Raw genomic sequence first — 268148 nt, 5'->3', positions numbered from 1 at the left:
ATGCATTCACTGGGTAATTTCTAGTTAACAGTAGCAATGATGATCACATTGAAAATCTCATATTTTGTGGTAGTTTTCTCTTATATAAGCCTCTTCCTTTGTTGAAACCATAGATTCTAAGCTGCTCTATCAAAGTGATCATTAGAAAAATGTGATGTACTTAGTGTGTACATTTGAGAAAATTTCTTCTGTTAGTCTTGTTAATTTGATTGAACATCTGTGTCATTTTCAAAAATGTAAATCGAATATATGTGAATGGGATATATATATGTGTGTGTACATATGGAATATAACTTGATATTAGAGAGTAGGCTTAACTCATGGCAATGCTTTTTTTCTGAAAGCACCTGCAGAAATCTCTCTCATTTCTAATTTGTTAATGTTTCAGAGATTATGGGGGGGAAAGGGGCTTCTATGAATCCCGGACACTGCGTGAGGCAGATTTGGTTTCAGTAAGTTTAGCATCATTTATTGTAAGGCAATGATCCCTAGGAACTTCTTCACAGTGAGAAACCTGAAAGGTCCCAGCAGCCAGCAATGAATGAAATGTAGGGTGGGTCCACTGGCAGGGCGGGGCCTTGTGAGCCAGGTGCCTGTGCACTCAATTTCTAAGTCTGTGGGGAGGCACACAGGGGATTCTGGACCTGATTGTTTCCTCTAACCAAGATGCGGTCTGATTGGCAGGGTAACTGGCCTTCACTTGGTGGCCTTGAGTGGGTGCCCTCATTGGCTGCCTTCATTTAGTGCCCTCAGTTGGTTCCCTCAGTTGTTCCTCTTCAGTTGGTGGTCCTCAGCTGGTGGTCTTCAGTTGTTGGGCAGTGGTGGAAGGAGGATGAATCCGTTTGTGCTCTCTCCTCCCCCAGTCACAGCTCTCAGGCTTGTTGCATCCAGGCCCTTCTAAAATAAACCAGACAGGTTGGCAGGTTTTTTTTAGCAGACAAGTCAGCTCAGGGTATGGGGGTGACCTGGGTTCCGGGATTTTAGTGCAGTGCCGCCCCATGGCCCAGGGCTGCCCATGCCAGCCATGCCTTTGCCAGGAAGAGGCGATAGGTGTTGAGCCCTGCAGACTTGGGGGCAAACAAAGGCCCAAGCTATCCCAGAAGAACACGGGTGCCACATGGGGACCACACTGAGCTGTCGCATGTGCACCAAACCAGCCCCAGTCAGGGTGCAGACAGCAAAGGCGCAGGCTGCGATAAACAGGACCAGAGGCGCCTGGAACACGCTGTCCCCAATGTCCTCTGCAAGCGGAGCCAGCTCAGGGTGCGGTGGATGAAGCTGTCTTGCACCTCTGGGATCTACGAGGTGGAGGTGGCAGTAGCGCTGCACTCCACTTCTTTGGAGCCTGTCCAATCAAATTTGGGAGGCAACAGGGGACCTGACAGCAGCACACTGGCAAACAGAAGCCGCCCAAAGGTAGGGAGGTAACGGATGCTGCTATAGTTCAGAAGATCCTCTGGCTGGTGTTGGCCCAAGCTTCCCCCAGAGACATCCAAACCTTCAGTTTTCTCATCTATAAAAGATGTGATTGTTATGACGCTTCCATAAGGTAAGTGTGTAAAAACCATGGCAAAATGCTTGTAACTTAAAAGAGAGGGTTTCTATAAGGCTTCTATAAGGTATGTGTTTAAAAATCTGGACATAATACCTATAATTTAAGTGTTCAGCATATAGAGAAGGAGGATTGTTTTTTCTCATCTAATTTTTAGAGCAAGTTTGTAAGATCGGTGATACTCATATATCTTAGACAATCTAATCAATGATCAGAAAGAATAAATAGATAACCAAGGTCACAAAGCAATTCACAATGCATTCACTGTGTAATTTCTAGTTAAAAGTAGCAATGATTTTCACACTGAAATTTTTGTATTATGTTGTGATTTTCTCTTACATAATTCTCTTGGTGTTATGTAACCACAGATTTTAAGTTGCTCTATCAAAGTGATCATTAGAAAAATGTGATGTACTTAGTGTGTAAATTTTAGAAAATTTCTTCTGTTAGTCTTGTTAATTTGATTTAACATGTGTGTTATTTTAAAAAATATATAAATGTGGATTGGATATATATGTGTACATATGAAATATGACTTGACTTTATAGAGCTGGCTTAGCTCATGGCAATGTTTTTTTCTGAAGGCACCTGCAGAAATATCTCTTATTGCTAGTTCGTTAAAGTTTCAGAGACTATGGGGGAAAGGGTGTTCTATGAATCCCAGACACTGCATGAGGCAGATTTGGTTTCAATGATTTTAGCATCATTCATTGTAAGGGATGATCCCTAGGAACTTCTTCACAGTGAGAAACCTGAAAGGTCCCAGCAGCCAGCAATGAATGAAAGGTGGGGCGGGGCCGCTGGCAGGGCGGGGCCTTGTGAGCCTTGTGCCTGTGCTCTCAAGTTCCCAGTTTGTGGGGAGGCATGCAGGGGATTCTGGACCTGATTGTTTCCTCTGAACCAGGATGCAATCTGGTTGGCAGGGCAACTGGCCTTCACTTGGAAGCCTTCAGTAGATGACCTCATTGGTTGCCCTCAGTTAGTGCCCTCAGTTGATACCCTCAGTTGTTTCTCTTCTGTTGGTCATCCTCAGTTGGTGGTCCTCAGTTGGTGGTCTTCAGTTGTTGGGCAGTGGTGGAAGGAGCAAGAATCCGTTGGTGCTCTCTCCTCCCCCAGTCACAGCTCTCAGGCTTGCTGCATCCAGGCTCTTCTACAATAAACCTGACACATTGACAGGTTTTTTTTTAGCAGACAAGTCAGGTCATGGTACGGAGATGACATGGCATGCGGGCTGGTAGAGCAGTGTCACCCCATGGCTCAGGGATGCCTGTGCCAGCAATGCTTTTGCCAGGAAGAGGTGATAGGTGTTGAGCCCTGCAGACTTCGGGGCAAGCTAAGGCCCAAGCTGCCTGAGAAGAGCAGGGTTTGCCCCATGGGGTCCACATGGACTGCTGCATGTGTGCCAAAGCCAGCCCCAACCAGGACTTGCACAAGGGTTCTGCAGAGCTAGCCTGTGGCTCTGATTTCTACGAGAGTACAGACAGCAAAGACGCAGGCCACAATATCCAGAAGCAGAGGCACCTGGAACATGCTGTGCCCCAGTGCCCGCCTGAAGCAAGGCCAGCTGAGGGTGCATGAGTGAAGCTGTCCTGCAGCTCTGGGATCCGCGAAGTGGAGGTGGTAGTAGCACAGGACTGCACTGCTTTGGAGGCTTGCCCCACCGAATGTGGGAGCCAGCGAGGGTCCTGACAGCAGCACAATGGCCCCCAGAAGATGCCGAAAGGTAGGGAGGCAACGGATACCACTTAAGTTCAGGAGCTCCTCTGGCTGCTGATGGTCCAAGCTTCCCCAAGAGGCATCTAAAACCTCAGTTTTCTCATCTATAAAAGATGGGATTGTTATGAGGCTTCCATAAGGTAAATGTGTAAAAACCATGGCAGAAATGTTTACAATTTAAAAGAGGGGTTTCTTTGAGGCTTCTGTAAGGTAAGTGTGTAAAATCTGGACACAATACCTTTAATCTAGGTCACTGTAACCTTTGCCTCCTGGGTTCAAGCGATTCTCTGGCCTCAGCCTCCCGAGTAGCTGGGATTAGAGGTATGCACCATCAGGCCCGACTAATTTTGTCCTTTTAGGAGAGACAGGGTTTCAGCATGTAGGTCAGGCTGGTCTCGAACTCCTAACCTCAGGTGATCTGCCCACCTTGAATTCCCTAAGTACTGGGATTACAGGCTTGAGCTACAATCCGGCCAAAAATTTCATTTCTTGATCAACAAACCTATTTCTAAGGAGACGCTTGTGGTCTAAATATGCAGATTCCTAGTCATTTCCAAGAGGAAGGTAAGGACTGCAAGGCAACCTGGGAGGGAGTTTAGGATTGTTCTGAGGCTGTGAAAGCCATTGAAATTCACACGTAAGAGGGTAGAGAAAGGGAATCCACATGTCTTGATCCCTCCATGTACTGGGTATATCTTGGTCTTCATTAAGTTGCACCACCTTTGGCATCAGAGAGAACTGGATTTGAATCCAAGTTCCAACGCTCATTAGGACGTGATGGGGAATGTGTTTTCAAATCCTCAAAGCCTCAGTTTGCTTATCTATAAAACATGGGATTCTTATAAGGCTTCTGTAAGGCAAATGAGCAAAAATTTGGGTGGGCAAAATGCCACCAGAAGACGTCCAAAGGTAGGGAGGCAACAGCTACTGCTTAAGTTCAGGAGCTCCTCTGGCCATTGCTGGCCCAAGATTTCCCCAGAGACATCCAAAGCCTCAGTTTTCTCATCTATAAAAGATGTGATTATTTTGAGGTTTCCATAAGGTAGGTGTGTGAAAACCATGGCAAAATGCTTGTAATTTAAAAGATAGGGTTGTTACAAGGCTTCAATAAGGTAAGTGTGTAAAAATGTGGACACAATGCCTATGATTTTGTAAGTGTTTAATATAGAGAGTAGGATTATTTTTCTCTCATTTAATTTTCAGAGCAAGTTTATAAAATGGTGTTACTCATATTTTTGAGATAATCAAAGCAAGGATCACAAAGATTAAATGAGTCATCATAGTCACAAAGCAGTTCACAATACATTTAGTGGGTAATTGCCAGTTAAAAGTAGCAATGATGATCACATTTAAAATCTTGTATTATGTATTGCTTTTCTCTTACATAAGCCTCTTTTTTGCTGAAGGCATAGATTCTAAGTTGCTGTATCAAAATGATCACTAGAAAACTGTGATATACTTAGTCCACGAATTTTAGAAAATGTATTCTATTACTCTTGTTAATTTGATTGAATATGTATGTTATTTTAAAAAATGTAAATGGAATATGTGTGGATTGAATATATATGTGTATGTATATGTTTGAAATATGATTTGACATTATAATGTAGGCGTAGCTCATGGCGATGTGTTTTTCTGAAAGTAGTTGCAGAAATCTGTCATTTTTCTAGTTTGTAAAAATCTCAGAGGTTATGGGGGAAAGGGGGTTCTATGAATCCCAGATAGTACACGAGGCAGATTTGGTTTCAGTAATTTTAGCATAGTTTATTGTAAGGCAATGATCTCTAGGAACTGCTTCACAGTGAGAAACCTGAAAGCACCCAGCAGCCAGCAATGAATGTGAGCCTGGTGCCTGAGCTCCGAATTCCAAGTTGAGGGGACACATGGAAAGGATTCTGGGCCTCATTGTTTCCTCTAACCAGGATACAGTCTGGTTGGCAGGACAAGTGGCCTTCACTTGGTGGTCTTCAGTGGGTGCTCTCATTGGTTGCCTTCAGTTAGTGCCCTCAGTTGGTTCTCTCAGTTGTTTCTCTTCAGTTGGTGGTGCTCAGTTGGTGGTCTTCAGTTGTTGGGCGGTGGTGGAAGGAGGATGAATCCGTTTGTGCTCTCTGCTCCCCTAGTCACAGCTCCCAGGCTTGTTGCATCCAGTCCCTTCTAAAATAAACCAGACAGGTTGGCATGGTTTTCTTAGCAGACAAGTCAGCTCACAGTACAGGGGTGATGAGGGGTGCTGGATGCTAGTGCAGTACCACCCATGGCCCAGGGCTGCCTGTGCAAGCCATGCTTTTGGAAGAAAGAGGCAATAGGTGTTGAGCCCTGCAGCCTTGGGGACAAGCGAAGACCCAAGCTACCCCAGAAGAGCAGGGGTGCCACATGGGGACCACACTGAACTGTCGCATGTGCACCAAAGCCAGCCCCAGTCAGGACTGGCACAAGGGTTTTGCAGAGCCAGCCTGTGTCTCTGACATCTACAAGGGTGCAGACAGCAAAGGCGCAGGCTGCTATATACAGGACCAGAGGAATCTGCTGTCCCCCAGTGTCCTCCGCAAGTGGGGCCACCTCAGGGTGTGGTGGGTGATGTCATACTGCACCTCTGGGATCCACAAGGTGGAGGTGGCCGTAGCGCGGGACTCTACTGCTTTGTAGCCTGCCCAATCGCATTTGGGAGCCAGCGAGGGACCTGACAGCCGGACCACATTGGCCACCAGAAGACGCCCAAAGGTAGGGAGGCAACAGGTACTGCTTAAGTTCAGAAGATCCTCTGGCCATTGCTGGCCCAAGGTTCCCCCAGAGACATCCAAAGCCTCAGTTTTTTCATCTATAAAAGACATGATTGTTTTGAGGTTTCCATAAGGTAAGTGTGTAAAAACCATGGCAAAATGCTTGTAATTTAAAAGAGAGCGTTTCTTTCAGGCTTCTATAAGGTAAGTGTGTAAAAATCTGGACACAATACCTATAATATTTTAAGTGTTCAGTATATGGAGAAGGAAGATTATGTTTTCTCATCTAATTTTCAGAGGAAGTTTATAAAATTGTTGATACTCATATTACTTAAACAATGTAACCAGTGATCAGAAAGAATAAATAGATAACCAAGGTCACAGAGCAGTTCACAATGCGTTCACTGGGTAATTTCTAGTTAAAAGTGGCAATGATATTCACATTGAAATTTTTGTATTATGTTGTGGTTTTCTCTTACATAATCCTCTTGGTGTTTTGAAACCATAGATAATAAGTTGCACTATCGGCCGGGCGCGGTGGCTCAAGCCTGTAATCCCAGCACTTTGGGAGGCCGAGATGGGCGGATCACGAGGTCAGGAGATCGAGACCATCCTGGCTAACACGGTGAAACCCCGTCTCTACTAAAAATACAAAAACTAGCCGGGCGAGGTGGCGGGCGCCTGTAGTCCCAGCTACTCGGGAGGCCGAGGCAGGAGAATGGCGTAAACCCGGGAGGCGGAGCTTGCAGTGAGCTGAGAACCGGCCACTGCACTCCAGTCCGGGCGACAGAGCGAGACTCCACCTCAAAAAAAAAAAAAAAAGAAAGAAACTAAGTTGCACTATCAAAGTGATCATTAGAAAAATGTGATTTACTTAGTGTGTAAATGTTTGAAAATTTCTTATGTTAGTCTTTTTAATTTGATTGAACATAACTATTTTCAAAAACGTAAACTGAATGCATATTGACTGGATTTATATGTGCATATATGAAATATGACTTGACATTATAGAGTAGGCTTAGCTCATGGCAATGTCTTTTTCTGAAAGCACCCGCGGAAATCTCTCTTCTTTCTAGTTTGTACATGTTTCAGAGATTATGGGGAAAAGGGGATTCTATGAATCCCAGACACTGCGTGGAGCAGATTTGGTTTCAGTAATTTTAGCATCGTTGATTGTAAGTTCCCTAGGAACTTCTTTACAGTGAGAAACCTGAAAGGTTGCAGCAGCCAGCAATGAATGAAAGGTGGGGCGGGGCCACTGGCAGGGCGGGGCCTTGTGAGCCATGTGCTTGTGCTCTCAAGTTCCAAGTTTGTGGGAAGGCATGCAGGGAATTCTGGACCTGATTGTTTCCTCTGAACTAGGATGTGTTCTGGTTGGCAGGCTACTGGCCTTCACTTGCTGGCCTTCAGTGGGTGCCCTCATTGGTTGCCTTCGGTTAGTGCCCTCACTTGTTACCCTCAGTTGTTTCTCTTCAGTTAGTGGTCCTCAGTTGGTGGTCTTCAGTTGTTGGGCAGTGGCAGAAGAACGATGAATCTGTTTTTGCTCTTTCCTCCCCCAGTCACAGCTCTCGGGCTTGTTGCATCCATACCCTTCTAAAATAAACCAGAGATACTGGCAGGGTTTTTTAGAAGATAAGTCAGTGCAGGGTGTGGGGTGGCACGAGGAGCGGGCTACTAGTGCAGTGCCACCCCATGGCCCAGGACTGCCCTTGCCAGCCATGCCTTTGCGAGGAAAAGGCAATAGTTGTTGAGCTCTGCAGACTGGGGCAGCGAAGGCCCACGCTGCCCGAGAAGAGATGGGATGCCCCATGGGGACCACACTGACCTGTCACATGTGCACCAAAGCCAGCCCCAGTCAGGGCCAGCACAACAATTTTGCAGAGCCACCCTGTGGCGCTGAGGTCTACGAATATGAAGACAGCGAAGGCACAGGCCGCGATGTACAGGAGCAAAGGAGCCCTGAACACGCCATCCCCCAATGCCATCCGCAAGTGAGGCCGGCTCAGGGTGCGGTGGGTGAAGCTGTCCTGCAGCTCTGAGATCCAAGAAGTGGAGGTGACAGTAGCGCCAGACCCCACTTCTTTGGGGCCTGCCCAATCCAATTTGGGAGCCAGCGAGGTTCCTGACTGTTGTACTTTGGCTACCAGAAGACACCCAAAGGTAAGGAGGCTTCGGATACCACTTAAGTAGGAGCTCCTCTGGCTGCCGCTGGCCCAAAATTCCCCAGAGGAATCCAGCACCTGGGGCTCCTCTCTCCTGCCCCTAGTTTGCTATCCTAAGCCCAGGCCTCAAGCAAGAGGACTGACTCTGCCTCATCTCCCCACCCCTCTTTTTTCCCTGCTGTGTCCAGCTGGTTTCTTTCCTCTACCTACCTCAGGGCCCAGTTCTGGGCACTCTTCTTCTTCCCCTAGGTTGTCGGAAAACTACGTTTTTAGAATACAAAATTTATGCTACAGATGTTGTTGCTGTAGAGGAAATGTCTGACAGCTCTTGGATTTAAATTTAAGTAGCCACATTGGGACTCACAATTTCATTATCTTGAGTGCTAAGCCAGAGCCCTCTCTCCTAAGGCAATGTCAGAGGGACAGAGGTACTCTTCTTGATTTTAATAATAAAAAGGGATTTTTTTTGTAGAGACAGGGTCTCACTGTGTTGCCCAGTGTGGTCTTGAACTCCTGGCCTCAAGTGATCCACCCATCTTGCCCTCCCACTTTGCTGGCATGATAAGCAAGAACCACCACACCTGGCCTTTGGAGGTGCTCTAGCTTTCTGTGTTTCAGCTAATTTTCCTGCACATCTGTCACTAAGATGCTCCTGCAGTATAGTTCCAAACCTTTCTACATAAATTCAGTGGATCCTGTGATTTTTTTACATAGAATAACTTTTTTTTTTTATTGCAGAGAAGCTAGACAATTCACAGTTAGTAACCTAAGGCCTAGAAAACAGTGTGTCTTGATCAAAACAATTGTTCATAGATGCTTGTGGTCCAAAGATGCAGATTCCTAATAATGAAAGAGAAGAAGTGATGTCCACTACAGGCAAGCAGGGAGGGAGTTTAGGATTGTTCTGAGGCCGTGAAAGCCATTGAAATTCACCCATAAAAGGGTACAGAAAGGGGATCCACATGTTTTGATCGCTCCGTGTGCGGGGTATAACGGGGTCTTCGTGAAGGTGCACCACCTTTGCTGTCAGAGAGAACTGGATTTGAATCCCAGTTCCATCCCTCATTACGAAGTGATGGTGAATGTGTTTTTAAATCCTTTGAGCCTCAATTTGATCATCTATAAAAGAAGGGATTCTTATGAGGCTTGCGTAAGATTAGTGTGTAAAACTCTGGGAATAATGCCTGTAATTTAAAAGATGGGGTTGTTATGAGGCTTCAATAAGGTAAGTGTGTAAAAATCTGGACAAAATGCCTTTAATTTTGTGTTGTACGGTATATGAAAAAGGAAGATGTTTTTCTCTCCTTTTATTTTTAGAACAATTTATACAATTGGCATTATTCATATTTTTAAGATAATCAAAGGACCAATAAGTTTAAATAAATCACCATACTCACAAAGCAGTTCACAATATATTTACTGGGTAAGTACTACTTAAAAGTAGCAATGATGATCACACTGAAAAGCTTTTATGTGGTGGTTTTCTCTTCCATGAGCCTCTTCATTTGTGGAAACCATAGAGTCTAACTTCTCTATCAAAGTGATCATTAGAAAAATGTGATATACTTAGTGTGAAAATTTTAGAAAATTTCCTCTGATAGTCTTGTTAATTTAATTGAATATGTGTGTTTGGGGTTATGACTATGAATATGTATTGATATATGAAATGAGGCTTGACATCAGAGTAATCTTAGCTCATGGCAATGTTTTGTTCTGAAAACACCTGTCGAAATTTGTCTTTTTCCTAGTTTCCAAAAAAATCAGAGGCGATTGGGCAAGGGGGCTCTTTGAATGTCAGATAGTGCATGTGGTACATTGGTATACAGTAATTTCAGCATAATTCATATTCATAATTCACAATGAGGAAACCTCAAAGTTGCTACCAGCTACTAATAAATAAAAGGTGGGGCGGGGCCGCTGTGGGGGCGGGGCCTTGTGAGCCAGTGCCTGGACTCCCACATCACAAATGGAAGGGCGGCGCCTGGGTGAAACTCAAGGCCTGATTGGTTCCTTCTAAGCAGGACGCAATATGCTTGGTAGGCAACCGGCCTTCAGTTAGTGCCTTCAGTGGGTGCCTTCAGTTGGTGGCATTTGGTTGCCTTTCCTGAGAGGTGGCAGTTGCTCAGCTCTGCAGGCGTGGGGGCAAGCGAAGGACCACGATCTGTCCGAGAAGAGCAGAGTAGACCCATGGGGACCAAGTTGACCTGTTGCATATGTCCCAGAGGCAGCCCAAGGCAGGCCCAACTCAGGGCTTCTGCGGAGCTGTCCTGAGGCTCTGACATCTTTGAGTGCGCGGCCAACAAAGGCGCAGGCCCCAGGACAAAGGAGTAGAGGCGCCCGGAGCATGCTGTCCCTTAATGCCAGCCGCAAGCTGGGCCAGCTCAGGGTGCGGTGTTTGGAGCCGTCCTGCAGCTCTGAGATCCACGAGGTGGCGGTGGGAGTAGCATGAGATTCCACCGCTTTGGAGCCTGTCCCGTCAGACTCGGGAGCCTTGACTAGCAACACATTGGCGACCAGAAGACGCCAAAAGGTAGGGAGACTACAGATATGGCTTGGCCTTAGGAGCTCCTCTGGCCCTTGCTCACCAAATGTTCGTTCCTCCGAGAGGCATCCGCAGCCTAGGGCTCCTCCCTCCTGCCCCTAGTTCCCTTTCCTAGGCCCAGGCCCCAAGCAGGAGAACTTGCTCTGACTGGACTCCCCACCCCTTCTTCTTTCCCTGTTGCATCCAGCCAGTTGCTTTTCATTGCTCTGCCCAAATGTCCACTTCTGGGCCCTCTTCTCCTTTGAGTAGGCTGGCAGAAAACTAAGTTTTCAGAATACAAAATGGATGCTACAGATTTCATTATGGTAGAGGAAATGTCTGACAGCTCTTGTATTTAAACTTAAGTAGCCACATCGGGACTCCCAATTTCATATCTTGAGTTCTAGAGCAGAGCTCTCTCTCCTAAAGTAATGATGGATGGTTAGAAGTATTCTAATAATAAAAAATGATTTCTTGTAGAGACGGGGTCTCACTGTGTTGCCCAGGCTGGTCTCAAACCTTGGCCTCAAGTGATTCACCCACATTGGCCTCTCACTTTGTTGGGATGACAGGCAAGAACCACCACACCTGGCCTTGGGAGCTGCTCCTGCTTTGTGTGTTCTGGCTGGTCTTCTGCGCAGCTGTCAGTAAGATGCTCCTGCAGCATAGTTCCAAATCTTTCTGCACAAATTTAGTGGATGCTGTGATTTTTTTAAGTGGAATAGCCCCTTTATTTATTGCAGAGAAGCTGTACAATTCACACTTAGTAACATACGGCCTAGCAAATTTCATTTCTGATCAACACCTGTTAAAAGATGATGCTTGTGGTCTAAATATGCAGATTCCTCATCATCCCCAAGGAAAAGGGAACCACTGCAAGGCAACCTGGGAGGGAGTTTAGGATTGTTCTGAGGCAGTGCAAGCCATTGAAATTCACACATGAAGGCATAGAAAAGAGAATCCACATGTTTTGATCCCTCCATGTTCTGGGTATCACTTAGTACTCCTTAAATTACACCATTTTTGGTGTCAGAGAAAACTGGATTTGAATCCCAGGTCCATCACTCTTTATGATGTGATGGTGAAAGTGTTTTTAACTCATCTGAGCCTCAGTTTGCTCATCTATAGAAGATGTGATTGTTACGAGGCTTCCATAAGGTAAGTGTGTAAAAACCACGGCAAAATGCTTGTCATTTACAAGAGAGGGTTATTGTGAGGCTTCTATACGGTAAGTGTGTAAAAGTCGGGACACAATGTCTACAGTTTTGTAAGTGTTCAACGTGTGGACAAGGAGGACTGTCTTTCATTTGTTTTCGACCACTGATTTTTAGACCAAGTTTATAAAACTTGGGACACTCATATATCTTAGACAATCAAACCAATGATCAGAAAGACTAAATAAATCACCATAGTCACAAAGCAGTTCACAAGGCATTCACTGGGGAATTTCTAGTTAACAGTAGCAATGACGATCACATTGAAAATCTCGTATATTTTTTGGTTTGCTCTTACATCAGCCTCTTGCTTTGTTGAGAGCACAGATTCTAAGCTGCTCTATGAAAGTGATTATTAGAAAAATGTGATGTACCTAGTGTGTAAATTTTGGAAAATTTCTTCTATCAGTCTCATTAATTTGAACCTGTGTGTCATTTTCAAAAATGTAAATCAAATATATGTGGATGAGATATGTATGTGTACATATGAAACATAACTTGATATTAGAGAGTAGGCTTACCTCATGGCTATGTTTTTTTTGTGAAAGCACCTGCAGAAATGTCTCTTATTTCTAGTTCATAAATATTTCAGAGATTGTGGGGAAAGGGGGTTCTGTGAATCCCAGACACTGCATGAGGCAGATTTGGTTTCAGTAATTTTAACACCATTCATCATAAGGTGATGATCCCTAGGAATTTCTTCACAGTGAGAAACCTGAAAGGTCCCAGCAGCCAGCAATGAATGAAAGGTGGGGCGGGTCTGCTGGCAGTGTGGCCTTCTGAGCCATGTGCCAGTCCTTTCAAGTTCCAAGTCTGTGGGGAGGCATGCAGGGGATTCTGGACCTGATTGTTTCCTAGAACCTGGATCCGTTCTGGTTGGCAGGGCAACTGACCTTCACTTGGTGGTCTTTAGTGGGTGCCCTCACTTTTTGCCTTCAGTTAGTGCCCTCAGTTGGTTCCCTCCATTGTTTCTCTTTACTTCATGGTCTTCAGTTGTTGGGCAGTGGTGGAAGGAGGATGAATCCGTTTGTGCTCTCTCCTTCCCTAGTCATAGCTCTCAGGCTTGTTGCCTCCAGGCCCTTCTAAAATAAACCAGACAGGTTGGCAGGGTTTTTTTTTGCAGACAAGCCAGCTCAGGGTACAGGGGTAACACGGGGTACCAGATGCTAGTGCAGTGCCACCCCATGGCCCAGGGCTGCCTGCGCAAGCCATGCTTTTGGAACGAAGAGGTGATAGGTGTTGAGCCCTGCAGCCTTGGGGACAAGCGAAGACCCAAGCTACCCCAGAAGAGCCGGGGTGCCACATGGGGACCACACTGAACTGTCGCATGTGCACCAAAGCCAGCCCCAGTCAAGACTGGCACAAGGGTTCTGCAGAGCCAGCCTGTGTCTCTGACATCTACGAGGGTGCAGACAGCGAAGGCACAGGCTGTGATAAACAGGACCAGAGGGACATGCTGTCCCCCAATGTCCTCCACAAGTGGGGCCACCTCAGGGTGTGGTGGGTGATGTCGTACTGCACCTCTGGGATCCACGAGGTGGAGGTGGCTGCAGCGCCGGATCCACTGCTTTGGAGTCAGCCCAGTCGCATTTGGGAGCCAGCGAGGGACCTGACAGCAGGACCACAGTGGCCACCAGAAGACGCCCAAAGGTAGGGAGGCAACAGGTACTGCTTAAGTTCAGAAGATCCTCTGGCCATTGCTGGCCCAAGGTTCCCCCAGAGACATCCAAAGCCTCAGTTTTCTCATCTATAAAAGACGTGATTGTTTTGAGGTTTTCATAAGGTAAGTGTGTAAAAACCATGGCAAAATGCTTGTAATTTAAAAGAGAGCGTTTCTTTCAGGCTTCTATAAGGTAAGTGTGTAAAAATCTGGACACAATACCTATAATTTTTTAAGTGTTCAGTATATGGAGAAGGAGGATTTTTTTTTCTCATCTGATTTTTAGAGGAAGTTTATAAAATTGTTGATACTCATATTTCTTAGACAATCTAACCAATGATCAGAAAGAATAAATAGATAACCAAGGTCACAAAGCAGTTCACAATGCGTTCACTGGGTAATTTCTAGTTAAAAGTGACAATGATTTCCAGATTGAAAACTTGGTATTATGTTGTGTTTTTCTCTTACATAATCCTCTTGGTGTTTTGAAACCACAGATTGTAAGTTGCACTATCAAAGCGATCATTAGAAAAATGTGATGTACTTAGTGTGTAAATGTTAGAAAATTTCTTCTGTTAGTCTTTTTAATTTGATTGAACATATTTGTTACTTTCAAAAACGGAAATTGAATATATGTTGTTTGGATTTATATGTGCATCTATGAAATACGACTTGACATTATAGAGTAGGCTTAGCTCATGGCAATGTCTTTTTCTGAAAGCACCCGCGGAAATCTCTCTTCTTTCTAGTTTGTAATGTTTCAGAGATTATGGGGAAAAGGGGATTCTATGAATCCCAGACACTGCGTGAGGCAGATTTGGTTTCAGTAATTTTAGCATCGTTGATTGTAAGTTCCCTAGGAACTTCTTCACAGTGAGAAACCTGAAAGGCTTCAGCAGCCAGCAATGAATGAAAGGTGGGGCGGGGCCGCTGGCAGGGCGGGGCCTTGTGAGCCTTGTGCTTGTGCTCTCAAGTTCCAAGTTTGTGGGAAGGCATGCGGGGGATTCTGGACCTGATTGTTTCCTCTGAACCAGGATGTGTTCTGGTTGGCAGGGCAACTGGCCTTCACTTGCTGGCCTTCAGTGGGTGCCCTCACTGGTTGCCTTCGGTTAGTGCCCTCACTTGTTACCCTCAGTTGTTTCTCTTCAGTTAGTGGTCCTCAGTTGGTGGTCTTCAGTTGTTGGGCAGTGGCAGAAGGACGCTGAATCCGTTTTTGCTCTTTCCTCCCCCAGTCACAGTTCTCGGGCTTGTTGCATCCACACCCTTCTAAAATAAACCAGAGATACTGGCAGGGTTTTTTAGAAGACAAGTCAGTGCAGGGTGTGGGGTGGCACGAGGAGCAGGCTGCTAGTGCAGTACCACCCCATGGCCCAGGACTGCCCTTGCTAGCCATGCCTTTGCGAGGAAAAGGCGATAGTTGTTGACCTCTGCAGACTGGGGGAGCTAAGGCCCAAGCTGCCCGAGAAGAGAAGGGGTGCCCCATGGGGATCACAGTGGACCTGTTGCATGTGCACCAAAGCCAGCCCCAGTCAGGGCCAGCACAACAATTTTGCAGAGCCACCCTGTGGCTCTGAGGTCTACGAATATGAAGACAGCGAAGGCACAGGCTGCGATGTACAGGAGCAAAGGAGCCCTGAACACGCCGTCCCCCAATGCCATCTGCAAGTGAGGCCGGCTCAGGGTGCGGTGGGTGAAGCTGTCCTGCAGCTCTGAGATCCAAGAAGTGGAGGTGACAGTAGCGCCAGACCCCACTTCTTTGGGGCCTGCCCAATCCAATTTGGGAGCCAGCGAGGTTCCTGACTGTTGTACTTTGGCTACCAGAAGACACCCAAAGGTAAGGAGGCTTCGGATACCACTTAAGTATAGGAGCTCCTCTGGCTGCCGCTGGCCCAAAATTCCCCCAGAGGAATCCAGCACCTGGGGCTCCTCTCTCCTGCCCCTAGTTTGCTATCCTAAGCCCAGGCCTCAAGCAAGAGGACTGACTCTGCCTCATCTCCCCACCCCTCTTTTTTCCCTGCTGTGTCCAGCTGGTTTCTTTCCTCTACCTACCTCAGGGCCCAGTTCTGGGCACTCTTCTTCTTCCCCTAGGTTGTCGGAAAACTACGTTTTTAGAATACAAAATTTATGCTACAGATGTTGTTGCTGTAGAGGAAATGTCTGACAGCTCTTGGATTTAAATTTAAGTAGCCACATTGGGACTCACAATTTCATTATCTTGAGTGCTAAGCCAGAGCCCTCTCTCCTAAGGCAATGTCAGAGGGACAGAGGTACTCTTCTTGATTTTAATAATAAAGGGATTTTTTTTGTAGAGACAGGGTCTCACTGTGTTGCCCAGTCTGGTCTTGAACTCCTGGCCTCAACAGATCCACCCACCTTGGCCTCCCACTTTGCTGGCATGATAAGCAAGAACCACCCCACCTGGCCTTTGGAGGTGCTCTAGCTTTGTGTATTTCAACTAATCTTCCTGCACAGCTGTCAGTAAGATGCTCCTGCAGTATAGTTTCAAACCTTTCTACACAAATTCAGTGGATCCTGTGATATTTTTACATGGAAGAGCCCTTTTTTTTATTGCAGAGAAGCTAGACAATTCACAGTTAGTAACCTAAGCCTAGAAAATTTTGTTTCTTGATCAAAACAACTGTTTATAGATGCTTGTGGTCCAAAGATGCAGATTCCTAATCATGAAAATGAAGAAGTCATGGCCACTACAGGCAACCAGGGAGGGAGTTTAGGATTGTTCTGAGGCCGTGAAAGCCTTTGAAATTCACCCATAAGAGGACAGTGAAAGGGAATCCACATGTTTTGATCGCTCCATGTGCGGGGTATAACGGGGTCTTCGTGAAGGTGAACCACCTTTGGTGTCAGAGAGAACTGGATTTGAATCCCAGTTCCAACACTCATTACGACGTGATGGTGAATGAGCTTTTAAATCCTCTGAGCCTCAGTTTGCTCATCTCTAAAAGAAGGGACTCTTATGAGGCTTGTATTAGCTTAGTGTGTAAAAATCTGGGAATAATGCCTGTAATTTAAAACACGGGGTTGTTATGAGGCTTTGATAAGGTAAGTGTGTGCAAACCTGGACACAATGCCTTTAATTTTGTAATTGTTCAATATATGGAGAAGGAGGATTATTTTTCTCTCCTTTTATTTTTAGAACAATTTATACAATTGGCATTATTCATATTTTTAAGATAATCAAAGGACCAATAAGTTTAAATAAATCACCATACTCACAAAGCAGTTCACAATATGTTTAGTGAGTAATTGCTACTTAAAAGTAGCAATGATGATCACACTGAAAAGCTTTTATGTGGTGGTTTTCTCTTCCATGAGCCTCTTCATTTGTGGAAACCATAGAGTCTAACTTCTCTATCAAAGTGATCATTAGAAAAATGTGATACACTTAGTGTGTAAATTTTAGAAAATTTCCTCTGTTAGTCTTGTTAATTTAATTGAATATGTGTGTTTTGGATTATGACTATGAATATGTATTGATATATGAAATGAGGCTTGACATCAGAGTAATCTTAGCTCATGGCAATGTTTTGTTCTGAAAACACCTGTCGAAATTTGTCTTTCTCCTAGTTTCCAAAAAAATCAGAGGCGATTGGGCAAGGGGGCTCTTTGAATGTCAGATAGTGCATGAGGTACATTGGTATACAGTAATTTCAGCATAATTCATATTCATGATTCACAATGAGGAAACCTCAAAGTTGCTACCAGCTACTAATAAATAAAAGGTGGGGCGGGGCCGCTGTGGGGGCGGGGCCTTGTGAGCCAGTGCCTGGACTCCCACATCACAAATGGAAGGGCGGCGCCTGGGTGAAACTCAAGGCCTGATTGGTTCCTTCTAAGCAGGACGCAATATGCTTGGTAGGGAACCGGCCTTCATTCAGTTAGTGCCTTCAGTGGGTGCCTTCAGTTGGTGGCATTTGGTTGCCTTTCCTGAGAGGTGGTAGTTGCTCAGCTCTGCAGGCGTGGGGGCAAGCGAAGGACCACGATCTGCCCGAGAAGAGCAGAGTAGTCCCATGGGGACTAAGTTGACCTGTTGCATATGTCCCAGGGCCAGCCCAAGGCAGGGCCAGCTCAGGGCTTCTGCGGAGCTGTCCTGAGGCTCTGACATCTATGAGTGCGCGGCCAACAAAGGCGCAGGCCCCAGCACAAAGGAGTAGAGGCGCCCGGAACATGCTGTCCCTTAATGCCAGCCGCAAGCTGGGCCAGCTCAGGGTGCGGTGTTTGGAGCCGTCCTGCAGCTCTGAGATCCACGAGGTGGCGGTGGGAGTAGCATGAGATTCCACCGCTTTGGAGCCTGTCGCGTCAGACTCGGGAGCCTTGACTAGCAACACATTGGCGACCAGAAGACGCCAAAAGGTAGGGAGACTACAGATATGGCTTGGCCTTAGGAGCTCCTCTGGCCCTTGCTCACCAAATGTTCGTTCCTCCGAGAGGCATCCGCAGCCTAGGGCTCCTCCCTCCTGCCCCTAGTTCCCTTTCCTAGGCCCAGGCCCCAAGCAGGAGAACTTGCTCTGACTCGACTCCCCACCCCTTCTTCTTTCCCTGTTGCATCCAGCCAGTTGCTTTTCATTGCTCTGCCCAAATGTCCACTTCTGGGCCCTCTTCTCCTTTGAGTAGGCTGGCAGAAAACTAAGTTTTCAGAATACAAAATGGATGCTACAGATTTCATTACGGTAGAGGAAATGTCTGACAGCTCTTATATTTAAACTTAAATAGCCACAATGGGACTCCCAATTTCATATCTTGAGTTATAGAGCAGAGCTCTCTCTCCTAAAGTAATGACTGAGGGTTAGAGGTATTCTAATAATAAAAAATGATTTTTTTGGTAGAGTCAGGGTCTCCCTGTGTTGTCCAGGCTGGTCTCAAACCTTGGCCTCAAGTGATTCACCCACCTTGGCCTCCCACTTTGTTGGGATGACAGGCAAGAACCACCACACCTGGCCTTGGAAGCTGCTCCTGCTTTGTGTGTTCTGCCTGGTGTTTCTGCGCAGCTGTCAGTAAGATGCTCCCGCAGCATAGTTCCAAATCTTTCTGCACAAATTTAGTGGATGCTGTGATTTTTTTAAGTGGAATAGCCCCTTTATTTATTGCAGAGAAGCTGTACAATTCACACTTAGTAACATACGGCCTAGCAAATTTCATTTCTTGATCAATACACCTGTTAAAAGGTGATGCTTGTGGTCTAAATATGCAGATTCCTCATCATCCCCAAGAAAAAGGGAACCACTGCAAGGCATCCTGGGAGGGAGTTTAGGATTGTTCTGAGGCAGTGCAAGCCATTGAAATTCACACATGAGGGGATAGTAAAGACAATCCACATGTTCTGATCCCTCCATGTTCTGGGTATCACTTGGTCCTCCTTAAATTGCACAATTTTTGGTGTCAGAGAAAACTGGATTTGAATCCCAGGTCCATCACTTTTTATGATGTGATGGTGAAAGTGTTTTTAACTCATCTGAGCCTCAGTTTGCTCATCTATAGAAGATGTGATTGTTACGAGGCTTCCATAAGGTAAGTGTGTAAAAACCACGGCAAAATGCTTGTCATTTACAAGAGAGGGTTATTGTGAGGCTTCTATACGGTAAGTGTGTAAAAGTCGGGACACAATGTCTACAGTTTTGTAAGTGTTCAACGTGTGGACAAGGAGGACTGTCTTTCATTTGTTTTCGACCACTGATTTTTAGACCAAGTTTATAAAACTTGGGACACTCATATATCTTAGACAATCAAACCAATGATCAGAAAGACTAAATAAATCACCATAGTCACAAAGCAGTTCACAAGGCATTCACTGGGGAATTTCTAGTTAACAGTAGCAATGACGATCACATTGAAAATCTCGTATATTTTTTGGTTTGCTCTTACATCAGCCTCTTGCTTTGTTGAGAGCACAGATTCTAAGCTGCTCTATGAAAGTGATTATTAGAAAATGTGATGTACCTAGTGTGTAAATTTTGAAAATTTCTTCTATCAGTCTCATTAATTTGAACCTGTGTGTCATTTTCAAAAATGTAAATCAAATATATGTGGATGAGATATGTACGTGTACATATGAAATATAACTTGATATTAGAGAGTAGGCTTACCTCATGGCTATGTTTTTTTTTGTGAAAGCACCTGCAGAAATGTCTCTTATTTCTAGTTCATAAATATTTCAGAGATTGTGGGGAAAGGGGGTTCTGTGAATCCCAGACACTGCATGAGGCAGATTTGGTTTCAGTAATTTTAACATCATTCATCATAAGGTGATGATCCCTAGGAATTTCTTCACAGTGAGAAACCTGAAAGGTCCCAGCAGCCAGCAGTGAATGAAAGGTGGGGCGGGGCTGCTGGCAGGGTGGGGCCTTGTGAGCCATGTGCCAGTCCTTTCAAGTTCCAAGTCTGTGGGGAGGCATGCAGGGGATTCTGGACCTGATTGTTTCCTAGAACCTGGATCCGTTCTGGTTGGCAGGGCAACTGACCTTCACTTGGTGGTCTTTAGTGGGTGCCCTCACTTTTTGCCTTCAGTTAGTGCCCTCAGTTGGTTCCCTCCATTGTTTCTCTTTACTTCATGGTCTTCAGTTGTTGGGCAGTGGTGGAAGGAGGATGAATCCGTTTGTGCTCTCTCCTTCCCTAGTCATAGCTCTCAGGCTTGTTGCCTCCAGGCCCTTCTAAAATAAACCAGACAGGATGGCAGGGTATTTTTTAGCAGACAAGCCAGCTCAGGGTACGGGGTAACACGGGGTAACGGATGCTAGCCCAGTGCCACCCCATGGCCCAGGGCTGTCTGCGCAAGCCATGCTTTTGGAAGGAAGAGGCGACAGGTGTTGAGCCCTGCAGCCTTGGGGACAAGCGAAGACCCAAGCTACCCCAGAAGAGCAGGGGTGCCCCATGGGGACCACACTGAACTGTCGCATGTGCACCAAAGCCAGCCCCAGTCAGGGCCGGCACAAGGGTTCTGCAGAGCCAGCCTGTGGCTCTGACATCTACGAGTGTGCAGACAGTGAAGGCACAGGCTGGGATATACAGGAGCAGAGGAACATGCTGTCCCCCAATGCCAGCCACAAATGGGGCCAGCTCACGGTGCGGTGGGTGAAGCCGTCCTGAACCTCTGAGATCCACGAGGTGGTGGTGGCAGTAGCGCCGGACTCCACTGCTTTGGAGCCCGCCCAGTCGAATTTGGGAGCCAGCAGGGGACCTGACAGCAGCACATTGGCCACCAGAAGACGCCCAAAGGTAGGGAGGCAACAGGTACTGCTTAAGTTCAGAAGATCCTCTGGCCATTGCTGGCCCAAGGTTCCCCCAGAGACATCCAAAGCCTCAGTTTTCTCATCTATAAAAGACGTGATTGTTTTGAGGTTTTCATAAGGTAAGTGTGTAAAAACCATGGCAAAATGCTTGTTAATTTAAAAGAGAGCGTTTCTTTCAGGCTTCTATAAGGTAAGTGTGTAAAAATCTGGACACAATACCTATAATTTTTTAAGTGTTCAGTATATGGAGAAGGAGGATTATTTTTTCTCATCTAATTTTCAGAGGAAGTTTATAAAATTGTTGATACTCATATTTCTTAAACAATGTAACCAGTGATCAGAAAGAATAAATAGATAACCAAGGTCACAAAGCAGTTCACAGTGCGTTCACTGGGTAATTTCTAGTTAAAAGTGGCAATGATTTCCACATTGAAAATTTTGTATTATGTTGTGGTTTTCTCTTACATAATCCTCTTGGTGTTTTGAAACCATAGATTCTAAGTTGCTCTATCAAAGTGATCATTAGAAAAATGTGATGTACTTAGTGTGTAAATGTTAGAAAATTTCTTCTGTTAGTCTTGTTAATTTGATTGAACATATGTGTTATTTTCAAAAATGTAAATCGAATATATGTTGATTGGATATATATGTGTATATATGAAATATGACTTGACATTATAGAGTAGGCTTAGCTCATGGCAATGGTTTTTTCTGAAAGCACCTGCAGAAATCTCTCTTCTTTCTAGTTTGTTAATGTTTCAGAGATTATGGAGGAAAGGGGATTCTATGAATCCCAGACACTGCATGAGGCAGATTTGGTTTCAGTGATTTTAGCATCGTTCATTGTAAGGGATGATCCCTAGGAACTTCTTCACAGTGAGAAACCTGAAAGGTCCCTGCAGCCAGCAATGAATGAAAGGTGGGGCGGGACCGCTAACAGGGCGGGGCCTTGTGAGCCATGTGCCTGTGCTCTCAAGTTCCAAGTTTGTGGGGAGGCATGCAGGGGATTCTGGACCTGATTGTTTCCTCTGAACCAGGATGCGGTCTGGTCGGCAGGGCAACTGGTCTTCACTTCGTGGCCTTCAGCGGATGCCCTCATTGGTTGCCTTCGGTTTGTGTCCTCAGTTGGTACCCTCAGGTGGTGGTCTTCAGTTGTTGGGCAGTGGTGGAAGGAGGATGAATCCGTTTGTGCTCTCTCCTCCCCCTAGTCACAGCTTTCAGGCTTATTGCATCCAGGCCCTTCTAAAATAAACCAGACAGGTTGGCATGGTTTTTTTAGCAGACAAGTCAGGTCATGCTACAGGGCTGACACGGGGTGAGGACTGCTAGCGCATTGGTGCCCCATGGCCCAGGGCTCCCCATGCCAGCAATGCTTTTGCCAGGAAGAGGCAAGCGGTGTTCAGCTCTGCAGAACTGGGGGCAAGTGAAGGCCCATGCTGCCTGAGAAGAGCAGAGTTTACCCCAAGGGGTCCACACTGAACTGTCGCATATGCACCAAAGCCAGCCCTAATCCGGGCTGGGACAAGCATTCTGCAGAGCCAGCCTGTGGCTGTGACGTCTGCTAGCATGCAGACAGCGAAGACACAGGCCGCGATATACAGGAGCAGAGGCGCCCAGAACACGCTCTTCCCCAATGCCAGCTGCAAGCCGGGCTATCTCAGCGTGCGGTGGGTGAAGCTGTCCTGCAGCTCTGAGATCCACGACGTGGAGGTGGTAGTAGTGCAGGACTCCACTGCTTTGGAGCCAGCGAGTGTCCTGACAGCAGCACATTGGCCACCAGAAGACACCGAAAGGTAGGGAGGTGACGGATACCGTTTAAATTCAGGAGCTCCTCTGGCCATTGTTGCCCAAGGTTCCCCCAGAAGCATCCAAAGCCTCAGTTTTCTCATCTATAAAAGATGTGATTGTTATGAGGCTTCCATAAGGTAAATGTATGAAAACCATGGCAGAAATGTTTGTAATTTAAAAGGGTTTCTATGAGGCTTCTATAAGGTAAGTGTGTAAAAATCTGGATGCAATACCTATAATTTAGGTCACTGTATCCTCTGCCCTCTGGGTTCAAGCAATTCTTCTGCCTGAACCTCCGGAGCATGTGGGATTACAGGCATGTGCCATCAGGCCCAACTAATTTTGTTCTTTTTAGGAGAGATGGGGTTTCACCATTTTGGCCAGGCTGGTCTCAAACTCCTGGCATCAGGTGATCTGCTCACCTTGATTTCCCTAAGTACTGGGATTACAGGCTTGAGCCACCATCCCCGGCCAAAACTTTGGTTTCTTGATCAACAATCCTGTTTCTAAGGAGATGCTTGTGTTCTAAATATGCAGATTCCAAGTCATTTCCAAGAAGAAGGGAAGGACTGCCAGGCAACCTGGGAGGGAGTTTAGGATTGTTCTGAGGCCATGAAAGCCATCGAAATTCATACATAAGACAGTAGAGAAAGGGAATGCACATGTCTTGATCCCTCTATGTACTGGGTTTATCTTGGTCTTCATTAAGTTTACACCACCTTTGGCATCAGAGACCAGTGGATTTGAATCCAAGTTCCAACACTCATTAGGATGTGATCGTGAATGTGTTTTTACCTCCTCTGAGCCTCACTTTGCTTATCTATAAAAGATGGGATTCTTATGAGGCTTCCGGAAGGTAAATGAGTAAAAATTTGGGTGGGCAAAATGCCTGTAATTTAAAAGATAGGATTGTTATGAGGCTTCGATAAGGTAAGTGTGTAAAAACCTGGACACAATGCCTGTAATTTTGTAAGTGTTAAATATATAGAGAAGGATTATTTTTCTCTCATTTAATTTTCAGAGCAAGTTTATAAAATGGTGTTACTCGTATTTTTGAGATAACGAAAGCAAGGATCACAAAGATTAAATGAGTCACCTTAGTCACAAAGCAGTTCACAATACATGTAGTGGATAATTGCCAGCTAAAAGTAGCAGTGATGATCACATTTAAAATCTTGTATTATGTGTTGCTTTTCTCTTACATAAGCCTCTTTTTTTGTTCAAGGCATAGATTCTAAGTTTCTGTATCAAAATGATCACTAGAAAACTGTGATATACTTTGTCTATAATTTTTAGAAAATGTACTCTATTACTCTTGTTAATTTGATTGAATATGTGTGTTATTTTCAAAAAATGTAAATGGAATATGTGTGGATTGAATATATATGTGTGTATATATATGTGAAATATGATTTGACATTATAGTGTAGGTGTAGCTCATGGCAATGTGTTTTTCTCACAGCAGCTGCAGAAATCTGTCATTTTTCTAGTTTGTAAAAATCTCAGAGGTTATGGGGGAAAGAGAGTTCTTTGAACCCCAGACAGTACATGAGGCAGATTTGGTTTCAGTAATTTTAGCATCATTCATCGTAAGGTGATGATCCCTAGGAATTTCTTCACAGTGAGAAACCTGAAAAGTCCCAGCAGCCAGCAATGAATGAAAGGTGGGGCGGGGCTGCTGGCAGTGTGGCCTTGCGAGCCCTGTGCCTGTCCTTTCAAGTTCCAAGTCTGTGGGGAGGCATGCAGGGGATTCTGGACCTGATTGTTTCCTAGAACCTGGATCCGTTCGGATTGGCAGGGCAACTGGCTTTCACTTGGTGGTCTTTAGTGGGTGCCCTCACTTTTTGCCTTCAGTTAGTGCCCTCAGTTGGTTCCCTCCATTGTTTCTCTTTACTTCATGGTCTTCAGCTGCTGGGCAGTGGTGGAAGGAGGATGAATCCGTTTGTGCTCTCTCCTTCCCTAGTCACAGCTCTCAGGCTTGTTGCCTCCAGGCCCTTCTAAAATAAACCAGACAGGTTGGCAGGGTTTTTTTTTGCAGACAAGCCAGCTCAGGGTACAGGGGTAACACGGGGTACCGGATGCTAGTGCAGTGCCACCCCATGGCCCAGGGCTTCCTGCGCAAGCCATGCTTTTGGAAGGAAGAGGCGACAGGTGTTGAGCCCTGCAGCCTTGGGGACAAGCGAAGACCCAAGCTATCCCAGAAGAGCAGGGGTGCCACATGGGGACCACACTGAACTGTCGCATGTGCACCAAAGCCAGCCCCAGTCAGGACTGGCACCAGGGTTCTGCAGAGCCAGCCTGTGTCTCTGACATCTACGAGGGTGCAGACAGCGAAGGCACAGGCTGTGATAAACAGGACCAGAGGGACATGCTGTCCCCCAATGTCCTCCACAAGTGGGGCCACCTCAGGGTGTGGTGGGTGATGTCGTACTGCACCTCTGGGATCCACGAGGTGGAGGTGGCTGCAGCGCCGGATCCACTGCTTTGGAGTCAGCCCAATCGCATTTGGGAGCCAGCAAGGGACCTGACAGCCGGACCACATTGGCCACCAGAAGACGCCCAAAGGTAGGGAGGCAACAGGTACTGCTTAAGTTCAGAAGATCCTCTGGCCATTGCTGGTCCAAGGTTCCCCCAGAGACATCCAAAGCCTCAGTTTTCTCATCTATAAAAGACGTGATTGTTTTGAGGTTTTCATAAGGTAAGTGTGTAAAAACCATGGCAAAATGCTTGTTAATTTAAAAGAGAGCGTTTCTTTCAGGCTTCTATAAGGTAAGTGTGTAAAAATCTGGACACAATACCTATAATTTTTTAAGTGTTCAGCATGTGGAGAAGGAAGATTGTTTTTTCTCATCTAATTTTCAGAGGAAGTTTATAAAATTGTTGATACTCATATTTCTTAAACAATGTAACCAGTGATCAGAAAGAATAAATAGATAACCAAGGTCACAAAGCAGTTCACAGTGCGTTCACTGGGTAATTTCTAGTTAAAAGTGGCAATGATTTCCACATTGAAAACTTTGTATTATGTTGTGGTTTTCTCTTACATAATCCTCTTGGTGTTTTGAAACCACAGATTGTAAGTTGCACTATCAAAGCGATAATTAGAAAAATGTGATGTACTTCGTGTGTAAATGTTTGAAAATTTCTTCTGTTAGTCTTTTTAATTTGGTTGAACATATTTGTTATTTTCAAAGACGGAAATTGAATATATGTTGATTGGATATATATGTGCATCTATGAAATATGACTTGACATTATAGAGTAGGCTTAGCTCACAGCAATGTTTTTTTCTGAAAGCATCCGCAGAAATCTCTCTTTCTAGTTTGTTAATGTTTCAGAGATTATGGAGGAAAGGGGATTCTATGAATCCCAGACACTGCGTGAGGCAGATTTGGTTTCAGTGATTTTAGCATCGTTCATTGTAAGAGATGATCCCTAGGAACTTCTTCACAGTGAGAAACCTGAAAGGTCCCTGCAGCCAGCAATGAATGAAAGGTGGGGCGGAGCCGCTGGCAGGGCGGGGCCTTGTGAGCCTTGTGCCTGTGCTCTCAAGTTCCAAGTTTGTGGGGAGGCATGCAGGGGATTCTGGACCTGATTGTTTCCTCTGAACTAGGATGTGTTCTGGTTGGCAGGGCAACTGGTCTTCACTTGGTGGCCTTCAGCAGATGCCCTCATTGGTTGCCTTCGGTTTGTGTCCTCAGTTGGTACCCTCAGCTGGTGGTCTTCAGTTGTTTGGCAGTGGTGGAAGGAGGATGAATCCGTTTGTGCTCTCTCCTCCCCAGTCACAGCTCTCAGGCTTATTGCATCCAGGCCCTTCTAAAATAAACCAGACAGGTTGGCAGGGTATTTTTTAGCAGACAAGTCAGGTCATGCTACAGGGCTGACACGGGGTGAGGACTGCTAGGGCATTGCTGCCCCATGACCCAGGGCTCCCCATGCCAGTAATGCTTTTGCCAGGAAGAGGAGAGAGGTGTTCAGCTCTGCAGAATTGGGGCAAGCGAAGGCCCAAGCTGCCTGAGAAGAGCAGAGTTTACCCCATGGGGTCCACACTGAACTGTCGCATATGCACCAAAGCCAGCCCTAATCCGGGCTGGGACAAGCATTCTGCAGAGCCAGCCTGTGGCTCTGACGTCTACTAGCATGCAGACAGCGAAGACGCAGGCCGCAATATACAGGAGCAGAGGCGCCCGGAACACGTTGTTCCCCAGTGCCAGCTGCAAGCCGGGCTATCTCAGCGTGCGGTGGGTGAAGCTGTCCTGCAGCTCTGAGATCCACGAAGTGGAGGTGGTAGTAGTGCAGGACTCCACTGCTTTGGAGGCTGCGCGATCGAATTTGGGAGCCAGCGAGTGTCCTGACAGCAGCACATTGGCCACCAGAAGACACCGAAAGGTAGGGAGGGAGGCGACGGATACCGTTTAAATTCAGGAGCTCCTCTGGCCATTGCTGGCCCAAGGTTCCCCCAGAAGCATCCAAAGCCTCAGTTTTCTCATCTATAAAAGATGTGATTGTTATGAGGCTTCCATAAGGTAAGTGTGTGGAAACCATGGCAGAAATGTTTGTAATTTAAAAGGATTTTTATGAGGCTTCTGTAAGGTAAGTGTGTAAAAATCTGGATACAATACCCATAATTTAGGTCACTGTAACCTCTGCCCTCTGGGTTCAAGCAATTTTTCTGACTTAACCTCCGGAGTATCTGGGATTAGAGGCATGTGCCGTCAGGCCCAACTAATTTTGTTCTTCTTAGGAGAGATGGGGTTTCACTATTTTGGTCGGGCTGGTCTCAAACTCCTGGCCTCAGGTCATCTGCTCACCTTGGTTTCCCTAAGTACTGGGATTACAGGCTTGAGCCACCATCCCCGGCCAAAACTTTGGTTTCTTGATCAACAATCCTGTTTCTAAGGAGATGCTTGTGTTCTAAATATGCAGATTCCAAGTCATTTCCAAGAAGAAGGGAAGGACTGCCAGGCAACCTGGGAGGGAGTTTAGGATTGTTCTGAGGCCATGAAAGCCATCGAAATTCATACATAAGACAGTAGAGAAAGGGAATGCACGTGTCTTGATCCCTCTATGTGCTGGGTAAATCTTGGTCTTCATTAAGTTTGTACCACCTTTGGCATCAGAGACAAGTGGATTTGAATCCAAGTTCCAACACTCATTAGGACGTGATGGTGCATGTGTTTTTACCTCCTCTGAGCCTCACTTTGCTTATCTATAAAAGATGAGATTCTTATGAGGCTTCCGGAAGGTAAATGAGTAAAAATTTGGGTGGGCAAAATGCCTGTAATTTAAAAGATAGGATTGTTATGAGGCTTCGATAAGGTAAGTGTGTAAAAACCTGGACACAATGCCTGTAATTTTGTAAGTGTTAAATATATAGAGAAGGATTATTTTTCTCTCATTTAATTTTCAGAGCAAGTTTATAAAATGGTGTTACTCATATTTTTGAGATAATGAAAGCAAGGATCACAAAGATTAAATGAGTCACCTTAGTCACAAAGCAGTTCACAATACATGTAGTGGGTAATTGCCAGCTAAAAGTAGCAGTGATGATCACATTATAATCTTGTATTATGTGTTGCTTTTCTCTTACATAAGCCTCTTTTTTTGTTCAAGGCATAGATTCTAAGTTTCTGTATCAAAATGATCACTAGAAAACTGTGATATACTTTGTCTATAATTTTTAGAACATGTATTCTATTACTCTTGTTAATTTGATTGAATATGTGTGTTATTTTCAAAAAATGTAAATGGAATATGTGTGGATTGAATATATATGTGTGTATATATATGTGAAATATGATTTGACATTATAGTGTAGGTGTAGCTCATGGCAATGTGTTTTTCTCACAGCAGCTGCAGAAATCTGTCATTTTTCTAGTTTGTAAAAATCTCAGAGATTATGGGGGAAAGAGGGTTCTTTGAACCCCAGACAGTACATGAGGCAGATTTGATTTCAGTGATTTTAGCATCGTTCATCGTAAGGTGATAATCCCTAGGAACTTCATCACAGTGAGCAACCTGAAACTTTCTAGCAGCCAGCCATGAATGAAAGGTGGGGGAGGTCCACTGGCACGGTGGGGCCTTGTGAGCCTGGTGCTTGAGCTCTCAGTTCCAAGCTAGGGGGACACATGCAAAGGATTCTGGACCTGATTGTTTCCTCTAACCAGTATGTGGTCTGGTTGGCAGGGCAACTGGCCTTCAGTGGATGCCCTCATTGGTTGCCTTCAGTTAGTGCCCTCAGTTGGTGCCCTCAGTTGTTTCTCTTTAGTTGGTGCTCTTCAGTTGGTGGTCCTAGTTGGTGGTCTTCAGTTGTTGGGCAGTGGTGGCAGGAGGATGAATCCGTTTGTGCTCTCTTCTCCCCCAGTAATAGGTCTCAGGTGTATTGCGTTCAGGCCGTTCTAAAATAAACCGGAGAGGTTGGCAGGTTTTTTTTAGCAGACAAGTCAGCTCAGGGTACAGATGCGGGCTGCTAGTGCAATGCTGCCCCATGGCCCAGGGCTGCCCGTGGCAGTAATGCTTTTGCCAGGAAGAGGCAATAGGTGTTCACCTATGCAGACTCGGGAGCAAGCCAAGGCCCATGCTGTCCGAGAACAGCAGGGGTGTCCCACGTGGTCCACACTGAACTGTCGAATATCCACCAAAGCCAGACCCAGTCAGGGCTGGCACAAGGGTTCTCAACAGCCAGCTTCTGACTCTGACATCGACGAGTGTCCAGACAGCAAAGACGCAGGCCACGACATATAGGAGCAGAGGTGCCTAGAACACACTGTCGCCCAATGCCAGCCATAAGCGGGGCTATCTCAGGGTGCGTGAGTGAAATCGCCCTGCATCTCAGAGATCCACAAGGTGGAGGTGGCAGTAGTGCTGGACTCCACTGCTTTGGAGCCTGCCCAGTCGAATTCGGGAGCCAGCGAGGGTCCTGACAGCAGCACATTGGCCACCAGAAGACACCCAAAGGTAGGGAGGTGGCAGATACTGCTTAAGTTCAGGAGCTCCTCTGGCCGTTGCTGACCCAAGGTTCCTCCAGAGGCATCCACAGCCTGGGGCTCCTTCCTCCTGCCCGGCGTTTGCTTTCCTATGCCCAGGCCCCAAGCAGGAGGACTGGCTCTGCCTCGAGTCCTCACCCTCTTCTTTCCCTGCTGCTTTCAGCCGGTTTCTTACTTTCCCACTACATACCCCAATGCTCAGTTCTATTTCCTTTTCTTCTTCCCCCAGGCTGGCTGAAAACTAAGTTTCAAAATACAAATATATGCTAGAGATTTCATTGCTGAAGACGAAATGTCTGACAGCTTTTCTATTTAAACTCTGATTGTTCTCTTCATTTCTTTAAACGTTAGAATAATTAAGTCTCATGATAGATGTGCTTTTGTAACTTGAAAGTATGACAGTAAATTTTCACAATTTAAAATTTAATTTTTCTTTTCATAAATTTTTGGCAAACAGGTAGTATTTAGTTACTTGAGTAACTCCTTTAGTGGTGATTTGTGAGATCTTGGTGCACCGATCACCCAAGCAGTACACATGGAATACAATTTGTAGTCTCTTAACTTTCTCCCCCTTCCCACCATTTCCCCCTGAGTATCATCCTTTTATTTGAGACTGAGTCTCATTGTGTCACCAAGGCTGGAATGCTATGTCACGGTGTCAGCTCGCTGCAACCCTTGGTTCCCAAGTTCATGTGATCCTCCTGCTTCAGCTTCCCGAGTGGCAGGGATTAGAGGTGTGGGTCACGATGCCTGACTAAATTTTTTAATTTTTTTTTGTTGGTTTGTTTTTGTTTTGTTTTGTTTTTTTGAGACAGAGTCTCACTCTGTCACCCAGGCTGGAGTGCAATGGCGTGATCTCGGCTCACTGCAAGTTCTGCCTCCTGGGTTCACACCATTCCCATGCCTCAGCCTCCCAAGTCGCTGGGACTACAGGTGCCCGCCACCTCGCCTGGCTAATTTTGTGTATTTTTAATAGAGATGGGGTTTCATCCCAGGATGATCTCGATCTCCTGACCTTGTGATCCGCCTGCCTCGGCCTCCCAAAGTGCTGGGATTACAGGTGTGAGCCACCATGCCTGGCCAATTTTTTGTATTTTTAGCAGTTAGTGGATTTCATCAAATTGGCCAGTCTGTTCTCGAACTCCTGACCTCAAGTGATCCACCTGTCTTGGCCTCCCCTAGGGCTGGGAATACAGGAATGAGCCAGCAGAACCCAACCAACATTCCCCACCCACTTTTTTTTTTCTAATGTCCTGAAGTCATTCTTTGAGTTGTCTTGTAAATTAATGGGTTACTCAAATTACTGGAAAACTAGTTGAAGAAATAAACAGGCAGTTTGTGAATATTAGACAGAAGAGTGGTGCCAAGCATGGCTAAAGCATCTCTGCATTCACAGGGAGAGGAGCGAAAGACCTTCTGGTGTGGGCTGGGCTACAATTCACTTGCAGGAGAAACAGCCCGGATGTGGAGAGGTGGCCATCCTTGGCGGGATCCTTTCTAAAGAGCCAAGAAATCAACATAGAGCTTCTTCTATCTGATTCTCTAACTGCAGACCTTCCATGAGTCAAGCTTTGTGTCAAAAGGACAAATTAAAAGGCAAGAAAATCAAATCGTAATACCAGGACTGTTGGGGAAAACGAAACAAACAAAAACCCACATCTAATTCCAGATTAGTTCAGGGACCCGCACATTTTGTCCAAATTTGTGTCTGTTGTTTCTGTGTCCAATGTACTCTTTGTTGTTGTTGTTATTGTTATCTGTTTTTCGTTTTTGTTGTTGTTTTTGTTGTTGAGACTGAGTCTCGCCCTGTCGCCAGGCTGGAGAGCAGTGGTGTGATCTCAGCTCACTGCAAGCTCCGCCTCCCACATTCACGCCATTCTCCTGCCTCAGCCTCCTGAGTAGCTGGGACCACAGGCACTCGCCGCCACCCCCGGCTAATTTTTGTATTTTTAGTAGAGACGGGGTTCACCATGTTGGCCAGAATGGTCTCAATCTCTTGACCTCGTGATCTGCTCGCCTCGGCCTCCCGAAGTGCAGGGATTACAGGCGGGAGCCACCGCACCCAGCCCAATATACTCTTTGTCCAAGACAATGTTCGAAAGTTGTTCCTGTACTCAGCACAGTATGAAACTAGATAAATACTTTTTAGGGAAATCAACAATACAATTTATTTGAAAGAAAATTGGTTTTCAAGGTTTATTCTTCAATTATCAAAAGGTTTTCAAAAGTAAAACATACTATTCCTCTCCATGATCCCAGTTAATCCAGACCCTCCTTGGTGGGCTTTATCAAATACCGCACTCACCTTCCTGAATCTTCTGCTGAATCTCCTATAAAGTTTTGTCACAGAACCTCAGATTTTTCGTAAGGTTTTGTGTACCATGCCATGCCTGTGAATTGCTTTCTTTGCTTTGTTTTTTATTTTTATTTTTGTATGAAGTAGCCGGCAAGTATCTTTCTTTGCTTTAGAGATGTAAACTGCTTTGTATTTTCAGATTAACTTTCAAGAATGTTGAAAATGCTTTGCTCGCTTTTCTTTTCTGGCTTCCTCCCTCTCAGGACCTATAAATGGCACCACCCAGCCCAATGGACAGATGCCCCAGGCTGCACATTCTGTCAGTGTTGTTCTCCAAGAGGCCCAGACACACACTGAAACATCCAAGGTAAAACCAGCAAGCAGCTGCATACATTCCACACAGCCGTCCCCCAAAGCCCATGTTCTCAACCATTCGCATTATTCCAATAACTGCTCTTTTAAAAAGAGAAAACAGGCTGGGTACGGTGGCTCACGCCTGTAATCCCAGCACTTTGGGAGGCCGAAGCAGGATAATTGCTTGAGCTCCAGAGTTCCAGACCAGCCTGGGCAACAGAACGAGGGCTCATCTCTACAAGAAATAAAAAAATTAGCCAGGCTTGGTGGCGTGCACCCGTGGTCCTAGCTACTTGGGTGGCTGAAGTGTTTGAATGGCTTGAGCTTAGTATTTCAAGGCTGCAGTGAGCTGTGATCGCACCACTGCACCCCAGCCTAAATGATAAAGACCTTGTCTTAAAAAAAGAAACGAATATAAAAAGGGTTACACTAAAAATGTGCATTTTCTATTGTCCTCACTAGTGTCCTACATACATCCCCAGGGTGATGAAGGAGAAGATACGTTGTAAAATGATAGCCAGTAGGGATGACATCCTCCATAACATTTTTTCAACCAAATAGATCAATGAGGATTCACTTAAATCTATCTTAAAATCATAGCTAATAATTATGATTTAGTTACTAACCTAGTTCAAAACCTCTCAGTTGACTGTATAAATTCTGTTGAATATTTCTCATGTGTGATTCAAAACAACCCGAAATAACTGTGACAACAGCATGTCACCCAGCTAGGACAGGCAGGGTGCTTCACTTTAGCAATTTTTCACTTCTTTCGCCCCTTCATTTTGTCCATCAGCCAGTCATGAAAACAACTAAATCTTGGTATTTATTGAACTTCTTATAATTTTGACAACCACTGCAGGCCTGTAAAAGTTCTATTTCTTTAGTGTTTTCATTATCTTCTCAAGCCTGACAATCTCTTTATGCAATGCGCTTTCAGTTATTATTATTTTCTTTTTTTTTTTTTTTGAGGCGGAGTCTCGCTCTGTCGCCCGGACTGGAGTGCAGTGGCCAGATCTCAGCTCACTGCAAGCTCCGCCTCCCGGGTTTATGCCATTCTCCTGCCTCAGCCTCCCGAGTAGCTGGGACTACAGGCGCCCCACCACTCGCCCGGCTAGTTTTGTATTTTTAGTAGAGACGGGGTTTCACCGTGTTAGCCAGGATGGTCTCGATCTCCTGACCTCGTGATCCGCCCGTCTCGGCCTCCCAAGTGCTGGGATTACAGGCTTGAGCCACCGCGCCCGGCCTATTATTATTTTCATTATTTCTATAATGCCAATCGAAGGAAAGCATTTAAAAATGCTGAAATAAATAAAAGAATCCCAGAATAGAAATCGCTTAACTATATGTGAACATCAATACCCAAGCTGTCTCTTCAGAAATTTTTTAAAAAGGAAAATGTACATTGCCAGTTAATTAGCTTATCATGCTAAGTAAATAAACTAAAATAGAAACTAAATCAGAAGGCACTGTTAGAAAAAAAAAACTTCCAAATTTAATCTTCAGTGGTGAGAGGTTATTAAGCAGAGGAAGAAATAAACTGGAACCCTGATGAAATGTCAATTGGAATGATAATTGTCACTAAAACAGAGGGATTCAATCCAGCTGCCTGGGGATGTTTCATTATATACATACAAATTATCCTTATCTATTCGAGTACTGGCAGAGGAAGGGCTATGTCTCTATAAGACTTCAGCCAAATTTGGCGTTCTGGTTTCTACCAATAGCGCACTGGTGATTTTTCTTTTCAGAACTCATATATGTATCTCATTTGATCTCATCACAACCTGAGACACATGTCATAATAGGGACTACGGGGCTCATTTTATACCCGGTGAAGCAGCCAACTTTCATGCAGTAGAGAAAAGGTAAAGTGTCTGGGTGAGGTGGCTCACACCTGTAATTCCAGCACTTTGGGAGGCCAAGGTGGGCAGATCACTTGAGCCCAGGAGTTGGAGACAAGTCTGAGCAACATGGCAAAAAACCATCTCTACAACAAATGCAAAACTTAGCTGGGCATGGTGGCACAGGCTTGTTATCCCAGCTATTCAGGAGGCTGAGGCATGAGGATCACTGAGCCCTAGAGTCAGAAGTTGCAGTGAGTTGAGCTTGTGCCACTGCACTCCGGCCTGGGTGACACAGCGAGATCCTGTCAAAAAAAAAACAAGGCGCAGTGGCTCATGCCTGTAATCCCAGCGTTTTGGGAAGCAGAGGCAGGCAGATCATGAGGTCTGGGGTTCGAGACCAGTCTGACCAACATGGTGAAACCTCATCTCTACTAAAAATGCAATAATTAGCAGGACGTGGTGGCCAGCTCATGTAGTCCCAGCTACTTGGGAGGCTGAGGCAGGAGAATCACTTGAACCCAGGGGTGGAGGTTGCAGTGAGCCAAGATGGCACCACTGCATTCCAGCCTGGGCAACAGAGCAAGACTCTATCTCAATAATAATAATAATAATAATAATAATAAAGGCCATTGAGAGTCATTTCCCTATTCCAGAGCAAAGATGAGCTCACGAAAAACCAGGGCTCTCAGTGACTGAGGGACGGAGGCTCCCCAGTGGGCAGACAGAGACTCACCTATCTATGGCATGGTCCTGTCCACTGGGGCTGTTTTGTCAAGAATAAGGAATGCTACCCAGGGGACTGAGGTGGGAGCATTCGCTTGAGCTCTGGAGGTCGAGGCTGCAGTGAGCCCAGATTGCGCCACTGCACTCAGCCTGGGTGACAGAGTGAGACCCTGTGTCCATTAATTAATCACAATAAATTAAAATTTCAAAAATGTTAAAATAATGAATGCTGTTGTCACTGGGTTGCAGGATAGGAAGCCAGCCCTTGGGAACCACCAGGAGCCAGGAGCACCCCCGGCTCCACATGGCCCCGAGTCCCCTCTGCCCCCCACTCTGGTGCAGAGGTCCTGGGACACCATCTGCAGCCCCATCACGCCCCGCAAGGCCAAGAGCACTGACGGCGGGGGTTTCCCCGCCCTGCACGACGACTTCCTGCCCACTGCCACGGCTGCCTCCACTGGACGACACAGAGCTGCCGCCACACCTGCTGGAGGATCCAGAGCTCCTGCCACCGCCCCTGGACTTCACGGAGCCGCCCGCCCCCGGACTTCGTGCCCACTCCCCCAGCGGTGGTCAAGAGGCCTCCTATGCCCCACCCTCCCAACAGGCACGGAGCTTCAATATTCAGAACCAACACATGAATAAAACAAATGAATAAATGTTAAACGTTCTTCCTACTGTATTTATACAAAGATTACCAGGTCAGTAGATCTGGAGGTCAACACTATAATTAAAAATAGCTTTCACCATCCCATGCCGCCTTAAGTCTTGGTGGCCTTAGATTTTCATCTCTACCTCTGCGACCTTCAGAATTTTCAGGAAAATTGAGAGAGGAAAATGAGAAAACATGGCAAGCAGAGCCTGTTCCCTGGCTCTGAGATTCCCGCTGCCTGATTGATTGGAGCCCTGGACACAGGCTGTTTCGCTTTTGCTTCTTTGATGCTTGAATAACAGTAATTTTAAAAAATAGTTATTCAGATAATTTTTGAATTCTCTGTTGTTACAGCGCTGTAAGTATCCTGTAAATAAGAATGTAGGGCCAGGTAAAAGCAATCTTATTGATGTATATTTCAGTCTGGAATGTCTTCCCTCAGAGATACATTTAACGCCCAGTTTATCCTAGGCTCTTGTTACCTGTATCTCTTCTCTTTCAAATTGGCTTCTCATAGGCTAAAAGGCTATTTTCTTAAAAGCAAGGAAGGTAATTAATGGTACGTTTTAATATTTGGGGAAGAGTAAGCTGTAGATCATGCTGTCTCAACCCTTGGGCTCCCGCGGCCCAGGACAACTTCGAATGCTGCCCGACAAATATTAAAACATTATGAGCTCTTGGCAGGGCACGGTGGCTCACACCTGTAATCCCAGCACTATTGGGAGGCCAAGGCTGGCAGATCACTTGAGGTCAAGAGTTCAAGACCAGCCTGGCCAACACGGCAAAACCCTATCTGTGCTAAAAATACAAAAATGAGCCAGGCACAGTGAGCATGCCTGTAATCCCAGCAACTCCAGAGGCTGAGGTGGGAGAATCCTTTGAACTCAGGAGGTGGAGGCTGCAGTGAGCTGAGATCTTGCTACTGCACTCAATCCTGGACGACAGGGCAAGACTCACTCTTAAAAAAATTATGAGATCTTTTTGCATTCTTTTTTTTTAGCTGATCAGCTATCGCTGGTGTTAGAGCATCTTAAGTGAGTCCCAGGGAAGCCAAAAGATTGGACACTCCTGCAGGCTAAGTGGAAATTTAAAATGAAACAAATTTAGTTTTAAAACCAAAATATTTAGTAATTAAAACTGGCAAGGTGTTCTTAATTTATTTGAGCATATGCTTGAAATAGGATAGAAGGTAAATTTGCTTTACATTAAATTTTATCTCACAAACAGTAACTTTCCACTTTTAGTATACTATGTTCTTTTGATGTCAGATACAGTAATAATATGGTTTTTCTTTTTAATTTTTTAAAAAATATTATTTTCCTTTAAGTTCCAGGATACATATGCAGAACGTGCAGATCTGTTACATAGGTAAACGTGTGCCATAATGGTTTGCTGCACCTATCAACCCATCACCTAAATATTAAGCCCAGCATGCGTTAGCTATTTGTGACATTAGCTATTTGTCCAGGTTTTATAATGGCAAACATACTCCCTGCATGACCATTCACCCCGGATCCCCTGCAGCAGCGCCCACACCACTAGTAAATGCCTTCTTATCCCCTGTTTCAATCACTGTCCCAAATGGTTCCTAGTAGATACAAAACGTTTTTTTCTCCAATGGGAAAATAGAACACAGGGAGCCACTCAGTTTGCTCCCAACACCGCTCTCCAGTCGCTCACCGGAGCTACCTTGGCAAGTACTCTAGGAGTATGGGAAAATGAAAACAACAAACTCACACACCTTTTTAACATACACAACCAGTTCTGTCTACCCAGCCAAGGTATATTCTTCTTATGTGGAACATCGACCTATATCTGCCTCCCCACTAACTGGACAGGCACCTGTACCTTAGTCTTTCTAAGTCCCAACATTAACATTGCCCAAGGAAATCAGACCTCATCAGTACTCCTTAAAGCTCAAGTCTGTCAGCCATACAACTAATACCCCTACTTACAGGGTTAGGAATGGCTCCTGCTACAGGAACTGGAATAGCTGGTTTATCTACTTCATTATCCTACTACCACACACTCTCAAAGGATTTCTCAGACAGTTTGCAAGAAATAACGAAATCTATCCTTACTTTACAATCCCAAATAGATTCTTTAGCAGCAGTGACTCTCCAAAACCACCGAGGCTTAGACTTCCTCACTGCTGAGGCTGAGACCTCCTCACTCCTAGCAACTGGGACTACAGGCGCCCACCACCACGCCCCGCTAATTTTTTGTATTTTTAGTAGAGACGGGGTTTCACCGTGTTATGGTCTCGACCTCCTGACCTCGTGATCCACCCACCTCGGCCTCCCAAAGTGTTGGGATTACAGGTGTGAGCCGCCACGCCCAGCCTCTTACTATAAATTTTTAAAACACATACAAATCTATTTTATAGCCAATCTGTTAGAATTGCAATCTTAAAAATTACTCCAGGTCAAAACATTTAAAATCTCATCAGAAAAGTCTACCTTTCCAGACTGCTATATTTCTATGGGAAATCTTCAGTAGTAGCCTGCTGAAAGTTATCATCCCCTTACCCCTAATTAGAAATCCACATGCCTGTTCTTACTCCCCATTCTTGTCCTACCAATACTGTCTTCACTTAAATGCCACTTTGATCATTTTGTCTTACATTTGTATACAGACTTTTCAGTTTACAAGTGTTTTCACATTTGTTACAACATTATTTCATCATGCAGACCTAAGAGGTAGATACGAGCACTATTTTTATAAACAAGGTTACTGGTATTTGATTAGGTTAAATGATTTGTTCCAAGTTCCCATAGCTAGTAAGTGGCAGAACCAAAATACAGACTTATCTTTTGACATCCACTTATTGCTGTTACCACTATGCAGCTGCTGCTTCTATCTAAGTGGTGAGGCCTTTCCTATCTCTTCCACATCCACCATTGTGACCTTGGAATACATCATTATTATTTGACACTTATGTGGCTGCAAACCTGGCTGCCACAAAGGGACTCAAAGAGTTCTCTTTGTGAAAAGAATGTCTACTTATGAAAACACTACTCAACCGAATTGTTATTATTATAGTTTTACAGGTGTCCTATTTCTCATGTTTATCCAGCTCCTGAAATGTTTCTTCAGCTGTATACTGGATAATCAAAATATACCAACACTTTCAAGTCCCAAGCATTATCTTTTCAAGTTCCAAGTTGTACAAGACTGAGACTACAATTTAAACTCTTTCTCTCTGAATCCAATTAGAGCTTTCGTAATCTGGAGATACACAGAATCATATATTTGCCCATAGGTGAATGCAGAGAAATTCTTTAGTTTTTAGACAAACTTAACTTCAGAACTCAAATAGATTCCTAGTGACTTCTAAGACTTATTTTCTTTTGCACTATTCTACACTGGCTTCTTAAATTAATCCTGCAAATTAGCAGAATTGCACTATGCAATAGTTATCTAGTTGGCACATGATTATAAAGTATGTTCTGATAAACATCTGAAAATAATTTCTTATGGACACATGCAGAGGTGACAGAATAAAGTCAAATCATCTTTTTATGTTTTAACATGACTCATTACTTATGTTTTAAAATAACAATAGCAACAACAACAACAACAATACACTGTACCTCAGTATTTGAAGGTCATTTCGTATCTTCTTTTTGTCCTGATTCTGATGTGGGCATCTTATCTACAAAATGTTATTCACAGACACATATATGAGAACATTTTTTGCTGTAAATTGTAAAACATATACTATATCCATTTATGAATATTTCAATAAAATAACAGTAATAGCAAAAATAGAATTCAGGATTGAAGCAGGTTTAGGAAAAAGAATTGATAGTATGGAAAAAGATAGCAAAAAGTTTTTTTTTAAAAGTAGACATTATATTTGGGTCTATAAAGTTATTTTCTAAATAACAGCGTTTAAGCATAAAAATATTTTCAGAGATATTCACTGACTTACCACTTCTATTATTTTAGTATAAAAAAATAAAATTGTCATCGCTTGCTTGATTTTGTGGAGCTCGTTCAATAATGCCAATGTCATTTTATTGTTTTCCAGTTACTGTCTTTGTTGCTCCCTCCTATTACAAACAAAAAACAAAAGCAACAACAACAAAAAAAGCTTCAGAAAAAAATGTATTTATTCACTCACTCACTCAGTTTGTCAGTAAGACAAAAAAAAAAAAACACACACACACACACACATACATTGTATCTATCAAATCACAGGCACTATCGTGGGAGAAGCAGAAAATATACACAGAAGATAGATTCTGACCTATATTCAAGAAATGGCAGAGACATATGAACACAAAAACAGAAAAAGGTGTAATTCACCAGTTCTACAATTTAAGTCAATATAATACATAAGGGCACAAAGGAGAGAACAATCAGTTTTACCTGAAAAGCATAGAAACTGCTACCATAATTGGGCCATATTTGGAGGGACAGACAAAGTGCAGAGTCAGGATACAAAGTCTAGGTGCAATAGCATGTGTAAAATAATAAGGCATGAAACAACATTGCAAATGAGGGATGCCAAAGGGATGTGGTAAAACTGGAACACAGTCGGAGGAAATGAGATGAAGAGATAAAATGGAACCACACCATATAAGATATGTGTCATGCTGGAATGTGAACGTACCCCTTCATGTGATGAGTTACATTATTACAAATGTATTTTAGAAAGGTGACACTTCTAGCAGTGTAAAGATAGAGGAACATGGGGAGATGGGGCAAAACTAGAGAGGAGTATGTCAAAATTATAGGTAGAGAGTCAGTTATGCTAATGAGAGATGGAAGATTATAAGAAGGTAGAAAGTACAAAATTTGGTGTGTGACTGGATTGGTGACATGGAGGAGGGCTGAGGGCAGGTTGAAGTGCTTGAGTGTTTCACAGCTACTTCCTAGGTGTTATTTACTAGGGTGGGGAAACCACATGACAGATTAGAGTCAGGAAAATAATAAAAATGATGTTTTCAGTTTGAGACCTATAAAATTTGAGGGATCCAAGGGGCTTGGAAGAAAGAGCTGAATAAATACATTTGGAGTACGAGTAGATGACCTACATCAGGAAAATTACATGGTGATAAGAAGGTAAACATTTATAAGATAGACTAAATGGGTAGAATTAAATAACACAAACCTTTGCAGAATGCTGATATTTTGAAAATGAAATCAAAGAAGAGAAAAAAACATGGGATTAAGTTTTTCAATTACATATTTCTACATTTGTTTCAAGAATATAATTTCATTTACATAGGTAAATATTTCTGAAACATTTTTGCAACATACATCTTTGAATTGAATGAAAACATTTAATTCTAAAACACCAAGATTCTGGAAGAGGACTTTTATAAAAATTAACCTTGAAATTTTTAGTTGTACAAGAGAAATGCTTACCTAATTATAGAATTATGAGGCTTTTTTTCTTTTTTTCTTTTTCTTTTTTTTTTTTTTTTTTGAGATGGAGTCTTGCTCTGTTGCCCAGGCTGGAGTGCAGTGGCTCCATCTCCGCACACTGCAACCTCTGCCCCCCGAGGTTCACGCCATTCTCCTGCCTCAGCCTCCCAAGTAGTTGGGACTACAGGCACCCGTCACCATGGCTGGCTAATTTTTTGTGTTTTTTGTAGAGAGGGGGTTTCACTGTATTAGCCAGGATGGTCTCGATCTCCTGACCTCGTGATCCGCCTGCCTCAGCCTCCCAGAGTGCTGGGATTACAGGCGTGAGCCACCGTGCCCAGCCTCTACTAGGTATTTTAAAGAGTACAACAAATTGCTCTTACCTATAGTCGTCCTTATATTTTCTTTCAGCTTTTTATGAAAATCAGCTATAAGTCACTCAGACATCTGAGCAGTATTTTATTACTTGGCTATCTTTTCTTAATTTTTATTTTAAATAATTATATCATAGCTCTTATTCTAGAGAGTTCCTGCTCTCGTTTAAACCACTATTTTCACTGTGTTGTTATAATAATCTTATATAATATATACAATGTCTATATCTATATATAATATATAATCTTATATAATATTTATAATAATCTTATAATATAATAAGAGTCTCATCTTGACTTTTATGTAGTCTTTATGTTTATCTTACTTTTCTGTATTGAATTATTTCCTTTCATCCCCTTCTTCTAATTGATTATTATACAAACATGGTGGCATCCATTAGATTATTTTTTGGCCAAAATAACCTAGGACAAAAATTTACTCTTACATAGCTTATAGTATTGTAGAAATAATTAAGATTAAAAAATTTAAATTGCACGTTATATTTTGAAATATCCCTTCACGATGTACAGGTTTATTACCTCTTGTGTGGAAGATGTGAGATTCTGGTTTGTAATAGTACCTTATTTAAATGGGTTTGCACTGAAATAGTATAGGCTGTTTCTATTCTATGTGTCAAATAGCTAAGTATAAATAATTGTATAAATTCTGCTTCTTCCAAAAAACAGAGAGAAAGAGAATAATGGGGTGGGGGGGTGCAATGATTGATTACTGAAAACCATACATAGAAACTAAATAGAAACCTGTAACTAAATATAGTGACAACGGAGACAGAGACAGCCTAAAAACCAGACACTGAAGAAATGTATTCTGTAAGGAAAAAAGTCTGGGGTAAATAATTTTTAAAAAAGTGAAGGAGGCCAGGCGCGGTGGCTCAAGCCTGTAATCCCAGCACTTTGGGAGGCCGAGACGGGCGGATCACGAAGTCAGGAGATCGAGACCATCCTGGCGAACACGATGAAACCCCGTCTCTACTAAAAAAAAAAATACAAAAATAAACTAGCCGGGCGTGGCGGCGGGCACCTGTAGTCCCAGCTACTTGGGAGGCTGAGGCAGGAGAATGGCGTGAACCCGGGGGGCAGAGCTTGCAGTGAGCTGAGATCTGGCCACTGCACTCCAGCCTGGGTGACAGAGAGAGACTCCGTCTCAAAAAAAAAAGGGTGAAGGAGGAGGAAGAAACAAATAAGAGACATGACCAGTCAATCAAGTATGAGCAAGTATGAGCTTCAGTCATGAAAGAAAAGGAAAAGCAACTGCTATAACATATGCGATGAAATACACATAATAGAGACTTTTGTTCATAATACATTTCTATCATGCTGATGAGTATTTACACTGTGATTAGTTATTTTGTTAATACCTGTGTAATAAAAATTTTATTATTATATAAAAAGGCGTTCAATTAATTAAACATGGCCTTCAGCCACTACCTAAAAGCTGGAACATTCTTACTACAGAAAGAGGAAAAACGAATGTCTTATAAACTTTTCACTTGAAGAAAGTATTGGTAATCAGAATTCTAAAGAGTAATGTATAGCTTGAAAATATATGTTTAATAGAGCATGTGTTGAGACTAAAATATATTAAAATTTTTAAAATCTAAACTCCACTTGGAGGATACTAGAAAATATAGAGTAACCGTCTTTCCTATTTACTACATATCTCTGATTTATTGTCTTCTTATTTAAGACATATTTTCTCAACATAACTCACCTGAATTTATGCATTCTAAACACTACAAGAAACTATAAATTTAAGTCATATTTTAGAAATGCATTAGATTTAATTATTAGATATATTATGCATATTATCTTACTTGTAGCATTCCATTACATAAAAATTCATTTATCTGCTTATTTATTCACATTGAAAACCTCTTAAAATGCTTTTTATAGACAAGACCGTATTCTCGGTACTCTAGGATGAACACAAGTATGTTTTCTAACCTCCAGTATCTCATAGTGATGCAAGAGCTTCAAAACGATTATTTAAACAACTAAATACAAAATCTTTTGAAATTTAAAAATTTCAAATGTGATCAAAGGCCTTTGAACAATATGTTTAAAAACTACAATTTAAAAATTCTGAAATTAAAATCTTACCATATACTTATTAAGAGTGTCTGCTTCCAGAACTGCATTCTTCATTTAGATGAAGAGTTTAAAGTATACTTTCAAAGAAATAACTTAGAGCCGGGCGCGGTGGCTCACGCCTGTAATCCCAGCACTTTGGGAGGCCGAGGTGGGTGGATCACAAGGTCAGGAGATTGAGACCACGGTGAAATCCCGTCTCTACTAAAAATACAAAAAATTAGCCGGGCGCGGTGGCCGGCGCCTGTAGTCCCAGCTACTCGGGAGGCTGAGGCAGGAGAATGGCGTGAACCGGGGAGGCGGAGCTTGCAGTGAGCCAAGATCGCGCCACTGCACTCCAGCCAGGGGGACAGAGCGAGACTCCGTCTCAAAAAAATAATAATAATAATAACTTAGAAAACACACTGGCATCCCTTAGTAATACAGATTCTTAGAAAGAGAATTTAGAATTCAAAATTTTTTCGGTTATTTTTTAAAATTAGAGATAAGGGTTCGCTATGTTGCCCACACGGGTCTCAAACTCTTGGGCTCAAGCACTCCTCCTGCTTCAGCCTCCCTAGTAACTGGAACTACCATGCACCGCCATGCCCAAATAGATTTTCACAATTTCTAATATTACTTTGGTGTAAAGAACCAAGAAGAGAAACTGAGAAAAAGCTCTCTCCTAAAAACTACATCGTATCAAAATAATAAGTGCAAAAAAAAAAAAAAAAAAAACCTATATGCTATGTGGTACAGTTTGGAAACGGAACAGTATCAGAAAGATTCCTTGATTACTATAAATAAGTAATTGGATCCATTAAAGATAAATGTCAGCATGAGTTTTTTTAAGTTACAATAGAATACTTTTAAAAGTCACAGTAAGAATACTTACTGCCAGGCTGGGTGCAGTGTCTCATGCCTGTACTTCCAGTGCTTTGGGAGACCGAGATGGGAGGATCACTTGATCCTGGGAGTTTGAGACCAGCTTAGACAACACAGGGAACTTCATCTTTACAAAAATGCAAATCAGCCAGGCATGGTGGTGCCCGCCTGTGGCCCCAGCTACTTGGGAGATTGATTGTGGGAGGATCACTTGGGCCCGGGAGTTCGTGGGTACAGCGATCTGTGATTGTGCCATAAACAAGGAATGAGAGGTCCTGTTGCTTCACGTCTGTGACAGCATTTGACGTTTTCAGTCTTCTGGATTTGGGTTATTATTTGGTTATTTGTGCTCCTGCACCCCAAGCCTGGGCAACAGACTTTCTCTCAAAATAAATAAATAAAAGACTTCTAGTCACTATATCACATCTATGTCGAACTCTTTACACACCAAGCTTGCAGAGTTAAAGCCCACAGCACCCTCTAATTATGTGATGGAGACCAAGTGATTAAAGTGGGTGACCATGTTCTTGCTTTTGGTCATTCCAATAGATGTGCAGTGGGAGCTCACTACTGCCTTTCCCTAAGGATTATTATATGGAGCGTCATTCCAAATGCTTATTTCTTATTTGTATATTTTATTTGGTGAGATGCCTGTTACAGTCTTTAGCTCACTTTTTAATTGGGTTGTTTGTTTCTTACTATTATGTTTTAAGAATATTGGTATATTTTGGATAAAATTCATTATTCAAATATGTTCCTGCAAATATTTTCTTCCAGTCCGTGTCTTGTCTTCCCTTTCAGTGGCTTTAACACAACAAAAATGTGACATTTTAATCCAAGTCCAGCTTGTCATATTATTTCTTTTGTGTATTGTAACGGCGTTTTTTTTCTAGAGATAATCAAATCCAAGAGAGTCTAGATTTTCTCCTGTTATTTTCCAGAAGTTTTATAGTTTTGTATTTGACATTTAGGTCTGTGATTCATTTTGAGTTAATTTTGGTGAGGGAGTAAGATCTGATTCATTTTTTTTACATGCGGATATTCAGTTATTCCAGCACCACTTTCTGAAGAAACCAGTCTTTGTTTCATCATATTGCCTTTACTTTTTCATCAAAGATTAATTAAATATATTGATATGTCTCTATTTCTAAACTCTCTGTCTTGTTTCATTAACCTGTCTATTCTTTCATCATATGATACTGCCTTGATTACCGTAGCTTTTCAGTTTAAGTCTTGAAGTTGAGTAGTGCCTGTCTGTCCTCCAGCTTTGTTCTCCTTCACTATTGTGTTAGCTATTCAAGGTTTTTTTCTTCTCCATATAAGTTTTAGAATTACTTTTTCTATATCCATAAAATAATTTGCTTCCATTTTGATTAGAAGTGCATTGAATCTGTACCTTGGGAAGAATTGACATCCTGACGATATTGAGTTATTCTATTCTTGAATATAATGTGTCTTCTCCAACTCTTCAGTTCTTTTTTATTTCCATCATCAGATATGGACAATTTATGAAATTACATAACTCTCTCTACCTTGATCAAAGGACAGTAATGAATTCCTCATTCTTCAGCCAACAAGTCACCTCTGAGGGCCATGTGTCTAAACATAGACAGGAGGGTAAGAAAATGATAAAGACATCCTGGGAAAAGTAGGAAATTCAAGAATCAGCAACTGTGTCTAAGTAACTCCTTTCCATTTCCCCAGGGCACCTGTTGCTTCAGCCAACACCTGCTGGGATGTGCCCAGGACGCTGGTGCTGCTGGTTTTCCCAGCCCTGTCCCCGGGGCTGCCATTAGGTGTGGTGTGGCTCTTGACCTTAGCAAGAATGTTCTTCTTCATCCCTACCATGGGTGAAATTTTTTCACAAACACTTTTTAAAACAATGCCAACTTTTATATTAGATAGAAGTGCCGTGTGTACAGGTTTACGTGTGTCTTTTTGGTAGAATGTTGTATTTTCTTTTGGGTATATTCCCAGTAATGAGATTGCTGGGTCAATTAGTAGCTCTGTTTTACATTTTTTTGAGAAATCTCCAAACTGCTTTCCATAGTGGCCGACCTAATTTACATTCCCAGTGACAGTGAACAGGAGTTTCCTTTGCGGCCTCACCAGCATCTGTTAACAAATAACCACTTTTATTCCAGACATAGATCATCTGTTAGTTTTGATTTTAGTACATCATCTGAAGAAGATAGTGTTTTTCACAACCAAAGATGATTCCTCTTTCCAAAGATGTTTGATTTTTTTTCTCTTTTTCTGAAGGCGTGTGGAACTTTCTGTCTGCATCAGTTTTGGGTATAGGTTAAGAGCATTGTACCTTGAAGTGACCCATCTCACTGTCCCCAGGCAGTGTTCTGTCCCAGAACTCTTCACAAGCTTTTTCCCCCTGTGGGCCCAGTGTGGAGAGGAGCAGCCCACATAGTCTTTCACCAGGCAAGTGACACAAAGAATTAACACAATCATGTGTGACTGTTCTCAAGGTTCCCAAACACAGAAAGGGGAAAGGTGCAGGTAACACAGCTTCATTAATGGCAGTAACATCTCTGCTCAGCAGGAAACATACTGTGGGCTCTGAGAACAGGTTACAACGAATATTGAGGCAGAAAAAGTCACGTGAATCAGATATTAGCCCCCAAATGCTCTTGCTCAAATGTTCAATGTCCTGCCTGCACATGTGGCAATGCCAGACTTGCAGAAAGCACATGTGGTGAGAGACAAAGCCTGCTGCCTGGCTGTGAGCTTCAGTGCCCAGTGAGACGCAGCAAGTTTCCATCTCTTCTTTCTACACTCCTGCTTTTATTGCCCATTTTCATATACGTTTTATTCCATTTTTCAATGTTGTATTCCATTGGTCTTTCAGACTAATGATGAAACAACACAACACAATTTTTTTTTTTTTTTTTTTGAGGTGGAGTCTTGCTCTATCACCCAGGCTGGAGTGCAGTGATGCGATCTTGGCTCACTGCAAACTCTGCCACCTGGGTTCACGCCATTCTCCTGCCTCAGCCTCCCAAGTAACTGGGACTACAGGCACCCGCCACGATGCCCTGCTAACTGTTTTGTATTCTTAGTAGAGACGGGGTTTCACTGTGTCAGCCAGGACAGTCTCAATCTCCTGACCTCATGATCCGCCCACTTCGGCCTCCAAGACAGCATGATTTTAATTCCCAAGTCTTTACAATATTTTAAAGGAGAAGTCAATCTCTTTTAATTTTCAGATTTTTCATGGATATTTTAATTTGTTTGCTCTTCTTTACGATAAAATTGTAAGTTAATTGGAGTTAAAATCAACTTATTTTCTTTTCTTTATTTTCTTAACTTTTATTTTAATCTCAGGGGTACACGTGCAGGCTGTGCAGGGTTGTTGCACAGGTAAATGGCTGTCAGCGGGGCGGGTTGCTGTGCAGATTATTTCATCACCCAGGTGTTAAGCCTGGTGTCCAGTAGTTATTGTCCCTGATCCTCTCTCTCCTCCCACCTTTCACCCTCCGACAGGCCCCAGTGTGTGTTGTGTCCCTTTATGTGTCCATGTGTTCTCCTCATTTAGCTCCCACTTACAAGTGAGAACAGGCCGTGTTTGGTTTTCTGTTCCTGAATTCCTTTGCTAAGGATAATGGTCTCCACCTCCATCCACGCCCTTGCAAAGGTACATATACTTCATGGAATACTATGCAACCATAAATCAACTTATTAATTAAAGTACCTTTGATGTCTTAACAATGCTTATCCTGCCTAATCATGTAATGTCTTAATTTTTCATTGATACAAATCTATTTTTATGTTTTTAAGAAATATTTTGCACCAATTCCATACTAATTGAATCATTTAAAATAATTTTCTTCTAAATGTTGGCATTATCTGTTTTCCATCTATGAACATGAACACAAGACACTCTCATTAGTTCAATTAATGTAATTTATTGTGTTAATGAATTTCCTAATGCAATGACTCTCACTTGAGTTTCTGGCATAAATGGACTTCCTAATGATCTAGGATTTTAAGGGGTTGGCACAATGGTTTTTAACATTCAAAAATTTTACTTTCATATTAATATGCTCTAATTGTCTACAATATTCTATACAGCATCAAAGTTATATCACTTTTATATATCCTTTCTAAAAACTATTGGGAAAATTGGTTACTTTATAACTATTAAATAGTTTAAGCATATTGGTATATTAATAAGTTCATGAATAAAATTTTCTTCTGGACAATATAAATTTGATGCTTTCTTGTGTAGAAAACAAATATTTAATAAATGTCCTGTTTCTTCTATGAATATTACTTAATTCAGCATCTCTATCTGTATGGGGTAAATGATCTTAAAATACATTTCCTAGACTATATATGAGCCACAGTTTAATGTTAATTTGCATTGAAGCACACTATTTTGTCCCTGTTTTTTATTTTAATATTTGCCTTTAAGTTCTTCTCTGCACCGTAACCTGTTGACATCTCCTTCTCAAGGTCTTTGTGTGGTCCCACCTATTTACAATTCACTAATAGTTTGGCTCAGGAATTTGGGGGTTAACTGAAAATCAGATTTTCAGCAGAGGCAGATCTCAGGGAAGCACGGAATCCGGTAAGACACATCTGCTTTGCTGTCAGTCTCTCATGTCCTGTTCTCTCCATGTGAGCCCCTGTCTGCCTCCAGGGATCATGGAAAAACAGAGCCTCTGCCATTTTATTGTCTTTGAAGATGCTTGGTAGAAAGTTGTCATTTTTCTGGTAATTGGAAACTAAGACAAAGTTATTCCAAAATAACTTTAACTCATCAAATATGTACTGTCCTTGTATCTACAGGTGAGATGACAATTGCAGTTCTCGGGGGAAGTAAAGTCACAGGATCACAAGCGCATATCTCAGACCTCTATGCACTCATTGGCTATTGTGAACATAAACCTAAGCCCATTGTCCCAGTAGCAGAAAGAAATCAGGCAAGTAGTTTATATTTCAATCTGTGAGCAGAGTCTATTGTCTTGGATCAATAGACAGAATAAGTGCTCATTCCTGGGGAAAAAAAAACTCTGGGTCACAAACTGACCAGGGCCAAATCTACGCATGAAAAAGGAAATAATTACTGAGTCATGAGCTTAACTTGTGGGAAAATAATGAATGTCCAAGACCATAAATCAATCCATAAGTGTTCCTAAATTAATTATATGTAATTCTCACTGTTCATCATTGTTGAATTTTGATGTATGAAGCCATAAAATTTGTTTTCTGGCTGGGCGTGGGGCTTACGCCTGTAATCCCAACAATTTGGGAGGCCGAGGAGGGCGGATCACGAGGTCAGGAGTTTGAGACCAGTCTGGCCAACATAGTGAAACCCCATCTCTACTAAAAATACAAAAAGTTAGCCAGATGTGGTGGTGCGTGCCTATAATCCAAGCTACTCAGGAGGCTGAGGCCAGAGAATCACATGAACCCGGGAGGTGGAGGTTGCGGTGAGCCGAGATCACACCATTGCACTGCAGCCTGGGCAATGGACCAAGACTCCATCTCAAAAATATAAATAAATAAATAAAGGAAAAAAATGTTTTCTGAAGGTTCTGTAGTGTAATTTGAAAATTAATCTGATAGCTGTTCTAGCTTTTCTACAAGAGTTGGAACATTTCTAGGATTAGTAGAGGTATTTCTAAAATCCTTCCATCCCTGTAATAATTTATAAGATGTTACTAATTGACTGATTTTGTTTTATTCAGAAATAGCAAATACGTATAAGCTTTATACCTACTTTGTATATACTTTGTATTTAGTGGAGACAGTGATTTAGTGGTGACAGAAAACAACAGGTGTCGCAAATTATGATTAGACTATTTTTCTTTTATTATTTTTCATTTTTAACTTTTGTGGGTGCACAGTAGGTGTATATATTTATAAGATTCATGAGATGTTTTGATGATGTGCAATGTGAAATAAGCACATCATGGAGAATTGGGTATCCACTCCCTCAAGCATTTATCCTTTGAGTTACAAACAATTCAGTCACACTCTTCAAGTCATTTTAAAATGTACAACTAAGTTATTATTGACTATAGTCACCCTGATGTGCTATCAAATAGTAAGTTTTATTTATTTTTCTGAACTTTTTTTTTTACCCATTAACCATGCCCACTTCCCAAGCTCTCCACTGCCGTTCCCAGTCTCTGGTAACCATCCTTCTATGCTCTCTGTTCATGAGTTCAGTCGTTTTGATTTTTAGATCCCACAAATAAGTGAGAACATGTGATGTTTGTCTTTCTGTGCCTGGCTTATTTCACTTAATTATTTTCAGGTCCAACTATGTTGCCGCAAATGACAGGATCTCATTCTTTTTAAGGCTGAATAGTATTTTGTTTTGTATAAGTACCACATTTTTTTATCCATTCATCTGCTGATGGACTCTTAGGTTGCCTTTAAGTCTTAGCTATTGTAAACGGTCCTACAACATAGGAGTGATATACTGGTTTCCTGTCTTTTAGATGTATACCAAGCAGTGGGATTGCTGATTCATATGATAGCTCAATTTTTTGTTTTTTGAGGAACCTCCAAACTGTTCTCCACAGTGATTGTACTAAACTACATTCCTGCCAACAGTGTCCAGGGGTTCCCTGTCCTCCACATCCTCGCCAGCATTTGTTACTGCTTGTCTTTTTAGCCAGGGTGGGCAGCTAATATTCCCGGTTTTGAATCTTTTTAAGCCAATGCTACTCTTTCAAGTGACTCACCAAATTCAGTAAACCTTAACCAAGGTTATGGCTTCATTGAGGTTGCACGTGGAATCTCCAAAGAGGTGCAGACCAGTCCTCACAAGATCCAGAATCACCCCAAAGACAGCTCAAGGAAAGGAAAGTTTTGCTACCTGCAAATAGGATACAACTCACATTGGTTCAGCCATATCCTCCAGGGTGTCAGCTTCTCAGCTGACCGTCTACACACAAAGGCCCTAAATCCCCTTGTGCCCCACAGACAGAAAAAGACGAGAAATAAAAAGATGGGAACAATAGACACTGAGGCCTACTTGGAAAAGGGTGGGGGCGGAGAATGGTGAGGGTTAAAGAAACTGCCTATGCTCACTCCCTGGGTGGTGAAATCATTTGCACACCAAACCCCAGTGACATACAATTCACCCGCGTAGCAAAACAGCACATGCACACACTGAACCTGAAATAAACGTGTGTGTGTGGTGTGTGTGTGTGTGTATATATATATATCCATTGGAGGGAAAAGGATGGGTAACAAATGGTCCCCCAAAAGATAAAAATCACACAAATATCCAACCAAAGTGACTAATTCCCCACCAGGAATCAAACCCAAGCTATGGCAGTGGAAGTCTGGAATTTTAACCAGACTGCGAGGTGGAGTGGCCAGCACTGCAAATTCTGCAGGAGAGTCACAGCAGGCACTTGGAGCATACGACAACTTTAAACTTTGCTTTAGGCCAGATTTTCATTTTTTAATTTTGTCAAAATAATTTCTTTTTTTTTTTTTTTTTGAGACAGAGGCTTGCTCAGTCGCTGAGGCTGGAGTGCAGTGGCGCGATCCCGGCTCACTGCAAGCTCCGCCTCCCGGGTTCACGCCATTCTCCTGCCTCAGCCTCCCAAGCAGCTGGGACTACAAGCGCTCACCGCCACGCGCGGCTAATTTTTTTGCATTTTTAGTAGAGACAGGGTTTCACCGTGTTAGCCAGGATGGTCTCGATCTCCTGACCTTGTGATCCGCCCGTCTCGGCCTCCCAAAGTGCTGGAATTACAGGCTTGAGCCACCGCGCCCGGCCTTGTCAAAAGAATTTCTAAGGCTAGTCATGAAACCACCATGAGTCTTTATTTTAAGTTAATCTTTCCATAAATACAAATGAGGCAATTGTTTAGAATAAGAGACCTCTTTTTCTAAATTTAGGAGTCTTTCTGACATGAAGGATCGGTTTTCTAACAACTAATGATTAGAATTTCCACTGGCGAACTTATTTCAGTCGTGACTCGGTCCAACAAACCTGTTCATGAAAAGTCCACAAGGCAATTTTACAGGTTTAGAAAAACTTTAACCATACAAGCCAAAGGTATTCCTGGAGACAGCATAAATGAGGCAGCCCCAGTGACCCTCAAAAACTTTACTCGCCGAAATAGGCTTAAGATGGCAAGAGCTCTTGTTGCCACACATGGTTAAGGATGGTGTTTTTGCACACAGTACCTCAAGTAACCCACAAATTAGTGGGGGACTGCCAATCACGGATGCCTTAATCTGTGATACTAGGGAGGCCCTCCTGAACGCATACTTTTCCAGGACTAACTAGGCAACAAGAGTTGATATGAAAAAAGCCCATAGGGATAGGACTTCTTAAGACAAACTCTTCTGAGAGTGTGACACATTTGGAACAAAAAATGTGCTTCCTAAATTCTTACATGTCTGAGGTCCCCAGCCAGTTTTAGACTGGCCACTGGATGTGAACCAAATATCACACTTCTCACATGGTGGAGACCAAGAATGCTCCCACTTGGTTAAAAGCCAAGCTCTCAAGGACATGAAACAAGGTCAGAGGGGAGCTTCATGAGGTTTTATTTGGGGAACAAATAGTAAAGTTTGCCCGAATAGACACCAGTCTGATTGGAGCCATAAATCTGACCCGTCTTCAGAGAGGTGGCTCGAAATCGGGTTTCTAGGGGTTCTGAGCCCCTGTTCTATTCTGAGGTGCTCTTCTTTATGACAGCACAACCCAGAAAGACAGAGAGTGAGAGACTATTTCTAGGAGGAAAAGGGATCAAACAACGTGATTATTCATGCCAAAGACTGCACAAGAGTCACTACATGTACGTCTAGTCACGCAAATCTTTTTCTTCCACTAATCAAGATTTTATGGAGAAAGAAAAGACAACAATTTTCACCATCTGCTCAAACGGATTCCACACAGAGGCCAGCCGCCTGGCTGGTAAGAATTTCGTACTCTTCTGCCAGCTGCTCTGGTCCTGGGTTCCTTTGGCTGCAGCTTCTGGAAGAGCAGGCTTTGGTATTCTGCTCACAGCCACAAATGATAGAGGACAAGGGAACACTTCCCCTTTGCGGTCTAAAGTTTCACTGAAAAATCGACTGGCCAAATGCAGATGAATAGGAGAAATGGCATACAGGGTTACTGATGCGCACAAGGGAGAACCACAAAGTGATGACTCCAACCTCCAGTAGTGCTTAGCAGCGTAGCTACCATCTAGAGGCCATGGAAACAATGGGGACTCAAAGTGATGACTCCGACCTCCAATAGTCCTTAGCAGCGTAGCTACCACCTAGAGGCCATGAACAATGGGGACTCAGAGCATGGCCAGAAACAAGCTATGGCAAAATCAGGTTCTAGTGGCAAGGCAGGCTATAAGAGAGAAGAGAAGGCCTGGCTTGCAAATGAGGTCTTGTTATATAGATGATACTTAACAGCCAGCAGCCCTCAGAGAGGGTAGATGGTAGAGGTTCCTTTAAAAGTGAGATGAACTATTTGTATTTACTTCACTGCACTAGCCAATAGTATCCCCATCTGTTCTCAGAAGCTCAGGCAGGTAGCAGCTAGACGGGACTGCAATGAAACACCAATGAACTGTACTGGGTCCCACAGTCTTTTGAAATCTCTATTTTCCCTAAAACATTCAGGCAACACTCTCTGACCTCTCCTTTGGTGGGAGACTGACTTCTCCCAACCACGAAGGGAGGAAATGGTCCTGGTGCTGGAAGTCCAGTGTGCAGCTGCATCTTCCGGCTGGACCAGAAGATCAACACTGGGTGGGAGCCCAGGGTTTTAAAATTGCTGATCGGGAGAAACAGTGTCGCTGAGTCTGTCAATCAGAGTGTTTTACACATAGAGGGAGCCAGCCAAAATATGACTAGAAGTAAACCGAAACACACACACGTTAATGTGTGTGTATGTGTGTGTGTGTATATATATATATATATATATAATTGTGCTTAAAGTTCTGGGGTACATGTGCAGAACGTGCAGATTTCTTACGTGGTTATACACGTGCCATGGTGGTTTGCTGCACCCATCAACCCACCGTCTACATTAGGTATTTCTCCTAATGCTATCCCTCCTCTAGCCCCAAAATCCCCGACAGGCCCTGGTGTGTGATGTTCCCCTCCCTGTGTCCCTGTGTTCTCATTGTTCAACTCCCACTTGTGAGTGAGAGCATGCGGTGTTTGGTTTTCTGTTCTTGTAGTAGTTTGCTGAGAGTGACGGTTTCCAGCTTCATTCATGTCCCTGCAAAGGACATGAACTCATCCTTTTTCATGGCTGCATAGTTAAAAATATACACATATGCACATTATTCCTCAAGGATAATGTGTATATTTTTACTATATAAAGTAATATATACCATATGTAAATATATAGTAAATATATAAGTAAATAAGAAATAAAATAGATGTTCACACATAAGCTATGTGATGCTGTCTTACAGTCTGAGGCGATGTTTCTTCATGTAGGTGAGAGGCGACTTATGTATATAACTAGAGATACCACATGTAATCATATGTATGAACATGTATTTCTCTGTATATAAAAGGACAAATATTTATTTATTAAAAAAACATAATCCCCAAATCTCATATAATCACACATGCCCCCCTCAATGCAGATGCAATTCCACATTCCCTGGAGGATCTCACATACACACACACACACACACACACACACACAGAGATACACTTCCATGTTCACTTTAGGATCACACACACACACACACACACACACAGAGATGTACTTCCATGTTCCCAGGGAGACACTGCTTTTCTGCCACCTTGTGGCAGCACAGGGAGCCAAAAAGGCCACAGGAGTCTTTTCCTGCCAGCTTTATGACATTTTATAGTTGGCCATTGGCCTTTAACCAGAGCAAGCCCAGCGGCCATTGCCCTCCAGTGGAAAAGCTGCCCGCACCTCCAGAACCTCTCAATGAGACTAGGCGCCCTTGTTTTGAGTACATAAGGTGGGTGCATCCAATGGTGTCCCACATCCGGTGGGTGAAGAAGAGGCTTTCCTGGGAGAAGAGAAAATGCTGGGTCTGAGCTGCAGAATGCACTGGGGGAAGTGCAGTTGTGGGGGGTTACGGTGGCACAAGGCCAGAGGAGGACTGGGCGGGGTGCCCCTGAGAGCTTCTGGATGCCTAAGCCTACGCAGACTGACAAAGCCTGTTAGGACAGAGTCTCGTGGGCCTGAGGAATACCTGGATGAAAGGCAGCAGGAGAGTCGTGAGCCTGAGACCTCACACTAGTGTGAACAGCAGGGAAACGGGGGTCTGGCTTAACAAAACCCCCTGGACTGCAACGTAGGTGGTGGACAAAGAAGAACAGTTCAGTGGCAGAGTGCTGGGCACTGCCTTCCCAGCTGGAGGAATAATGCCCGTCCCCACGCCAGGGCCCAGCTTGTGGCTGAGGCGGTCCATTGTGGTGGATTCAAGTGCGCTCACTCAAGCGGGGATGCTACCGACAACCCTCAGGCCTCGGGCCGCACACACTGTTGGCTTCTTGGCTGGCTCGCGCTTGCCAAAACAAGGCTGGAAAATGCACGACTGCACAAGCCAAAGAAATGGATGATGTCTTCTGTTATTAGACCCTCAGGGAGACAGTGACCAGGTGGAACTTGAGTGTAAGAACACCTAATGCAATCAGCTATCATAGGCTTTGGACGCTCCCATTCATGCCAACACAGCTGGTCTGCACTCTCTGTCGATCTCCAAAACTGTGAGTGCAAGCTGGCCTGGACGCCAAGGGAAGTAATGTCTCTGATCTGGACGTCCAATGTGCAGCTGCGTCTTCTCACGTGACCAGACGATCAACACTCAGTGGATCTCAGTGTTTTAAAATCACTGATCTGCAGAAACAGTGCAGCCCAGTCTGCTAGTCTGGAGTGTTTCACACATACAGGGCACCACCTAAGATATAACTAGAAAGAAATATATTCGCACACATACATGTGTTTGCATGTAAAGGTATAAGGGAGTATGTAGCATGTAAACATGTGTATCAACATATAAATCAAAATACAGATGTGTCCACGTAGATCTTTGCTGCACTCTCCGCTAGTCTACCTTGGTGTTTCTCCATGCAGGTGATTAGAAAACATAAAATATACATATTCTTATGAAGGAATAAATTTGGATATTTGGTATAATTATATATATAAATTTATATATAAACACATATTTAAAATAAACATATAAATACCAACAATATATTTAAAATAAACGTATAAATACAAACATATATGTATAAAATAAACATCCAAAATTCACTGAAAAACCCACACGTACTACAAACAGACGCACCTGTATGAATATTAGAGGCCATTGGTCCCCTGGGGCCTTCATGCCACCTACTAGCAGCCTAGGGAACCCTAAAGCCAGCAGGAGTCCTTTCCTGCCAGGTCCCTGTCACCAGTCATGGATGGGAAACACCTGGTCATCTCCCTTTAACAAGAGGCAGTCCCAGGGCCATCACCCTCCATTGGGAAAAATGGCCAGTTTCCCAGAACTTGCGCATCAGGTTAGCTGGGCTTCTTTGGAACACTTCAGGAGGGGGCAATACGATAAGTTTGGTGAGTAGAGAAGAGGCATTCCATGGAGAGAAAAAAGAGTCTGAGCCCTCAGGATGCACTGGGAGCAGAGAAAGGCAGGTGCAGTAAGATGGTGCAGGGTGGAGGGACAGGCAGGCCACAGTGAGACTGCACTGAGTGCCCTTGAGAGCATTTGGGGACCAAGAGCAGCAGCGTGACTTTCCCCCAAATACCGAGGGAAACAATGGCCCTGATGCCTAATGCCAAATGCACAGCTGCACCTTCCCACTGGGCCAGAGAATCAACACTGGATGGGGCCTGAGCTTTGGGAATCACTGCTCTGGAGGAACAGGGAGGCCCAGCCTGTCGGTCTGGAGTGTTTCACACATGCAGGGCCCCAGCTAAGACACAGCAAGAAATAGATTTATCCACACACAGAAATGTGTGTTTGTTAAAGATAGATATGTATCAGCATATAGATATTCATATATATACATATATATACACATATATACATATATACACACACACATATATACACACACATATATACACACACATATATATACACACATATATATACACACACATATATATACACACATATATACACACACACATATATATACACACACACATATATATACACACACACATATATACACACACATATATATAACACACACATATATATACACACACATATATATACACACATATATATACACACATATATATACACACCACATATATATACACACACACATATATACACACACATATATATACACACACATATATACACACACACATATATATATACACACACACATATATATACACACACACATATATATACACACACATATATATACACACACACATATATATACACACACATATATACACACACACATATATATACACACACATATATATACACACACACATATATATACACACACACATATATACACACACATATATATACACACATATATATACACACACATATATATATTTATACAGGAAACCGTGTAGCGCCTTCTGCCTGTCCATGGTGATGCTTCTCTATTCAGGCAAGAAGAAAAATCTATGTCACTATCTATCTATCTACCTATCCACACACGCATAAATATAGACATGTTCATATAAATGAATGTAAATACTCTGTATAATACCTATATTTATATATAGAAAAAAATATATGAACAAATATATAAATAAAGGTATATATGTACAAGTCTCTATGTATAAAATAAACATAACCCAAACATGTTACCCCAAAGCCACACAGATGCACGTGCATTTATACGAGAAGCCATCGGGCCCCCTTACCACAGACTGGCAGTGGAGTGAAACAAAAGGCCCAGAGGCTCTATTCCTGCCAGTTCCGTGTGAGCCTCCACAAATGACAAACCCCTGAACATGGCCCTTTGACCAGATCCAGCCAAGGGCCGTCGTCTTCTAGAGGGAAAGCTGCCCACTTATCCAGAAGCTGTCAGTCAGGATGGGCTCCTCTTTTGATAGTTGAGGTGGGAACATAAAGAGGCATCCTGGTTTGAGTGGGTGGAGGGGAGGCTTTCCAGGAGGATGAAAACAGGCTACGTCTGAACACACAGGAGTCACTGGGTGCGGCATGAATCTGGGTGGGGTAAGGGGGTCTCGGGCCAGAGGGACAGCAAGGCCAGGACAGGATGGCTCTGAGTGCTCCTGAGAGCATTTGGGGACCAGGAAAGTGACCCCCAATTTATTTTGAAGACTGCATAGACCTGTGTGAGCCTGTTATGGCAGGCTCCAGTTGCATCTCGAGAAACCAGGGCAGACCCGGAGAACACTTGGATTAAAGACACCTGGGAGGGAGGTTGAGGCGGGTGGATCACTTGAGGTCAGGAGTTCAAGACCAGCCTGGCCAACATGGGAAACCCCATCTCTACTAACAATACAAAAAAAAAAAAAATAGCAGATGTGGTGGTGGGCACCTGTGATCCCAGCTACTAGGGAGGCTGAGGCAGGAGAATCGCTTGAACCCGGAAGGCTGAGGTTGCAGTGAACCAAGATCCTGCCACTGCACTCTGGTCTGGGTGACAGAACGAGACTCCATCTAAAATTAAAATAATAATAATAATAATAATAATAATAAGACACCTGAGAACCCACAGGCTTGAGGTTTCTTCCAAAACTTTGAGAATCATGGAAATGGGTCTGGCTTGACAAAACTTTCTTGTCCACAGTGTAGGTGGTAGATGAGGAAAACCAGGTCAGAGGCAGATGCTGGACATGGCCATCCCCAGGGGATGGATGATGCCTTTCAAAGAACTCGGCCCCAGCTTGTGGGTGAGGCAGGTGTGTCCCAGGAGGCTGAACTGCACTTGCAAAAGTGGAAAGTCCACCGGGATCCCTAAGGTTCCGGGCCTGGCATCTGGCCTTGGGACAGCAGCAGTGCTAGCTTTCTGCACAGAGTTTGGGTCGCCAAGTCTAGGCTGAAAACTGTATTGTCTTATGACCAAAAGAAAACCCTGTCTCTTCTGCCCTTTGAAGCTCAGGGAGGTAGTAACCAGACTGAACAGATGTGCCTTTCCACTCTCCCAGGGATAAACTATCAGTGGGGCTCAGTGTGTGGAAACTGCTGCTCTGAAGAAATGGAGCAATGAGGTCTGCCGGTCTGGAGTGCTTCACACACACAGAGCACCAGTTGAGGCATAACTCGAACAAGCACATACACAAACCCATGTCTATACTTTTAATATATGAAGAAATATATAACATATATAAATATATGCATCAACATAAATAAATAAAAATTAAAACATAGATATTTATACATGAAACTTCTTTTATGTTTGTTTGTTTTTTAATTTTTTTATTATACTTTAAGTTCTAGGGTACATGTGCATAACGTGCAGGTTTGTTACATATGTATACTTGTGCCATGTTGGTGTGCTGCACCCATCAACTCGTCAGCACCCATCAATTCATCATTTATATCAGGTATAACTCCCAATGCAATCCCCCCCCCCCCCATGATAGGCCCCAGTGTGTGATGTTCCCCTTCCCGAGTCCAAGTGATGTTCAGTTCCCACCTATGAGTGAGAACATGCGGTGTTTGGTTTTCTGTTCTTGTGATAGTTTGCTAAGAATGATGGTTTCCAGCTGCATCCATGTCCCTACAAAGGACGCAAACTCATCCTTTTTGATGGCTGCATAATATTCCATGGTGTATATATGCCACATTTTCTTAATCCAGTCTGTCACAGATGGACATTTGGGTTGATTCCAAGTCTTTGCTATTGTGAATAGTGCCGCAATAAACATGCGTGTGCATGTGTCTTTATAGTAGCATGATTTATAATCCTTTGGGTATATACCCAGTAGTGGGATGGCTGGGTCATATGGTACATCTAGTTCTAGATCCTTGAGGAATAGCCATACTGTTTTCCATAATGGTTGAACTAGTTTACAATTCCACCAACAGTGTAAAAGTGTTCCTATTTCTCCACATCCTCTCCAGCACCTGTTGTTTCCTGACTTTTTAATGATTGCCATTCTAACTGGTGTGAGATGGTATCTCATTGTGGTTTTGATTTGCATCTCTCTGATGGCCAGTGATGATGAGCATTTTTTCATTATACATGAAACTTCTAAGAGCTCTTTGCCTTTATGGTGGTGTGCCTCCAGGCAAGAACAAGAAAGCCTACATACGTAAATTAATACATAGAAATATGTATTACTTAGTAAACATATGTAATCACATAGATTTATTTATAAATATGCATGTATGTATGTACATATCTTCAAATATATATGTATGTATATTCATATATAAATCATAAACCCTCAAGCATGTGAGTATACACACACACACACACAAGTATAAACTAAACCCAAAAATCTCACACAAAGACACACACACACCCCCTACACAGATGCAGGTACTTTTACACTCCTGGCCATTGGGCAATGCTGCCACCTACTGACATGGAGCCAAAAAGCCACATTGCACGACCCCTTTGCAGATGGTAAACACTCAGCCATCCCTTTGAACCAGGGCCAGTCCAAAGGCCATCATCCTCTGACTTAAAAGCTGTCCACATCGCCAGAACCTGTCAGTCAGCATAGGTGCTCTTAGATGGTTGCATTCAAGGTTGTCTTTCATGGCTGACTGAACTACAAAGGAGCAGATGAGGCTTTCTCAGCACAGCTGCATCTTCCCAGTCCACCAGAGGAACCTCACTCAGTGAGGGCTCAGGGATTTGGAATCTCTGCTATTAGGAAACAGTGTGGGACACTCTGTAAGTCTGGAACGTTTCACACATAGAAGACATAAGCAAAGATATAACTAGAAATAAATATACACACAAATATGAATATTTAAAAAGGGGCATGAAATATGTAACATGTGAATATATGCATCAACATGGAAATAATTAAACATTGATACACAGATATTTGTGCATACAACATTGTAGTGCTGTTTACCAGACTGTGGTGCTGTTTTTGTATGCAGAAGAGTAAAAATCATCTACACACACACACACACGGAAATTTTGTACCCAAAATATACTTCTTTGACATATTTTGAGATGGCCCTTCAGAGGGCCTGAAATCAGTAGGAGCCCTGCAAAGTTGTCTTTTGCGGGTGAGATTTGCAACTTTATAGAAAAGCTGCATTGATAGAGTCATAATTGAAGCTCTGAGGCCATTCCTTGTCTGGATGTAAGAAAGATGAACTGAGAGTCTGACACCTTTAGAGGTCTGGAAGAAAAACATCTGCCATCTCTTTCTCTGAGGGCTACTATCTGCGAGGATTCTTGTAAATAACAGGACCACCTTTCCTAGCCAGGCCTTTCTCTCTCCTCTGATAACTGGTTTTGCCACCATCCCCTGTTTTGCCACTATTCATGCCCCTATTCTTTGTGTTACCTGAAGATGTCATAAAGCATCAACCCTTGCTTCTCTTTCAGTTTCTATATTCTGTACATTTCATGTGCATGTTAATACATTTACATGCTTTTTCTCAGATTAATCTGTCTTTGGTCAGATGTTACTTAAGAGAAACTTCAGAAGGAAAAGGAGAAGTTTGTCCTTGGCTGTACAATATATTTATACCTCAATAAATACAGATATCATATATAGGGACATATGTGTATAATATGTAGAGATAAACATATAGACATATATAAATATAAATGTATAAAATAAACACAACAAGAAAATAAACACACACAAAGACAAAAACAGATGCAAATACATTTATACTAGGGACCACTGGGCCATCTTGCCACCTGCTAACTGTGAGGGGTGCCACAAAGGCCACAGGAGTTTTTTTGTTTTGTTTTGTTATTTTATTTTATTTTTTTGAGACGTGGTCTCTCTCTGCCGCCCAGGCTAGAGTGCAGTGGTGCGATCTCAGCTCACTGCAACCTCTGCCTTCCAGGTTCAAGCAATTCTCCTGCCTCAGCCTCCCGAGTAACTGGGATTACAGGCATGGGCAACCATACCCGGATAATTTTTGCATTTTTAGCAGAGACAGGGTTTCACTATGTTGGCCAGGCTGGTCTTGAACTCCTGACTTCAGGTGATCCGCCCTCCTCGGCTGCCCAAAGTGCTGGGATTACAGCTGTGAACCACCGCGCCCAGCTGGACCACAGGAGTTTTACCCTGTCACTTCCAAGTGACCCTACACTGATGGCAACACCGGCCCACCACCCTTTAATCAGACCCAGGCCAGGTGCTGTCACCCTCCAGTGCAAAAGTTGTTCACAACCCCAGAACCTGGCAATCAGGATCGGTGCTCTTCTTTTGAACGCCTTAAGTGCATATGTGTGTCCTATTTAAGTGGGTAGAGAAGAGCCTTTGTGCAGAGGGAAAGAAAGGCCAGGTCTGAGCCTTCAGCATGTGCTGGGGCAGTGCGAGTGCGGGAGGAGCACGATGGTAAAGGCTGGAGGGACAGTGAGGCCAGGGAAGGTCTCTGCTGAGGACTGTTGACAGCTTTCAGGAACCAGGAAAATGGGTCAGACTCTGAAGGCTACTCACTTCTGAGGAAGTTTGTTCCAACCAGTTTCATATGGATTAAGAAAACTCTGCAGTTGTTCTTGAGGTACTTGAGGTGTCAGGTGCATGAGGTTTCTTTCATAAGAATAAAACACATGGCAAACAGGGTTCTGGTTTTCTAGACTCTGAAATAGGTGGCAGGCAAAGAAAATCGCGTCAGAAAAAGTCTGTTGGACACTGCTGACTCGGGTGAATAGATAATACTGTCACCAAACTAAAGTCTAGCTTGTGCAGTGATGAGAGTCTATCATGTCAGATATGAACTGTGCATGCACAAGTCGGGAAGCTACAGAGAGCCCCGAGGCCCTGGGCTAGGAATCTAGTCTTGGCCAGAAGCATTGCTAGCTTCCCAGCTGGCCTCTGCAACCAAAGGCCAGGCTGAAGTGCACGGACCTCCAGAAAGCCCATCTTTTCTACTTTTAAAATCTCATGGAGGTACCAATCAGATAGGACTTGAATGGAAGATCACCTGATATTACCTGGTTCCATAGGCTTTTGGCATCTCCATTCATCCCAGAACAGCTAGTCAGCCCTCTCTGCTGTGAGTCCCAAAGCATCAGGAAATGAATAAACAGTCCTAGAGTGAGACATGGAGAATACAATGAAGTATCAGAGGTGAATGGCCAGGCAGCCAGTGGCTCTTCTGCCTCATCCCCTCTGCGTGAACATTGTGGGGAGGAGGTCTGGGTGATGGCAACCATTTGGAGTCTCCTCCCTCCTCACTGGAGAATAGCAAGACCTGAGGTCTGCAAGGAAGGACCCTACCATCTTGCCTTTGTTGGGGGTCACTCAGCAGCCAACCGCCTATGCTCCGGGTCTTTAATTCGGATTTTGATGATTCCTGGGGATGCTATAGAGTCGTCATGTGCCTTGACAATAAGTGCATGGGAGCTAAATTTACTCTGGCAGAAAGAGAAGAACAGGGACTCCTCAGGAGCAAAGCCTCTTCAAGAAAGATGAGTTGAGCTCAGGCATCTCCTTCAGAAGTGCTGGCTCACTGCTGCTTCTGTGCCTTACCGTACTGGGGGAATCTTCTGTGAAGCTGCCCCGGTCCTGTCTGCCTGGACACTCACCCTGCAGATAGCTCTCTGCATTCAGCAGGGTCTGGCCTGGCCCTCTCCTGGGGGATGGAGACCCCTCTGCTCTTCTCCAGACCCTGCAGAATTCTGGAGAGGAAGGGAAGGTGGAACAAACACTTTCTTCCTGCTTCTCTAGGTTGCTGGGTCATCTCTCTTCTTCTTTTAGCTACAAACTCACAGTCCACCTCCTCCTTCTTCTTTACAAGCCCCTTGGGTCCTCCAAGAACCAAAGTAAAAAAAAGTTTTAAAAATGTGCAGGTCCATTCTACTTCCACCCTGCCGTGTAGCTTCCCTGAAGTGACCCTGTGTGGGTTCTTCCATCTGCTTGTGGGGGAGGAAGTTTCATCTGCTTGTGGAAAATAAAAGGCAAGCAAGGGATACAACTTAATTTTTTTTTGTTTTTGAGACGGAGTCGCGCTCTGTCAGGCTAGAGTGCAGCGGCGCAATCTTGGCTCAAGGCAACCTCCACCTCCCGGGTTGAAGTGATTCTCCTACCTCAGCCTCTCGAGTAGCTGATACTACAGGTGCTCACGACCATGCCTGGCTAATTTTTGTATTTTTAGTAGAGATGGGGTTTCACCGTGTTGGCCTGGCTGGTCTCGATCTCTTGTCCTCGTGATCCACCCACCTTGCCTCCCAAAGTGCTGGGATTATAGGTGTGAGCCACTGCACCCAGCTGGGCTACAACTTAATATTTAAAAAAAAAAAAAATTTAGAAAAACCAATCATAAGGATATTGATTATAATAGCCCACTATTTTGGTATAAATTTGTCAACCTGAAATAATCAAGGAAAGAGAATCCCATTTCCAAGAGTTTATTCAAGTGAAAAGATGGGAAAACCCTTTCATCTTGGTAAGTGTAGGAGTGGGAGAAATAGCATGCTTAAGTCATTTATTTATAGAGAGCCATCCACTTCTTAGAATATGCTCACTGTACTCACATAACACTGTTTTTGAGGCCTACTAATAGTGCTTTATTTGTATGTATGTATGCATATATTTGCACATGTATCTATTTCCTATAGAATATATAGTTAAAATAGCTATATTGCATCATGATGAAATTGTGTGTAATTGCTATCATATATAAGAAAAATATATACATCTATAAATGTAAATATATAAAATAAACACAATCAGAAAATAAACACACACAAACAAAAAACAGATGCAAATACATTTATACTAGGGACCATTGGGCCCTCTTGTCACCTGCAAATACATTTATATAAAATTGTGTGTAAAAGCTATGATATATATAGAGAAATATATATGTATATCAATATAAATGTATACAATAAACACAACCATGTCTTATGCATAAAATCTCCAAGTAAAAGGCATCTAAATTTAGTATACATTGCAATACACTAAATGTGGCAAATAAGATGTTTGAAAATGTCCTCCATGGCTTCTTGTCAGGGGAATATGCCCAGGATGTGACGGTTGGGACATAAAGTATATGCATAATTATTTTCACTAAGTGCAAAGAAAATCTCCAAATGTGTCTGAATCCTTGAGATAAAACATGAACATATCCACATACATTTCCACTAATTTTGGCATAATCCAAATTTCTAAAATTAATAAATTGATATAAAGTGCTTTTCTTTTCTTTTCTTTTTTTTTTTTTGAGACAGAGTTTCACTCTTGTTGCCCAGGCTGGAGTGCAATGGTGCAGTCTCTGCTCACTGCAACCTCCGCCTCCCGGGTTCTAGCGATTCTCCTGCCTCAGCTTCCCAAGTAGCTGGGATTACAGGCGCCTGCCACCACACCCAGCTAATCTTTTGTGTTTTTATAGAGACAGGATTTCACCATGTTGGCCAGGCTGTTCTTGAACTCCTGACCTCAGGTGATCCACCTGCCTCGGCTTCCCAAAGTGCTGGGATTACAGGCGTGAGCCACCGCGCCTGGCCTCAAGTGCTCTTTTGTGTCATTTATCTGATGACTAATTTTTCTGAGTTTCCCTTCACATCTTTTCAACCTATTAAAGTTTTTCCTACTTTGATTTACCTATTCATATGCTTCTCGGTGTTCTGTTGGATCTCGCAAGTCTTTTCTTGTTAATGTAAAAGTTTCTTAAAAAGAAGCCATTAAGATTATGAAATGAATGTTCTGTGCATCTAAAAATCCTAGTTTCTTCCCGATATTTATTCTCTAATTTTTTTGTTAGTTACTACAGCCCCACATATTCAGTTGATAACATCAACATCTATGTAAATACTACACTTCTTAGCCTCCCTTGCAGGTCAGTGTGGCCATGGAACTAAAGTTGGGAAAGTGAGGTAGAGGCGGAATTGTTTGTCTGTGACTTCCAGGGACTTTCCTTATGGGAGGAGGTATTTTGTTTTTTCTGTTCCTTTTTCATGACTGCAGCTTGCGATGCAGTTGTGTTTCCTGGAGCTCCAGCAGCCGTGTGTGCCCTGGGCACAGCTGGGAAGTGCGGAGTTCTGATGGCTCATGAAGCGGAGCTGCCACACCTGAATGGCCAAGCCTCTGCCTGATTTTACGTGAGCAAGAAGTATGCTGACTTCTCTAAGGGACTGTTATTTTGGGAATTTTCTGTCACCTTCAATTGAACCTTATTCTATGTAAGAGAGGCTATACATAGGTCTACTCCATAAACACAGATCATAGAGAAGGATCGGGAATGACACAGGCAATGTGGCTTTGCCATCATGAATCGGTCAAGATTATTCCATTTTCACTTCTGGGTACCTTGAATGTAGTGTTTGACACGTGTTTCATTTTCCCTTATCACAATTTTAGCTCATTTAATGAGTGCTGGGCTAACCATGGCACATTCTTCTTCTGCATGTACCCTGCCGTACGTCCAGGTTCATGTCACTGTGTGATATCAGTGTCATTGTGACAGCCGTAAGAGAATACAGGAGCAATAGTGCAACAGAGTCACCTCTTGCGGCTGATGCGAGTATTCCCTTAGGTTTAAGTGAACGGGAAAATAGACACATTTGCAACAGGGAGCTCAAAAACAGTCTGTCAAATGAGGTCATAGAAACTATGTGCAAATTTAACGTAAAATGCTGAGCTCTGTCCTCAGTCGCATGTGCCTCTGCCCAACAGGTTTCTATTCGGGAAGGGCAGTGTAGTTCTTCTCACATTTTTCCCCTTTGTTTTCTCCCAGGTTTCATGGTAAAGCAGAAGATTCATGAGAGGGTGTCTGCTTCCTGAGAGGGAGAAGATTCATGAGAGGGAGACCGGTCCTAAAGTGCTTTTCTCCACAGGAATGTCACCTGGGCACTGAAGCCAGGGGTCCCAGGTGCCACTGCGGAGGGCTGTGTTCCCAACTTCAGTGAGGGAAAGCTAAGAGAAGGCAGGCAGGGTTCACAGTTCCCTCACCCACTTGCTTAAGCAATACATGAAAGGTTCAAACTAAAATAAATCTGAGATCTTACAGAAGCATTTAGAACCATATATAAAGCATGAATCACTTTTAAATATTTAAAAATGCGCACAAACCACATAAGCTACTTTTGCTAAAAGTATATGTTCTTTGCAGTAGTGGTTAGTAGTGTTCTTTTGTGAGATGGCTTTTTTAAATTTTTGAGACAGGGTCTTCCTGTGTTACCCAGGCTGAAGTGCAGTGATATGATCATAGCTAATTGCAGCCTCGAACTCCTGGGGTCAAGCAATCCTCCCAGGTAGCTGAGACTACAAGGACAGGCCACCACATCTGACTGTTTACTTATTCATTTTTTGTAGAGACATGGTCTTACCTGTTGCCCAGGCTGGTCTGGAACTCCTAGCCTAAAACAACCCTCCTACCTCGGGCTTCCAAAGTGCTGGGATTATAAGACTGAGCCATGGTGTCCTGCTAGCATTTTTTTTTTTTTTTCAAGCAATCACCATTTGGATTCTTAGTTCTCTTAACTTTTAACTTTTAGGTTTTTAGCAGTTCAATACACCTTCCAAGTGTTCCTTGGAATATTTTTTCTGGTTTAACTATTGGTGTAGGTGATATCTATGGTCTGTTTTAACACTAAGACTCTCTGATCTGTATCCATTTTGTTAGAGTACATATAAGTAAAGCCAAGGTCATCCAATGACGACTTCACTCCAATACCTTTTCCATGATTTCTAGTTCTAAAGTTGCCTGGTGATTTGGGGGAAAAAAGTGCTTTTGAGAAACATACTTCAGAGTCCCTGCTCTGTCTTAATTAACAGTGATAATGACATTGTTTTGCCTTACTCAATTAGATTAACTGAGCAAGCATTTATTGAGCAGCAATTATGGGCAAGACATTAATAAACAAAAAATGATAATAAATAGTCTTGACATTAGGAAGCTTAAGGGAAACATAACACATTAACAAATTACTACAAATGAAGGCATAATATAATAAAATAAGAAGAGAATAAACTATTTTAATAAACATGTTCTACCATCCACAATTCCCAATGTGCAGCTTCACTCAAGGGAAGTAAGTTTCTAGGCCAGCACCTAAGGATGCATTTAGTTTATATTCAGCCTCTCAAAATGCAGTTATGTAATCAGAATACAAAAACAACCAACAATTCTTGCCCAAGCTTCATTACGTTTCAAGTAATACTAAAAGTCATACAATGCTTATAACATAAAACTTTGTTGTAGAACGTATATTTGGCCGGATGTGGTGGCTCATGCCTGTAATCCCAGCACTTTGGGAGGCCAAGGCAGGCGGATCACGAGGTCAAAAGACTGAGACCATCCTGGCCAACATAGTGAAACCCCGTCTCTACTAAAAATACAAAAATTAGCTGGGCGTGGTGGCGCGTGCCTATAGTCCCAGCTACTCGGGAGGCAGAGGTAGGACAATCGCTTGAACCAGGAGGCGGAGGTTGCAGTGAGCCGAGATCGCGCCATTGCACTCCAGCCTGGGCTACAAGAGCGAAACTCCGTCTCCAAAAAAAAAAAAAAAAAGTATATTCAAATAAACCTTGCGTGTAAACAGTAAGAGCTCTTCGCCTACAAAATAGAAAAAAGGAATTACAATTAAATACTCTTCAATAAATCTGCGTTGCATTGCTATCACTCGCTGACTTGCTCAATTGATCCTCTCAGTCAACTTTTGTCTCTTCTTTACCGCTAAGCGGCAGTAAAGGCTAAATTATGACGCAGCTCTACTAAAGCGTTCCCTATCCAAGTGACGTTTTCCCATTATTTCTACTTCTAAAAAAATGAGTGTGAGATGGGATTTTAAACTTCCACTTTAAAAAAAGAAGAGTGGAGGGAAAAGTATGGAGGGGAGAAATAAAGACACGTGAATAAAACATTTGCTTTACCATTTAATCTTTGAAAATGACATGGAATGCCAATTTGAAGATCACTGAATCTTTAAAAGAAACTGCAATCTGAACACAGTCCTTACAAACGTGCCAATCGCTGGTTCACTGTGGTAGGTCTCCCATATTGCCTATGTTGTCACTGAATTACGCTTGACCCTTGCATGGGATTACCCTCCACCCTGTGGGGCTTCACTAACGAGAATCCCATCTACCTGCATGCCATGCTCACCACTTTCCTTGCCATCTATTAGCCCCTTCTTTAGTATTTGATCTTCAGGTCACCTGTTCCCTTTCTAGCTCTTTCTAGCACTCTGATTTTCTCTGTTCCTTTAGCCTACCCTATTCCAGATCAGCTCTCAGAGACGAAAATGGGGACTTCAGGATGGAGAAATGAAAGGAAGCTGTTATTATAACCTTTCCTATCTTATTTTCCTATAAATTCTCTCTTTCTGTCTTAGTCTCTCTCTCTCTTTCTCTAAGAAATAGAGAGAAATTTACAGAGTAAGAGATATTAGGAAGATAAATTTATTGGCAGGGTCAGGGAAAATTGAAGAGTTGCTAATATTAAAACAAATTTGAAATAAACGTTTTTAGACTTCATAGGTAGCTCCTCTCAAAAAGGTTAAGTTAAAGAATCTGGTTAAGGTCAGATGATAGAATATATGTAAAATATTTGATACTGTTTCTGTTATTATTACAATACTAATCATGTCTATAATATTTTAAAAGTAAAGAATTATATAGTTGATATTTCTATCCAATCTAGAAACAGATTCTTATTTTAGTTTGGATACTTGTTAACCTTTTCACAATCATTGAGATCAAATTAACTTATATTTTATGTAAATTATATTCCCTTATGGAATACCATAGAATTGTTATTATAAATCTTAAGTAAGAAGTTATGTGTTTCATATAGCATTCCAAAAATAAAACCAACAGTATGCTTTGCTTTCCATTATTATGAAATCTATGTTATAAAACTTTTAGTATTGCAAATATTGTTATAAGTAAACAGTTTGACTGAAAATGTGTGCAATTTCACCTAAAAATAGAAAATAAAAGCTTTGTCTTCAGAAGCTGTCAAGAAAAATTATAATAAAAGCTATATTTTCCACAATTCAGATTTAATTAATTTTATATATTGCAATTGATTTAAATAGAATTCTACTTTTAGAACCATTTTAGGTTTACAGAAAACTTGTGATGATAGTATGGTGTTCCTGTAAAGCCCAAACCCGGTTTTCTCTATTATTAATATCTTAGTATGGTATATTTGATACAATTAATGAATCAATATTGATGAATTATTGATATATAAAAATCATACTTGTTCAGAATTCCTCAGTTTATTTAATGTCCATTTTCTGTTCCAGGATACAATTTAGAACATCACATTACATTTAGGCATTAGGAGAGAGACTCCAAGTTACATTGTGCTGTTCTGGTCCATTTAAAACTTGATGTTTGAAAATGTGTAACAAATTATATTTTCCAGTTTTAAAAGTCACATTTTTATCTTACAAAATGTTTAGAGTGCACATGAATATGTGAAACAATTTCATCATTAAAATACTAAATTTTGGAATATGTAAGTTTTAATTATTAGAAAATGTTTTCAACTGTGGGTGTGTGTGGTTTATTTAAGTGTTTTTATGAAAGCATTTGGGAAGTCTCCACCCCATGAATTGGTGCCTCTTAACTTCTACCTGTATTTCTAAGAGTGTCAATTACATACATTTTACAGATTTTCTATTTAATCCATGAAGTTATTTTTGAGTGTGGTGTATATCTTTTAACAATATGAAAGGCATAACTCTATCTTTTTTTTTTTTTTTTGAGACAGAGTCTCGCTCTGTTGCCCAGGCTGGAGTGCAGTGGCGCGATCTCAGCTCACTGTAAGCTCCGCCTCCTGGGTTCACGCCATTCTCCTGCCTCAGCCTCCGGAGTAGCTGGAACTAGAGGCGCCAGCCACCACGCCCGGCTAATTTTTTTTTTTGTATTTTTTTTTTTTTTTTAGTAGAGACGGGGTTTCACCGTATTGGCCAGGATGGTCTCGATTTCCTGACCGTGTGATCCGCCGGTCTAGGCCTCCCAAAGTGCTGGGATTACAGGCGTGAGGCACCGTACCCGGTCAACTCTGTTCTTTTTACCTGTTAAACCGATACACTTTTATTTACATGTGTTCCAATATCACTGATTCAATTTTTGCAATGGGAATTCTGCTTTCTACTCCAATAAACACATCATTTAATTGCAGTCTTGTTTGTTTCATTTCCTTGGGGTTTTCTTTTTTTGTGTACTTCTGCATCATCCATTCTCTTTCCTAACAGCTTTAAGCAGTATTGATTGACAGCCTACTCTGTGCCAGTCTTTCCTCCATAGGACTGGCCTCTAAGTCAACATTTCCAAGGGCTCTTTCTCAATTACCCACAGGTGGGTCAGCTGGCTTCTCTTTTTCCATGGGCACACCCGTGAGTCAGTCCCTTTGCAGCTCCTTCAGTTGGCTTCTCATATTGTTCATCCCTTTTGTCAACAGAGTCAATGTTTTCTTGATTTTTTTTCTTTTTTTTCTTTTTTTTTGAGACGGAGTCTCACTCTGTCGCCCAGGCTGGAGTGCAGTGGTGCCATCTCGGGTCACTCCAAGCTCTGCCTCCCAGGTTCATGTCATTCTCCTGCCTCAGCCTCTGAAGTAGCTGGGACTACAGGTGCCCACCATCATGCCCAGCTAATTTTTTGTATTTTTAGTGGAGACGGGGTTTCACCATGTTAGCCAGGATGGTCTTGGTCTCCTGACCTGGTGATCCACCCGTCTAGACCTCCCAAAGTGCTGGGATTACAGGCGTGAGCCACCGTGCCCGGCCTTCTTGATCTTTTTTTTAAACAAAAATCTCATGCTCTTTGAAATTTAATTATATTTCTTGGACTGAAATTTTCCTTTTTGTTTTATACTAAAAATATGTTTTTCTTCTGAATTATTCCTTTCCATTTATGCCATAGGGTGTTTCTAAACCTTCAAATGTTGTTTTAGATTGTATTGTTTTAATTACTTTTATTCTGTTACTCATCTTCAAAATAAATTAGACCTGGCGTCTGCCAATACACTGCATGGATAAATTCCCCTTGGCTCCAGTTCTTGTCCACCTGATTGCTCCCCAGGCTGATCTCAACCTCCTGAGCTCAAGTGATCTACCCGCCTCAGCCTCCCACCATGCCTGGTTGGAGCTATTTTTTAATGGGTACCGAGTTTCACTTTGGGAAAAAGGTGGTAATGGTTGCATAACAGTATAAATATACTCAATACCACTGGGCTGGATACTTACAAAATGTTAAAATGGTCATTTTCATTTTTGTGTTATATATATTTTACCATAACAGCAAAAATTAACTTTATAAAGTTTTATGCTGTTGGAAACTCTGGAAACAGTGGGAAAAGGGGGAAATTCTATTAAGTAAAAATTAATTTTGCAATGCAGATCTCTTTTTGCTAACTCAAACTTTTGTTTATTTCAATAAAGCCAAATCCAGTAAACTATTTGAAGCCAGGATTAGTCACAACTAAAAGGTTGGACTGTTTCCTTCAGAAACTGAATGTTTTTCTTGCCTGTCATAGGCTGGTGTGTTCCAAATAATAATGGAATTGTCCTCAAAAACAGAAAATACTGGTTCGTGTATATTTTAGGGACTGTTTCTGAATTTTCTATTCTTTTGTTCTTATCTCTTTATCTATTTATGTACCATTACTAACCATTTTAATCATAGTAGCACTTACATATGTTTTAATAACACACAGGGCTAGATTTCCCTGTGTAAAATAAAAACTATTTATTGCAATATTATGGTGATAGTCAAAGATTAAAAACAATTTAAATGTCTTTCAACATGAGACTGACTGAATAATTATGACCAGTGGAATAGCACAAAAAATAATGGGGAAGTTTTTAATGTTTGATATATAATGATCTCCAGAATATATGGTTAAATAAACAAAAAAGCGGTTGCAGTGGCTTATGCCCATAATCCCAGCACTTTGGGAGGCCAAGTCGGGTGATCACCTGAGGTTGGGAGTTTGAAACCAGCCTGGCCAACATGGTGAAACTAAAAATAGAAAAATTAGCCGGGCATGGTGGCGTGCACGTGTAATCCTAGCTACTCCAGAAGCTAAGGCAGGAGAATTGCTTGAACCCAGGAGGCGGAGGTTGCAGTGAGCCAAGATCGTGCCATTGCACTCCAGCCTGGGTGACAGAGCGAGACTCCATCTCAAAAAAAAAAAAAGTTTCCACCAGAGGTGCTTACATTTGTTGAACACTCACCTTTTTTTTTTTTTTTTTCCGACATGGGGTCTCATGATGTTGCCCAGGCTGGTCTTGAACTTCTGGGCTCAAGTAATTCACCCACCTCAGCCTCCCAAAGTGCTGGGATTATGGGCATGAGCCACTGTGCCCAGCCTCTGAACACTCACTTTTTAAAATGTATTTATTTTTATTTTTTATTATATTTATTTACTTACTTATTTTTGAGACAGTCTTGCTCGGTCATCCAGGCTGAGTGCATTGGCGTCATCTCGGTTCACTGCAACCCTCGCCCCCCAGGTTCAAGCGATTCTCCTGCCTCAGCCTCCCGAGTAGCTGGGATTACAGGTGCCTGCCACCACACCCAGCTAATTTTTGTGTTTTTAGTAGAGACAGGGTTTCGCTATGTTGGCCAGGCTGGTCTCGAACGTCTGACCTCGGGTGATCTCTCGCCTTGGCCTCCCAAAGTGCTGGGATTACAGGCGTGAGCCTCCTCGCCTGGCCCAAATGAGTGTTGGGCTAACTACTTTCCAGTATTATCTATATCATTTCATTTATTGTTTACAAGGCAAAGGTAGGTACTGGCAAAATTATACACCTTGCCCAGGGTCACACAGGTGTGGATAGTTAAGCTTAGATTTAAAACAAATAGTGAGTCAGGTGCGGTGGCTCATGCCTAGAATCCCAGCACTTTGGAAGGCTGGGGAGGGAGGATCTCTTGAGCCCAGGAGTTTGAGACCAGCCTGGGCAACATAGTGAGACTCTGTCTTTACAAAAAATTTAAAAATTAGCTGGGTGTAGTGGCTCTAGGCTATGGTCCCAGCTACTCAGAAGGCTGAGGTGGGAGGATTGCTTGAGTCCAGGAGGTTGAGGCTGCAGTGAGCTGTGACTGGATCATTGCACCCTACCCTGTGTGACAGAGGGAGACCCTGTCTCAAAACACAAACAAACAAAAAAAGAGCAAATAAGGGATGGCACTTCCAGAACAGTGGAGTATATGCCTCCAAAGGCCTGCGGCCCCATAAAAACAATGAGAACACTGGCAAAAATTGCAAAAGTCATTTTTTCAAAACATTGGAAATTAATTCAGGCTTGCAACAATCTGAGCATCATCGATTCAAGAAAAACAACTGAATCTCAGTAAAAACAGGAAGCTTTTAATATTTTAACTTGTCTTACTCTTATCCTTCTCTCCCCAGCTTCACAGTGGCCCTGAAAATGAACTTGACAATCATGGTAGCTATGAAAAACAGCAGCATAACAGTTATTTGAGAGGGAGGGACAAGTTTGGTGTAAATCCCCAAACCCTAATCTAAAGAGAATTGTCATTATTTGACCTGACTGAAGAATCCTGGGAAAGATCCCATTCTCAGGACTTACCTTTATTTGACTAATACATTCCTATCCTGAGGGCATTTGTCAAACCAATCAGTGGCAATGATTTGCCACTGAAGTGACTGAGGCAGTGATACTAATTGGGCAAATAAAAAGCTGAATCAGAAACTTAAAAGGAGACCAGCCTGGACAACATGGTGAGATCCTGTCTCTACAAAAAAAAAAAAAAAAAAAAGGCATATTCCCAGTTATTCAGGAGGCTGAGGCAGGGCTTGAGCCTAGGAATTTGAGGCTACAGTAGCCATGTTCACACCACTGCACTCCAGCCTGGTTGAAAGAGCAAGACCTTGCCTCAAACAAACAAACAAACAAACAAAAAACTTAAAAGAGGCTCAGAGTGGTGATATGCACCTGTCATCCAAACTCTTTGGGAGGCTGATGGGGGAGGTTTGCTTGAGCCCAAGGGTCGAGGCCAGCTAGGGCAACATAGCGAGATCCTTATCTCTAAAAAAAGAAAGAAAGATAGAAAAAGGGAAAATCTGGGGAATTAGACCTCTCTAGAAGGCTTTGAAATGCAGTAACAAACACACACAAACACACACACAAAAGGAAAGAGCAGAAAAAAAATGCAGTAACATACTTTTGATCAAGAGGTGATGAATATCATATTAAAAGTCTTTAAAGAAAAATACCATCAACCAAGAATTGTATACAATTTCACCAATACTATCCTTCACAAGCAAAGGAGAAATTAAGACTTTCCTAGCTTTAAAAACAACAACAACAACAAAAAAAAAACCACTGAGAAAAAATTGTTATTAAGAGAATTGTTCTCAAGAAATACTAAAAGGGGGCCGGGTGCGGTGGCTCAAGCCTGTAATCCCAGCATTTTGGGAGGCCGAGACGGGAGGATCACAAGGTCAGGAGATCAAGATCATCCTGGCTAACACAATGAAACCCCGTCTCTACTAAAAAAATACAAAAAACTAGCTGGGCGTGGTGGCGGGTGCCTGTAGTCCCAGCTACTCGGGAGGCTGAGGCAGGAGAATGGCATAACCCTGGGAGGCGGAGCTTGCAGGGAGCTGAGATCCAGCCACTGCACTCCAGCCTGGGTGACAAAGCGAGACTCCGCCTCAAAAAAAAAAAAAAAAAAAAAGAAATACTAAAAGGGAATGGGAGGGGTTTCTCATGCCTGTAATCCCAGCGCTTTGGGAGGCCAAGGCAGGAGAACTGCTTAAGCCCAGGAATCTGAGATCAGCCTGGGCAGCAGTGAGACCCTGTGTATTTTTAAAATAAATAAATTTAAATTACCAAATTTAAAATTAAAAATAAATTCTTCAGGTTGAAATGAAAGACATTATACAGTTACATGAAGAAAGAAAGAACACTAACTATGCAGGTCAATATAAAATCAATATAAATGTATTTTGTTTGTAACTCTTCTAACTGATTTAAAAGACAACTGCAGAGAGCAATAATTAAAAAGCTGCGTTGACGGACTTATAATGTTTAAAGATGTAATTTGTGACAATAATAGCACAGAGTGGGAGAGGGAAAGGAACTATATTGGAGCAAAGTCTTGGTATAATATTGAAGTTAACTTGGTACTAATTGGAACTAGATTGTCTAAAAACGTTCATTGTAACCCCCCAGGGCAGCCAGTAACAAAATAACACAAAACTATACAGAAAAAGAAACAACAAGGGAATTAAAATAGTACAGTAGAAAACGTATTTAACATGAAAAAATGTAGTACTCACGGAGTAGAACAAAAAAGGTATAAACCATCTAGAAAATAAATTTAAAAAATTATAAACATGTTTTACTTTATCAATAATTGAATGTAAATGTAAATGGACTAGCACTTTGGGGGAGGCTGAGGTGGACAGATCACCTGAGGTCAGGAGTTCAAGACCAGCTTGGCCAATATGGCAAAACCCTGTCTCTACTAAAAATACAAAAATTAGGTCTGGGCGTGTTGGCACACACCGGTAATCCCAGCTACTAGGGAGGCTGAGGCCGGAGAATCACTTGAACCCAGAAGGTGGAGGTTACAGTGAGCCGAGATCATACCATTGCACTCTAGCCTGCGCAACAGAGTGAGACTCTGTCTCAAAAAAAAAAAAAAAAAAATCCATTAGGAAAACACAATCATTATAAATATATATGTACCTATCAACAGAAACCCAAAATACATGAAACAAGCACTGACAGAATTGATAAGAGAAATAGACAATTAAAAAAATACCTGGAGACTTCAATACCCACTTTCAATAATGGATAGGAAAAGAAGATTGATTTAAAAAAAAAAAAATACGGCCGGGCGCGGTGGCTCAAGCCTGTAATCCCAGCACTTTGGGAGGCCGAGACGGGCGGATCACGAGGTCAGGAGATCGAGACCATCCTGGCTAACACGGTGAAACCCCGTCTCTACTAAAAATACAAAAACTAGCCGGGCGAGGTGGCGGGCGCCTGTAGCCCCAGCTACTCGGGAGGCTGAGACAGGAGAATGGCATAAACCCGGGAGGCGGAGCTTGCAGTGAGCTGAGATCCGGCCACTGCACTCCAGTCCGGGCGACAGAGCGAGACTCCGCCTCAAAAAAAAAAAAAAAAAAAAAAAAAAAAACTTTCCACTGGGCGTGGTGGCTCGTGCCTGTAATCCTAGCACTTTGGGAGGCTGAGGCAGGCAGATCACTTGAGGCCAGGAGTTGGAGACCAGTCTGGCCAACATGGCAAAACTCTGTTTCTACTAAAAATACAAAAATTAGCTGAGCACGTGGTGGCACACACCTGTAATCCCAGCTACCTGGGAGGCTAAGGCAAGGGAATCGCTAGAACCTGGGAGGCGGAGGTTGCAGTGAGCCTAGATTGCACACCGCACTCCTGCCTGAGCCACCCAGTGACACTCTGTCTCAAAAAAAAAAAAAAAAAAAGAAAAGAAAAAAAAAAAGAAAAAAAAGACTTTAACAACACTGCAACATTGTAAACCAACGAGACCTAACAGACATCTATAAAACACTCTACTCAAGGAGGCAGAATACACATCTCAAATGCACATAGAATGTTCTCTGCAATGAATCATATGTTAGGCCACAAAACAATAAATTCGAAAGGACTGAAATAATAAAAAATATCGTCTGCAAACACAGTGGGATGAAATGAGGGATAATAACACAAGAAAATTTGAAAAGATTCACAAGTAAGCAGTAGACAACACACTTTTAAATAACCAATGTGTCAAAAAAACACAATAGAAATTTAAAAATACTTTGAGAAAAATGAAAACGAAAATATAACATACTAAAACTATGAGCTGCAGTAAAAACAATTATCAGAGGAAATTTTATACACCAAATGCCTCTATTAAAAAAGAAGAAAAATCGGCCAGGCATGGTGGCTCACGCCTATAATCCCAGTACTTTGGGAGGCCGACACGGGTGGATCACGAGGTTAGGAGTTAGATACCAGTCTGGTCAACATGGAGTAACCCCATCTCTACTGAAAACACAATAGCTGGGTGTGGTGGTTGGGCCTGTAATCCCAGCTACTCCGGAGGCTGAGGCAGGAGAATCACTTGAACCCGTGAGGCGGAAGTTGCAGTGAGCCAAGATCACCCCACTGCACTCAGCCTGGGCGACAAAAGCGGAAACTCCACCTCAAAAAAAAAAAAAAGAAGATATAGAATTGAAGAATTGATGGGTGCAGTCAACCACCATGGCACACGTATACCTATGCAACAAACCTGCACGTTTCACACATGTATCCCAGAACTTAAAGTATAACTATATATGTGTGTGTGTGTGTATATATATATTTTAAAGGCCAAGTGCTGTTGCTCACATCTGTAATCCAGCACTTTGGGAGGCGGAGGCAGATGGGGTGGATTATGAGGTCAGGAGTTCGAGACCAGCCTGGCCAAGGTGGTGAAGCCCCATCTCTACTGGAAAATACAAAAATTGGCCGGGCGTGGTGGCTCACGCCTGTAATCCCAGCACTTTGGGAGGCCTAGGCGGGCAGATCACTGGGTCAGGAGATCGAGACCATCCTGACTAATATGGTGAAACCCCGTCTCTACTAAAAACACAAAAAATTAGCCGGGCATGGTGGTGGGTGCTTGTAGTCCCAGCTACTCGGGAGGCTGAGGCAGGAGAATGGTGTGAACCCGGGAGGCGGAGCTTGCAGTGAGCCGAGATCACCCCACTGCACTCCAGCCTGGGGTGACAGAGCGAGACTCCATCTCAAAATAAATAAATAAATAAAAAATAGATAAAGAGACAACCCAATAGAAGATGTCCAAAGGATTTGAATACATAACTTTCTAAAGAAAATATACAAGAAGCACATGAAAAGATATTGAACATATTAGTGATTAGGGAAATGTAAATCAAAGCCACAGTGAGATACAACTTCATACCCATTATGATGGCTATATTCAAAAAGACAATAACAAGTACTGGCAAACATGTAAAGGAGAGAGTGTTGACAGGGTAATCAGACACTATCAAATACGACTTTCTGTGATGATGAAAATTTTCTGTAAATCTGTATTGCATTGCCAATATGGTGACTGCTAACCATATGAATACTGCCTGAAATGAGCACCTGAAAGTTGAGCACCTATAAATAGAAGTTTTAATTTTATTTAATTTCAATTAAAATAATTGTGTGTGGGTTGGGCACAGTGGCTCTTGCCTGTAACCCCAGGACTTTGGGAGGCTGAGGCGGGTGGATCACCTGAGGTTGGAAGTTCGAGACCAGCCTGACCAACATGGTGAAACTCCCTTTCTACTAAAAATACAAAAATATGTCAGGTGTGGTGGCACCTGTAATCCCAGCTACTCGGGAGGCTGAGGCAGAAGAATCGCTTGAACCTGGGAGGCAGAGGTTGCAGTGAGCTGAGATCACACCACTGCCCTCCAGCCTGGGCTACAGAGGGAGACCCTGTCTCAAAAAAGAAAAAAGAATAATAAATAATAAAATAAAATAGTTGCATGTGGTTGGTAATCGCCATATTAGCACAATATTTTGGAACATTATAATATACAGCTTCCCCAGAGGAATAATAACCCTTTCTCTCTCATATGTAGTAAGGTAAAAACTTACAAACTATGTATCAGATACAAAAAAAAAGTTGTATTATTTATAACTCATCTTGTTCTCAAGCCCCAGTTCAAGTGAAAGTGCAAGAAAAATCTTTGTATTGCCAGGGAAAAGCAAATCAGCCTTCTTCTGTTTAAGCACTGTCTCTTTCAGTCCGTACCAGTTCCTTTTGTTAGATAATCAACCTATTCCTAGACTTCTACCAGGTTGCCTTTCTACCTTGAAATTGCTTCCCCCTCTCAATCCTCCTTAAGTGGCATTGATTGAGGGGAACTTCATGCTTCATCAAAGCAGGAGCTGGGCACTGTGGCTTATGTCTGCAGTCCTGGCAGTTTGGGAGGCTGAGGTGGGAGGATCCTTTGAGTCTAGGAGTTCAAGACCAGTCTGGCCAACATGGCAAGACCTTGTTGCTACAAAAAGAAAAAAAATTTTTTGAGATGGAGTCTCACTTTATTGCCCAGGTTGAAGTGCAGTGGTGTGATCTCAGCTCACTGCAACCTCTGCTTCCTGGGTTCAAATGATTCTCCTGCCTCAGCCTCCTTAGTAGCTGGGATTATAGGCCTGCACCACCATGCCCAGCTAATTTTGATATTTTTAGTAGAGACAGGATTTCACCATGTTGGCCAGGCTGGTCTCAAACTCCTCATCTCAGGTGATCCACCCGCCTTGGCCTCCCAAAGTGCTAGAATTAGAAGCCTGAGCCACCGCGCCCGGCCTACAAAAAATTTTTTTTCAGAAATTAGCCGGGTATGGTAGGTAGCTCGTGCCTGTAATCCCAGCTACTTGGGAGGCTCAGGCAAAAGGATCACATGAGCCCAGGAATTTGAGGCTACAGTGAGCTATGATGGTGCTACTATACTCCAGCCTAGGCAACAGAGTGAGACCCTGTCTCAAGAAAAAAAAAAAGAAAAAAAAAAGGCAGGTATGAAGAAAAGACAATGCAATATGGCTTGGCTGCTCTGGCCTGGGCATCCGTGCTGGAGATCATGGATGCGTAGCTTGTCTCTCATGATTGCTTTAGGCACTCTGTCAACATCAGCTGCTAAATTCTAAGGTTCCTTTTCCTGCCGTGGTCTCCAGTTGTAAGGTCCCTGTAGCATGCAGCTTTTATATTCTGACCCCAGGTCTCCTTTAGAATTTCAGTTTTCTTAGCATTTCCATATGCCCTACGGAGCCTTGTGTGAACTTTTGATTTTTTACAGAGATCTGCAGTTACTAAAGAATGCAGACGGCCGGGCGCGGTGGCTCAAGCCTGTAATCCCAGCACTTTGGGAGGCCGAGACGGGCGGATCACGAGGTCAGGAGATCGAGACCATCCTGGCTAACACGGTGAAACCCCGTCTCTACTAAAAAAATACAAAAAACTAGCCGGGCGAGGTGGCGGGCGCCTGTAGTCCCAGCTACTCGGGAGGCTGAGGCGAGAGAATGGCGTAAACCCGGGAGGCGGAGCTTGCAGTGAGCTGAGATCCGGCCACTGCACTCCAGCCTGGGAGACAGAGCGAGACTCCGTCTCAAAAAAAAAAAAAAAAAAAAAAAAAAGAATGCAGACACCATCTTGGGCCCAATTGCCTAGAAACCTCCTCAACCATTTCGAAATTAGCACTTGGATGCAGTCATGTGTCTCTTGCCTTTACTGAATGGAGAATGTTTTCAAAGGGGTTTTTGATTTCTTGGATTATGCACTGAGAAGTCAGGAGAAAGAACCCCTACACTGAGTCCCAAAAACTTATTTGGATGTTTCTTCCCAGAGTGTGAACCTAAACCTTTTTTCCCCCTTTCTTTCTTTTCTTTTTCTTTCTTTTTTTTGAGATGGGGTCTTGTTCTGTCGCCCAGGCTGGAACGCAGTGGTGCAATCTCTGCTCACTGCAACCTCCGCCTCCTAGGTTCGACGGATTCTCCTGCCTGAGCCTCTCAAGTAGCTGGGACTACAGGCGCTCGCCACCACGTCCGCCTAATTTTTGTAATTTTAGTAGAGACAGGATTTCACCACTTTGGCTAGGGTGGTCTTGAAATCCTGACCTCAGATGATCCACCAGCCTCGGCCTCAGAAAGTGCTGGGATTACAGGCGTGAGCCAGCACACCCAGCCTTTTCCCCCTTTCTTGCTTTTCTTTCCCCTCCTTCCCTGAGTCTTGGGCTCTCTAACTCCTTTTCATGACTTGGATCTTCTCTATACACGGCTTTATAATAAAACTCAATTCCCCAACATCTAAGCCTTACTTTTGATATATGAAAGGATGCTTTAAAATTCTGAAATCCTTTTCTTATAATGAAGTCTGACTTGCCAGGCCATTTTCTCATGACTGGTTTTAAGATCCTAGTTTGCTTTGAAAAATCTGAAAATTGACTTTTTCATCCTCTTTTCCATTTGTGACTTAACAATCCACATTCTCTCCAGAGCAAATGATTGCCTCAGAATAAAAAAAAAAAAAGAAAAAAAGATTAAAAATCTCATTCCATCACTAGGAAAAGCAAAACATATTAGCATATTTTTAAAACCATTCCTAGAGCTACTTCCTGAAAGCTGGTGAAGCACTCTTGTGCTAATTCTAAAAAGGGAACCTCTTCCTCTGAGTGAATGCAGCCCACACCAGAGCTTTCAGCTTGGGGCACCAAGCTCAGATCCTACTTAATCCTCAGCCAAGTGTGCTGTGTATGAGTAACCCGCATAACCACACATGGTAGTCCTGGATAGCGCCCAGGTAACACGTATATGTATTGCACAATTTTCTTCAGTAGACACCTGACACTATTGTTTTCTTGATTACCTACTCTCTCCGGAAACTTCCCACGCCAGCCTCAGGGTGGTTCAAATAGTTTCGCTGCTGCTGTTTGAACATGCCCCTACTGCCAAAGGTGATAAGTGGAAAGAAGATGAAATTCAAGCTGATGGTTAGGCATGGTGGCTCACGCCTGTAATCCCAGAAATTTGGGAGGCGGAGGCAAGAGGATCACTTGAGTCCAGGAGTTAAAGACCAGTCTGGGCAACAGGGCAAGACCTCATTTCTTAACAACAACAAAAAAATCAGGCATGGCTGTGTGAGCCTGTAGTCCCAGCTACTTGGAAGGCTGAGATGGGAGGTTGAGGCTGCAGTAAGCCACAGTGAGCTGTGACCACGCCACTGCACTCTAGCCTAAGCAGCAGAGAGACAACCTGTCTCAAAAGAAAAAGAGGAAGAAGAAGAAAAAGAAGGAGGAGGAGGAGGATGGACGTTGTGGCTCATGCCTTTATCCTAGCACTTTGGGAGGCCAAGGTGGGCGAATCACAAGGTCAGGAGTTCGAGGTCAGTCTGACTAACATAGTGAAACCCCATCTCTACTAAAAATACAAAAATGAGCTGGGCACGGTGGCGCATGCCTATAGTCCCAGCTACTCAGGAGGCTGAGGCAGGAGAATCACTTGAACCCGGGAGGCTGAGGTTGTAGTGTGCTGAGATAGGGCCACTGCACTCCAGCCTGGGCAACAGAGGGAGGGTCTGTCTCAAAAAAGTAAATAAAATACAAAATAATATTTAAAAAAGAAATTTAACTTGGAATAATCAGATTTTCTTTTTGCGAGATATGGGTTTGGAATGGAAGGATTTCAATCTCAGACTGGGCTTCTTGAATGCAGTAGAAGGGAAAACTTGGGATTTGAATTTACCATGCTCTCCACCATTTAGAAAGGGCAGCGAAAAAAACCTTTTCGCAAAGAAACAAGACATTTATTGAGAATGCTGCCTGGGTTCCTGCTGTTCTTCCAAATAATTCATTCTAGTACTTCTTTTTTTTTTTTTTTTGAGACGGAGTCTCGCTCTGTCGCCCCAGGCTAGAGTGCAGTGGCACCATCTCCGCTCACTGCAAGCTCCGCCTCCCGCGTTGACGTCATTCTCCTGCCGAGTAGCTGGGACTACAGGCGCCCGCCACTATGGCCAGCTAATTTTTTGTATTTTTTAGTAGAGACGGGGTTTCACTGTGTTAGCCAGGATGGTCTCCATCTCCTGACCTCGTGATACGCCCGTCTCGGCCTCCCAAAGTGCTGGGATTACAGGCGTGAGCCACGGCGCCCGGCCCATTCTAGTACTTTCTTAGGACTGATTACTGATTGCATTTCTATTTCTGATTTCTTTATGCCTGAATTTTTATAATAAAGTCTTTTTTTCTCCCACCCTCAACTGATGATAGCTTGAGCTATTTTCTGTAACTTCCAACGAAAGAAATACTAACTTTACGTGGATGGTCATTTGTCTCTAGAACTTTTTTTCAGAGACTAGGTCTCACAGTGTTGCCCAGGCTGGAGTGCAGTGATACTCACAAGTCCAGTCTTTTCACGCAACAGCCCAAACTCCTGGGCTCAGGTGGTCCTCTTGGCTCAGTCTCCTGAGTAGCTGGGACTACATCAAACTTTTATTTTCCCCCCACATCAGATGGGTAACATGCCAACATCTTAACAAGGTTTGATGGAGGCACATCTTACACATAGCGTGAAAACCCAATCATCATGCTTATGAACTATGAAAGAATCAGAACTTTTAAATTTGTTTTTTTTAGTTGTATCAGAGTCCAGTCAGGAAACAAAAATTACTATAGCTATTTCAATAAGTAAGGGATTTATAAAACCATTGGAAGAGTTTGATACTCAAAGTTCAGGGAAGACCATCAATAGCTCCCAGTTCACCAGTAGGCTCAGAGAATGAGGTACTTGTTGTACCTGGCCAGGTTAACTGCTCCAGAAACGGCTCTGTTACAAATGCTTACAAAATCTTACTGAAGTTGAAAAGGGAGGTGGAGAAGGAGATGTTGGAGGAGATGTTGGTTCAGCAGCTTCCAAAATTAACAAGAGATTTACTCATCTAAAAACCATACTGGCCAGGCACGGTGGCTCATGCCTGTAATCCCAGTGCTTTCGGAGGCTGAGGTGGGCGGATCACGAGGTCAGGAGTTTGAGACCAACCTGGCCAACATGGTGAAACCCGTCTCTGCCAAAAATACAAAAAATTAGCTGGGTGTGGTGGCAGGCACCTGTAATCCCAGCTACTTGGGCGACTGAGGCAGGAGAATTGCTTGAACTCAGGAGGCGGAGTTTGCAATGAGCCAAGACCATGCCACTGCACTCCAGCCTGGACAACAGAGTAAGACTCCAACTCAAAAAAAAAAAAAAAACCCACGGCTGGGCATGGTGACTCATGCCTGTAATCCCAGCACTTTGGGAGGCTGAGGTGGTTTGATCACTTGAGGTTAGGAGTTTGAGACCAGCCTGGCCAACATAGTGAAACCCCATCTCTACCAAAAAATACAAAAATTAGCTGGGTGTGGTGGCACATGACTGGATTCCCAGCTACTCAGGAGGCTGAGGCATGAGATTCACTTGAACTCGGGAGGTGGAGATTGCAGTGAGCCAAGATCATGTCAAATTCACACGTGGAAGTCCTAACCCCCAGTACCTTTAAAGATATTACTAAGATAAGGTCTTTAGGGTGGGGCCCTAATTCAGTATAAATGTTGTCCTTACAAGAAGAGGAAGAGACATCACGGATGTGGGTGCAGGTGAGGGCACAGTAAGAAGGCAACTATCTACAAGCCAAGAAGAGAGACTTCAGGGAAACCAACTCCACATACTTCTTGATCTTAGGCCTCCAGCCTCCAAAACTGTGAGAAATAAATTTTTGTTGTTTAAGCTACCCAGTCTGTGGTATTTTGTTATGGCAGCCCTGGTAGAGTAATATACTCCTCCCTACCCTGTTTTCATGGAGAAGGTGGTCATATCACATAGTGGTGGTGGTGGGGGTGGTGGGTACCTGGGGTGTCAGGGGTTGAGGAGGCAGGCAGGTTTAGGGGGAAAATCCTGATTGCCTGACCCCTGGCTTCTTTCCACTAGTTCTCACTGCTACTCTACAATCTGGTCTGTGGACCACTCACTTCCAATGTAATGTTCTAGGATACCATATCGTGAATTAACTTTTCAGAAGTCTGAGATTCTCAGGATGTGGTGTGCTAGATAATAAGATTAGCAATTATGTACCAAAATAATCCAAATTATGATTTCGCCTGGAACATCTCTTAATTCTTCTGAAGTGAGTCTTTATGATGGCTAGCAATCTGCTATTTCTGAGCGAGATACAGAAATTTCAATTTCTCTTCATGCATATGTGCCGAATTTTCAGTTACACACGGTTTTTCATGACCAAATTGATTAGTCTGAGTAGACATCCATGAAATGAAATGTGCAAGGTCCGATTTACAGTTTTAGCCCTAGGAATACATCATTAGGTATATACAGCCACTGTTTTTCCTTATTCTGTTGGGATTCTTTGAAAGGCATTTCAGTATAATTTATTTGCACAAAATCCACAGAAAAATACTAACTCAATAAAGAGTGTAAAGGTGCACATTACGGGAGAGAAGTTAAACTGAAAAAAGTTAGCGTGATGCCCTTAATTTAGTGTCACAGTGTCTACCTGCAACTCTTTTTTTTTTTTTTTTTGAGATGGAGTCTTGCTGTTGTTGCCCAGGCTGGAGTGCAATGGCATGATCTCAGCTCACTGCAACCTCCGCCTCCGCCTCCCGGTTCAAGCAATTCTCCTGCCTCAGCCTCCTGAGTAGCTGGGATTAAAGGCACCTGGCACCACGCCCAGCTAATTTTTGTATTTTTAATAGAGACAGAGTTTCACCATGTTGGCCAGGCTAGTTTCAAATTCCTGACCTCAGGTGATCCGCCTGCCTTGGCCTCCCAAAGTGCTGGGATTACAGGTGTGAGCCACTGCACCCAGCCCTACCTGCAATTCTTAATGTTAACTCTTGAACTTTTAGTCACTTATACTTTTCACCATACATCAAAGGCAACAGAAATACGTAGTTTTCCCTTTTTTATTATTTGAAGCAAGGAATTGTTTCCCTACTTGCATTTTCTTTGTCCAGCTTCATCGAGATATACTTAAGTTATTTATTTATTTTGAGACAGGATCTTGCTTTGTCACACAGACTTGAGTGAAGGTTCGCCATCATAGCTCACTGCAACCTCAGCCTCCTGGGCTCCTCTAGCATTAGCCTTCCGAGTAGCTAGGGAAGCCACCATGCCCGGCTCAGAGGTATAACTTAGTTGCAATAAAAGGCACAGATTTTTTTTTTTTTTTTTGAGATGGAGTCTCAGTCTGTAGTCCAGGCTGGAGTGCAGTGGTGTGATCTTGGCTCACTGCAACCTCCGCCTCCCAGGTTCAAGTGATTCTCTTGCCTCAGCCTCCTGAGTAGCTGGGATTACAGGTGTGCGCCACCACGCCCGGCTAATTTTTGTATTTTTAATAGAGATAGGGTTTCACCATGTTGGCCAGGCTGGTCTTGAACTCATGTCTTCATGTGATCCACCTGCGTTGGCCTCCCAAAGTGCTGGGATTATAGGTGTGAGCCACCACACCTGGCAAAAGGCACAGATTTTAAGTGTGCAATTCAAGGTGATTTGACAAATGTATGTAGTTATGTAACCCCCAGTACAGTGATGATATTGAATATTTCCATTACGTCTAAAAGTTCACTTGCATCCGAATATTTCCATTATGTCTAAAAGTTGACTTGCATCCCTTTGGTGTCACCCCACCACTACTACAGCCTTTGGCAAAGTCTGATCTGATTTCTATCACTGTAATTTTGCCTTTTCTAAAATTTCATAGAAGAGGAATCATACAGTATGTTATTTATTTATTTATTTGTTTGTTTGTTTGAGACAAAGTTTTGCTCTTGTTTCCCAGGCTGGAGTGCAATGGTGCAATCTTGGCTCACCACAACCTCTGCCTTGTGGGTTCAAGCAATTCTCCTGCCTCAGCCTCCCGAGTAGCTGGGACTACAGGCATGTGCCATCACGCACGGCTAATTTTGTATTTTTAGTAGAGATGGGATTTCTCCATGTTGGTCAGGCTGGTTGCGAACTCCCAGTCTGAGGTGATCTGCGCACCTCAGCCTCCCAAAGTGCTGGGATTACCGATGTGAGCCACCGTGCCTTTTTTTTTTTTTTCTTTTGAGATAAGAGTCTCCCTCTGTCACCCAGGCTGGACTGCAGTGGTGTGATCTCAGCTCACTGCAACATCTGCCTCTTGGGTTCAAGTGATTCTCCTGCCTCAGCTGCCTAAGTACCACGCACAGCTAATTTTAGTATTTTATGTTTAGTAGAGATGGGGTTTCACCGTGTTGGCCAGGCTGGTCTCGAACTCCTGGCCTCAAGTGGTTCACCCACATTGACCTCCCAAAGTGCTGGGATTACAGGTATGAGCCTCTGTGCCCAGTTCGTGCCTGGTTACTTGAAAAAATACATACATTTTGTAGAGACAGCCTGTTGCCCAAGCTGGTCTCAAACTCCTAGGCTCAGGTGATCCTCCTGGCTCAGCCTCCCGAAATGCTGGGATTACAGGTGTGAGCCATTGCGCCCAGCCTTTTGGCTTGTTTTAAAAACTGATTTGTCATCTTATTACTGAATTGTAAGAGTTGTTTGTATATTAGGGTACAACTCCTTTATCAAGATATTTGTTTTGCAGATATTTTCTCCCAGGTTTTGGTTTGCCTCTTCTTCCTTCTTTCTTCTTCCCCTCCTCCTCCTCCTCCCCCTCTCTTTCGTTTCTCCTCCTCCTTCTTCTCCTTCCTCCTCCTCCTCCCCCTCCTCTTCCACCTCTTTCTCCTCCCTTTCCTCCTCTTGCTTTTCCTCCTCACCTTTAAGGCATGAGGGATAAGTTCTTTGAGTGAACTTTACATGAGTCGCAAATATTTGTACAAGGTTGCACTATCCACTGGATTTTGGAAATATCACTGTATTAGTGCATTCTAGCACTGCTATAAAGAACTATCGGAGACTGGGTAATTTATAAAGAAAAGAGGTTTAATTGGTTCACGGCTCTGCAGGTTGTACCAGAAGCATAGCGGCTTCTGCTTCCGGGAGGCTTCAAGAAGCTTCTGATAATGGCGGGAAGGAAAAGAGGAAGAGAAGCGTCTCACGTGGCAGGAGGGGAGCAGGAGGCAGGCGGGGAGGTGTCATATACTCTTATTTTATTTTTAAGACATGGTCTCCCTCTGTCACCCAGGCTAGAGTGCAGTGGTGTGATCTTGGCTCACTGCAATCTCTGCCTCCCAGGCTCAAGCAATCCTCTTACCTCAGCCTCCTAAGTAACTGAGTCTACAGGTGCTCACTACCACACCTGGCTAATTTTTCGTGTGTTTTGTAGAGATGGGTTTTTGCCATGTTGCCCGGGGTGATCTGGAACTCAAGTGGAACTCAAGTGGAAGTAGTTCATCATGTTGGTCTCCCATTTTGGGAGTCAAGCGAGTCTCCCGCCTTGGTCTCCCAAAGTCTGGGATTACAGGCGCAAGCCACTGCACTGGGCTGCCATGGACTTTTATTTTTTTATTTTTATTTTTTTTTGAGACAGAGTCTCGCTCTGTTGCCCAGGCTGGAGTGCAGGGGCGCAATCTCCGCTCACTGCAAGCTCCGCCTCCCGGGTTCACGCCATTCTCCTGCCTCGGCCTCCCGAGTAGCTTGGGACTACAGGCGCCCTCCACCACGCCCGGCTGATTTTTTTTTTTTTTTTTTTTTTTGAGACGGAGTCTTGCTCTGCCGCCCAGGCTGGAGTGCAGTGGCCGGCTCTCAGCTCACTGCAAGCTCCGCCTCCCGGGTTCACGCCATTCTCCTGTCTCAGCCTCCCGAGTAGCTGGGACTGCAGGCGCCCGCCTCGTCGCCCGGCTAGTTTTTTGTATTTTTTTTTAGTAGAGACGGGGTTTCACCGTATTAGCCAGGATGGTCTCGATCTCCTGACCTCGTGATCCGCCCATCTCGGCCTCCCAAAGTGCTGGGATTACAGGCTTGAGCCACCGCGCCCGGCCCCGGCTGATTTTTTTGTATTTTTAGTAGAGACGGGGTTTCACCATGTTAGCCAGGATGGTCTTGATCTCCTGACCTCGAGATCTGCCCGCCTTGGCCTCCCAAAGTGCTGGGATTACAGGCGTGATTTCATACACTTATAAATGAGCAGATCTCAGGAGAACTCACTGGAGATCATGGGAAGAGTTCCAACAGGATGCTGCCTAACTATTCACGAAAAATCTGACACATGATCCATTCACCCTTCCCCCACGTCCCACCTCCAACATTAGGAATTACAATTCAACATGAGATTTGGCCGGGATACAGATCCAAACTATATCAATCAGTAACCTAGGAAACTTGACGGCATTTTCAGTACCCTTAGCTAAATTCCTTAACCTATGTAAGCTTAAATTTCCTTATTTGATAAAGAAGGAAAATATTTATATTATCTCTCAGAGTTGTGAGAAGAAATCTGACAGTACTTTTTGTTTGTATTTATCATGATTATTATTGTTATTCATTCATAGCTCAACTGCATGGAAAGTACGTTGAAAATAGTAAATCAGTATTACCTCCCTAATCACTTCCCCAATGTTGTTGAAATGTGTCAATATTTGGATACATGCAAACGGAGTGATTTGTACAGTTAAATCTCAAGTAGAGACCGAGATCAATAATACATTAAATTTTAATAACTTGGATTAAGTCGTGTTTGGGTTAACGATAAATATCAAAAGATAACTATTATACCTATTCCAGATATCATGGAAAGTAATACATTTATTATTGATTTATAGACCACAGAATCCTTGATGGAGAATCCGGTGGCAAGGGGAAGTTAACGCTTTTAGTAGGAAACTGAATTTTTCCTTTCAGAGGTTGAAGAGGGAAACTAGTTCCCTGGGGCCCTGAATAAGGCCCTAGTAAAGGCAATATTCAATAAATACCTGGTGATGGCAATTTTTAATTTGGTTGAGTGATGTTGTTAATCCTATAGTTATTTTGATTCTAAATGACTTTATGGAGATACATGGACATATGGATTTTACAATGATCTTTAGTTTCCTCTTCGGCCTTTGGACAACACTTTTCGTAGCTGATTATATCCAAAGCATTTAATGTTCCCGTTGAAGTGAAGAGCTTGAAATATAGGGCCTTTTGAGACTATTCCAAAGTAGATGATAAAAACAAAACAAAAATCCAGAAGCAAAAAACGAAGGGCCAGGGTGGGTGGCTCATGATTGTAATCCTAGCAGTTTGGGAGGCTGAGGCAGAAGGATTGCTTGAGGCCAGGGGTTCGAGACCAGCGAGGGCAACAAAATTGGATCCCTGTCGCTACAAAAAATTAAAAAGCTCAGCCCCAGTATAGTGACCCTCGCTTGTAGTCCCAGTTACTCCGGAGGCTGAGGCATGAGGATCGCTTGAGTCTAGGAGGTCTAGGCTGCAGAGAGCCGTGATTGCGCCACCACCACCGTACTCCAGGCTGGGTAAGAGTGAGATCCTGTCTCAAACAAACAACTCCCACCCCTAAAAAACCGTGCACTTGACTTTAAAAGTGTAGGAAGACTACATGCCAAGGAGAGTCACAGAAAAGAGAAATTAGGACAGGAAAGCCCTACAAGCTATGTATGTTTATTTTATACTTGAGTCTTTAAGGGTATGGAGTATTCGTACTCAACTTGTACCCCCAGTGTCCAGTACACCGCTTGGTAAACAGCTGGCAATCAAGAAATCTTTGCTAAATTTTAAATTAATTGATGGGGGCGAAAGTTCAGAAAGTAAAGCCTGACTCGCGTTATTTCTAAGAAGGCAGAGGAAGTAAAAATCTAGTTTTCCGTACTCTGTCCCTTTTTAATCCTTCTGTGAATGGATGTCCCTGATTCACTGACATTTCCTAATTAACCAAGTTCTGCCAAGTTTCACATGAAACTTGGGGAACCGATTTCATTCCCCCAGAATCACCCTGTGGCGCCACCTTCCGGAGCTGTGAGGAAACTCCGGACTTCCCCTCAACACCGCCCCCTCCCTCCACCTTCGGTCTCCGCTTTCTGCGCTCTGCCTCGTTGTTTTCAGAGGTGTCTGCGCGCATGCGCGTTGGACGGACAGCCTAGTCTAAGAGAGACTACAATTCCCAGAAGACAGTGCCAAAGAAAAAAAAAAAAATCCCGCGGCCCGGCGGGGGGAGGGGGGGAAGAAATGAAGGCTCGCGAGAGAACGAGGTTCAGGCGGCTGCGCGAAGTGGGTGGAGGGAGACCCGAGAGAGTGAGGAAGAAGGGGAGGAGGTGCTGTCCCACAATACCAGGCGGGAGGGCGGGTAGTCGGTTTGTATCCGGGCTGTGAGGTGCTCGGAGCCTCGGCGGACCTTGCTGCCTCTGTCTCTTTAACGCGAGAGGAAGCGATGCAGAGGGGTGGAAAATGGCAGAGCTGCAGATGTTACTAGAGGAGGAGATCCCGTCTGGCAAGAGGGCGCTGATCGAGAGTTACCAGAACCTGACTCGGGTGGCGGACTACTGTGAAAACAACTACATACAGGTGAGGCGTGCTGGCGGCCGGCGGGCGCTGGCCGGGTCGAGGACCCGCCGGAGTGACCAGCCCACTGGGCGGGGTGGGGAACTGCCCTGACCTCAGCGGCTGCCACCAGCCCGAGCCCCTACCGCAGCCCCAACCCCAGCCCCAACCGGGGACAGAGCGAGTGGCCGGGCTGAGGTAGTCAGGCTGCGATACAGGAAGTGGCTGTGGTAGTGGAAATCGATGGAAGGGGAGAGAAAATGGGCGAGGGAGCCGGGAGCCCGCCGCCGCCGCAGCCCGGCGCCCCCCTCGCGTCCGCTTTCCCCAGGGCCGGGCCACCGGGGTCGCGCGCCCCCCAGGTAGCCTCCAGTCCGCGGGGCTGGCGTCCCGGAGACCCCCCTGCTGCCGCCGCGCCGCCTCTCTGCGCCCGGAGAGGAGGTCCGGGACGGGAGAGGGGAGAGGAGAGGGCAGGGACCAGGCTCAAGCCGCAGAAGGGATAGGACCAGCGGGGTGTGTGTTGTGTGTCGGCGGAGGGTGGGGTGGGGGCGATTATGTCAGTTTCAGCCCCCAGAGGGTGTGTCTTTTATTTATTTATTTATTTTAAAAAAATTTGTCATGAGTCACATTACACCGACCTCCCGGAGGAGAGGAGGAAGCGGGTGTGGGGAGTGAGGGAGGGCGTTTGAGAGAAGTTAATCTTAAAATTCCTTTAATTGAAGGTTTGTAAATCTGCCTGCTTGTCCATTTTCAAGTCGGGTTCCCCCCCCACCACCGTTTTCACTTCCGCGCCACCGTAATGTATTCTAAGAGGTTGTTAGGGCTGCTATCATTAATTATCAAACACGAATTGTTTTTAACTCCTTGGAAAAACGGCTTAAATACTCTCCCTTCTCCCAAAAGTTCTTGAACTGTAGGCTTCATAGGTAACTTAAAATAGACTGGTGTCATCGCTGGTTGCTTATTTTCTGAGGTTTCTCCCTTAACAAGCTAAGTAAATGTATAGTATATGAATCCAAATACTCCGAACTACAACGTAAAAATATCAGTTATTGTAAATTAGAAAACTCTTGGGACTTTGTGACAGATGCTGGTTTGTTCATTTCTTTTTGGATGATTGGAAGTGAATTGTGTGTGGTAGTTTGTTTTGAAGATCTTTAACTGTGTAAACCAACAGTTTGCACTAGAAACAAAGTAGCACAGTCCTTTGTATAAATATAAAGCCACCAGAAATGCTCTTGCTTTTGGTAAGGCAAGGCCAGAACGTGCTTTGAAAGGTTAGGGTTATTGCAATTCAGAACTAAATTATTTATAGAAATGCCTCCCATGTGATTATAATTTTTAAGAACCAATGTTTCTGTGTTGGCAAATGCTTTCCCTCTTTATTTTTAGAGGGAGATGCTGTTTTCAGAATGTTTTGAATATTTTTCAATTTTGATGTTAGTAACATTGTATCTTCAGTAGCACTACTCGGAATTTATCTTCACAATTTTTTTGTCAAGTTTTTACTTTAGGAATTCTTCGGATAAGTAAACTTGTTGAATACCTGCCACATCTACTGTATCACTTTGTTTATGCAAACTTTATATTTAGCCCTTCGAAACTTAAAAATCTAGTAGAAAAGTGGCTATAGTTTGCAAAAATAAAAGTGATCTTGTAGTTTATCGATATTAAAAATAGGCAACTTTTATTCAACTTAACATGAAAAGCCTTGAAATTGAGGAGAACCTTAATTTGCTGAAAGTTTTAAAGATTTTTGAAAGCCAAAAGGAGAGCACAGTAAGTTAAATTGCTCCCTTTCCAGAAAAGTTATGTCTTCTCTGTAGAAGTCAGTAGATAAGTACTTCATACAGGGTGGCTCCTTTTTGTTTTGCGTGTTGGGAAATCTGACGAGTATATAGTGTGGTAACTATGTGTTGGCAACTGTTGGTAACTGTAAACGTGTTTTAACCTGTGTACTATTTCTTTTTCAGGTAGTTGTATGCTGTAATGCTTTTTTTACCCCTCTCTGACCCCTTTCCTTTACTCCTCTTGCTGCGATCATGTAACTTTGAAGCACTTTAAAACTTCTTTGCTAATATCTCTAATTAAGTCATGTTATTTCTCATACAGTCTCTCACTTTATAAAATGTTAGTGCCATGGTGCAGGCCCCGTTTTTTTATTTTCGTTTTTTGCGGGGGTGGGGTGGGGTATAATTCTAAATCTGACATCAGTGAGGTGTTTTGTTTATACTGGAAAAAAAAAAAAAGAATTCACACAAAGCAATGATGATCTAAATACCTTAGTAGCCTTTATTCATTGGGCTACATGATCCAGGCCACTAGTTGCTTCCCTATGGGACTCAGACAGGGTCAGACTCAGAAAGTGATGTGGAAGTTGATGTGGTAGGTGGTGCTGATGACTTTGGTGCTAAGAATGGGGAATGAATAATATTAGAAATATCCATTAGGGTGTCTTTTGAGGTCTTTCTATATCCTTCCTGTGACCTGATTGGGTTATTTATAACTAATACTCTTCGTAAATATGCCTCTTCTCAGTGAAAGTATGCAGTTGATGTGTGCTTTGAGAATTTTTAAATAAGGTGAGCTAAGTTATTGCTTGGGTGATTTTTGTTCTGAGATTCACTTTTCATTTCATTTTTCTGTAGTTTGAAAGTGCAGTCCAGTTTAGCTAAGGTGTGTAGCTGAGAAACTCTTTTGGCTGTGGTGCATTTAAGTTCTTGGGGCAGTTTATTAGTTCTTTGGTTCTGTTGGCTTTATTAGATTGTATTATTAATAGCAAAACATCTGAAAATATTCTACGTTAAAAAGGACAGTTTCTTTCTTTTCTTTTCTTTTTTTTTTTTTTTGAGACAGAGACTTGCTCTGTCACCCAGGCTGGAGTGCATTGGTGTGTGAACACCACTCACTGCAGCCTCCACCTCCTGGGCTCAAGCAATCTTTAGCCTCCCATGTAGCCTCCCACCTTAGCCTCCCATGTAGCTGAGACCACACGTGTGTGCAAGGACAGGGTTTTAAAAGTTGCCGTGGGATAAATAATATTAAAAATAGAAAGCGTTTTTTCTTTTCTTTTTTTTTTTTTTTTTCTGTTTTTTGAGACAGGGTCTTGCTCTGTTGCTCAGGCTGGAGTGCAGTGATGCCATCATGGCTTACTGCAGCCTCAACCTCCTGGGCTCTGGAGATCCTCCCACCTCAGCCCCCACAGGTAGTTGGGACTACAGGTGCGCACCACCGCTCTCAGCTAATTTCTGTATTTTTTTGTAGAGATGAGATTTTGCCATGTTGCCTAGGCTGGTCTCAAACTCCTGGGCTCAAGCGATCTGTCTGCTTTGGCCTCCCAGTATGCCAGTATTACAGACATAAGCCACTGCACCTTGTCAGAAGGTGTTTTTCATTTTTTTTTGTTTTTTTTTTTTGAGATTGAGTCTCGCTGTATCACCCGTGCTGGAGTGCAATGGCGTGATCTCGGCTCACTGAAACCTCAGCCTCCTGGGTTCAAGCGATTCTCCTGCCTCAGACTCTCAAGTAGCTGGGATTACAGGTGCCCACCACCACCCTTGGCTAATTTTTTGTGTTCTTAGCAGAGGCAGGGTTTCGTCATGTTGGCCAGGCTGGTCTCGAACTCCTGACCTCAGGTGATCTGCCCTCCTCGGCCTCCCAAAGTGTTGGGATTACAGGTGTGAGCCACCATGCCTGGCTGAAAGTGTTTTTGTATAGTATTTATGTAGACATACAGAGGAGACTTTTCCATCTTTGTTTAATACGACCAGATTGAATTTTTCATGCCAAGGACAGTGCTTAACTTGAACACACATGTTTAGCCAGTTCTCTGTGCTCTACCTTAGAGTTAGTTCATACTGCCTTTGTTATGGGAGCTATTTTGGGAAATAGGAAGGAAAGCTGAGTGAAAAGGAGTAGAAACTGCTTAAGAAGATTTGTCAGGATGCAGATTGGTAGGCTGGGGGTAAGGACAGAGAAGTCTTCATACAGCTTAACTTTAAAGTTTAATTTTATTTTTTGTCTGGAGTTCTACCAGGAGCTTTATTTGGGTTAACAAGTATGTTCTAAAGTCTGGGAGTATGAAGGGGATATCATCCCAGTATGTTACTGTGAGCTACTCACTTCAGCTTGCTTTCCTCCTCCTGTGACATTTCCTTCATTAGCACATTTAATCTCAGAAGGCGGGTAATTTTTGAGCAGGATCCCTTTGGAGTAGGTAAAAGCTAACATTTCTGATACTGTACACTTTATGCCAGTTTATAAACTGCGTCACTTCTTTTTTTTTTTTTTTTTGAGTAACTGATGGACAATTAGAGGTTCAGAGGTATTAAATACACAACCTAAAGTTCAGTAGCTTGTATGAGGTGGTGCCTGGAATCAAACCCAGATTTTCTCGGCTCACTGCAACCTCCAAACGATTCTCCTGCCTCAGCCTCCCGAGTAGCAGGGACTACAGGTGCGTGCCACTGCACCCAGCTAATTTTTGCATTTTTAGTAGAGACAGGGTCTCACCATGTTGACCAGGCTGGTCTTGGACTCCTGGCCTCAGGTGATCCACCCTCCGCAGTCTCCCATGGAGTTGGGATTACAGGTGTAAGCCACCATGGCCAGTCTGGAATGGGATTTTTTTTTTTTTTTGAGATGGAGTCTCTCTCTGGAGTGCAGTGGCACGATCTCAGCTCACTGCAATCTACACCTCCCGGGTTCAAGTGATTCTCCTGCCCCAGCCTCCTGAGTGGTTGAGATTACAGGTGCCCACCACCATGCCTGGCTAATTTTTGTATTTTTAATAGATATGGAGTTTCACCATGTTGGCCAGGCTGGTCTCAAAACTCCTGACCTCAGGTGATCCACCCACCTCGGCCTCCCAAAGTGCTGGGATTACAGGTGCGAGCTACCATGCCAGGACCTGAATGGGGTTCTTATGGCAACATAGGGGATAAAAACAGTGTGCGAATAGATAAGGGTAGACGGTAATGTAATTGCCTCTATTTATTGAATACCTACTCCATTGCAGTCTCTGCTGGTTGGTTTTGTATTATCTTTAATCCTTACAAACTCTACATGACAGACAGTGCTGTCTTACATACGAGGAAATTAGGACTCATAAAAGTTAAGTTTTGTTTAGTCATAGAACTAGTAATTGGCAGTCAGGACTTCCTTCTGATTCTGGCAGACTCCATAGGCTGTGCTCTTTTCATATACTGTTTCCACATGAGTGAATCTGGAACTCAAGACTGGTTTAGGAATACCGTGGAATTAACAGATTAGACTGGTATTGGGCAAGCCTGGGAACCTAACAACTCTTTACCATTGTTTCTGGTTTGTAACTATAAGAAGAGGTATGTTTGTAATTTAGGGACTTGCCCATATCACCAAAGGATGGTAACTTTGGCATCTGAAATGTTTCAGATTACAGAATTTTTTGTTGAGTTTTGGAATATTTGCATTATATACTTACTGGTTGAGCATCCCTAATCTGAAAATCTAAAATCCAGAATAGTCTAATGAGCATTTTTTTTTGTGTCATGTTGATGCTCAAAAAGTTTTGGGTTTTAGATTTCCAGATTAAGGATACTGAACACTGTATAGGAATTACAGGCCAGTTTTTCACTGAGCTCCCTGGATCCTTTTTCTTTTCCTGCATCCTTGCCTGTTTTTTTTTTTCTATTCTTAGTCTGTGTTGCAATTGTGCTAAGAAATTTTGGAGACGAATTTGTAGAGATTAACAAAAAATGTGTTGAAATATTCTGGGTAGATGTGATTTCTATACAAACCAGGTTTGGAGAGAAACAAAGTGATTCAGGAGATTAGGATGGATTGGAACGATTTGAATTCTTAGAATTGCACTTTGAAGTTTGAGTAAAACAGTGGCTAGCAAAGTTAGAGATATAGGTTGGAAATGTAAATGTATTTAACAGAAGGTTAGATAATTTTATGGGAGATCCTTGTTAAGTTGACCCATACCATGTCATTACATGTTTATTCATACTGTTGTGTCAAGGTGATACAGGGCTGGGTAGAGCAGGATCTGACCTAGCATATCAGTTCTTTTTTTTCTTTTCTTTCATTTTTTTTTTCTTTCACACCATGTCTGTGAACCCAGCATATCAGTTCTTATGAAAGTTCATGTCACATATATCAGTTCTTGCTAATACTCTCAAGGTGAATACTGAATATTTTTAGGGCTACATAATATTTGAAAATTTGTATTAAAACTAATGTCTCTTTTTTCTTTTGTAGCTTTAATACTAATAACAGCTTTATATGTAATACTTCTCTCTAGTCCTGGTCTGTTTAGAACCTCAATTTTAGCATGCTTCTGTCTTTTGGAGAGTTTTCTTAGAAAATTGTTGAAATAATCCCTTAGGATACTTTCAAATTTTTCTTATGTGCTTCTGCTTTCTCCAGTTGATTCTGATAGCTCAGGAATGCTAATAGTCCTTGTGGAAAGGAGATATTTAGGCAATTGGGGATCTGCTGTGTGGCCATTTGTACTAACCTTATTTATATTCAGTGAAATTATGTCCTAAGAATTAAGACAGTTAACAGTCAAAAATATGTTAGCCAGAAAGGAAGTGTTCATATTGAGATAAGAGGTTGGATCAAACTCTAGGAGATTGTGCAGATACAAATCTATAAAATCCATGAAAATAGTGTTGTCATGAAAAGTAAGATAAAAGCTGGGCATGGTGGCTCACGCCTGTAATTCCAGCACTTTGGGAGGCTGAGGTGGGCATATCATGAGGTCAGGAGGTCGAGACCATCCTGGCTAACATGGTGAAACCCTGTCTCTACTAAAAATACCAAAACAAAATTAGCCGGGTGTGGTGATGGGCGCCTGTAGTCCCAGCTACTCAGGAGGCTGAGGCGGCTGAATGGCGTGAACCCGGGAGGCAGAGCTTGCAGTGAGCGGAGATCGTGCCACGGAACTGTTAGCCTGGGCAACAGAGCGAGATTCCGTCTCAAAAAAAGAAAAGAAAAAAGTAAGGTAAAAATGATAGTTAAATGCTAATTTTGAAGCATTTAAAAAGTTTTGATTGGGAGTTTGTATATTTTTCGTAATATCATCTTGTGTTGATTGTAATATTTATTGAAATTATGGTTTGATTGTAGAAGAAATAATAGTCAAACCCCAGAACTACAAACTTTGTAGATCTTAATATTTAATAAGACATCATGTTAGAAATAAGGGATTTTTTAAAAAAGGACATCATTGAGAAATAAGACAATAGGAAAGTAGCAATTATTGAATTTTGTTTTTAAAGGAAATAGTTGACTTGGTCTTTTTAACAGTAAACATCCATCCCTTAGAATGGAGACTTGAAATTTGACTACTGTGTGTCAACCCAAATAAGTACTTTTAACTTTGGATCTATTAATTTTCTCCATTTACAAAATAAAACTTTCTCAGACATAGTTAGTAGTGAACCTGTGTTTATGAAGAAAATCTGTTAATGAGGGACCACACCCAGCTAATTTTTTGTAATTTTTGTAGAGATGGGATTTCGCCATGTTGCCCAGGCTTGTCCTGAACTTCTGGACTCAAGCGATCCTCCTGCCTTGGCCTCCCAAAGTGTTGGGATTACACGCGTGAGCCACCATGCCAGACCAGCACAAATATATTTTTGAAAAACTTCAATTTACCTTTAATTCACTCATTTCCTCAATGCTTTATAATTAATTTTTATTAATAATTTCTACATTATTTGACACAATTGTATTTGGTACATTTTATTTTTCCTTCTATGGAAAGGCGAGTGTGGCACTTTTTCAGAACCCATGAGAAATTAATGCCCTCCACTTAAACATCAGAAATGTATATATTACATCATATAGAAAAAGGTGCTTTCTACTACGTCAAATATTAGCAACTTAAGAGTTGTAACAACAGATGCTTATTTTATTTTATTTTTTTTTGAGACGGAGTTTTGCTCTTGTTGCCCAAGCTGGAGTACAATGGCACAATCTCCGCTCACCGCAACTTCTGCCTCCTGGGTTCAGTCAATTCTCCTGCCTCAGCCTCCTGAGTAGCTGGGACTACAGGCATGCACCACCACGCATGGCCAGTTTTGTATTTTTAGTAGAGACAGGCTTTCTCCACATTGGTCAGGCTGGTCTAGGACTCCCAACCTTAGGTGATCCACTGGCCTTGGCCTCCCAAAGTGCTGGAATTACAGGTGTGAGCCACCGCGGTCAGCCCAGATGCTTATTTTAATAAGGCAATGCAGAGAAAAGAGTACATGGGTGCCATTTTATTTTTAATTTTTATGAAGGATGGGGTCTTCTATGTTCCCCAGCTGTCCTTGTAATTCTGGGGTCAAGCGATCCTCCCATCTCAGCCTCCTGAGTAGCTGGTTCTACAGACATCCCCCCCCAAGCCCCTCCCACCATGCTCAGCTCACGGGTGTCATTTTAAAATCGTGATTGTTACTCTAAAGTGGGCCCTCAGCATAGTTAGGCAGTCCCACTAGATAACCTCGCCAGTTTATTCTTCCACTTACCACAAACTATTTTAAATTTTGTATCCCCTTTTGAAATCTGACTCTTTCCTTTCTTGTTTTTTGTTTCATAGAGAAAATAGACTTCATCATATAAGACCTATAATTTCTTACCACTGCATCTCCAAACCTTCTATCCTCGCTCACCCTATTCTCCTTCCTTTTTATAATGGGAGAGAGGCGTTCTTCCTCCTAGCTGAAGTCCTAACTCGGGGTCACATTCTCTCCTGCCTTTTCATAAACCTTATGCTTCTGATATATTTATACCTCCTCTGTTTACCGAATTTCTGTTTTCAGAATTGAAACATTTCAGATCGCTGCCATACTTGAAAACTCTTTTGACTTCATATACTCATCTAGTAACCGACCTATCTCTCCTTTATGGGTTAACTAGTTTTATTATACTATTGTCAGCTAGCTGCAGCGGCTGAAGTCTGTAATCCCAGTTACTTGGGAGGCTGAGGTAGCAGGATTGCTTGAACCCAGGAGTTTGAGACCAGCTTGGGTAACAAAGCAGGACCCTGTCTCAAAAAAAAAATTAGCTTAGTCTGTAGTCCCAGTTACTTGGCAGGCTGAGATGGGAGGATCACTTGAGCTCAGGAGTTTGAGGCTGCAGTGAGCTATGATCGCGCCACTGCACTCCAGCCTGGGCAACAGTGAAACCCTGTCTTTTAAAATAAAAACAAAAAACCAGGCATCTTCTTTCATCTCTCACTTTTCATTCACTCTTTAACCTGTTCTATTTCCACTGCTCTCTGAATGCCAATAACCTCCATGTTGCAAAATTCTTTCTCATTTTAGTTCTCATCATGCTTGTTTTCTTGTCATCATTTTGCGTGGTTGATTTTTCATACTTTTTTTGAGAAGTTAATCCTTTGGCTTCTCTGATATATGTTTCTTTCATGCTTTTCCTATTACTCTCTGGCCCATTATTCTCTTTTACTATTAAGTATTAAAGTGGCTTTGTATGGACTCACTGAAACCTGGGCATCATTTTTTTTTTTTTTTTTGAGACAGAGTCTCACTCTGTTGCCCAGGTTGGAAATGCAATGGCGCGGTCTTGGCTCACTGCAACCTCTGCCTCCCAGGTTCAAGCAATTCTCCTGCCTTAGCTTCCCAAGTAGTTGGGACTACAGGCATGTGCTACGACACCTGGCTAATTTGTATTTTTAGTAGAGACGGGGTTTCACCATGTTGGCCAGGCTGGTCTTGAACTCCTGACCTCATGATCCGCCCGCCTCGGCCTCCCAAAGTTCTGGGATTACAGGCATGAGCCACTGCGCCCGGCCGAGAACTTTTTTTTAGGTGGGTTCTATCTATTAGCATTTACTGTTCTAAAACTAAAACTGAGCAGTTTAAAACATTTATTAATTCATTTAAAGTGATATCTAATGGGTTTATTGTTAACATAAATAATATGTTTTATAAAAAATGTAACCTTAGTTTTCCAAAACAAAAATGTTTAGGGCAAGAGTAACATTAATTTACGTTATTGCACATCTCAGTGGCAACAAAATTCTTATATCTGCTTCTGTAGTTAATCTGTTCATTTTGTTTTGGTTGAAGTATGTGAAGGAAATCTGTCCTTACATGGTTATGTAGTAGAAAAAGGGGGACTATTGTAATATGCTGTGCACATAGTTGTGGATAATTTGATACTACAACAAAACTTGGTAGATGGTAGTTTCTTAAAGGTTAGTTACAGTGTGGATTCTGAAACCGTATCAATAAACATTTTATACTCCATTGCATTAAAATACATTGCATAGGCCATTTGGAAAATATTTTTCACTGAGTTATGCAGACCTTCTGAATGTTGACACATTTCATTATACAATGTGAAAAAATTACAGTCACTAATATTAACACAGATTTCACTCGAAGAATTTTCAAGTATCGCAAAGCTTTCAAGTTCACATTGATGGATGCAAGTTTTCTAACATTGCAGTTTTTGCTTGAAAGCTTACATTTTATTATTGGCAACAAATATTGCCAGTTATTTTCCTTGAAGTGTTAGGCTTACTTACTCATTTTTAGGAAAATGTCTGCCAGATGCTCAAGTCTAAATAATCTTAGTTTACGTGTGAGTTGTTTTTGAAGTAATAATGATGTTCCATGAATAATTGGCTTATTCTGCTTGCAAATAAACTGCACAAGTGCTTTTTCCTAACAGGAGCCATCATACTTAGTATGTAGCAGAAGTACTATATGTGTACTTCCATTTTGTCATACACAATATTAAAAGACATTTTCTCAAGGGTCAAGATTGAATAGAACTAATAAATTTTCCTGCTTCATCAAGAGCATTTTAAAGTGAAACTGGCTTTCTTAAACTTCTTTTTCTTCTTTTTTCTGTGGATGGTTGGCAGTAAAGAACATGGTGACTACTAGTATTGTCGGTGATGTTGCCGTGATTGCCTGAGAGGCTACTGTAGTTTTACTCACCTTTGTTTTTGTACCCTCAATTCAAATGTCAACTTAGGAAAGAAAGCAAATAACATTAGTAGTAGTATAAAAATAATTTTGACCTTGTGGACCCCGTGTAAAGGTCTTAGGAATCCTCAGGGGTCTGCAGAGCACACTAGACAACATTTGGGATAGATGATTGGTTCAGTAGACTTAATACCTTCCTTTTGTGGTAATGGGAGTCAGAATTTTAAATATCTTTGTATACTACTATGTATCTTGTGAATCCCTGACTAATGTAGTTACCATTAAAATAAAAAATGTAAAGTTTCTTACGTAGAAAGTCTTGGCCAGGCGCGGTGGCTCACGCCTGTAATCTCAGCACTTTGGGAGGCCAAGGTGAGTGGGTCACCTGAGATCATGAGTTCAAGACCAGCCTGGCCAACATGGTGAACTCCTGTCTCTACTAAAAATTCAAAAATTAGCTGGGCGTGGTGGCACGTGCCTGTAATCCCAGCTACTTGGGAGGCTGAGGCAGGACAATCACTTGAACCTGGGAGGGAGAGGTTACAGTGAGCTGTGATCGCACCATTGCACTCCAGCCTGGGTGATAGAGCGAGACTCCGTCTCAAAAAAGAAAAAAGCCTCTTATTATATTGCGTACTGTGCTAATTATTTTGGTTCTCACTATTTGGGTCTTATTGCTCTGTACAATTCACCTTTCACTAGCACTGATTTTGAAACTGATTTGCTGCTAAAAGTTTCATACATCTGTTATCTTCAAATTTCATACCAAAAATGTAGTAATTTGTTGATATGAATTTATTTGATTCATAGGCAGTTGTTAAATGATTTTTAGGAAGTAGTGAGAAATAATTTTTAATTTTAAAATGATATAATAGTCATTCATTTCTAATTTGAGTATGTTCCAAATTAGATGTGAAGAAATCTCTTGTTATCATCCATGGCACATATCATTTTGGTACTAATATATTTACATCTTCTTTTTTTTTTTGAGATAGGGTCTCACTCTGTTGCCCAGGTTCTGGAGTGCAGTGGCATGATTACTGTTCACTGCAGCCTTGAAATCCTAGGCTCAGGTCATCCTCCCACCTAAGCCTCCCAAGTAGCTGGAATTACAGGTGCACCACCATGCCCAACTAATTTTTTGGGTATTTTTTGTAGAGACAGGGTTTTACCATGTTGTCCAGTCTGGTCTTGAACTCCTGAGCTCAAGCAGTCCTCCTGACTTGACCTCCCAAAGTGTGAGCCTCCCAGGTGTGAGCCACCAGGCCTGGCCCAACATCTTAAAAAATAAGAATAACCCAGCTGAAGTGAAAGAAAAGGACAAAAAACGGAGGGTACACTTTTTGTTTTAGTTGTTTCTCTGGCATTTCCCCCTTTTATTATATACATTTTGTGTTTTCCATGAAAAAAGGCTTAGGATTTATCTTTTCCTCTGTTGAATCATATCTCTTTTAAAAGCATTGAGAAGCTTTTTTTTTTTTCAGTTCCATCTTCCCTTAAAATTAATAATAATCAAATTTTGCTTTTTTTTTTTTTTTTTTAAAGATGGGGTCTCTTTCTGTTGCCCAGGCTGTAGTACAGTGGTGCAATCTCAGCTCACTGCAGCCTCAACCTCCTGGGCTCAAGCAATCCTCCCACCTCAGCTTCCCAAGTAACTGGGACTACAGGTGTGCGACACTATGCTTGGCTAATTTTTGTTATTATTTTTTAATAAGGACAGGGTTTTACCATGTTGCCCAGGCTGGTCTTGAACTCCTGGGGTCAAGGGATCGGCCTGCCTTGACCTCCCAAAGAGTTAAGATTACTGGCGTGAGCCACTGTGCCTGGTCCTCAGAGTTTGCTTTGAATAATGGGAAGACAAACTGGTGATACTCTTATTCTTTTAGAATAATCAGATAATACCATAAAGATGCCAAAGAAAACTGGCAAAATTGTATAGGTTCCCAAGTTGGAACCACAGGATTTCCAAAAGAAATGCACAGTAAAATGAAATATATGTATAACTGTATGTATTGTGCTTCTTAGTATGACAGAATTTATTAGTTTGTCACATACTCAGTTATTCTGCGACTTTTTACATGTATTGTATGTCAGACTGTTTTGTGAATCAGATACAATTTCTACCCTTAAGTGATTTATAGTTGACCTCCTCCGTTAATCAAATAACTCAAACTATAATACATTACATCGGCCGGGTGCAGTGGCTCACACCTATAATCCCAGCACTTTTGGGAGGCCGAGGCAGGCAGATCACAGGGTTAGGAGATCGAGAGCATCCTGGCTAACATGGTGAGACCCCCGTCTCTACTAAAAATACAAAAAACATAGCTGGGCGTGGTGGTGGGAGCCTGTAGTCCCAGCTACTTGGGAGACTGAGGCAGGAGAATGGCATGAACCTGGAAGGCAGAGCTTGCAGTGAGCCAAGATCGCGCCACTGCACTCTAGCCTGGGCAACAGAGCGAGACTCCGTCTCAAAAAAAAAAAAAAACACAAAGAGAAATAAATTACACCTAGGGAAGGTACATGTGACATGAAAGTATATATCAGGTGCTGTCACCTAGCTTAGTGTGTCATAGAAGTAATGTTGGAGTTGAGATCTGAAGGGTGAATATATGTTAACAGAGAACATTTGGGGGAAGGGAAAACAGTGTCTCTGCAGAGGGGAACAGCATGCATACAGGCTCAAAGGTGAGTGAAGGCAGAGTGATTTTGAACAAGTTACACACTTGTGTACTTCAGAGTAAACAGAGTCATTTGTGAAGAGGAAGATAGTTACCTGATAAGGATTTGGATGTTTTCTTTTTCTGAGGCTGATGAGAAGGCATTGAAAGTTTTAAGCCAGCTGGGCACAGTGGCTCATGCCTATAATCCCAGCACTTTGGGAGGCCAAGGTGGGCCCATCACTTGAGGTCAGGAGTTCGAGACCAGTCTGGCCAACATGGTGAAACCCCATCTCAATTAAAAATACAAAAATTAGCCTGGCATGGTGGTGCTTGCCTGTAGTCCCAGCCACTCAGGAGGGTGAGGCAGGAGAATCACTTGGACCCGGGAGGCGGAGGTTGCAGTGAGCTGAGATCGTGCCACTGCACTCCAGCCTGGGCAACAGAGTGAGACTCTGCCTCAAGGGAAAAAAAAAAAAAGAAAAAGAAAGTTTTAATGGGATGATACCTTTTTTACTTTTTATAAAGGTTCCTCTTGTTTAGAGTGGAGAACAGATTGGAAGGAAGATTGAGTACAGATTGGAAGGAGTTCAGAACAGATTGGAGGGAGGCTAGTCTAGAGGTGATGGTAGCAATTGGTGGTGGTTTTTCTAAAATCTTTTGTTTTTTGAGACAGCGTCTAGCTCTGTTGCCCAGGCTAGAGTGCAGTGGTGTGATCTTGGCTCACTGCAACCTCTGCCTCCCAGTTTCAAGCAAGTCTGTCTGCCTCAGCCTCAGTAGCTGGGTTACAGGTGCCTGCCACCATGCCTGGCTACTTTTTGTAGTTTTTTGTAGAGACAGGGTTTCACCATTTTGGCCAGGCTGGTATTGAACTCCTGACCTCAGGTGATCTGCCTGCCTTGGCGTCCCAAAGTGCTGGGATTACAGGCATGAGCCACCATGCCTGTCCATTTTTTCTAAAATCTTTAGTGCCTGAACTCATCATGGTAGACTGTGACTCTTTATTATTTTTCTTTTCTAAAAAGAGGAGTGTTTGAGGCTATTGGGATTTGTTGAACTGAAATTCATTCAAGAAATAGTTAATTGCCTACTCTATGGAAGACTGTCTGCTAGGTATTATGAGGTGGTGGTATGATGTCTGTATTATTATTATTATTATTATTATTATTTTTGAGACAGAGTTTCACTCTTGTTGTCTAGGCTGGAGTGCAGTGGTGTGATCTTGGCTCACTGCAGCCTCCATCTCCTGGGTTGAAGCTGGTTTTGAACTCCTGACCTCGGGTGATCCGCCCGCCTCAGCCTCCCAAAGTGCTGCGATTATAGGCGTGAGCCATCACACCCTGCCTTGTGTCTCTATTATTTATAAGCTATGTAGAAATCATTGAAAAGCCTTAAATCTAAGAAAAGAAAAATTGGTCTATAGTATTTATAATTAAATGAGGAAATGTTCTGTATGGAAGAAAAATAATTGTTATTTTTGAAAGGTTTTTGATTTTAGTTTGACGACAGTCAGAAGATTGCTTATGGAAAGAGAATATGTCAAGCTGCATTTTTTTTTTTTTTTTAAAGCATTTAGGTAATATGTTCCTGTAAAAGAGTCAATACAGTTGTATTAAAAGTCAGACTTAAAATGTCTCTTCTTCTCACCATACTGCTTTTATCCTCTCCCCTCAAACTGTATGCTTGTTTTCTGCCTTTCCAGTTTTTGTACAAAGGATGTGCTTTGGGAAGATTCATCTTGAATTGGTGCGGGATGGATTGGAGAAGGGAGACTGGATGGACAGTGACCAGTTAGAGGACTGTCACATTTGTCTCACTGTAAAGAGTATTTCATGAATTGAGATAGCTATAGTAAGATTGAAAAGGAAGAATCAGCAAGCCTTGGTGAAGGAGGTATGGGTGGCTGGGGGGAAAAGGAGAATCCAAAGAAGGCTTATTTAACTGGTGTCTATTTTCCTGCAGCATAAAGCTAATGTGCCTACAGAAGGTAATTTGCAGTCACAGAAGTAAATCTATAGACCCCTTCTTTTTCAGCCGTTAGTACACAGTTGGTTTCTGACACTTTCCAGCTTTTACTCCTCCACAATTGAATTGATTGGCAGAGCAGTGGGTTGGAGAATAGGAATAAAGCTTGACTGCTAGCTGGCTGTGTGGGCAGAACGGGGAAGGGAAGGGGGAAGAGGAGAGGAAAGGGATTCCAATTTCTCTGGCTATATACTTTTGTGGCATGAGGTGCATGTGTCTTTTGATGTTAATTTTGATGTTCTATCCTAACCTTCTGCATTATAGATTGTTGGTATTTTTATATGTGTAGAGTCTTTATAAATTTTGAATACATATGATACGTGGATTGAAAATGCTCTCTTTTTGAAAGGAACTTTTAGCGAGAATTCTGAGGAACAGTACAGTGTTTGGGGGTTCTCAGGGCAAGTGTCTCCTAAAGAATGAGTTTAGCTGAGTCATTAATGTAAAGAGTTGAGGGGAAGGGGGATTGGAAGGCAAGGGATATATAGGTAGTAGGAACAGAAAGATAGCAAGGCATGTTTGAGAGAGCTGTGAGTAGTGTCAAGTGCAAGGGAAGGTGGAGGAGATGAAGTCTTAGTCAAAAACATACTTGAACTGCTGTCACTAAACTGTAGAAGATCAGGTCAGTGTTTCCCAGATTTGAAAATAGAAACCGTGTTTTCAATTTAACACTGGTGAGATGAAATTGTGCTTTTGCTGTGTCCTGACATATTCTGTTCATTTGTCTAGACACATTTCGCATAATCAACGGAAACCATTGGATGAGTAGTTAAATATAAGATAAATGAGTTATAGGTCTGAATCAATCACTTTTGTATGAGCTAATTGTCATAACTTGGAGACTGCTTGCATGAGTGGCTTTATTGTTAGTGCTTGTTAATACCTTGTGGTATATATAACTTTTTTTTTTTCCAACTCAATTGTATATTTCTTCCACCCATCCTGCCTCTCCTACCTTGCCCCACTACCACAAAGAAGAAGAAGAAAGGCAGCATGGTCCTATCTCTATGAAAATCCTGCCACTCTCATTTTTGGTTTTTGGGTGAGGAGGTACGGTGCTGCAAGGTGGGAAGAATATGTGATATATTAATATGTACATCACTGAGGAGAATTGCAATACATTCCTTTTATCGTCAGGTGGAAGTTTTAGGAAAAGCTTTGCTTCTACACACACACAGACACACACACACACACATATATATATAGATACCTTTTTTTTATATAATAATCTCACTGTGTCATACAGGCTGGAGTGCAGTGGTGCGATCTCAGCCTCAGTTCACTGCAACCTCCACCTCCCAGGTTCAAGCGATTCTCCTGCCTCAGCCTCCCAAGTAGCTGGGGCTACAGGTGCGTGCCACCATGCCTGGCTAATTTTTGTGTTTTTAGTGGAGACAGGGTTTCACTGTGTTGGCCAGGCTGGTCTCGAACTCCTGACCTCAGGTGATCTGCCCACCTCAGCCTCCCAGAGTGCTGGGATTATAGGTGTAAAGTACCATGCTGGGCCCCACCAAGATATTTTGACCTTGTGGATACTATAGATCATAAAATCTTTTTTCCTTTATCTTGGTGGATTCATGCAAAAGCCAGAGCCAAACTTGTGGCTCTAATTATTTATTTATTTATTTATTATTTATTTATTTATTATTTATTTATTTATTTTTTGAGATGGCTCTCGCTCTGTCTCCCAGGCTGGAGTGCAGTGGCTGAATCTTGGCTCACTGCAGCCTCCTCCTCCTGGATTCAAGCATTTCTCCTGCCTCAGCTTCCTGAGTAGTTGGGACTATAGGCGTGTACCACCATGCCTGGCTAATTTTTGTATTTTTAGTAGAGGTGGGGTTTCACCACATTGGCCAGGATGATCTTGATCTCCTGACCTTGTGATCCACCCTCCTTGGCCTCCCAAAGTGCTGGGATTACAGGCCTGAGCCACTGCGCCTAGCCTCTTGTGGCTCTAATTTATTATGTAGTACTCTGTGGTCTGTATATTAACATCTTGCCTTTATCTTTTATATTATGTGATAAAACCCTGATTTTTGTATTTTGAATTTTCTTGTTTAACTGTACACATTTTTATACTGGTATAGCAATAGCTAATGGCATTTCCCTAGACCAGTGAAATTGGCATCTTTTTAGGGAGAGAGGGTTAGATTGGCTCTCAGGCTCTGGAATTTTTTTTTTTTTTTTTTGAGACAGAGTCTCGCTCTGTCGCCCGGGCTGGAGTGCAGTGGCCGGATCTCAGCTCACTGCAAGCTCTGCCTCCCGGGTTTACGCCATTCTCCTGCCTCAGCCTCCCGAGTAGCTGGGACTACAGGCACCCACCACCTCGCCCGGCTAGTTTTTTGTATTTTTTAGTAGAGACGGGGTTTCACAGTGTTAGCCAGGATGGTCTCCATCTCCTGACCTCGTGATCCGCCCGTCTCGGCCTCCCAAAGTGCTGGGATTACAGGCTTGAGCCACCGCGCCCGGCCAAGCTCTGGAATTTTTAAAAAATTCACCAGATAGTGCTAGTGTCCAGCTAGAATTTTTTTTTTTTTTTTTGGATTCCACACCAAAAACTTAAGCCATAAAAGAAAAAATAAATAAACAGAATGATGTCAAAGTGAAAAACTTCTGCAAAACAAAGGACACAATCAACAAAATGTAACAACCTGTGGTCTGGGAAAACATATTTGCAAACCATTGATCTGTTAAGAGGTTAATATCCAAAGTTCATGAAGAACTCAAACAATTCAGTAATAGAAAAATAATCTGATTTGAGAATGGGCAAAAGACTTGAACAGACATTTTTTCAGAGAAGACATAAGGATGGCTGACAGGTATATGAAAAGGTACTCAACAGCATTAGTCATGGGGAAATGCAGATCAAAACCACTGTGGGTGCCACCTCACACCCCTTAGGGTGGCTATGATAAAAAAGTGAAGCGATAACAAATGTTGGCGAGGGTGTGGAGAAAATGGACCCCTTGTACACTGTTGGTGGGAGTGTGGATTGGTGCAGCCGTGATGGAAAATAGTATGGAGGTTGCTAAAGAAATGAAAAATAGAACTAGCGTATGACCCAGCAATTCCTTATCTGGTCATATACCCAAAGGAAGTGAAATCACCACCTTATAAAGATATCTACACTCCCATGTTCATTGCAGCATTATTTACATTAGCCAAGCTGTGGAAACAACCTGAATGTCCACTGATAGATGAATGGATAAAGAACATGTGGTATGTATATATAATGGAATATTATTCAGCCTTAAAATGCAGATACTGCCATTTGCCACAACTTGGATGACCTGGAGGCAGTATGCTAAGTGAAATAAGCCAGGAACAGGAAGAAAAATATTGCATGATCTCATATGTGGAATCTTATAAAAAATTTTAAAAGAAGAGTCAAATATACAGAGTGAATAAAAGAGTGGTTACCAGGAGCAAGTGGGTGGGGGATGGAAAATGTAGGTGAGGGGTAACAAAATAGCAAGTGTGTAGGATGAAAGAGCCTAGAGATCTAATGTATAACATGTAGCTAATAAAAGGACTGTAGCTAATATTTGGAATTCCTGCTAAATGAATAGATTTTTAGCTGTTCTTGCCACAAAAACAAACCCAAAAAAAAAAAAAACCAAGTAACTATGTGGGATGACATATATGTTAATTTGCTTCACTGCAGTAACCATTTTGCCTTCTTTATGAATCCCATAACATCAAATTGTACGCTTTAAATATATATAATAAAATGTATTTAAAAAAATGAAATAAAATATGTGGTTGATATAAAAAGAATAAAAGCTCACTAGGTAGTGCTGATGTCCACCTAGAGTTGAGAATCAATTTTCTGGAGCAAGAGTGGGCAGGTGCTTCCTGTAAAGGGCCAGATAGTAAATATTTTAGGCTTTGCATGCCATATGGTCTGACCCAATTACTCAACTCTGCTATTGTAGTAAGAAACCCATAGATGATATGTAAAGGAATGGATGTGGCCATGTTGTGGTAAAATGTTATTTGCAAAAATGGGGAGAAGTATTTGGGCTGAGGGACATAGTTTCTTGACCTTTATTTTACAGCCTGAATGTTAATTACTATGCTAGAATCTAACGGTAGTGGTTGATGACGGACCAAAACTATATTGGTATGGCCCACATACTGAGATGAATGCCTTTTTAAAAATGCTTTTGTTTCCTGTTAATTGGTGTTTAGATTTCTAAGTGATTAAATTATCTATTTGCCTGGGATCTGATATGATAATTTATTAATATAATACTTTTATCTTTTGGTCTCATTTTTATTTTATAATGTACATGTGTGAACAGAATATCCCTCTGTTCACATCTCAGATTTTTTTGGAATAGCAGTAATGTAGAAAATTCAGTTGATTACAGTAGAGATTGATACTTACAGTTTTGTAATTTTTATACTTTATCAGAGCAGATTAAGAAATTAGGATACACGTAATTTGTCAGGTAGTGTCATAGTGGTCCTGATTTTTAGTTTGGAAAATGTGACTCATGAATCACTAGGCTGGATATAGCTAAGACTAATTCTGTGAAGCTGTGTTGTAAGCTGGTTTAAGTGAGTGTCTTAGTCTGTTTGTGTTGCTACAAAGGAATACTTCAGGCTGGCTAATTTATTTGACTCATGGTTCTGCAGGCCGTATAAGAAGCATGGTGCCAACATCTGCTTCTGATGAGGGCTTCAAGTTGCTTCCACTTGTAGCTGAAGGGAAGGGAGCTGACATTTGCAGAGATCTCTTGGCAAGAAGCAAGGTGGGGAGGTGCTAGACACTTTTTAACAACCAGCCCTTTGAAAGTAATAGAGCAAGAATTTACCTGAGGACCCCAAGCCATTCATGAGGGATCCTCCCCCATGATCCAGACACCTCCCATTAGGATCTACCTCCAGCATTGGGGTTCATATTTCAACATGAGGTTTGAGGGGACCAACATCTAAACTACAGCAGTGAGGAAATATATAATCGGTAGGACAAGGTACTTTTGCTAGTATTCATAGAATCTTGAATTTTTTTTTTTTTTTTTTGATACACGATCTCTCTGTGTCACCCCGGCTGGAGTGCAGTGGTGTGATCATAGCTCATTGTAGCCTCAAAGTCCTGGTTCCAGCAGTCCTCTTGCCTCAGCCTTCCAAGTAGCTGGGACTACAGGCACGCGCTACCATTTTTACCGTCTTTACCATCTTTAAAGTGCTAACTTTAAAGATTTTTTTATTTTTATTTTTTGTAGAGACATGGTTTTGCTGTGTTCCTCTGGCTACTCTCAAACTCCTGGCCTCAAGTGATCCTCCTCCCTTGACCTCCCAAAAGCATTGGGATTACAGGTGTGAGCCACCAAACTTGGCACGATTTTTTTTTTTTTTTTTTTTTTAAAGCAGAAGTACTTCTTTTTCTCAAGTCAGTTAAGGGTGGTGCTGATTGTGACAGTGTTAACTACCACCCTACCTAGTAGTTTGTTAAAAGATGCATTATACTGCTTGAGTAATTTCCTAGTAAAGTTACCTTTTTTTTTTTTCTTTATTTTTGTTTTTGAGACAGGGTCCTGCTGTCGCCCAGGCTGGAGTGCAGTGGTGTGATCTCGGCTCACTGCAGCCTCAAACTCCTGGGCTCAAACAGTCCTACCTCAGCCTCCCCAGTAGCTGGGACTATAGGCTCATGCCACCATGCCTGGCTAATTTTTATATTTTTGTAGAGACAGGGTTTTGTCATGTTCTCCAGGCTAGTCTTGAACTCCTTAGCTCAAGCAATCCACTTTCCTCAACTTCCCAAAGTGCTGGGATTACAGGCGTCAGCCACTGTGCCTGGCTAGTTAAATTTATGTGGGCATGAATTAAAGATGTGATTTTGTCACTTCAGTGAAGGATAACCTAGAAACGTGTTAAATGTTTAATTTTTGTTTCTTCCATTTATAGAACCCTATGTGTAGAACATCAATTGTTTCATAGATCAAAAACATTCTCAGTTATCCTGAGAACATTTTCTTTCTCACTCTCCTCTCTTTACCCTCCCAGTGAATTAAAATTCATGTGGTTTGCAGAGTGGTTAGTGATGACTTGGAGTGGTTCGTCTTAGAGGCCACATTAGAATTATATTTTGTTCATTTTTAGAGTTATAAATGGAGGCAGTGTGGCATAGTGGCAGACCGGTCTTTGGGAGACGTAGTGGTTCTATTTTTCCTAGCAGTGTTATCTTGGGCAAGTTACTTAACCATGACAAATTTCTTTTTCCTCTTTTTTTGCTAGGCTAAGTGGGATATTTCACTTAAAGCTGTCTTTCTTGTGTACATATCACAGAATACCTATTACAACAGAATCCTTGTCTCCTTTTTTGTGTCCTCTGATTTCCACAATCTAGTTTATAAAACCGCACCTGAAGTGATGTTTCTAAAGCCTAAAACTAGTCATTTTTTTTCTTCCTAAAAATTCTTCAGTGTTTCCCCACTAGCCTTACACTGAAATCCACATTCCCTAAAATGCTCTCAAGGGCCTCTAGTGTTTCTCGAGCCCTGTGGTATATTCCCCCATTGCGTCTACTGTTATAGGCTTACCAGTAAACCTTTAAACTGATACTGTTCATTTCATTCTACTTGGAACCCCATCTTCTGCTTCTTCCTCTTCCCTTCCCCTAAACTGCTTCTGATGTTTAGAACATTAGGTGAAATGAAATTCCCATACCTCAGATGCATATGAAAGATTAAGAGTTGGCCGGGCGCAGTGGCTCACACCTGTAATCCCAGCACTTTGGGAGGCGGAGATGGGTGGATCACGAGGTTACGAGTTTGAGACCAGCCTGGCCAAGATGGTGAAACCCCATCTCTACTAAAAATACAAAAATTAGCCGGGCATGGTGGCAGGCACCCGTAATCCCAGCTACTCGGGAGGCTGAGGCATGAGAATCGCTTGAACCCAGGAGGCAGAGGTTACAGTGAGCCGAGATCATGCCACTGTACTGTAGCCTGGGTGACAAAGCAAGACTCTGTCTCAAAAAAAAAAAAAAAAAATGATTAAGAGCTGTGTAAAGATCAGTATCGGTGCCTTCATCTGTGAAACCAAGATATCTGCTTAGGTTACTGTGAAAATGCTTTGAAAACTAAGTTGGGTGTGGTGGCTCATGCCTGTAATCCCAGCACTTTTGGAGGCTGAGGCAGGTGGATCACTTGAGGCCGGGAATTTGAGACCAGCCTGGGCAACATGAGGAAACCCTATCTCTACTAAAAATACAAAAATTAGCTGAGTGTGGTGGCACACACTTGTAATCCCAGCTACTCAAGAGACTGAGGCATGTGAATCGCTTGAACCTTGGAGGCAGAGGTTGCAGTGAGCTAAGATGGATCGTACCACTGCACTGTAGCCTGGGCAACACAGTGAGACTCTGTCTCAAAAACAAAAACAAAAAAAGAAAATTAAATCCTAATTATATGTAACTGTTAACAGTATTGCTGTCAAGTATATATTTTGGGTATTTGTAAGAAGACATCATTTCCTAATGTTTAAAGTTAAAGATTATTCTAATTGTGAACAGAATTGTGTCCCCCCGCCATCCTTATGTTGAAGCCTCAAACCTGTCTCCCCCACCATGTGACTGTATTGGAGCTAGGGCCTTTAAGGAGGTGAATAAGGAGGTTAAATGAGGTTGTAAGGCCGGAGCCCTGATCCCGTAGAACTAGTGTAGTTATAAAAGATGAAGTCACAACAGAGATTGGTCTCTCTTTGCCATGTGAGGATACAGCGAGAAGGTAGCTGTCTGCAAGCCTGGAAGAAATCCCTTGCTAGAACCAGACCCTACTGGAACTTTGATTGTGGACTTCCTGGCCTTCAGAACTGTGAGAAAATAAATTTCTCTTGTTGAAACCATGCAGTGGTATTTTGTTAATGGCAGCCCAAGCCAACTACTACAGATTAAAATATAATTTCCTTGTGGGAAAGGCAAACGAGTGATTTCTCAGGTAACATTTTAATGAGTAACACAACCAGCTGTAAATTCCTGGACTAGTTTAGAAAACAGCCTCAGTAACTTGAGAATTATCTTACTAGATCTTTTGTCTATGTAACTAGGGGGGTATTACTGTAAATTGTTACTTTCTGGTTTAGCCAAGACCCTTTTTATGAAAGTACTTTCTCCTCCCATATAAAAGTTAAATGATTTAGGATGCATTTGGCTATAAGTAATACAACTCAGTTAACTTAAACAGTAAGGAACATTTACTATTTCGTGTAACAAATTCCAAGGTAGGAATTTAGGGTTAGGGTTAGGGTTATTTCTTCAGCTCAGTATCATCAAGGATTCACTTTCTTTTCATTTTCACCCTCATTTTTGGTGGGGTGGTAGGGAGGTACCGTTAGCCTTATTCTTAGTCTCCTGGTATCTGCAAGATGGTTGCAACAAAAATGTTACATGGTTATTGTGGATCATTTGGAAAATGTCACAAGAGGGAAAGGATGAAAACATAAATCACTCATAATCCAACTATTTACATGCGTTACCTTCTCATTGGCATATTAGTTTGTACAGGTACTAATTATATCAAACAAAATTAGGTCACACTGTTTACACAAATACATGTTGTTCTTTTCCATTAAGATACTATCAAGAGGCCAGGCGCATTGGCTCACGCCTCTAATCCTAGCACTTTGGGATGCTGAAGCGGGTGTATTGCCTGAGGTCAGGAGTTTGAGACCAGGCTGGCTAACATGGTTAAACCCCGTCTCTACTAAAAGTACAAAAAATAGCCAGGTGTGGCGGCTCATGCCTGTAGTCCCAGCTACTCAGGAGGCGGAGGCAGGAGAATCGCTTGAATCCGGGAGGCGGAGGTTGCAGTGAGCTGAGATTGCGCCACTACACTCCAGCCTGGGTGACAGAGCAAGACTCTGTCTCAAAAAAAAAAAAAAGATACTATGAAGAGAATTATCCGTGTCATTAAAATTCTCAGTAAAAATGGACTGGGCACAGTGGCTCATGCCTGTAATCCTAGCAGTTTGAGACCAGACTGGGCAACATGGTGAGATCCGGTCTTTACAAAAAATACAAAAACTGCCAGGCATGGTGGTGTACGCTTATAGTGCCAGCTACTTGGGAGGATCCCTTGAGCCCAGGATTTCAAGGCTGCGGTGAGCCGTAATTGTGCCACTGCACTCTAGCCTGGACCCTGTCTCAAAAAAAAAAAAAAATTCTTAGTAAAAATTTTTTTTTTCCTTGAAACGGAGTCTCGCTTTCTTGCCCAGGCTGGAGTGCAGTGGCACGATCTCAGCTCACTGCAAGCTCCGCCTCTTGGGTTCACACCATTCTCCTGCCTCAGCCTCCCAAGTAGCTGGGACTACAGGCACCCGCCACAATGCCTGGCTACTTTTTTGTATTTTTAGTAGAGACGGGGTTTCACTGTGTTAGCCAGGATGGTCTCCATCTCCTGACCTCGTGGTCCGTCTGCCTTGGCCTCCCAAAATGCTGGGATTACATGTGTGAGCCACCGCACCTGGCCATAAAAATATTTTTTCCCTTCAAGTAATGATTGTTGAAAAAGTTGGATACAGAAAAATAGAATAGTAAAAATTACCCATATCTCACAACTCAGAAATAACCACTCATATATCAATATATTTCCTTTTAGAACATTTGTGTGTATGTATTTAAAATTAGATATAGAATAATTTTTTTTTTCCTATGGCGACAGAGTCTAACTCTCTCACCAAGGCTGGAGTGCAGTGGTGTGATCATGGCACACTGGACCCTCAACCTTCTGGGCTTAAGTGATCCTTCCATCTTAGCCTCCCAATTAGCTGGGACCACAGATGTACACCACCACACCCTGCTAATTTTTAAATTTGTTGTAGAGATAAGGTCTTGCTGTGTTGCTCAGCCTGGTCTTGAACTCCTGAACTCAAGTGATCCTTCCACTTGGGTCTCCAAAAGTGCTGGAATTACAGGTGTGAGCCATTGTGCCTGACTAATTTTAGTTTTTTGAGGAATCTTCATACTGTTCTTCATAGTGGCTGTACTAATTTACATTTCAACCAACAGGATGCAAGTGTTCCCCTTTCTCCATGTCCTCTCTAGCATCCTTTATTGCCTGTCTTTTTGATATAAGCCATTTTAACTGGGGGTGAGATGATATTGCATTGTGGGTTTTTTTTTTTTTTTTTTTTGAGATGGAGTCTTGCTCTGTCACCCAGGTTGGAGTGCATGGCATTGCAGCCTCTGCCACCTGGGTTCAGGTGATTCTCATGCCTCAGCCTCTTGGGTAGCTGGGATTACAGGTCAGTGCCATCACACCTGACTAATTTTTGTATTTTTAATAGAGATGGGGTTTCCCCATGTTGGCCAGGCTGTTCTCGGAGTCCTGACCTCAAGTGATTTGCCTGCCTTGGTCTCCCAAAGTGGTGGGATTACACGCTTGAGCTACTGCACCCGGCTTACTTTTTGTATTTTTAGTAGAGACAGGGTTTCACTGTGTTGCCTAGTCTGGTCTCGAACTCCTGACCTCAGGTGATCCGCCTGCCTTGGCCTCCCAAAGTGCTGGCATTACAGGTGTGAGCCACCATGCCTGGTCTGTTGCATTGTGGTTTTGATTTGTGTTTCTCTGATTAATGATATTGAGCATTTTTTCACATACCTGTTTGCCATTTGTATGTCTTCTTGTGTGTGTGTGTGTATGTGTGTGTGTGTGTGTGTATGTGTTTTGTATGTCTTCTTTTTAGAAGTATCTGTTAAGATCTTTTGCCATTTTATTTTTGGATTATTTGGTTTTTGCTATTGCATTGTATGAGCTCCTTATATATTCTGATTATTAGTCCTGTGTCAGATGGATAGTTTGCAAATATTTTCTCCCATCTGTGGGTTGTCATTTTTCTTTGTTGATTGTTTCCTTTCTTGTGCAGAAGCTTTTTAGCTTTATGTAATTCCATTTGACTATTTTTGCTTTGTTGCCTGTGCTTTTGAGGTTGTCATTTATATTGACTAGATGATATTCCAGTATATTATGTTTTTTCTTTTCTTGTTTTTTTTTTTTTTTTTTGAGATGGAGTCTCTCTCTGTCACCCAGGCTGGAGTGCAGTGGCGTGATCTCAGCTTGCTGCAACCTCCACCTTCCAGGTTCAAGTGATTCTCCTGCCTCATCCTCTTGAGTAGCTGGGAATACAGGCGTGCACCACCATGCCTGGGTAATTTTGTTTTTTTAGCAGAGCCGGGGTTTCACTATGTTGGCCAGGCTGGTCTCGAACTCTTGACCTCAGGTATCCACCCACTTTGGCCTCCCAAAGTGCTGGATTACAGGCGTGAGCCACCTTACCCGGCCCCAGTATATTAATTTTTTAATAATTTGTCATTGGCTATTTAGATCTCTTCTAGTTTTTTTGGTGTCGTAAATAAAGGTGGCATGAACATCCTTGAACATACAGATTTTTTGCATTTGGCCATTTATTTCTTTTGGGTGAATTTCTTGTAGTGAAGTGTGTGTGTGTATGTATATATATACACACACATATATGTATTTAAATTTTGTGATATACATTATCTGATTGTATTTTTTAGTAGTATGTGATAGTATTTGCCCAAGCTATATTCTTGATCATCATGGCTCTTGCTGCATAATTCCTTTTAAGAAGAATTAAAATTATATGAGAAGATAACTTGTTAACATGGAAGGAGTTAATGGAAGGAAGCGAATGTTTTGGACTAATATGAGCTGTTTTCTATTAGTAATACTTAAGTATTTAACAGATTATGTGTTTGAATGTAGTTCTTTCTAGAGCTGGGGTTTTTCAGGTTTTGCAGTAAGACTGTTTTTGAAATATAAGCCTTGTAGTATGGCGTAGGATGGTAAAAGAATTAGTTTGGGGAAAGCGTCATTGTCTTAGGCTATAGCTATGGTCAAACTTAAAATTTCAGAGGCCAATTATGTAGTTATTGGGAATGTTCTGGGGATGCAGTTTGAAGTGAAAAGGTTTAAAAATACTCTGCATTATGGTTGAACTTGGAATTCTGTATGCTGAATATGTATGTTAGCAGTTGATTGTTCTGTGTAGCTCTCCTGTTAAAGAAGAGAGTACGCCCCAGCTGGCATTCCTGTCAGTCACAACTGTGTGACACCACAGGCAGCAGAGGCTTCCCTAGACGTTGCTGGGAATGAACGGGCTCCCAGAGCCCTTAGCAGTTGTGTAAGTGGGAGGCGGTAGGGAGGCTGTGTTAAAGCTTTTAATGAAAGGTCTCAACCTGAATTGTTAGGCAAAAAACTTATTTTTTTTGCTGGATACTTGCCATAACCTGGTAGGATTTCTTTTTAGTTTTCACTTTGATTGGAATAGGCATTCTGTTGGAGAAAATGAGATCCTTTTAGTGGTAGCTAGGCATTGCATATATGTATGCCCCAGTCCCCATGACTGTACTATAATGGATTATTTGTCAGTAATGAACCAGCATTTGGCCCATGTGCTCTTTTTTCCCTGATCCTGTCCTCTCTCTCCATGAAGTGATTATGGATTCTTCCTGGACGGTTTCTCAGGTCTGTAACCAACCAAAGCATTTGTTGGCCTTCAGCAAAGTAGATGTTTGTTTTTGTATACTTTATAGTGTATAATATTCTTCTTGCCACAGGTATTAAAACCTGAGATTTTAAATCCTTTCCATTGGTGTTAACATACTTTATTTTTTAAAAGGCCTTAAATATAGAACTGTTTCTTGTATACTGTATTTCATGAATTCTAGTAACTGCCCCTCCCCTACTTAGTATCTCTGAAATTGGGAAACATTTTACAAGTAATCATGTCCTTAAAAAGTCATCAGCCAGTCAGCGGTCATGGCATATTTGTCATTGTTTGTGCTTATGTGAATTTGGTTGTTTTTCCTTGTGGATTAACTGGATTATTGCACCCTTAACCTTTTGAACAACAAACCATTTAAGGACCATTGGAGGATAGGATAGAAGCCAAGTTTTTGTCGTAAAACATTTTTTTGACATCTTCTGGTAAAATCAATAAATTAGCTTCATCAGCATTTGCAGAATTGGTGTTGGCAGCTTGGAAGAAAATCATGGGAAGAAAACTCTGGAAATAGCTGTGCAACGTTATTTTAGATGTTCCATTATTTGTAATGGGAAGCTCACAGCATCAACTATTAATATATAGTGTTCTTGCCACATTGTTCAATATGAATCTAATCATGAGGAAACAATCAGATAAATCCCGGTTGTAGGATTTTTTACAAGATGCTTGGATTTTAAAAATAATTTCTATGTTTTGAAAGGAAAAAAGGGTCAGGTTGGGAGTGTGTTCTATATTTAAGGATATGAAATAGAAATATGACTGTCAACAGCTGTGAACAATCTTTGATTAGATCTTAGATCATATGGAATAAAATAAAACATACGTAAAGAGATTTTTTTTTTTTCTTTGAGACAGAGTCTCACTTTGTCGCCCAGGCTGGAGTGTAGTGGCACTATCTCGGCTCATTGCAACCTCTACCTCCTGGGTTCAAGCGATTCTCATGCCTCAGCCTCCTGAGTAGCTGGGATTACAGGTGCCCACCACTACTCCTGGCTAATTTTTGTATTTTTAGTAGAGTTGGGGTTTCACCATGCCAGCCAGGCTGCTCTTGAACTCCTGACCTTAAGCCATCCACCTGCCTGGGCCTCCCAAAGTGCTGGGATTACAGACGTGAGCCACCATGCCCAGCCACAGAAAGGTTTTTTTTTTTTTTTTGAAGTTGGAGAAATTTGGGTACAGGTTTGGATTAGAGATAAGTTAAAAGTTAGACAAATATGGTGTGACAGATGTGACATTTCTAGAAAGAATGGGAGGAGAGTTAAAGACGTGGAAACAAAATGGTAGAAAACTTAAAAAAATGCACATGAGACCCTTGTTTTGTTATGTAAGTGGGGTTAGTAGACTGTTGTCAGTCCCAGCAACTCAGGAGGCTGAGGTGGGAGGATCAGTTGAACCCAGGAGATCAAGGCTGCAGTGAGCTGTGATTGTGCCACTGCACTCCAGCCTTGGGTACAGAGAAAGACTCTGTCTCTAAAATTACAGAATGGGTAAAATATTTGAACATTTTATCAAGGAAGAAATGGATGCCACACAAGCACTTGAAAACATTGTGATTTGATAGCAAAATGGAAATTAAAACCATAATGAGGTATCATTATATACCTACTAGAATATTTAAAATTAAAAAGACTGACCATACCAAGTGTTGTCAAGGATGTGGGGCACTAGAATTTTCGTAAGTTTCTAGTGAGAATGCCAAATAATATTGTTTCTGTTTTTTGTAAAATAGTTTGGTGGTTTCTTTTTCTTTCTTTCTTTCTTTCTTTTTTTTTTTTTTAAAAGGAGACAGGGTCTTGTTCTGTTGCTCAGACTTGGAGTGTAGCGGTGCAGTCACAGCTCATTGCAGCCTCAACCTCCCTGGCCCAACTGATCCTTCCACCTCAAGCTCCCAAGTAGCTGGGACCACAGGTGCATGCTGCCAGACCTATCTGATTTTTTATTTTTGTAGAGACAGGATCTCACTATGTTGCTCAGGCTGGTCTCGAACTCCTGAGCTTAAGCAGTCCTCTCACCTTGACCTCCCAAAATGCTGAGATTACAGTCATGAACCACCATGCCCAACTGGTAGTTTCTTACAATGTTAAATATACACTTAACTTACTGTGTGACTCAGCAGTTATTATCTTTAGGTATTACCCAAAAGAAATGAAAACATATGTCCACACAAAGACCTTCTACTCAAATATTCATAGTAGCCCAGAACTGGAAACAACCCAAATGTCCATGAGCTGATAAATGGAGAAACAAATTGTGATACATCCATACAATAGAATACTACTTAGCGGTAACAAGGATGAATCTTAAGGACATTCTGCTAAGTGGAAGAAGCCAGATACAGAAGACTGTAGCTTTCAATTCCATTTATATGAAACTCTAGAAAAGGCAAAACTGTTGTGACAGAAGGGAAGTCAGTTTTTTCCAGAGTCCAGAGGATGGGGAGGGAGTTATGAGGGAAATGTTCTTTATCATGGTGGTTATACTACTGTACCCATTTATCAAAGCACATTGAATTGTACACTGAAAGTTTAACAATTTTAATATATGCACTTCATACTTAATGCTGACCTCCCTTCCTCATCCAAGAAAAAAATGAGATGATCCATAGCATCCTACAAAAGTTACTAGTGACTTTTTGGTTTGTTTTTTTAACTTTTTAATATTGTTATGAAGTCTTAAATGTAAACATTTTGTGTGTTTCATTCCATCACAGTTATGATCCTCATTGATCCTTACATTGAGCCCTTTGGACATGATGCTAGAAAATTCCTTTGTGGCTTTTTTGTTTTGTTGTTTGTTTACTTAAATTGACACATAAAAATTGTATTTATTTATGGTGTACAATATTTTTTGAAATGTGCATACATTGTGGAATGTCTAAGGTAAGCTAACACACCTTGCTTCACGTACTTTCTTTTTGTGGTGAGAACCTTAAAATTTACTCTCAGCAATTTTCAAGTATACAATATATTACTATTAACTATAGTCACCGTATTGTAACCAGGTACCTTTTGATATACAGCCTGTTTTAGGTGCATCACTATACGGATAACGGGTGGTGCTCCATGGCTACTAGACAGTCTTTATTCTTAGATCTTTTCATTGGACAGAGCTGGGATATTAAGATATGATATGATAAATACATTTTAGGTTTAAACTGGTGCTTTTAGTTTAAGTCTAGAACTATAGGATTCTTTCTTAACCTGTCTTTTCTTATGTCATAATCTGTTTTGAACCGTGCCCCAAATCTCAGTTCTCAATGACATAATTAATGATTTGCTATATCCCACCCTATGCAAATAACAGTATCAGGGTAATAATTTCAGTACTAACACCAGCAATAAAGAGACTAAAAACAATTTTTTTTTTTTTTTTAGTTTTTCCTTCTCCTCTTTCAATTACTTTTGTTCTAATGGTAAATCCTATTAAGAATGTATAATCGAATTACTGTGCTTTGAAGCCACTTCTAGAGTGCTTTCTCTCTGGTTAAGACCGCTAATTGGATGCACAGTTAGGCTCATTTGATTAATTTACCTTTACTTTGGTGTAATTCCTTTTTAAATTTAAATTTTGTTTTGTAATTGTGTGAATTATTTACAGGCATACTTCTCTTTATTGGGCTTTGCTTTACTGTGCTTTGCAGACTGCGTGTTCTACAAATTGAAGGTTTCTGGCAACCTTGCATCGAGCAAGTCTATTGGTGCCATTTTTGTAAGGGCATGTGCTTACTTTGTATGTCTCTGTCATATTTTGGTAATTCTTAAAATATTTCACACCTTTTTATTATTACTGTATCTGTTATGGTGATATTTGATGTTACTACTGTAATCGTTTTGGGGCAGCACAGACTGCACTCACGTGAGATGGTGAACTTAATTGTATGTTCTGACTGTACCATCAACCGACCATTCCCTCTGGCTCTCCCTCTCTTTGAGCCTCCCTATTGCCTGAGATGCAGCAATATTGAAATTGGGCCAATTCATAACCCTATGTTGGCCTCTGAGTGTTCAAGTGAAAGAATTGCATGTGTCTCATTTAAAATCAAAAACTACAAATGAGAGCTTAGCGAGGAAGGCAAGTCAAAAACTGAGATAGGCCGAACATTAAGCTTCTTCTCCAAACATTAGCTAAGTTGTGAATGCAAAGGAAAAGTTCTTGAAGGACATTAAAAGTGCTAGTCCACTGAACACGTGAATCATAAGAAGGAGAAAAGCCGGCTGGGCGCGGTGGCTCATGCCTCTAATCCCAGCACTTTCGGAGGCCCAGGTGGGTGGAATCACAAGGGTCAGGAGTTTGAGACCAGCCTGGCCAGCATGGTGAAACCCCGTCTCTAATAAAAATACAAAAAATAGCCGGGCATGGTGGCTGATGACTGTAGTCCCAGCTACTCGGGAGGCTGAGGCAGGAGAATTGCTTGAACCCAACAGGTGGAGTTTGCAGTGAGCCAAGATCTCTCCATTGTACTCCAGCCTGGGTGACAGAGTGAGACTCCGTCTCAAAAAAAAAAAAAAAAAAGCCTTATTGCTGATAGGGAGAAAGTTTTAGCGGTCTGGATAGAAGGTCAAATCAGGCTGGGCACGGTGGCTCACTCCTGTAATCCCAGCACTTTGGGAAGCTGAGGTGGGCGGATCACTTGAGATCAGGAGTTCCAGACCAGCCTGGACAACATGATGACATCTTGTTTCTACTAAAAATCCAAAAAATTAGCCAGGCGTGGTGGCTTGTGCCTGTAGTCCCAGCTACTTGGAAGGCTGAGGCAGGAGAATGTCTTGAACCCGGGAGGTGGAGGTTGCAGTGAGCCAAGATTGTGATAGTGCACTCTAGCCTGGGCGACAGTGCGAGACTCTGTCTCCCCCCCAACAAAAACAAAGGTCAAACTAGCCACAGTATTCCCTTAAGCCAAAGCCTAATTCAGAATGAGGCCCTAACTGTTCAGTTCTATGAAGGCTGAGAGAGGTGAGGTGAGAAAGCTATAGATGGAAAGTTGGAACCTAGCAGAGATGGGTTCATGAGGTTTAAGGAAAGCAGCCATCTCTATAATGTAAAAGTGCAAGGTAAAGCAGCAAGTGCTGATGGAGAAGCTGCAGCAAGTTACCCAGAAGATCTAGCTAAGATTATTGAAGGTTGCTACACTTAATGACAGATTTTCAATGTAGACGAAACAGCCTTCTATTGGGAGAAGATGCCATCTAGGGCTCTTACAGGGGAGAGAGGAGAAGCCCATGACTGGCCTTCAAAGGCCAGGCTGACTCTCTTGTTAGGGGCTAATGCAGCTGGTGACTTTAAGTTGAAGCCAGTGCTCATTTGCCATTCTGAAAATCCTAGGGCCCTTAGAATTATGCTAAATCTACTCTGCTTGTGCTCTTTAACCAGAACAACCAAGCCTGTATGACGGCATATCTGTTTACAGCATGGTTTATGGAATCTTTTAAGGCAACCATTGAGACCTGCTCAGATAAAAATATTCCATTCAAAATATTACTGGTCACTGACAGTGCACTTAGTCATCCAAGAGCTCTCATGGTGATGTATAAGGAGATTAATGTTGTTTTCATGCCTACTAACACATACTTATTTTGTAGCCCCACAGAGTAATTTTGACTTTCCAATATTACTATTTTTTTTTTTTTTTTTTGAGACGGAGTCTCGCTCTGTCGCCCAGGCTGGAGTGCAGTGGCGGGATCTCAGCTCACTGCAAGCTCCGCCTCCCGGGTTGACGCCATTCTCCTGCCTCAGTCTCCCGAGTAGCTGGGACTACAGGCACCCGCCACCTCGCCCGGCTAGTTTTTTGTATTTTTTAGTAGAGACAGGGTTTCACAGTGTTAGTCAGGATGGTCTCGATCTCCTGACCTCGTGATCCGCCCGTCTCGGCCTCCCAAAGTGCTGGGATTACAGGCTTGAGCCACCGCGCCCGGCCCAATATTACTATTTAAGAAATACATTTCATAAAGCTATAGCTGCCTTAGATAGTGACTCCTCTGATGGACTTGGGAAAAGTAAATTGAAAACTTTCTGGAAAGGATTCACCATTCTAGATGCCATTAGGAATATTAGTAATTCGTGGGAGGAGGTCAGAATATCAACATTAACAGGATTTTGGAAGAAGTTGATTCTAACCCTCATGGATGATGCTGACGGTTTCAAGACTTCAGTGGAGGAAGTAACTGCAGATATGGTGGAAACAGCAAGAGAACTAGAATTAGAAGTGGAGCCTGAAGATGTGGCTCAATTGCTGCAATCTCACAAGAAAACTTGAATGGATGAGTTGCTCCTTATGGGTGAATAAAGGAAGTAGTTTCTTGAGATGGAATACTGTTCCTGCTGAAGACGCTGTGAACCTTGTTGAAATGACAACAAAGGATTTGGAATATTACATAAACTTAGTTGATAAAACATTGGTAGGCTTGAAAGGATTGACTCATTAAAACAATTTTTTTTTTTTTGAGACAGAGTTTTGCTCTTGTTGTCCAAGTTGGGGTGTAGTGGCACGATCTCGGCTCACTACCACCTCTGCCTCCTGGGCTCAAGCGATACTCCTGCCTCAGCCTCCTGAGTAGCTGGGATTACAGGCATGCACCATCATGCCCAGCTGTTTTTTGTATTTTCAGTAGAGATGGGGTTTCACCATGTTGACTGGGCTGGTCTCGAACTCGTGACCTCAAGTAATCCTCCCGCCTTGGCCTCCCAAAGTGCTGGGATTACAGGCGTGAGCCACTGCTCCAGGCCAAATTTTTTTTTTTTTTTTTTCGGAGACAGTTTCTCACTGTGTTGCCCAGGCTGTCCTCAAACTCTTGGGCTTAAGCAGTTCTCCTGCCTCAGTCTCCCAACTGGCCAGTATTACAGGTACAAGCCGCCACCACACCCAGGCTTGATTTCAGTTTTGAGAGAAGTTCTCCTGAGGGTAAAATGCTATCAAATATTGCATGCTGTAGAGAAATCTTGTTAAAGGAAAAGTCAATAGATGCAGCAAATTTCATTACTGTCTTATTTTAAAAAATTGCCCCAGCTACCCCAACCTTCAGAAACCCCACTCTGATCAGTCAGCAACCATCAACGTGGAGGCAAGGCCCTCCACCAGCACACAAATATTAGGACTCTCTGAAGGCTCTGAAGATGGTTAGCATTCTTTTTTAAGCAATAAAGTATTTTTAATTAAGGCATGTACCTAGTTTTTTTAGACATAGTACTATCGCACATTTAATAGACTACAGCATAATATAAACATAGCTTTTATATATACGCTGTCTCCAGCCAAAACCACAGTATCTTTGCAGTGTGCCTATATGTGGTTCCAAAGAGAAATCTGTGAAACAAGATATGCTTAAGGGATTCTATCTACTATCCATGTTTTCTCTATCCTATTTATTACCTCTCCTCCTGCATGTGATTTTTTTTTTTAATGTCGAGGTTTATCTTTCCTTTAAAAAAATAAGCATGTATTTTCATATTTCCCTCTGTTAAGAAGTAGCGTATTATACACATTTTTTCCCCACATTGTTTTTTTTTCTTTTTTTTTTTTCACCTTAGCAATATTCTGGAGATCATGGAGTCGTGGTAACAGAGGTATTCCTTGAATTCCTTGTCCTTATTATGGCAGTATAATACTCTATTGTGTGGAGATATCATAGCTTCTTCAAACAGTCCCCTGCGTGTGAGTTCTTTCCAGTCTTCTGCTGTTATGGATAGTGCTGCAGTGAATAACTATGTACATATCTTTTTGTATTTTTGCCAGTGATTTTTTGAGATACATACCTAAAAGTGAACTTACTGCGTCAGAAAGTAAATCTGTGTGTAATACTGCTGGATATCATTAACCAGTGAGTCAGGGTTTTTTCTCACAGCTTTGCTGAGTGTTTTATCAGACTTTTGTATATTTGCCATTTGGGTGAGTGAGAAACAGTATCTCATATTGGTTTGCACTTGCATTTCTTTCCTATAATGAGTGAGGTTGAACATCTTTTCAGTGGTTAAGAGTGGTTCCATTGCTTTTTTGTTGAGCTTTCTGTTAGATCTCTGTTCCCTTTTTTTTTCTGTGTAGAACTGGAAGGGACATGAGACCATTTTGTTTAGTCTTTGAGTTCATGACACTGATACCTAGAGAAATAAATGATTTTCCTGAAGTTGTAAGTAGGTAGGATAGCCTTTTTTTTTTTTTTTTTCATTTTCAGATTATATGTTAGTGATATTTACTTTTTCTGGTATAAGTTGTTGATTCCCCTTCTCACCCACATACAGTTTGTCACCTTTTAACTTTGCCCCTCTTTGAGGAGTTCTTGCCTTCAGACTGAGTTATCTATAGGAGTTTGGGCAGAAAGGGTGGGTGGGGAAGGAATTGGAGCATTGAGATTCACCGTAGTTTTTGTGGGGCATGATGGGCTTGACTCATCATAGATAACAAGGAGGTTGGATTTCTGATGGTGGTTAGTGGGCACAGGAATATAAGGCAGACTGGATTTAGTCCATTTCATTGTAAGTGGATTGGGAGCTTGAGGCTGACAGTAAAGTCCTTACGATGTAATGCAGTGAATTGGTGATGGAAATGGTCTAGGCAAGGAGAACCAATTGGTGCAGTGTGTCTCTGATACTGTGACTACAGTTAGTGGCCCCTCTAGTGGATGAGCTATGCAGGAGAGAGTGGTTCCCAGCTGGCACATGGGGATTTCTGCCATGGCTTACTTCAGTAGTATCCTGAGACTATCATATTGGTACAGCGAGATTTTTTTTGTTTTTTGTTTTTTTTTTTAATTGAGCTTCTCTATTAAAATAATATAGCTTTGCCTTGCTGTAGAATATATGTTTAATGCATGTTAATCTAAATAAGTATTTGTTGTTTTTGTTCTTATTTCAGGCTACAGACAAGAGGAAAGCTTTAGAAGAGACCAAAGCCTATACAACCCAATCTCTAGCGAGTGTTGCTTATCAAATAAATGCATTGGCCAACAATGTACTCCAATTGCTGGATATCCAAGCCTCTCAGCTTCGGAGAATGGAGTCTTCCATCAATCATATCTCACAGGTAACAGCTTATAAAATGCTTTAAATTCAATTTCATTAAACTGCAGCATATGCCAAAGAAGTAAATAGCCCGCATGTATGGATTTCTGACTCATCTTACTGGTGATAATCACTATCATGTTTTAGTTTGGTAAACCTGCTGTTTTTCTTTTAGTCCATTTTATCATGATAAAGTAAACATAACATAAAATTGACCATTTTAACCATTTTTAAGTGTATAATTCAGTAGCATTAAGTACATTCACATTGTACAACTGCCACCACTGTCCTACTCTTAAGAGCTTTTCTGACGTAAAGTTATTTGTACATAATTAAAGAAGAGAATTTTTATAAGTTTTGACACAGATGTATACCCATGTGACCATCAACACATTCAAGATAATGAACCATCCCCTCTCCCCCTGCCAAATTTCTTTATTTTCCTACGTAATCCCTCACTCCTGTCCCCTGTCCTTAGGGTTTCTGTCCCTAGAGATTAGTTTACATTTTCTAAATTTTTATATAAATGGAGTCATACAGTATTTACTATTTTTTTTTTGGTCTGGCATGTTTTACTATACATAATTATTTTGAGATTCATTCATGTTTTTGCATGTAAAAGTAGTTCACTCTTTATTGCTGAGTAGTTTCTATTGTTACACATTTTGTTTATGTGTTTACATGTTGATGGAAATCTGGGTTGTTTTTAGGTTTTGGCTATTACAGATCCCATGAGAACATTTGTATGCAAATCTTTGTATGGTCATATGCTTTTATTTCTTTTGGGTAAATACCTCTGTGCAGAATGGATAGGTCATGTGGTAGGTGTCTGTTTGACTTTAGAAGAACCTGCCAAATTGTTTTCTGAAGTGGTTATACCACTTAGTTTGCTGAGTGTTCTTATCAGGAATGGGTGATGAATTTTATCAAACGCTTTTTTGCATTTGTTGAAATGTTCATATGTGTGTGTGTGTATGTATGTATATATATAAGTCTATTAATATTGTGAATTACATTGATTTGTGTGTGTATTAGGAATTTTTGCTTCTGTACTCTTGAGTGCTATTGGGCTGTGGTTTTCTTTTCTTGTAATGCCTTTGTCTGGTTTTGGTGTCAGTGTAATGCTGGTTTTATTGACTATATTGGGCAGTATTCCCTCTGGACCTGGAGTATTCTTGGTGAAAACGATTTTAACTACATATTTAGTTTCTTTTGTGGATACAAGCCTATTCTGTTTATCTGTTTTTCCTTGAGTGAGCTTTTTGTCTTTCTAGAAATTTAGCTATTTCACCTAAGTTGACAGATTTATTTGCATAAAACTTTTGTAATAATCCCCCTGCTTTTTTTTTTTTTTGAGACAAGAGTCTTGCTCTGTTGCCCAGGCTGGAGTGCAATGGTGTGATCTTGGCTCACTGCAATCTCTGCCTCCTGGGTTCAAGCAATTCTTCTGCCTCAGCCTCCCAAGTAGCTAGGATTACAGGCCATTGCCACCACGCCCGGCTAATTTTTTGTATTTTTAGTAGAGATGGGGTTTTGCCATGTTGACCAGGCTGGTCTCGAATTCTGACCTCAAGTGATCCACCCACCTTGGCCTCCCAAAGTGTTGGGATTTCAGATGTGAACCATGACACCCTGCCTAATCCCTTACTTCAAAAATATCTGTAGAATCTATAATAATTTCACATTGCTCATTCTTCATATTGGTAACTGGTGTCATCTTTCTTTTTTAAACTAATCATTATGGCTAGTTTACCAACTTTATCAATATTAAAAAACATCTTTGGCCTTATTAATTTTCTGTTTTTTTGTTTTCTGATGCATTGATTTCCATGTGACCTTTATTATTTCTTTTTCTTTTGCTTACTTTGGGATTGATTTGCTCTTATTTTATACTGTTTTTTTTTTTTTTTTTTTTGAGATGGAGTCTTGCTCTGGTGCCCAGGCTAGAGTGCAGTGGTGTGGTCTTGGCTCGCTGCAACCTCCATCTTCCAGGTTTAGGCCTTTCTTGTGCCTTACCTTTCCAAGTAACTGGGATTACAGGTGCACCCCATGCCCAGCTAACTTTTTGTATTTTTAGTAGAGGTGGGGTTTCACCATGTTGGCCAGGCTCATCTCAAACTCATGGGCTCAAGTGATCTGCCTTCCTTGGCCTCCCAAAGTGCTAGGATTGCAGGTGTGAGCCACCACACCTGGTCTTATTTTATGCTTTATTAAGGTGAAAGCCAAGGTCATTTACTTGAGACCCTTAATCTTTTCTAACATAGGCGTTTAGCTCTGTAAATGTCCCTCTAAATAGTGTATTATTGGGAGGTCGAGGCGGGTGGATCATGAGGTCAGGAGTTCAAGACCAGCCTGGCCAAGATGGTGAACCCCTATTTCTACTGAAAATACAAAAATTAGCCGAATGTGATGGTGGGCACCTGTAATCCCAGCTACTCCCTCGGGAGGCTGAGGCAGATAATTGCTTGAATCTGCAGTGGGCCAAAATTGTGCCACTGCACTCCAGCCTGGGTGACAGAGCGAGACTCTGTCTCAAAAAAAAAAAAAAAATAAAAAAAAAAGTAGTGTATTAGCTGTGTCTCAATACATTTAGATATGTTGTGCTTTCATTTTCATTTAGCTCAAAATAATTTCTAAGTTTGCTTTTTTATTTCTTTCTGACCCAGGGGTTATTGGAAATGTGTTACTTAGTTTGCAAGTATTTTGGGCTTTTGCAAGGATATTTCTGCTGTTGATTTCTAATTTAATTTCTTACTGGTCAGAAAAATATACCTCATATGATTTTTTTTTTTTACATTAAGTAGTTTTCCCCGCAGCTTTATTGAGGTATGGTTGATATAAAAAGCATATATATTTAAGATGTACAATGTGATGTTTTGAGATACATATATACATTGTGAAATGATTACCACCATCAAGCTGACTAGCATATCTATCACCTCACACAGCTACTTTTTTTATGTGCAGCGAGAGCATTTAAGATCGCCTCTTTTAGCAAATGTCAAGTCTACAACACTGTATTGTTAACTATAGTCATCATGCTGTGCATTAGATCTCCAGAACTTATTCATCCTGCATAGCTAAAACTTTATACCCTTTGAGCAACAGCTCCCCTTTTCCCTTACCCCCAATCCCTGACAACCACCATTCTACTCTCTGCTTCAATGAGCTTTGATTTTTTTAGATTCCACATCTGAAAAAGTGAGATCAGTTTTTGTCCATCTGTGCCTAGCTTATTTCACTTACCATAAGGTCCTTCCCAGTTTGTGTCATGTTGCAAATAACAGGATTTTCTTTTTTTAAGGCTGAATAATAGGAATAATAGTCCATTTCAATAAATGTGTATGTATACCTGCCCCCCATATTTTCTTTGTTCATCCAATGATAGACACCTAGATTGATGCTGTGTCTTGGCTATTCTGAATAATACTTTATATGTTCTGAGTGCTTTCATATTTATTAAGAATTGTTATATATCCCAGAATATGTTCTGTCTTGGTAAATGTTTTGTGTGTATTTGAGAAGAATGTGTATTTTTCTCTGGTTGGGTGGAATGTCTATAAATCTCATTAGGTCAAGTTGGTTGATAATATTCAATTATTCTGTGTCTTTACTGATTCTGTCTGATTTATCAATTATTAAGGGAGGTAAATTGAAATCTCCAGCTAATTTTGAATGTCTGTCTTTCTTTGCATTTTGGTCTTTTTTCTGTTTCGTGTATTTTGAAGTGATATTATATTAGGTGCACAAATGCTTTGGCTTGTTAGGTCCTCTTGATGAATGGACCCTTTATCTTTGTAAAGAGACTCTTTTTATCTTGGTAGTATTCTTCAGAAATCTGTTTTGTCTGATGTGAATACAGCCATTCCAGCTTTCCTTTTATCCTCTTTTTCTGCCTCTTTGTGTGTTAACGGAGTGATTTTTTTTTTGGGTGGGGGGCTGATTTGCTATAACACTTTGTTCTGCTTCTCTCTTTTATTATTTCATTCATGTTTGCCTTAGGGCTTCTGGTAAACATCTTTAAACTTATTAATATCACTTGAAGGTACACTATGTTATTACTTCAGGAGTGTGCTAAGACTTTGTAATAGTTGATTCCACTTCTCTCCTGTCTTAGGGCTGTTGGTGTCATGCACTTTCTTTTTTCTTTTTTTCTTTTATTGAGACGGAGTCTCCTCCCTCTGTCACCCAGGCTGCAGTACAGTGGCGTGATCTTGGCTCACTGCAACCTCTGCCTCGCAGGTTCAAGCAATTCTGTGCCTCAGCCTCCTGAGTGAGTAGCTGGGATTACAGGTGCCTGCCACCATGCCTGGCTAATTTTTGTATTTTTACTAGAGGATAGGGTTTCACCATCTTGGCCAGGCTGGTCTTGAACTCCTGACCTCATGATCCACCCACCTCGGTCTCCCAAAGTGCTGGGATTACAGGTGTGAGCCACCGTGCCTGGCTCGTGTCATGCATTTTCTTTTTGTGTATGTTTTAAACCCCATGATGCTTTGCTCTTTTTTGTTTTGTTTTGTTTTGTTTTTGTGACGGGGCTCACTTTGTTGTCTAGGCTGAAGTGCAGTTGCATGATATTGGCTCACTGCAACGTTTGCCCCCCACTTCCCCCACCCCACCTTCCCAGTTTCAAGTGATTCTTATGTCTCAGCCTACTGAGTAGCTAGGATTACAGGTGCATGCCACCACACTCGGCTAATTTTTGTATTTTTAGTAGAGACGGGGTTTCACCATGTTGGCCAGATTGGTTTCAAACTCCTGACCTCAAGTGATCTGCCTGCCTCGGCCTCCTAAAGTGCTGGGATTACAGACGTGAGCCACTGTGCCTACCTGTTATTTTTGTTTTGAAAAGCAACCAGCTTTGAATGAGATTTTCTATGAGGAAAGTAATTCTTCTATATTTACCTATAGTTACTATTTCTGATCAGAAAATATACATTATATGATTTGAGTCCTTTCAAATTTGTTGGGATTTTTTTTTTTTTTTTTTTGAGACGGAGTCTTGCTCTGTCTCCCAGGCTGGAGTGCAGTGATGCTGTCTTGGCTCACTGCAACCTCTGCCTCCTGGGTTCAGGCCATTCTGCTGCCTCAGACTCCCAGGTAGCTGGGACTACAGGCATGCGCCACCATGCCCAGCTATTTTTTTTTTTTTTGTATTTTTAGTAGGGATGGGATTTTACCATGCTGGCCAGGCTGGTCTCAAACTTCTGACCTCAAGTGATCTGTCCGCCTCAGCCTCCCAAAGTGCTGGGATTATAGATGTGAGCCACTGTGCCTGGCCGGGAATTGTTTTATAGCCCAGAGTTTTGGTGGTTTTTATTCCCTTGGAATCCTTTAGCATGAAGTGTTGCTCTATTCTACTGGTGATAAATTCTTTCAGCTTTTGTATGTCTGAAAGAGATTTTTGCTTTTTATCTCTGTTTATTATTGTGGCAGAATATGCCTAAGACAAAATTGATCATTCAATCATTTTTAAGTGTGCAGTGGCATTAAGTACCTTCACATTGTTTTGTAATTATTACCACCATTCATCTCTAAAACTTCTTTCCTTTTTCCAGACCAAAACAATTGTACCTGTTAAGCACTAACTCTCCATCCACAAGTGATCCTCCCACCTCAGCTTCCTGAGTAGCTGGGACTATGGACATGTGCCATTGTGCCTAGCTTATTTTCATGTTTGGTGGTATCCTATTGCCTTTTTAGATTTTAGGACAAAATTGGTATAGATTGGAACTTTGCTCAAATAAGTTTTTTGTAGAACAGAATCTAGTATAAAGTGGTTCATGCTGGATCTTCAGAACTTGCACAATGTCTGGCAAATGATTGGTTTGCAGTAAGTGTTTACTGAATTAAAATAAATCTCTTGGCCAGGCAAGGCGGCCTGTAATCCCAGGACTTTGAGAGGCCAAGGTGAGTGTATCACTTGAGGTCAGGAGTTCGAGACCATCCTGGCCAACATGGTGAAACGCCATCTCTACTAAAAATACAAAAATTAGCCGGGGTGTGCTAGCAGGCACTTGTAATCCCACCTACTCCAGAGGCAGGAGAATCACCTCAACTCGTAGGCAGAGGTTGCAGTGAGCTGAGATCACGTCACTGTACCTCAGCCTGGGTGACAGAGTAAGACTCTATCACACACACACACACACACACACACACACACACACACACACAAAAGTCTTTGCAAAATTATTTAGGAAAAGTATAATAGAACCTAGTTTTTAGTTGATTTTTTTTTCTTTTTTTTTTTGAGACGGAGTCTCGCTCTGCCGCCCAGGCTGGAGTGCAGTGGCCGGATCTCAGCTCACTGCAAGCTCCGCCTCCCGGGTTGACGCCATTCTCCTGCCTCAGCCTCCCGAGTAGCTGGGACTACAGGCGCCCGCCACCTCGCCCGGCTAGTTTTTTGTATTTTTTAGTAGAGACAGGGTTTCACCGTGTTAGCCAGGATGGTCTCGATCTCCTGACCTCGTGATCCACCCGTCTCGGCCTCCCAAAGTGCTGGGATTACAGGCTTGAGCCACCGCGCCCGGCCATTTAGTTGATTCTTATACATGGATTATAACCAGAGGATCATTGTACATTTTATGTATAGGCAGTCATAATTTTGAATGGTTATTGGAGGTTATAAAAAAATGGTAATGCAAGCTGAAGGTATACAAAACAATCTTACTAATCAATGGCTAAAATTATGGTTGTTCTGTGGTCTGTAAAATTTTTTTATCAAAACATTAAAATCTCTCTTTTTGTTATAAATGAATAGAGAAATGAAAAAAAGTTATGCTAACATTTAGTATACCATCATGTAAAACATTCGAGGTATTGAGAATTAAAGGGTTTTCTTTCTTTGTTAAAAAAGTAGTTGGAATAGCACTTGCTACCTTCTCACTGTATAAGTTGTTATGAAGCACACATTTTTTCTGTGCCTTGGCAAATTGTCTTTCTCCTTTGTCTGTGTGGATCAGCTCCTCTCAACATTTTATCCTTTGGATTTTAAATGTTGTGAAGTATTCTAGAGTTTCTTTAATGTAAAATTTTTATGGTTATCATTTTATCTGTAGTATCTTCTTCCCTTTCATCTCAGCCACTCTGTTCATTTATGTTAATAAGTGCCTTCACAATATTCTTATGGCTGCATATCTGTAGTCTCCTGAATGGCAGCAATGTCAGCATTCCTATATGCATTATTTCTATTTTAATCCCATTTACATTCAATTCAAATTTCACCTCTAGCATTGTCACTTTTCATGTCTTTGCTGCATTTTCATCTTCGTTGGCCAGTTCTCTCTTTGGTAGCCACTTTTGTAAAATGTCACGATGGCTTATCATTTAGGGCACAAGGAAGGAGCATGTACTTTGTAGTCTGTGGATGAACTTAATATCAGATGTACAGAGACCATCCACCAATAAACTTTGAAACAAAGACACGATTGGTCATCAGTAATGATGCTCATCTGTTACTTATGTGGACTTAACGACCTAGCAGCAAAGTTTGTACTTTGTGTAATTATTTATAGTTCTTGTGGTAACTGAAATTTACTTTTATGTTTTTCTGAGACAGAGTCCTGTTGTTGCTCAGGCTGGAGTGCAGTGGCACAGTCATAGTTCACTGTAGCTTCAAAACTCCTGGGCTCTAGTGACCCTCCTGCCTCAGCCTCCTGAGTAGCTGGGACCACAGGTGCACACCATCATAACCAGCTAATTTTTTTGGGTGGTGAGGTAGAGATGGGATCTTGCTATGTTGCCCAGGCTGGTCTTAAATTCCTGGCTTCAAGTGATACTTCCAAAGTGCTGGCACTACAGGTGTAAACCACTGCACCTGACTGTAATTGAAATTTAAATTGTGTAGTTGGAGGACTGGTGTTAACTAAAATATGGTAACTGAAATTCATGCATATCGGAACTGTGCAAAACAACTTCCTATATTTTGTTTCTTCAATAACAAAACATTTTCAAATTATTTTTCCTCTTTATTTAATTATGAGTATTCTCTGTGTTCTGCTGAGCTTACCAAATTCAATTCTCATTCTCTGGAAGATGTCTTAATTCATACAGATGTAGTTATTTCAGTAGATTTAAAAATAAAGCTGTTAATACTATCAGTTGACTTACTGAATCATAAAATTAAGGTGACTAAGTAAATGAAGCTTTTGTAATTCTGTAAATTACATTGAATTACTTGGAACTTTTAAATGAAGCTGAAATCTAGGTGGCTAAATTTACTTAAAAACAGGCTTTTTGGGGGGCATTTATTCTTAATTGGGGAAGTAAAAAGAGTATTTTCTTGCTCTTCCAAATTGCTATTCTTAAAACATTGCTTAAGTAAATGCATTGTAGTGAAAGAATTTTTTTTTTAAACCTCTCAGAGCTTTGTGAGGGATCTACATCTGTCATACCTTGCCTGTTGAGTGGTGTGTTTTTAGTTAAATTTCTGCTTTATAATCTCTTAATATTAGCATAGATTATGTGCCAATTAGGAAATAATCTCAAAATTTAGAATTCAGAGCTTGTTTGAGTTTTCAGTTTCAAAAAATTTTTAAACTAAAAAAAAAAATCATCTCCAGTTCTATCAGGACTTGGGTAAATTAAATCTTTAATTATTTCAGGAAAGAGTCCCTTTCCTTTCAATGTGGAGCTTTTAACTTTCTGTTTGTGTGTTGGCATGTTTTAGATTTATAAAGTTTTCTACTTTAACAATTGTACCCCCCATTTTTTCCCATCTTAGATTAGTAGTTACCAAATATTAGTAGCTTTCTCTGGTAAAGTAATTACTGAGAAGTCCTTTCTGTAACCAATATTCACTTCTTATTTTGTAAGTTTTTAAAAGATTCTTATAGTGATATTTCTTGTGGCACAGTAGTCATCTGAAGGTAGCCAGTCACTTTCCCTGGAAGATATAGTAAGTAATATTAGGAGAAAGTATGCAACTGTTAAATTCTTTTATATCACCGACTTTTTCACGATTAAAGTATTTGCTTAGTAGAGTGCTTAGCAATGTCCATTATGATTTCTTTTTCCATTGGCAATTTTGGGCTTTCCTCAAATCATGGAACTTAGAACTGGAAGGGACATTAGATCATTTGGTTTATTCTCTGATTTTATAGGTCATGACACTGATGCCCAAAGAAATAAATGATTTGCCTGAAGTTGTAGGTAGCTAGTATAACATTAGAAATCAAAAGATGGGCATCGACTCATAGATGATCCCTTGGTTTTCTCTTCTGTACTACAATGCCTCCAATTTATAATCAGAGTCTTCAAAATTTAGGAATTGGATGAATTGCCCCATTCAGTCTATTTCTGTAGTGGGCTCACAGAACCTTATATAACAAACCTTCAAAGTAACTGCATCTTTTAGGAGACTGTTTAGTTTTATATAGGCAAAAACCTAGTTACTATGGGCACTGGGGAGGTAGGGTGGCTACCTAGAATGGAAATGCTAACTGAGTCAGTGCTCCGATTTCTCAAATGTTTTGTTAGGATCCTTTTACATCTTAAATTATTGAGGATCCAAATAGGCTTTGGATTCTTTGGGTAGATCTTCCAGTATTTATCATATCAGATATTCAAACAAATTTTAAAAGTATTTAATTCATTTAACAATAAAAGAAATCCACTATTAGTTCATACAAATAATATTTTAATGAAAAAACCTATTATCCAAAACAAATAAATTTATGAGAAGAGTGGCATTGTTTTACATTTCTGAAAATGTCTTTAAAATGTTTAGTTGAAGATCACGGGGTTCTCATGTCTGCTTCTTCATTCACTCTGTTGTGATTTGTTGTTTGGGTTGAAGTATGTGAAGAAATTTTGCTTGACAAAAATATGTAGTTAGCAAAGACAGCATCTTGGGGACTTCAAGAGTCTTTATCAGAGAACTATTGCTTTATGTGGTTATTACAGTTTAGTCTCTATGGATATGTATTGTGAATATTATATGCAGGCCATCATGCTCCCATTTTAAAAGAGTCATCCAAATTGATAATACATCTCCACCTGTAGTTTCTTTTGGCTCTCCATCATACATTTTTTGTTTCATCCTTACTGACTACTTAGTGATATTTTTGGTGCCATTATCCCCATTATGAAGGGGCTTCTTCAGATTCCTAAAGGATTATTGGTATTTATCTTAGATTTCCTCAGCCAGTTTCTTAAAGGTGTTTCATGAATTTTTTCTTTTTTTTGGGAATGGAGTCTTGCTCTGTGGCCCAGGCTGGAGTGCAGTGTCGTAATTTTGGTCCATTGCAACCTCTGCCTCCCGGATTCAAGTGGTTCTGCTGCTTCAGCCTCCCGAGTAGCTGGGATTACAGGTGTGCACCACCATGCCTAGGTCATTTTTGTATTTTTAGTAGAGATGGGGTTTCACCATGTTGGCCAGGCTGGTCTTGAACTCGTGACCTCAAGTGATCCACCTGCCTCAGCCTCCCAAAGTGCTGAGATTACAGGTGTGAGCCACTGCGTCTGGCCATTTCATGAATTTTAACATCAAGCATGCTACTCTTCCTTGGCACTTACTGGCTGAGTTGTGTGTGTCCCCCCGCTCCGCCCCAACAGGTTTATATTTTGAAGTCATAACTCCCAGTCCCTGAGTGTGACTGTATTTGGAGATAGGGTCTTTGAAGAGGTAATTAAGTTAAAATGAGGTTACAGAATAGGCCCTAGTCCAGTATGACTGGTAGTCTTGAAAGAAGAGAGTGAAGACACAAAGAGAAGATGGCCATCTGTAAGTCAAGGAGAAAGGCCCTGAGAAGAATTCAGTCCTCGTAACATGTTGATCTTGGACTTGTAGCTTCCTGAGTCATGAGAAACTAAATTTCCTAGCCACCCACCTGTGGTACTTTGATATGGCAGTCCTAGCAAACTAATACAGCCCTCTTATGTTGTCCTTAGCACTATCACTTTTATACTTTTTTCCAACTATTATGGATGTAAACTTTTGCCAGAACCTTCAATATGGACAGGAAGATATAATGTAGATTGATTTGTGTCATTTGTCATTCAAAATCAGAAAAGCATGACATGTTCAGTCAGTGCCCAATGGCTAGGAGCATTCATTAGCACTCACTTGATATGGCTGATTTACTGTGAGAAAAGTACGTTAACTGTACTAGTCAGTACTCTGGTGGGTTTGTATGCACATCTAGTGTTTCTAAGATGAACCATGTTATGCTGTGTTGAGTAATGCTGCCAAAAGATATTCCTAATCCCTGGGAATGTGGATGTTACCTTCTGGCAGAAGGGGCTTTTTGCAAGTACAAATTAAAGATCTTGAGATGGGAAGATTATCCTGGATTATGCAGTGGGCCATAAATGTAATCACAGATGTCCTGATAAGAGGGAGGCAGAGGAGGGTTTGACATAGAAGAGCAGAAGGTGGTGTGGAAACAGGAGCAGAGATTAGAATGATGTGGTGACAAGTCAAGGAATGCTGGTAGTTACCAGAATCTGGAAGAGGCAAGTGAACACCCCCTCCTGAGCCTTCTCAGGGGGCCTGGCCCTGCTCACTCTTGGATTTGATCCTGTAAGATTTTGTTCAGATTTCTGGCCACCAGAACTGTGAAGAGGATAAAGTTCTGCTAAGAAATTTATACAAATCTTTGCATAAATTTATACAAATTTATACAAATCTTTGTTAGAGTTTGGTTCTTCATGAAATAGATTTAAATTGGAATTTTAAAAGGATGTTATAAAATTGTATAATATTCTTAACATCATAAGGAAAACATGAAAAATTCCTCAAGTTTCCTGCCAAAGCCCTGTTATGAAATAGTATTTTTTATCTTCAGCTTTGTTGTTTTAAGACTGATATCTAACCAAAACAGTTGCTAATTTTCCTGTTGTAAATATTGAGGAACAATAGTAAAATGATTTAGAGCAAATTTCCTAACTCCCTTTCTTTGGAGGGATGACAACTTTTTATTAATTCAGATTAATTAAGCATGCTTGCTTTAATTGTAGTTATTAACAAGGTATATTTATAGAGGAATGAGCTATAGTAGAGATACACTAATATAGAATGTAGATTGTTCTCTGAATGTAAATACATGCTACAGAACACATACATTCTTATTTGGGGGCTAGAGGGACTAAGCCATATCTTGGCACTAAACTTTATCTCAGCATTATCTAAAATAAAATTTTCTTAATTATTATATTAATAAACATTTGTTTCAAAATTATTCTACAGGGATTCTTAATAGCACCTAGCAGAGAGCCTGGTACTACTATAAGCTTACTTACAACCTTACTTATAGTAAGTTCTTCATGTTAATTGCAGGAATTTATGAATTTTAATATATTTTAGATATCTGAAATTTATGAAGTAAAAAATACTCTAAAATATACCAGTGATTTTTGATATCATTAGATTTTCTTCCTTTGTATTTCTTTCCTTCTCCTTCCTCCCCTCCCCTTCTTCCTCTTTTTCTTTCTTTCCCTACCCCCTTCCTTTTTTCCTTCCTTTAACATTTCCTGCCAAGGAAACGCATTTTGGCTAAAATATAATTTGTATCAGTTAATTTTTTTTTTTAATGAACAGGTATACTAAACCCTCCCAGACTATTAGTTATTGGTGTTGTAACCAGACCTTCATGCCATCAGAAGAGTTACATACTTCATGTTTATTGAATAAATAATCTAGTGCAGGGGTCAGTAAACTGTGATCCATGAGCCAAATCTAGTCCTTCCCCCTCCATTTTTATAAATAAAGTTTTATTGGAACATAGCTGTGTTCCTTTGTTTACATATTGTTAGGGCTGCTTTGGCTGACACATGGCAAAGTTGAGTCGTTATGACAGAAACCGTATGGCCTGCAAAGCCTTAAAGATGTACTCTCTGATTGTGTCCAGAAAGTTTGCTGATCCCTGATGTGTTATACAAACATTTACTTCAAAAAATTTAAAAAGCGTTCTTGGGATTTAACACTGGTTTCTCTATTTATAGTAAGTAACTTTTTTTTTTTTTTTTAAGATAATTTTTCTGGAGGTGGATTTGCTGAAATTCCTTAAGGAGCCAGAAATGTTGAAGAGTGGGGCTGGTGCAGATTGCATGATGATACAAGTTGTACATGTTTATGGCTTCATTCCTACTATATTCTCAGCATATAGGCTTAGCTTGTGTGAGATATGATGGATGAAATTCTGTTAGGGTTTGGTGTTCTGACACCAGTGGAGAACTGCAGTGCTGTTCTGACACGGATCACACAGCATTAGTGCAGACCTCACAAGGGAAGGGCCCAGTTCCACAGGTCTGCCTTCATTTCAGATGCTAGTGGCAAGTAGGGTCCCCATTCTACCCATCCTTATGGCCAACTAGCTACAAATCTGGGGAGTTTCCCACAACCCCCCTCAGGGTTGATAATTTACTAGAATGATTCAAAGATTTCAGGGAAACACTACCCATATGATTGCAATTTTATTTAACGGATAGAGATCAGGACCAGCCAAATGAAGAAACACAGGGCAAGGTCTGGGAGCTTCCAAACGTAGAGCTTCCATGCCTCTTGCCATGGAATCAGGGCATGCTACCCTCCTGACTCATCAATGTGTTCACCATCCAGGAAGCTCCACCAGGCTTCAGTGTCTAGAGTTTTATCAGGGCTAGTGCTGTTTTCTCACAGTTGTTTTTGGTTTGTGCAGAAAGAAAAGTAAGACTAATTAGTGTTCATATGTATTGTAAGTTAATGAACTGTTGTCAGGTAAGGCTTATATCGATTCTGAGATTTCCCCCCTTTTCTATGTGAAAATGAAAGTTTATAGTAATATGTTTGCTTTATTTTTATTCTTTTATTTATTTACTTGGATACTCACTCTGTCACCTAGACTGGTGTGCAATGGTGTGATCAGAGCTCACTGTATCCTCAAACTCCCTGGCTCAAGGGATCCGCCCATCCAGCCTCCCGAGTAGCTAGGACTGCAGGTGCATGCCACCATACTTGGCTGATTTTTTCATCTTTTTGTAGAGATGGGGTCTCACTGTGTTTCCTAGGGTAGTCTTGAACGCCTGGGTTCAAATGATCCTTCTATCTTGGTGTCCCAAAGTGTAGGGATTACTGTGAGGACTAGTATTTTTTTTTTTTTTTTTGAGACAGGTCTCACTCTGTCACCCAGGCTTGAGTGTGGTGGCACGATGTTGGCTCACTGCAACCTCTGCTTGCCAGTTTCAAGTGATTCTCGTGCCTTGGCCTCCCAAGTAGCTAGGATTACAGGCACCCACCACCATGCTCAACTGATTTTTGTATTTTTAATGGAGACGAGGTTTTACCATGTTGGCCAGGCTGGTCTCAAACTCCTGACCTCAGGTGATCCACCTGCCTCGGCCTCCCAAAGTGCTGGGATTACAGGCCTGAGCCACTGCGCCCAGCCAGTTGTTTTTTAAAGTGTCCTTATTGGCCAATAAAACCGGCAGCAATACCTTGCACTTCTCCCTGTGTGTCTGTCTGTCTCTCTCTCCCTCCTCTATTACCTTTCCCCCTTCTCCCCTATTCCTTTTCTTTGTCTGTCTGCCTCGCCTCTCTGTCCGCTCCCCCTTCTGGAATCTTTTAAAAACAATTTATTAATCTGTGAAATCCATAGTTAGAATAACCTGGACTGTTCCATCTCCCAGTTACCTTTTTTTTCTTTTTTTGAGATGGGGTCTCATTTTGTCTCCCAGGCTGGATTGCAGTGGCATGACCTTGGCTCACTGCAACCTCTGCCTCCTGAGTTCAAGCCATTCTCTTGCCTCAGCCTCCTGAGTAGCTGGGATTACAGGCACGTGCCACCATGCCCGGCAAATTTTTTGTATTTTTAGCAGAAATGGGGTCTCACCATGTTGGCCAGGCTGGTCTCGAACTCCTCACCTCAGGTGATCTACCTGCCTCAGCCTCCCAAAGTGCTGGGACCCTGTTACCTTATTTTAACACATGCATACACACCAACCCACCATCCCACCCCTGAGTAAACAAAGAATGAAACTTGAACCATCACCCTTATGGGGCCAGAATATTATTTATTTTTAGGATAGAGAATAGGGGCAATGCTATGAATTTAGTTTCTGTTCCAGAGTAAACCAACCAAACATTCTTCCAGTGGTAATGACAGAATACTTCCTATCAAATGAATCTTATTACAGATAACTTTAACTCTGAACAAAATATAAAAAACAAAGAGTACCTGAAGAACAACTAGTAGCAGACAGAAACTACAAAGAAGAAGGTGTTATTATACACTTTTAAAAATGAAACAGCCCTGGTTGGTTTGCTATTTTTTTGAACAGTCTCGTTGTGATGCCCAGGCTGGAGTGCAATGGTGCGATCTCGGCTCACTGCAACCTCCGCCTCCTGGGTTCAAGCAATTCTTCTGCCCCAGCCTCCCAAGTAGCTGGGACTACAGGCATGCACCACCATGCCCAGCTGATTTTTGTATTTTTAATAGAGGCAGGGTTTCACCATTTTGGCCAGGCTGGCCACGAACTCCTGACCTCAAGTGATCCATCCACCTTGGCCTCCCAAAGTGCTGGGATTACAGACATGAGCCACCGCGCCTGGCTGGGTTTGCTAATTTTTGTAGCTAGTTTTACACCATGCTAGATAGCTAAAACTCAGTTAGGAAACTGCTTATAGCTTGTGACCCAGAGGGCAGAGTTCATGGTGACCACAACAGCTGGAAAGTGAGTGGAAAGAGAGACCTGAAGGGAAAGATCCCCAAATTTTGCATTAAACTTTATTTAATGTATTATAGGCTGAGCTGTGTGTGGAGCAAACTGCATGCAACTCAGGCCAAGGATAAAAGAACTGAACAAAGATTTCAGCTGCTGTCCATCTTGGAGGAGAAAGTTTGCAGTTTAAGTCAAGCTAAGTTTAGTATAAACTTTTTTTTTTTTTTGAGGCTGGCTCTCACTCTCGTAGCCCAAGCTGGAATGCCGTGGTGTGATTACGGTTCACTGCAGCCTTGTCTTCCCAAGCTCAGCCTCCTCCTCCCACCTCAGCCTCCCAAGTAGCTGGGACTACAGGCATGCGCCACAACACCTCGTTAATTTTTTGTATGTTTTGTAGAGATGGGGTTTCGCCATGTTGCCCAGGCTGGTGTTGAATTCCTGGGCTCAAGTGATCCACCACCTTCTGCCTCCAAAAGTGCTGGGATTACCGGCGTGAGCCACTGTGCCCGGCCTGCTATAAACATTTTTTGTTTGTTTTTTCTTTTCTACTTCTTATCTTTTTATTTTTCCTGCCCTTGGAAATCAAAACATTTTTTAAAGGACTATAACAGAATCTAGAGTTTCTGTAAGATATCATTTACCACATATAGAATGTAATCTAAAATTACCATACTTAGGAAGAACCATGAAAACATGGCCAATATTCAAGAGAAAAGATAATCACTTGAGATAAAACTTGCAATTACATGCATGTTGGATAAATGATGATTTCTTATATGTGACTACTTAGGGATTTAGGGATTTAAAACTTTTTCTAGTCAAAGGGAATTTTAGGGTACTGATTCTAGTCTAATTCATTGTTTTTCTCATGTATCTAAGGTCTAACTGGCACTTACCAGTTTGTTAGCCTCTTGCACTGATGTTACTCATTTTCTTTCCTTCTTGGTGTGCTTCTTCCCCTGTAAGGTGTTAACTTGTTTAGTGTACATGAGTCAAGGATGAGGAAATAGAAACCATTCTAGCTATCTTAAATATAAATTTGCTCTCCACAAATAAGTTCCAGAACTCAAAAACTGATATGCTGGGGAAGCTATAACCACTGATGGTGCCATAGAAATTACTGAATTTAAGAACCTTATGCAAGGGTTTCAGGCCATTGCTTAGAAAGCTGCTGCCACTGTTGCTGCCTCAACTGCCTCTTGACACCCACAGACCTGGTGACTGGGCACTGAACTTGGAGTCTAGCCGTTGTTTCCAGTGTGGTTGCCTGTAAACATCTGAACAGTTGGAGAATGGACACTGGAGCATCAATTTGGAAAAAAAAATCTTATTTCTTGTCTTGCTTTGCCAATAAGAGATCTCCACTTCACTTTCAGTTTCTAAATCCCATGAAAGTATTTTTTGATAGATCAGAAATTATATCCAGAAGCCTGGTGGTGAGAACAACTGGACAATATTGATTTTAGCTTTTTAGCTTCTGCAGTGCAAGCAGATACTCTTGGGGCAAGGATTGGGAGGGTAGAACTAAGATTGAATGAGCTGGTTTTACATCATGCCTTGAAGGAATAACAGTTGAATTGGGCTTAACGGAAGCCTGTGCATTTATCATGTTGATACGGAGTATAGATGCATTCCAGTCTGAGGTAATGGCATTAGAGAAAGACATGGGTGGTTTTTTCAGGGTGATTAGAATGTAGGGTATGATTTCTGCAATGAGGAAAGTACCTGGAGATCAGTTTGCAAAAACCTAAAGTTCTAAATTATAGCTTATTTTCCTTTGATTTGGTTTCATTGCTGAGGCTGACTAATTGTGTTGTGCTAGGGGAGTAGCTGGTATCCTTTGGCTTCTTCTCTGCTTCTTATATCTGCTAGGTGCTGGAATTATACAGCTTCTGAGTCAGAGCAATATGCTTAGCAGAAGTAAGCATCAGTCTTCCTGAGCCATCAGATGGCAGACTGACGTGATATGCCCTGAATCAAAGGAAAGGCAGTATCTTTTGGAAAGTGGAGACTCTGTTCTTTGCTTTTAGGGTAAACAGCTGGCAATCCTGCTTCTGTTCAATATGCTTTTTGGAGAAATGAATCACTTAAGCCTGCATCCTGCCTCAAATAATCTATATTTGTGGGGTTAAGAAAGCAAACGTTCAATCCCTCCCTGTTGATCACGAAGTGTAGGTGAAACCATTTCTCTGTTGTGTCCTAAAATTTGACAATAGAGTGTTCTCATTTCACTTACAATAAAAACTACCTTTTTTAAAAAATAAAAATAAAAATAAGCAACTTTGGAACTGTCCTTAAGCTGATTATAAACAGTTAGTTTGGGAGTCTCCTTCCAAATTTCATGTTCTTTTGGTTGTCTGTAAGCCATTCATTCACCAGGCTACTGCTCAGACCTTTGAAGTCTCAGTCTTCACAGTAGCCTAATCTTGCTTTAAAGTCTGGAAATGGATTTTTACTTCCTATAGTTGGAAGTTCAGATACCATAGCATGGCATAAAAGGCTCATTGATGTGGTCTCTTCAACTCTCGCATTTCTGCCATGCCCAGCTTCTTGAAGTGTGCAGACACAGCTGTAAATTTGTGCGTCTTTGCTTTTCCATTATCTGTTTGTCTTACCTGAAATTCAGTTTGTCATGTTTCTGTTCTGCCTAATAGGAACACCATCTGAGGTCTTCACTAATCAGCTCAGGATAGAGTTACTGGCTCTCTCTTTGTTTTATACCTTCTAACTTATTCCTACTTTTACATTGATTTTTGGGTATGTGTTTTTGTTCCTTACCTTACTCTTTAAAGATAAGGACCATGTTTTATTCATCTCTATATCTTTATTACATAGTAACTGGCACTTACATAGTTTGATAAGGATATGTGGCAGTGTGATGTACTTTGGAGTCATAAAGACCTATGTTTGAAGCCATGTTCTGTCACTGTGTGATTTTTTCCTACCTACTTAACTTTTTGAGTTTAGTTATCTCATATGCAAAATTTGGACAATAGTGCTAATCTTGGAGATTAAATAAGGAATTGCACATGAAGCATTTACCTTTACATAGTGTTGGCGTTATTAGTCATCACGTCTGTCATCCCTTTTTTCTCTTATATTCAATCTCTCTTGTGTTCCCACTTCCGATAAATATTTAACATGCATATGTCTTCCCATCTTAAGTTTTCCTAACCATGCCTTTTGATAAATTACCTTTCTCTGTTGTCAGTTTACAACCGAGTTCTTGAATCTGCTATTTCCTGGCAGCATCTTTCTTCAAACATATGTATGCCTCAATCCATTGTGATTTAAAAAAAATTTTTTAAATACAGAGCCTTGCTCTGTCACACAGGCTGGAGTGCAGTGGCGTGATCAAAGCTCACTGCAACCTCTGTCTCCCGGGTTCAAGAGATTCTTGTGCCTCAGCCTCCCAAGTGGCTGAGACTACAGACATGCACCATGACACCTAGCTACTTTTTGTATTTTTAGTAAAGACAGGGTTTTGCCATGTTGGCCAGGCTGGTCTCGAACTCCTGACCTCAGGTGATCTGCCTGCCTCAGCCTCTCAAGATGCTGGGATTACAGGTGTGAGCCACCGCACCCAGCTGATCTGTTGTATTTGACTTTGTTTCCTTCCACTCCCTGGACATTGCTTTTGCAGAGTTGTCAATTGTATCTTTGTTCTAAATGTAATAGAATTTTTTTTTTTTACTTCATCCTTTGTACTACATACCAGGTTTGTAATTAGGTTTATTTGTATGCTTACTTATTTAATGGCTATTCTTTCTTTTGAGGTTAAGCTTAATGATGACAGGAACCTTATCTGTTTTGTATGTCATTGTATCCCTAGTATCTTCAACAGGGCCTGGCAAGGAGTTGATCCTCAAGTCTCTAAATTTTCAGTGTGTCACTTTAGAAAATCTGCAGTTCTTTGCAAATAGGGCACAGGTGTCAAGTTTGTTTTTAGAAAGGTTCTCCATTTTGAAGCAGAATGCATACACTCTAGTGTAAAATTTCAATTATCAATTATTTGGTTCAGAATGTTAAATAGATGACTTAATGTGATCACTAAACATTTTTGCCTGCCTGTTTCCTGAAAAAGTCAAAATGTGGGAAATTAAAAAGGATGACATAGATTAGAATTTGTATAATAATTTAGTATTACTGGTGTTTGCATTGTTCTCTACATTTCCACTCTGCCTTGCAATTCTTGTGAAATGACCAGGCAAGAGCTATTTAACCAAGAAATAGGAGAGCAAATGGACTTCAGTCATTAAAAAATCCCTGTGCCTGTTACTTTTATTAAAAACCTACACCCATTTCTGTCAGATGAGGTCATGTCAGTCTTTAAACTTTGCCTTTAGGCTAAAGGTAAAGGGAAGCATGGTATAAAAGATTGATCTTATTTCCCCTTACCTCTCTAGTTTTCTTCTTTTCCCTTTTTTCCCCTCACACTCTGTGCTTCAAACATTCTAATTTATTTACTGTTCTGGAAGTATACGTTTGTAGTGCTAGTCCCTTTGCCTGGAATGTCTGTCTCCCCTATTTCTTCTGCCTAACTCTTGCTCATTCTTTAGGCTTCATCTTAATTGTCTCTGCCTAATGGAAACCTTTTCCTTGCTCCCAGAAGACTAAGTTTGATTTTTCCTAATACTTCTGTATATACCCCTGCATGACAGATAGCTTCTCTTTGATCTTCCTGATCTATGCTTTCTTTTTCTGTCCTGTTCTTTGCTCAGTGGGCTTACTTGTATGGATTTTGTCAATCAGTATCTGTGACTTGGATTTCACAGTTCAGCTAGTGTAGAACACAGGTAGATTGGAAGCAGTGAGAAAGGCCAGTTCAGAATATTTATTTCCCTGGTTTTTTCGCTGTGAGGTTACCTTGGGTTGGCAGTGTCCTGACACAGGTACTACCCCCCTCCAGGTGGCCTTCTCTTTGTGACTTTCTGTTCCACATTGTTGTAATCTCTCCCATCCCTTGCCATTTGGATTTAGAAGTACTGCTCCTGCTGTTAGTGCTACTTCCTATATTTCCCATGTTTTCCCCTTTCCCCTCATTACTCCATTGTGTTTACTTCTTTTGTGTGTAAATAATCTGTGAATGATCCTCATTGAAATATTGTGTTCGTTTTTGATTGGAAGTCTAGTTAGTATATCCCCAACATACATTATTTGTGATACTGCCTTCTCTCTCTCAAACAATTGCCTGTTTTTGCGTTTGCCCTCATTTTAGGTGATCAGGAACCTCAGTTGGTGAAATTCTAAAGCACTCTACCCACATTAGATAGGACAGTGCTGTTTTAGTTTATATTATAGATTGCGATTCTCTGTAAGACTTGATTTGAAATTAGGGTTGAACAATAAAAAAAATTTGAAAATTAGTGACTACAAGGGAAAAAATCCTAAACTATCTTTAATGGCATTTAAAGGTTCTTTAAAGGTCTGGCATCTGGCGTCTGCCTTAATTTTTTGCCTTTTCCTAACTCTTCTTGGACTTTTAACTTCCAGGGATAACAAATGTTCTCTCCCATGTTAGTGTCTTGACATATGTTATTACAGACATGCATCACCTAGCTAATGCCCACTCTTCATTTAGTTCTTATTAACCTAACTTTTTTAAAAGGGTGGTTTTCCCCTGTTTCTCCTTTCTGACCTGTTTCTTGCCAGCACACGTGCTATTAGGAGTCTCTGTTAACTATTTTTGTGGCATCCTATACTTTCCCTCCATAGCATTTATTATTTGAATTATATGGCTATTTGTCTGATTGTTCGGTATGTCTCTTCCATAGGAGGTGTATTATGGTCATTGCTCTATTCCCGTTGTCTAGCATGCATGCATGCATTTATCCAACAAATAAAAGGGAAGGATGTTAGAGTGGAAGGATAATCACATCATCTCTTTGGAGGAGTATGATGCAGAATTTAGGGTCATTAGAATTCTTCACTGTTTTGAATGAGGCCATCCCCTTTTAACTTCAGTTAATGAAAAATCAGCCTATCTTTTTAAGAGAAATTTTATTGGATTGCAAGTTACAGGCATAGGACAAAGAGCTTTTTGTTTTGAACAGTTTGAGAATAACTTGCTGGTATGATGCCCTCATTACCCCTGAATACTGTGGTGTGTATTTTCTTTTTTCCATTTTTTTTTTTTTTTGAGACAAGGTCTGGTCCTATCGCCTAGGCTGAAGTGCAGTGGCACGATCTTGGCTCACTGCAACCTCCACCTCCCGGGCTCAAGTCATCCTGCCACGTCAGCCTCCTAAGTAGTTGGGACTACAGGTGCGTACCACCATGCCTGGCTAATTTTTGTATTTTTTGGAGAGACAGGGTTTTGCCATATTGCCCAGGCCAGTCTCAAACTCGTGAGCTCAAGCAATCTGCCTGCCTCAGCCTCCAAAATGCTGGGATTATAGGTGTGAGCTACCATGTCCAGCCAGGATGGTGTGTGTTTTCTAGAAGCAAATACATTTTACTGCATCACTGCAGTATGCTCATCAAAGTCGGGTGATTACCACTGATACATTGCTACCATCTAATCGTCAAATTCCGTTCAAGTATGCCAGTTGTTCCAATAGTTTCATAGGAAAGGATCCAGTTCAGAAACACTTAAATATCATGTCTCCTTCATCTTCCTCAGTCTGGCACAATTCTGCAGTCTTCTCTTAACCTCATCTGACCTTGATCCTTTTTTTGTTTTTGTTTTTTATTTTTTGAGACGGAGTTTCGCTCTTGTCGCCCAGGCTGGAATGCAATGGTGCGATCTCGGTTCACTGCAATCTCTGCCTCTCGGGTTCAAGTGATCCTCCCGCCTCAGCCTCCCAGGTAACTGGGATTGCAGGCATGTGCCACCATGTCAGGCTAATTTTGTATTTTTAGTAGAGATGGGGTTTCTCCGTGTTGGTGAGGCTGGTCTCGAACTCCTGACCTCCCAAAGTGCTGGGATGACAGGCGTGAGCCACCGCGCCTGGCCCCTTGATTTTTTTTTTTTGAGGCAAGGTCCTGGTCTGTCGCTCAGGCGGCAGTGCAATTGTCCTGTCATGGCTCATTGCAGCCTCCACCTCCTGGGCTCAAATGATCCTCCTGCCTCATTTTTTGTTTTATTTTGTAGAGATGAGTTCTCACTATGTTTTCCAGGCTGGTCTCAAACTCCAGGGTTCAACCATCCTCCCGCTTTGGCCTACCAAAGTACTGGAATTACAGGTGTGAGCCACCATGCCTGGCTGACCTTGATACTTTGGAAAATTTATAGCCAGTTGTTTTGTAGAATGTGTCTCCATATGGGTAGGTGTAATGCTTCCTTGTGATTAGATTCAGGTGTTTGTTTTTGTTTTTGAGACAGAGTCTCACTCCGTCGCCCAGGCTAGAGTGCAGTGGCATGATCTTGGCCCACTACAACCTCTGCCTCTGGGGTTCAAGCGATTCTCCTGCCTCAGCCTCCTGAGTAACTGGTACTACAGGCACGTGCCACCATGCCCAGCTAATTTTTTGTATTTTTAGTAGAGACGGGGTTTCTTCATGTTGGCCAGGCTGGTCTTGAACTCCTGACCTCAAGTAATTCACCTGACTTGGCCTCCCAAAGTGTTGGGGTTACAGGCGTGAGCCACTGTGCCTGGCCCGATTCAGGTGATATATTAAAGATTACTTTTTGAAAGCAGTAGTTGCCTGTTTAAAAGCTACTCTCACTGTCTTCATTTTTTTTTTTTTTAACGTTTTTGTGGTTTATATTGTAAATTTTTTTTCCGAGTGTTTTTAGTTTTGTGTCTTTTGAATCTATGATAATCTTGAAATCTAGAGGAAACCTGTAGAGAACTTGGCATGCCCATCAAGATGTGATGTCCCTAAAAATATTTTGGAAGAGACCAGCAAAATGTACTGTTAGAGGAATTTTTTTCAATTAATTGGGAATAATCGATTTTGCTTTGTCATTAAGATCATTTCTAATTGAAAAATTCTTTGGCTTTTGAATTGCAAGTGGTACTTGAACTTCTAACGCATAAATAAGTATATTTAATTATGGCAGAACTTATTTCTAAAATAGCCTTCTTGGTTAAAACAAATTGTACACATTTCATCTCTCAGTTTTAGCTCTGAAATAATTTGAACATCCAAACGAAGGCAGTCAGAATCACTGTTCTAAGCCTATTTTTAGATTTTTTCCCCTTCAGTTGGTTTCCTTTCTAGCCACCTGCAGTTTTATGTGCAGTCGCACGTGCTCATTTTTTTCTAATTTTCCCCCTCCCCTGAAACTTGGCAAGCAGCTTCTTTATTGCTTTTGGTTTGTTCTTTTTGAAGAGCAAAGTGTAAATTATAAAGGCTTCATTGAATGTTTAAATTTATTTAAAAATATTTTTGAGAAAATGCAGCATAATTATGGAATACAGGACACTCTGCCTCTAAGAATCTTTTCTGATTATAGTTCATCTAGATATTATTATATTAATATACTATATATTAATATGCAGAATATATCTTTTTTATTCTTTTGGCTTTTTTCTGTTTTTAAAGATTTGGATGACAGAGCTTTGGGAGATGGAACTGGAAAAAAGTTAAAAACATTGCCTCTTCTAATCATATAACTGGAGTCACAAAAATACAGTGATACTTATTTTAATAGGAGTACTTACTGAATTTACATTTAATGTAGTTAATGATGTGTTTGAATTCAGGTGAAACATCATTTTGTGTTTTCTACTTATGTCATCTGTTCTGTCTCTTTTTTTCTCTTTTCTTACTTTCTTTTGGATTAACTTCCTTTGGAGATTTGTTATGTGTGTACATGCTGACTCCTGCTTGTGGTGAATTGTTTCCTTACGTGTTTTGTAAATTTGTGTTGTGAGCTTATTTTAAGATCTCATCTGTTGAGATCTCTGCGCCGCCTAAGGGATATACCGTTGATCAGCTAAACTGAAGGTATATTCCCTCCTCTGCTAAGTGTTCTAGGATGCTGTCAGTCCAGGACTATAATTTTTGAACCTGAAAACTTCATGGAAACGTGTATACTTTCTAGAACATTCCCCAACCCCACCTCGGTGTGTGTGCCTTAGTTTCCTATAGCTGCTGTAACAATTTATCACAAATTTAGTGACTTGTAACAACTTTATTTTACAGTTCTGGAGGTCAGAAGTTTGAAATGGGTTTCACTGAGCTAAAATCAATATGTGGATAGGCCTGTGTTCCTTCTAGAAGCACTGGGGGAGCATCTGTTCCCTTGCCTTTTTTTTTCAGCTTCTAGAGGCCACCTGCACTTTTGGTGCATGACCCCTTCCTCCATCTTTAAGTCACCAATGGCCAGTTGAGTCTTTTTTGTATGGCATCACTGATCAGTACTGACCCTCTGGCCTCCCTCTGTGGCTTATAAGGACCCTTGTGATTTCATTTGTTTCACTCCCCCCCCCCAAATACTGGGTAACACCCTATCTCAAGATTCTTAATCACATCTGCAAAGTCCCTTTTGCTCTATCAGTTCTAGCTTCCCACTTTCAGCAAGCCCAAAGGATATTTTAATTTTGTCCCCATGTGGCATAAGAGTACAAGCTCCTTTGCTAGAGGCCAAAAAGCTACTACAGAGTAGCTGCAGCCTTGTTCATGTTTTCTGCTCCGAATTTTCATCCTCTGTTTTTCCTAGTCTCCCTGGATTTTCTTCACTCTCTTTAGTTTTGGACTGTGCATTTTAAAAAGATGCTTTCATAGCATCTTTAAATCAAGCATTTTTAGGTAGTTTCTAGTGGGAGAGATTTCAGGTTATCTCATGTGCCATATTGCCCCAGTTGGCATTGCTTATATTAGTAAGGTGATAATGACTTTAACAAGACATGAAGTCTGTTTCTTTGTTTTCCTATTATCCTTTAATTTAAAAGGCTTTTAATGTCAATCAAAACCCCTCAGTGAATCTCATCTTTGAAAAGTCAGTTAATTGTGATTAAAACTCAGTTTCTTCATATGAACATTCCGTTCTAGTCTGATATCGACAAGCCATGCCTTTTTTCTTTAATCTGAATCAGCATGTCTTCATTTACAGCTCTGTCCCCACTGTTCAGCCAGACCTGGTTTTTCCTTGCCTCCCTTCTTGACTGTCTGCTGAAATTCTCCCTCATTTTAAAATTTTCTGTGTTTCTGCTTATCTCATTTGAGCTAAAGGCATATAGATAATCTTCTGCACCAAGCTGTTATCTTTGGACTTCATTTTACAACTCCCTCCCTTCCTCCCTGTGATAATATGTGAATGTGATTAAAAACCAATCACATACTACCTAAGGGATTATAATGACAAGCAGAATTCAGTGCAATCCCTTCCTATCCCTAGTCGTGCTTTCCAGAGCACTCAGAGAGTGCATATTGTATACCAGACTTTTTATATAAATGAACACCTATGAATTAATTCGTTCTTATAACAACCGCATTTTACAGATGAAGAAATTGATACACAAAGAGCTTATGCAACTTGTTCAGGACAATACATCTATTAAATGGCATCATTTGAACCAGGCAGTCCGGTTTTAGAATCTACTTGTTATTGCTATGCTATACTGTCCTTAGTTTTAGACTAAAAATTATTTTCCTTTAGACTTTAAAAAAAATAAATTTTACTGTGTATATTTGAGTTTTACAACATAATGTTATGGTAGGGGTCCCCAACCCCTGGGCTACTGGCCCGTACTAGTCCGTGGCTTGTCAGGAACTAGGCTGCACAGCAGGAGGTGAGCGGAGGGCGAGTGAGCATTACTGCCTCCTGTCAGATTAGCTGCGGCATTAGATTCTCATAGGAGCACAAACCCTATTGTGAACCTTACGTCCAAGGGATCTAGGTTGTACGCTCCTTATGAGAATCTAATGCCTGATGATCTGAGGTAGAACAGTTTAATCCCAAAACCATTCCCCTGTCCCCCCAGTGCGTGGAAAATTGTCTTCCACAAAACCGGTCCCTGGTGCCAAAAAGGGGACTGCTGTGTTATGGAATACATATAGATAGTAAATTAGTTACTATAGGGAAGCAGATAAACACATCTGTCATTTCACAGTTACTTTTGTTAATTGACAAGAGTAACTAAAATCTACTTATTTAATGAAAATCTTTAATACAGTCATACCTTGCTTAATGACAGGGAAATGTTCTGAGAAATGTGTTCCTAGGCCATTTTGTTGTGTGAACGTCATAGAGTGTACTTACACAAACCTAGATAGTATAGCTTATTGTATACCTAGACACTATGGTACAACCTGTTGCTCCTAGGCTACAAACCTGTATAGCATATTACTGTACTCAGTACTGTAGGCAATTGGAACACAGTGGTATTTGTGTATCCAAACATATCTAAACAGAAAAGGTACAGTAAAAATACAGTATTATAATCTTATGGAACCATTGTTATTATGTGCTGTGATATATATGTGGTCCATTGTTGACCAAAATGTTATGTGACAACATGGCTGTAATACAGTTTTATTAGCTGTGGTCCTCATGTTGTACCTGGACCTCTAAACTTATTCTGCATATCTGCTATTTTGTATCTTTTGACCCATATCTCCCCTTCCCGTTCTCCCAAAATAACCATGGTAACCACTGTTTCATTCTCTGTTTCTGTGTATTTGAGCTCTTTTATTTTATTTTTTGAGACTGAGTCTCACTCCATCACCCAGGCGGGAGTGCAGTGACCAATCATGGCTCATCGTAGCTTCGACTTCCCAAGCTTTTAAGCTCTTTTATTTTATTTTTTGAGACTGGGTCTCACTCTGTCACCAGGCTGGAGTTTCTCTGTATTGCTCTGGTTATTTAGGATTTCTGTGGCTCTATATGAATTTTAGGATTTTTTTTTCTATTTCTGTGGAGGATGCCGTTAGAATTTTGATAGGGATTGGGTTAAATCTGTTTATTGCTTTGGGTAGTGTGGCTGTTTTAACAATATTAATTATTCCTGTCTATGAACATGGGATATCTGTCCATTTATTTGTGTCTTCTTCAGTTTTTTTCATCAGTGTATTATAGTTTTCAGTCTACAAACCTTTAACCTTCTTGGTTAAATTTACTCCTAAGTATTTTTTTTTTTTTTTTTTTTTTTTTTTTGAGACGGAGTCTTGCTCTGCCGCCCAGGCTGGAGTGCAGTGGCCTGCTCTCAGCTCACTGCAAGCTCCGCCTCCCGGGTTCACGCCATTCTCCTGTCTCAGCCTCCCGAGTAGCTGGGACTACAGGCGCCCGCCTCGTCGCCCGGCTAGTTTTTTTGTATTTTTTAGTAGAAACGGGGTTTCACCGTATTAGCCAGGATGGTCTCGATCTCCTGACCTCGTGATCCGCCCGTCTCGGCCTCCCAAAGTGCTGGGATTACAGGCTTGAGCCACCGCGCCCGGCTTTTTTTTTTTTTTGATGCTATCATAAATGGAATTGTTTTCTTGATTTCTTTTTCAGCTGGGTTATTGTATATAGAAATGTTACTGATTTTTGTATGTTGATTTTGTATTTAACTTCGCTGAATTCATTACTTCTAGCAGTGTTTGTATTTTCTGTGGAATCTTTGGAGTTTTCTGCATTTAGGAACATGTCATTTGCAAATAGAGATAATCTTATTACTTTCTTTCTGCTTTAAATGCCTGTTTATTTCTTTTTCTTGTTTGATGGCTCTTGCTAGTACTTATAGTACTATGTTAAATAAAATTTTGTATTTTAGAAGTCAACATATTTTAAAGGAAATAGTTCATTTCTTCTAGCTTCCAGTATTGTCATTGAGATGTCTGCGTCACTGATTCCAGATCCTTGGTATATTCTTATCTTTTTCTCTCTGGAAACTTTGGGCATATTGAATGTCTTTACTGTGGTGTTTTGAAATTTCACAGTTATGTAACTTGGTATGGCGTTTTTTTTTTTTGAGACGGAGTCTCGCTCAGTCGCCCAGGCTGGAGTGCAGTGGTGTGATCTCGGCTCACTGCAATCTCCGCCTCCTGGGTTCAAGCAATTCTTGTGCCGCAGCCTTCCGAGTAGCTGGGATTACAGACATATGCTACCACGCCTGGCTAATTTTTGTATTTTTAGTAGAGACAGGGTTTTGCCATGTTGACCAGGCTGGTGTCAAATTCCTGACCTCAGGTGATCCACTCGCCTTGGCCTCCCAAAGTGCTAGGATTACAGGCATGCGTGCCTGACTGGTTATGGTCTTTAACTTTTTTTTTTTTTTTACTAAAAAAAAAAAAAGTCCATAAAGAGATGGGGTTTTCCTGTATTGCCCAGGCTGGCTTTGAACTCCCAGGCTCAAGTGCTTCTCCTGCCCCAGCCTTCTGAGTAGCTGGGATGTGTATACCACTGTACTTGGCAGGTATTGGTCATTCATTTATTTAATTTTTAAATTTTTATTATATTGATTGATTGACAGACAGGCTCTTGTTCTGTTGCCCAGGCTGGAATGCAGTGGTGCAGTCGTAGCTCACTGCAGCCTTGAACTCCTGGGCTCAAGTGATCTGTCCTGCCTCAGCCTCCTGAGTAACTAGGACTACAGGTGCATGCCACCACCCTTAGCATTTTTTTTTTTTTTCCCCAAATAGAGGAAAGCTTGTGCCATGTTGCCCAGGCTTGTATCAAACTTTGGCCTTAAGCCATCCTCCCGCCTTGGCTTCCCAAAGTGCTACGATTTACAGAGCTAAGCCACCATGTGGTATTGGTCTTTTAAGAATACATTGTGCCGGCACTTGGTGAGCTCTTTTTAATCTGAAGATGTGGTACTGCATTTTTGGAAGATAATATTCTTTGATTATTTCTTTTCCATTGTATTCTCTGTTCTTTTTTTTTCCTAAGTGCTCCATTCAGATACTAGACTTTTTGTGTTAATATTTTAGTGTTACTTTCCTTCCTAATTTTCACCTCTTTGGGAGACTTCCTAAGCTTTAAATTCCAGTCTGTTGTGAGTTTTTATTCTTTTATTTTTTTTTTTAACTTTTTAAGGGTTTTCTTGTCCTTAGTTCCTTTTTTATAAACTGAAACTTAATCATTAGTTTTTATTCTGCACTTAAGTTCCTTTTCCTTTATTTTTTAAAATTTTAAAAATTTTTTTGAGACAAAATTTTGCTCTTGTTGCCCAGGCTGCAGTGCAATGGCATGATCTCGGCTCACTGCAACCTCTGCCTCCCAGGTTCAGCCGATTCTCCTGCCTCAGCCTCCCGAGTAGCTGGGATTACAGGCATGTGCCACCACGCCTGGCTAATTTTTTGTATTTAGTAGAGCTGGGGTTTCACCATATTGATCAGGCTGGTCTTGAACTCCTGACTTCAGGTGATCCACCAGCCTCTGCCTTCCAAAGTGCTGGGATTACAAGCGTGAGCCCACACCTGGCCTCTTATTTTTATTTTTTAAAGTATTATTCTATTCCCTGCAAAATCTATTCTTTTCCAGGTGTTTTTTTTTTTTTCTGTTTTGTTTTGGGGTCTCCCCCTTTATGAAATGTTGCCCTCAGATAGTCTGGTGATTCTTGGCTTTCTGTTTGTATTTAAGAATAAGAGACTAAAATGCTTAAGTAGAAACTCTTCAAGTGTGTGACAGAGTCTATTAATTGGTGGTGTGACATGGCCACCAATTGATAGCCTCTGGCAATTGGTGGCCATATCATGTTGGTGGATGAATCACACCACCAATTGATAGCTTTTGTCATATACTTAAAGATGGGGGCACCTCCAACTTTCATTGTATGAAAGTCTTTTCTCTTGTGCCATTCTGTATCTGCAGTGGAGAATCTTCTAATTTCCTTCATGAGAGTCACATTCTTAAGGGAGAACACGGTGAGTGGAAAGACTGGGAACTTCATTGTTCGATTTGCAGATACTCAATTCTTCAGCTTTTTGTTGTTTCTCGCTTTTAAAAGAAAGTTCTATTGAAATATAATTAACATCATGTAATTCATCTGTTTAAAGTATACAGTGCATTAGGTTTTGCTGTGCTCACAAAGTTATGCATACGTTACCACAAGCAATTTTAGAACATTTTCATTACCCCAAAAAGAAATCCCATACCCCTCAGCTAATCACTCCCAATCATAGCATCCCCTCTCCTTCCAGTCCTAACGATTAGTCATCTGGTTTTTGTCTGTATAGATTTGCCTACCATGGGCATTTCATGTGAATAGATTCAAGCAATATGTGATCCTTTGTGCTTCTTAGTATGATATTTTCAAGGTCCATGCATGTTGTAGCATGCATTAGTACTTTATTCCTTTTTATTTCCAAATAACATTCTGTTGTATGGATAGGCTACCTTTTCTTTTTCTGTTCATCATTTTATTTGATAGACATTTGGGTTGTTTCCACTCTTTGACTGTTACGAATAATGCTGCTGTGAACAATTGTGTACAAGTTTTGCATGGACATATGTTTTCAGTTATACTGGTTGTATACCTAAAAATGGAATTGCTGGATCGTATGGTAACTCTTGTTTAACTATTTGAGGAACTGCTGACTGATTGCCCAAATGGCTGTCCCATTCTATATTCCCATCAGCAGTGTATGAGCATTGCAGAGAAACACTTCTTTTGTCTTCACTTCCTTACAGACTTGTTTTGTCTAGTATTATTTTTTTGAAATAGGGCCTTGCTATGTTGTCCAGGCTGGCTTCAAACTCTTGGACTCAGTTGATCCTCCTCCATCAGCCTCGTGAGTATCTTGTACTAGAGGCATGTGCCACTGTACCCGGGTCTATTTTTTTTGATTATAGCTATCCTAGTGAGTATGAAGTGGTATCTTATTGTGGTTCCTCATTTAAAGAACCTGGCTTCCAGAGGCTGTTTCTTTTAGGACAAATTGCCTTTCTGTGTGCAGATGTTTTAAGTTCTGCTTCTATTCAGATGAGTTAGCTGCCTTGCCTTGATTTGTTTTCTGATATTCAGAGTTTTGTTGGAAATACTTGTCCCTTATCCCTCTAAAAAATGTGTGTGTGTGTGTGTGTGTGTGTGTGTGTGTGTATAAATAAATGAATCCTTTGGCAGTCATTTTGGTGACGTTATAGGAGGGAGAGACATCAGTGTGTAAATCCATCCTCAAAATTTAAACTGAAGTACCAACTTGTACTTTTAAATATCCTTTCAGTATAAATATCTCCAAATGTTGTCTTTGCTTGTAAGAAGAATTATAGGACCAAAAATACTCCTATAATGAAGAAAGAAATAAGGGTGCCTAGAAAGGGCTACTACTAAGTGAATCCAAATCCTTTTGAAGTTTTTAGATTTGAATCTTCTTTTTTGATAATATTGATTTGTGCTGCTTGTTTTGCATGCAATATACTTGGGGGTATCTTAAGTGGACTAAGTAACAATTTCTTTTTCTTTCTTTTTTTTTGAGACAGTCTCGCTCTGTCGCCCAGGCTGGAGTGCAGTGGCGTGATCTCGGCTCACTGCAAGCTCTGCCTCTCGGGTTCACGCCATTCTCTTGCCTCAGCCTCCTGAGTAGCTGGGACTACAGACGCCCGCCAGCACGCCTGGCTAATTTTTTGTATTTTTAATAGAGACGGGGTTTCACCATGTTAGCCAGGATAGTCTTGATCTCCTGACTTCATGATCTGCCCACCTCAGCCTCCCAAAGTGCTAGGATTACAGGCATGAGCCACCTCGCCTGGCCTCTTTTTTTTTTGGAGACAGATTCTCATTCTGTTGCTAACTGCAACCTCTGCCTCCCGAATAGCTGGGATTACAGGCAATTCTTGTGCCTCAGCCTCCTCAGTAGCTGGGATTACAAGCGTTTGCCACAATGCCTGGCTAAGTTTTGTATTGTTAGTAGAGACAGGATTTCGCCATGTTGGCCAGGCTGGTCTTGAACTCCCGTCCTCCCAAAGTGCTGGGATTACAGGCATAAGCCACCATGCCTGGCCCTAAGTAACAACTTCTAATGTCTAAGATTGCTAAGATGAATTGTATTTATTATTGGCTGTAAGCTTTTCTGGTTTCATATCATCAAGTAAACTCAGTTAAACACTTGAATAAGGACTGGGAAACAATAATAATAATAAGCTAATGTATATTGATTTTTCTACATGCTAGACACTGTTGAAAATCCATTCTATATATTACCTCATTTAATCCTTACAATAACTGTGAAGTTGATAACGGTTTTTTTGCTTGTTTTTACATCTCATCTGTATGGTAAGGAAACTGAGGCCTTAGGATGGTTAAGTAACTTATCCATGTTCACACGATTAGTAAATGGTACAACTAGCTATTAAATCGACACAGTTTGGTTCCTGAACTCAACTCTTAGTCATTAGACTATACTGCCTGACATATGTAGAGAATTTTATTTTACTTGTTTTTCATTTATTGAGACGCGGTCTTGTTGTGTCACCCAGTTTGGAATGCAGTGGCATGATCACTGTTTACTGCATCTTTGACTTCCTAGGCTTAAGCAATTCTCCTGCCTCCTGTGTAGCTGGAACTACAGGTGTGAGCCACCTTGCCTGGCTAATGTAGTTATTTTTATTTTTATTTATTTTGGAGACAGGGTTGCTCAGGCTGGAGTACAGTGGCACGAACTTGGCTCAACGCAACCTCTGCCTCCTGGGTTCAAGGGATTCTCCTGCCTTAGCCTCCTGAGTAGCTGGGATTACAGGTGCACCTGTCACTCCCGGCTAATTTTTATATTTTTTGATAGAGATGGGGTTTCACCATGTTGGCCAGATTGGTCTTGGACTCCTGACCTCAAGTGATCCACCCACCTTGGTCCCCCGAAGTGCTGGGATTATAGGCGTGAACCACTGCACCCGGCCTTTGCCTGGCTAATTAAAAAAAAATTTTTTTTTTTTTTTTGTAGAGACAGGGTCTCACTATGTTGCCCAGGCTGGAGAATTTAAAATGTATCATCTTTTTAAGAAGGGAGAGACACTCATGAAATACTAAAACAAGTGTTAGTTGTTAGGTAAGGAGTAGTAGTTTGAAGAATTAAGTACAAATTCATGACCTGGTGCTTAGAAGATAAGCTGTGATCTAATGTTCTATTAAAAGTTCATATTTAGCTTAGATTCTAGTTTGGATAAAAAATGATTATCACTAAATTAGGCAAAAAGGTTTCTTTTTTGAGGTGGGTATGTGATTACCACATAGAGTATTTTGTAGCTTATCTTATATAATTAAGCAGGCGAGGAGGAGACAGAAAAATGTCATGGGAAGTACTAAAAAATTAGGCATGGACCAGAATGTTAGTGACAGATTCAGTTTTTCCCAGGCTAAAATATTTCAGAATAATTCTGATCCAAGTGGTTTTTGTTTTTCCACCAGAGTCTGATTTTGCAGCTCATCTTTTCTAAATAGATCTATTTTATGGTGTGTATATGGGTCATTCTGAATCAAGTTAACTTCGAAGTTGATTGGGACCTTGTTTCAAGCTTATTGAACAAAGATCTGTAACACAGAATTTTGGGCATAAGGCCATTTCCAGAGTCTGGTCCAAATAAGCAATAACAGACAAAGATTGTCTCTTTCTTGGCTGAAGGCTTCCTCTGTGCAGCTTGTCTCAGGACTCTCTTCTTCTGCCCTTTTTATACCCCTCTCCTTTCTCTATTCAGGGCAAAAATATTTTGGTTTTCATTCTGTAGTTTTTTTTTAGCAAACATTTATTGTGTTTTTACTTATGTACAAGGTTCTTTGCTTAAAACCTATAATGCCCTCCCTGTAGTAGCAGTGGCAGTTGTGAGGATGATAGTAGGCCTTCTGAGATGATATTGTAGAAAATCCATGGAACATTAAGTAGTGTTGCTATGTCATACTTCTTTCCTGCCTGCCTTTCTGTCTTTTGGTGATTAAGAAGGATTTTTCTGGAAGATCTTTAAAAGAAGCATATGTATTCTTTTTATTTCCTCCAGAGTGACTAGGGAGAGAAAAAAGAACAAAATGAAAACCTATTTCTATACAGCAGTTTAAAATAATCATATCTTAAAAGATAATTTTAAAATCTTGACTGCTTATGGAGTTTATCATTTTATTTCTACATTTTAGAAAATGTTTTCCTCTCTAAATGTAATTGCTTTTAGAATATTTTAATGTTTCCTTTAGAACATTTACTTACCATACAATTAATTTTATTTATTCAATTCCCAATCTGCTTATTTTAATAAAAGCCTTGCTTGACCATTTAAAAAGAAGTTTTCAAGATTGGCTTCCTAATTTCCATAATGTTTTATTTAACTCTTAATTAGAGTTCAACTTACTTTTATTCATGCTATTTTAGCTTTTCTCTAATCTCAGAGAAGGTGTTGTGTTTTCATGCCTTTTTCCCCTGGCTTATGCTGTCTGCTGTGCTTGGATTTTGACCTTTTCCCCCACTCTCCTTTTTTCTCTTTTACCTGCCAGATATGGCTGGCAAAATTGAGGTTTCTTTCATGGAGTCTTTTGATGTTGCTTCAGAAATATTAATCATTCTTTTCTGTGTGCTATTTGTGTGTAATTAAAGACAAAAATTATCTTATACTTATTCAAAAGAATAAATGTAATATATGTTATGCATATACAATAATAAATCAGACATCTCTGAATCCATCATTAAAACTAAAAACTAGAAAATGACCAATTCTGTTTCTTTTCTCTGTATACTTCTCACCCACCACAAAAGGGATGTTTATCATTCCCTTGGACTTACCATTTTTTAAAAATCACATGTATGTGTATCACTAAACAATTATTGTTTAATTTTGCTTGTGTTTGGGCTTATAACAATGGATTCATCCTGTATGTACCCTAGCATGGCTTACTTTTTTTATTCAGCATTATAATTTCTAAGATTTTTCTGTATTACATATACATTAGTTCATTCATTAGTAATTTGTTCATTCTCATTAATGTATATAATGTATAATATTTCAAGTATAAAAATGTCATTTATTTGCATTTAAATTTAAAGGATCTGGAGTTAGTTTTCTCCTGTGGTTTAAGGTAGGGATCCATTTTCAGTGTTTTTTTTCTGTATGGCAAAATATTTGCTCTATTCAAATAATACATTCTTTCTTACTGTGCTATCACTGTAAGATACCAAATTTCGTTATAAGCATGATTTTTTTTCCTGAATTTTCTCTTCTGTTGTATTGGTCCATTTATTTAACCCTGTAAGAACCCTACTATCTTCTTTACTATGGTTTCATAATATCTCAAGAGGCAAGTTACCCTCCTCCCTTCTAATTTTTCTTTTAGACCATGTCTCAGCCATTCCTTCCCCTTTGCCCTCCCATATAAATTTAGAACCTTGGAAATCTCTGTTGGCATTTTTATTGGAATAAATTGAAGCTGTAGATTAGTTTGGAAAGACTTGGTATCAAGATAACATGGGATAGAAGGGGGACGATCGGGTGTATATGTGGTTGTGAGTAGATGGGGGTGTGTTGTATCTGGTTTTGAAGACCATTTAATTTTTTTTTCCAGGTTTTTCTTTCAAACTCCTATCTCACTGTTTCCTTATTTCTTATTTATAAGTAGAAGTAAAATATAATAGGGGAGAGAGTTTTTAGGGTTTTATTCAGGGTGTTCTAGTGATTTTTACTGTAGAATATTCCTGTTGATTATCTTATGTTCCATATTGCCATTTGTCTCTCTCACAACTCTTGGTATGATTTTTGCTTGTCATATTGAGTCTGCCAAAAGCGTTTTCCACTTGTATTATATTTGCTCTATTTTTTTTTTTTGGAGACTGAGTCTTACTCTTACCCAGGCTGTAGTGCTGTGGTGTGATTGTGGCTCACTGCAGCCTTGACCCCTTGGGCTCAGGTGATCCTCCCACCTCAGACTCCTGAGTAGTTGGGACTACAAGTGTGTACCACCATGCCCAGCAAATTTTTTTGCATTTTTTGTAGAGAAGGGGTTTCACCATGTTGCCTAGGCTAGTCTCGAACTCCTGTACTCAAATGACCCATTCTCCTTGGCTTCCCAAAGGGCTGGGATTATAGGTGTGAGTCACTGAGCACAGCCAATATTAGCTCTAGATTACGCCTCTTGCATTACCCAAATTCAGAGGCTTTGTTTGCTTTGTATTGGGCTAACTACAACTATGTCATTTTTACCAGCTCATTGCAGTACAATTTCATTTTATGTGATAAAAATACAACATAAGTGGTCACTTCTGCAGTACGTACACTAAAATTGGAGCAATACAGAGAATATTAGCCTGCCTCCTGTGCAAGGATGACATGCAAATTCATGAAGTGTTCCACATTTTTCTGACAAAGGTCTAATATCCAGCTTCTATAAGGAACTTAAACTTACAAGAAAAAAAAAAAACCATTAAAAAGTGGGCAAAGGACATGAACAGAGAACAGACACTTCTTAGAAGACATACGTGCGCGTCCAGCAATCATATGAAAAAGAATTCAACATCACTGACCATTAAAAAATGCAAATAAAAACCACAATGAGATTCCATTTCATACCAGTCAGAATGGTTATTATTAAAAAGTCAAAAAAATAACAGATGCTGGTAAGGTCGTGGAGAAAAAGGAACGCTTTTACACTGTTGGTGGGGATGTAAATTAGTTCAACTGTTGTGGAAAACAGTGTGGTGAATCCTCAAAGACCTAGAGACAGAAATACCATTTGACCCAGCAATCCCATTACTGGGTATATATCCAAAGGAATATAAATTGTTCTGTTATAAAGACACATGCACATGTATGTTCACTGTAGCACTATTCACAGTAGCAAAGATGGAATCAATCTAAATGTCCCATCAGTGATAGACTGGATAAAGAAAAAGTGGTACATATATACCATGGAATACTATGCAGCCATCAAAAAAGAATGAAATCATGTCTTTTGCAGGGACATGGATGTAACTGGAAGCCATTATCCTTAGCAAACTAATGCAGGAACAGAAAACCAAATACTGCATGTTCTCACTTATATGTAGGAGCTAAATGATGAGAACACATGGACACCTAGAGGGGAACAGTGCACACTGGGGCCCACTGGATGGTGAAGGGTGGGAAGAGGGAGAGGATCGGGAAAAACCTAATGGATACTAGGCTTAATACTTGGATGATGAAATAATCTGTACAACAAACACTCATGACACATGTTTACCTATGCAACAAACTAACACATCTTACATATGTACCCCTGAGCTAAAAAGTTAAATAAAAACATAAAATATTAATAAAATACAGAAAATCCCTTTTAAAATGTGTAGATTTCCCTCACATTAAAAATTTTGTGAACCACTGCATAATTTCAAAACTGAACAGGGGAGTAGTTAAACAATGTCTTTTATTGTCATTTGATGTTTAGCCAGGAAACGGAAACACCATCATTTGTTATACTTCTTGAACTTTGTGAGCTTTGAATTATATAAAGCATATGTAATTCAAATGTGTGTATGTATTCAAGCTTTAAAAGGTGATTCACCCATACGTGTTCATTCTATTGATTACTTCCAAATTTGTTTCATGTACATTCTATTTTGATTTTGTCTTTTCTCCTTCAGGTGCTGATGCATCAAGCATGGTCTTCATTTATTGAGAACTTGTCTTTGGGTTGTTATCTTTTCTCTAGTTAGTACTTTTGATACCCCTATCTCTAAGATCCACTTTCTTTTTTCTTTTTCCTTTTCCCTGGTGTCCTGGTGCTTGAGGATGGAACTGGCAGACAGGAAGCTGCATGGCACCAAAGACATGCTAAAGGGGGCCGGAGCTCTTCCCTTTGCCGCTGTACATAACAGGGAGTAGGACTACATGCCCAGTTCCTGCCAAGAAAATGAGGATCCACTTTTTTTTTTTTTCCAAATGAATTTTAGCATTTGTTTACCTTGGAATCAGTTGAGTTTTCAAACTGCTGGTATGTTTTGTGTGTGTGTGTGTGTGTGTGTGTTGAATTTTAGCATTTGTTTACCTTGGAATCAGTTGAGTTTTCAAACTGCTGGTATGTTTTGTGTGTGTGTATGTGTGTGTGTGTGTGTGTGTGTGTGTGTGTGTGTGTGTTACAGAGTCTGGCTCTGTTGCCCAGGCTGGAGTGCAGTGGCGCGGTCTCGACTCACTACAAGCTCTGCCTCCCGGGGTTCACGTCATTCTCCTGTCTCAGCCTCCTGAGTAGCTGGGACTACAGATGCCCGCCACCACTCCCGGCTAATTTTTTGTATTTTTAGTAGAGATGGAGTTTCACCGTGTTAGCCAGGATGGTCTTGATCTCCTGACCCCGTGATCCACCCACCTCAGCCTCCCAAAGTGTTGGAATTACAGGCTTGAGCCACTGCGCCCGGCCTCAAACTGCTGGTATCTTAAGACTGGCCTTGAGGAGTTCTTCAAAATTGTATTGCCAGTGGCAAAACTGGAGATTGGAACCTAAATCACATTCATCATATTTCAAATACATAATGTGATACATTCATGTTTTCATATTAATATTTTAGAAATGCTTTATCTTAATTGCAGAGTTGTAGATTGGATAGTTTGATAAATAAGATTCAGATTTATTAATTTTTAGTACTTTTTTGTATCAAGCAATGTTATAGTTTCTAATATGCTATTCCCATTTTATATAAGCTGTATTAATCTGTTTTCACATTGCTGATAAAGATATACCTGAAACTGGGAAGGAAAAGAGGTTCAATTGGGCTTACAGTTCCACATGGCTGAGGAGGCCTAAGAATCATGCCAGGATGCAAAAGGCACTTCTTACATGACGGCAGCAAGAGAAAATGAGAAGGATGCAAAAGTGGAAACCCCTGATAAAACCATCAGATCTCATGAGACTTATTCACTACCATGAGAACAGTATGAGGGAAACCGAACCCGTGATTCAAATTATCTCCCACTGTGTCCCCCCGACAACACGTGGGAATTATGGGAGTACAATTCAAGATGAGATTTGGGTGGGGACACAGAGCCAAATATTATAAGCAAAATGAAATTTTAATTAATTAAAACTTGTATAAAATTTTATATCCAGTAAGCAAAAGAGTTAGTATTCAAACATAATTTTCTAATTTCAAGTTTGCATGCTTTTTTTTTTTTTTTTTTAAACCAGTGGGTCTGAGCATTGCTATAGGGTAATCTCCTGGGCCATCTAGTTCTTCTCAGCTGGGGTTACTCTGATTTTGACTGTAATACATTAAGACTAAAAGCTTATTATTATTATTTTTTAATGTCAGACTGCTGCTTTTGCTATGTAAAGTTGAAGAAAAATGTGTGAAAGTAAGGAAATTCAAGTATGAGAAAGAATTAATCTCTCTGAAAAAGCTAACTCTCGCTTGGTGAACATATGCATGCTGTTGTTATACAAATGTTCCAAACCTGTTCCCTTCTCTACCCGCTTTATTTGGTCACCCTGCCATATGGAGGGTTGTGCTTTGCTGGACGTGTTGTGTTTTGGACTTTTATGATTCAGAATTGAGAGAATGGAGAGAGAGTAGACCAGAGCAGAATTTTTCAGGTAATTTGAAATCGTGTCCTGAATAATTCTGCAGGGTGTGAGTGAAGTAGGAAGGGTGAAAAAAGGATGATTTTAAGGAGGAGAGTTGTGGATTCCATCACGCTTGAGAAAAACAGGGAAAGAACAAGACATTTTGAATTAATTTTTCCTTTGAGGACTGGGGACCGTCTGGGATGCTCTTTTAATAGGGTTTAAACAGGTGAAATGTACACATTTTTAATTTTGTTTTCTCAAGTTTACTTCTTTTGTAAAGCTCTCCATGGTTACACCATAGAGAACAGACTGGATAAAGGCCAGATTGGGTACAAGTGGACCAATTAGAAGGCTGTTGCAATAGCCAAGGTGAGAGATGGTAGTAGATTGAGTAGGATTAAAGTGTTAGAAACAGATTTTTGGTATTTAAAGGTAAATGTGACAGGATTTAGTAAAATTAAACATGAAGTAAATGCTAGATGTCTGACTTACATAAACTAATAGAGAATTGAAGTAGGAACATTGAAATAGGATTGAGTGGCCTGTGTGTTTGATTTTGAACATGTTCACTTTAAGCTGCCATTCAAATATCTGAGAGAATGTCAGTTTTATATATGAACTTACAGCTTAGATGAGCATTCTTGAATAGATAAATAAAAGTTTGTATGTATATATGGTAATTTAAGCCTGAATGTGGACGAATTTACTGAGGGGTTATAAAGAGGAAAGTGAACCTGGAGACACTGTCTGTAAGATGACCTTACAAAGGAGACAGAGAATGAGTGTTTGGGAGAGGTAGAAACAAACCTAGGTAAATACTGGTCCATCTTTTCCAACTTCCAATGAAGTCTCGGTATTTTCCCCTCTATGGAGTTAGGGATTCCTCAACTTAATTCTGTGTTGAGCAGAATTGAGCTAAAATTTGTACGAATGCTGGACCTATTAGAAAAGGGAGGAGTTTAAAAGATGTGTGGAGAGGCTGGGTATGATGGCTCATGCCTGCAATCCCAGCACTTTAGGAGACTGAGGCGGGCACATCACTTGAGGTCAGGAGTTTGCCACCAGCCTGGCCAACATGGTGAAACTCCATCTCTACAAAATATACAAAAATAAGCTGGGTGTGGGGGCACATGCCTGTAGTCCCAGCTACTTGGGCAGTCGTGAGACATGAGAATCGCTTGAACCTGGGAGGCAGAGGGCACAGTGAGCTGAGATCGCACCACTGAACTCCAGTCTGGGCGACAGAGCAAGACCCTGTCAAAAAAAAAAAAAAAAAAAAAAAAAGGTGTAGAGAGGTATTCTACAAAAATGTGGCTCTTTACATTTTGTAACATCAATGAATCAATGATTGTATCAGATAATCCTCAGAATTACTTGGGGATGGGGATGGTCAGAATGTGTGAATTGTTTCACTATAAAAACAGTTTTTTCAAGAACTTTTAAGAGTCAGATTTTGCCCTCCATGCAAGCTAACATCTTTTGTAGATGCTGGTATAAGACAGAAGACTTCTGGACCAGAGACACAGGACTTTATTACTGATGAGAATAATGGGAGCCAGAGTGTTACCATTTGTGCCAGTTTCCCAAACCCACTGCTCCATAGAGGAAGGTGAAAGGGGCTGAGCGATGCATGTGGTGATGCCTTTCCTGTAATGCACTGCAGTCTGTTACAGGAGAGGGACTACCAGTTTAGGGAACCCAAACTTTGATAATAGGTAGTAAGTTGTAAGCCTACCTGACCTTCATTCACCCTGCAGGGAGATGACATTTTTTTTTTTTCCAGACAGAGTCTCACTCTATCCCCTAGGCTGGAGTGCAGTGGCATGATCTTGGTTCACTGCAACCTCCACCTCCCAGGTTCAAGCTATTCTCATGCCTCAGCACCCCTGCAAGTAACTGAAACTACAGGTGTGCGCCACCGTGCCCGCCTAATTTTTGTATTTCTAGTAGAGATGGAATTTCACCGTGTTGACCAGGCTGGTCTTGAACTCCTGACCTCAGGTGATCTGCCTCACTCAGCTTCCCAAAGTGCTGGGATTACAGGCGTGAGCCACCATGCCCACTGGAAATGACGTCTTTATTGTACTAGACAGCAAACAAACCTGCCTTTTGCTCCTGAGGGAGACACTGTTTCTTGATCCCTCAAGACCATTCCTTATATAATACAAACATATGTAACAAATTGGTATGGTACAAAAGTAATCAGTCCCTCTACTCGCAACAGGTACAGAAACATGAAAGACTCAAGTATAATTGCCTTCCAACAGTATTCTACCTTCATTTCTATACCTTCTTGGCTTCTGGTAAGATTTCCTTCCCACGATTATACAGCTTCACTGGTCACTCTGATTAGTCTTACCGACAGAGCCTGGGACCAGATCCATTCAGTTTTTCTTATAACACATTTCATTAAAGTTACTATCAACAGGATAGCAGGATGAAGCCAGACTGCAATATGACTTCAATTATGCTCCCCAGGGTCCGAGACCCAGCCAACAGAACAAATGCAATAAACCTTTAGGGTCTACCTAAGAGAGCCAGGTGGTGGCTTTCTCTGTTTCTGCTCTGACTTTACTCTTGGCCCAAGGCATTAATCTAGTTACTGCAGAATATATAGCACAGATTTGGCCTTGGTCTACAAAGAGGAAGTGTAGGGCTATTCTTTTATCTGTAAGAATCCTGGTTAGTGATTTGAGACTGTCCTGAATGCCTCTAGGCCCAAGGTGATGTCATTGATTGCTTTAGCTAAAGTCCAGAACAAATTTCAAATAAACTTTTCTAATTGGATGACTCCCATTATAGCGATTATTCCCTTGGTGTGCAAGTCATCACATTTTCTGAAGGGAGGCAATGCCTGACTTCCAAACAAGAAATACTCCCAAGGACTCTGTGCCTATAAAGAATGTGTTGTTTATATTGTCCTACTTCTGCCCCTCCGACACACTCCCCCCGCACCACCTCCCAGTTATGTGGGACCTACTTTTAAGTCAGAGGGCACAGGCTGATGGTTTCTCCAATGTAGCCTCCCTGATGGCTGGTAAGCCTTAGGGTTCCGAGTTCAGTATGAATACTTCTCTAGTACTTGTTTGTGGAGAGACTGCCTGAAGGCAATCAGTCCAATCTGTCCTATTTATTATCTGTGCCACCAACTCGATGGCATTCATCTGTCCCTTGAAATGACTGTGCCTTGAAAAGACGCCTGAAGTTATGGACAGGTGTTTCATGTGGGAGATTTGGGAGCTTGGACCATCTTCTGCTGCTTCCGAGAGACTGTGCAGTTAAGGAGAATGATGATTGAGTAGTGATCAAAGCTGTGTGGCGGGGTAGGGGCAGACCCAGTAGTCAGTTAAATTTGAGGTTTTGCACATTTGCAGAGAAATGTCCTTTGTGAGGGATTATTCTAAAAGACAGATCACTAATGTCCCTCCTTTTCCTTCCCAACATCTAAGGTGTTTTCCCCACAGGTGCCAGACAGGGTTGTTGTACCCCTTCGACTGCCACAAAATCAGTGTGTCCCATTCCAGTAGCTAGCTTTACCTTTTTTCCAGTCATCTCTGACTCAAACCCAGACCTTTTTTCTAGAAGGGCCAGGTGCAAGAGCGACAAAGGTCCTTTTTGTTAAACTTACAGAGACCCTTTTATGTCTCCTACTTTAGTCCACATGAGCCACCCTAGGGGAAGCAGTATACTTAACTAAGTGGTCATTATTATTTAAGACCAAGGAAATCCAGCAAGAAAATCCAGATTGTCAATTCCAGGTGGCTGAAGCTGAATTAGGTTTATACCAAAGACCTCCTTTTGACTGGATTGCCACCCAGAGAGTAGACCAATCAAGCTAGCCTGGGATTTCCATTAGAGGAAAGGAAGAAGCATCATGCTTAGAAATGGTCAGGGTGGAATCCCAATTGGCCAGGAGCTGTTCTCTTCCTGGAGACAGCCACATTCAGCGACTAAACTGCTGTACTCCTGTGTAGACGAGGAGGAGGTGACAGAGGTATACTCAGAAATCTTTTCAGATGGTTAAAATTTTTTTAAAAATTATGGCAAAATACATATATGATTACCATCTTAACCATTTTAAGTGTACTGTTCAGTAGTGTTAAGTATAGTTACAATGCTGAGCAACTAATAATCTCTAGGACTCTTTTTATCTTGTAGAAATTAAACCCTATACCCATTAAACAACAAGTGTCTATTGAACTTTCCTCCCCCAGGCAACCACTATCTCCACTTTCTGTCTTTATGAATTTGACTACTCTAGTTACCTCATATAAATGGAATCATACAATATATGTCTTTTTGTGACTGGCATATTTCACTCAGCATAATGTCCTCAAGGTTCATCCATATTGTAGCATGTGTCAGAAGTACCTTCATTGTTAAGTCTAAATACTATTCTATAGTATGTATATATCACATTTTGTGCATCCATTGATCTGTTGATGGATAGTTGGATGTTGTGAATAAAGCTGCTAGGTGACCCTGCTTTCAGTTCTTTTGGGTATATACCTGTAATTGGAATTGCTGGGTTGTGTGCTAATTCTGTTTTTAATTTTGTGAGGAATTTCACTATACTATGTTTCACAGTGACTGCAAGTGCACGAGGGCTCCCGTTTCTCCACATCCTGATTTTTTTATTATAACCATCATTGTGGATGTGAGGTTGTGTCACATTGTGGTTTTGATTTGCATTGCCCTCATGATGAGTGATACTGAGTGTTGTTTCATGTGCTTATTGGCCATTTGCCTGTCTTCTTTTTTTTTTTTTGAGATGAAGTCTCACTCTGTCGCCAGGCTGGAGTGCAGTGACATAATCTCGGCTCACTGCAACCTCTGACTCCATGGTTCAAGCGATTCTCCTGCCTCAGCCTCCTGAGTAGCTGGGACTACAGGTACATTCCACCATGCCCAGCTAATTTTTGTATTTTTGGTAGAGACGGGGTTTCACCATGTTGGCCAAGATGGTCTCCATCTCCTGACCTTGTGATCCGCCCGCCTAGGCCTCCCAAAGTGTTGGGATTGCAGGCGTGAGCCACCGTGCCCAGCTTCTGTTTGCCTGTCTTCTTTGGAGAAATGTCTGTTCAACTCTTTTGTCTATTTTTGAGTCGGGTTTATTTTTGTTGTTGTTGAATTTTTTGAGATGATTTCTGATAAGGCTATTGTAGCACTAAGCAATATAAGATGCTTGTGGATGGTAGAGTGTCAGATACCTTGACTAACAGCTCATTGTTGAGTGACTTTTGTGATAAAAAGTGTATCGTCAGATTGCAAATGATGTGGAAAGTAAAAATAGGACACAGATTAGTATCAAGGACCACAATAGTATGGCTGGAGTCAGCTGATTGAACTGGAATAGCAGTACCAGACCCTGGAAAAGTGTCATCAACAGTGAGACACCACTGATAACCTGAAAAAGGTTGTCAGAGGTCTGATGCAACCAATCTGCCATTAGCATGTGATGTGGTTCCTCTCACCATGAGACAAATGAGTCCTTTTCCAGGACTCACAAGTCTGGGATGAGGTGGCAGCCTCTGCATCAGGAACATAGACTCTTTTACTTTGTATCCACTCTATGATGATAGATGTGTTGCTGTGTCTTGTATGATGATGGATCCAGCAGCAGTGGTAGCAGCCTTAACAGTGCAGTTTGATCAGTAGCTTGATTATAATTGGTCTCATCAGACAATGGACTCTTACTGTAAACATCTGTATTAGTGACCCAGATGGTTTGATCAGCAACTACAATTGATCTCCATGGTTTATGGACAGTCTTAAATATGTCATTCTGTAGTTTTCCTAGTGGCTGACTAAATAGCTAGGCTGTTGGTAATAGCCTGATAGTCAGTAAAAATATAACAAGGTTTTCAAGGGGAATATTGGCCAGATCTGTGAGAATGTGCTTGAGTTTTGCTGGTGGAACAAAGCAACCACACCCATTTTCAGTTCTGTATTATGGGCACTGGAGTTTACAGCCCACTAGGCACACAGGGTCTCCGCTTAGTTGAATAATCAGTGAAACAGGCCCAGGCATTTATGGAACCTTTGTGAATCAAGGGCCTCACTGAGCTAGCAGATTTGGTTTAGGTGGCAGAATGCTAGATCAGATGTTCTCAAAGGGAGAAGCTGCTACTTTTTCATGTAAAGCTGAGATGCCCTAGGGGCCATACTGGCTGCATTCTTGAATATTATCACTTCATGTGATGAGAGAGGCTTGTTGGGCCTTTCCCACTTTGTTAGTCATTGCATTTGAGTTGACTCATTCTCTTTTCAAAAGAGGCATACCTAGTAGCTATGTCAGGGAGGCATTGAATCCAAACCCACGAGTTACCTTCAGAAGAGGTTGTTCCTCTTGCCAGAGGGTCTACTCAGAAAAGTCATCTATGCGCAGACTTGTACTCAAACAGGTCATAAGGAATGTGGGGCCCCAGACTTACTAATGCCTTTCTACATGGGCTCTTGACAGTGAGCATGATCTCCCTGGAGCTTATGAGCACTCACAGTTCAGCATGTAAAATATCAATACCACTATACACTCAGCAGTGGAAGCCACAAATAGTAGTACAGTGAATGGTCCAAAGAGCCTCACCCAAAAGGTCACAGTAGCATCCCTTCCCTACTTTGAACCCTACCCAGACCTCAGTATTGGAAGCTGGTAACTTATTCTTCCACAGGATGGGTATGAAGGTGCCTTGGGCTCCTGTATCCAACAGAACCGTAAAATGTTGAATCTGTGCTCTCCCCAAAGTTATGTAGCCTACCCAGGTGTGTGTGATCTTCAGTCTCCTTTAGAAACTTGGAGAACTTGGCCCTACTCCTAATCATCTTTCATTGTAAAGCAGCTGAGGTTGAGGGATGAGGGAGGCTAGGAGAGAGTAGCTTTGCACCAGTAAACACGAGACATTTACTTTCAGTTTTGAGTGGTACTATAGCTGTGTACTGATCGGTCAAATAAACCTGCAGTAATTTTGGTCCAACCAAAACCCTGTATTCTGTGCAAGATCATTATTACTTGAGCCCAGGAGTCCGAGACCAGCCTGGGCAACATTGTGAGACCTTGTCTCTACTAAAAATTATATTAAAGAAATTGGCCTGGCATGGTGGTATGCACCTGTTGTCCCAGCTGCTCAGGAGGCTAAGATCAGAGGATTGCTTGAATGCAAGAATTTGAAGATTGCAGTGAGCCGTGATTGTTCCACTGCATTCCAGCCTGGGTGACAGAGCAAGATGTTGTCTTACACACACAAAAAAGGTCATCATTATGGATGGTATCCATTTCTGTTTGGGAACACCTTGATCAAACAGCTACAGCTTTGTTGCTTTCTGGTGGGGGAAATGGGTTTTGTACCCTTTGGCTGACGGGCTTGAACTGCACAATGACATCATTTTTTAGAAGTTTACCTTAATGTAGGCTCTTTGCTGCTCCATTGTTAAGATAATGTCAAGATAAGATCTCTTAAATTCTTGCTTGATTTCAATACTAGGGCTACTGGAGTTTTCTAAGGCTGCAGGACTGACAGCAAGAATTATCTAGATTCTTTGAGCTAGTTTCTGATTCTCCAGTGAATCACCTTGATCCTCTTTTTAAACTCTATCTAGTACAGTAGGAGTCTGTAGACTGGTTGGTGTCCAAGGGAGTTTGTCTTAGGGAAATTTCCCCAAGAGTGTCAAAGGTTCCTTGTAGTGGACAGGTTATACCACCAGAAAATGCTGAGGCCCTTCGTAGTCATCTTGAAAGGATTGAATGTTGACAAGGTAGACTGCAGTAGTCGCTGAGCACTAAGATAGCCAGCAAAATGCCATTCTTCTTTAACAAGCATTACATGCCTGAACAATGTAATTACATGCTCCTCATCTTCCAAGCAAACTAGCCAAATTTCTAAAGATTTGTTTGGCTCTGCCAACAATGATTGCAAATTTTCTTACTTTCAAACTCAGTGTAGATGCATGTCTTTGTAACTGTTGTCCAAAGGAAACAGAACCTTATGTGCCCCCGTCTCCCGCTTCCCGACAAATCTTAGTCTGGAAGATTTCACGAGGCACACCTGCTGAGGCTGACTGTCAGCTTGATAAGGAAGTCCTCCCATCTGCAGGAGTGTTGACAATAACCAGGGCATCATTCAGGCTGTTGTCTTTGAATCTGTCTACTTCCTGGTACTTATCCTGAAACTTCATTTCAGCCTCATTAACAGGCAGTAAAGTGGAGGATCATTCATTGCCTGGTTGACCATACAATATGGACAACATGTTCATTAATGATTCTCGTGGACTTTTCTCAATTTCTGCTAACTGGTCTTTCCTTCCATTTCTAGAAAGCTTTGTCCCCGTCAGCATTCTATTTTCATTGCCAGAACAATCGAAAATTGTGACGGTCCTGAGATTTATCCTTGTTAACTGATGAGTTAGGCTACCACAATTTCATGGATTCTGTTGGAAGACATGAGACTCCTGGATCAGAGACAAAGGATATCATTACTCATGGCAATAGTAGTAGCCAGAGTGTCAGCATTTGTGCTAGAAAACAGCCCCAGTTTCCACAGGATACTACAAAGAGCCAAGTGATGCCTTTGCATACACAGTTGTGTGCATTAGAGAAAAAGTACTCTCAATTTAGGGGACCACATCTTTTATAATGGGCAAAAAACCTTTCTCCTGGAGGGTTACATTAGCTTTATTATATTGGACAGTAAACAATTCTGCCTTTGCTTTCTAAGGAGATGCTGTATTTTCTAAGGCTGTTTACTCTATAAACATCCAGAACAAAGGGAGTTAGTGCATCTTCTCACAAGATGTACAGAAATGATAGATACTCATGGAGAGGTGTCTCTCTCTATCTTGGTTTGGAATTAGGATAGCATTTTTGATTAGAAGTTCTTTCTCAATTAAAAAGTTCTGATAAAATATGACAGAATTGTGACAGATTTGGTTCAAGCATAACATTGAACTCTTCTTTTCCCTGGGAGTACCTTTTCTTTTCTTTTTTTCCCCTTTTTCCTGCTTCAGTTCCTATCCTGGCCTCGTCCCACCTAGACTACCATAATTGCCCCTTAGTTGGTTTTACTCTCTGTAATCTTGTTCTTTCTATCTTCAATACCTCTGCTAATGGGATCTTCTTAAAATGCAGAGGTGATCATGTCACTCAATTTAAATTTGTCATCACTTCCTTATAAAGCCAGATTTTAAGTTGTTGAGCAGTTGTATAATTATTTCTCATGTGCTGGCTACTGTCCAGTTTTAAGTTGGCAACTAAATTAAAAAAATATTTTTAAAAAACCTTGTAGACCAGTCCTAGGTAGGCTGTGCCAAACAGGTGTCTAGGCTGCTTGCTGACAGTGTATATCTGCTCTTACCATTTTTCTCTCTTAAACCTTTGTCTGCAGGATGTTATTCTCTCTGCCTTTAATATTTTTCATATCCACTTCTTGACTCCTGTTTATCCTTTGAAACCTACGTACTCTATAAAGCCTTTAAATGAACCCTTTCAACCTAGTTAATTGTCTTGTTCTCAGCACCTTTATAGTAATTTTGAATGAACTGTGCATGTGTCATTATAGCACTTGCTTCATTGCGTTGTAATTACTTTTTTGGGGGTGTGTATCGGGGGGGTTCTGCATCACACTGAATAAATAAAGTGTCAGCTACTCATACCAGGACAACTTTCCCGTTCTACACATACCAAATCTCTCTCTCTTTTTTTGAGACAGGGTCTCCCTCTGTTGCCCAGGCTGGAGTGCAGTGGCACAATCATAGCTCACTGCAGCCTTGACCTCCCAGGTTGAAGCGATCCTCTCACTTCACGTCCCCAGTAGCTGGGACCACAGGTGCATGCCACCATGCCTGGCTGTTTTGTACGTTTTGTAGAGACAGGGTTTTGCCATGTTGCCCAGACTGGTCTTGAACTCCTGAACTCAAGCAATCCACCTGCTTTGGCCTAAAGTGCTGATATTGCAGGCATGAGCTACCATGCCCGGCCCACATACCAAATTATTAGGAAAGAAAACTGCTTTCCAAAGAATTGTTTTAGAATCAAATCCATTACATTAATTGGTGCTTTAAACCACCACTAAACATTCTCTTCCTTTAGCCTAGTATAATTTAATAGTGTTCACTGGAAAGTAGACATGTGGTGTACAGTCCTGTGGTCCATCCTAAATATGGTCCAATGTATATGGATAGCAAATATATTATGCCAAATAATATTTTCTTGTTTTGTTCAAATTTAAAATATAGACTGTGGATATTCATAAAGAGAAAGTGGCTCGAAGAGAGATTGGTATTTTGACAACAAATAAGAATACGTCAAGAACTCACAAAATAATAGCACCTGCGAATATGGAGCGCCCTGTAAGGTATATTCGGAAACCCATCGATTACACAGTTCTGGATGATGTGGGCCATGGCGTCAAGGTAAGCATTTTATATTACATTAACAAACTAATTTGCATATCCAGTAAATATTTTGGATAGGAAATATTGTGATAAAGATAATTGTAATTAATAGATTCTCTTTAGCAACTAGCATTATAATTTTCATACAGTTTTTAGTATGCATTTTTACTAAGGTTGGGGTGTAATTTCATCAGTGGAATAGGCTATACTAAAAATGATATTAAAATTTGAAATGGTTATTAAACCATAAATCCTAGACAGATATCCATTTGTGTTGTAAATTCCATGTCTTTCTTTCTCTACTGAATATTTAAAAATAAAAATCTACATGCTTTTCAAAATTACTTTAGAAAATAATTTATAAATACTTTTATCATTTCATTTCTAAATATGTATATATATTTGTATACCTGTGTGTGTATGTAATGCCAGCAACTTATTAAAAAATGAAAATTGTATGTAATTTTGTCTTAACCCCCCACCCTTCTCCCCGCAAACAAAAAAAACCCACAGATTTTCAGGAGAGAGATGATGTGCTGCCTGTGTTCATTTCTAAGCATGGAAAATTAGCTGATCTTGAAGGATACCTGTAGTGTGTCAGCTTTTTGGTATTTATGGGTCATTTTGCAAGCATTTGGAATGACCTAAATTCTTTCGCTGTCTCTGCTCAGGATAAACTATTCCTTTGAAATTTGGTAGTTCCTTTCTAAGAGGACTGTTTGATTTGGATTCTGGTCTTCAGAATATTTTTTAAGTTGTTAAGGAGTCAGCTAGAATCTTGAAGCTTGTCCTAGCTGATTGATCTGACTGGTGCTGTTGCTAGATCTGTTACATTCTGGATTTTTTGGGGTTCCAGGTTGAGAGAGGAGTATAGCTGAAAGCATTAACCTTTATTCTATTCCTCTCTGAGACTATTGGAATCTCCTCTTCACTTTTTATGTCTGTAAATTTATATAAAATTGGAACACATTGCCAATGCAGAGGAGACTGCTTATTTCTTGTATTTTTATTCAGAGATGTGGCTAGGCTTGTATAAGAGCTGAAATTCAGTTTTAATTCAAGGTGCTTTAAACTAGACTGATCTCTGGGGTTGGAGTTTTGAGAATCTGGGGAAAATGTCTTTTGTGTTACTATCCACCTTGAGATTTAAAGAAAAACATTATGTTCATGCATGCATGTATGTATACATATATACCTGTATACGTGCACACATGCACGCACACACACTCACACTCACACCCACTTCTCCCCATTTTGCCTCACCTTGATTATTCCTACCAAAGCAGTACACATTCATTAAATTTTTTTTCTGTCATTATAGTAGTGAATATCTTCTATTACCTCATCCCTCAACTAGTAGTTGTATTTAACAGTTCAAGACATAGTACTTAGCTGAGTATAAGATGAATCCAAATTTTACAAGGAAGTTTTGGATGAGAAAATTTAACTATTTCATCGTATATGTGTAAGTGGGAGATATAAACAGCATAATATATGCTGAAAGTATAGGACTGTGAATTTTGGAAATCTGCTTTCTAGCCATAATATGGATACATTAGACACAAGGGTGGGGGGCTTTGTTTTTGTTTTTAGATTTTTTTATTGCAGTAAGATATACATAACATAAAATGACCATTGAACTCTTTTTAGGTGTATAGTTCTGTGACATTAAGTACATTCAGATTGTTATGCAGGCTATTTTAAAATATGTTTTTGGCGAGGGATGAAGGTGCATGGTCTGTGAGAAGAATATATTTTAGAAGCTGATTATTTGGCATATTTGTCTATAGTTTGTTTCTGTGACTGAAAAATACACACATACACACAATTGCTTCTCTCCAGTAGTCTTAATGCTGCTTTGTTTTCTTAGTTTTGTGTTCTCTCTAAAGGATCATTGTTGGCTTAAATATTCCCAGAGCGTTGTAGAGATGTGTGAAGGTAGAAATTTTGGTAGTAGTTAATGAACATTTGCCAGGCCAAAATTATTAGAAGGAAAAGTTTAAGTTTATTTTAAAATTAGTGTTTTGAGGATAGTGAGACATTGCTTACAGCTTTCAAATTATTTTTGTATCTTTTGCCCACTTTTCTGTTTAGAAGTTTGTTTTCTTACTGACTTGTCAGAGTCCTTTTTTTTCTGTTTGAAGAGTTAGTAGCCACTCATATATTGGCAACTATTTACTCATATTGCTGTTTGGCTTTTGACTTTGATGTTTTTTGGTATGTAAAAAATATACATACAGAATTTTTAAAATTATATCTAAATATATTAATATTTTTCTTATAGCTACTAGGCTTTATGCTTACGATTGCCATACTCCAAGATTAATATTCCATTGCATTTTCTTATTTTGTGATATAAATTTTAGTGTTTTGGTATTTGTATTTAAATATACCTGGGTTTTATTTAAATAGTATTTACTGTGTTAATGCATTTTATGCTGTGAAATAAATGGTACATGTTAGTTTAATAGGAATTTAAAAATATGCAAAATATCCCAAAGTAAATCTGGTTTGATTTTTGGGAATAGTAATAAGATATGTATAAGAGAATCCCAGCATAGAGAAACTACCAGAACATATTCATAAAGGAGAATGAAAAGAAGATGATCTTTGTAAGTGAGCACAAGGTTTGAGAGGAAGCTAGAATAGGGAAGGCTTGAATACTTAGCAAAGAAATTTACATTTATTTTGATGAACACTAATAATAATTAACAGCCTGGATCATAATTTACAAAGGACTTTTCATATGTAGTTGGCCCTTTGTATATCTAGGTTTCTATCTGTGGATTCAGCCAACCTTGGATAAAAAAAATTCCAGAAAGAAAAAGTAAAAAATACAAGGACAATACAAGAATAAAAAATAATACAAATAAATATAATCACTATTTACATAGCATTTACCTTGTATTAGGTATTATAAGTAATTTAGAGATGATGTAAAGTATATTGAAGGGTAGTGTTAGTTATATGCAAATACTACACCAGTTTATATGACGGATTTGAGCATCCTTGGATTTTGGTATTCATGGGGGTCCTGGAACCAAGCCTTCTTGATACCAAGGGATGACTGGATTAGTGTGTGCTTGTGTGCTTGTTTTTAAGCTTCAAAAGATTATGTGATCTAGGAGTTGTTAGATTTTATTATTGGTCTTCAAAGATAAACCTAGGTACGTTACTTTTTTTGGAGTTTGAGTTTACAGTGATTCATGAATCGGGCAGCTTCAGACCACAGAGACATGAAGCAGGGGGAAGTTCAAAGAAGCAAGACAAGCAAAATACTTGATTGGTTAGAAGTTAATTGTGGTTTCTGATTAGTAAAGTTCCTAGTTAGAGGTTAGTTGGAGGTTTCTGATTAAGTTACTGTCAGTTGTGTTTTGGTTTGCCTAAGTAGGAACCCAGAATGCGGGAGCTGTCTCAGCTTAATGGCTTTCTGATTAATTTTTTTTAAACAGTGTAGAAACTAAAGCTTTATAATATTTACATAGGAATGATTTTTTTTTTTTTTAATTTATAAAGCAGAGGAGTGAGTTAAGAATCATTTCAAAGAAAGAATTGGCCTTGGCTGGGCACAGTGGCTCATGCCTGTAATCTTGGCACTTCCGGAGGCTCAGGAGGGAGGATCACTTGAGGCCAGGAGTTCCAGACCAGCCTGGCCAATGTGGCAAAACCCTGTCTCCTAAAAATACAAAATTTAGCCAAGTGTAGTGGCACACACTTGTAATCCCAGCTACTTGGGAGGCTGAGGTATGAGAATCGCTTGAACCCGGGAGGCGGAGGTTGCAGTGAGCCAAGATGGCGCCACTGAGCTCTATCCTGGAACAGCCAGATTCTGTCTCAAAAAAAAAAAAAAAAAAAAAGAATTAACATTAGACATTTAGTGCCTATGACATACAAAACTATGATGTACTTAGAAGATAGGGAGGAATCAAAGGGAATTTCAAACCGATTCCAGGCAAATGGTGAAATTACTCATCCATAAAGGTAAATGTTAAGGAAACAAAGTGAGATCTTTTTTAAAAAGAGACAGGGTCTCACTGAAGTGCAGTAGCTCAAGCACAGCTCACAACCTTCTGGGCTCAAGTGATCCTCCCTCCTCAGCCATCCAAGTAAGCTGGGACTACAGGTATGCGCCACTATGCCTGGCTAATTTTTTATTTTTATTTTTTCAAGAGAAGGGATTTCGCCGTGTTGCCCAGGCTGGTCTCAAACTCCTGGGCTCACGCAGTCCACCTGCTTTGGCCTCCCAAAGTGCCGGGAGTTGTAGGCAAGAGCCACCGTGCCTAGCCTGAAATGAGATCTTAAGGAAATAAAAAACGGTTTCATTTTGGATATGTTTTGAGGATATTTAAATGGAAAAATTTTATAGATTTCTGACAAAAATATTAGTATTTTGAGATGTAAGATACAGAGGTTATTTCCTACTAACACTCGCCAACATTGACACATCTGCATATATAATAACACTTAATAGAGGAGGCTGAACTTCATAAGAGGTTAAAGCTTACACCGTTGCATAGTAGCACAGAGTTCAAGTAGAATTTTCATCCCCAATCTAATTCTTGTGTTCTTTCCATTTGGGACCAACTTATATTTGAATGCTTTTTTCTGTTTCTTATCCACTTGAAATGACAAATGAAGGGAGATACGTGGATATATTTAGAATATTTTCTTAGTTATTTTAGGATAGTATTTAGTGTATTATGTATATACATTATAAGATGTACATTGGTATATATTATATATCATAATACAGATGCTGAAGTATACATTAGTATATTTTATCTTCAAGGATTTTTTTTTTTTTTTGAGACAGAGTCTCGCTCTGTCGCCCAGGCTGAAGTGCAGTGGCCGGATCTCAGCTCACTGCAAGCTCCGCCTCCCGGGTTTATGCCATTCTCCTGCCTCAGCCTCGCGAGTAGGTCGGATTACAGGCCCCGCTACCTCGCCCGGCTAGTTTTTTGTATTTTTTAGTAGAGACGGGGTTTCCCCGTGTTAGCCAGGATGGTCTTGATCTCCTGACCTCGTGATCCGCCCGTCTCGGCCTCCCAAAGTGCTGGGATTACAGGCTTGAGCCACCGCGCCCGGCCTATCTTCAAGGATTCTACTCACATTTTATTCTTTAGGTGTGAAATGTCATGGTTGGTAGGGTGCCAGATGTTATTTCCAGATAGAAGTAAGCAATATCATTTTAAACAAACATTGAAGTGTACCATATTTCTGGCACAGTTTCTATAAATGAGAATGTATCCAAGAGATACCAAATCTCTCCTTTGGATGTTTTCCTTTGATATTGCCTTGTGGCCACCTGAAAAATGGTAGTTACTTGTTGAGAATGTCAGATGTTATTTAAAAAAACTTGAAGCCCCCAAATCTATAAAAAATTAGACTCTAAAACCGGAAGATATGTATTTTTTAGTGGCATTGTATAAGTAGTGATGCTTTAGGACTCCACACATTGTTTCATGTTGTGTAGGCTAGTCAGCTTTAATAAAGGAGCCTTTAGGATCAAACCAACTTTTCTTCAACTTTGAATTTTGACTTAACTGGCTCAGATGAAAACTTAGTACTAAAGGTACTTAGAACTTCCTATTAGTGTTGACCTGCTCAGGACTGGGGTTCAGAAGCTAGGAATGAGAGAGTTTTCCAGACCCTGTTTGTTTATTTCTTTGTTAGAATCTGGCTAAGTTATCACTATGCATGACGAGTTTTTTTAAGCTTTGAGATACTAGGTCCTTTTTTCATTTTTGAAAGCAATGTGTGGTTTTGAACTTAAACATTTGCAATTTATCACTTTTTAAACTATACTACCATTGAAGTAATGAATACTCATACTTGGACATTCATTATCCAGTAAAGTGTTAGGTCTTATGCACCAATGTGTTTAAATAGCTTCACATCTCATGTGTTATGGTGTTTGTATTTAAATGAACATGTTTTTTAAATCATCTGTGATTCAGTTGGATTAGCTCCATAGGATAAAATACTGACTTAAAAAATCATTGAGCCTGCATGAGATTGGAATAATTAAGTGGTGGTTTCCTTATGAGTATAATTCTTTTGAAAAATATGTGAAACACATAAGTATTTCCCCAGTACTTACGGATATCTTTTTCTTTACAAAGTATTTGAAACATGGCTGGAAAAAAGCTTGTTAATATGAATTGAATAACTGTAAATGTAAACCTGTCCTATCAGATATAACTTACCTAGCATTAATGTCTACTTTTTCCCCCTCTTTTTTTGCCAACGTAAAGTGGCTAAAAGCCAAGGTAAGAGCCATTACTTATCATTTGATCCACAGTATTTCCTCTGTATTGATAGAGGCTGCAGAGCCACTAAAATTTGAAAACTCTTCTTATGTCTGTCTGCTTTTCCCTGTAGGATTTATGTAGATTAAATATACTCAAATTCAGTTCAAATAAGCAACATTTAGCTTGGCTGTGTTAATATATCAAAGATATATTGACATCTACATTTATATAGGAACATTAATTTTGCTAACATTTATTGCTTTGCTCATTTTTCGGTAGTTGCCTTGCTTTCATTGACTTACAATTAGGAGGTTTCCCAGACATCATATGTGACTTTGTTACTGAATTGTTAGGATGAAGATGATTTTTCAGATGGGTATTTGAGCAAATTGACAAGATCTATAGTTTATGTTCATGCACACATTTCAAAAATTTGTAGGAAACCCAGTGTTTGAATGCAGATAAGTCTGATCTCAGTGAACATGTTTAACAATAAAATAAGATAAACAATCCGGTCATCTCACATGTATTTTGCTACAATGTGATATGAATGGCATAAAATAATAGGAAAACCAAGTGCAAGTGGTTCCTTGACTTTTTAAACTGTAGTACCAAAGTCTTTATTCAAACTGTCTGGGAATCCTTAATTCACATTCTGATATTAAAAAAAAATAATACATGGTGTTAAAACACAAAGAGAACAATTTGATATAAAAATAAAAGCATTTCTTTCTACATTTTAGCACGGAAATAACCAGCCTGCAAGAACTGGCACACTGTCGAGAACAAATCCTCCTACTCAGAAACCACCAAGTCCTCCCATGTCAGGCCGGGGAACACTGGGGTAAGAATTCAACTACATTTTACGAAAGAATTCATATGCTAAAGGAAAAGATGTTTCTGTGACTTAAGTAAGTATATGGGATCCATGCCACACTGCCTTCTCTATGTGACACTACCTTTTACAAATTTATTTTAATTCCTATTTTCCTGAACAGAATCCCAAATGAATTTGCTGGCTTTGTAATACTCTCTAAAATCTGTACCAGGAAAGTTTTTATATATGTATAAATGGCATTGTTTATTTTTTTGTCATCTAATTTTTGAAAAATATAAATCTGACTTGTTTTAAATGGAATGATTAGAGTATTCCAAATGGTGCCTTTGCATGTGTTTACAGTATCTATATTTTTTTTTTTTTTTTTTTTTTTCGAGACGGAGTCTCGCTCTGTCGCCCAGGCTGGGGTGCAGTGGCCGGATCTCAGCTCACTGCAAGCTCCGCCTCCCGGGTTCACGCGATTCTCCTGCCTCAGCCTCCCGAGTATCTGGGACTACAGGCGCCCGCCACCTCGCCCGGCTAGTTTTTTGTATTTTTAGTAGAGACAGGGTTTCACCGTGTTAGCCAGGATGGTCTTGATCTCCTGACCTCGTGATCCGCCCGTCTCGGCCTCCCAAAGTGCTGGGATTACAGGCTTGAGCCACCGCGCCCGGCCTACAGTATCTATATTATAGAACTTTGACCAGTGGTCTACTTTTGTGTAGTGTGGCTTAGTCCACAGCTCTTCTGTTTCCGCTATTGGTGTCTGAGACTTAGGGACTCTTTACTTTAGGAAACTATGCACTTTATTTGTAACTATGCTTCTGCTGGTGTTCTTAGGCCTCTTTATACTAGAGTAGCTGCATGGGAAGGCCATTTGGACAAGTAGAAAAGATAACAGTGGCTTCTTCCTTCTTAATTCTCAGTGTACTAAATATAGCGAATACTTGCCAGGGCATTACATTTCTTTAAGGTTGCTTTTCTTAACACTGGGAATATTATATTGGATTTCTTATTTTTTGGTGGAGGGGTTGTTCAACAATCAGTCTTGTTTTAAGAAGGTCTTAGTTTTCATTTTTATCAATTAAACCCTCTGCCCCTGAAAAAAAACATGAGGTTATTAAACAGAAAAGTCGGAATCATTTATTGAGAAATTAATGATTAGAATGTATGTCTCTGTTGCCATATTGAGGTAGGAATAAGTTGTAGCTTCCTATGTAAAGAAATTTAGCTTCCTGTTTAGAGAACAGTGGCTTATGAGTGACTGGACTGAGAATGATGTACATTTTAAAGTACATTTAAATGATGTACATTTAAAATATTACTGAGCATTTAAAAAATTATAACCATAATTTTTAGAAATAAGGTTAGGACTTTAAATTACCCTTTCCTATGTTTTTCTTAGGAAAAGGAAACAAATTTTAGTTTTCATGTTAAAATGACAAAATTCGTATATCCCAGTGAAGAATATTTTTTAAAATTACAAACTTTGTTATGTATATTTTTAAACCCTGGTATACATGGTCACAAAGGGAGACTCACATATTTTTGGGAAAAATACAGTTTTATCTTTTTTATTCATTATTCCTTTTTCCACTATGCTTCTTTAGACGGAATACTCCTTACAAAACCCTGGAACCTGTTAAACCCCCAACAGTTCCTAATGACTATATGACGAGTCCTGCCAGGCTTGGAAGTCAGCATAGTCCAGGCAGGACAGCATCTTTAAATCAGAGACCAAGGACACACAGGTAAGCCTTTAGGTTGAGTATGTGAACATCTCTAAAGTGGGTGTAATTGACTGGTGACAAACTCCTATGGAGGTGCTGAGTAAAGGTGAAGTGCCACTCTAATGCTAATATCAAATGTGAAAGTTGGGGGAATAATATTATATATGTTCCTGTAAATTTGTGTTATAACTTCTGTTTTTTTTTAAAAGATTTTAAAACACCTGTTTGTACTATTAATGGATTGTTTGTGTTTCCTCCTTTTGATAGAGGTACAGACTCTATCAGACTCTTTGGGTTAAGACTAAAGAATTTTTTTTTTTTTTTGTGACGGGGTTTTGCTCTTGTTGCCCAGGCTGGAGTGCAGTGGTGCAATCTCGGCTCACTGCAACCTCTGCCTCCTAGGTTCAAGCGATTCTCCTGTCTTAGCCTCCCAAGTAGCTGGGATTACAGGCCTGTGCCACCACACCCAGCTAATTTTGAGTTGAGTCAGGGTTTCTGCATGTTGGTCAGGCTGGTTTCGAACTCCCAACCTCAGGTGATCCACCCACTTTGGCCTTTCAGAGTGCTGGGATTACAGGTGGGAGCCACCGTGCCTGGCCCTAAGAATGTTTTAAAATGCTCTTTTAAAAAAATTTAAGGCAAACCACTCAAATACTTTTGGAGAAAAGATTAAATATCCTAGAAATTATACAACGTGATTTAAACTTTCAGAGATTGAAGGAAAGAAGATTGAAGTTAAATCTGAGGGAGACTTTCAAGAGAATCAGTATACTAGAATATGTTATATTATTATTATTATTGTTATTATCTTTTTGGAGATGGAGTCTAGCTCTGTCACCCAGGCTGGAGTGCAGTGACGCGATCTCGGCTCACTGCAACTTCTGCCATCCAGGCTCAAGCAATGCTCCTGCCTCAGCCTCCAGAGAAGCTGGGATTACAGGGGCACGCTACCATGCCCGGCTAATTTTTATATTTTAGTAGAGATGAGGTTTCACCAGGTTGCCCAGGCTGGTCTCTTAACTCCTGACCTCAGGTGATCTGTCCACCTCGGCCTCCCAAAGTGTTGGGATTACAGGCATGAGCCACCACTCCCGGCCTTGTATTTATTATTTTTGAATGTCCTAAAAATCAATTACCCAGTGGATTTTTAAAAATTTAGTTACAGAGTATAACAAACATTCAGAAAAGTATCCACTTTATTAAGTATACAGCTTGATGGATGGACACACACTCATATAACCGTCACCCAGATCAGAAAATGGAACATTATCAGCAACCCAGAAGCCTCTCAAGCTCCTTCCCAGTTATTGCCTCGAACTTCTTCCCCCAAAATGTAGCCACTTCAATTTTTGAGTGCTTTATAAAACCAGATAAATTTATTTTATAACCAAATTTGTTTTATTCTTTAGTTTTCTCTCTCACTTAATAACGTGGGCAGGGAGCCTCTCTTTTGCCTTCACTCTTAGGTTGGTAAATGAGAGAGAACTTATCAAAATGATTTATGGGAATTCCACTAAATAGGGTATATCAAGATGCGAGATGCTAGGTAAGTGGTATTTATTACTATTGCCACTGTTAGTAAACAAATTGTTAAGTTGATATCTGCAGATACTGTATCAAGTCAAGTTCTTTGAGGAACAAAATTGTTCTCTTTGTTGTTATTGAACTATTGGATCAAAGTATAGGTTTTCTCTATAGTGGAAGCATAGTTTAATCATATTCAACAAACAGTTATTAAGTGTTGTTTCATTAGATATTAGGCATTTGCCAATAAGGCATAGTTCTTTTTTCAAGAGCTCATTCTGTGAGAACAGGAATCAGCACACTTTTTCTGTAAAGGGCCAGATTGTCAATATTTTAGGATTTGTGGGCCATATGGTTTCTGTTGCAATTACTCAGATCTGTCATTATAGCACAAAAGCAGCCATTGATAATACGTAAATGAATGTGGCTGTGTTCCAGTAAAACTTTATTTATAGCACTGACATTCTAATTTCATATAATTTTAATGTGTTACAAAATATTATTCCTCTTTTGATTTTTTTAACTATTAAAAAATGTAAAAAACATTCTTAACTCACAGGTAGTAAAAATTGGGCAATGGACCAGTTTTAGCCCACAGGCTGTAATTTTCCAACCCCTTGTTGGAAAAAAGACAGTAGTAATTGAAGAGGAGCATAATAAGAGGATAAATACTCATATGTCTGTGATGCAGTGATGGCACAAAGCTAAGTATTGATCACCTGGCTTGAGGGAGTTAGGGAGGTCTTCACATCTAAGCTGTGTCTTTTATATAAATGGCTTTTTTCTTTTTCTTCCATTAGCATATGATAATCTAATTATAGAATTAATTAGAAGAAGAAAATAAAAATCTTATCCAGGCATTGCAAATCTTTGCCCTTTAAATTTCTGGGCTCATTGAGGAAATCATGTAGATTTTAAAACATAATAGGGAGCGTAAGGATACGTGTGCACAAATATATGTTTTTACACATGTACACACATTACTATAAACAACTAGATGGCACAAAATCTAGTTGTTTGTGCCATACCTTACAAGAAGTAAGGCTTGTGCCATACCTTACTAGAAACAACCAGAGAGAGCCACGCCCTAGAGCTCACAGGACAGTACATCCACAGGAAGTAGAATAGTAGTGAGGAGTTGGTTAGAGTTTATCAGTAGCAACTATTCTAGAATGACCACACTGAAACTTCACTATTATCTTTCTTTGTCATTATGCTTATTTTCCAGAAAATGTGTTATCACCTTTCTTTGAGATGAGAGGAAGTTTTCATATTAATTTTAGACTAGAATGGATTACCCTTTTAATTTACTTCCACATTATTTGTACTTTCTCTTTTGTTGTATCTGTTACATTACCTTTTCATGTCAGTTTTCCCATTATGAGCTTCAGACGGTGTGGTTCATGACTGCATTGCGCACTGCTCTTCATAGCAGGTTTTGAATAAACACTTGACTCATTGTACTGTAAGATTTTGTTGGTGATAAATATTTCAGCAAAGATGGTTTTAAGTACTGTGTTATCATTATATTGGTTCCAGATAGGTTGAGAAGTAGAGGAAACCATTTCAAATATTAGGATTAAGGTTTGTGATGAATAGTTAAAACAATTCTTGTTACACACACACCAACACACACACACACACACACACCCTCCCATTCCCTTCCTCCCTTCCTCTCCCCTCTCTCCCTCCGTCTCTCCTTCCCTTCCTCCCTCCCTCCTTCCCTTCCCCGCTTTCTCTCTCCCTCCCTTCCTTCCTCAGGTTCTGCGTTCCCAGAGTCAGCCCGTCTCAGGTTGAAAATACAGTATTCATGGGATGCAGAACCTGTGGATACGGAAGACCGACTTTTCATATCCGCTGGTTCTGTAGGGCCAACTGCAGGACTTGAACATCCATGGGTTTTGGTATCCAAGGGGGTTCTTGAAACCAATCCTCCAAGGATACTGAGGGATGACTCTATGACATAAAAGGAGTATTCAGTGGCCTTGGGTGATTACAGTTTTTTTTTAAATATGTCTCTAGAATTGGTTTTTCACAATTTTTTTTTTCTTTTCAGTGGAAGTAGTGGAGGAAGTGGAAGTCGAGAAAACAGTGGTAGCAGTAGTATTGGCATTCCCATTGCTGTGCCTACACCTTCGCCACCCACTATTGGACCAGGTGTGTTATTTATTAATCTGTGTTTAATACAGGATAATATTTATGAGCTTTATTGTGGAAGGCTGAAATAAATTAGTCACATTGAGTAAAATTATTAATTAAATTTGTGATTGTTGCTAGAATACAGGCTGATAACAAATTTAACAATGTTTTTAGATTGTTTTTCACAAAGTCTATAGGATTTCGCCAGCTGTTTCTTATATATACTGTATATTAAGTAGTTTTGTTAAACAACTTTTTGTTAGCCATTTTGCTTTAGAAATGTATTCATTCCTCAGTGTCCATAGGGGATTGGTTCCAAGGTCCCCTGCGGATACCAAAATGCATGGATGCTCAAGTCCTTTCTATAAACTGGTGTAGTATTTGCATATAACCTACACACATCCTCTCATATTGTTTAAATCATCCCTAGATTACTTATAATACCTAACACAATATAAGTGTTACTTAAATAGTTATACTGTATTGTTTAGGGAATAGTGACAAGAAAAATAAGTCTGCACATGTTCAGTACAGATGTAGCCATCCCCTTTTTTCCCTGAAATATTTTTGATCTATAATTGATTGAATCCAGGGACGAGGAACCAACTGTATTTGCCTAGCATACTAGTCAAGAATGACATTTATTATTTCAAGAGCAAACCAGTATTGTATGATACGCCAGCTGGAGAATCAGTGTCTATAAAGGTGAATTATGTTTCTAGGAGTTTTAATGTTGCCTTGCAGGCCAGTATCTGCTCTGGTGTTTGCTTATTTTGTGACTTTACTACATTTATCTGTGATATTCAATATATATTTCAATAAAATGCAATACATGTAAAATAAGATTAAGATAGGAAAGTTATTTTACTTTCAGAAAGTAAGAAAATTTCAAAAATCCTTGGAGGGCATTAAATTAACCTCTTGATTTTTAGTAAATGAAATGGAGACTTTTTATATTGTTAAAAATGTATATTTTTAAAATATGATAATGAAAAATGTTAGAAAAAAATTCTTAGCTTTTCAAGCATATTTTTGAAAAAGGAGAAAAAGCCACTTATAAACATAGGCATATTTGATAGTTAAGGCAGGTATAAATTTGGTAGCCTCTTTACCTACAAAATTCATACTCATTTGAGCATGCTTTATATGTGGGTATCTTTTTTCTTTTTATTCCCGATATATTGTACTTTCTTGCTGTTTCAAAATGTTGAGTTTTCTTTTCTTGTACTCTGACCTGAATTATAAACTATTTTATTAGAAAACATTTCTGTCCCTCCTCCTTCTGGAGCTCCACCAGCACCACCTCTGGCACCACTTCTCCCAGTGAGCACTGTGATAGGTGAGATTGCATAGCCATTGCAGCCATTCAACTCACTTTACATAATTCATAATAAACTCCTCTGTGCTAGTAGAGTGCTAGCATTTATAGTTATTAGGTTGCAGGTGATAATACAAAGATTAAAGTATTAAATCTAATATCACTAACTTCTGGTGAAAGGCTTCTGCACTTACACAGTAAACAAATATAAAACAACTTTTTCTATAATATGAAATGCTTGGTTTATAACCAACTTAATGTTTTTTATTTGTTGTTTGTTTAGATTTTTCTAGTCTAATCCTCCCGCCCAGCACAAGTGAAACTTAATTTGGAACTCTCTGGTATATACAACAGTCAAAGGATCAGGGTGAAGGTGGGGACAGGAGGAGAAAAATTGAAAGGCAAATGATACGTGTGGGATGGGGTACTCTGAGGCTTTCCTGTGGATCATAGTTTGAAAAACTCTGATGTGGCCCAGTTTTTATGACATCTCAGGATGCCATGAAATAGTTTTCTCAATAAAATGCATTTAAATTGTTCACAAGTTGGGGATGACTGAACTGAGCATATAAGGAATTTTCAATGTATTTTAAATGTCAGTGTAAAAACCGTTGAGTCTAGAAATACACAATCACAGTAATCTGGGTAGAAATGGATAATGAGGTGTTCAAATAATGAGAGCTGAGTTTCAGGTTAGGTGAAATAAAGCTGTCTAACAGCATATCTTTTCAAAACATTTGCACATACCAAGGAAAAGAGAGAAAGGAGGTAATAAAATGAAGACCCTAAGAATAGAAATTGTTAGTAGAAAATCTGTGAGAAAAAAATGGCCTCAACCCAATTAATAATCAGGAGAATTAAAATTAAAACCACAGTGAAATACTATTTTATATCCAGCAGACAGGTTAAAAGGTAGAAGTTTGCTAGTACCAGTGTTGGTGAGGAAAGCAAATTGCTGGTGGGAGTTTATTAATGTGTACACTCACTTCAGAAAGTAATTTGTTGTTACCTAGTCAAGTTGAACATGTACCTACCCTAGATTTATCAATTTCATTTCTACGTATTTACCCTAGAATACTAGTTCTCAAAATATGGTTAAGGGACCCCTGAGGATTACCAAGATCCTTTCATGGAGTTTTTGAGGTCAGAGCTCTATTCATTATTTGTCCTTTTCATTCTCATTCTGTTATAACTATATGGTGGAATTTTCTAGAAGCTGCATGAAGTATGATAAAGTCATTGCTTTGACTCCTAATGAAATGTGTACTTGTGTATTCATATGTTTTAAAGATATATCAGTTTTAGTATCTAATGTAATTATCTACAGCTATAACTCGTGTCAACAAAAGGCTTTTGGGGTTGTCTAAGAGTGGACCCTAAGACCAAAAAGTGTGAAAACTGCTGTCCTAGAGCAGTGGTTTTCAGAGTGTCATCCCCAGACAATCAGTATCTGAGAACTAGTTAGAAATACAAATTCACAGGTCCCTTCTAGACCTACTTCAGTCTGGAAACTGAGGATGGGGCCAGCAGTCTGTATTATAACAAGCTGTCAGGCCAGGCACAGTGGCTCACGCCTGTAATCCTAGCACCTTGGGAGGCTGAGGCAGGCGGATTGCTTGATCCAGGAGTTCAAGACCAGCCTGGGCAACATAGCAAGACCTCATCTCTGCAAAAAATACAAAAAATTTAGCCGGGCATGGTGGTGCATGCCTGTAGCCCCAGCTACTCGGTAGGCTGAGGTGGGAGGATGGCTTGAGCCTGGAAGGTGGAGGTTGCAGAGAGCTGAGATTGTGCCACTGAGCTGTAGCCTGGGTGACAGAATGAGACCCCATCTTAAACAAAACACAAGGCCTTAAGAAGAAACACCGATCAATGATGAAGTTTGAGAACCACTGTCCTAGAGATTCAGGAATTATATTTAGGAATGTTCATAGTGGTAGTATCGATAGCACAAATCTCAATAAAACCAAAATGTCTAATAGTGGTAGAATGGATAAATAAATTATGATATATTTACATACAAATAAAATAGCAAAAATGAATGATATACATAGTCACATGGATGAATTTTTGAAAATATTATCAAGAAAAAGAGCAGTTCAACAATATGTATAGATTCATTCCATTACAAAAGTTTATAAATTTGTAAAAACTGTGTGTATTGTTTAAGGTTATATATGTGTATGTGTGTGTATATATATATGGTAAAAACTATTTACAAAAGAAAGAGAATGTTTAACATACACCTTGTGGGGGTCGGAATCCAGGAGAGGAGCACACAGGAAGCCTCAGTGATCTTGTTAATATTCGATTTCTTGAGCTGTATATATTATTTAGATTTTTTTATACACACATGTATGTGTATAATTCACATGTGTAACACATAATGATGCATGTAAGTCACACACCGTTTGGCATTATTTTATGATAAAATGTTAAATTCTAAAATAGGCTCAGAATTGCTAAATGATTGGCTTTTGTTCTTGAATCACCAACAAAAATAACTCGGATTCTATACACTTTTTTATACAAGCCAGAGAAATGTAAAATCCTTTTACAGAGATTTCTATTAAAAATAGTTGGCTGGGAGTGGTGGCTCACACCTGTAATCCAGCGTTTTGGGAGGCCAAGGTGGGAGGATTGCTTGAGCCCAGGACAAGACCACCCTGGGCAACATAGTGAGACTCTGTCTCTACAAAACATAAAAAATTAGCTGGGTTTGGTGGCACTCTCCTGTATCCCCAGCTACTCGGGAGGCTGAGGTAGGAGGATTGCTTGAGTCTAGGAGGTTGAGGCTGCAGTGAACTGTGATCCCACCACTCTACTCCAGCCTGGGCGACAGAGTCAGACTCTTTACCCAAAATAAAAAACTAAAAACAAAAATAGTTCAAGACTTACCTTTTTTTTTTTTTGAGACGGAGGCTTGCTCTGTCACTCAGGCTGGAGTACAGTGGTGCAATCTTGGCTCACTGAAACCTCCATCTCCCGGGTTCAAGTGATTCTCCTGTCTCAGCCTCCTGAGTAGCTGGGATTACAGGTGTGTGCCTCCATGCCTGGCTAATTGTTGTATTTTTAGTAGACACGGGTTTTCGCCATGTTGGCCAGGCTGATCTCAAACTCCTAACCTCAGGTGATCTGCCTGCCTCGGCCTCCCAAAGTGCTGGGATTACAGGCATAAGCTACCACACCTGGCCCTTAAATGCTTATTTCTTGGCTCTCTGGAAAAACCTAGCTGTCCAAAATTACTTATTCACGAAGGCTTTTGAATAGACAATTGTTTTTAAACTGTTTTCTATTTAGAAAATGAGCATGTGGATGATTCAAATAATTAGTGACTGCCTATAACTTGGGAGTTCCAAAATGTTAGATCAGCACTTGTCTTAATGAACAACCTCTGCTGTATGGTTTTATCTAATACCTTGTGTGACTTCTAAGAATGATTAGACAACTGAATGAAGATAAACTAGGACGCTGGCTTTTTACTCACTCTGTCATTGTTTGTTGTTTATATGGGGCAAGGAAAAGAATAATAATCCCGAAGTTAACCTTGGAAAGTATAGTTAACTTTAGAGGCTTTGAACTCTATTAACGTTTTAAATATGAAACTTTTGAAATGTTGGGAAAGATGACACTTAATACAATGTTAAGTATTAATATTTTCATCAGTTTCAATATTAACTGATGAAAATATATATATGAGCATGCTAATTTTTTTTTTAAAAAGCAGATGCTTTGGATGTACTATGGAAAAGAAGCTCTCCAGGCGAGAAAGAGAATAGATTTTCTAAACAAAACTCCCTTAAAATGCCTTATTTTGTAGAGTCAAAAAATGTTCTGCTTTTGTCAGTTACAAAAATTTAATAGGGAAAATGTATGTTAATCTTAAAAATTTGAAGATCTACAACAAATCTGACATTACATGAAAGTGCTTTGAAACTAGAAATGGTACTTTTCTTAAAAAATGATTTTACTTAATATGTATTGATACTAATAACTGCTAATTTAATAAAAACTCAAAAATACTAGTAAATAAAAATTTATTGTTTAACTTGGATTTGGCTAGAGTCTTATAATGTGAATCAAAATTCTGAAAGTTTTGTCAGTGGAAAGGAAGAAGTTTGTAAACCAAACATGAATCTACTTACATCTAAAGACTGATGCTTTCTACCTCACACTGTCTTTTGGTACTTATTTTATTGGAAAGACAGTTTACATATAAAAGCTATATATTTGAAAATGTACAAAAAAATTACATATAATATTAGCAAAGTATCATTTGGGATTATGTTTTTTAAAAGCTTGAGAATATTACTTATTTACTTTTACAGCTTTCCATGCAGCTGTTTTTTTTCTCTCTGTTTTTGACTTTGGAGATAAAGTTACTTGATTTTTATCTTTACTTTTGTCTTTATTTTGTGCCTTGGTCTTGAAAAAGTAATAAATATTTCTTACGGAGGCCCCCTCCTGCTTTGTTCTGCCATCTAAGGTGATTACAATGCTCAAGTCTCTTTGTTGGTTGCCTTTGACTAATGCTTTTCAGCAGCCCCGGGCTCAGCTCCTGGTTCCCAGTATGGCACAATGACCAGGCAGATATCTCGACACAACTCTACTACTTCTTCGACATCTTCTGGTGGATACAGACGAACTCCCTCTGTGACTGCTCAATTTTCTGCTCAGCCTCATGTTAATGGAGGTCCACTTTATTCTCAAAATTCAAGTAAGCTTGTGCTTTGCAGGCATACAGCAACAGTGGAGCTCCTTTTGAAGGAAATTATTTGAAACTGTTATTCTTGCCAGTGATAGACAACAATTGAAAACCATGCTGTTTCATGTTTATTTTTGTTTTAGGATTTTGTCCTTGAATCATATCATTTTAAGAGTAATCGCTTACCACTTTCTCTTCCAAAATTTAGACTTATCAAGTATATTTAACTAAATTTATCAAGATATGTCTATATTGAGTATACTAAAATTTAACTTTAATATACTATTTTATTACATAAGTAAAACTAGAGAACAAAAACATTGCAGAAATAAACTGAATTTATTGGCATGTTCGAGACAGCATAGTAATGGTAAAATTAAAGACACAACCATTGTCAAAGTTTTCCTTTAAATTAATATAATGAAATTGCTGGCTATCACTTTTAAGGTCATTAACCTATTCAGAAATGAGTTCAAAACCAATTAAAACTGTTTGTGATGCCTGCTTAATTACTCTGTCTTTGAATAATTCTAATGATGGGAATTTCTTCTGATTTCCTTCTGTTTACCACAAATTGCACATCTCAACACTAATTGCAATCAGTGTTTAAAAGCTGATAAGAGAAGAAAATAGTTTTAGCATATAATGTTAGGAAGTTAGAATAGTGTAGGGTAGTCATTAATATCACTTTCCATATTAAGATGTTCAATGCAAAAAAAAAAACAAAATCAGAAATGAAACTGTTGTCCACTGTTTGCTTTTAGCTTACAGTTGTGCCTACCGGGCATAGACTGAGACAGGCTTTCCTACATGTCTTTTGTGGCTCTTTCTAGAGCTACATGTTATTTTAGTTTATATAACAACACTTAATACTCAGTGAATTCTCCATATTTACATAGGAGGTTGCTTTAAGCTCTTTGTATTTATAATGAATGACCTGTATATGTGTCTTAAAGCAGAGCTAGGGGAAAGTGTTTTTTTGAGACAGTTTCACTGTTGTCACCCAGGCTGGAGTGCAGTGATGCCATCTCGGCTCACTGAAACCTCCGCCTCCCAGGTTCAAGCAATTCTCCTGCCTCAGCCACCCGAGTAGCTGGGATTACAGGCGCCCGCCACTACACCTAGCTAATTTTTGTATTTTTAGTAGGGACAGGATTTCACCATGTTGGACAGGCTGGTCTCGAACTCCTGACCTCAGGTGATCCACCCACCTCAGCCTCCCAGAATGCTGGGATTACAGGCATGAGCCACTGCGCCCAGCCGAAAGTTCTCATTAGTTTTTTGTTTAAAATTTAAAGATAAATTATGTTATAGGAAAAATTCCTAAGAATTGAAAACCACTTTAGCAGAAATATCAAAATTCACGAGTAATCCCAAAATTTATATAGCTTTTATCCAGACTAAAATATTAAAGCTACTGAGAAGTGTTAAACTTCACTAAATAGGATTTTACCTAAGATTTGGTATCAAAAGGTAGCCAGTGTCTGTCTAAATATTCTAGATTATCTAATAATTCACTTCACTTGTTTTGTCAACTTTATTTTTTTCATATTCTGAATTTTTAGATCCCATCTTTTTGTTTATCATTTTCCTTTTCCCCACTTTAGACATTTAATTTACTCTGCATATAGGATTTTTGGTGAGTCTTTTATATAATACATAGTTTTATAGTTTTATTTTAGCAATGCTTGCGTGGATTATTTTCAAACAGGATACTTTAATTAATGACCACGTTCTTTTGAATATTGGAAAGCAAATTTGGCCTAAAATTTTAAATAAATGATTATGTTTTGTCAAATTAATTATCCTTCAATCTGAGTTACTGTTGGTGTTGTACTACTAGTAGTAGTATGTGAATGTTTTTAGTGTTTTGATGTGCACATTTCCCCTTCTGTCTAAATGTAGTAATGATTAGTATCTTCACAGCATAGCTTTTCTTTTTTATTACATACTAACCAGCATGGCTAGTTACTAAGAGTTGTTTCTAAACACTTTTTTAGCTTTGTGAGAGTTTTCTGTTTTTTAAGTCAAAACCTCTAACCTTTTATTTAAGAGCCTTCTCTAGCATATTAGAATGAAATAGGATTGGTTTCATAGTGAATTGAATGTTATTTTTAGCTATACAATGAATATTAATGCACATAATTGCTTTGTTACTTCTTTGAACACTGAACTTCTTTCAAATTTTTATGCTTACGAACAGAATTTGCACGTTAGATTAATTGAAACAACCTTTTGATTAATCCTTGGTAACCAATAAATTGTTTTTCTCTATCAATTTAGTGTTACTACTTGGTGACTACCAACAGACTAAATTTTGCTATCGAGTCCTACTGACTTTTTCTAAGCAATCTTTGGCAATTACTGACTTGTTAAAGTGAGACAAAGTCACAAGCATATGAATGTTTACTTCTAGTGTATGTTATAATTTTTAATACATGAGTATTTGGTATTTCCTGTCAATTATGTCATCTCCACAAATACATGTGAATGTGTTTCAAGCTATCCAATGAGTTGTTAAAAATTAATGCAAAGAATTACATATTTTAACTTATTGGAGATCAGGTTTCCTTTTTCAGAACAGTGATAAAAAAGTCACTTTTGAGATACCCCATGAAACTGGATGATTAACGTGATATATTCCCTTGTAAATTTAGGACTGATATTTTTAAAAATAAAATTGCCAACTTAAAAAAATCACAACCTTGTTTTACAAACAAGAGTTTTTCCTGGAGAGCTGTGTGTGAATTTAGATATATAATAAGAACTGTCTTTAAAGGAAACCTGTGATTAATAGTTTTATTGATATATGAAATAAACAGCTATTATATATTTGTTTTATTTGGGTCCCAATTTACAACATTACCTTAAAGCTAGACAAACCTGTTATAGTTATGGCAAAGACACAATATTCTGGAAACCTATGTAGGTATTTCATTGTTACCTATTTTAGAAGTCTTTCCTTATAATTTGAAAATTTTATTTTACTAAATAAAGTGAATGTGATGGTAAATTTAAATCTTTCCCAAACAATATAACATTAGGATTAAATTAAGTATATTTGTTCTTTTATAAAATTAATTAATTGGCTAAGCACAACTTGGCCTTTAGGTTTGCTTGTGGGAAATGTACTCGAAGGTTCTGCAGGTTTTTGTTTTGTTTTTTGTTTTGTTTTGTTTCATTTGCAAACTGTTCTTTGCATACTTATGTTTGTGGTCCTTGTAACTGACTTCTGCTTTTTGTTTGTTTCCTTTTCTTTCCTTTATCTGTTTTACTTCCCCCATACTGTGTTGTTGCTACCAGTTTCTATTGCTCCACCCCCTCCCCCTATGCCTCAGTTGACTCCACAGATACCTCTCACAGGCTTCGTGGCCAGGGTGCAGGAAAACAGTAAGTTTGGAAAAACTGAGCTATGGAAGAGTAGAGGCTGTCTCCTTATAGCATGCATGGCTGACGATGAGTCATCGTTTTCCTTACTTTTATTGAGAAGCTAATCTGATCTTGAAAATAGGTGCAGATATGTTACTGAAACTGAAGAGCACGGTCTTCAGTTTTTTCTCTTTGTGTGCATGGTTACTGACCCATATAAATTTCAAAGCTGCAGTTTTCTTATGTCTTTACATGATCCTAAAACAGGAGATCTGATCTTTACATATTCTTAAGGAAAGAATAATCAAACACAAAAATTCAAATTGTATGGGAACTTTTAGCTTCTAATAGTTATTAGAATTAGAAAACATATTTTATTTTAATAAATTTATCAAGATATAGGTAGATATACTATGAGATTAAATTTAGTATGAAATTGGGGCAGGTTTTCCCCCCTTAATTACAAAAAAATTTTAGGGAAAGCTTTGTAGCCTCAGATTTTCGTACATACGTGATATTGAATCTATGTAAAGGTTCATTGTTAGGATAAGATTGAATGGCCAAGAATAAGTAAATTACATTCATGCTATCCATTTCAGGGTGAGTGATAAGCAATTTAGCCTCCTTTTCACATTTTGGCTACATCCAGGCCCATGAAGATTGTTTCTGAATATGAAAATCAGTTAACTTTTTCAGTTCTTCTCTTGAATGAAGTTCAGGGAATTTTTTTTTTTTTTTTTTTTTTTTTTTGGTGGGCTGGGGGAAAGTTATTTTGGATATATGGCTTTAATCAGGATAGACTAGTTTATATTACTGCCTGATTACTTTTGAAATTCTAGAAGATGTATAATCCTAACTGCATGATCACAGTGAATGTTATATAAAGTGAAAAATACCACTATTTTACTGAATTATAATATGCTAGAATAGCATATTGATGGTAATGTGGTCTATTTTTAATTTACTTCATTTGGACCATCACCATGAAAATAAATCTCAGGATGGTTTGAACAAATGAATAACCCACTTGCCCAGCCTATCCTCCAAGACAATATATTGTGGCAAATTCCATTCTTCAGCTTTTGCTGACCCTGTTATGTTACTCTCCCCATTCCCTCCCTTCTGCCAGTCAAATATTTGTGTACTCGATGTTATGTGCCAAGCTCTGTGAAGAATACCAGCAGTTTAAGACAAAAGCCCCTTCAGGAAATGTGTGATCCAATTGGCTTGTTATAAAACGTTGTTTCGTAATGTTGACATTTCTGAGTGTAAGCCATCCTTACTGTTAATATGTGTTTGAAAACCCTAATGTGTGCAAACCTTTAAAAAGATATGAATAATCAGCCTGGGCAACACGGCAAGACCTTGTCTGTACAAAAAATAAAAAATCAGCCAGGTGTGGTGGCATGTGCCTGTAGTTCTAGCTACTAGGGAGGCTGAGGCTGGGGCATCATTTGAGTCCAGGACGTCAAGGCTGCAGTGAGCCATGATCGCACTACTGCACTCCAGCCTAGGAGTGCAAAAATAAATAAATGCATGGATGGATGGATAGATAGATGTGAATCTTATTTTTAAAAATAAATGAGTAAGGGTAAACTGCTGGTCATTAATGCTGCAGAGTTTAAAGACAGCCAGTGCGAACTTTTGAACTGCCATACCTCTAACAATTATTAGAAAATAATTTAAAATAGTCATAATGCACATCAGTTTTGTGAGTCCAAAGGTGACTGACTAGCTATTTGGTAAATCTTTTCTTTATATAGAAATCCAGTATTAGTATACATTATTCTAGGCAGGTGTGGTCTTTGCTAAAGAGGCTCTTGGCATTGGTTCTTTTTACCAAACATATGAACTTGGGTCAGTGATTCTCCTTGTGCCACAGATTCCCTAACTTTATTTGGTTTCTGTTTTCTTTGAAAGTATGTTAGGAAGATTGGTGTTAAAATATGTATCAGTACTTTAAATGTTTTATGAAGTACAAATTTTATGTGTTCTTCTCTTAAATACCCAGTTTATTATGACACTCAAAGTGGGTGATAATGAATGCATGTAGCAGTTAGCCTATTAATAAGTGTTTCAGTTTAAGATACCAGCCTCTAAAAAAGTCAGCAGTGTGTTAACATCTGTTTATGAGTATGCAGAGAATTAGATTAACCAAGACTTCTGCCATAATTTGAAGATAAGACATGTAGATTTACAACAGTTGGACATAAAGACAATTTCGTGAAAACATTGAACTAGTGTGATAAATCGAGAGTAAATTCAGGGTACCCACATATATAATTTACACATTAAGCCAAACTAAGGATATGAACTATGGTCGTTTGATGTCAGGAGGGATCCATACCCATTTTCCTCTCCTCAATATTATTAAAAAGTTTTATAGAGGAAGTTATGGACAAAGATAAAATGGATCTAGGAATGAGGCAGAAAATTTAATTGTAGACCCGTTTGATAGGTGTTAGAGTGAACATTGCCATACAGGATTTGTTTTCTAATAGCCCTTTCATCCCTCAAGAGGATAAAATAGAAATCACAGCATTGAGGTGGTTATGGAAATAAGGTCATTATCTGCAAATATTTTAAACCTGGAGCCCTTGGTCGTATATTCAGCACATTATTCCCAGGAGGGTAAACGTTTAAACCTGTATGACAAATACATTACTGCTGATTTCTTTGATCACGTAAATAGCCCCAGAAATTGGCATTTGATTCAGTATGTTTGTATTGTGAACTTCTCCCCTGCAGGAATTATATAATTCCTGTATCAATTTGTATGAAAACATTTTCATATGTCTTTTGAACTTTTAAAGAATTTTATGGATCAGAAATTTAAGTTAAGCACTAGTTGGGTTCCAGCTTTGAATTCTTTAATAGGAGCATTTTTACCTGATATTATGCTAGTTCATTGAACAGAACTCTAGCCTGACATTTTCCCATTTCCCTGTTTACACTTTTGACTATGTAAAGCACACACATATATACTGACCACGACCATCTAGAGTTTGAGGTATGAGTCATTTTTATTGTTTTGTTTACTATAAGTTTCTTTTTGTTTATTTTTTTAATTACATCTTCAACACTTTATGTTTAAATCTTAATTGTTGATGTATTCTTAGAAAATTGAATCTTTAGGATCTAGGCTTTCCCTCATCCTGTGCTTATGTTTTACTAGCAATAATGCAAAATTTTAGCTTGCTTTCTACAAAAAACTGATTATGAATATAAACATTTTAAAAAATATTCAATTAGATTTTCTACTGGTTGGGGATTCTTTTCCATTTTTTCAACTTGTAAAATGTAAATAACAGAGTAGAAAATCTACACACAGAAGCAGACCTAATACCATCAACTTTAACTTTCTCTCCATCAAAACAAACAATAATCAACAAAGAAACAAAAATCTGTCCATGGGAGACTGAATTTTTAGGGAACCACAGCTGTTTCAAGCCAAAATCAGGCATGAATGAGCAGAGTGAAAAGTGATCAAACCATTAATGTAATGTTACTCATATTGTTTACTGCAGTCCAAATGACAAAAGTGACATAGATTTAGTTTAGGTTGTTAACATTTGTCCCGATCTGAACCTTGGAATAAGGAAACTACTCCTATAATCCTTATAAAAAGAGACATTGTCTCCTAACACCCTGCATTCATTAATTTGTAATACTTCCAGATACACTTATTTTTAGCTCATTTTGTTATTTTTAAATGATTCTTGAGTAGCATAAACTTTAACACACCACGCTTTTATTTCTAATCATTGCATGTTTTATTATAGTGCATGCTGTACTTAAGTTAGAGCTTTCTTAAATTCTGTTAACTTATAACTTTCCATCTAGACTTATTTGTGATTCAAATCAATCATATGAATCTTTTTAGTTGCTGATAGTCCAACCCCACCGCCACCACCTCCACCAGATGACATTCCCATGTTTGATGACTCTCCACCTCCCCCACCACCACCTCCAGTGGATTATGAAGATGAGGAAGCTGCAGTAGTTCAGTATAATGATCCATATGCAGATGGGGATCCTGCTTGGGCCCCCAAGAATTATATTGAGAAAGGTAAGGTACAATCATTGAATCGATGTGAAGGAATATAACCTAATTGTAGAAATTTAGAACTATAAAGAACATCTAGTCCAATGTTTCTCAGCCTTTTAAACTGCCTTACCAACCAAGATGATTTACTTAAACCTTACTTCCTAAGCTTTGTATTATTCCCAGTGTACAGGGAGATTCTTTCTTTGTATTTTAAATTAAAATTGCAGTGTTAGATTTGCTTTCAAACTACATATGTGTTCAGCTGAAGATTAACTTGCTGGATGGCATTTTATAGATGAAACAGCTAAGGCACAAAAATGGAGTTATATGTAATTAGTAAAGATTTTAAAAGTTCTGTCAAGCTCTGTTGATGACCTTTCATATCTAAATATAGACAGTCCCTGATTTACAATGGTTCACTTTAGGATCTTTTCAACTTTATGATGGTACAAAAATGATATGCATTCAGTATGCTTCTCAAATTATGATACAGCTTTGTCTGGATAAACCTGTTATAAGTAAAAAATATAAGTTATAAGTTGAAAATGTACTTTCAATTTACAATATTTTCCACTAAACAGTGGGTTTATTGGGACGTAACCCCATCATATGGAAGTGGAGGAGCATCTGTCTTTAAAAATATATTAGTACTATCATGAGAAAAGCCTCAATTAAGGTGTCAGTTAGGTGATTTTATAAAAGAGAAGACAAATTACCAGGATTATATTTCATGAAATTATGAACCACTCTAAAGTCTAATTTACCTACAGTACCCAATATTCACTGTAATTATCTATTAAGAAATATAGGTGGGGAAGAAACATCGTTTCTAGAGTTTTTATTTTTTCATCCAGTTCTGTGCTATTTTAAAATCTGTATTTCTTTTTGCAGAAATGGGAATCAATTGAAAATAAAATAAAATCTGTATTTCTATAGAGTTCTGAAAAATGCTTGTGATTTAGTTGAACACTTTTGGTTGCCTTTGATACATTTCCTTCTATTGACTTTATTGGGTTAACAGTCCTTAAGCAAGTTGCTTTGAGACCAGTAGCATTCTTTCCTGCCCAAGTTTTGGATATGTGGCAAAAGTAAATTTGTTTTCCTTTTATATTTTTTTATTTTTTGAGATGGAGTCTTGTTCTGTCTCCCAGTGTGGAGTGCGGTGGTGCAATCTCGGCTCACTGCAAATTCTGCCTCCCGGGTTCAAGCAGTTCTCCTGCCTCAGCCTCTTAAATAGCTGGGATTACAGGTGCCTGCCACCACGCCCAGCTAACTTTTATATTTTTAGTAGAGATGGGGTTTTGCCATGTTGGCCAGCCTGGTCTTGAACTCCTGACCTCAAGTGATCTGCCCGTCTCAGCCTCCCAGTGGTGGGATTACCGGTGTGAGCCACCGCACCTGGCCTTATATTTTTAAATGGTAAATAATTTACATATTGTTAAGAAAGTCTTAAATATTCTACTTTAGATTCCCATATACCTTCAAATAGAGAGCTGTTGTTACTTATGAGGATCATAAACTTGAGTGGCCTTGAATTGTGTTTTTACCCATATTTTCTTACTTGGTAAAGCAAATTTAACTATGAAAATGGGATCATATTTATGTAAGTTGACAAATTTGGAATGATATATCGGGTAATATACTTGATAGTAGAGGAGGATTAAAAAGTATCTTCCCAAGAACTAGGGGTGAGCACACTTTGTTTGGTATAAGCCAGATAGTAAATATTTTAAACTTTGCTGGCTATACAGTCTCTGTCACAACTACTCAGTCCTGCTGTTGTAGCGTAAAAGAGGACATAGACAGTACATGAGTAAGTAGATGTGGCCATATTGCAATAAAACTTTATTTACAAAAAATGCAGTGGTTTGGATTTGTCCATGGGCCATGATACACTTTAGATTGCTTTCCCCAGCAGTTTGCAAAGGAAGTGAATATAGGCTGAGCATCCCTATCTGAAAGTCCCAAATTCAAAATGCTCCAAAATCCACAGTGAGTTCCAACATGATGCCACAAGTGGAAAATTCCACACCTGACCTCATGTGATGGGTCAGTCAAAACGCAGGCACATGACACAGTTTATTCAGTGTTCCCAAGGGAAAAACAAAATTACCTTCAGGCTATGTGTGTAAGGTGTATGTGAAACAAAAATGAGTTTTGTGTTTAGACTTGGATCCCATCTCCAAGATATCTCATTACGTATATGTAAAATTCGAAAGTCTGAAAAAAACCCAAATCCAAAGCAGTTCCGATCCCAGGCATTTCAGATAAGGGTTACTCAACCTATATCTGGAACTGAAAAGAATTACAGACACCACAGAATTGCCAGGTTCTCTAAATATTAATTAAAATCCTTTGAAGTAAGTAAATACTCTTTTTAAAAAATCTGGGAACAGTCCCTTAAATTAGCATGTGTCCTTGAATGAGTAGGATGTGATTTACCTTCCAGTGACTGTGTATTTTCAATTAGATAGCTTGGGTTGTTACCTGGTTTACTGAATGGCTATGCAGCTTTGCCTGATAATTATTTCGAAAAGCGGTGCTTTGTATATGATAGGCACTTGGCATTTGAATGAATTGAAACATCTAATAAATTCTGAAATTCAGAGAGCTTTCTTAAAGTGATTGACAGAACCTATTGACCTGTTCAGTCTAATCAGATTGTTATTTGACTCTAAGATTAAGCCAATGATGTAAGTACATGGTTGGCACTGACCTACTTATATTGATAGATACAAAAATTAAGAAATCTTCATAAAAATGGTTTTGCTGTGCTATATATTTAATTGGCTTTGTCTTAAAATTCAAGTAAATGTTGGATATAGTGCATTCATGTGATATTTCAACTGTTTTTTTCCATAGTTGTTGCAATATATGATTATACAAAAGACAAGGATGATGAGCTGTCATTTATGGAGGGTGCAATCATTTATGTTATAAAGAAGAATGATGATGGCTGGTATGAAGGAGTCTGCAATCGAGTGACTGGTTTGTTCCCTGGGAACTATGTTGAATCAATCATGCACTATACTGATTAATTTTTTTTTTGTTTTTTTTGCTTTTAAAGTAGATTCTTATTACTCAGTCATACTGTGGGACAATTATGGTTAACAGAACTGTCTTAATATGTTTTAAAATGTGCCCATATTTTCAGAACATGCTGTTTTATTGGTAAATTGAATGTCTACCTGTAAGCATAAATCTTTGAGGCAGTTTGTGTATTGCTAAATAGCAATTTATACAAGAAGCTGTCCATAACTGATTATGCTTATGTACTTACTTACACATTTTTAACTTTATGACCAGCCTAAATATTCTGGGGGAAGTGGGGTATAATATTTAACGAATCATTATTCAGATTGTACCATTACATGTTTCAGTGCAGCATGATTACTAACGCTATGTCAGACTAATATTAAAATCAGAAAATTTAAATGCTGGTGCTGGTCAGACTTTTTTTTTGTTAGATTCTTTCATTTAAAAAAAATACTGTTTGTTTAAAGCATGCATAAAAATTTATGTATTGAAATATACTTAAAAATTCCAAGATGCTTCCCATTTGTGTAATATTTACCTGGAGGACTCATACTTAGGGTGTCTTAACATGAATTGAGTCTCCAGGGTCTCCATGTGAAACAAAAGAAGCAAAAAGAGAATTATCTGTAATGTTGTAATTTGTACCTAAGTTTTTTAATGAGTAAAATTTGCATTATAAATTTTTTCCATTCATAAATACATAAGTGAACCAAAGGTTTTTGTCCTTTCCTTCACTGGTTTGCTTTAAAAAATAAAATAAAAGATAATGATTTATTGCAGAATTATGGTTCTATTTTCTCAATATGTTAACTTGGAAAAAAATTTTAGCCTTATCTTAATCTGTCCTAACAGCAATGTGACGGGTTTTTGCAGATTCAAAATCTGCAATGGTTATTTACAAGTCAATCTACTGAATTCCTTTTTTAAAGAATCTTTTGAAGCTAAGAAAATGTGTCAAATTGTGTGCATTCATTCTGTAAGTAAAATTCGTAAGGATTGCCATGTCAGTCCTTCAGTTTTGCAGTGGACTGTTGTACACTGGTTCAATGAAAGGAAGTTAAAAGTACCTTTTACATATTGTAAAAGTAGATACAGTTGATTTGTGAATAGGCACTATTTAATCCATTACCTGGCACTAGCAACATTAGAATTTTAAAATAAAATAATTGGGAAAGAAGGTGGGTCATGTATTAATCAGTGAACAGAGATTTACCTAATGAACAGACTTGTATTGTCTTTTGACATAATCAAAATGCAACACATGCACTTTGTGTGTCTCCTCTTAATTTAAGGGAGGGTTGAGGGATGTTTTCTCTTCTTGTGTATAATTCTGTATTGCTTAGGGTATTAAAGTAGAGCACTCAAGTGTGGGTTTCTGTGTTATTGACGATTTGTTTGGAATTCAAATTACAGTTATGTACTGGACGTTACAGACTTATAACACCACAGTGAATGGTAAGACTAGTGCAAAACAGTTATTTCTGAAAATTAAAGACCATTATTGCTACCAAATCAATGTGACTATTTCATACGCATTTTGCCTTTGTTAATTTTAAACAAAGTATCATTAGTGATCAGCTAGCTACCTTCTACTTTTCCATTTTTCAAGTGGATTGTTCTCTTAATTTGTATATAACCTGTTGTCTAAATTTTATGTACAGTCTTTTATAATAAACCATTCTCCTATATGAAACTTTGGATACTGTTAAAATATAACTGATGTGGACTTCAATGCAGACTTCACATTTTTCTCATCTTTACTCCTACAGTAAATCAAGACAAACCATTTGAATTTTAACATTGATTATTTATTTGTGTAATGGCCTTACATGTGGATATTAACAGTGTAAACAATACCACATATAACCATCAAGATACCTCGATTATAATTTATAGGACTAGAATGACAGATTCAGATGGTTTAATTACATTTAAAAAGTTTTCTGAAAAAACTTTTGCAATAAAAAAAATAAATTGCCCATCAATAAGTTTGATATCTTTTAAAATGATTTTTGGTTATCTGCACATGAAGCAAACAAAGTGTATTCCACAAAATTCTTTAGGCACAGTCTGGTAAGATAGCTGCCAGAAAGAACAGAAAGAGTTGTCATTTATCTCTTGTGAGTACAATTTCTGAAAGTTGAATGAGGGCATCTCTTTCTGGGGATGGTCGAAGTTTACTGATCTCTCTTATTGCTTCATGGCAGTACTGCTGGGCGAGGTAGGTTGTTTGTTGCACACCATCACTCTACGAGACACAGAACAAAACAGAACAGATGCCTGTCACTGACTGAATCAGCGTTTTAACTTCCTGCTATAATAAATGAACACACAGTTTTGAGATCAGATGAGCTGAGGGTTACAGTTTCAACAGTCAAACTACATCTCTAATGGTCTTTTCCCGACTCATAGTGCTAACTTCCTTTAGGCCTTTTTCTCATATTGAAGCAAATTTTTATTCTATTAGCATGCAAAGCAAGTAGCTCATCAATATTACGTGGTCATCCATTTTCCCCTTTTACTTAAGTATTAGACTTTCTCAAAAGTTCTACATACAAAGTATTGTTATAAAAAATTTTTAAATGTAAAAAAACCACAAGTAAAACTTAAAGAATAAAGACATAACAAAATGAAAGTACAGAGGGTTTATGAAGAAAATCAGGTTCCTTTCTTCCAAAGGCACTCACTTTATCCATTAGTTTTTCTTTTTCTGTTTTTTTTTTGAGACAGGGTCTCACTCTGTCACCCGGACTGGAGTACATGGCGTGATCTCAGCTCACTGCAACCTCTACCTCCCGGGTTCAAGCAATTGTCCTGCCTCAGCCTCCCAAGTAGCTGGGACTACAGGTGCATGCCACCATGCCCAGCTAATTTTTGTATTTTTTTTTTTTTTTTTCTTTGAGACGGAGTTTTGCTCTTGTTGCCCAGGCTGGAGTGCAATGGCACGATCTCAGCTCACTGCAACCTCTGCCTCCCAAGTTCAAGCAATTCTCCTGCCTCAGCCTTCCTAGTAGCTGGGATTACAGGCATGTGCCACCATTCCCGGCTAGTTTTTTTTTTTTTTTTTTGTATTTTTAGTAGAGACGGGGTTTCTCCATGTTGGTCAGGCTGGTCTCGAACTCTTGACCTCAGGTGATCCACCCACCTCGGCCTCCCAAAGTGCTGGAATTACAGGCATGAGCTACCACACCCAGCTAATTTTTTTTTTTGTATTTTTTTTTTTTTCTTTGAGACAGAGTTTTGCTCTTGTTGCCCAGGCTGGTCTCAAACTCCTGGCCTCAAGTGATCTGCCCACCTTGGCCTCCCAAAGTGCTGGGATTACAGGTGTGAGCCACCGTTGCCCAGCCTAGTTTCTATTTCTTGATTGCCACTTTTAGTTATTATCTGTTACCTTTTTATTAAGATGAGGATTTAGCCCTCCCATATTGTGCCTCCTGATCATGACACTGCTATCTTTAGTTGTTTTGTTGATTGCTTCTGTTAGGTAGCATCAACTTCTGATTTTATCTTGTATGAGCTCCTGTCCTGTCCTTTAAGTATAGTTAAACTGTTAGACTATGGATATTTACATTCTATTCTGTAACCATGTTTTAAAATATTGGTTCTTTCTAAAAGCCAAATACTAATAAAGTATCATTTCTATGATGTAAAAATATTTACTGCAGAATCAAGTCATATACTGTAATTCTATTTCCTTCTCCATGGCTCATGATCCCTCTGACATTATTTATTTATTTATTTATTTATTAATTATTTTGAGACAGAATCTTGCTCTGTTGCCCAGGCTGGAGTGCAGTGGCGTGATCTTGGCTCACTGCAACCTCTGCCTCCCAGGCTCAAGGGATTCTCGTGCCTCAGCCTCCTGAGTAGCTAGGATTACAGGTGTGTGCCACCACGCCTGGCTAATGTTTGTATTTTTAGTAGAGACGTGGTTTCACCATGTTGGCCAGGCTGGTCTCAAACTCCTGAATTCAAGTGATCCACCCGCCTCAGCCTCCCAAAGTGCTGGGATTACAGGCGTAAGCCAGTGCGCCCAGACCCCTCTGACATTTAGAAATAGAATATTCCTAACACTGTGGTTGAAAGAAATCTGATTTTCTATACCAATTGCTCAAAACATGACACATTTTAGTTTGCTGTTCCTTTTTGTACAGAAGCCTGCCTTCTCTCAGTGTTTTCCACACATTTTGCTGAAGTACATCTGCAAATAACCTACCCAGAAAGTGTTCACACAGGCCAGGTGTGGTGCTCACGCCTGTGATCCCAGCACTTTGGGAGGCCGAGCTGGGCGGATCACAAAGTCACGAGATCGAGACCACAATGGCCAACATGGTGAAACTCCCATCTCTACTAAAAATACAAAAATCAGCCAGGCGTGGTGGCGGGCGCCTGTATTCTCAGCTACTTGGGAGGCTGAGGCAGAAGAATCACTTGAACCCGGGAGGCGGAGGTTGCAGTGAGCCGAGATGCACCACTGCTCTCCAGCCTGGCGACAGAGCGAGACTCCGTCTCAGAAAAATAAAATGAAAAAGTGTTTATGGGAAGTCAATGTTTTAGTCCTGATGTGTGGTGACTTTCTTTTGCCTTCAGATTTAATGGATCCTAGGTTTAAAATGTTTAATCATTATTTGCAAGACCTTCCTCCACTACTTCTAGCATCCAGTATTTTTGCTATTCATTGAGCCAGTTTGGACACCTTTTTCCTGCGTGAGTGACTTTTTTATTTTCTTCCTGAAACACTTGTTACATGACGGCACCAGTGCTCGCAGCTGTTCTTTTTCACTATTTCCCCCTTCCTGCTTTACACTTGGGAGGATTTCCTCAATTTCACATTGCAGCCCTTCTTTGGAGTTTGCTCTTCAGTCATTTCCAGTTTCTTAGAACTTGCTCTTACTCATTTAAAAAGTCTGATCCTGTTTCTTAGAACTTGCTCTTACTCATTTAAAAAGTCTGATCCTGTCTTGTTTTGTGAATGTGGTATATTTTTGGATCCTCCTATTTATGTTTTTCCTGAGTCCCCCCCACCCCGTTATTTTGGTCCCACTCTTTTGTTCAGCAAACTTTAGTCAACTCATTTGTAACCCTGAGTTGTCTGTTCACATTTAATGAGGGAATAGGACCAGAAGCTATGTGAGTGAAAAGGGAGCTAGAATTTTGGAGAATTTGTTCAGAGAATATTCCTGTGGATTTTTGTTTTCTCTAAATGTGTTTCTGGCTAGGATTGCTGCAACTTTGCTGTTTTCCATAGGTGCTACTATTAATTTCCTTCTTTTCAGTTCCACCTCCCACTCCAGCTTTCAATACCACCATTATTTCGGAAGCCAGAACCTCGCCCAGGGATACTGACTTTTATCAGCTCCAGCTCCCTCCCATAGTTTTTAATAGTACTTTTAAACCATTCTCCAAAAAAGGCAGTAACCCATAGTGAATGATGAGGCTTAACAGCATAGTCAGTTAAAAGAGAAAAATAACCTTTTAGGGGTTGGGGGTTGCTTTTTAAATGTTTTAAGAATCAGAACAGTAATTACTTGGAAGTCTTTCAGGTACTACACTAAGAACGGATCTCACGCCACACTTGCTTTGTAACAATGTTTTTGCTCACTCCGACTCATCCAGGAGATCTGTTGGCTGCAAATGACGGTGAACTTGGAAATGGCTCATTCTCAAGAGAGTCAGTCACCAAAACTCAAGTCATGCAAAGAGATCTGGCTTCCACAGAAAGCTTCTGAAGATATGTGGCAATATATTTAAAACAAGCCACTAGCCCCTGAACAGGGTTAAATGGTTCTCCCTTTAAAAGAAAAACGTTTGTATAAATGTATAGTTTGCCTATGTTGGTTTAATTGTTTTCAGTGATAATTTCTTCAGTCACACTTTTATAACAGGTAGGACAGACTAGGAAAGCCCAATTATGAGTAGCCCATTGCAGCAGTGCAGCTGCAGCCCGCTTGGGGTCATGGATGGGGACATGGATGAGGCCGGAGCCGAGGCTGGGTGACTGGGGGCCTAGTGATTCTGTTGATGGACACAGGGAAGGCTGGTTCCACACCACTGGGCTTCAACACTAACAGTTCACCAGAATCACTTAGGTACCTTTTACAAGACATTAATATCTGTGCCTTACCTAAGACCAGTTAAAATAATTTCCTAAGTAGTCTAGAAGAGAAATGAAAACAAAAAATCTGAAAAATGAGTTTTCCCTTCTCAGTTTTTGTCACATCAAGAGTTGACCAAACAGTCTTGTATCTGTAATTTAATGTTTACTGTTCCATTTTTGGATTAAAGGACTTTGCCACGTTCCTGCTGCTGCCTTTCTTTTAAAAATAGTCTTACCTGTAACACATACTGTCGAGCTCTGTCTACATCTCCCGGCAAACTGAACCTTCGCATGATCATAGCATTCATTTCTGGGAACTAAGAAAAAAGAGAGAAAATCTGTTTATTTCTCTTGGGGGAAACAAGTGTTCTAACACTAGTTTGTAACAATAGGAAATAACAAGAAACAACAAAAATGTAATTAAATGTCTAGACGATGTGGGGGAGCAATAAACTGTGGCAACAAAAGCTGAGCTAAGAGACATCCACTGTCTATGCCTAGGCACTGTGGTGGTGACAGGAGGAGAGACATTAGTCCTTGTTTATTCTGATGTTTTATCCTAGTCCAACATTGAGTAAGAGAGGCAGGAGGAATAAAGTACATCTCAACAACATGGTTCTGGCTGGGCGTGGTGGCTCACGCCTGTAATCTCAGCACTTTGGGAGGCCGAGGTGGGCGGATCACCTGCGGTCAGGAGTTTGAGACCAGCCTGGCTAACATGGTGAAACTCTGTTTCTACTAAAAATATAAAAAAATTAGCCAGGCGTGGTGGTGCACGCCTGTAATCCCAGCGACTCAGGAGGCTGAGGCAAGAGAATTGCTTGAACCCTGGAGGCGGAGGTTGCAGTGAGCCGAGATTGCGCCACTGTACTCCAGCTTGGGCAACAAGAGTGAAACTCCATCTCAAATAAAAAAATAAAAAACAACATAGTTGGTAAACTTGAAATCGTATCAGGATCGCCTGTACTGCTTGTGGGGCCTCTCCCCTAGTTTCTGATTGAGTAGGGGTGGAGCCTTGGCATCCATTTCTAACAGATTCCTAGGTGACACCAGTATCTCTGGTCTCTGCCAACATTTTGCGAGTCACTGGCCTAGGATGAGGATGGGAATTAGGCATTCTACTCTAAGTACTAAATTGATTACCAACTGAAAGCTACTGAGGTTTCTGAGCAGAGAGCATTACGTGCAGAGCTCTGCCTCAAGCAGTGTGTAGAGTGGATCTGAGCAGTGGTGCATGACACTGCATTACTGGGATCAGCTGGGGAGGTTTTTGTTTTTTTTTTTCTTCTGAGATGGAGTTTCGCTGTGTCACCCAGGCTGGAGTGCAATGGCACGATCTCGGCTCACTGCAACATCCGTCTCCCTGGTTCAAGCGATTCTCTGCCTCAGCCTCCCGAGTAGTGGGGACTACAGGTGTGCACCACCACACCCGGCTAATTTTGTATTTTTAGCAGAGACAGGGTTTTGCCATATTGGCCAGGCTGGACTCGAACTCCTGACCTCAGGTGATCTGTCCACCTCGGCCTCCCAAAGTGCTGGGATTACAGGTGTGAACCACTGCGCCTTGCCTGCGGAGGTTTAAATACAGTTGCCTAGATCCTGTTCCCAGAGATTTTGATTATATTGGCTTGGTGTTTAGTCTGGGCACCAGGATTTTCAACCCCCTCCCATCTACTCTGGTATTTTTAATGTGCAGCCAAGGTTGAGAACCATGGAACTAAAAGAGTCAGAGGTAGACAGAACAAACAGGTTACTAGAGTAGTTCATAAAAAGGACCCGAATTAACCTGATAGCAAGAAGAGGGAAAAAAAAGTAAAAATTCAATTGAAGGTAAAATCGATATTCTACAATACTTAGCAACTATTTATAACTGTCACCATTAACAGAATACAAAAGCCAGGACACCAAATCACTTCACTTCCTAGATCCGAGCTCTAGTCTTGGTTTGGCTACCAACTGCCACAGCTGAGTGACTTCCTTAGTCCCTGGGGTCTTAGGCTTCTCCTCTTCATGACTGGAAGCCCTTGAGCTCTAACAGTCTGTGGCTCCACGGAAGAGGTAAGATGTGTTTGGTTTTGGCCACGTCAGTGCTTATAGCAGTTGCCAGTTTTTCCCTGGCAGTGAACCTGAAGATGAAATAAGTTGTTGTCTGTAACCATGACCATGGCATTAGTAATCCTAGAAGAAAAAATGGGGCATACATAGAAAAGCCTCAGCCGAGTGATCACAGATGAAGAAAGAATGTTTCTTTCACACCAAAATATGTGTCAGAACAAAGCTCTAAACGTGTAGAGACTGCTAATGTGTTTACAGAATTTATAGAGCCAGCAACTGGTTAGTTCTTATGAAAACCAGTAATTTCCTTTAGTTACTGGTGTTTTAAGAAGAAAACAAGCTACTAGAAAGAAATCAGGAAAGCCCAAATCAACTTCTGTGGTAAAAAAAAGCCAAATCAAGTAGGTTTTAGTTTTGTTTTGAGACTTGTTCTGTTGCCCAGGCTGGAGTGCAGTGGTGCAATCATAGCTCACTGCAGCCTGAAACTACTCTAGGTTCAAGTGATCCTCCTGTCTCAGCCTCCCAAGTAGCTGGGACTACAGGCATGTACCTGGCTAATTTTTTTTTTTTTTTTTGAGATGGAGTCTCACTCTGTCTCCCAGGCTGGAGTGCAGTGGCACGATCTTGGCTCACTGCAACCTCTGCCTCCCGGGTTCAAACGATTCTTCTGCCTCAGCCTCCCAAGTAGGTGGGACTACGGGGCGCATGCCACCACACCCGGCTAATTTTTTGTATTTTTAAGAGAGACGGGGTTTCACCATGTTAGCCAGGATGGTCTCGATCTCCTGACCTTGTGATCCGCCCACCTCGGCCTCCCAAAGTACTGGGATTACAGGCATGAGCCACTGCGCCTGGCCAATTTTTAAATTTTTTATAGAGATGGGGTCTTGCCTTGTTGCCTGGGCTGGTGTCAAACTCCTGGGCTCACGTGATCCTCATGCCTGGGCCTCCCAGAGTGCTGGGATTATGGGTGTGAGCCACTACACACAGCCTGTTTTCGTTTTTTAATACCACATACCAATACTGGATATCTAGAAGGTTTTATCGTTAACACTAATGTGATCCTCTTGTAGGCATCTGGTGACATGACCGTGTTTATGATGTATAAGCTTTTTCTACAGTAACAGCAAGTGTAGTAAGATGTGCTGATTGGGTGTTTTCACTGATGCTTTTACTATGAAAAGCACGGAGAAAGCAAAATTTGAAAAAAATATTTGCATTGAGTGACTACATCCTTCCTTCCAAACATGTCATGTGTGCAATTATAATATGCAAAACATCAAACTCTTCCCCGGGCACTCCCCAGTCCCCTTCATGTGTATGTGGAAAAGAAAAGAGAAACACAGCAGAAAGACAGTTGCCTGCAGATTTACTGACAAATAAAACTTCTGTTTGCTCAGGTGGTGTTTTTAAGAGCAGGAAAAGCACCTGTGGGTAAACCAGGTTGTAGCACTGTGAAACCCATCCGTACACCAAACCGCCAGGGCGATCAGTAGATGAGTTTACCAAGCAAAACATGGGTCCCTCCAAGGCACTAACTAGTCACCAGGATAGCATAAGGCCTGTGCAGCTGGTGCAGGGGCTGGTGATGGCATTTGGAAACATGGCTACAGTTGACATTTGGGTCTAGTGACTTAGCTAATAAGGAAGAGAAGCAGAAGAAAGGAAAGATTTGTTTTGGTTAAAAAAGACATTTGAAAAGTAATGAAGTTTCACCAGATCAAGTAAAGCACTTCCATTTTGTTCCTGAAGCTTTCAAAATCCAATTAACTTGAGGTTTTTGTTCTTAAAGAGAATATGTACACATACATACATGGGAGGATGCTGTCATCCGTGGGACTTCTCCAGAAATCCCCAAAACTCTTCTTAAATCCTCTGAACAAACTGTTACCAGGAAACCCCCTAAGAGAGATGTTAAAAATAAAGGAATTCCAAAGAGAGGGGGTTTCTGTCAAGTGCTGGGTGGAGCAAACTCCAAGACAACCCACTACACCAAGTTAAAAAGGAAAAGGTGGTTTCCCAAGAATGCTTGCCCTGACCCAGTGTTCACAAATGGAAAAGCTCGAAGAGCATCTCATCAGCAAACAAAACTCACCTACCAAAGGGAAAGGATTACAGACGTCTTAGAACTACTCCACTAAGTAGGCATGTTGTTCACAATAACAAAGACATCACACAGAGATGATTCTTTGAGTATCATCAGTGCCTGGGTGGGTTAGTTACCTGTTCTGTCGGAAGGCCTGTTTGGTATCATAGCTACTAACTTCTCAGCATTACCAGTGGCAATAACACTGTGTATGATGTAATAAAATGAATACTGGTTTTACACTTGTGCAGTTCCCTGCTGTGCCATTTACCAGATGTTTAATTTTGGCGAGGTTTGAGCATCAGTTTCTTACTTGTAGAATAGACACCATAATATCTACCACAAAGAAGAGTTGTGAGATGAGAGATAATGTATGAAAGAATCCTTTGTAAACTAAAAACACATTTTCATTAAGTAGAGATACTGCACATTCTTATGTTATTTTTGGAACTTTTACCCAGAATGAATTTTAGTCCCAAAAATCTTTTGACACATTTCTTGCTAAGAATCTCTTGTTTGACAGTGTATTCCACAAAAGAGCCTAACCTTGCTGTTTTATTAGAAGGCAACTTATAAATACATATTTGGCTAACTTCTGGCCCATGTGCCACAAGACAAACATCAGTCTACTTTTGAAATGAGTCCTGTCCAGAGTCACTTCCTGCTTGGACTCCATTCTGTGTTCCCTTTTCTGAGGCTGCAATGTGCCTTTTAAACTCACTGCCTTATGGGCAGATGAGAACACTGCTGTCTGGTGAGTGTGAGTAGGTGCCTCATGACTGGGATTTCCCAGTAAAGCACACATAAAACCATGGCTCGGGGTATAGTAATCTTTCTTCTTCCTTTTGCTTGTGTTTTTTAACCAGCATTTTTCTTTCTTTCTCTCTTTTTTTTTTTTGAGATGGAGTCTCACTCTGTCGCCCAGGCTGGAGTGCAGTGGTGCGATCTCGGCTCACTGCAACCTCTGCCTCCCAGGTTCAAACGATTCTCCTTCCTCGGCCTGCCGAGTAGCTGGGATTACAGGCATGCACCACCACGCCCGGCTAACTTTTGTATTTTTAGTAGAGATGGGGTTTCATTATATTGGTCAGGCTGGTGTTGAACTCCTGACCTCGTGATCCACCTGCCTTGGCCTCCCAAAGTGCTGGAATTACAGGCATGAGCCACCGCGCCCAGCCTTAACCAGGATTTTTCAGTCTCGTATAGATTACTGACAGATACTATGTAGAAGAGGTCCATTTCCCCTGTCCCCCACTATATATGAAGGCAGAGTTAGCCATTACTCCTTTGTGTGTGGAGGGGAAAGTAAGTTAGTTTCTTTCGAAATATATTCAGTGTGTAACTTAAGGTTTAAGAAGGACTCAACCGATAACTTAGTATTCTGGGGTTCATAACAAGTATTTAACAATTTGAAGATTTTTACAAATACAGCAACCAAAACGTTTTCAGAGACTTCTCCAGGGAGAGGCCTTTTCCTTTTATCCTGATAATCTTAGAGCCTAGGTAAAGGAATCTTTACCAAGCTAGGTGGATTTCAGCACACTCGTCCATCTCACTGTCCTTCACTCATGTTTACTAACAAGTATCTGAGAAGTAATGTTCGCAGTTGTATAGGTGGTAGCCAGTGCCTCATTTTTCTAATCCCCGGCATAACATCTACACGGCTCAAACGTTCCTCACTCATGCCTCAATGTACAAAAGGGGGTTTCTAGAAATTTTTGTCAAAACTGGGCACATGTATTATGCTCCTGGATTTTGAGCTGGCAAGTAAGTCTCGTTGGGAGAGAGGACCTATTTATAGTATATCTTTCACTTCTTACCTCAGCCTCCAAAGTCTGAGAGGATGGAAGCCTTGTAATAATGAGCCAGATGTTCCTACAAAGTGCCCTGACATCTCCATTCATAGCCCTAGCAAGTTGCCAAAGTAGCCTGGCCCAGCCACCCAGAACATCAGCCTCCCCTGGGAAGAATCATGCTGCCAATGGCTGTGCTACATAGTGGGTGAAAGAAACCTTTCCTCTCTCCAATCAGAAACCCACCAAAAGCAAGGGCCATGGTTTCTGTATCATAGTGGAATCACTGAATTCTATGGAGGACATGATTGACCTTTGTAAACGTGAAGACAGAATGAGGCAAAATCTCTGAAAGACCAAAAGTTACTATAATATTAGACCAAAGAGCTAATGCTGAATTTCATGGCACGGTGATGAACATCTTATTGCTTTGCTACATACCAAATTAAATACTACTAAGATGAAAATCTATTAACAAGCTGTTCCAACGCCAACTAATGACTCACTTATTTCAAGTAATATTCAGTACAGCCACAAGCCACGTGGCCAGGGTCTAGAGGAGGCTGTGAGGATGTCTGCTTTGTCAGTCGAGGGAACATCTTTGAAGCTTCCTAAGCCTTTCATTCACATTAATGGGGACACGAGGGCAGCTGTACTGACTTCCTCACTTCTCAGTCCCTCGATCCGGAGAAAGAAGGAACTATGTGGGTCTACTGCACTCCACTGACTTCTTGACATTTTGAGGCAATGGCCGAAGTTCTAAGGCCTCTCTCAGAGCAGCGGAGTCTCATTAAACTTCTAAAACTGGAGAATTTCTTATGCTTGGAGGCCCCTGATGCTTCCTGTGCCTTTTAAGGGGCTCTGAGGACCACCAGAGTCCAGTCCTATAATCAAGACTTGGAAACCGTTCACTTTGCCAGTGGCCAAAATATATGGAAATAATCACGATGCTACCTCAAATGCCTCTGGCACACCACAAGACACAAAGATCTTAAATAGGATCTTAGCTAATCCTCACAACCCCCCTGGGAGAAAGCTGATCTTCTCAATTTTACAGATAAGGAAACAGGCTGAGCAAGGTGGAATGACCAGCCCTAACATCTCACTCAGAGCCAGGATCAAATGCAGACCTGTGATCTCTTACCTGAATGCCTTCCCATCTATTCCGTTATGCAACCTTCCCATCAGGTGTGTCGCGGGACATCAGTTCTGTGGGGCTATCAGTGGTGTGTCAAAGGGAGTTCGTAACACTTACCTGCTGACAGGCAAACAGGACAGGACCAGTGGCTAACCCGAGCTTCAGATCAGCTGATGTTGGTTTGCCCATCTGGTCAGAACACGAGGTGAAGTCCAACACATCATCTATTAGCTGGCAAAAGGAAAAATGGGATGTAAGGAGCACCGCCACGCTAACATCGCTGCCATCGTTCCTACTATTTTGACAATTCCACACTAGGGGAGAATGCTGACTGTATCACTATGCCACCCTTCTTACAAATAAAAAGCATACCAACCTGAAAAGCTATTCCTACATTTTTTCCGTACTGATAGGCGATCTCATGCACCACTGGGTCGGGACATCCTAGAACAGAGACCTGAAACAGAAAGAGCATTCTGAGATAAGCTGCTTCCAGGCAGCAGCAAAGCAGCTGACCCCTGACTGAAGGAATTCCTTAAAACAGGAGGTAGCGAGGCTAAATTATACCCAGTCAGGAGATGCTGACATCACAGGGACACCAAGCATGTACAAAACCGCATTTCCAATCACAGAGTTTCAGCCTCAGATTGTGTTGTTAAATTCTAAGAAAATTCCCCTTCTCCAGCCCCTGCTTTCAGACAGAATAAGCAGCCTTTCCCACTGCTTAGGAAAAACGGAGCTACAGCTGGACTAATTCTGCTGGTAACATGCTAAGTAAACCTTCCTGACATGCACAAGAAACAGACCATCATCTGTGAATTACTGACTTCTAGCACTCGGCAAGCTAGCCCAATTACTGTTGGCTTTAATAATCTCCATCAATGTGTCCCTCATTTCAGGAAGAGATACTAATGTAATCACACACAATTTCCCCATCTGTAGTCCTTTTCATCATCTTTGGGAATTTCACCTGTTTCTGAATGCAGTTATTTCTTGCTTTGTCCATAAAAATCGTCTCAAGCCTCCTGCTTCAGACACAGATATCGCTTTTTTATTATCAGAAGGAACTTCACTGGTCCCACTGTTTCCACATTTCTCTCAAAAGAAGTTACTGTATAAAAACCCTTTTCCCTCCTCTCAGTGGGGGAGAAATAAGACTTCTGAAAGTCTTTTTAAAACTCCAAAAAGCTAGCTGGCACCGGCCACTGAAGTGCATTTCCCAGTGCCCTGCTAAGCATGTTAAGCAGGCCCAGCCACATTTTCAGAAAACAAAGCCTGGGTAAAAGCAACAAGGGGGAGGGGAGAGACGATCTGTGTTCTACCAGAGAGATGTGTCTGCTGAATTTCCATGAGAAAGCCAGCTGGAGCGCTGCACAGTTAGCTGCCTTTCTGAAAGGCTCACAGAAGCTAGGAAACCCTGTCCCCGACCTTCGGTCCTGCCTCTGTGGCTCTCCGGTCAGGGGGTGAACTTTGCTCAGGCATCAGTGTGGTGCAGCGCTGCAGGCTCTGCTGTGAGACTGTGGGGCTGCATTTGTGCCCTTTACAAGTACCACGTGACGTTGGCATGTTACTGAACCTCTCTCGGCTTCAGCTTCCTCATCTGTACAATGTGGAAATCACAAGCACCTACCTTGTAGCGTTGCTGTGAGAAACAGACATGATGCTGCATTTAAACCCTCAGTATAGTGCCTGGCGCCTGGTTAGAACTCAATGTGTGTTTGCTATTATTATCTCTTTTTAGAAATAGGATGTCACTCTGTTGCCCAAGCTGGGGTGCAGTGGTGCAATCACAGCTCACTGTAACCTTGAACTCCCATGCTCAAGGGTTCCTTCTGCCTCAGTCTCCTGAGTAGCTGGGACTACAGGCATGTGCAACCACACCCAGCTAATTTTTAATTTTTTCGTAGAGATGGAGTCTCACCATGTTGTCTAGGCTGGCCTCAAACACCTGGGCTCTTGATCCTCCCACCTCCACCTCCCAAAGCGTTGGGATTACCACCAGGTGTGAGCCACCGCACCCTGCTGTTTGCCATTATTACGAATAATTGTCCTCCTCCTCATCCTCTGGAACCAGAAATAGGAGCCTTGGCAGTGTCCATGCACCTCGGCCAACTAAAGCCAGGTCGCATAATGTCCTCAGCCTGAGAACGCTTTTTGACAACTTAATGAGGTCTGTTGACTATGTAGGGCTTGGCCATAAGTACATGGTAAAATTGCATGCCACCATAAAGGGTCAGGTGGCCACGGACTTGAGTGAAGAGTAAGCTCATAACTGCTTTCAACAGCAAACCCCTTCCCGTGAGCAGGCACTGACCTCTGGGCAGTCAGGGAGGGCTCCTTTTTTCAACTAAAGAGTCTGGGAGACCACATGGGGGACAATTCAGAAACTTCTGAGAGAAGCGAAGATCAGCTTGGCTCAAAGGAGGGCATGGCAAGATCTGGGCAGCCTGGGATGTGCTAAACTCAGGCCAGAATGATACTGGGAACCAAGATATTCCTAGATAGAAATCACTGAGAGTGAAGCAGTCTCCTGTAGTGAGATTAATGCTGTTTCCTCGACACAAAGCCATAGAGAATATACACTTTCTTCCTGGAAAGTGAAAGATTTTCTAAATATCTATTTCTTTTTTTTGGAGACGGAGTCTCTGTCACTCAGGCTGGACTGCAGTGGCACGATCTGGGCTCACTGTAGTCTCCACCTCCCAGGTTCAAGCGATTCTCCTGCCTCAGCCTCCGTGAGCCACGACGCCCAGATAATTTTTGTATTTTTAGTAGAGACGGGGTTTCACTAAGTTGGCCAGGCTGGTCTCAAACTCCTGACCTCAGGTGATCTGCCTGACTCAGCCTCCCAAAGTGCTGGGATTACAGGCGTGAGCCACCGCGCCCGGCCTAAACATCTGTTCGTGAACATTTTAATGGAGTAAAATGTGTGGAGCACATATGATGAGTACTTTGTATGATTTGAGCTAAACCTCACAATATCCCACAAATATGGATTATGTGGTTGGTGATGATAAAAGCTAACAATTCCTGAGCATCCACTACGTGCCAGGCACTGTTCTGAGAATTCTCACCTTTTAAGTCACTTATGAGGTTCGAGAAACTGAGGCACAGACGGTCCCAGGCATTACATGGCTCTGACACGCTGGAACCTGAATTTCATCCCAGATGGTCTGGCTCTAGGTACTGTTTTCTTCATCACTTTGCTGTGCTGCTTCTATGCTGGGCAATAAAATGGAACCTCCAAGAGGTCAAGGAATGTGTCCAAGTAAGCACAAAGCTGCAGTCTGTCTGCACTGTCCCCTCTATGCCCACACATGCTGACATAGAGGTTATTTAGTGGGCAGCTTCTGCCTGACATATGGCGAAGGGACATTACTGCTCAGATTTCAACTATCCCCGATTTCCCTGGGATAGCATAAAGACCATGCCAGAGAGTCCTGCTTCCCTATCCCAGGTCAGGACTGTCTGGATCTGTGGCAGGAAAACAGAAAACAACTGCCACAAATTAGACACAACATGGCACAACATACAAGAAGGCAAAGAGGTGCACAGCCTTGCGCTCAGCATCAGAGAGATGCCTCACATCTTTCCGGAAATGGGTGGAGCATGAAGAATGATTAAGTCCAAGAAAGTGGAGCTCGACTGACTGTTCTGTTTGAAGCAGATGCTGCAGCCAGGCTGTGTTGTGCACATGCACTTCTTTCTGGGGAACGTTCACACCTTGCATCACATCCTTACAAGCCTCGTCTCAACGAGACTGGGAAGGGCTGGGTGCAGTGGCTCACGCCTGTAATCCCAGCAACTTGGGAGGCTGAGGCAGGAGAATTGCTTGAACCTGGGAGGTGGAGGTTGCAGTGAGCCGAGATCATGCCACTGCCCTCCAGCCTGGGTGACAGAGTGAGACTCCGATAAATATATAAATAAATAAATGGCCCTTAAGCATCTGAAAAATGTTCCACTCACTCAGAAAGGAGAGATGTAAATGAAAACTCCACTGCAATACATTCTCTTCTACTGGACTAGCAAAAACTCAAAAGTGTAATGGCACATTCACTTAGTAAGGCTGTGGGAAAAGAGGTTCTGAAAAGCTGCTGGTGGAAACACATCTGATACAGACCCAACAGAGGGAAATGTGGTGGTGCCTAACAAAACCATATGTGCAATTACCCCTAAATTCACCCTGCAGGCACTCCTCTCACAACACAAAAATAGCTTTATGCAAGGCCAGCCCTTGCAGTTGTGTTTGTAATTGCAAAACTGGAAACCTAAATGCCCATGCATAGAAGATTGGTTGAAGAAACCATGCTATGTTCACACAATGGGATCTGATACAGAGGCTTTAAACATTTTTTAAAATTAATTATTTATTATTATTAATTTTTTTGAGATGTGAGTCTCACTCTGTTGCCCACGCTGGAGTACAGTGATGTGATCTCGGCTCACTGCAACCTCCACCTCCCGGGTTCAAGCTATTCTTGTGCCTCAGCCTCCCAAGAAGTTGGGATTACAGGCATATACCACCACACCTGGCCAATTTTTGTACTTTTAGTAGAGACGGGGTTTCACCATGTTGGCCGGGCTGGTCTTGAACTCTGGCCTCAAGTGATCTGCCTGCTTTGGCCTCCCGAAGTGCTGGGATTACAGGTGCGTGCCACCACGCCCAGCTAATTTTTGTATTTTTAGTAGAGAAGGGGTTTCACCATGTTGGCCAGGCTGCTCTTGAACTCCTGACCTCATGATTTGGCCACCTCAGCCTCCCAAAGTGCTGGGATTACAAGCGTGAGTCATCATGCCTAGCCCTGATACAGTGGTTTTAAAAATGAGGAAGATCCTACAAACCAACGTGGAATCATTTTCCTAATAAACTGTTAAGAAATGCAAAGTAAAGCAGAGTAGTCTAGGGTACTACCTCTTGCTGTAAGAAAGAAGGGAAGATTGAGCATAGTTGTGTCTGCTTGTTTGTGCAAAATGAAACCCAGGAAGGAGGAACCAAAAACGAACAAGACTGCTTACCTTCAAGCGGGCAGGGGAAGAGAACAGGGCAAAAGGGAGAGTTACTGTATGGCACAGTTCTGACTTTTGGAGCTAATTTTTCTTTTTTTTTTTTTTTAGACAGGGTCTCACTCTGTTGCCAGGCTAGAGTGCAGTGGTGTGATCATGGCTCACTGCAGCCTCAACCTCCCAGGGCTCAGGTGATCCTCCCACCTCAGCCTCCCAGGTAGCTGGGACTACAGGTGTGCACTACCCACGCCCAGCTAATTTTTGTATTCCTGTAGAGAGAGGTTTCACCATGTTGCCCAGGCTGGTCTCAAACTCCTGGGCTCAAGCGATCGGTCTGCCTTGGCCTCCCAAAGTGCTAGGATTACAGGCATGAGCCACTGTGCCCAGCCACATTGTTTCAAACATTCAAAGCAACAGCAACAATAACAAAACACTCAAAACCAAAACACGAAATCAGCAAGAATGAAAGGGAATCCCTAAAATGGAATAAAAATGAACCCAACTATTAACCCATTTATGCTGGAGGTTGCAAATTTTTTTGTGTGAAAAATCAGACTTTGGTAATGACATTGAGCAGTAGGATAGAAATAACTCCACAAGCTTAGCGTTCCAATAATGGAACACCAGCATAAATGGGTTTATATATTCCAAATAATAACATAACCACACCGATCCATACAGAAAGGTAACTTTGAACAGTACTTTGATTCTATTATCCTCAGGCCCAAGACAAAAGGAATGATAAACAAATACTGAAGTCTAGCTACTGGGTTTGCTTTTCACAGAGAGATGAGTCATGAATTTGGAAACTCCTATGGTATATTCTTGGATTGTGCAAATAAATACACCGTGGAGAATAGGAGCCAGGTCTCTCACTGTTTGGGAAGTGAGTTACAAATATGGAAAGATGGAATCCTGTAATAAACCACAAATCCTGTGGTGTTAGATGGATTTAGAACTGTTTGATACCTCATGGTTTTGAATAAGTACAGATGGGTACAGAAAGATATACCTGTATCTACCTACATTACATATAATACATACATGTATTTCCTAGCTCTGTCCATTGGCTGGGTCTAGAAACGATGACACCCAGTACTCAAATTCTGGTTTCTTAACACCATTTTCCACCAAAAGGAATGTGGGTTCCTTGGAGAACAGTGAATAACAGGGCTGAGTATCTCCTGCCAGACATGGGGTGCTGAAAAAACCATAGGAGGACACAGAACCAGATTAAAGGGCCTCCCCCATGGGCCATACGTTGGATAATTATTAAAATAAATAATGACAGTGTTATAATCTACAGAATAAAATAAGATGGCCAGGCGTAGTGACTCATGCCTGTAATCCCAGCACTTTGGGAGGCCAAGGTGGCGATCGCTTGAGGCCAGGAGTTTGAGACCAGCCTGGGCAACATGGCAAAACCCCGTCTCTACTAAAAATACAAAAAGTCAGCTGGGTATGGTGGCGGGCGCATGTAATCCCAGCTACTCGGGAGGCTGAGGTGGAGGATCATCTGAGCCCGGGAGGTGGAGGTTGCAGTGAACCGAGATTGTGCCACTGCATTCCAGCATGGGCAACAGAGTGACACCCTATCTCAAAAAAAAAAAAAAAAAAAATACAGAATAAAATCAGAATCCAAGAGAGCCCATACAATTTAGAGCTTCCTCACAATGGAATACCATCTCTCCACCTCTTTTGAGAATGAAATAATAATAATAATAATAATAATAGAATACCAACTGTCTTGTAAAGAGTGATATAGAAGAAATGATGAAAACAGAAAAACAGCCATTTGACAACCATCAGAATAATCTTTACATAATCTGAAAATACTTCACCCAAAATAGGTTAAAATAGAAATTTTAGATTGAAGAAACCTGGCAGATAGTATCTTTTTTTTTTTCTTTTTTTGAGATGGAGTTTCACTCTTGTTGACCAGGCCGGAGTGCAATGGTGCAATCTCAGCTCACTGCAACCTCCGCCTCCCGGGTTCAAGCAATTCTCCTGCCATCACCCTCCTGAGTAGCTGGGACTACAGGCATGTGCCACCATGCCCGGCTAATTTTTGTATTTTTAGTAGAGAAGGGGTTTCACTCACGTTGGCCAGGCTTGTCTCGAACTCTTGACCTCAGGTAATCCATCCGCCTCGGCCTCCCAAAGTGCTGGGATTACAGGTGCCCGCCACCATGCCCAGCTAATTTTTTATATTTTTAGTAGAGACAGGGTTTCACCATGTTGGCCAGGCTGGTCTTGAACTCTTAACCTCAGGTGATCTGCCCACCTCAGCCTCCCAAAGTGCTGGGATTACAGGCATGAGCCACGGCACCCAGCCCCACAGTATCCTAATCAAGTGATCCAGGCACACAGCACCGGTAGCAGGACAGAGAGACAGCACGTGCCTCCTGGTGTGAGGAGCTGAGGACGGCACCGCTCTTGTGGTATTCTTGACAAACATTCATAACCTGGATCGAATCTTGAGAAATATCAGAGAAGCCCCACTGAGAGGCTCAACAACATAACTGGCCTGCACTCTTCCAAATACCAAGGTAAATGAGAGGCAAAGAAATACTGTTGTAGATGACAATGGACTACAGAGTCATGACCACTAAATGCAACGTGAGATCCTGGACTGCATGCTGGAACAGAAAAGTACGTTTTCCCTTTTGTTATAACAGTTCACAAGTGGCAAGATCTGAATGAGGCCTAGAGATAGATACGAATATTGTAAAAAAAGGCCAGGTGTGGCATGTGGTGGTGGGTGCCTGTAATCCCAGTTACCCGGGAGGCTGAGGTGGGAGAATCACTTGAACCTGGGAGGTGGAGGTTGCAGTGAGGTGAGACTGTGCCACTGCACTCCAGCCTGGTCAACAGAGCAAGACTCTGTCTCAAAAAAAATGAATTAAATAAAAAAGGGTGTTCTGCTAACGTTACCCACAATATGCAATTCCGTAGTGGTACCGAAGGCTTTGAAAATCAAGTAATAGGAAGACAGCCCATTAATTCCAGGCCACAAGCAGCCCTGGAGAGAACAGAAATTCAGGAGAAAAAAGAAAGAGAGAGAGACAGAAAAGGCAGGATTACCATACTCAGCTCTGGGTTCAAGTCCCGGCTCAGCTGCTGTCTGGCTGCACAACAACTGGACAGACCCCCTGACCTCTCAGGTCTCATTCCCACCAGATTTTCTGGGGAACAAGCCACAGTCTTCATTACTAAACTACAAAATGTATTTTGCATGAGTATGTATGTAAATAAATAAGCCATCTTTTGATAATAACACGAATTCTGTTTTGTTGTTTGTTTGTTTTTGTTTTTTGAGAGAGAGTCTCGCTCTGTTGCCCAGGCTGGAATGCAGTGGAGTGATTTTGGCTCACTGCAACCTCCACCTCTCAGGTTCAAGCGATTTTCCTGCCTCAGCTTCCCAAGTAGCTGGGATTACAGGTGTGCACCACCATGCCCAGCTAATTTTTGTATTTTTAGTAGAGATGGGGTTTTGCCATGTTGGCCGGGCTAGTCTTGAAATCCTGGACTAAAGTGATCCACTCGCCATGGCCTCCTTAAGTGTTGGGATTACAGGTGTGAGCCACCGTGCCTGGCCTAAAAGGGATTCCATTTTAATATCAGTCAATCACAAAACAATCCCCATAGACAGCCCTCTCTTACATGTTAATATTATTTTCACTAAAAAAAGGAGGGGAGACGAAAAAATGGCATCCTTAGTAGAATGCAGCTTGTAAGTTTCCCTCCAATTCTCAATACATTTTGCAATCCTGTTAGTTCTTCTTCTGTAATAATTCTGCTCTTTCAGTTCTCCTCCTCCCCTCTTTTTGGTGTGTCTAATTTGCTTTGTATGCATTTCTTTGGAGCTCGCATGGCTCTGCATTTTAAATACCAAGAGTACATAAAAATAGCCATTTTGAATCCATAACACCTCTGGAATATTTCCACCCATAGGCACTTAAATATAGAAACTTTTATTCAAATAGCTCACACTATGATTTTGCTTTATTATTCTAAGAGCTCTGGAGTTTAGGAATAAATCACATGAAAAGGAGGTAGTGCTGGGACGATGCCAGCATGCCCCCTAGTGGGCAGCATGAAACATTTCATTTTTAATAAGGGTCCAGCCACGTTAACATGCTCACTGTTCAGTTGCTAATCTTTGAAGAATGAATTGCATATCTTTATAAAAGAATTCCTGTGCATTATCTTTGGCTTCTTAAGCAGAGAATGGTGAGCACGAGGAAACCTCTCTATCATGACTCAGGTCCATTTCTTTGGATCATCTGTAAGATTCCATCACTGAGTGAATTTCTGTGCTAGCTCCAATTTGGTGCCGCCCCCTGTGCCTGTGGGATGTCTGCGTGGTGCAGACAGTAAGTCCTGGTGTTTCCAATTCCAACAGTCTCACTACTACTAATGCTTCTAAGACTTTATTTTTTAAATATTATTTTTAAGTAGAGAGGGGATCTTGCTATATTGCCTAGGTTGGTCTTGAACTTCTGGTCTCAAGCAAACCTTCCACCTCAGTCTCCCTAAATGCTGGGATTACAGGTGTGAGCCACCTCGCCTGGCCATGCTAATGCTTCTAAGTTTGCAGTCTCAAACTTGTGAAATTATCAATGGGCCTCACTTAACACATCCTCTTAAGGATAAATATTAATAAGTAATATTAAGGCATCCTAATGTGTTAACAGGAGGGATCCTGACCTTCAGGGAGATTTGGGCCATCAAGGGCACGACAATATATAAAGGATTACTGTAAAAGTGTTAGAACACCCATTTAAAATAGGCTATTCTCTTATTTAGCATCTTGTGTCTGTACTTTCTTCCATCTCACTTAAAAAAAAAAAAGTCCCACATAATTTCTTGGAAATAAAAACATAATAGCCCTTTTAATAAAAAGACAAAAGTGGTCGAGACTGTGGCTGGCATGTTCTACATAATTCACATTCCTTAAAGTTTCCATTAAGTCTTTTTAGGAAGAAAAGATTGTCCTCATTCGTTTCTGGCTTGCAATTATACATTTCTTGACACTTTTCAAAACAGAGACACTAACAGCAAGAGACTTTTTCACCTGAGAGGTCTGAGCAAAAGCTCTCTTTACCTGTTAATTATCTTAGGAGTCTATCATGGCAGCGATTGACATGCGACCCTTACAGGTCTTCCTTATTTTGTGGCTGTAATCACATGGGAAGGTCATTTGTCCAGGTTTTGTCTCTGTGTATCTGTCAGGCTTAGAGATGGGCAGAGAAGCAATTCTGTGGAGAGACCGTTTCTCATTCTTGGACTAACAATGAATACCACATATTTGTCTACAGATTACAGGCATTACTCACTGAAAAAAAAATGTATACAAGTGTATGCACAGTGGAGGGAAGGCCAGGGAGAAAGCAAGGGGAGAAACAGTTATGGCTTATACTCACTTTGTACTCTGAAGAAATACGACTTGTTTATATTTCATGTAAAATATTAGAAGGATTGGCCAGGCGCGATGGCTCATGCCTATAATCCCAGCACTCTGCGGGGCCAAGGTAGGTGGATCACTAGAGGCCAGGAGTTTGAGACCAGCCCGGCCAACATGGCAAAATCCCAACCCTACAAAAGATACAAAAATTAGCCAGGTGTGATGGTGCACACCTGTGGTCCCAGCTACTAGGGAAGCTGTGGCAGGACAACTGCCTGAACCTGGGAGGTGGAGGTTGCAGTGAGCCAAGATCACACCACTGCTTTGTAGCCTGGACCACACGGCAAGACTCTGTCTCCAAAAAAAAATAAAAGAAAAGAAAAAGTATATAGAATGCTAGTACAATCTAATAGATATATTTTCCTGGGTAAATATTATATTAAAGAACACAGCACTTCATTTTTAAAAGGTAAAGTGTCAGAAAGTGTGTGTGTGACATCAATCATTAGAGAAATTACGGTAAATTGTTCAAAATGATACACAGTTTGGCAATCAGATTGGAGAAGGTGCAGGAAAGCTTATTTTGATTCAGTTCTTGGGAAGAAAAGATGAAAAGTTAACACCTGCATACCAAAAGAAGATAGCAAAAATGAAAACACAGCAGAAGTCCTCTACTGTTTGGGGATGTCATTCTTTTCCTCCTTAACCTCTTGGGATTTTTGGATACTATTTTAAGATTCTTCACTGAAATATTTTCTAGGAGAATTAGCTCCCAAAACAGAGCTATGAGGCTTTAACTTGAAGAAAGACAGAACGTACATACTGCTTTACAACTGTTCGCTATCAGGCTGGCAGTCTTCTTGAAGGTCTTCTCAAGGTAGTGTGCAAATCTTTCATTCTCATTTTCTTTTGACCCAAGCTGAAGAAATTCACCTGTAAAGAAGGAAAAGAGTCATTTGAGAGGTGGTTTTATTGCCTAGCTACACACCAGGACTGAATAACAAAGAAGAAAAATCAGAATCAACGTACCACGCACCAAATCTTCAATAACTTGGGTTAAAATAGATATAACAGTTGTATTTCCAATTCGTGCCAGAGCTATAGATGCTGCAGAAAGAATTAAATCTCCAGCAAGAACAGCCTAGAAAAAGACAGGGGGAAAACAAAACGTTCAGAAAAATTTGTCAGAGCAGTAGAGCCAATGATGAACCTGACTGGAAGGAAGCTTTGTGGAAGTGGGGGCTCATCTTGGATGCAGGTGTTTTTACCTTCCTCTTCCTCAACAGGAGTCCGTAACAATCAGCTACAGATTTGGACAGTGTTTGAACTGGATTGGCTCTCAGAGATAACCATGTCACTCTTCCCAGTTCGTAACAATCGGTTACAGATTTGGGACAGTGCTTGAACTGGACTGGCTCTCAGAGATGACCATGTCCACCTCTCCAGTTGACAGTTGAAGAAATCAATGCCTGGAGAGGGAGAGCAGTTTCACCCACCAGCCCCACCAAAATGCAGCTGCCTTCAGTTTCACTACACTGGATGTTCACTCTTCCCTTATGCCTTTCCACTTACTGTTCCTTCTGCTCAAAAAGTTCTGCCCCCTTCTTCACTGAGTGGACTTATTTGCATAATTAGTTCAGATGCCACCTCTAAGAAGTCCCCCCGATCCCTAAGTCTGGTCAGATGCCTCCCTTTTGTGTGAGTACAACACCCGTGCATGCTGTGACCATCACATCTTGCATACCAGTCAGTGATGCTCTAGTCTCTATGCTCCCAGGTCAACGGGGAGGGTGGGGTGGAGTGGGAGCTCGGATTAGGAATCACCTCAGCTAGTACTGAGCACACCCCAGAGCATGGCACGAAACATGTTATTTTCAATGAAAATTAAACCAAAGAATTTTGGCTCCAAGTGAAATGCTTTTAGCACTATGCGACACTGCCCCTCATTCCCAGACAAAAAAAAAATTTTTTTTCCATTGAACACTAAGCAATCAACATCTTTCCAGTCTTCTTTAGACTGTGATGGATGTCTACACTGTATTAGTGACTAGTTATAAATTACTGCGTAAATAGTTGAATTATATGCTATAATCAAATACGCTCTATGTATATTAATTTGCATATTTAAAGATATCTATGTTATATTCTTTTTTTTTTTTTTTTTGAGAAAGAGTCTTGCTCTGCTGCCCAGGCTGAAGTACAGTGGCACGATCTCAGCTCACTGCAGACTCTGCCTCCTGGGTTCAGGCGATCCTTCCACCTCAGCCTCATGAGTAGCTGGGACTATAGGCGTACACCACCACGCCCAGGTCATTTTTGTATTTCGACTAGAGATGGGGTTTCACCATGTTGGCCAGGCTGGTCTCAAACTCCTGGCCTCAAGCGATCCAACTGCCTTGGCCTCCCAAAGTGCTAGGATTCCAGGCGTGAGCCGCCATGCCCGGCCGTACGTGTTATATTCTGTAGTAATGCGTCATAAAGGCTAGAAGAGTTCATAGAATTTTCAACACAACTTTTTTAGGTGCTTATCGTCTTAGTTCTTTGGTATCTAAAATAGTGATGTTCAGTGTGTTTACCAATTAATCACCGCTTTATATAATATACACACTATGTAAGATAGCCTGACATAAGTATATGCTTATAAAGTCATTTTACAAATTATGATATATAGGTACCCATTTATATTCTCCCACCCAGCCCCTACATCATTAGCAGCTCAGGGCTCAGGATCCATTGGCTTTTACTTCTTTTTTTTTTTTTGAGACGGAGTCTGGCTCTGTCGCCCGGGCTGGAGTGCAGTGGCCGGATCTCAGCTCACTGCAAGCTCCGCCTCCCGGGTTTACACCATTCTCCTGCCTCAGCCTCCGGAGTAGCTGGGACTACAGGCGCCCGCCACCTCGCCCGGCTAGTTTTTTGTATTTTTAGTAGAGACGGGGTTTCACCGTGTTAGCCAGGAGGGTCTCGATCTCCTGACCTCGTGATCCGCCCGTCTCAGCCTCCCAAAGTGCTGGGATTACAGGCTTGAGCCACCGCGCCCGGCCACTTCTTTCTTCTCCTGGCTGAGGGGATCCTAGAGACCAAAAGGTCCAGCATATGACATGGAAGCCACAGGACTGTGGACAGCCAGGGGTGGGAGTTAAAGGAAAGAAGAGATAGGAAGCCCAGGCCAGGCCTAACAAGGGCTCACTGAGAGGGCACAGTGTGTGTGGGTTTTTGTACCAGTAACACAGCATTTGTGGGTCAGAGGCAGAAACAGGTAGGAACTGGCAAGTAGCCCTGTGCTAAGCAGATGGCCGTCAGAACTGAAAGAGGCAGGTGAGAGCGGCATATGTATCCTTGGCCTGCCCTCAGAAAGAGGCCCCTAATGGCAGAGGCAGACACACAGAGGCTAGACAAGGTGGAGACCATCATTTGTTCTCTTCATCCTCTTCCCCAACCCAAGGTTCCAAATAAGGCTTTAGGACTGGCCCTGCCTGAAAACAGACACAGCTGATTGCAGGGACGGGTCATAGAGTTACCCACGTCCTCTCCAAATCAAAATGCCATCTGCTAAAAAAGCCAACATTCTGATGTATAGAATTTAGTCAACAGGACGTAAAACCTTTCCATCTAAAATTTGAAATAAAAGGCATATAAATGAAATTGCAGGACTCGATTTCAAAACAAAGTCATTTATGTTCAAATAACACCAGCATGTGAAGATAATAATAAACATGTGTGTGTGTGTATATATATATCTTCTTTTAATACGGAGAACAGGAATGAACCAGGAATACTATAAATCTGTGAGAGAAAAGGAGGTGACGATGGGGTAGTTCTGTTTGCACAAACTTTTTTTTTTGAAATGGAGTCTCATTCTGTTGCCCAGGCTGGAGTGCAGTGGTGCAATCTCGGCTCACTGCAACCTCTTTCTCCCAGGTTCAAGTGATTCTCCCGCCTAAGCCTCCTGAGTAGCTGGGATTACAGGCGCATGCTGGCTAAATTTTTTTGTTTTGTTAGTAGTGACGGGGTTTCGCCCTGTTGGCCAGGCTGGTCTCAAACTCCTGACCTCAGGGGATCTGCCCGCCTCAGCCTCCCAAAGTGCTGGGATTACAGGCGTGAGCCATTGTGCCTGGCCTGCACAAACTTTTTGTTTGCTCTTCAGTGGAGGCACGTGTGTGGTGATGGTGATGGATGCCTGTGCATTTTCATTCTCATCTGTTCAACTTTATTCTCATCCTTTAACCCAGAATCTATGCATCCTTAAACCAAAGTCCCTGTTTCCCATATTCCCAATGCTAATAATATAGAAATATGCTTTAATATATACATATACGAACTAAATCCAGTCACAGAACTTCTATTTCAAAAGACAGAATTTTCATGGTAGAACAGTATCTCTCTGAGGTTTCTTTTTCCTTTTTTTTTAGTTTTGTTTGCTTTGACATTTATATGCAGCACTCAAACAAATGTTTAAAAAATTAAACGGAATCTGGGTAATCTAAGCCCAAAAGTAAAATGTTTGGTTCCTCATGAAATACACCTTTTGGATACCCACGAAAATCCCTTTCCTCATAACCAAAGGAATTCTATTAGAAATACTAAGTTTATTTTTCCACGGTATTTTTTATTATTTATTCATCAAATATCTGTATATAGACAAGACATGAATACTTTTTTGAAATTCAGAAGACCACATTACATTTGAGCAAACGTATTTTGAATGAGACAAATCTGAGAAACAAACGCGGTCCAAAAAGCGTGTGGTTCAGTAAGAGAGATTTAAAAAAAAAACAAAAAAACCATACCTTCTTTTCACCCCAGATCTTATTAACTGTGTGTTTTCCTCTTCGAGAACTTGCGTCATCAATAACGTCATCGTGAACCAGACTAGCAGTGTGGATCATTTCTGCAATTAAGGCTATGGTGCGCTGGCTGGCTTGCACATGTCTAATTAACAGAAAGCAATGCTTTTTTAACAGACGCCGCCTAGAACCTTCTCAGCAATCAGCTTGTGAAAACTGGACATCGGATCTAGGATAAAGAATGTTATTTCTCTAAGAGAAACAGTATAAAAACTCTGGCTTCATGATAGAGCCATTTCTACACATATACAAACGTATGAGAAACCCTGCCACAACTACATTTTATGAATTCCGCATTAAAGAAGTAGAAATTGTACAGTTAACCAAAGATGCAGTAAACGATCAGAAGTCTGGCTGATCTTATTGGGCTGAAGAATCATCTGTATGACAGTGTTCTTGGTCAGATGTTTAAGTTTGTAAGTTTACAATTAAATTTTGGGGTGGATAGGGAAGAGAGGCGAGAAGCATTTTTAAAAAGTATTTTAAAGACTCAACTGTCTCAATGTTCAAAGCTTTTAAAACTGTTTTTTTTTTTTTTTTTTTTTTGAGACAGGGTCTCGCTCTGTTGCTGAGGCTGGAGCGCAGTGGTGCCATCCTGGCTCACCACAACCTTCGCCTCCCAGGTTCAAGTGATTCTCCCACCTCAGCCTCCACGAGTAGCTGGGACTATAGGTACACACCACCCCACACAGCTAAATTTTATATTTTTAGTATAAAATTGGGGTTTCACCACGTTTCACCACGTTGGCCAGGCTGGTCTCGCACTCCTGACCTCGAGTGATCCGCCTGCCTTGGCCTCCCAAAGTGCGGATTACAGGCCTAGTAATTACAGGCCACGGATTACCGCGGCCCGCATAGTAATGTCTTAAATTAAACATTTAGTATGACAATCTCAGTAACCAACAGAAGATGTTTGTAAAACTTTCTTCCAACTCACATTTAACCTTCTCATTAGAAATTTAAACTTTTATTTCCCAAATTTAACGCAAACTATAGGATAAGCAGGCTCAAGAAGATAGTATGCAGATATGAATTTTACAGTTCAGAGGGAATGTCCCCCATTTTACTTCAATCATTATTACCACCATCATCTATGGAAATTTTTATTTTTATTATTTATTTATGTATTTATTTATTTTTTGAGACAGAGTCTTGCTCTGTCACCCAGGCGCCCAGGCTGTGGAGTGCAGTGGCGTGATCTTGGCTCACTGCAAGCTCCGCCTCCCAGGTTCACGCCATTCTCCTGCCTCAGCCTCCCGAGTAGCTGGGACTACAGGCGCCCGCCACCATGCCTGGCTAATTTTTTGTATTTTTAATAGGGGCAGGGTTTCACTGTGTTAGCCAGGATGGTCTTGATCTCCTGACCTTGTGATCCGCCCGCTTCGGCCTCCCAAAGTGCTGGGATTACAGGTGTGAGCCACCGTGCCCGGCCATCTATGGGAATTTTTAAAAACTAAATTTCAAGAAAATCAAACTGGGGAAATAACCATTTGGAACCTAAAACATATGCCTGATTTAAACACGCACTAACCAAATGTTGCACTTACTCCAAATGCTTATTTTCAAATATCATCAGGTTACATCTTACAGGGGAAAGAAGGGGGAGGGATTCTGAAATACGACTTTTTATTTAAAAATCGAATCTGAACATCTGCACAAGGTAATGCTCATTCCAATTCCTCAGACCCGGCAGAAAGCAATGAAAAATAAAGTATAATTACATAAAAGTGCTGGAATTTAACGATTGACACTAAATCAGCATGAGAAAAGCTTTCGATCTTGCTTTACATATAATTTTACAATATGATGTCATGCTGGCTCCTCTTATCAGCAGCCCTGGAACTAAACCCTAGACCCTTCCAACTGCTCTCAGCCTGGAAATCATGTCTACAGTGCTACTCATTCTTTTCTTTTTTTTTTTTTTTGAGATAGAGCTTCGCTCTTATTGTCCGGGCCGGAGTGCAATGGTATGATCTCGGCTCACTACAACCTCTGCCTCCCGGGTTCAAACCATTCTCCTGCCTTAGCCTCCCGAGTAGCTTGCATTACAGGCGCACACCACCACACCCAGCTAATGTTTATATTTTTAGTAGAGACAGGGATTCACCATGTTGACGAGGCTGGTCTTAAATTCCTGAAGTCAGGTGATCCATCCATCTCGGCTTCCCGAAGTGCTGGGATTACAGGTGTGAGCCACCACACCTGGCCTCATTCTTTATTAATATTTCAGTTACAACTTCTTAACATGTCTAGATCACAACAGATCCTTCCAAGGGGGAAGTATTAAAACAAAAGCAGTGGAGGGTAGGGACAAATTAGCAAATAAAAACCACTTTCCGTAGTCTAGGCACAGTTACAGGCTCCTGCCTGTAATCCCAGCACTCTGGAAGGCTGAGGCGGGCAGATCCCTTGAGGTCAGGAGTTCGAGACCAGCCTAGACAACATGGCGAAACTCCGTCTCTACTTAAAATACAAAGATTAGCTGGCCATTAGTGGTGTGCATCTGTAATCCCAGCTACTTGAGAGGCTGATGCAGGAGAATCACTTGAGCTGGGAGGCGGAGGTTGAAGTGAGCTGAGATTACGCCACTGCACTGCACTCCAGCCTGGATGACAGAGACTCCGTCTCAAAAAAAACAAAAAAAAGAAAAGAAAAGAAAAAACCAAAAACCCCAATAAACCACTTCAGTAAATGAGAAAATAGAGGTTCAGGTGACTTTTAAGCCACCTGAATCCCTCAGTGAGATTCAGTTTTTACATTAGAATACTTAAATATTTTTCAGGTAAATTTACTAGGCCCTATCTTCTTTGAGCTGAAAGCACAGGAAAAGATATAGACATTTACAGGTTTTTTTTTTTTTAATATAAAGGCTATTTTTAAGAATATTTTTACAAGTGAATTTCAGTCTTAATAAATTAGACACCTCCTATTAGTTAGTAGTAGACCTTACCTTAAAACAACAGGTAAGGTCTAGCCTTTCTCATGCATTCAGAAGTTGGGCACCACTTCATTATCATAAATTGCATCAGCAGACAGGGCTCCTGCTGAGAAGCTGCAATGAAATTGGCAGCACTCACCAAGATACTAGAGTTGTTTTGGTAATCTGAAGCTATTATTACAACAAAGATTTCTTAAAATATTTTGAAATTTCATAGACCACTACATACCCATCTAAAAATGTCATTTTGTGCCTGCCGCGGTGGCTCATGCCTGTAATCCCAACTCTTTGGGAAGCTGAGATGGGAGGATTACCTGAGGTCAGGAGTTCGAGACCAGCCTGGCCAACACGGTGAAACCACGTCTCTACTAAAAATACAAAAATTAGCCGGGCGTGGTAGTGGGTGCCTGTAATCCCAGCTACTTGGGAGGCTGAGGCAGGAGAATCGCTTGAACCTGGGAGGTGGAGGTTGCAGTGAGCCAAGACTGCACCAGCCTTGGGGGTAGAGTGAGACTCTGTCTCCATAAAGAAGAATAATAAATAATTTAGAAAACAGAATAAAAAATGTCATTTTGCATGGCTAAATTGTTGACTGATGCAATCAGGATGAAACTGGAATGTGATCTGGTACTGTAACACAGCCTCTACATAGACTATACATCGTATTTCAGATGCTCCATAGTTTTACTTGATGTATTTTTTTATATAGGTTGGCTTTAGTGTGTGTCAGCTTCAATCTGGAAAATGCTGCACTGCTTATCCACAACATGAGGGTGGAACAGATGACCAAAATGCACAGGTTACAGAAAAGCCTCACACTGTCCTTAAGACGACATCTCCAAAATGCCAAACTGAATCAAGCCTTCAAAAAACTGGGCACCGTTTCTACTTCCTACTGTGAAATCGTGGTCACATTTTCCCAGGATCTGGGAGAGGTGACAGGCAAGGTGGTGTGGAAAAACGAGGCCCTTGGCCTTGAGAGTTGGCTGCATCCTCTGTACTTTACACCTGCGAGAGTACGCTACCATTCAGCATGCCTCTCGGGACTTTTCTTCCCCGCTTCATTAGATTTAAAAAATTATCATTATTTTTTTTTGAGATGGCATCTCGCTCTTTCCCCCAGGTTACGTAGGGCGCAGGAGCGCGATCTTGAGTCACTACAACCTCCGCCTCCTTAATTTTAGTCATTCTTCTGCCTCAGCCTCCCAGGTAGCTGAGATTACAGGCGTGTGCCACCATCTCCAGCTAATTTTTGTATTTTTAGTAGAGACGGGGTTTTGCCATGTTGGCAAGGCAGGTCTCAAACTCATGACCTCACATGATCCACCTGCCTTGGCCTCCCAGAGTGCTGGGATTACGTGAGCCACTGCACCCGGCCAAAAAAAAATTTTTTTAATAATGAAGAGTTTCAAACATACCTAAAAATAGATAGAATAATATAATGACCCTACCTGTGAATCCTTTACGAGATTTACATGCAGTTTTACAAAATATATTTTCCCTGTTCCTATTAATATAAAATGTGAAGTCTGAAATTGCAAGTAAACCCCCAGTGTGTAGGGAGGGAGTCATCTCAAGGGCGCCTCCCATCTAAGGAATGGCCCTGCAGGGAGGAAGCCTGTGAGCTCCAACTTCAAGGCCGTCCTCCCCAGCCACTGCTCATTCACCTTCTAAACCTAAAGAAACACGTAAGGCTCAGAGTCAAATCTGTCTCTCTTCAGTGGGAATTGTTTTAACTTGATCCTAACAGTCATAGATTTGTTAGCATTTTAATGTCAAGAGAAAATAATTGGTATCTAAAAGCAGCAACACTTGAATATTTTCGGATTTAGTTGTGGATACAATGGATGTCTGCAAAGTTGCATCATAAATGGTGTGGGGTCCACGCTCTTGCTTATTTGCTTGCTACTGAAGCAGCACTTACAAGAGCTTCTGAATCTTGGGATATGTGGAGAGAGACCCCTATGACGATATCTGGATCTACAACTTATCCAGGTTGCTCTGTGCAGAGCTTTCTCTACAGGGTCCAGGGTACTATGGACTAACCAGCATTCAGTTCTTTCAAACTGGGCATGGGCAAGGAAAGTGTAGGAGTGCCCAGGCGCGGTGGCTCATGCCTGTAATCCCAGCCCTTTGGGAAGGGGAGACAGGCGGATCACTTGAGGTCAGGAGTTCAAGACCAGCCTGGCCAACATGATGAAACCCCGTCTCTACTAAAAATACTAACATTAGCTGGGAGTGATGGTGCGTGCCTGTAATCCCAGCTACTCAGGAGGCTGAGGCAGAAGAATTGCTTGAACCTAGGAGGCAGAGGTTGCAGTGAGCCGAGATTGCACCACTGCACTCCAGCCTGGGCAACAGAGCTAGACTCAAAAAAACAATAAGAAAAGTATAGGAGTTGATTCCTTCGCAGACAGAATCAGCCTCATCCTGGTATGGAGGGTGCTGAAGAAGGTGCACACGCCACGGTCACAAGCCCTGCAGCCCTCTTGCTCTCACTGAGGTTCTTATGCTTGACCTTGCACTCACGCAAGAAATGATGACCATCTGCTCATCAAAATCTCCACCTTAGTGAGTGTCCCTTACTGTAGACTGTACTTCAAAGATCCATTTTAATAGTGATTACGGACATATCCAAAGTGCCGTCTTCTAGGTGAAAGACAAAACCACGTCCTTTGGTAGCAACCTTCTTGCCTAACAGCAGCAGCCGTGGCTGGCTCAATGACGCAGAACACACACAGAAACCAGGAACGGTTCTAGAGTTGTTAGTGGCCTGACCTTTGAAATCACTGGAGCCAGTCAGTGCTAAATGGCTGTTTTGTTACAGTCTTTCCAGGGATAAGCTTTGGTAATTTCCTTAGTTTTTACAGTGCTATAAAAGTTACCTCCTCTGAATACAGGATTGTTATCACACCTGGACTCTCAACCTGTTATCTAATGTGAAAACTGTGTCTTATAATTTGACCCTCTAAACATCTAGTTCAGCTTTGAAAACTGGACTAATGTAATTCAATGCCATTGACTGTTTGCAAAATTCGTATCAACTGTTTTCTGGACGTGTCAAGTCTGAATTACCTATTTTGTGGATTCCTACTTTCTCTACCCAGACACCATGGTTAGCAAGATTCAGAAAGAAAACAAACACGGGGTCCTGAGCTTCTCAGGGCCCTACTTCCCTTTGAGAATAAACTATAAGCCACAGAAACCCTTCCCCAGAAAAATCCAAATATACACAAAATACTGCATACAACGTCAAGTGGTTTACAGATACCCCACAACTCCCCTGAATCTCAAGTTAAGAACTCCCCGTAATCTAGCAGGGAACATTTAATGGACAACTGAAAAGCTTAATAAAGGAAAATATAAAAATCAGTAAGTAGTAGTTTCTCCCTCTTGCTGTTTCTTAAGATATACCTCCTATCGTTTATTAAAATCCCCTCCAAAGTTTTGTTTTAAAAATCCCTCATTTGTTTTGTTTTGTTTTTGTTTTTTTGAGACAGAGTCTTGCTCTGTTGCCAGGCTGGAGTGCAATCGCGTGATCTTGGCTCACTACAACCTCCACCTCCCGGGTTCAAGCGATTCTCCTGCCTCAGCCTCCAGAGTAGCTGGGACTACAGGTGCATGCCACCAGGCCCAGCTAATTTTTTTGTATTTTTAGTAGAGACGGGGTTTTACCGTGTTAGCCAGGATGGTCTTATCTCCTGACCTCGTGACCCGCCTGCCTCAGCCTCCCAAAGTGCTGGGATTACAGGTGTGAGCCACTGCGCCTGGCAAGAAATCCCCAATTTAATATATATCTCAGAAGCAAAAAAAAAAGACACAGTATCTGATAAGCCTCCTAGGAGCCATTAAACTTTGATTGTCAAAGGTTTAAAGCGGTCTCCCTCAATTATGACATCACCAACAAGCGAGCCTGTCAGGTTCACTGATCTGGGGCCACTGAGGCTGGAGGGGCCTCTGCTGGCACTGAACATAGATGCTGCTGCTCCTGAATCTTTAGTTGCCGTTTCCTCCTACTTTCTGAAGCCTTTCTCAGCAAAAGCAAAATCACAAATGGCCCAGCTCTCCAGAAGCCTTGTCCCTTCTTCTTAGGTGGCATGGAAATAATACTTACATATTTAGTCCTTTAAGTGCCTGATCCAGAAGAGTCCGCAGAAAGCAAGTATTGTCAGGAAGGTGGGGCTTGGAGAGCAATTGCTAAGGTACTGTACCACCCAAACCCACGCCAAAACCGTGACTTGTCCGGCATGCCGGACACTGTCTCTGCACTCTGACTTTCCTAAGCCCTGCTCCAATCACTCACAGGGAGAATGAGGCTGCAGTTCAGACATCCCCTGGAGAGGGCAGTAGTGAACTTACTACTTAAACTAGCAATGGCTTTTGTTATATTCTCCCATGTTTTCTGCAACTAACAATTTATACAGTTTCCATAAGGCAGACTGAAAAAACTTCCAATTGGCCGGGCACGGTGGCTCACACCTGTAATCCCAGCACTTTGGGAGGCCAAGGCCGGTGGATCACCTGAGGCCAGGTGTTTGAGATCAGCCTGGCCAACATGGCAAAACCCTATCTCTACTAAAAAACACAAAATTGGCTGGGTGTGGTAGCGTGCATCTGTAATCCCAGCTACTTGGGAGGCTGAGGCAAGAGAATTGCCTGAACCCGGGAGGTGGAAGTTGCAATGAGCTGGGATTGTGCAACTGCACTCCAGCCTGGGCGACAGAGCGAGATTCCATCTCAAAAAAAAAGAAAACGAAAAACTTCTCCAATTATGGGGACAGTGGGTGATAGTACTTAAAAAAAAATTTCCTTTCCATGTTTATTTCTGAGAGCAATGAAGTGTATTATGAATTAAGAGGGAAAGTAAAAAGATAAACACATTCTCTAGGCCAGTGATTCTCAACCAGGGGTGATTCTGTGCTGTGTGGGACCGTGGGACATCTGGCAGTGTCTGGAGGCATTTCTGATTGTTACCAACTCAGGGGCATCTAGCAGAGCCAGCGATGCTGCTAAACATCCTGTAATGCACATGGCAGCCCCACCGACCCCCAATAAAGAACAATGTGGCCCACAATCTCAACAGTCTCGAGGCTGAGGAACTCCGCTCTGGACCACAGGAGATGTTATTTCAAGTCTGCTTCAGAGGGAGCGTTTTTGCTGCTCTGCTTCCGGTAAAGTGAAAGTGATCCTGATGACGGTTAAAGGTCAATGCCAGAGATTTCACTGCTTGCTACAAATATACTGTGAGCTCTTTGAAAGGCCCAGCTAAAGTGGCAGCCAGCCCTGGGCATGGACAATGTGCTGGACAAGGCAGGACCAGCAGCAGGGCAGAGAAAGCTGTGGGCAGAAGTGAGCAGCCACTAAGAAGCAATATCTGACACTCATTCTTACAGCGTCATTAAATTCAGTGCTGACAAATCTTAGGCATTCCTTAAATATCTACTGAGAAGGGGAAATATAATACAAATGTTCAACACTAGGGAAATGTATTAGTACATTACAGTCTACTCGAATTTCCGTCAATAGATTATATGATGTAATTGTAAAGACATTTCATTATTTTCAGAACTTTTTTTTTGAGACTGAGTCCACGCAACAGATGACTTAGACTTGACATGTCCAGAAAACAGAGTTGTGGTGGATTCTGAGACATGCCCCCAGACCCGCTGTGAGTGTACGACTCTGCCCCAGCTGCTGTACCAGGTATGGTTGGTACCTGTTGGCCTTCATTCCTTAGCCTCTTCAAGGATTGCCTCGGCTACAAAGAGTCCTCTCACCATAGGCTGTGCGCCTTCGGGAGGCAGCCCACATTCGAGGACTGAGAGATGAAGGGCCATTCTACCTGCACACTCTAGAGGGCGTTTCAGGCTGTTGATTGCAGCTCAGCTTCTCCTGCTCCCCAGTCCTGTTTCCTCTCCCCACCCTCAGGTGTCAGTAACCCCAAGGGATAATCCCGAATAAACATCCTGTTCTTTAAACTTCATCTCAGAGTCTGCCTCCTGGAGAACGTAACTTGCAACAAGCTCAGCAAAACACAGGCTCATTTTATTAAAGAACCCAGATCAAAGAAGAGCTTTATGGGCTAGGCACAGTGGCTCACGCCTGTAATCTCAGCACTTTGGGAGGCCGAGGTGGGTGGATTACCTGAGGTCAGGAGTTTGAGACCAGCCTGGCCAACACGGTGAAACCCCGTCTCTACAAAAAATACAAAATTAGCCAGTCGTGGTGGCACACGCCTATAATCCCAGCTACTCAGGAGGCTGAGGCAGGAGAATCGCTTGAACCCAGGAGGTTGAGGCTGCAGTGAGCCGAGATCGCGCCACTGCGCTCCAGTCTGGGTGAGACTCTGTCTCAAAAAAAAAAAAAAAAAGCTTTATGATAAATGGATTTCTCTAAAATTGCTTCACTCACTGAATGCAGCATAGTTATGGTGTCTGCATGTTTCTCAGACAAGCCAAACCTAGCATGCTCAGCAGCCTCATTGAAGACACTGTTATCAATGGCACCTGGATCTTGGCACCATCCATTCCTGTGTGAAACTCTTTTAGCTCTAGGAAGTGAATATCATTGCCAGCAATCAGGATAACAGACTACCCAAATTGTGCTGCACAGAGATCTGTTGATAACAATTTTGCAGATAGTCAATGGCATTGAATTACATTAGTCCAGTTTTCAAAGCTGAACTAGATGTTTAGAGGGTCAAATTATAAGACACAGTTTTCACATTCGATAACAGCTTGAGAGTCCAGTTGTGATAACAATCCTGTATTCAGAGGAGGTAACTTTTATAGCACTATAAAAACTAAGGAAATTACCAAAGCTTATCCCTGGAAAGACTGTAACAAAACAGCCATTTAGCACTGACTGGCTCCAGTGATCCCAAAGGTCAGGCCACTAACAACTCTAGAACCGTTCCTGGTTTCTGTGTGTGTTCTGCGTCATTGAGCCAGCCACGGCTGCTGCTGTTAGGCAAGAAGGCTGCTACCAAAGGACATGGTTTTGTCTTTCACCTAGAAGATGGCACTTTGGATATGTCCGTAATCACTATTAAAACGGATCTTTGAAGTACAGTCTACAGTAAGGGACACTCACTAAGGTGGAGATTTTGATGAGCAGATGGTCATCATTTCATGCATGAGTGCAAGGTCAAGCATAAGAACCTCAGTGAGAGCAAGAGGGCTGCAGGGCTTGTGACCGTGGCGTGTGCACCTTCTTCAGCACCCTCCATGCCAGGATGAGGCTGATTCTGTCTGCGGAGGAATCAACTCCTATACTTTTCTTGTTTTTTTTTTTTGAGTCTAGCTCTGTTGCCCAGGCTGGAGTGCAGTGGTGCAATCTCGGCTCACTGCAACCTCCGCCTCCTAGGTTCAAGCAATTCTTCTGCCTCAGCCTCCCGAGTAGCTGGGACTACTGGGCACTATCACGCCCAGCTAATGTTTGTATTTTTAGTAGAGACGGGTTTCACCACGTTGGCCAGACTGGTCTCGAACTTCTGACCTCAAGTGATCCACCTGCCTTGGCCTCCCAAAGTGCTGGGATTACAGGTGTGAGCCACCACACCTGGCCTAATTACAAAGACATTTCAGCAATGTGCGAAAGAGTTTAAAATACGATGGTAAGCAAACAAAGCTGAACACAAAATTATATGTTACTATCTTGAATGACCAAATACAGAATGGACGGGAAGAGAGAAGGAGGCGATTGCCAGGCCAAATACTAGGGAAAGGCTTTTACCTTTTAAGATTTCCTTTACATTGAAACATTGCAGGTTTTTTTAATATTTACAACTTTTATATATATTCAAAACGTAAGAGTTGAGGACCAATAACCAAAAAAAGTCTTTCTTTTTGGAGACAGGGTCTTGCTCTGTCACCCAGGCTGGAGTGTACTGGTGCAAGCATGGCTCACTGCAGCCTCCAACTCCTGCACGCAAGCAATCCTCCTGCCTCAGCCTCCCGAGTAGCTGGGACTACAGGCATATGCCACCATGCCTGGCTAATTTAAAATTTTTCATAGAGACAGGGTCTTGCTATGATGCTCAGGCTGGTCTTAAACTCCTGGGCTCAAGCGATCCTCCTGCCGTGGCCTCCCAAAGTGCTGAGATTACAGGTATAAGCCACCTGGTCCAGGCTCAAAATGTCTTCTTTAAAGATGATTTCGCTTCTGTACAATTCAGAAGGTCACAGAAGGCTGCCACCCCAGCGTGTGCGTTTGTTGCCCAGCATAATGGTGCACTTATCACTTTAGAGCAATCAATCTTTGTTTCCTGTGTATAACGATTAAATGTATTCACCTGTCCTAGTATTATATTTTTTGCTTCCTAACAAGAAACCCAAATTTGGCTCTGAAATTTTTAAAAAATGTTAATTTGCAGCTAAAGTTTTTCTTTCATGAGCATTAAAAGGTCCTTTAAAAAAAGATGCCATACTAGATTCCAGAGTGACTTTAGTGACTTAAAGTCAGAATCTAAACATCACAAAGTGAATTTTTAGGTACGTGTTACTTTTTTTTTTTTTTAAGACAAGAGTCTCACTCTGTCGCCCAGGCTGGAGAGCAATGGTGTGATCTCAGCTCACTGCACGCTCCACCTCCCAGGTTCAAACGATTCTCCTGTCTCAGCCTCCCAAGCAGCTGGGATTACAGGCACCCGCCACCACGCCCCGCAATTTTTTTTGTATTTTCAGTAGAGACGGGAATCTCACCACGTTGGCCAGGCTGGTCTCAAACTCCTGATCTCATGATCTGCCCACCTCGGCCTCCCAAAATGCTGGGATTATAGGCGTGAGCCACCGCGCCCAGCAGGTATATGCTAATTCTCAAATGGGAAAGAAACAGTAACCTTGGGAAGAAAGACTTCCCAAATACAAAAACAAAAAAGGAATGAACAGAAGAACTCACCGGGAGTTGTTATGATGAATATTGCATGCTCGGGCCATTAGCGCCACAATAATTGGTCGAAAGGCTTTCCCTTTTCCATCAAAGTAGTACTCAGACATTTCCTTAAGTTCTGATGTTGATATGAGCAGTTCCTGAAATAAAGTTTCTCTGTGTCACAATGGCATCAAAACTGCACAGAAAGCCAACAGGATTCTTTTTTTTTTTGAGATGGAGTTTCGCTCTTGTTGCCCAGACTGGAGTGCAATGGCGCAATCTCAGCTCACTGCAATCTCTGCCTCCCAGGTTCACGCGATTCTCCTGCCTCAGCCTCCCAAGTAGCTGAGATTATCCACCACAACAGGGTTTCAACATGTTGGCCAGGCTGGTCTCAAACTCCTGACATCAGGTGATCCACCCGCCTCAGCCTCCCAAAGTGTTGGGATTATAGGCATGAGCCACCGTGGCTGGCCAAGATTTCTTCTACAAAACTTTGGTTTGATTTAAGTGTATTCATTTCAATTGAGAAATTCAACACTCCGTGGGCAAGGCTCCCACGCTGCAGTGCCATCCACCTGGCTGTCCTGCAGGCTAGAACATAAACAACGCCTGGATCAGCCCCAAGTGGCCTGAGTGCTAGAACAGATACTGCCACCTGCCCCTGCTGATAGCATCAGACACCAGAAGACTCCAAGAGACAGCAAGAGAGGGAAGAAAGCACTAGGTGGCTAAGGGACTCTGGGCTCATTGACAGCCGGACAGCGAAAGGAACAGGGGCTGGTTTGCAGCTTGAAAGACGGAGGTGGGAGGAGAAAGATGGGGAAGGTGGAAGCCAGTGGCCGTTGGGAGCCTGTGAAGCAGGTCGGGGGTGTCGGTGTCCTGGGTAGGGTAGCAACGTTGTTTAAATTTTTTAATGTTTTAGAGACAAGCGTCTTGCTCTGTCACCCAGGCCTCAGGGCAGTGGCACGATCGTAACTCACTGCAGCCTCAAACTCCTCAGGGCAAAGCTGTTTATGAGGGGCAGGAAGATAGTAAGGTCACAGCCAAGGAGAAGAAGCAGGGCTCAGTCCATCTGGCTTGGCCTTTATTTGGCAAATGACATTTTGAGGGTTCATAGAGGCCCATGTAAGCGCATAGAGCCCATATAAGGCATGGGCTGCCTGATTATAAGGAGCCTACAATTGAACTGGAGAAACATTTTGCAAATATGAAACAATCAATGACGAAGCCAGTGGTAGCATGAACAGTGCTATACATTAAACACATTAAAAGTTCAGGGAAGGAAGAGATCAGTGTAGGCTAGAAAAACCGAGTATTTCATGGAGGAGATGGGCTTTAATGTGGGATCAGAAGCCTAAACAAGGTTCTGATTCACAAAGAGGGCGAGAGCCTTCCAGCTGACAGGCATGTGTCGCTTGTACCTGCCACTACAGGACATGCTTCACTAAGTCAGAGTTTATCCCCCGGACACAGTGGGAGCCAATGAACCCTCAGCCCGGCACAGGTGAACACAACAAAGTGGGCCCATCGTTAATTCAGTAAATTACCGACTTAGTGCCAGGCACTGTAACAGACACAGAGGTCAAAAAGGTAAGACAAGCCTTGCCTACAAGGAGCTCAGGGTCTAGATGGGGAGAAGTAAAACGATCACTGCCGTTGACACAACACAGTGTGATGGGTGCGGTGCTGTCAGCCAGGTAAGCCGTCACCTTGGAAGCTGAGACAGGAAAGAGAAGAGCACAAATGAAAGGACTAGGGGCCTGGAATTGCCTGGCCTGTGGCAGTGGGGACTGACAAAGGAAAGACTAGAAGCACATGGAGGGGAAGGAGAGGGACAAGTCCTGGGTTCTTCCCAGATTCTCCAAGGAACAGGAAAACAGCAGAACAAACAACTCGTGGGGGAAAAGTAGAGTCTCAGCTGAGTTAAGTCTGAGACCGTCGTGGCCGCCCCATGGCGTTCCCAGTGAGCAGTGAGCTACCTGGCTGCGGGAGATGTGATTCAACCTGGAGTAGTGATATTATTTGGGAGACGTAAGTATGGACACGCGTATGTAAAGAATAGAGAGAGGAGGGGGCCCATGGAACCCCAGGGAATGGTAGAATGAAAGGAAGTGAGGTGGAGGTGATAAACTGAAGAACATTCTCGGGACAAGGAGGAGGAAGAAAGTGCAGCGTGAAGGGAAGCATGTTTCAAGGAGGACTTACAGTCAATAGTGCTCAATGGTCAGAAAACCAGGCAGTGTCTGCTACAGTAGGCAGCTAGTCAGGTATGAGCAGGGCAGGGGGGCTCCCCCACCCACAACAGGAAGGTCAGGCGACCATCAGGTGATGGTCAGGCAGTTGTTAACTGTGTCTCTAAAATACTAATTGGTCACAGCTGGTGCCAAGGGACGGCAGTCTCTCCATAGATAGAAAAACCTGAAACTGGTGATCAGCTTCCCAATAAGATCTCAGGAGTTGGGTGAGTCGGCTCAACCATGCACACTACGAGGCAAAATGGCAGAGCTTAACTGGTATATGTCCTTCTAGGAACACTGGGACTGGTATGGGAAGAATGCCTCAAGTGAGCATGCGCAAAACTCCGGTAACCACACAGCATGCTCCCCTCTGGAACACTGGCGGGTCACTGCGCATGCGGGCAGCCCATCCCAAGAGAAGAATCCGGGGAGACGGGATGCAAGTCCCTGGAAGTATGCCAACATCTGAAACCCAAATTCCAACCTCAAACCACACACTTGATCTCTCAGGTCACCAGCTTGGCCCTCTTCCAAGTGTACTTTACTTCCTTCCCTTCCTGCTCTACACTTTCCTCTCCTGCTCTTAAAACTTGCCTCTGGTCTCTCCTTCTGCCTTAGGTCCCTCAGTCGAATTCTGTCTTCTAAGGAGGCAAGAACTGAGGTTGCTGCAAACCTGTACAGATTTGCTGCTGGTAACACATCCATTGGATTGAGCACAGGGAAGCTATCAGTGACTCAAGCAAAACCAGCTTCAGAGGAGAGGCTGGAAAGGGGGGCCCAGTGCAATAGTGGAGGGAAACTGAAGGCACTGGACAGAGGCAGAGGGCAGGAGATTCTGTGACGGAAGGGAGGGAGTGAAGCACTGGGTCAGTGGATGGGCCTTTTAAAAATGCAGGTGAAGAAACTGAACACCCAATGGGTATAGAAGAGAACATGCCAATGAAAGTTTGCAGACAGAGGGGAGGCCATGTCTGGGGAAGTTCCTAAGGAACTGGGGAAGTGGCTAAGGGACTGCCCCTAGAGAGGGAAGGGACATGACTTCCATGGGTGGGAGGAGAGCAGGCAATCGCTAGAGAAGGCGCAGGCAAGCTGGCCAATTGCGACAGAACAGGAGCTGAAGGAGTTCTTCTTCCACAGCCCCTACTGTCTGTGAAACAGGAAGTGATGTTGTCATCAGAATATGACAGTCATCAGTGTACTGGGGACTTGAGGAGGAAAGGAGAAAAGTGGGGACTTGTAAAGGGTGAGCAAGCTGAGGGGGGCATACAGACATTTCTGGGAAGCATTTTATTCTTTTATTTATTTATGTATTTGTTTATTTTTTGAGGCGGAGTCTTGCTCTGTTACCCAGGCTGGAGTGCAGTGGCGAGATCTCAGCTCACTGCAACCTCCACCTCCTGGGTTCATGCAATTCTTCTGCTTCAGCCACCCAAGTAGCTGGGATTACAGGTGCATGCCACCACCCCCAGCTAATTTTTGTATTTTTAGTAGAGATGGAGTTTCCACCCCCTGGGTTCAAGCAATTCTCCTGCTTCAGCCTCCCAAGTAGTGGGGATTACAGGTGCATGCCACCACACCCAGCTAATTTTTGTATTTTTAGTAGAGATAGAGTTTCACCATGTTGGCCAGGCACTTGAACTGACCTCAAGTGATCCCAGCCTCCCAAAGTGCTAGGATTATAGGTGTGAGCCACCGTGCCCAGCCAATTTTTTTCTAAAGACAGAAAAAATGTCTTGCTCTGTCACTCAGGCTGGAGTGCAATGGTGGGATCATGGCTCACTGCAGCCTCAAACTCCTGGGCTTAAGCAGTCCTCTTGCTTTGGCCTCCTAAATTGGTGGGATTACAGGCAGGAGCCACCGTGCCCAACCACGTGAGGTTGGAACTACTGAAAGTTTTCAGGAAAAAGAGTTGAATGAAGAAAGCCATATTTGGGGCAGACTGGCAATGACATTCAGAATTAGATAAGGAAGAGACAGCTGGAGTCACTGGGAGGTGGTGGGTTTTAAGAGGAAAGGTGGGATAACTCATTGGACAAACATGAGCTACCTGGACCATTTTTTTCTTCAGGTTCACAATCCTGCCATAACCTCTTTATGGATATTAATACATATTGCCTGGCACTGGGTCACATGTGGTTCTTGCTCAAGAAACATTTGAAACTTAACTATACATGAATCAAGACTGCAAACTGCACTGTACAGATCTGAAAACCTGCATTTTTTTTTGTAATCCCAGCACTTTGGAAGGCCAAGGCGGGTAGGTCACCTGAGGTCAGGAGTTCAAGACCAGCCTGGCCAACATGGCAAAACCCCATCTCCACTAAAAATACAAAAATTACCCAGGCGTGATGGTGCACGCCTATACTCTCAGCTACTGAGGAGGCTGAGGCAGGAGAATTGCATGAACCCTGGAGGCAAGGGTTGCAGTGAGCTTAGATTGCACCACTGCACTCAAGCCTGGTGACACAGTGAAACTCCATCTCAAAAAAAAAAAAAAAAAACAAATTATTATTATAATAAAAAATAAAATAAAATTTTAGTAAGTTTTGGTAAGCTAAAACATTACATCACAGCAGAATAAAAAACTCACCTTTCTAATGTCCTCATACAGACCTTTTATGTCTCTCCAACCGAGTTTGAAAGGATCGGTGTACTTTTCACCACTGTGTGTTTTACTGTCCAGGGTTGTGTGATGAAACCTGGGACATGCAAAAATGCACATGACTTCATTTTCAAGTAAGTTTTATATACATATATATTTAGTATACTCAGATATGGAAAATTCAGCCCAAATACTTGCTAGAAATTCATCATGAATCGGAAAAGGTCATTATAATTTGGAAAAACATACAGAATTCTGTTCTTGCTAAATGACAGATCAATAGATCACTTTTATAAATAGGACCTTGAGAACCCAAAAATTCAAAGATCAACTAAACTATGTTCATTGTGTTCTGCTTTGAGCTCAAACCTTATTACATTCCTGTTTTTTGAATAGGCAGAGATCTACAATTTAGAATAGAAATTTACAGGCAATATAATTAACAATTTTAGGCCAGGTGCTTATGTCTGCAATCCCAGCACTTTGGGAAGCTGAGGGTGGGAGGATCGCTTGAGGCCAGCAGTTCAAGACCAGCCTGGGCAACATAGTGAGCTCCCCATTGCTACAAAAAATAATTTTTAATAACAATAAATTTAAAAATGGGTAAGTTTAGTAGTTGCAGTATGGACTGTAAACTTACCGTGATATACTATATACATTTGGACAGGCAGATGTTAAATGCTTCACAAGATTAATATAGGGTATCTATAAAATAAAAATGTCAAGAAATTTGTAAGAATATTCCTGAAACACTGTAACATTGGATGATAACACCCCCATAATTATAATCTTTATCTTCTAATCACCCATTTATAGGCAGATTGCAAACTTTAGAGAAAGAATAATTTTAAAAGTTTCCTTTTGTTATTACAAAATACTTGTCATTGCAGAAAACATAAATAAGAAAAAAGCAGAAAATAAAAACCATCTTCAGTCCATCCCTTCCCCCAAAGAAAGTCAATTTCCATATTCATATCTATCTTTCCAGGCCTGAAAAGTAGTTTTAAAACAATTTCCTTCCATTTAACTAAGATTGGTCAGAGGAAAAAGATTTCAATAGCAAGGAAGGAATTTGTATTTATACAAACACTGTCTATTTTAAGTTCTTATTCCTCAACATACTTTGGAAATGTACTTTTGGATAAATATTGTCAAAAAAAACCAACCCACCTCAGGACATTTTGATATCACACATGGGAGAACAGAGTTTGAAAGCACATAAACCAGGGTGTTAGAAGTAGTCATTCTGGAATGAATTGGATTGTGGGGGTGTTTTGTTTTATTCCTTCTTTTGGTAGATATTTTGATTCTTCTCTAATGAACACGTATCGCTCTAGCCATATTACAATGACAATGAAGGTTGACTTCGCCAGGCAGCAAAGTAGTTAGTCTGAGTTTCATTCTTTCCCTGGCAGCATTAGGTATTCATTAAACCAGTAAGAACTTTCATGCTGTCCCAGGCAATTACAATGTAACAAGAAAACAAAGTGACAATCCTTCCTCATGCTTTATATGACAACCTATGTCTTTCAGTCTACTTGGGTAATTAATTCATATGAGTTCAGTATTTTATTACAATACTTATAAATAAGGGCATCTTAATGGAAGAGTAAAAGTTCTTCAGTAAGAGACTTAATAATTGTTATCAGGTCTCTAGTAATAGTTATTATTATTAGAAATCCTGAGCAAAAGTGATTCTCCTGCCATGGCCTCCCCAAGTGCTGGAATTACAGGTGTGAGTCACTGCACTTGACCAAATAACTATGATTAGTTATAATAACTAACTGAACTATTCTAACTGAATAACTTTTTAGTTATTCAGTTAGAGAACTCTAATCTGGGTTGAAGGATTAAAAGTACATAGCTAATTAGTACAGGGGGCGCTTTTTACCACCAAGTGGCCTAAAATTTATTAGTAGCATGGACTTTGGAAGACAGATCTCGGTTCAAATCTCAACATTTGTGTTACTTTGTGACGTCTTTCTGATAATACCCACTCATGGAGACAGGTGGAGATTAATTTAGAGAGCATATATAAAGCTCTTAGCTCTGAGCCTAGTACACAGTATACATTTAATACAATATCTATTCAATCAAGCTACTATTTTCTGCTTTAAAGGTACTTTAGAGCAGTTTTCCAATGTGAGGTTAGAAGTGCTCAGAAAAGCAGTGAAGTATGAAAAGAGAAGGGCAACAGTCATTTTCTAATTCCGATTTTGTTCCTTACCTTTCCCTCATACACTCTCTGAAAGTCAACCTTGCCTCTCATGAATTTACTTTTATTTTATTTTTCCAGGCTGGAGTGTAGTGGTGCAATCATAGTTCACTGCAGCCTCAATCTCCTGGGCTCAAGCTATCCTCCCACCTCAGCCTCCTGAGTAGCTGAGACTACAGGAACATGCCACAACGCCTAGCTGATTTTCAAAATTTTTAGTAGACACGAGGTGTATCAGTACATTTTCACATTGCTATAAAGAAATACCCAAGACTGGGTAATTTATAAAAGAAAGAGGTATAACTGACTCACAGTTCTAAACGGCTGGGGAGGCCTCAAGAAACTTACAATCATGGCAGAAGGAAAAGGGAAAGCAAGGCACCTTCTCACTAGGCAGCAGGAAGGAGAATGAACACGGGAGGAACTACCAATCACTCATAAAACCGTCAGATCTCATAAGAATTCACTGTAACAAGAACAGCATGGGGGAATCTGCCCCCATGATCCAATTGCCTCCACACAGGCCCTCCCTTGACACATGGGGATTAAAATTCGAGATGAGATTTGGGTAGAGACACAGAACCAAGCGTATCATTTTGCCCCTTGCTCCTCCCAAATCTCATATCCTCACTTTTCAAAACCAATCATTCCTTCCCAACAGTCTCCGAAAGTCTTAACTCATTCTAGCATTTAACTCAAAAGTCCAAGTCCAAAGTCTTACCTGAGACAAGTCAAGTCCCTTCCACCTATGAACCTGTAAAATCAAAAACAAGTTAGTTACATCCAAGATACAATGGGGGTACAGGCATTAGTTAAATGTTCCCATCCCAAATGGTAGAAACTGGCCAAAACAAAGGGGCTTACAGGCCTCATGCAAGTCCAAACCCAGCAGGGCAGTCATTACTTAAAGCTCCAAAATGATCTTTGACTCACATCTAGGTCACACTGATGCAAAGGGTGGGCTCCCAAGAACTTGGGTAGCACTGCCTCTGTGGCTTTGCAGGGTTCAACCCCCACCACTATTCTCATGGACTGGCATTGAGTGCCTGCAGCTTTTCCAGGTGCACAGTGGAAGCTGTTGGTGGATCTACCGTTCTGGGGTGTAGAGGATGGTGGCCCTCCTTTCACAGCTCCATTAGGCAGTGCCCCAGTGGGGACTCTGTGTGGGGGCAGCAACCCCACATTTCCCTTCTGCACTGTCCTAGCAGAGGTTCTCTAAGAGGGTTCTCCCCCTTCAGCAGACTTCTGCCTGGGCATTGAGGCATTTCCATACATCCTCTGAAATCTAGGCAGAAGTTCCCAAATTGTTGTCTTCCGTGCACCTGCAGGCTCAAGAGCACATGGAAGCCACCAAGGCTTGGGGCTTATACCCTCTGAAGCAATGGCCCAAGCTGTACCTTGGCCCCTTTTAGCTACAGCTGGGAAGCAGGGCACCAAGTCCCAAGGCTGATCTTGCACAGAGCAGCAGAGCCCTGGGCCCAGCCCATGAATCCATTATTCCCTCCTAGGCTTCCTGGCCTGTGATGGGAGGGGCTGCAGAGAAGGTCTCTGCCGTGCCCTGGAGACATTTTCCCCATTCTCTTGGCTATTAACATTGGGCTCCTTGTTACTTATGCAAATTTCTGCAGCCAGCGTGAATTCCTCCCCAGAAAATTCTTTTCTATCACATCTTTAAACTTTTATGCTCTGCTTCCCCTTTAAATTTAAGTTCCAATTTCAGATCGTCTCGCTAAAGCTCAAAGTTCCACAGACCTCTAGGGTGGGGCAAAATGCCACCAGTCTCTTTGCTAAAGCATAGCAAGAGTGACCTTTGCCCAGTTCCCAGGAAGTTCCTCAACTCCATCTGAGACCACCTCAGCCTGGACTTCATTGTCCATATCACTTTCAGCATTTTGGTCAAAGCCATTCAACAAGTCTCTAGAAAGTTCCAAACTTTCCTACATCTTCCTTTCTTCTTCTGAGCCCTCCAAACTATTCCAACCTCTGCTTGCTACCCAGTTCCAAAGTAATTTCCACATTCTCAGGTATCTTATATCAATGCTGACTACTTTGGTACCAATTATCTGTATTGGTCCGTTCTCACACTACTATAAAGAAATTACCCATGACTGGGCAACTTATAATTATAGGAAAGAAGTTTAATTGACTCACAGTTCTGGATGGCTGGGGAGGCCTCAGAAACTTATAATCATGGGGAAGGAGGAGAAACAAGCACCTTCTTCACAAGGCGGCGGGAGAGAGAATGAACACAAGAGGAACTACCAAACACTTATAAAACCATCAGATCTTGTGAGAACTCCCTATCATGAGAACAGCATGGGGAAATCCACCCCCATGATCCAATTACCTCTACCTGGTCTCTCCCTTGACCCTCCCTGGTCCCCAGTTATAATTGGGGATTACAATTCGAGACAGATGTGGGTGGGGACACAGAGCCAAACCATATCAGAAGGTCTCACTAAGTTGCCCAGGCTGGTCTGGAACTCTTGAGCAAAAGCGATTCTCCTGTCTCGACCTCCCAAAGTGTTGGGATTACAGGCGTGAGTCACCACACTCAGCCAAAGAGAAAGTGCTAGGTAAGAAACAAAGACCTAGCCGTGTGCCAATCCTCAAGCATGGGGGATTGCTTGAGTCCAAGAGTTCAAGACCAACCTGGCCAACACAGAAAGTCCCCATCCCTAAAAAAAAAAAATTTAAAAAAAAAATCAAAGATATACTGAGAAGTGATTTGGCATGATCACATGCACACTGGTTTTTATCCTATTGCAATATTTGTTCACACTACTAGTGAAGTCAGGAATATGTACAACCATTAGGAGGTAGTAGCTCTGGTGGAGAGCAAGACTTGGCTTAATTATTGCTGCTATTTGTCCCTGTGGCTTAGTTACTGTAGTTCTGCGTCCCTAAGGACTATCAGGCCCTGAAGAAACCAAAACATACATGCTTGAGGCAGACACCAGAATGCTAACATATTAACGTACAGTGAAAAGCATCACTGACACACACACATCAGAAATATATGGTCTTGGCATCACGAGTCCACACAATCCCTCCTTGTCATCATTCGGGTGGACAGGGAAGCCATAAAGCATATTCTCTCCAGAAAAGCACACCTTCCCTGGCTAAGGTTGCTTGGTGGGCATGAAATTTTTTTCAAAAGAAGTGTCAGGCCAGGTGTGGTGGCTCATGCCTATAATACCAGCACTTTGGGAGGCTGAGGGGGGTGGATCACTTCAGGTCAGGAGTTCCAGACCAGCCTGGGCAACACGGTGATACCCCAACTCTACTAAAAATACAAAAATTAGCTGGGCGTAGTGGTGTAGGCCTGTAAGCCCAGCTACTTGGGAGTCTGAGGCAGGAGAATTGCTTGAACCTGGGAGGTGGAGGTTGCAGTGAGCTGAGATTCCGCCACTGCACTCCAGCCTGGAAGACAGAGTGAGACTCTGTGTCAAAACAAACAACAACAACAACAACAACAAAAAAAGCATGTAGTGGCATAAGAGGGTGGATGTACCCATCTCTTCAAATACTGGCCTCATCTGTGGAACCAGAAATGTCTGAAGTCTGGAGAGAACAGTCCTGAAATGGATCCCAGCAAAGCCTACCTTCCTCCTTTAAGCCTCTTTTCCCACGTGCCCCTCACCCCCCCATTCTGTTCTCTTTACTGTCTAGCCTTGTCTAGTTGCCCAGCTGCCATTTGGTCTCCAAATGTCTTTTTTGCTTTTGATTTTTTAGAGATACGGTCTCACACTGTTGCCCAGGCTGGAGTGCATTGGCACTATCATAATAAATAGCTCACTGTAATCTTGAACTCCTGAAATCCAACGATCCTCCTCCCTCAGGCTCCTGAGTAGCTAGGACTACAGGCATGCACCACCACACTTGGTGATTTTTTTCTATTTTTTGTAGAGACAGCGTCTCGCCATGTTGCCTAGGTTGGTCCCAAACTCCTGGCCTCAACCGATTCTTCCACCTCAGCCTCCCAAAGCACTGGGATTACAGGTGTGAGCCACTGCACCTGGCGCAAGCCTCATTTTGGATAATTTGTGATATGCATCCATTTGGTACAAAGTAGATATTTATAAGTGTTATATATTTCATACTGGGAAATTATGTTTGATGAGAACATGGACACAAAATCTGAATTTAAAAAGTACTAAATTCAAATAAACTTAAATAACAGTGAGTCCATAGATTTTGCACAGTTATGCTAACAGCATGGGCCTACCCCATGGCACACTGAGAATCATTACAAAGTACAGAAGGGCTCACAGGGGCTAAACTGATCAGAAGCGGAGAAAAGGGAGATTGGAACCCAAAGGCAGCAGAGGAGACCCTGAAAGAATGGGCTATCGCTGAGATTCTGACTTTAGATGACTCCAGGGTTTCTCTCCTCCTGAAAGCCTCAGGCCTTTCTCCTTCCAGTGCCATTCCAGCCCCATCCAGGTATGCTCTCCTCCCGAAGCCACTGCTGGACACCTAAGGTCCGGTCCACCCTAGCACCAGCCCTGCATTCTCCACAAGACCTTTTCGGACTATTCCGAGGCCGATTTGATCCTCCGTTTCTCGGAGAGAGCTCTGAGCACCTTTGGCTCTAAAATTTCAGACAAGATCTGTCTTCCTCCAACTCGAAAGTAAATAGCTGCAGCCGCTCTCCAGGCTTAACCTTATCCATATCGCAGCGGTCAATCTGATCGCTCCCGCGCTTCCCCCAGGACCCGGCTACCACCGCTTTTTCCACTGCCCCAAACGCTCCCGGGATCCCCAAGACATCGCTTTCTGCACCCCCGTGTAGGGCGCCCCTACTTCAATCCAACGCTCAGCTCCGTCCCACCGCGGGCCCCCCTCCGCTCTGGAGTACCACCCCGGAGCTACCCCGTGCGCCCCCGTGTCGCGATGCACGTGCTCCCTGCTCCCATTCATTCCGCCCGCCGCTGTCATTGGAGCCGTGACCTCTGAGCCCCGCCGGGCGCGCGCCTCCCAACCTCACCTGCGCGTGGGCGTCGGCACCTGCTGGCGGCCCCGGCGGTCCCGCAAGGCCAGGGGAGCCGGGCCCGGGCCTCCGCGCCGCCGGCCTCCAGGAGCAGCCGCGCAGCCACCGCCACCAGCGCGAGGCCATGGTCGGAGTCTGAAAGTCGCGGCAGGACGGCGGCTCCGCCTCTGGCCCGCGATCCTCCTCCAGGGACCCGGAGCCGGAAACCTGGCACAGGAAGCGCTTCGGCCACACCCGGGCCCGCAGTTCGCTCCTCCCCGCGTATGGCCCGGCTGCCACCGCTGGGACCTCGAGTACCTGCCACTCCGCAGCCAGCGGGGTCCCCGGCCGCTCCCGGGAGGCGGCGGGGCAGGGGCGCGCGTAGACCGGGTCTGGGGACCCCTAGCGTGACCTTCCCCGGGGCGAGCCTCCTATCCCCACCCCTTCCCGGAAGCCGTGCTGGGGGACTGGCCACGCCTCCGGTCATAGAAAAATGTCCCTGTGAGGACCTTTCATTAGCAAGAAATAGCACCGCGCGCGACTCTTGTAGTCACTAAGTCTTGTTCTGCGTGTTTAGGCAGAAACATAACTCAGAGAATCGGGTTCCCGCTCTGCAGCCTAAGCCAGGGGCGATGGTTTCCTTGGCAGTGCTTCCTACTGCTTCCCTTGGCAGTGACCTGCCACGCTGTGGTCGGCTGCCTTTGCAATCTGTTCTTGAAGGAAGTTCCAGCCCATCGCATCTTCCTAGGAACATGTCGACCACGATCAGGGCTGTTGTGAAATAGGAGCTAAATTAGCCCTGTCTCTTGACTTTTGGACTCTCCTCGGAACGCCTTGTAGGTATAGTTTGGCAATCTTGCTCACACATGGGTGTGAACCTGCGTGTACCCAGCCCGGGAGATACTGGAGTCTGCACAGGATTAGTACCCCTCATGGGTTAGAAAAACCTTTTTTCCTTAGCTCTAAGTCCAGATCTACTGGTGCTAACAGATAGCGTGTTTCTAACAGAAATTAAGTGATATAGTTAAGCATTGGGTGCATGCACTCAAACACAGAGCCAGTGAGAGAGGGTAAGCATTAGAGATACGGAAATGCAATTTAGTACTGAAAAAATTCACTCTAATGAGGAAATAGTCCAGCAAATAGGTAATTGCAGTTCTCTGATTCATGTATTTTCTCGTTCTTCTTGCGTTAAAGAATGCAGTAGCCTCATAGCTGGGTACATTAATTTCATATTTAGTCGTGTGGGTTTTTATGGAGTGAAGACATCATAGACTGTATAAAGACATCTGTGAAAATAAGCCAGTTTGATGGTTTTTTTAAATCTTGAAGAATGGCACATAAAAATATGCAAAGTGCTTTACGAGTAAATGTTAATATGCACCTGTAGTTTATCTTGGTATAGATTAGGTTTATATATTAAGAAACATCCCACAGGTAGAACTTGCTAAATAGAGTGTGGCAATAAGCACTCAGGTTGTACTTGATAATCCTATGACTAAGACATTATCATTTGCCCTTTTTTGTATATAAAGATAAGGAAACATATAGAGAAAATACCATATTGTCAAATAAGTATCACACTCAAGCTCACACAGTGGACAAGTATGGCACTACACAATTTTGTCAGAGCATGTTCATTTAGAGATTGCTTGGCCACATTAAAACAGACAACATTGCTCTTAAAAAGATGCTGTAGGTCGGGCGCATTGGCTCAGCCTGTCATCCCAGCACTGTGGGAGGCTGAGGCAGGTGGATCACTTGAGATCAGGAATTTGAGACCCGCCTGGCCAACATGATGAAACCCATCTCTATTAAAAATGCAAAAATTAGCTGGGCATGGTGGTGCAAGTTCTGTAATCCCAGCTACTTCGGAGGCTAAGGCAGGAGAATCGGTTGAACCTGGGAGGCAGAGGTTGCAGTGAGCCAAGATTGTGCTACTGCACTTCGCCCTAGGTAACAAAGTGAGACTCTGTCTTTTAGAAAAGAGAAAAAAGGATGCTGTAGTATTGCAAGGCTAAGTAGGGAAAGCAAATGAAGTTCCTCAAGACTTCCAACATTACAGTATAGCTAAATTCTTGAGAAAAAACAGTAATCTACCAATTGGACATGCGGAATTCACAAGTAGTTCTTTTAACCCAGCTAGGCCAAGCATGAGTTGAGGAAGTTAAAAACATTATCTGAGTTGTGCAGGTAACTGCTAAAGAACAGACTTCTTTAGTCTATTTCGCTGCCCTTAGACAAATGTAAGAGCCAGTACAGATGGAACAAAATGGCCTATGTGTAACTGAAAGTGATCAAGGCTGTTGTTTTGATGTTGGAGTATTAGGTACCCTTGAAGACATTTTCTTGCCATATTGATGATACTGTTTAAAACATAATATCTACAATAGGACCAGGTTTTATAGCCAAAGAGATTGTAAATATAATACCAGGCCAGACAGAGTGGGTCATGCCTGTTATCACAGCACTTTGGGAGGCCGAGGTGGCAGGATTGCTTGAGGTCAGGATGTCGAAACCAGCCTGGGTAACATAAGCAAGACGCTGTCTCTACAAAAAATAAAATTAGCCAGGCGTGGTGGTGTGTGCCTGTAGCCCTAGCTACTCAGGAGCCTGAGGCGGGGAAGTTTGCTTGAGCCCAGAAGTTCGAGAGTTCAAGGCTACAGTGAGTTGTGATCATGCCACTGCACTCCAGCCTGGATGAAAGAGTGGGACACCGTCTCCAAATAAATAAATAAATAAATAAATAATCATATGTGTTACTGTGTCTTGATTTACAGTACTGTGTGAAACATCTCATCCTGTTGTTACTAAATAAATGATCAATGAATTATCCAAATTATCGTACTCTGGTAAGCACATTCATTGAGAGAAAAGGTTCAAACATTTGCAGTGAAAGCTAGTTTCACTCACTTTTGTTGTTGTTGTTGTTGTTAGTTTTTGTGGATTTCATAGCCTTATGCAAAACCGAATTCTAAAGAATTTAATGTTGCCAGTACTGATTTTCCTGAGATCTTAAGATAGGGAGTTACTATGCTTTTGGAATTCTCTGGGGTTTTTAGTCTATGACTTATTAGCTTGTTAAAGCATCAAATGAGTGAGGATTGAATACGCCTGAAGTAGCCTTCTTTGTTCCACGGCTGGTGATCACATGTATTGACCAGCAGCTGTCTTGCTGGGACATGCATCAAGCGGTACAACATGATAACTACTAATGGAACGTGATATGCTGCCCCTGCCCTACCAATGTTAGATCATCATAAAGGAGATTGTGCTAATTATATACTCTAGTTAATTCCACACAGAGACTCTCCCACAAAAGAAGAAAATATACTGTTGGTTCTTCCACTTATAATCATATTGTCCAGTTTTCTGGTGTGAATGCTAAAATCTGCCACTTTTTGATTGACTGTACATTTATTCCCCCAGGATGCTACCTTATAATACATCATGGTCTTAAGGGAACATATGAAGGGCTAAATATGGCCCATATGGCCCGTATTAGCCTGTTTTTATTACTCATTTGAGGAAGCTAAAACAGGAAGCTGTTGTAACTGACATTTAGTTCACTTAAGCCTGGATGGAATAAATTGGTGTTACTCCAGACAGTGGAGCAAATTGTCCTAATGCTACCTTTCTCCAGTGATTTGAAATGTTATTTTCACTATATAGGAAATTATTTTACAGCTTTTTGTTGTTTCTGTGCTTTTTATTGAGTTCCATTGATCTTTGCATCTATTTTTAGAATAGCAATATTTTTTATTGTATTCTTTTAATTTTTAATACAAGCAAACTTGTTTCTCTTGCTTAAAAAACTTATGTTTATTTTTTCAGATTTGCACACTAAGATTGTCTATTTCTTCAAAAAAAATCCTGCTAGGCTATTAATTGGATTCCTATTATGTTTATTAAATAATTTAGTGACACATTTTGACAATAAATCTCTATCCAGAAACAGGATTTTTGTCTCTTAGTTTTAAAGTTTTATTAATACACCTACTCTCTTCTGGTTTTTTCTTTCTGTTTCAATGCTTAGGATTGGAAAAGCAGATTACGAGTTTAGGTATTGTTTATAAAATAAGAGTAAATACGTTTTAAGAATCTAAAGCATGTTCAAAGCTTTCTTTTTCTCTACAGCTTTGAAAATACAGTACATGTGTTTCAGTGTATGGACTTCCTGAGACATGGTTTGTCTCTGCAGAGGCAATTTCTAAACTTTTAGCTTTGTGGGTAGGCATCTATCAAATGTGGGATCTACAGCAGTTTTATGCATCTAGTAAGCCATGTATTACCTGGTCTTAAATTATTTGTGTATCTTCTATACCTGTTTCCTTTTGCTAATTGCGTTTCCAAAGGGCAGAATGCATGTGATTATGTGCCTAATGGATTTTGGTTCCATTGAATTAACTAGTACTATACTTGTAATTCTGTAATGCAGCTCACCTCCATTTAAAAAAATATATTTTTGGGCTGGGTGCAGTGGCTCATGCCTGTAATCCCAGCACTTTGGGAGGCCGAGGTGGGCAGATCGCCTGAGGTCAGGAGTTTGAGACCAGCCTGACCAACATGGTAAAACTCCATCTCTACTAAAAATACAAAATTAGCCGGGCATAGTGGCACATGCCTGTAATCCTAGCTACTTGGGAGGCTGAGGCAGGAGAATTGCTTGAACCTGGAAGGTGGAGGTTGCCGTGAGCCGTGATCACGCCATTGCACTCTAGCCTGAGGAACAAGAGAGAAACTCCATCTTAAAAAGAATATATATATATATACATGTGTCTGATTAAAATATATATATTTTAAACACAGATAGTCATGTATCATTAGACTAATAATATTAACTCTAAAAAATTAAGCAAATATTTTAGTGAGTTAAGTATATATATATATAAGTGTGTGTGTATATATATAAATATATATATATATATGTCTGATTTACCTCCCATGAGTGAAGATCTTTGAAGACAGGGTATGTGTCTTCCCGTTTTAAACTTTTTCCATTTCCTAGCCTCTTGAACAGTTCCATGATGTACTGTCCTAAATGCATGTTGGCTAGGTCGTGTTGAAATGACAAAGTAGCTTTTAAATAACAAAGCATGAAGAACATAGTGACTTGAGTTTCTGGAAGAACCATAGACTTTCTAAGGGATATTAGTGTTGTGTATGTAACAAATGAGAACATTAAGAAAGATATTTTATTTTATCAGCTATGTTGCCTGTTGATCCTGTTAAAGAAAATTATGTTCATAAAGTGAAAAACTGTATTTTTTCAATCTCCTTCCCAACTCCTTTCAAATCAAGAGTATGTCTTGTAGCAGTTTCAAAGGTTAGGCATTATTTTTTCACAATACAAATACTTAACTCACTAAAATATTTGCTTAAAATAATTTTTTAGAGTTAATATTATTAGTCTAATTATACATGACTATCTGTGTTTAAAATTCAAATACTTGGAGATGTCATTCTTAGAAATCACACTTTGATACTTAATTTCAAGTTAAAGTTGTCTTACAAGGAAAATATGCTTTTGTGAAAAAGAGGAAAATGAGTTAAATTGTTATCTTAGATATCCTTTATCTAATGGTCTCTCATAAAGTCTCAATTTTTTCTCATAATATAAATGAATTTGGGTTAAAAATAGGACTTTTTTTGTAGTTTCTTAAGTGAATTTGTCCTAGGAAAAATATTGTTTTACCATGCATCATAAGAAATCCATAAAAATTTTAGAACCATCCAGTAGAACTAATTTTTCCCGAACAGCATAAACATAGACAGTGTGGTACATCTCTTATGAAAAAAATTAATAATATATTTTCAGAAGAGGTTTATTCTTTGAATTTTCTTCCATTAAGTCTATATTCTTAAAAATTATTAAGCCAGGTGCAGTAGCTCCATCCTGTAATCATAGCACTTTGGGAGGCCAAAGTGGGAGGATCACTTGAGCCCAGGAGGTTAAGGCTGCAGTGATCCATGATTGTGCCCCTGCATTCCAGCCTGGATGACAGAGTGAGCCTGTGTCTCAAAAAAAACCAAAAAAACAAACAAAAAAAACCCTGAAAGATGACTTCAGTTTGTAAATTTGTTTTTCCTGCCTCAGGAAGTTCTAGAAAATATTTTGGACCTTGATTTATCTGTTTCAGAAACAGACGATTTTATCCAGCTTGTAAGTGGCGAAAAGACAGTGTTTGGATCCATTCCACTGGCTCACCAATATGGAGGCCACCAGGTAAGAGTAGCAACAGCACCACTTCCCTTATGCAAATAGAATTATTTGATGGAAATGCTGTCCTACTAAAGAAATTATTTTACATTAAGTTTTAAATTAGTGCATTGGGAGTTCAACAAGATGTGTCTAAAGGAATATGCCATCAGAGGATGTTTCTAGATTAGCTGATGTGATTTCTTCCTGTGCTAAAGCTGGAGGCTAATTCTTTGAATGGAATGGAGAATACTGGGGCAGCATAAATATAAATTTTCTGTGGATTATTGCTAGAGAACTCATTCAGTTCACTTCTGGCACTTTTGGCAAAATGAAGTAGTACAATGTGTCAATATAAAAGGACAAATAAGCCGGGTGCAGTGGCTCATGCCTATAATCCCAGCACTTTGGGAAGCCGAGGCAGGCAGATTGCTTGAGTCTAGGAGTTCAAGACCGGACTGGGCAACATGACAAAACCCTGTCTCTACAAAAATTAGCCAGGCATGGTGAGACGTGCCTGTGGTCCCAGCTATTTAGGTGGCTAAAGTGGGAGGATTGCTTGAGTCTGGGAGGCAGAGGTTGCAGTGAGCCGAATTTGTGCCGCCACACTGCAGCCTGGGTGACAGAGTGAGACCCTGTCTCAAAAAATAAATAAATATAAAACAATGAAAAAGAAGGACAAATAGATTATAATTATATCAAGATAGCCATAAAACAATTTACAGCTACTAGAATGGCAGTAAATCAAGATTCCTTGGGGGTGTTATTTGTACTGCAGAAATCAGGAAGGAATTAAGAAACATTCTGGAAATTCGGCAAGATGTTAAGCAAGAAATTAAGCAACAAGTTCAGGGTAGGGTATCTGACTAATTAAAAACAGAAACAAGAACATAGAACCAGTTGTTGTGACTGTGACTTTCCTGTAAGCTAGATAAGACTAACACTCTCTGGTGGTTTGGGGGCTTTTTGGTAATGCTAGTTTGCTCAGAAGCAATTTGTAAGACACATAGTAAAGTATCGTAAGATTGGTGTAGGATTAAATTAGGAAATACATGTAAAGTGCTTAACATGTTAACTATTACAATTATTATAACATCAGGTTCTGGTTTGCTGGGTTAGTTATATACTTTCTTCTT

At 41.3% G+C, this 268148-nt stretch overlaps 3 protein-coding genes, 2 long non-coding RNA genes and 3 other non-coding genes across 31 annotated transcripts; 5 read left to right on the top strand and 3 right to left on the bottom strand.

The window, feature by feature from the left end:
• Positions 1-20307: 20307 nt before the first annotated feature.
• LOC117082209 (amyloid beta A4 precursor protein-binding family B member 1-interacting protein-like) lies at positions 20308-35442 on the top strand. Of its 8 annotated transcripts, none has more exons than XM_033208828.1 (4): positions 25883-26966; positions 30960-31159; positions 32123-32226; positions 35033-35442. In XM_033208828.1, the coding sequence occupies exons 2-4, from the start codon at positions 31123-31125 to the stop codon at positions 35426-35428; spliced, it is 537 nt and encodes a 178-aa protein (XP_033064719.1). In that variant the 5' UTR covers positions 25883-26966; positions 30960-31122; the 3' UTR covers positions 35429-35442. The 8 variants fall into 8 exon arrangements, 6 of the variants coding, with proteins under 6 accessions (XP_033064716.1, XP_033064714.1, XP_033064717.1 ...); XM_033208827.1 differs by lacking the exon at positions 25883-26966 and adding an exon at positions 29408-29534; XM_033208825.1 differs by lacking the exons at positions 30960-31159; positions 32123-32226 and adding an exon at positions 20308-22513 and having other exon boundaries at positions 26877-26966; positions 35126-35442.
• LOC117082210 lies at positions 26975-27934 on the top strand. The gene is made up of 2 exons (XR_004436522.1): positions 26975-27103; positions 27823-27934. It is a non-coding gene; the product is annotated as an uncharacterized LOC117082210 (long non-coding RNA).
• A 9570-nt stretch (positions 35443-45012) lies between the features above and the next one.
• LOC117082556 lies at positions 45013-46038 on the top strand. Its single transcript, XR_004436670.1, has 2 exons — positions 45013-45775; positions 45863-46038. It is a non-coding gene; the product is annotated as an uncharacterized LOC117082556 (long non-coding RNA).
• Positions 46039-84209: 38171 nt separating this feature from the next.
• On the bottom strand, positions 84210-84312 carry LOC117082922. The gene has a single exon (XR_004436844.1). It is a non-coding gene; the product is annotated as a small nucleolar RNA U13 (small nucleolar RNA).
• Positions 84313-91821: 7509 nt separating this feature from the next.
• ABI1 (abl interactor 1) lies at positions 91822-210244 on the top strand. 15 transcript variants are annotated; one of them, XM_033209132.1, is made up of 12 exons: positions 91822-92161; positions 129133-129300; positions 179456-179632; positions 185869-185883; positions 186609-186709; positions 188293-188433; positions 191993-192093; positions 193334-193414; positions 197937-198110; positions 201402-201488; positions 205351-205536; positions 208378-210244. In XM_033209132.1, the coding sequence occupies exons 1-12, from the start codon at positions 92045-92047 to the stop codon at positions 208551-208553; spliced, it is 1524 nt and encodes a 507-aa protein (XP_033065023.1). In that variant the 5' UTR covers positions 91822-92044; the 3' UTR covers positions 208554-210244. The 15 variants fall into 15 exon arrangements, with proteins under 15 accessions (XP_033065023.1, XP_033065022.1, XP_033065025.1 ...); XM_033209131.1 differs by having other exon boundaries at positions 197934-198110; XM_033209134.1 differs by lacking the exon at positions 185869-185883 and having other exon boundaries at positions 197934-198110.
• On the top strand, positions 165947-166053 carry LOC117082964. Its single transcript, XR_004436877.1, has one exon. It is a non-coding gene; the product is annotated as a U6 spliceosomal RNA (small nuclear RNA).
• Positions 167441-167587, bottom strand: LOC117082907. The gene has a single exon (XR_004436832.1). It is a non-coding gene; the product is annotated as a small nucleolar RNA SNORA57 (small nucleolar RNA).
• PDSS1 (decaprenyl diphosphate synthase subunit 1) lies at positions 208560-261622 on the bottom strand. 3 transcript variants are annotated; one of them, XM_033209147.1, is made up of 12 exons: positions 260832-261622; positions 256563-256595; positions 254267-254331; positions 253615-253723; positions 248812-248942; positions 236919-237060; positions 233161-233272; positions 232955-233064; positions 222097-222177; positions 221838-221951; positions 214885-214965; positions 208560-210799 (listed from the first exon to the last, which is right to left on the bottom strand). In XM_033209147.1, the coding sequence occupies exons 1-12, from the start codon at positions 260958-260960 to the stop codon at positions 210659-210661; spliced, it is 1248 nt and encodes a 415-aa protein (XP_033065038.1). In that variant the 5' UTR covers positions 260961-261622; the 3' UTR covers positions 208560-210658. The 3 variants fall into 3 exon arrangements, with proteins under 3 accessions (XP_033065038.1, XP_033065041.1, XP_033065040.1); XM_033209150.1 differs by having other exon boundaries at positions 210338-210799; positions 236919-237144; positions 260832-261248; XM_033209149.1 differs by lacking the exons at positions 208560-210799; positions 214885-214965; positions 221838-221951 and having other exon boundaries at positions 222123-222177; positions 232951-233064.
• Positions 261623-268148: the final 6526 nt, after the last annotated feature.

Source organism: Trachypithecus francoisi, unplaced genomic scaffold (genome assembly GCF_009764315.1).
Source record: "Trachypithecus francoisi isolate TF-2019V2 unplaced genomic scaffold, Tfra_2.0 Lachesis_group9, whole genome shotgun sequence".
In the NCBI taxonomy this organism is placed as follows: domain Eukaryota; kingdom Metazoa; phylum Chordata; class Mammalia; order Primates; family Cercopithecidae; genus Trachypithecus; species Trachypithecus francoisi.
Note: the sequence above shows the minus strand (reverse complement) of the source record. Positions and strands in the feature narration are given on the sequence as shown.

Coding starts and splice junctions, on each gene's coding strand:
- LOC117082209 (XM_033208823.1), top strand. CDS start 22,356: ATGCAGACAGCGAAGACACAGGCCGCGATATACAGGAGCAGAGGCGCC. Junction 22,514..26,876: donor GTGGAGGTGGTAGTAGTGCA/GGACTCCACTGC, acceptor GTAGTAGTGCAG/GACTCCACTGCTTTGGAGGC. Junction 26,967..35,032: donor CCACCAGAAGACACCGAAAG/GTAGGGAGGGAG, acceptor ACTGGGTTGCAG/GATAGGAAGCCAGCCCTTGG.
- ABI1 (XM_033209131.1), top strand. CDS start 92,045: ATGGCAGAGCTGCAGATGTTACTAGAGGAGGAGATCCCGTCTGGCAAG. Junction 198,111..201,401: donor ACTTTATTCTCAAAATTCAA/GTAAGCTTGTGC, acceptor TGTTGCTACCAG/TTTCTATTGCTCCACCCCCT. Junction 205,537..208,377: donor CAAGAATTATATTGAGAAAG/GTAAGGTACAAT, acceptor TTTTTTCCATAG/TTGTTGCAATATATGATTAT.
- PDSS1 (XM_033209147.1), bottom strand. CDS start 260,960: ATGGCCTCGCGCTGGTGGCGGTGGCTGCGCGGCTGCTCCTGGAGGCCG. Junction 256,596..260,831: donor GTGCCGACGCCCACGCGCAG/GTGAGGTTGGGA, acceptor TTGATTTTACAG/GTTCATAGGTGGAAGGGACT. Junction 214,966..221,837: donor TCCTGTTTGCCTGTCAGCAG/GTAAGTGTTACG, acceptor CTTTTTTCTTAG/TTCCCAGAAATGAATGCTAT.